At 40.6% G+C, this 243,793-nt stretch overlaps 44 protein-coding genes, 9 long non-coding RNA genes, 6 other non-coding genes and 4 pseudogenes across 89 annotated transcripts; 42 read left to right on the forward strand and 21 right to left on the reverse strand.

Annotated features, from left to right (window-relative positions):
• Positions 1 to 15,142: 15,142 nt before the first annotated feature.
• On the reverse strand, positions 15,143 to 17,133 carry LOC123471225 (annotated as a pseudogene).
• A 231-nt stretch (positions 17,134 to 17,364) lies between these two features.
• Positions 17,365 to 18,974, reverse strand: LOC116934186 (putative methyltransferase DDB_G0268948). The gene is made up of 6 exons (XM_032941775.2): positions 18,750 to 18,974; positions 18,434 to 18,594; positions 18,158 to 18,374; positions 17,991 to 18,088; positions 17,703 to 17,843; positions 17,365 to 17,595 (listed from the first exon to the last, which is right to left on the reverse strand). Exons 1-6 carry the CDS (start codon positions 18,879 to 18,881, stop codon positions 17,502 to 17,504), a joined length of 843 nt encoding a protein of 280 aa, XP_032797666.2. The 5' UTR covers positions 18,882 to 18,974; the 3' UTR covers positions 17,365 to 17,501.
• A 545-nt stretch (positions 18,975 to 19,519) lies between these two features.
• On the reverse strand, positions 19,520 to 41,872 carry LOC123466488. The gene is made up of 4 exons (XM_045172260.1): positions 41,292 to 41,872; positions 40,977 to 41,137; positions 20,963 to 21,946; positions 19,520 to 20,899 (listed from the first exon to the last, which is right to left on the reverse strand). Exons 3-4 carry the CDS (start codon positions 21,908 to 21,910, stop codon positions 19,769 to 19,771), a joined length of 2,079 nt encoding a protein of 692 aa, XP_045028195.1. The 5' UTR covers positions 21,911 to 21,946; positions 40,977 to 41,137; positions 41,292 to 41,872; the 3' UTR covers positions 19,520 to 19,768.
• Positions 23,221 to 47,080, forward strand: LOC116920753 (cuticle protein 19.8). Of its 4 annotated transcripts, none has more exons than XM_045172262.1 (4): positions 23,234 to 24,106; positions 24,185 to 24,445; positions 24,507 to 24,891; positions 46,558 to 47,080. In XM_045172262.1, exons 1-4 carry the CDS (start codon positions 24,101 to 24,103, stop codon positions 46,962 to 46,964), a joined length of 1,059 nt encoding a protein of 352 aa, XP_045028197.1. In that variant the 5' UTR covers positions 23,234 to 24,100; the 3' UTR covers positions 46,965 to 47,080. The 4 variants fall into 4 exon arrangements, with proteins under 4 accessions (XP_032782756.2, XP_045028197.1, XP_045028198.1 ...); XM_045172263.1 differs by lacking the exons at positions 23,234 to 24,106; positions 24,185 to 24,445; positions 24,507 to 24,891 and adding exons at positions 45,581 to 45,599; positions 45,699 to 45,811; positions 45,890 to 46,141 and having other exon boundaries at positions 46,212 to 47,080; XM_032926865.2 differs by lacking the exon at positions 46,558 to 47,080 and having other exon boundaries at positions 23,221 to 24,106; positions 24,185 to 24,436; positions 24,507 to 25,414.
• Positions 26,405 to 27,198, reverse strand: LOC116929752 (annotated as a pseudogene).
• Positions 28,295 to 30,461, forward strand: LOC123471228. Of its 2 annotated transcripts, XM_045172266.1 has the most exons (7): positions 28,296 to 28,504; positions 28,626 to 28,686; positions 28,726 to 28,784; positions 28,846 to 29,016; positions 29,076 to 29,204; positions 29,269 to 29,375; positions 29,460 to 30,461. In XM_045172266.1, the coding sequence occupies exons 2-6, from the start codon at positions 28,677 to 28,679 to the stop codon at positions 29,296 to 29,298; spliced, it is 399 nt and encodes a 132-aa protein (XP_045028201.1). In that variant the 5' UTR covers positions 28,296 to 28,504; positions 28,626 to 28,676; the 3' UTR covers positions 29,299 to 29,375; positions 29,460 to 30,461. The 2 variants fall into 2 exon arrangements, with proteins under 2 accessions (XP_045028203.1, XP_045028201.1); XM_045172268.1 differs by having other exon boundaries at positions 28,295 to 28,686.
• On the forward strand, positions 30,746 to 31,544 carry LOC123471227 (annotated as a pseudogene).
• LOC116920748 lies at positions 32,244 to 50,835 on the reverse strand. 2 transcript variants are annotated; one of them, XM_045172250.1, is made up of 4 exons: positions 50,639 to 50,835; positions 50,206 to 50,561; positions 33,955 to 34,565; positions 32,244 to 33,891 (listed from the first exon to the last, which is right to left on the reverse strand). In XM_045172250.1, exons 1-4 carry the CDS (start codon positions 50,818 to 50,820, stop codon positions 32,665 to 32,667), a joined length of 2,376 nt encoding a protein of 791 aa, XP_045028185.1. In that variant the 5' UTR covers positions 50,821 to 50,835; the 3' UTR covers positions 32,244 to 32,664. The 2 variants fall into 2 exon arrangements, with proteins under 2 accessions (XP_045028185.1, XP_045028186.1); XM_045172251.1 differs by lacking the exons at positions 32,244 to 33,891; positions 33,955 to 34,565 and adding an exon at positions 42,059 to 43,531 and having other exon boundaries at positions 49,616 to 50,561.
• On the forward strand, positions 35,385 to 37,122 carry LOC123471224 (early nodulin-75-like). Its single transcript, XM_045172261.1, has 2 exons — positions 35,385 to 35,486; positions 35,563 to 37,122. The coding sequence occupies exon 2, from the start codon at positions 35,566 to 35,568 to the stop codon at positions 36,850 to 36,852; it is 1,287 nt and encodes a 428-aa protein (XP_045028196.1). The 5' UTR covers positions 35,385 to 35,486; positions 35,563 to 35,565; the 3' UTR covers positions 36,853 to 37,122.
• On the reverse strand, positions 44,536 to 45,070 carry LOC123471230. Its single transcript, XR_006645411.1, has 2 exons — positions 44,885 to 45,070; positions 44,536 to 44,814 (listed from the first exon to the last, which is right to left on the reverse strand). It is a non-coding gene; the product is annotated as an uncharacterized LOC123471230 (long non-coding RNA).
• Positions 50,836 to 53,001: 2,166 nt separating the features above from the next.
• LOC116920747 lies at positions 53,002 to 56,003 on the forward strand. Its single transcript, XM_032926850.2, has 3 exons — positions 53,002 to 53,247; positions 53,318 to 53,566; positions 53,638 to 56,003. Exons 1-3 carry the CDS (start codon positions 53,197 to 53,199, stop codon positions 53,950 to 53,952), a joined length of 615 nt encoding a protein of 204 aa, XP_032782741.2. The 5' UTR covers positions 53,002 to 53,196; the 3' UTR covers positions 53,953 to 56,003.
• A 2,044-nt stretch (positions 56,004 to 58,047) lies between these two features.
• Positions 58,048 to 59,276, forward strand: LOC116920759 (DNA-directed RNA polymerase II subunit RPB1). The gene is made up of 3 exons (XM_032926872.2): positions 58,048 to 58,137; positions 58,217 to 58,693; positions 58,756 to 59,276. The coding sequence occupies exons 1-3, from the start codon at positions 58,132 to 58,134 to the stop codon at positions 59,167 to 59,169; spliced, it is 897 nt and encodes a 298-aa protein (XP_032782763.2). The 5' UTR covers positions 58,048 to 58,131; the 3' UTR covers positions 59,170 to 59,276.
• Positions 59,277 to 60,700: 1,424 nt separating this feature from the next.
• On the reverse strand, positions 60,701 to 61,881 carry LOC116920760 (adhesive plaque matrix protein). Its single transcript, XM_045173275.1, has 3 exons — positions 61,753 to 61,881; positions 61,553 to 61,672; positions 60,701 to 61,473 (listed from the first exon to the last, which is right to left on the reverse strand). The coding sequence occupies exons 1-3, from the start codon at positions 61,756 to 61,758 to the stop codon at positions 60,844 to 60,846; spliced, it is 756 nt and encodes a 251-aa protein (XP_045029210.1). The 5' UTR covers positions 61,759 to 61,881; the 3' UTR covers positions 60,701 to 60,843.
• Positions 61,882 to 65,574: 3,693 nt separating this feature from the next.
• Positions 65,575 to 66,349, forward strand: LOC116920761 (pro-resilin). The gene is made up of 3 exons (XM_032926874.2): positions 65,575 to 65,671; positions 65,755 to 65,853; positions 65,922 to 66,349. The coding sequence occupies exons 1-3, from the start codon at positions 65,666 to 65,668 to the stop codon at positions 66,207 to 66,209; spliced, it is 393 nt and encodes a 130-aa protein (XP_032782765.1). The 5' UTR covers positions 65,575 to 65,665; the 3' UTR covers positions 66,210 to 66,349.
• A 1,208-nt stretch (positions 66,350 to 67,557) lies between these two features.
• On the reverse strand, positions 67,558 to 69,092 carry LOC116920762. The gene is made up of 3 exons (XR_004392857.2): positions 68,598 to 69,092; positions 68,417 to 68,508; positions 67,558 to 68,285 (listed from the first exon to the last, which is right to left on the reverse strand). It is a non-coding gene; the product is annotated as an uncharacterized LOC116920762 (long non-coding RNA).
• A 1,617-nt stretch (positions 69,093 to 70,709) lies between these two features.
• LOC123471624 (adhesive plaque matrix protein-like) lies at positions 70,710 to 71,872 on the forward strand. Of its 2 annotated transcripts, none has more exons than XM_045173277.1 (3): positions 70,710 to 70,857; positions 70,942 to 71,070; positions 71,137 to 71,872. In XM_045173277.1, the coding sequence occupies exons 1-3, from the start codon at positions 70,786 to 70,788 to the stop codon at positions 71,749 to 71,751; spliced, it is 816 nt and encodes a 271-aa protein (XP_045029212.1). In that variant the 5' UTR covers positions 70,710 to 70,785; the 3' UTR covers positions 71,752 to 71,872. The 2 variants fall into 2 exon arrangements, with proteins under 2 accessions (XP_045029212.1, XP_045029211.1); XM_045173276.1 differs by having other exon boundaries at positions 70,757 to 70,857; positions 70,939 to 71,070.
• Positions 71,873 to 72,586: 714 nt separating this feature from the next.
• LOC123471062 (adhesive plaque matrix protein-like) lies at positions 72,587 to 74,783 on the forward strand. The gene is made up of 4 exons (XM_045171927.1): positions 72,587 to 72,661; positions 72,855 to 73,037; positions 73,117 to 73,409; positions 73,474 to 74,783. Exons 1-4 carry the CDS (start codon positions 72,587 to 72,589, stop codon positions 74,630 to 74,632), a joined length of 1,710 nt encoding a protein of 569 aa, XP_045027862.1. The 3' UTR covers positions 74,633 to 74,783.
• Positions 74,784 to 78,572: 3,789 nt separating this feature from the next.
• LOC116920763 (adhesive plaque matrix protein) lies at positions 78,573 to 79,897 on the forward strand. Its single transcript, XM_032926875.2, has 3 exons — positions 78,573 to 78,732; positions 78,814 to 79,045; positions 79,120 to 79,897. Exon 3 carries the CDS (start codon positions 79,126 to 79,128, stop codon positions 79,714 to 79,716), a length of 591 nt encoding a protein of 196 aa, XP_032782766.2. The 5' UTR covers positions 78,573 to 78,732; positions 78,814 to 79,045; positions 79,120 to 79,125; the 3' UTR covers positions 79,717 to 79,897.
• Positions 79,898 to 81,413: 1,516 nt separating this feature from the next.
• On the forward strand, positions 81,414 to 82,839 carry LOC116921342 (adhesive plaque matrix protein). Its single transcript, XM_032927607.2, is given in 4 exon segments — positions 81,414 to 81,573; positions 81,739 to 81,987; positions 82,056 to 82,235; positions 82,237 to 82,839. Coding segments are annotated over 4 exon segments (855 nt in total). The 5' UTR covers positions 81,414 to 81,564; the 3' UTR covers positions 82,654 to 82,839.
• A 543-nt stretch (positions 82,840 to 83,382) lies between these two features.
• On the forward strand, positions 83,383 to 85,940 carry LOC116921345. Of its 5 annotated transcripts, none has more exons than XR_006646422.1 (6): positions 83,383 to 83,597; positions 83,760 to 83,828; positions 83,894 to 83,975; positions 84,090 to 84,304; positions 85,325 to 85,520; positions 85,571 to 85,940. It is a non-coding gene; the product is annotated as an uncharacterized LOC116921345 (long non-coding RNA). The 5 variants fall into 5 exon arrangements; XR_006646423.1 differs by having other exon boundaries at positions 83,903 to 83,975; XR_006646420.1 differs by having other exon boundaries at positions 83,383 to 83,828.
• Positions 85,941 to 86,727: 787 nt separating this feature from the next.
• Positions 86,728 to 89,299, reverse strand: LOC116921346. Of its 5 annotated transcripts, none has more exons than XR_004393197.2 (7): positions 88,713 to 89,299; positions 88,323 to 88,646; positions 87,847 to 88,241; positions 87,593 to 87,782; positions 87,388 to 87,510; positions 87,070 to 87,303; positions 86,728 to 86,998 (listed from the first exon to the last, which is right to left on the reverse strand). It is a non-coding gene; the product is annotated as an uncharacterized LOC116921346 (long non-coding RNA). The 5 variants fall into 5 exon arrangements; XR_004393194.2 differs by having other exon boundaries at positions 87,366 to 87,510; XR_004393196.2 differs by having other exon boundaries at positions 87,070 to 87,510; positions 88,323 to 88,643.
• Positions 89,300 to 91,421: 2,122 nt separating this feature from the next.
• Positions 91,422 to 91,907, reverse strand: LOC123471286. 2 transcript variants are annotated; one of them, XR_006645684.1, is made up of 2 exons: positions 91,781 to 91,907; positions 91,422 to 91,706 (listed from the first exon to the last, which is right to left on the reverse strand). It is a non-coding gene; the product is annotated as an uncharacterized LOC123471286 (long non-coding RNA). The 2 variants fall into 2 exon arrangements; XR_006645685.1 differs by having other exon boundaries at positions 91,422 to 91,729.
• Positions 91,908 to 98,494: 6,587 nt separating this feature from the next.
• On the forward strand, positions 98,495 to 99,519 carry LOC116921344 (cuticle protein 18.6). Its single transcript, XM_032927609.2, has 3 exons — positions 98,495 to 98,628; positions 98,792 to 98,974; positions 99,050 to 99,519. The coding sequence occupies exons 1-3, from the start codon at positions 98,620 to 98,622 to the stop codon at positions 99,404 to 99,406; spliced, it is 549 nt and encodes a 182-aa protein (XP_032783500.2). The 5' UTR covers positions 98,495 to 98,619; the 3' UTR covers positions 99,407 to 99,519.
• A 133-nt stretch (positions 99,520 to 99,652) lies between these two features.
• Positions 99,653 to 105,551, reverse strand: LOC116921339 (protein strawberry notch). 6 transcript variants are annotated; one of them, XR_006645898.1, is made up of 14 exons: positions 105,343 to 105,551; positions 104,615 to 104,769; positions 103,902 to 104,553; positions 103,696 to 103,835; positions 102,586 to 103,632; positions 101,924 to 102,517; positions 101,513 to 101,865; positions 101,317 to 101,451; positions 101,130 to 101,240; positions 100,800 to 101,055; positions 100,618 to 100,719; positions 100,517 to 100,557; positions 100,084 to 100,237; positions 99,653 to 100,018 (listed from the first exon to the last, which is right to left on the reverse strand). XR_006645898.1 is itself a non-coding variant. In XM_032927604.2 (12 exons), the coding sequence occupies exons 2-12, from the start codon at positions 104,751 to 104,753 to the stop codon at positions 100,520 to 100,522; spliced, it is 3,567 nt and encodes a 1,188-aa protein (XP_032783495.2). In that variant the 5' UTR covers positions 104,754 to 104,769; positions 105,343 to 105,551; the 3' UTR covers positions 100,278 to 100,519. The 6 variants fall into 6 exon arrangements, 2 of the variants coding, with proteins under 2 accessions (XP_032783495.2, XP_032783494.2); XR_006645897.1 differs by having other exon boundaries at positions 100,452 to 100,557; XR_004393189.2 differs by having other exon boundaries at positions 100,517 to 100,719.
• A 383-nt stretch (positions 105,552 to 105,934) lies between these two features.
• Positions 105,935 to 110,319, reverse strand: LOC116921340 (lysosome membrane protein 2). Its single transcript, XM_032927605.2, has 14 exons — positions 110,205 to 110,319; positions 108,474 to 108,781; positions 108,230 to 108,390; positions 108,079 to 108,167; positions 107,933 to 107,994; positions 107,649 to 107,815; positions 107,444 to 107,576; positions 107,154 to 107,319; positions 107,009 to 107,075; positions 106,743 to 106,930; positions 106,558 to 106,676; positions 106,355 to 106,480; positions 106,151 to 106,288; positions 105,935 to 106,073 (listed from the first exon to the last, which is right to left on the reverse strand). The coding sequence occupies exons 2-14, from the start codon at positions 108,597 to 108,599 to the stop codon at positions 106,047 to 106,049; spliced, it is 1,569 nt and encodes a 522-aa protein (XP_032783496.1). The 5' UTR covers positions 108,600 to 108,781; positions 110,205 to 110,319; the 3' UTR covers positions 105,935 to 106,046.
• LOC116921343 (cuticle protein 21) lies at positions 109,961 to 111,030 on the forward strand. Its single transcript, XM_032927608.2, has 3 exons — positions 109,961 to 110,104; positions 110,222 to 110,443; positions 110,517 to 111,030. The coding sequence occupies exons 1-3, from the start codon at positions 110,096 to 110,098 to the stop codon at positions 110,880 to 110,882; spliced, it is 597 nt and encodes a 198-aa protein (XP_032783499.2). The 5' UTR covers positions 109,961 to 110,095; the 3' UTR covers positions 110,883 to 111,030.
• Positions 111,031 to 111,259: 229 nt separating this feature from the next.
• Trnat-cgu lies at positions 111,260 to 111,358 on the forward strand. Its single transcript has 2 exons — positions 111,260 to 111,295; positions 111,323 to 111,358. It is a non-coding gene; the product is annotated as a tRNA-Thr (tRNA).
• A 349-nt stretch (positions 111,359 to 111,707) lies between these two features.
• LOC116933999 (adhesive plaque matrix protein) lies at positions 111,708 to 116,884 on the forward strand. 5 transcript variants are annotated; one of them, XM_045172754.1, is made up of 4 exons: positions 111,733 to 111,850; positions 115,756 to 115,834; positions 115,883 to 116,007; positions 116,078 to 116,884. In XM_045172754.1, exons 1-4 carry the CDS (start codon positions 111,842 to 111,844, stop codon positions 116,753 to 116,755), a joined length of 891 nt encoding a protein of 296 aa, XP_045028689.1. In that variant the 5' UTR covers positions 111,733 to 111,841; the 3' UTR covers positions 116,756 to 116,884. The 5 variants fall into 5 exon arrangements, with proteins under 5 accessions (XP_045028685.1, XP_045028689.1, XP_045028686.1 ...); XM_045172753.1 differs by lacking the exon at positions 111,733 to 111,850 and adding an exon at positions 115,487 to 115,592; XM_045172750.1 differs by lacking the exons at positions 115,756 to 115,834; positions 115,883 to 116,007; positions 116,078 to 116,884 and adding exons at positions 112,005 to 112,229; positions 112,300 to 113,238 and having other exon boundaries at positions 111,708 to 111,850.
• A 2,346-nt stretch (positions 116,885 to 119,230) lies between these two features.
• On the forward strand, positions 119,231 to 120,629 carry LOC123471433 (adhesive plaque matrix protein-like). Its single transcript, XM_045172755.1, has 3 exons — positions 119,231 to 119,385; positions 119,549 to 119,791; positions 119,862 to 120,629. The coding sequence occupies exons 1-3, from the start codon at positions 119,377 to 119,379 to the stop codon at positions 120,504 to 120,506; spliced, it is 897 nt and encodes a 298-aa protein (XP_045028690.1). The 5' UTR covers positions 119,231 to 119,376; the 3' UTR covers positions 120,507 to 120,629.
• Positions 120,630 to 121,787: 1,158 nt separating this feature from the next.
• On the forward strand, positions 121,788 to 123,157 carry LOC116921341 (adhesive plaque matrix protein). The gene is made up of 3 exons (XM_045172757.1): positions 121,788 to 121,943; positions 122,107 to 122,331; positions 122,402 to 123,157. Exons 1-3 carry the CDS (start codon positions 121,935 to 121,937, stop codon positions 123,032 to 123,034), a joined length of 867 nt encoding a protein of 288 aa, XP_045028692.1. The 5' UTR covers positions 121,788 to 121,934; the 3' UTR covers positions 123,035 to 123,157.
• A 2,258-nt stretch (positions 123,158 to 125,415) lies between these two features.
• On the forward strand, positions 125,416 to 126,243 carry LOC116921324 (pro-resilin). The gene is made up of 3 exons (XM_032927590.2): positions 125,416 to 125,556; positions 125,616 to 125,720; positions 125,790 to 126,243. The coding sequence occupies exons 1-3, from the start codon at positions 125,548 to 125,550 to the stop codon at positions 126,027 to 126,029; spliced, it is 354 nt and encodes a 117-aa protein (XP_032783481.1). The 5' UTR covers positions 125,416 to 125,547; the 3' UTR covers positions 126,030 to 126,243.
• Positions 126,244 to 129,035: 2,792 nt separating this feature from the next.
• On the forward strand, positions 129,036 to 130,144 carry LOC116921322. Its single transcript, XM_032927588.2, has 3 exons — positions 129,036 to 129,152; positions 129,247 to 129,369; positions 129,455 to 130,144. Exons 1-3 carry the CDS (start codon positions 129,144 to 129,146, stop codon positions 129,725 to 129,727), a joined length of 405 nt encoding a protein of 134 aa, XP_032783479.2. The 5' UTR covers positions 129,036 to 129,143; the 3' UTR covers positions 129,728 to 130,144.
• Positions 130,145 to 131,443: 1,299 nt separating this feature from the next.
• LOC116921325 (pro-resilin) lies at positions 131,444 to 132,564 on the forward strand. Its single transcript, XM_032927591.2, has 3 exons — positions 131,444 to 131,592; positions 131,766 to 131,864; positions 131,934 to 132,564. Exons 1-3 carry the CDS (start codon positions 131,584 to 131,586, stop codon positions 132,171 to 132,173), a joined length of 348 nt encoding a protein of 115 aa, XP_032783482.1. The 5' UTR covers positions 131,444 to 131,583; the 3' UTR covers positions 132,174 to 132,564.
• Positions 132,565 to 133,270: 706 nt separating this feature from the next.
• LOC116921328 (pro-resilin) lies at positions 133,271 to 134,010 on the forward strand. The gene is given in 5 exon segments (XM_032927594.2): positions 133,271 to 133,332; positions 133,502 to 133,597; positions 133,660 to 133,710; positions 133,712 to 133,852; positions 133,854 to 134,010. Coding segments are annotated over 5 exon segments (345 nt in total). The 5' UTR covers positions 133,271 to 133,323; the 3' UTR covers positions 133,902 to 134,010.
• A 735-nt stretch (positions 134,011 to 134,745) lies between these two features.
• LOC116921326 (pro-resilin) lies at positions 134,746 to 135,500 on the forward strand. Its single transcript, XM_032927592.2, has 3 exons — positions 134,746 to 134,884; positions 134,996 to 135,094; positions 135,165 to 135,500. Exons 1-3 carry the CDS (start codon positions 134,876 to 134,878, stop codon positions 135,402 to 135,404), a joined length of 348 nt encoding a protein of 115 aa, XP_032783483.1. The 5' UTR covers positions 134,746 to 134,875; the 3' UTR covers positions 135,405 to 135,500.
• A 642-nt stretch (positions 135,501 to 136,142) lies between these two features.
• On the forward strand, positions 136,143 to 136,965 carry LOC123466352 (annotated as a pseudogene).
• A 709-nt stretch (positions 136,966 to 137,674) lies between these two features.
• On the forward strand, positions 137,675 to 138,528 carry LOC116921321 (pro-resilin). The gene is made up of 3 exons (XM_032927585.2): positions 137,675 to 137,831; positions 138,015 to 138,113; positions 138,174 to 138,528. The coding sequence occupies exons 1-3, from the start codon at positions 137,823 to 137,825 to the stop codon at positions 138,411 to 138,413; spliced, it is 348 nt and encodes a 115-aa protein (XP_032783476.1). The 5' UTR covers positions 137,675 to 137,822; the 3' UTR covers positions 138,414 to 138,528.
• Positions 138,529 to 139,077: 549 nt separating this feature from the next.
• LOC116921327 (pro-resilin) lies at positions 139,078 to 140,077 on the forward strand. Its single transcript, XM_032927593.2, has 3 exons — positions 139,078 to 139,236; positions 139,401 to 139,499; positions 139,572 to 140,077. Exons 1-3 carry the CDS (start codon positions 139,228 to 139,230, stop codon positions 139,809 to 139,811), a joined length of 348 nt encoding a protein of 115 aa, XP_032783484.1. The 5' UTR covers positions 139,078 to 139,227; the 3' UTR covers positions 139,812 to 140,077.
• Positions 140,078 to 142,051: 1,974 nt separating this feature from the next.
• On the forward strand, positions 142,052 to 142,780 carry LOC116921323 (cuticle protein 21). Its single transcript, XM_032927589.2, is given in 4 exon segments — positions 142,052 to 142,203; positions 142,277 to 142,390; positions 142,455 to 142,526; positions 142,528 to 142,780. Coding segments are annotated over 4 exon segments (366 nt in total). The 5' UTR covers positions 142,052 to 142,197; the 3' UTR covers positions 142,702 to 142,780.
• A 1,419-nt stretch (positions 142,781 to 144,199) lies between these two features.
• LOC123471434 (pro-resilin-like) lies at positions 144,200 to 145,589 on the forward strand. Its single transcript, XM_045172758.1, has 3 exons — positions 144,200 to 144,356; positions 144,470 to 145,036; positions 145,117 to 145,589. The coding sequence occupies exons 1-3, from the start codon at positions 144,348 to 144,350 to the stop codon at positions 145,486 to 145,488; spliced, it is 948 nt and encodes a 315-aa protein (XP_045028693.1). The 5' UTR covers positions 144,200 to 144,347; the 3' UTR covers positions 145,489 to 145,589.
• Positions 145,590 to 148,427: 2,838 nt separating this feature from the next.
• On the forward strand, positions 148,428 to 151,242 carry LOC116921329 (mucin-2). The gene is made up of 3 exons (XM_032927595.2): positions 148,428 to 148,586; positions 148,658 to 148,756; positions 148,812 to 151,242. Exon 3 carries the CDS (start codon positions 149,314 to 149,316, stop codon positions 151,000 to 151,002), a length of 1,689 nt encoding a protein of 562 aa, XP_032783486.2. The 5' UTR covers positions 148,428 to 148,586; positions 148,658 to 148,756; positions 148,812 to 149,313; the 3' UTR covers positions 151,003 to 151,242.
• Positions 151,243 to 152,215: 973 nt separating this feature from the next.
• LOC123471435 (signal recognition particle 9 kDa protein-like) lies at positions 152,216 to 152,769 on the forward strand. Its single transcript, XM_045172760.1, has 3 exons — positions 152,216 to 152,358; positions 152,507 to 152,575; positions 152,650 to 152,769. Exons 1-3 carry the CDS (start codon positions 152,287 to 152,289, stop codon positions 152,743 to 152,745), a joined length of 237 nt encoding a protein of 78 aa, XP_045028695.1. The 5' UTR covers positions 152,216 to 152,286; the 3' UTR covers positions 152,746 to 152,769.
• Positions 152,482 to 153,518, reverse strand: LOC116921333. The gene is made up of 2 exons (XR_004393185.2): positions 153,228 to 153,518; positions 152,482 to 153,156 (listed from the first exon to the last, which is right to left on the reverse strand). It is a non-coding gene; the product is annotated as an uncharacterized LOC116921333 (long non-coding RNA).
• Positions 153,519 to 153,541: 23 nt separating this feature from the next.
• LOC116921331 (pro-resilin) lies at positions 153,542 to 154,862 on the forward strand. Its single transcript, XM_032927597.2, is given in 4 exon segments — positions 153,542 to 153,699; positions 153,839 to 154,087; positions 154,090 to 154,329; positions 154,402 to 154,862. Coding segments are annotated over 4 exon segments (915 nt in total). The 5' UTR covers positions 153,542 to 153,633; the 3' UTR covers positions 154,762 to 154,862.
• A 997-nt stretch (positions 154,863 to 155,859) lies between these two features.
• LOC116934345 (pro-resilin) lies at positions 155,860 to 156,940 on the forward strand (the record flags this gene model as incomplete). The annotated part of the gene is made up of 2 exons (XM_032941900.2): positions 155,860 to 156,411; positions 156,490 to 156,940. Coding segments are annotated over 2 exons (909 nt in total), but the record flags the coding sequence as incomplete, so codon positions are not given.
• A 1,035-nt stretch (positions 156,941 to 157,975) lies between these two features.
• Positions 157,976 to 159,178, forward strand: LOC123471436 (pro-resilin-like). The gene is made up of 3 exons (XM_045172761.1): positions 157,976 to 158,001; positions 158,127 to 158,672; positions 158,752 to 159,178. The coding sequence occupies exons 1-3, from the start codon at positions 157,993 to 157,995 to the stop codon at positions 159,073 to 159,075; spliced, it is 879 nt and encodes a 292-aa protein (XP_045028696.1). The 5' UTR covers positions 157,976 to 157,992; the 3' UTR covers positions 159,076 to 159,178.
• A 1,013-nt stretch (positions 159,179 to 160,191) lies between these two features.
• Positions 160,192 to 161,448, forward strand: LOC116921332 (pro-resilin). The gene is made up of 3 exons (XM_032927598.2): positions 160,192 to 160,260; positions 160,399 to 160,902; positions 160,978 to 161,448. The coding sequence occupies exons 1-3, from the start codon at positions 160,222 to 160,224 to the stop codon at positions 161,335 to 161,337; spliced, it is 903 nt and encodes a 300-aa protein (XP_032783489.2). The 5' UTR covers positions 160,192 to 160,221; the 3' UTR covers positions 161,338 to 161,448.
• Positions 161,449 to 162,382: 934 nt separating this feature from the next.
• Positions 162,383 to 164,014, forward strand: LOC116921330 (pro-resilin). The gene is made up of 3 exons (XM_045172759.1): positions 162,383 to 162,527; positions 162,649 to 163,482; positions 163,559 to 164,014. Exons 1-3 carry the CDS (start codon positions 162,519 to 162,521, stop codon positions 163,910 to 163,912), a joined length of 1,197 nt encoding a protein of 398 aa, XP_045028694.1. The 5' UTR covers positions 162,383 to 162,518; the 3' UTR covers positions 163,913 to 164,014.
• A 1,208-nt stretch (positions 164,015 to 165,222) lies between these two features.
• On the forward strand, positions 165,223 to 165,771 carry LOC123471437. The gene is made up of 2 exons (XR_006645899.1): positions 165,223 to 165,433; positions 165,551 to 165,771. It is a non-coding gene; the product is annotated as an uncharacterized LOC123471437 (long non-coding RNA).
• On the reverse strand, positions 165,755 to 168,070 carry LOC116921951 (TAF6-like RNA polymerase II p300/CBP-associated factor-associated factor 65 kDa subunit 6L). Its single transcript, XM_032928314.2, has 6 exons — positions 167,707 to 168,070; positions 167,300 to 167,644; positions 167,060 to 167,233; positions 166,872 to 166,982; positions 166,566 to 166,793; positions 165,755 to 166,497 (listed from the first exon to the last, which is right to left on the reverse strand). Exons 1-6 carry the CDS (start codon positions 167,887 to 167,889, stop codon positions 165,934 to 165,936), a joined length of 1,605 nt encoding a protein of 534 aa, XP_032784205.1. The 5' UTR covers positions 167,890 to 168,070; the 3' UTR covers positions 165,755 to 165,933.
• A 103-nt stretch (positions 168,071 to 168,173) lies between these two features.
• On the forward strand, positions 168,174 to 172,796 carry LOC116921952 (calcyphosin-like protein). Its single transcript, XM_032928316.2, has 8 exons — positions 168,174 to 168,561; positions 168,784 to 169,687; positions 169,808 to 169,865; positions 171,488 to 171,572; positions 171,651 to 171,740; positions 171,830 to 171,963; positions 172,041 to 172,116; positions 172,184 to 172,796. The coding sequence occupies exons 2-8, from the start codon at positions 169,597 to 169,599 to the stop codon at positions 172,283 to 172,285; spliced, it is 636 nt and encodes a 211-aa protein (XP_032784207.1). The 5' UTR covers positions 168,174 to 168,561; positions 168,784 to 169,596; the 3' UTR covers positions 172,286 to 172,796.
• An 11,801-nt stretch (positions 172,797 to 184,597) lies between these two features.
• LOC116935920 lies at positions 184,598 to 185,776 on the reverse strand. Of its 2 annotated transcripts, none has more exons than XR_006645900.1 (3): positions 185,717 to 185,776; positions 185,110 to 185,168; positions 184,598 to 185,033 (listed from the first exon to the last, which is right to left on the reverse strand). It is a non-coding gene; the product is annotated as an uncharacterized LOC116935920 (long non-coding RNA). The 2 variants fall into 2 exon arrangements; XR_006645901.1 differs by lacking the exon at positions 185,717 to 185,776 and adding an exon at positions 185,388 to 185,547.
• Positions 185,777 to 198,953: 13,177 nt separating this feature from the next.
• On the forward strand, positions 198,954 to 201,087 carry LOC116921352 (molybdopterin synthase catalytic subunit). Of its 2 annotated transcripts, XM_032927618.2 has the most exons (6): positions 198,954 to 199,224; positions 199,289 to 199,401; positions 199,480 to 199,667; positions 200,296 to 200,381; positions 200,456 to 200,621; positions 200,686 to 201,087. In XM_032927618.2, the coding sequence occupies exons 1-6, from the start codon at positions 199,096 to 199,098 to the stop codon at positions 201,012 to 201,014; spliced, it is 1,011 nt and encodes a 336-aa protein (XP_032783509.1). In that variant the 5' UTR covers positions 198,954 to 199,095; the 3' UTR covers positions 201,015 to 201,087. The 2 variants fall into 2 exon arrangements, with proteins under 2 accessions (XP_032783509.1, XP_032783510.1); XM_032927619.2 differs by lacking the exon at positions 199,480 to 199,667 and having other exon boundaries at positions 200,460 to 200,621.
• A 4-nt stretch (positions 201,088 to 201,091) lies between these two features.
• LOC116921351 (early endosome antigen 1) lies at positions 201,092 to 209,744 on the reverse strand. Of its 3 annotated transcripts, none has more exons than XM_032927616.2 (15): positions 209,590 to 209,744; positions 209,339 to 209,521; positions 209,023 to 209,274; positions 208,832 to 208,926; positions 208,410 to 208,772; positions 208,072 to 208,323; positions 206,977 to 208,009; positions 203,367 to 206,884; positions 203,168 to 203,302; positions 202,926 to 203,101; positions 202,811 to 202,842; positions 202,356 to 202,688; positions 201,802 to 202,292; positions 201,560 to 201,724; positions 201,092 to 201,497 (listed from the first exon to the last, which is right to left on the reverse strand). In XM_032927616.2, the coding sequence occupies exons 2-15, from the start codon at positions 209,517 to 209,519 to the stop codon at positions 201,459 to 201,461; spliced, it is 7,065 nt and encodes a 2,354-aa protein (XP_032783507.2). In that variant the 5' UTR covers positions 209,520 to 209,521; positions 209,590 to 209,744; the 3' UTR covers positions 201,092 to 201,458. The 3 variants fall into 3 exon arrangements, with proteins under 3 accessions (XP_032783507.2, XP_032783506.2, XP_032783508.2); XM_032927615.2 differs by having other exon boundaries at positions 201,092 to 201,500; XM_032927617.2 differs by lacking the exons at positions 201,092 to 201,497; positions 201,560 to 201,724; positions 201,802 to 202,292 and having other exon boundaries at positions 202,530 to 202,737.
• Positions 209,745 to 211,719: 1,975 nt separating this feature from the next.
• On the reverse strand, positions 211,720 to 211,832 carry Trnai-uau. Its single transcript has 2 exons — positions 211,795 to 211,832; positions 211,720 to 211,755 (listed from the first exon to the last, which is right to left on the reverse strand). It is a non-coding gene; the product is annotated as a tRNA-Ile (tRNA).
• A 34-nt stretch (positions 211,833 to 211,866) lies between these two features.
• Positions 211,867 to 213,566, reverse strand: LOC116922156 (beta-1,3-glucan-binding protein). 2 transcript variants are annotated; one of them, XM_032928569.2, is made up of 6 exons: positions 213,236 to 213,565; positions 213,033 to 213,167; positions 212,827 to 212,954; positions 212,547 to 212,745; positions 212,270 to 212,468; positions 211,867 to 212,165 (listed from the first exon to the last, which is right to left on the reverse strand). In XM_032928569.2, the coding sequence occupies exons 1-6, from the start codon at positions 213,439 to 213,441 to the stop codon at positions 211,956 to 211,958; spliced, it is 1,077 nt and encodes a 358-aa protein (XP_032784460.1). In that variant the 5' UTR covers positions 213,442 to 213,565; the 3' UTR covers positions 211,867 to 211,955. The 2 variants fall into 2 exon arrangements, with proteins under 2 accessions (XP_032784460.1, XP_045027923.1); XM_045171988.1 differs by having other exon boundaries at positions 212,134 to 212,188; positions 213,236 to 213,566.
• Positions 213,567 to 214,238: 672 nt separating this feature from the next.
• LOC116922157 lies at positions 214,239 to 215,217 on the forward strand. Its single transcript, XM_032928570.2, has 3 exons — positions 214,239 to 214,584; positions 214,653 to 214,916; positions 214,986 to 215,217. The coding sequence occupies exons 1-3, from the start codon at positions 214,345 to 214,347 to the stop codon at positions 215,079 to 215,081; spliced, it is 600 nt and encodes a 199-aa protein (XP_032784461.1). The 5' UTR covers positions 214,239 to 214,344; the 3' UTR covers positions 215,082 to 215,217.
• A 354-nt stretch (positions 215,218 to 215,571) lies between these two features.
• Positions 215,572 to 215,659, forward strand: Trnar-ucu. Its single transcript is given in 2 exon segments — positions 215,572 to 215,608; positions 215,624 to 215,659. It is a non-coding gene; the product is annotated as a tRNA-Arg (tRNA).
• A 1,546-nt stretch (positions 215,660 to 217,205) lies between these two features.
• Positions 217,206 to 217,840, forward strand: LOC116921978. The gene is made up of 2 exons (XR_004393780.2): positions 217,206 to 217,508; positions 217,571 to 217,840. It is a non-coding gene; the product is annotated as an uncharacterized LOC116921978 (long non-coding RNA).
• Positions 217,841 to 218,337: 497 nt separating this feature from the next.
• Trnai-uau lies at positions 218,338 to 218,452 on the reverse strand. Its single transcript has 2 exons — positions 218,415 to 218,452; positions 218,338 to 218,373 (listed from the first exon to the last, which is right to left on the reverse strand). It is a non-coding gene; the product is annotated as a tRNA-Ile (tRNA).
• Positions 218,453 to 218,610: 158 nt separating this feature from the next.
• Trnal-uaa lies at positions 218,611 to 218,695 on the forward strand. The gene has a single exon. It is a non-coding gene; the product is annotated as a tRNA-Leu (tRNA).
• Positions 218,696 to 219,927: 1,232 nt separating this feature from the next.
• Positions 219,928 to 220,039, reverse strand: Trnai-uau. Its single transcript has 2 exons — positions 220,002 to 220,039; positions 219,928 to 219,963 (listed from the first exon to the last, which is right to left on the reverse strand). It is a non-coding gene; the product is annotated as a tRNA-Ile (tRNA).
• A 3,683-nt stretch (positions 220,040 to 223,722) lies between these two features.
• On the reverse strand, positions 223,723 to 243,338 carry LOC116921975 (protein kinase C, brain isozyme). Of its 2 annotated transcripts, none has more exons than XM_045173051.1 (12): positions 243,058 to 243,338; positions 241,967 to 241,998; positions 240,615 to 240,697; positions 234,548 to 234,659; positions 233,943 to 234,071; positions 232,633 to 232,786; positions 232,142 to 232,514; positions 231,721 to 231,986; positions 231,416 to 231,617; positions 230,304 to 230,492; positions 230,026 to 230,166; positions 223,723 to 226,739 (listed from the first exon to the last, which is right to left on the reverse strand). In XM_045173051.1, the coding sequence occupies exons 1-12, from the start codon at positions 243,285 to 243,287 to the stop codon at positions 226,587 to 226,589; spliced, it is 2,064 nt and encodes a 687-aa protein (XP_045028986.1). In that variant the 5' UTR covers positions 243,288 to 243,338; the 3' UTR covers positions 223,723 to 226,586. The 2 variants fall into 2 exon arrangements, with proteins under 2 accessions (XP_045028986.1, XP_045028985.1); XM_045173050.1 differs by lacking the exon at positions 223,723 to 226,739 and adding an exon at positions 227,529 to 228,717.
• Positions 243,339 to 243,793: the final 455 nt, after the last annotated feature.

A 243,793-nucleotide genomic window follows, 5' to 3' on the forward strand; every position in this document is an offset into this window, starting at 1 on the left:
CCGGGCAGGAGCAGCTGGACCGTGAAATCCGCGTGAAAATCGGACATGCCGAAACCGGCCGAGTCAGCTACCAGAAGGAGCGGTCGCACGGCTTCTCATCGGATACCGCTGGATAGAGCGCAATCACGGGATCGCAGCTGTCGAAAAATTTTTGCGATCCGACGCACCGTTCAGCCGCTATGAATTTTTGAAAATTAATTCCGAACGCGGCTGCGCTTTTGACGTCGAATTCCTAGAATTGGCAGGTAGAGGCCCATCATCATTTTTCGAGCTTTAAAAATCGTTTGCGGCCGAACGGTGTGTCCGATCATGGCGGGACCTTCACCATCGGAACGAGCTCGACGAGCCGCATCCAATGATACCGGTTTCGTGATCATTCGTGACCGAAAAAATATTTTAATACAAAAAATCCCATGGGGGTTGGACGCAAGGGGACAGACGAGCCAGGCACTTGTGGGAGTCGGGGAATTGGTCTGAACGGGCAAAAAAAATCATAACTCCCGAATGGTACCGTTGCTAGCGCTGACATTCATACTGCCGGAATCAGCGTGAGCCAACGCATCGAACGGTGCCGAACCCGTCATGATTAAAAAATAAAAAAATACAAGAAGGAAAGAAGGTCAGCGGGGGGTCAAGTAATTAACCAGCGCCTCACTGCTCCATTTTCCAAGAAAACGAAAGAAAAGTTGACAAACATACACGCCAATCACGGCAGCGGATCGTCGCACGCACCTGCAATAGCCACCGATGAACGCGGCTAATTTTCACCATCAGTTTGTTTCACAATTCTAGATTTAATTTACACGAAGGTATAGTGCTATGCACTTCTTGTCCCTGAGTCTAAATATTTAAATACTTTAGTATTTTAATATTACCGAAGGTATTACCGGATTTATGCCCGATTAATTTACAATACGCTACAAAAAAAAAGAGGAGGAAATATAAGGAGGAGGAAAGGGGGAGGGACAAGGGGGAGGGAGGAGGAGGAAAAGGAGCTGCAGCCAGACCAAAACCGGGTTCCGGAGAAATTCGGCGGAAAAAAGACGGCAAAATTCATAAGAACCGTTTACAAAATTCCGGGAAACGGGCCTTTTTCCGCTGAAAAATCAGAGGCTCGTCTCCATGTTTGACCGTGAATAACTGTTGTACGTCAATTCGGATCGCCCTACGAATGGAAAAATGACATATTAAGCCGGGCAGGAGCAGCTGGACCGTGAAATCCGCGTAAAAATCGGACATGCCGAAACCGGCCGAGTCAGCTACCAGAAGGAGCGGTCGCACGGCTTCTCATCGGATACCGCTGGATAGAGCGCAATCACGCGATCGCAGCTGTCGAAAAATTTTCGCGATCCGACGCACCGTTCAGCCGCTATGAATTTTTAAAAATTAATTCCGAACGCGGCTGCGCTAATGACGTCGAATTCCTAGAATTGGCAGGTAGAGGCCCATCATCATATTTCGAGCTTTAAAAATCATTTGCGGCCGAACGGTGTATCCGATCACGGCGGGACCTGTACCATCGGATCGAGCTTGACGAGACTTATTTAATGATACCGGTCTCGTGATCATTCGTGACCGAAAAAATATTTGGATAGAAAAAATCCCATGGGGGTTGGACGCAATGGGATAGACGAGCCAGGCACTTGTGGGAGTCGGGGAATTGGTGTGAACGGGCAAAATAAATCATAACTCCCGAACGGTACCGTTGCTAGCGCTGATATTCATACTGCCGGAATCAGCGTGAGCCTACGCATCGAACGGTGCCGAACCCATCATGATTAAAAAATATAAAAAATACAAGAAGGAAAGAAGGTCAGCTGGGGGTCAAGTAATTAACCAGCGCCTCGCTGCTCCATTTTCCAAGAAAACGAAAGAAAAATTGACAAACATACTTGCCAATCTCGGCAGCGGATCGTCGCACGCACCTGCAATAGCTACCGATGAACGCGGCTCATTTTCACAATCATTTTTTTTCACAATTCTAGATTTAATCCCTGAGTGTAAATATTTAAATACTTTAGTATTTTAATATTACCGAAGGTATTACCGGATTTATGCCCGATTAATTTACAATACGGGCACAAAAAAAAGAGGAGGAAATATAAGGGGGAGGCAAGGGGGAGGGACAAGGGGGAGGGACGAGGAGGGAAAGGAGCTGCAGCCAGACCAAAACCGGGTTCCGGAGAAATTCGGCGGAAAAAAGGCGGAAAAATTCATAAGAACCGTTTATAAAATTCGGGGAAACGGGTCTTTTTCCGCTGAAATTTTAGCGCACTGTCGCCATGTTTGACCGTGAATAACTTGTGTACGTCAACTAGGATCGCCCTACGAATGGGAAAATGACATATTAAGCCGGGCAGGAGCAGCTGGACCGTGAAATCCGCGTGAAAATCGGACATGCCGAAACCGGCCGAGTCAGCTACCGGAAGGAGCGGTCGCACGGCTCCTCATTGGGTACCGCTGGATAGAGCGCAATCACGCGATCTCAGCTGTCGAAAAATTTTCGCGATCCGACGCACCGTTCAGCCGCTATGAATTTTTGAAAATTAATTCCGAACGCGGCTGCGCTTTTGACGTCGAATTCCTAGAATTGGCAGGTAGAGGCCCATCATCATTTTTCGAGCTTTAAAAATCGTTTGCGGCCGAACGGTGTATCCGATCACGGCGGGACCTTCACCATCGGAACGAGCTCGACGAGCCGCATCCAATGATACCGGTTTCGTGATCATTCGTGACCGAAAAAATATTTGGATAGAAAAAATCCCATGGGGGTTGGACGCAATGGGATAGACGAGCCAGGCACTTGTGGGAGTCGGGGAATTGGTGTGAACGGGCAAAAAAAATCATAACTCCCGAACGGTACCGTTGCTAGCGCTGACATTCATACTGCCGGAATCAGCGTGAGCCAACGCATCGAACGGTTCCCAACCCGTCATGATTAAAAAACATCTAAAAATACAAGAAGGGAAGAAGGTCAGCGGGGGGTCAAGCAATGAACCAGGGCCTAACTGCTCCATTTTCCAAGAAAACCAAACAAAAGTTTACAAACATGCACGCCAATCTCGGCAGCGGATCGTCGCACGCACCTTCAACAGCCACTAATGAACGCGGCTCGTTTTCACCATCATTTTGTTTCACAATTCCAGATTTAATTTACACGAAGGTATTGTGCTATGCACGTCTTGTTTACACGAAGGTATAGTGCTATGCACTTCTTGTCCCTGAGTGTAAATATTGAAATACTTTAGTATTTTAATATTACCGAAGGTATTACCGGATTTATGCCCGATTAATTTACAATACGCTACAAAAAAAAAGAGGAGGAAATATAAGGGGGAGGCAAGGGGGAGGGACAAGGGGGAGGGACGAGGAGGAAAAGGAGCTGCAGCCAGACCAAAACCGGGTTCCGGAGAAATTCGGCGGAAAAAAGGCGGCCAAATTCCTAAGAACCGTTTACAAAATTCCAGGAAACGGGCCTTTTTCCGCTGAAAATTCAACGGCTCGTCGGCATGTTTGACCGTGAATAACTTTTGTACGTCAACTCGGATCGCCCTACGAATGGGAAAATGACAAATTAATCCGGGCAGGAGCAGCTGGACCGTGAAATCCGCGTGAAAATCGGACATGCCGAAACCGGCCGAGTCAGCTACCGGAAGGAGTGGTCGCACGGCTCCTCATCGGGTACCGCTGGATAGAGCGCAATCACGCGATCGCAGCTGTTGAAAAATTTTCGCGATCCGACGCACCGTTCAGCCGCTATGAATTTTTGAAAATTAATTCCGAACGCGGCTGCGCCAATGACGTCGAATTCCTAGAATTGGCAGGTAGAGGCCCATCATCATATTTCGAGCTTTAAAAATAGTTTGCAGCCGAACGGTGTATCCGATCACGGCGGGACCTTCACCATCGGAACGAGCTCGACGAGCCGCATCCAATGATACCGGTTTCGTGATCATTCGTGATCGTGACCAAAAATATTTGGATAGAAAAAATCCCATGGGGGTTGGACGCAATGGGATAGACGAGCCAGGCACTTGTGGGAGTCGGGGAATTGGTGTGAACGGGCAAAATAAATCATAACTCCCGAACAGTACCGTTGCTAGCGCTGACATTCATACTGCCGGAATCAGCGTGAGCCAACGCATCGAACGGTGCCCAACCCGTCATGATTAAAAAATATAAAAAATACAAGAAGGAAAGAAGGTCAGCTGGGGGTCAAGTAATTAACCAGCGCCTCACTGCTCCATTTTCCAAGAAAACGAAAGCAAAGTTTACAAACATACACGCCAATCTCGGCAGCGGATCGTCGGACGCACCTGCAATAGCCACCGATGAACGCGGCTCGTTTTCACCATCATTTTGTTTCACAATTCTAGATTTAATTTACACGAAGGTATAGTGCTATGCACTTCTTGTCCCTGAGTGTAAATATTGAAATACTTTAGTATTTTAATATTACCGAAGGTATTACCGGATTTATGCCGAAAAATAAGCATACATGAGGAAAAAAAAGAGGAGGAAATATAAGGGGGAGGCAAGGGGGAGGGACAAGGGGAGGGACGAGGAGGGAAAGGAGCTGCAGCCAGACCAAAACCGGGTTCCGGAGAAATTCGGCGGAAAAAAGGCGGCAAAATTCATAAGAACCGTTTATAAAATTCGGGGAAACGGGCCTTTTTCCGCTGAAATTTTAGCGCACTGTCGCCATGTTTGACCGTGAATAACTTGTGTACGTCAACTCGGATCGTCCTACGAATGGGAAAATGACATATTAAGCCGGGCAGGAGCAGCTGGACCGTGAAATCCGCGTGAAAATCGGACATGCCGAAACCGGTCGAGTCAGCTACCGGAAGGAGCGGTCGCACGGCTTCTCATCGGGTACCGCTGGATAGAGCGCAATCACGCGATCGGAGCTGTCGAAAAATTTTCGCAATCCGACGCACCGTACAGCCGCTATGAATTTTTGAATATTAATTCTGAACGCGGCTGCGCTTTTGACGTCGAATTCCTAGAATTGGCAGGTAGAGGCGCATCATCATTTTTCGAGCTTTAAAAATCTTTTGCGGCCGAACGGTGTATCCGATCACGGCGGAACCTTCACCATCGGAACGAGCTCGACAAGACGCATCCAATGAAACCGGTCTCGTGATTATTCGTGACCGAAAAAATATTTTGATAGAAAAAATCCCATGGGGGTTGGACGCAATGGGATAGACGAGCCAGGCACTTGTGGGAGTCGGGGAATTGGTGTGAACGAGCAAAATAAATCATAACTCCCGAACGGTACATTTGCTAGCGCTGACATTCATACTGACAAAATCAGCGTGAGCCAACGCATCGAACGGTGCCCAACCCGTCATGATTAAAAAATATAAAAAATACAAGAAGGAAAGAAGGTCAGCGGGATGTCAAGTAATTAACCAGTGCCTCACTGCTCCATTTTCCAAGAAAACCAAAGAAAAGTTTACAAACATACACGCCAATCTCGGCAGCGGATCGTCGCACGCACCTGCAATAGCCACCGATGAACGCGGCTCGTTTTCACCATCATTTTTTTTTACAATTCTAGATTAAATTTACACGAAGGTATAGTGCTATGCACGTCTTGTCCCTGAGTGTAAATATTGAAATACTTTAGTATTTTAATATTACCGAAGGTATTACCGGATTTATGCCCGATTAATTTACAATACGGGCACAAAAAAAAAGCATACATGAGGAAAAAAAAAGAGGAGGAAATATAAGGGGGAGGCAAGGGGGAGGGACAAGGGGGAGGGACGAGGAGGGAAAGGAGCTGCAGCCAGACCAAAACCGGGTTCCGGAGAAATTCGGCTGAAAAAAGGCGGCAAAATTCATAAGAACCGTTTATAAAATTCCGGGAAACGGGCCTTTTTCCGCTGAAAATTCAACGGCTAGTCGGCATGTTTGACCGTGAATAACTTTTGTACGTCAACTCGGATCGCCCTACGAATGAGAAAATGACATATTAAGCCGGGCAGGAGCAGCGGACAGTGAAATCCGCGTGAAAATCGGACATGCCGAAACCGGCCGAGTCAGCTACCGGAAGGAGCGGTCGCACGGCTCCTCATCAAGTACCGCTGGATAGAGCGCAATCACGCGATCACAGCTGTCGAAAAATTTTCGCGATCCGACGAAGCGTTCAGCCGCTATGAATTTTTGAAAATTAATTCAGAACGCGGGTGCGCTTTTGACGTCGAATTCCTAGAATTGGCAGGTAGAGGCCCATCATCATTTTTCGAGCTTTAAAAATCGTTTGCGGCCGAACGGTGTATCCGATCATGGCGGGACCTTCACCATCGGAACGAGCTCGACGAGCCGCATCCAATGATACCAGTTTCGTGATCATTCGTGACCGAAAAAATATTTTTATACAAAAAATCCCATGGGGGTTGGACGCAAGGGGATAGACGAGCCAGGCACTTGTGGGAGTCGGGGAATTGGTGTGAACGGGCAAAATAAATCATAACTCCCGAACGGTACCGTTGCTATCGCTGACATTCATACTGCCGGAATCAGCGTGAGCCAACGCATCGAACGGTGCCAAACCCGTCATGAATAAAAAATATAAAAAATACAAGAAGGAAAGAAGGTCAGCTGGGGGTCAAGTAATTAACCAGCGCCTCACTGCTCATTTTTCCAAGAAAACGAAAGAAAAATTTACAAATATACACGCCAATCTCGGCAGCAGATCATCGCACGCACCTGCAATAGCCACCGATGAACGCGGCTCGTTTTCACCATCATTTTTTTTCACAATTCTAGATTTAATTTACACGAAGGTATAGTGCTATGCACTTCTTGTCCCTGAGTGTAAATATTGAAATACTTTAGTATTTTAATATTACCGAAGGTATTACCGGATTTATGCCCGATTAATTTACAATACGCTACAAAAAAAAAGAGGAGGAAATATAAGGGGGAGGCAAGGGGGAGGGGCAAGGGGGAGGAACGAGGAGGGAAAGGAGCTGCAGCCAGACCAAAACCGGGTTCCGGAGAAATTCGGCGGAAAAAAGGCGGCAAAATTCCTAAGAACCGTTTACAAAATTCCGGGAAACGGGCCTTTTTCCGCTGAAATTTTAGCGCACTGTCGCCATGTTTGACCGTGAATAACTTTTGTACGTGAACTCGGATCGCCCTACGAATGGGAAAATGACAAATTAAGCCGGGCAGGAGCAGCTGGACCGTGAAATCCGCGTGAAAATCGGACATGCCGAAACCGGCCGAGTCAGCTACCGAAAGGAGCGGTCGCACGGCTCCTCATCGGGTACCGCTGGATAGAGCGCAATCACGCGATCGCAGCTGTCGAAAAATTTTCGCGATCCGACGCACCATTCAGCCGCTATGAATTTTTGAAAATTAATTCCGAACGCGGCTGCGCTTTTGACGTCGAATTCCTAGAATTGGCAGGTAGAGGCCCATCATCATTTTTCGAGCTTTAAAAATCGTTTGCGGCCGAACGGTGTATCCGATCACGGCGGGACCTTCACCATCGGAACGAACTCGACGAGCCGCATCCGAATACCGGTTTCCTGATCATTCGTGACCGAAAAAATATTTGGATAGAAAAAATCCCATGGGGGTTGGACGCAATGGGATAGACGAGCTAGGCACTTGTGGGAGTCGGGGAATTGGTGTGGACGGGCAAAATAAATCATAACTCCCGAACGGTACCGTTGCTAGCGCTGACATTCATACTGCCAGAATCAACGTGAGCCAACGCATCGAACGCTGCCGAACCCGACATGATTAAAAAATATAAAAAATACAAGAAGGAAAGAAGGTCAGCTGGGGGTCAAGTAATTAACCACCAACTCACAACTCCATTTTCCAAGAAAACGAAAGAAAAGTTGACAAACATACACGCCAATCTCGGCAGCGGATCGTCGCACGCACCTGCAATAGCCACCGATGAACGCGGCTCGTTTTCACCATCATTTGTTTCACAATTCTAGATTTAATTTACACGAAGGTATAGTGCTATGCACTTCTTGTCCCAAGCCCCGGCCGTACAAATTCCTGGAACTCCAGCGGGATTCACTCGTTCACCAGTCCAGGCCATATCTTACGGTCAAGCTGCTCCTCCATCTGCAATTCCAGCGTAACCGGTTGGACCAATTCCGTTGACTCAGAGAAACACCCCTAAGCCGCCGTCTAATCCCTATTCCATTTGAACAGTTGAACTTGGTATGAGAGTATACCATTTATGTCAACGTCAAGCCCTTTTCACAGAAACGGAATATGGAACCATGCTTTTAAACAAGAAGTGCATAGCACTATACCTTCGTATAAACCAAATCTAGAATTGTGAAAAAAAATGATGATGAAATCGAGCCGCGTTCATCGGTGGCTATTGCAGGTGCGTGCAACGATCCGCTGCCGAGATTGGCGTGTATGTTTATTAATTGTTTTTTTTTTCTTGGAAAATGGAGCAGTGAGGCGCTGGTTAATTACTTGACCCCCAGCTGACCTTCTTTCCTTCTTGTATTTTTTTATGTTTTTTAATCATGACGGGTTGGGCATCGTTCGATGCGTTAGCTCACGCTGATTCCGGCAGTATGAATGTCAGCGCTAGCAACGGTACCGTTCGGGAATTATGATTTTTTGTCCGTTCAGACCAATTCCCCGACTCCCACAAGTGCCTGGCTCGTCTATCCCCTTGCGTCCAACCCCATGGGTTTTTTTCTATCAAAATATTTTTTCGGTCACGAATGATCACGAAACCGGTATCATTGGATGCGGCTCGTCAAGCTCGTTCCGATGGTGAAGGTCCCGCCGTGATCGGATACACCGTTCGGCCGCAAACTATTTTTAAAGCTCGAAAAATGATGATGGGCCTCTACCTGCCAATTCTAGGAATTCGACGTCAAAAGCGCAGCCGCGTTCGGAATTAATTTTCAAAAATTCATAGCGGCTGAACGGTGCGTCAGATCACGAAAATTTTTCGACAGCGGCCATCGCGTGATTGCGCTCTATCCAGCGGTACCCGATGAGGAGCCGTGCGACTGCTCCTTCCGGTAGCTGACTCGGCCGGTTTCGGCATGTCCGATTTTCACGCGGATTTCACGGTCCAGCTGCTCCTGCCCGGCTTAATATGTTATTTTCCCATTCGTTGGGCGATCCTAGTTGACGTACACAAGTTATTCACGGTCAAACATGGCGACAGTGCGCTAAAATTTCAGCGGAAAAAGACCCGTTTCCCCGAATTTTATAAACGGTTCTTATGAATTTTGCCGCCTTTTTCCGCCGAATTTCTCCGGAACCCGGTTTTGGTCTGGGTGCAGCTCCTTTCCCTCCTCGTCCCTCCCCCTTGTCCCTCTCCCTTGCCTCCCCCTTATCTTTCCTCCTCTTTTTTTTGTGCCCGTATTGTAAATTTTCGGGCATAAATCCGGTAATACCTTCGGTAATATTAAAATACTAAAGTATTTCAATATTTACACTCAGGGACAAGACGTGCATAGCACAATACCTTCGTGTAAATTAAATCAAGAATTGTGAAACAAAATGATGGTGAAAATGAGCCGCGTTCATCGGTGGCTATTGCAGGTGCGTGCGACGATTCGCTGCCGAGATTGGCGTGTATGTTTGTCAACTTTTCTTTGGTTTTCTTGGAAAATGGAGCAGTGAGGCACTGGTTAATTACTTGACCCCCAGCTGACCTTCTTTCCTTCTTGTATTTTTTATATTTTTTAATCATGACGGGTTGGGCACCGTTCGATGCGTTGGCTCACGCTGATTCCGGCAGTATGAATGTCAGTGCTAGCAACGGTACCGTTCGGGAGTTATGATTTATTTTGCTCGTTCACACCAATTCCCCGACTCCCACAAGTGCCTGGCTCGTCTATCCCATTGCGTCCAACCCCCATGGGATTTTTTCTATCAAAATATTTTTTCGGTCACGAATGATCACGAAACCGGTATCATTGGATGCGGCTCGTCGAGGTCGTTCCGATGGTGAAGGTCCCGCCGTGATCGGATACACCGTTCGGCCGCAAACGATTTTTAAAGCTCGAAAAATGATGATGGGCCTCTACCTGCCAATTCTAGGAATTCGACGTCAAAAGCGCAGCCGCGTTCGGAATTAATTTTCAAAAATTCATAGCGGCTGAACGCTTCGTCGGATCGCGAAAATTTTTCGACAGCTTCCATCGCGTGATTGCGCTCTATCCAGCGGTACCCGATGAGGAGCCGTGCGACCGCTCCTTCTGGTAGCTGACTCGGCCGGTTTCGGCATGTCCGATTTTCACGCGGATTTCACGGTCCAGCTGCTCCTGCCCGGCTTAATATGTCATTTTCCCATTGGTAGGGCGATCCGAGTTGACGTACACAAGTTATTCACGGTCAAACATGGCGACAGTGCGCTAAAATTTCAGCGGAAAAAGGCCCGTTTCCCCGAATTTTATAAACGGTTCTTATGAATTTTGCAGCCTTTTTTCGCCGCCAATTTCTCCGGAACCCGGTTTTGGTCTGGCTGCAGCTCCTTTCCCTCCTCGTCCCTCCCCCCTTGTCCCTCCCCCTTGCCTCCCCCTTATCTTTCCTCCTCTTTTTTTGTGCCCGTATTGTAAATTTTCGGGCATAAATCCGGTAATACCTTCGGTAATATTAAAATACTAAAGTATTTCAATATTTACACTCAGGGACAAGACGTGCATAGCACAATACCTTCGTGTAAATTAAATCTGGAATTGTGAAACAAAATGATGGTGAAAACGAGCCGCGTTCATTGGTGGCTGTTGAAGGTGCGTGCGACGATCCGCTGCCGAGATTGGCGTGCATGTTTGTAAACTTTTGTTTGGTTTTCTTGGAAAATGGAGCAGTTAGGCCCTGGTTCATTGCTTGACCCCCCGCTGACCTTCTTCCCTTCTTGTATTTTTTATGTTTTTTAATCATGACGGGTTGGGCACCGTTCGATGCGTTGGCTCACGCTGATTCCGGCAGTATGAATGTCAGCGCTAGCAACGGTACCGTTCGGGAGTTATGATTTATTTTGCCCGTCCACACCAATTCCCCGACTCCCACAAGTGCCTGGCTCGTCTATGCCATTGCGTCCAACCCCCATGGGATTTTTTCTATCCAAATATTTTTTCGGTCACGAATGATCACGAAACCGGTATCATTGGATGCGGCTCGTCGAGCTCGTTCCGATGGTGAAGGTCCCGCCGTGATCGGATACACCGTTCGGCCGCAAACGATTTTTAAAGCTCGAAAAATGATGATGGGCCTCTACCTGCCAATTCTAGGAATTCGACGTCAAAAGCGCAGCCGCGTTCGGAATTAATTTTCAAAAATTCATAGCGGCTGAACGGTGCGTCGGATCGCGAAAATTTTTCGACAGCTTCCATCGCGTGATTGCGCTCTATCCAGCGGTACCCGATGAGGAGCCGTGCGACCACTCTTTCTGGTAGCTGACTCGGCCGGTTTCGGCATGTCCGATTTTCACGCGGATTTCACGGTCCAGCTGCTCCTGCCCGGCTTAATATGTCATTTTCCCATTCGTAGGGCGATCCGAGTTGACGTACACAAGTTATTCACGGTCAAACATGGCGACAGTGCGCTAAAATTTCAGCGGAAAAAGGCCCGTTTCCCCGAATTTTATAAACGGTTCTTATGAATTTTGCCGCCTTTTTTCCGCCGAATTTCTCCGGAACCCCGGTTTTGGTCTGGCTCCTCCTCCTCGTCCCTCCCCCCCTTGTCCCTCCCCCTTGCCTCCCCCTTATATTTCCTCCTCTTTTTTTTCCTCATGTATGCTTATTTTTCGGCATAAATCCGGTAATACCTTCGGTAATATTAAAATACTAAAGTATTTCAATATTTACACTCAGGGACAAGACGTGCATAGCACAATACCTTCGTGTAAATTAAATCTGGAATTGTGAAACAAAATGATGGTGAAAACGACCCACGTTCATTGGTGGCTATGGCAGGTGCGTGCGACGATCCGCTGCCGAGATTGGCGTGTATGTTTGTCAACTTTTCTTTGGTTTTCTTGGAAAATGGAGCAGTTAGGCCCTTGTTAATTGCTTGACCCCCACTGACCTTCTTTCCTCTTTGAATTTTTTTATATTTTTTAATCATGACGGGTTGGGCACCATTCGATGCGTTGGCTCACGCTGATTCTGGCAGTATGAATGTCAGCGCTAGCAACGGTACCATTCGGGAGTTATGATTTATTTTGCCCGTTCACACCAATTCCCCGACTCCCACAAGTGCCTGGCTCGTCTATCCCATTGCGTCCAACCCCCGTGGGATTTTTTCTATCCAAATATTTTTCGGTGGTCACGAATGATCACGAAACCGGTATCATTGGATGCGGCTCGTCGAGCTCGTTCCGATGGTGAAGGTCCCGCCGTGATCGGATACACCGTTCGGCCGCAAACGATTTTTAAAGCTCGAAAAATGATGATGGGCCTCTACCTGCCAATTCTAGGAATTCGACGTCAAAAGCGCAGCCGCGTTCGGAATTAATTTTCAAAAATTCATTACGGCTGAACGGTGCGTCGGATCGCGAAAATTTTTCGACAGCTTCCATCGCGTGATTGCGCTCTATCCAGCGGTACCCGATGAGGAGCCGTGCGACCGCTCCTTCCGGTAGCTGACTCGGCCGGTTTCGGCATGTCCGATTTTCACGCCGATTTCACGGTCCAGCTGCTCCTGCCCGGCTTAATATGTCATTTTCCCATTCGTAGGGCGATCCGAGTTGACGTACACAAGTTATTCACGGTCAAACATGGCGACAGTGCGCTAAAATTTCAGCGGAAAAAGGCCCGTTTCCCCGAATTTTATAAACGGTTCTTATGAATTTTGCCGCCTTTTTCCGCCGAATTTCTCCGGAACCCGGTTTTGGTCTGGGTGCAGCTCCTTTCCCTCCTCGTCCCTCCCCCTTGTCCCTCCCCCTTGCCTCCCCCTTATCTTTCCTCCTCTTTTTTTGTGCCCGTATTGTAAATTAATCGGGCATAAATCCGGTAATACCTTCGGTAATATTAAAATACTAAAGTATTTCAATATTTACACTCAGGGACAAGACGTGCATAGCACAATACCTTCGTGTAAATTAAATCTGGAATTGTGAAACAAAATGATGGTGAAAACGAGCCGCGTTCATCAGTGGCTATTGCAGGTGCGTTCGACGATCCGCTGCTGAGATTGGCGTGTATGTTTGTAAATTTTTCTTTCGTTTTCTTGGAAAATGGAGCAGTGAGGCGCTGGTTAATTACTTGACCCCAAGCTGACCTTCTTTCCTTCTTGTATTTTTTATATTTTTTAATCATGACGGGTTGGGCACCAATCGATGCGTTGGCTCACGCTGATTCTGGCAGTATGAATGTCAGCGCTAGCAACGGTACCGTTCGGGAGTTATGATTTATTTTGCCCGTTCACACCAATTCCCCGACTCCCACAAGTGCCTGGCTCGTCTGTCCCATTGCGTCCAACCCCCATGGGATTTTTTCTATCAAAATATTTTTTCGGTCACGAATGATCACGAAACCGGTATCATTGGATGCGGCTCGTCGAGCTCGTTCCGATGGTGAAGGTCCCGCCGTGATATGATACACCGTTCGGCCGCAAACGATTTTTAAAGCTCGAAAAATGATGATGGGCCTCTACCTGCCAATTCTAGGAATTCGACGTCAAAAGCGCAGCCGCGTTCGGAATTAATTTTCAAAAATTCATTACGGCTGAACGGTGCGTCGGATCGCGAAAATTTTTCGACAGCTTCCATCGCGTGATTGCGCTCTATCCAGCGGTACCCGATGAGGAGCCGTGCGACCGCTCCTTCCGGTAGCTGACTCGGCCGGTTTCGGCATGTCTGATTTTCACGCGGATTTCACGGTCCAGCTGCTCCTGCCCGGCTTAATATGTCATTTTCCCATTCGTAGGGCGATCCGATTTGACGTACACAAGTTATTCACGGTCAAACATGGCGACAGTGCGCTAAAATTTCAGCGGAAAAAGGCCCGTTTCCCCGAATTTTATAAACGGTTCTTATGAATTTTGCCGCCTTTTTCCGCCGAATTTCTCCGGAACCCGGTTTTGGTCTGGGTGCAGCTCCTTTCCCTCCTCGTCCCTCCCCCTTGTCCCTCCCCCTTGCCTCCCCCTTATCTTTCCTCCTCTTTTTTTTGTGCCCGTATTGTAAATTAATCGGGCATAAATCCGGTAATACCTTCGGTAATATTAAAATACTAAAGTATTTCAATATTTACACTCAGGGATAAGTTTTAAATTTAAATATAAAATGACAATATCTGTGTTTTTGTCAACTTCAATCTGTGGTAACGCTGCGCTGCTAATGAGTTTCCCCTTTGTAATTCGTAGCCATTACTCTACAATTTATGGAACACTTTTGCAAATTATTCCCGAATGCAGTGGTTTAGCGTGATGTTCTCTATTTCTTACGTTCACGCAAGGCTTTTAGGCTTCATTTTGTTGAAAAACTTCACGACATTAATCGACCAAAAGAAAGTCTGATGAAACTTTCAGCATTGTCTGCTGTAAGTTAGACCTGTCTCTCGCGGGGGTAGACAAACAAATGAGTTGCACTCGGCCAATTTAACCAAAGGGAAAATTTTCTCCACAAAACTGTGGAAAGGGTCAGAAAGGAATTGCAAAATTACCCAAAGAGGGGACAACATGTTTAGACTTGCCCATTTCCGCGAGACGGGCCCGACCTTGGAGACCGTCACTGCTACATCCCAGCGGGACTATTCCGGGCCTCTGATTGGCTCTCTCCAGCCCCTTCCATGTATATCTGCTCTCCGCTCCCACATTTTCCTGGTGCGCACAATGTGGTTTTCCGTTGGGCTGCAGCTTTTATTTGTTTGTGTTTTTTTTTGTGTATTTTATTATTTACATTTATTGTTTACTCTTTATTAAGCATTACAAAAAAATACAAATAAAATTTTTTTCCTTACATTAATTGTTGTTTTTCTTTCATTTTATGTAATAGATTGAATTAAGTACCGCTGTGTTTTCTTAAATTAGTATAAATTGTCACCCATGGGTACTTGGGTTGGTTTGCGGGCCGGGGAAAAATGGTTCCAAAACCCGATTTTGAATTGATCGGGAAAACCAGAAAACTATAAGTCCTGTATGAGTACTGCTCTTATTACGGTGTAATTAAAAAATCCGATTTTCAAATCCCAATCAGGTGCTATGTATTACAATGACATCACATTGGCCCCTTCTAAACCTATTTCACAGTCCGAATTTCAACAAGCCTTTTTATAATCCGTATCACACTTGCTATTTTTAAAGAAATGGAAAAGTTAAACGAGTATTTAGCAATCACACTAGAGACCATTGATGAAATTATTCAGTTCTACATTAAAAACCCACCCTGCCCACTCACAATTCAAAAAAAAACATTAAAAAGAAAGGCGGAAAGCAATAAATTTTAAAATTTTGCAAGCGCACTTCAAAGCCAATTTGCTGTGATAACTCAATTTTCTCACATTTGCTTAATAACAAAAGAAATCCTCTTTGCTATAGTATTCCTTGGCAGATCTGTATGTCAACTTACTTTTTGAACTGCTTGGCTAAATCACCGCCGTCGGTAACGTCTTTCGTAAGTTCAGCCTTTTTCAACAGGTCTTTAAAACTTTTAATCCTTTCCAAGTACCCAGGTTTTTTTTCCTTGGTTTCGTTTTCAATCATTAAGTTAATATATTCGGGAGTGGAGAGGGGATCACCTCGCAGTGCTATCTTCTTTAAAAGGTTTGCGCAGCGAGTGATCTCATCCATCGCTTTAATGATTACAAATTTCAGTTACTCCGCCTCTCCTTGCAAGGCATTCTTCAGTTCTTCCGCACTAAGCGTCTTTGCCATTGCGTCGTCGTACTTTTTGCGAATGTCATAGAGAGTGCGAGTCTCGTCTTCTTGAACGTACGTCCACCTAGTGAGTTCGTTTGAGTGGTCTTTAGTTGCGCACTTTACCGGGCAGACCTTGCACGCGCGACCAGTCGATAATAGAGATGTTGCGGTATTTACCGTTGTATCAAATATAGTAGTTAAAATTGTAGTGTGGTTGGACATTAAGGTATTGGTCATATCGCTCATAGTAGGGAAGATTTTTTCTGATCGCCAGAATGCAGGGCAAAAACCCATCCACAAATTCGGATTGCAAGGATAATGGCACGTTACTTCGCACTTTGAGCAATTCAGTGCTGTCTGGTTAGTATCGACCTCAATTCGCTTCTTCTTGGGTACTTTCACCGTGATCTCAAAGTTCTTATTAGCGTTAACATGCTCTTTGTTCAAGGCGATGATCTCCTCTATCTTCCGCAGCTCTTCCATCTTCATCAAGTGCGCCTGGATGGTCGCTTCAAGACCTTGAATAGTGATGTGTAGACTTTCACGGCTGTTCAGTACTTCTTTGGTGAGTTGGAGCGATTTGATCGGCATTTTGGACAACTCGGTAAAAAAGGAATGAAAATTTTGCATTGCGTTGTCCCATTCAATAGGAGACAAGCGATCACCTGGTGTTTGATTCGAGACGAAAACCGCACGGTTATTAAAACTCTGGTGACAGGGATCCTTGTTGGCATCCATTAGGCAAGGAAGCTTAGCCTCCTTAATAGCTGCTAAGACTGAAGGTCGCCCTCCATCAGCGAAAGTGACCAGGAAGCGAACATTTTCCCCAATATCTTTGCCGAAAATGGACAACACCGAATTGAAGATGTACGTCTGAGAGCTCGTGAGGCGAGGCAGCGAAGATTGTACGGTAAAACCAACAGCGTCTAATTCCTTTGCCAATAATGAAGAAATTATAAAAAAACATGACATTAAACAATAAATGAAACTCTATACTTGAATGCCATTTCTGTTTTCAAAAAATTGCTTGACGGCCGAAGTGATTTCTTGATCGCGCTCGATTCCTTCGGTATCACCGAATCCCGGAGTGTCGACAATTGTCAGAGAATAAGGAATACGGAAACCATTTCTGTAATGGATGTCATACGCCGTCACCTCTCTGGTTTGGCTAAACGCTTGAGATGTCTCCTTTTCTTCGACAAGTATGAAACGAAAGGGATCGTCCCATCGAACACCCAGTACGTAGTTGATCATAGCGTTGATCATGGTGGTCTTGCCTCAACCGGTGGCGCCCATCATAAGAATAGTTTTGCATGTGTCCGCTAAAGCGCTGGGCTCCCCGGAAGAGAATCGCCGGACGATGGTTATTATATCTATATATCGATATTTCACCAGTTTATTTTTATTTCTGAGCCATGCATCAGCACAATGAGCAGGTTCGTTCTAACGGTGACAGAATGTCGCGTGGAATGTTATTTGTAGATTTCTCAGTCGAACTGTTATTGCGATATCATTGAAAAGCTCTATTTCCAAATCATAATGTAATTGCCAATATTTTGTATTGCAATGACACAAAGGCTTCTATGTCCTAAACGGATTCTACATTCGATATTCAACAAGCTCTTTCGCAATCCGTAGCAAACTATATAGACAAGGAATGATCTTCAAAACAGTTCAATTTACGGTTTACGTCCCATGATTAGAAAATATTTTCGTTTCCACTTGAGCTTTAACCTTTCCGGCTGCTCCTGTGTTTCGAGAACTCGTTGACAGCTACAGCGATGTGCCACATGGAAGTATATACAGAACATTTTCAAAAGAAAGTCAGCAGAGTGATGGATTAATTGTGTTGCTCATTGAGTCTATGTATCGGGCATTACTTCGTAATAAACTCATCAAGGAGCTCGCGTCCAGCTGCATCGCCTTTACTCCTACAGTAATTTTGATATGGGCCAGCCGTTTCCAGCAGAGCTGCAATCTCGGCTAGAGTTGTTGATACCTCTTCCGTCCAAAATTCTTCCCTGCATTTAAACACAATTTTATTTAACCTTGCTCTGAAAACAAAACACTGCGGTCCTCCTGGAAGGACCACGAGGGTAAAATTTACCATTAGACGAATGGTAGCAAAATGATTATACCGATACGTTAAATTAAAATAGGTTATTTACCTCGTGATTTCAGTAAAAGGAACAACAATATTGGCATACTCATCGTATACGTGTCGATTGCCAGTGCCCCAAAACGAGCCTAGCCTTTCACAGTAAAACTTTAAAATGTTCCAAAAGTTATTGTTAGTTTGTGAAGGGAAAACATTTTAATTTTCCATAGCATATACATGAACTAAAGCTTGATGAAGTTCAGCTGATTTTGTGGGATGAATGAAAACATGGCTGGCTAATCCATACGACGAGAGTGCTATAACTCCATTTGAGCATAACACTCGATAAGCCTCTTGAAAAAAAGCTGGGAGATCGAACCAGTGAGCTGCCGTGGATGCGTTGACTAGTTGCGTGCTTCCTGCCGTTGCTGGAATACTTTCAGCCGTACAATTTCTAGATGACACCGCACGCAAGTTAAGAGAATTTTAGGATAGTAATCAAAAACGTATTACTGAAACTCGACATTGACGGGATGAACGAGGGCATTTGCCACTTGAATCTGAGCACTGCTGACATCTGTAGCCAACACTTGGTGAAATTGATGGGCAAACGGTGTGCTACATTGGCCGTTGCCGCACCCCACGTCAACACAAAGATCCAGCTGGCCTTCATACTATAGTCGAATAAGTCACTAATCATTAAATTTACTGTATAGATAAACGTATCAGTGGGGACAAACATGGAAAGGGGTCACTGGATGTTGTTTAGTATGTATTTACCTACGATCTAATATATCGCTAGAATAAATATAATGTAATGCGGACTGACATTCTCTTTCAAATAGGCCACGATTCTTTCAGTGAGTTGCTCAGGTGGGCGTGGTCTGAATGTGGCATAAATCTTTGCGTGTTGAACTCCTTCGAAAAATCTTTCGGTTGCCATCCAGGAACAATTTTTCATCCACTTTAGATAGCCATGACTTCTATTGACACACTAGATATCATCTAGTGTCAAGTTCTAGATAATTCTTGCTATACCACACGTCATTTGCTTTGTTATCACGAAAAGACAAACGAAACGCAAAAACATGTTTTGTTGTGTTTAACCTTGGACTTTCCCGTTCTAAAGTTTGGACACGACGACACCCATACGCAATCGACTAAACTGGCAAGAATCAGTTATAGCTTTCGACATCAGCTGATTTATAAAATGGCAGTAATCAAGCATGTTGAGAGTTTTCAAATGAAATTGAATCCGGAATTATGCGAAAACGTAAAATGGAACAGGGGGCATATCCACCTGCCCTGGCAACGTTTTACCTGGTCATAAAAAGGGGGGCATCAAATTCTAATACACGGGTGATATAACCCCAGTTCCAGGACCTCACATTTAAAACAAATCTGTCTTTGATATAATTGACTTCTAAATCAAAAAGGAAAGCTACCGTATCTTCTAAATGTGGAGTCCACTTGAAAACACTCCAGCGGCCAGCAACTTTCTAGGCAGTCATTGTGTTTTAATGACAGTTTCTTTTTTATGTTGTATAGTTGCTCAACCAACACCAAGTTAGCATGACTCAAAAATAATGCAACAAAAAATTTGCTTTTGATAGGTGAATTTATTCAGTTATACATTTTAACCCTTTACCCTCTAAACCTCGACAAATAAAAAAAAAAAAAGGATATGAAATTTAAAAAATTTGGCAATCGCACGTGAAAGCCAACTTAATTTGCTGTGATAGCTAGCCAAATTTTTTTTTACTATAATAATTAAAGAAAATGATTAACGACAAAAAAAAATCTTCCCTGCTTCAGTATTTCTTGATAGAAGCATGTATGTCAATCTTACTATTTGAACTGCTTGGCTAAATCACCGCCGTCGGTAACGTCTTTCGTAAGTTCAGCCTTTCTCAACAGGTCTTCAAAACTTTTAATCCTTTCCAAGTAACCAGGTTTTTTTTCCTTGTTTTCGTTTTCAATCATCAAGTTAATATATTCGGGAGTGAAGAGGGGTTCACCTCGTAGTGCTATCTCCTTTAAAAGATTTGAGCAGCGACTGATCTCATCCATCGGTTTCATGATTTCGCATTTCAGTTGCTCCGCCTCTCCTTGCAAGGCATTCTTTAGTTCTTCAAAACTAAGCGTCTTTGCCATTGCGTCCTCGTACTTTTTGCGAATTTCATTGAGAGTGCGAGTCTCTTCTTCTTGAACGTATATCCACTTAGTGGGTTCGTTTGCGTGGTCTGTAGTTGCGCACTTTCCCGGGCAGACTTTGCACGCTAGAAAACTCGATTTTAATGATAAAAATGTTTCTAAACCCCAGAACACAGGGCAAAAGCCCGTCCACAGAACCGGGTTACAAGGATAATGGCACGTTACTTCGCACTTTGAGCAATTCAGGGCTGTGTGCATTTCAACCTCAATCCGTTTCTTCTTATGTACTTTCACCGTGAACTCAAAGTTCTTATTAGCGTTAACATGCTCTTTGTTCAAGGCGATGATCTCCTCTATCTTCCGCAGCTCTTCCATCTTCATCAAGTGCGCCTGGATGGTCACTGCTAGACCTTGAATAGTGATGCGTAGACTTTCACGGCTGTTCAGTACTTCTTTGGTGAGTTGGAGCGATTTGATCGGCATTTTGGACAACTCGGTAAAAAAGGATTGAAAATTTTGCATTGCGTTGTCCCATTCGATAGGAGACAAGCGATCACCTGGTGTTTGATTCGAGACGAAGACCCGACGGTTATTAAAACTCTGGTGACAGGGATCCTTGTTGGCATCCATTAGGCAAGGAAGCTTAGCCTCCTTAATGGCTGCTAAGACTGAAGGTAGCCCTCCATCAGCGAAAGTGACCAGGAAGCGAACATTTTCCCCAATATCTTTGCCGAAAATGGACAACACCGAATTGAAGATGTACGTCTGAGAATTCGTGAGGCGAGCCAGCGCAGACTGCACTACAAAACCAACAGCGTCTAATTCCTGTGCCAATAATGGAAGAATTATAAAAAAACATGACATTAAACAATAAATGAAACTCTATACTTGAATGCCATTTCTGTTTTCAAAGAATTGCTTGACGGCCGAAGTGATTTCTTGGTCGCGCTCGATACCTTCAGTATCTCCGAATCCAGGAGTGTCGACAATTGTCAGAGAATAAGGAACGCAGAAACCATTTCTGTAATGGATGTCGTACGCCGTCACCTCTCTGGTTTGGCTAAACGCTTGAGATGTCACGTCTTCATCGATAAGTATGAAACGAAAGGGATCGTCCCATTGAACACCCAATACATAATTAATCATGGCGTTGATCATGGTGGTCTTGCCTGAACCGGTGGCACCCATCAGAAGAATTGTTTTGCATGTCTTGCTTCCGGAAGGATCTGGCTCACCGAAGCTGAATCGCCTTACGATGGAAGATGCTCCGGAGAAAGTTGATGATCGATTCAATGGCAACACGTACAAGATCATGTCGTTAACTTTTTTCATATTGCTACATTGGTTTATAATTTCTATTGGTAGTCTGTTCTCGTCAGTGGTTGATGCAGTTTTGTGATCCAAATAATTCCTGCTGCTCATTGACCCTTGTGGGTTGCCTGGCGGTGTTGGTGGTGCGCATTCCGCTGCTGGTGTTGCGGGTGGTAAAACTGATACAACACAGAGCTCTGCTTTGAGCTTCCTGATCGCATTGGATGGAGCGTTAGTCACCAATACGTCTCCGTTTTCCAAGTCATCTTTGACATCATCCACGTTCAGTAGGTTGTTGGCGACTAGCACGTAAGAAAAGGCGTCCAGCCTATGTTTTTTCAAGATCATAATCACTTCAGACGACAGCAATTGAACTGCTAATTTGTTGAGGATGGAAATAGCGCTGGACGCATCAGAACTTGTATCTTTTGCAATGCGATAATAGATTCTGACTATTTCACTCAAGTTGGCCTGGGAATCTTTCATGAAGTCCTCTAGGCGCTGAACTTCCTTATCTACGTCCATTTTTCTTTTTAAATTTTTTTTTTACTTCAACCCAACCTGGAAATAGCCAAAAATGCACAGCTGTAACTTAAAAATACATAAATGACTTAGCTGTAACTGTCTTGGTAGATTACATCTCTTAGCCAAAACTGGATATGTAATGTTAATGTACTTTTAACCGTACCGTACGATAAACGACATTTTTTCTATTGCGAATCCTTTTGCTTATGGACAAAACTGAACTTTTATTTACATAGCCAGATCAGATATCACTGAGGTATGTGCTACTTGTTCTTAATGAATTTCCTGTACTGTATAGACCTTTTTAAGATTCCTCGGTGTAAGCAGAGCGAAAAGTCGTGCGGCTAGTCGACTAGTGCGCACCATGGCGGGGGATAGCCGTAACTAGCTGCAGACTTGGCTTGATTCTTCGAATCACCTTGTTGTTCGGCTCTATGTTACTGTAGTCTGGCACTCTGTGTTGTATGTCAAACCTATTGCGTTGATTTCTCGAAAAGTTAGGAAATGGTTAATGCCAAGTCTCTATGGGGGGAAGATACTTAGATGAAGATTTTCCACTTTTAAATAACTGTAGAGGTATTACGAGGGGATCGTGGCACTTCAGGAACTCTAGTGTTTTATAATACAAATCACGGTCCTCTTCAACTAAAGAAAGCACTAATTGAGACAACTGAAACTTGAAAACGGACATTTTTATCTTTTAATACACTAGCAGACTACAGTAACATAGAGCCGAACAAAAAGGTGATTCGAAGAATCAAGCCAAGTCTGCAGCTAGTTACGGCTATCCCCCGCCATGGTGCGCACTAGTCGACTAGCCGCACGACTTTTCGCTCTGCTTACACCGAGGAATCTTAAAAAGGTCTATAACAAGAAAAAGAGGCTAGGGATCAGTAGTAATTTGAACGATTAAAATGTTACTATTGACTGACCTGTTGAGTATGGTGAAAAACTAAGTGCAGTGTGCAGAAACTAATATGGTCGCACTGGCGAGAACGATATTATGCCTTCAAGCAACGAAGATTAAAGTCTAATATAGTGGATGAGAATATCCAAAGGTTACTGATATGATTTTTGTGGAGCTCTTTATCTTGATGATCTTTATCAAAAGTCGTATATTCGTGTGGTGATTGCACCCGTCACGTTGTAAACTGGGGTGTGAGTAGGCATAAGCTGTTCAAATAAAAAATGACGATAGGCTAACAATCATCGCGATTATAGAAGAAAATGCGTATTAAAAAAATCTAACTTAACGACTGTCAAACTGTGCTTACTAGACTATACATCAACTGAGTTTCTATCATTTTAAAACTTAGTAATGGGCACAGACTATGAGGGGGCGGACGGGCAAGGCAACGATAGGGTCGACGGGCAACTACAGCGGGCGTTTTGGCGGACAAAGAGTGCGTCGACGGGCAGAGAGGGTGTTGACGGACAGAGGCTGTGAGTGATGTGACGGGCAAAGGCAGCAAGTGGATCGACGGGCAGAAGCAAAGAGTGGGTCGACGGGCACCTACAGCGGTCGTTTTGGCAAGCAAAATAGGTTGACGTGCAGACTATGAGGAGGAGGACGGGCAACTAGGCGGACACCTTTGCGGATAGAGACAGTGAATGGGTCGACGGGCATAAAATGGGAACGCAGAAAGCTTAAAGAGTAGACGGGCAAAAATTAACCGTTAACAGTTTGGCAGAATTAAATGGCGAAAAAAGCGTTAAAAATACGCTAGCGCCACCTATCTCCCGGCCCTGGACGGGCCCAAAGTTACTAGTCTATTCATAGATAAACAAAGAAGGCGACTTTCACTTTTTTTTTTCTAAGTCTCTAGTGATTGGATAATAAGCTACTGATATAATAAGTACTTCTGTTATTCGCGATAGGTTGCGCACAAGAGGAAGACATTTGCCAACCTATTCCCATAAAGTGAAACATCTCTTTGAAATGAACCGAAAAGGATTGAGAAATTCGACGCTTTGCATAAAGATGGTAATAGAAAGCCACCAGCTTTTGCGTGCCTTGAGTTAAATTGCAAAGTTTGACAATGCCCGGCACCCCACACATGCAATTTTGATTTCCGGCCTTCAGGAATCATACAGAATTAAATTCAAAAAACGACTGCCAATATAAAATGAAACAGACAGTCGAAGAAAATCAGTTGACGAGCTCATCCTTTCGAGAACACATCCACAAACATGAACGTAAGTCCTCCAATGTCCAAACTATTCTATCTTTAAAACTAAAATCTCCTTTGCATCAATTGAAATTGTGGACCATAGGTCTTCATCTTCACGGTGTTATGCTCGATGACATCAATAGCGATCGGTCAAGATGACACAACTTGGCAGGAACCTGTTTCGGGACGTGATTCAAAGGTCGAATACGGTCCCGCACCTGTTAGGGCTCCACCTTCTGAACCCATCGTTGTCACCATTCCCACCACTGCCAAAGCCACTGCTACCGCATATTCTGCTGCCCTAGTTCAATCTGCCTCAGCAGGGCCAGTCAAGTTCCCGGAGCAGACATCAGCAGTACATTCTGTAAATTAATTTTTTTTTAAATTCAACAGGGTAAAGAATCTAATTGATTTTTGGTTTGAAGCCAAAGCCCTTAATGCCTTACAGCTTTGAATATGGAGTGAATGATGACGCGATCGGCTTGGACTTCGGACACAAGGAGAGCAGTGACGGTGCAATCGTCACGGGGACGTATTACGTTTTACTGCCCGACGGACGTATGGAAACAGTCAATTACAAAGCTGATGGCAATGGATACGTGGCAGAAGTTTCCTATGAAGGAGAGGCCAAATATGAAGCTGTCCAAACTCAGCAATCGGGTGGAATTAAATCAGGTACTTCCGGACAGTTGCAAGCTTCGTCCAACTCCGGTGCTTTATCAACACCTGGTTCATCCAATCTTCCTCCACCACCGCCTTTCATCCCTAGTGGTGCACCTAAAGAACCTACACCGCCTTTCATCCCTAGTGGTGCACCTAAAGAACCCACACCGCCAGCCACTGTTCCAGTAAAAGCTCCACAAGTATCCGTTCCAGTTTGGCCGGCTGTTAAACCGTCGGTGATCCCTAAGGCTCCTGTTGTTGGCCCTACTCCTTCTGTTGTTCCTGCCACTCCTGCTTTTGTTAATGCCCCTCCTCCTGTTCCAGTGTATGGTCCGGATCCAGCTTCAAACTGGGCACCGGGTCCGTCTCAATTATCCCAAGCCCCGGCCGTTCAAATTCCTGGAACTCCATCGGGATTCACTCGTTCACCAGTCCATGCCATATCTTACGGTCAAGGTGCTCCTCCATCTGCAATTCCAGCGTATCCGGTTGGACCAATTCCGTTGACTCAGAGAAACACCCCTAAGCCGCCGTCTAATCCCTATTCCATTTGAACAGTTTAACTTGGTATGAGAGTATACCATTTATGTCAACGTCAAGCCCTTTTCACAGAAACGGAATATGGAACCATGCTTTTAAATAAGATTTAAATATAAATATAAAATGACAATATCTGTGTTTGGCAACTTTGATCTGTGGTAACGCTGCGCTGCTAACGAGTTTCTTCTTTGTAATTCGTCGACCATTACTCTACAATTTATGGAAGACTTTTGCAAATTATTTCCGAATGCAGTGATTTAGCGTGATGTTCTCTATTTCTCACGTTCACGCAAGGCTTTTTGGCTTCATTTTATTAAAAAACTTCACGACATTGATTGACCAAAAGAAAGTCTGATGAAACTTTCAGCATTGTCTGCTGTAAGTGAGACCTGTCTCTCGCGGGGGTAGACAAAAAAATGAGTTGCACTCGGCCAATTTAACCAAAGGGAAAATTTTCTCCACAAAACTGGGGAAAGGGTCAGAAAGGAATTGCAAAATTACCCAAAGAGGGGACAACATGTTTAGACTTGCCCATTTCCGCGAGACGGGCCCGACCTTGGAGACCGTCACTGCTACATCCCAGCGGGACTATTCCGGCCCTCTGATTGGCTCTCTCCACCCCCTTCCATGTATATCTGCTCTCCGCTCCCACATTTTCCTGGTGCGCACAATGTGGTTTTTCCGTTGGGCTGCAGCTTTTAGTCCGAGAGCCTGCGACGGTTAGGGGTAATTTTTTTAACAAAAGGCAGACCACCAAAAATATTTAAGTTAAGGTATTTTATCGGCAGAAATGCAAGTCTGCCGTGCCGCAGAGGGTTCCCCTGGGCGGTACCGACTCCCGAAGTCGGCGGGAAATGCCCAAGTTGGGCAAAATTTCAAGAGGGATAAGATTTTCACTAAAAAAAAGAGCGTGAAAAGTTATACCCAAACCGCTCAGACCAGACGAAAAAATCGGGTTCTAAATACCGACCAGACGCAGGTGTGTAACGGTTTCCCCCCTGTCAAATTCCTTTATGAATAGTGGCAACGTCGCATTGACGGCGGCAAATTCAAAAATTTCATGTTATTTTTTGACAATTCGAACGATTATTGATAAAAAATACTAACAAATACTAAAATATCTTGGTGTAAGACAATCTGGGTTTGTATTTCATGATTAGCATAAACAGTTGGCATTTAATTGCACAAAACATTAATAAATTATTAATTATTATTAATTTTCGAAAGCTGAATCGTCATCGAAGTCATTATCATTTTCGCAGTGAAATCAATTTGTTTAGCTACACTCCTATCTTTAAGGATCTTTCTGAGGATGGATGGCACTGGCACATGAATTCTTGTTCCAATCGGTGTACCTGGATTTTTAAATGAGCTTGAACATTTTTATGTCTTATAAATATGACTAAAGGACAATACCATTATCTTTAATCAAAACTATGTTGTTGCTGTCAAATTTTGGAACCAATGGTGCTTGCTTCTGCTTCACACCAACAATAACAGCCTTTTTCTTTTGGCCCTTGATAGCCACCAGAACCTTATCTCCTACAAAAAAGAATTCAATTAATAGTAGGCGAATAAAAACTATAAAACATAGTGTTCATACCAATAGTCCCAATGCCAGTTTTGTTATAGACGTGAAAGCATTTTGGAGGCCTGCCTTCAAGCATAGCTTCCTTGCCAATAGTGCTATTATCTAGGCTACCACACGAAGTCTCGTGAGTAATTGGATTTGGTTTAGGGGTTGACACTGGTGAAACGACCTAGAAAAAGGAACTGAAAACTGTAAAATCCGTGCTAAATTCTGCATCTGGAAAGTCATTTTTCCCCTAAAGTAGCATAAACGAGGCGGTCTGAATGTTTCCAGCATACATGCTGTCTACTGTATCTATCATCTAGCCTAGCGCCTCAAAAGATTCACGTTGCCTGATTCCCGTCCAATATCCAAAAACTTAACTTCATTCTTCATGTGATGATATAAATAATGAGACGTATTTAATAAGAAATCCTATGGAAACAATGAAAACTACCATTTTGTTTTTGTTATTTTCAGTTTCCAGGATTTCTTTTACTGGTTTATGATTTTCAGTTCTCAGACAACAAGGCGAATGGCGTATTATTGTACACTGTTTAGCGTGGTACTATTTAGTTTATTCGTTTTCTGTTCAAACGTTTTCGATTGACATACGTACACACACGAAAAATGTACGAATTTCTTTTGTTTATTGTTACTGTGGCTTTCTTAATGTACAAGTTCGTCGAACAAGGTGGATACAAAAAATGTGGACCATCTGGGAAAAGTGTATTGATCACTGGTTGTGACTCTGGCATATAGGACTATCGATGGCCATCACTGCTGAAAAGTTGTGCTTTCACGTCATAGCTACTTGCTTGGATCTCAAAGGATATGGGGCTAACTACATGCAACAAAATAATCCAAATATTTTCCTCGTTCAGATTGATGTTACCAAGCCAGCCGAGATTGAAAATGTTCTGCAAACAGTTAATGAAAATCTACAGAATACCCAAACAGCTCTATGGGCTCTCATAACACGAAATAACATGAAATTTGACACAGTAACAATAAACAAAAGAAATTCGTACATTTTTCGTGTGTGTACGTACACTCTCAGTTTTCAGGGGATATTCTAATCTTATACGTTGGTTATCCGAGATTCGAATACCTCTTAGCTAGAATAGGTCTGGTAGATGGTCTTACCTATTCTAAATCTTCGACTATCTATAAGACAATCCTTATTCGAAATAGAATACCCTTCGTACTTCCGGGTATTCGAAGATCGAGTTTGAATAAAACGCCCCCTCCGTATTCGAATTCGAATACCAGGTATTCGAATTTTTGCATCAGCGTCAGTAAACGTTGCCATCCAAGAGATATTTATCAATAAAAATCATTTAAAAATACAGAATACTGGATAGAAATCCCACAAATAATTCTTAGACACCGGGATTTGAATTAATATAACAGATTTAGCAATATTGAAACAATAAATATTTTTTGTCAAATCTAATTTGAAATATGGCAAACATCCAGCATGCAAAAAAAGTTAATGACGGTCGTCAGTGCAGACAATTTTGACAGTTATGTGATTGAGGGCTTTAATGGAATCTAAAACTTGTATCTCAACTTTATCTGCAGAAGACCTGCGGTTGCATCTCCTGTCGACTAACAAACTGCCGGCTGGAATTCCAGAAAAATTGCTAGGTAATATCTATGTAGTAGGAATCTATTTTAAGTTGAACATTTTCTGTGCTGTGTGTTTGTTGGTTGGTGAGACCCTTTTCCAAAATGTCCATTGATTCTTTTAAATGCTTTTTATGTTCAGTTATAGTTAAAGGCAATTATTCTCAACTGACAAGTCACTTGAAACTTTTTCATGGCTTCCTTCCTCCCTCCAATCCAAAAAAAACCGCGTGTCACGAAACGGCCTCATGTAAAGAAAAATGCCGACTACATCTTCAATGAAGCCGAATGCCAGTTTAAGGTTTATTTTTTAAATAACATTCAATCCACAATAAAAGCTTTAACTTTGTTTATATTTACAGGTTGAATGGTTGAAGAGTCATCCGCCTGGAGGAGATAATGACACAGTCATCATTGAGTACAGCAAGGCGACTTTTGGGTATCGCCAAAAAGAAATCAAACAAACTCTGACTGAACCTGGTCTCATCATGAAAGAATATCCCCGCTTCAAGGACTTCCAAAATGGATCTCTGGTAATGTGCTACAGCAATACGTTCGAGATGTTTCAGCTAACTTATTTTTATTCCTAAAGTTTCAGGTAGAATTTCAATTACTCTATCCCGATGCCAAGAACTTCGAAAAAGTCTTTAAAGAAAAATTCTTATTTAAAATATTGGCTCTGGCTAATAAAAAAACATTGACATTCCTGACTGCCCTGACGGTAAGTTGATTATAGTCTACTTTTCGAGTTAATTTGTCATTTTTCACGAAATACCTTTTAACAGAATGTCTTAAGGCCGTTTTCGTGTTACTAAAGCTGACTCCAAGCATCGTTAAACTCCGAAAAGTTAATTTTCGTTTGATTACGGAACGACTGATAGTCTTTTTAAAGGCAATTTTCTTTTCAGTTTAAAAGTTTACTCTTTTTCGTCTTTATTTATAACTATAGCAATTTTTTATTGTGTTGTGTTTACAGGATAATGCTGACTTGATTCAATTAAGCGAAACGCGAGACCCTCATTTGAAGCAGCCATTCATCTGCTGCATGGGAACGATGGAAACTCCTACAAACTTCTGGATTGTTATCGATCGTGATATAATACTGTGTGGTAACGACTTTGCAACTGCTTTCGTTAACTTGTTTTGCTCGTTTTATGCATTTAATTTAAATTTCCCTCAGTATTTTGAATCATTTTATGGATTTTTTTGAGGAATGCGTTTTCGATATTAAAATTCCTTCTCCCTCAGTAACAGCCTTTAGAGCATCCCTAGAATGTTTAAGAGACCTACAAGGCTAAATTGCAATGCTAACACAATCGAGCTTAAAAGTGAATGGCGCCCACTTTTATAAAAGTGGGCGCTTTCAAGCTTATAAGCTTGATTGTGTCATCATGTGCAATGATGTTTATTTTTAAGTTGAGGTGTTCCAAAAATGCAAATACTGTTGTCTTATTTTGTTCTCCTGTTCTTTATAATAACAAACTGGGTTTTTTATGATAAAAAATTTGTTGTATTTGTATAAATGTTGTCTTGCACCGTTGTAGTATGCTCCTTCCCATATACGTACACACACGAAAAATGTACGAATTTCTTTTGTTTATTGTTACTGTGTCAAATTTCATGTTATTTCGTGTTATGAGAGCCCATAGAGCTGTTTGGGTATTCTGTAGATTTTCATTAACTGTTTGCAGAACATTTTCAATCTCGGCTGGCTTGGTAACATCAATCTGAACGAGGAAAATATTTGGATTATTTTGTTGCATGTAGTTAGCCCCATATCCTTTGAGATCCAAGCAAGTAGCTATGACGTGAAAGCACAACTTTTCAGCAGTGATGGCCATCGATAGTCCTATATGCCAGAGTCACAACCAGTGATCAATACACTTTTCCCAGATGGTCCACATTTTTTGTATCCACCTTGTTCGACGAACTTGTACATTAAGAAAGCCACAGTAACAATAAACAAAAGAAATTCGTACATTTTTCGTGTGTGTACGTATGTCAATCGAAAACGTTTGAACAGAAAACGAATAAACTAAATAGTACCACGCTAAACAGTGTACAATAATACGCCATTCGCCTTGTTGTCTGAGAACTGAAAATCATAAACCAGTAAAAGAAATCCTGGAAACTGAAAATAACAAAAACAAAATGGTAGTTTTCATTGTTTCCATAGGATTTCTTATTAAATACGTCTCATTATTTATATCATCACATGAAGAATGAAGTTAAGTTTTTGGATATTGGACGGGAATCAGGCAACGTGAATCTTTTGAGGCGCTAGGCTAGATGATAGATACAGTAGACAGCATGTATGCTGGAAACATTCAGACCGCCTCGTTTATGCTACTTTAGGGGAAAAATGACTTTCCAGATGCAGAATTTAGCACGGATTTTACAGTTTTCAGTTCCTTTTTCTAGGTCGTTTCACCAGTGTCAACCCCTAAACCAAATCCAATTACTCACGAGACTTCGTGTGGTAGCCTAGATAATAGCACTATTGGCAAGGAAGCTATGCTTGAAGGCAGGCCTCCAAAATGCTTTCACGTCTATAACAAAACTGGCATTGGGACTATTGGTATGAACACTATGTTTTATAGTTTTTATTCGCCTACTATTAATTGAATTCTTTTTTGTAGGAGATAAGGTTCTGGTGGCTATCAAGGGCCAAAAGAAAAAGGCTGTTATTGTTGGTGTGAAGCAGAAGCAAGCACCATTGGTTCCAAAATTTGACAGCAACAACATAGTTTTGATTAAAGATAATGGTATTGTCCTTTAGTCATATTTATAAGACATAAAAATGTTCAAGCTCATTTAAAAATCCAGGTACACCGATTGGAACAAGAATTCATGTGCCAGTGCCATCCATCCTCAGAAAGATCCTTAAAGATAGGAGTGTAGCTAAACAAATTGATTTCACTGCGAAAATGATAATGACTTCGATGACGATTCAGCTTTCGAAAATTAATAATAATTAATAATTTATTAATGTTTTGTGCAATTAAATGCCAACTGTTTATGCTAATCATGAAATACAAACCCAGATTGTCTTACACCAAGATATTTTAGTATTTGTTAGTATTTTTTATCAATAATCGTTCGAATTGTCAAAAAATAACATGAAATTTTTGAATTTGCCGCCGTCAATGCGACGTTGCCACTATTCATAAAGGAATTTGACAGGGGGGAAACCGTTACACACCTGCGTCTGGTCGGTATTTAGAACCCGATTTTTTCGTCTGGTCTGAGCGGTTTGGGTATAACTTTTCACGCTCTTTTTTTTAGTGAAAATCTTATCCCTCTTGAAATTTTGCCCAACTTGGGCATTTCCCGCCGACTTCGGGAGTCGGTACCGCCCAGGGGAACCCTCTGCGGCACGGCAGACTTGCATTTCTGCCGATAAAATACCTTAACTTAAATATTTTTGGCGGTCTGCCTTTTGTTAAAAAAATTACCCCTAACCGTCGCAGGCTCTCGGTCTATTTTATTTGTTTGTGTTTTTTTTGTGTATTTTTATTATTTACATTTATTGTTTACTCTTTATTAAGCATTACAAAAAAATACAAATAAAATTTTTTTCCTTACATTAATTGTTGTTTTTCTTTCATTTTATGTAATAGATTGAATTAAGTACCGCTGTGTTTTCTTAAATTAGTATAAATTGTCACCCATGGGTACTTGGGTTGGTTTGCGGGCCGGGGAAAAATGGTTCCAAAACCCGATTTTGAATTGATCGGGAAAACTATAAGTCCTGTGTGAGTACTGCTCTTATTACGGTGTAATTAAAAAATCCGATTTTCAAATCCCAATCAGGTGCAATGTATTACAATGACATCACATTGGCCCCTTCTAAACCTATTTTCACAGTCCAAATTTTAACAAGCCTTTTCATAATCCGTATCACACTTGCTATTTTTAAAGAAATGGAAAAGTTAAACGAGTATTTAGCAATCACACTAGAGACCATTGATGAAATTATTCAGTTCTACATTAAAAACCCACCCTGCCCACTCACAATTAAAAAAAAACATTAAAAAGAAAGGCGGAAAGCAATAAATTTTAAAATTTTGCAAGTGCACTTCAAAGCCAATTTGCTGTGATAATTCAATTTTCTCACATTTGCTTAATAACAAAAGAAATCCTCTTTGCTATAGTATTCCTTGGCAGATCTGTATGTCAACTTACTTTTTGAACTGCTTGGCTAAATCACCGCCGTCGGTAACGTCTTTCGTAAGTTCAGCCTTTTTCAACAGGTCTTTAAAACTTTTAATCCTTTCCAAGTACCCAGGTTTTTTTTCCTTGGTTTCGTTTTCAATCATCAAGTTAATATTTTCGGGAGTGGAGAGGGGATCACCTCGCAGTGCTATCTTCTTTAAAAGGTTTGCGCAGCGAGTGATCTCATCCATCGCTTTAATGATTTCAAATTTCAGTTGCTCCGCCTCTCCTTGCATGGCATTATTCAGTTCTTCCGCACTAAGCGTCTTTGCCATTGCGTCGTCGTACTTCTTGCGAATGTCATAGAGAGTGCGAGTCTCGTCTTCTTGAACGTACGTCCACCTAGTGAGTTCGTTTGAGTGGTCTTCAGTTGCGCACTTTACCGGGCAGACCTTGCATGCGCGACCAGTCGATAATAGAGACGCTGTGGTATTTACCGTTGTATCAAATATAGTATTTAAAATTGTAGTGTGGTTGGACATTAAGGTATTGGTCAAATCGCTCATAGTAGGGAAGATTTTTTCTGATCGCCAGAATGCAGGGCAAAAACCCATCCACAAATTCGGATTGCAAGGATAATGGCACGTTACTTCGCACTTTGAGCAATTCAGTGCTGTCTGGTTAGTATCGACCTCAATCCGCTTCTTCTTGGGTACTTCCACCGTGATCTCAAAGTTCTTATTAGCGTTAACTTGGTCTTTGTGCAAGGCGATGATCTCCTCTATCTTCCGCAGCTCTTCCATCTTCATCAAGTGCGCCTGGATGGTCGCTTCTAGACCTTGAATAGAGATGTGTAGACTTTTACGGCTGTTCAGTACTTCTTTGGTGAGTTGGAGCGATTTGATCGGCATTTTGGACAACTCAACAAAAAAAGAATGAAAATTTTGCATTGCGTTGTCCCATTCGATGGGAGACAAGCGATCACCTGGTGTTTGATTCGAGACGAAGACCGCACGGTTATTGAAACTCTGGTGACAGGGATCCTTGTTGGGATCCATTAGGCAAGGAAGCTTAGCCTCCTTAATAGCTGCTAAGACTGAAGGTCGCCCTCCATCAGCGAAAGTGACCAGGAAGCGAACATTTTCCCCAATATCTTTGCCGAAAATGGACAACACAGAATTGAAGATGTACGTCTGAGAGCTCGTGAGGCGAGGCAGTGAAGATTGTACGGTAAAACCAACAGCGTCTAATTCCTGTGCCAATAATGAAGGAATAATAAAAAAACATGACATGAAACAATAAATGAAACTCTATACTTGAATGCCATCTCTGTTTTCAAAGAATTGCTTGACGGCCGAAGTGATTTCTTGATCGCGCTCGATTCCTTCAGTATCTCCGAATCCCGGAGTGTCGACAATTGTCAGAGAATAAGGAATGCGGAAACCATTTCTGTAATGAATGTCGTACGCCGTCACCTCTCTGGTTTGGCTAAACGCTTGAGATGTCTCCTTTTCTTCGACAAGTATGAAACGAAAGGGATCGTCCCATCGAACACCCAATACATAATTAATCATGGCGTTGATCATGGTGGTCTTGCCTGAACTGGTGGCGCCCATCAGAAGAATAGTTTTGCATGTTTTGTTCGCTAAAGCGCTGGGCTCACCGAAGGAGAACCGCTGGATGATGGAGGCTGCTCCCGAGAAAGGTGATGTTGCTGTCAATGGTAACTTGTAAAAACTCATGCCATTCAAATTTCTCATATCCGTGCATTGGTTTTTTATTTCCACCGCTACCCTGTTCTCGTCCCTGTGGGATGCAGCTTGATCCACAGAACTGCTACTGCGCATCGTTATTTGCAGCTTGTCTAACGGGGCTGATAATGCCTGTGCGGCCGTTTGTGTGGCGGGTGCGGCCGTTGGTATTGCGCTTGCTGGCGTGACACCGAGCTCTGCTTTGAGCTTCCTGATTGCGTTAGCTGGAGCGTTAGTGATCAATACGTCTCCGTTTTCCAAGTCATCTTTGACATCATCTAGATTTAGCAAGTTGTTGGCGACTAGTATATAACTAAAGGCGTCCAATCGGTGTTTTTTCAAAATGCTGGTTACTTCGGGAGACAGCAAGTGAACGGCTAATTTGTTCAGGATGGGCACAGCGCTGGACGCAGCGGAACTTGCATCTTTTGCAATGCAATAATAGATTCTGATTATTTCACTCATGTTAGCTTGCGAGTCTTTGCTGAGGCTCTCTAGTCGCTGTACTTCCTTGTCTACGTCCATTTCTGATCTAAACGAAAACCGAAAATAGTTTTTAAAAAAGACTGTTATACAGCGATAAGTTCGCCTATATAGTTAGGTTATACATCTCTTAGAGGAACTGCTTACAATTCAAGCGCTAGGGTGACATGCTTTTCATGAACGCAGCTGGCGAGTCCCAACAGCTTTCACGACAAAGAAAGTTTTGTCGCTAGAGTTTGTCCGATCTTGCAATAAGTATTGTTTGCACGAATATAGCTATTTACGTTTTGACGACAAATAATGCTTGTCATTTGCTAATTTTTTGAGCTACAGTTGAGATTTATTCTGCAAACACCAGATGTGTTTGTTTTTTTAATGCTTTTATTTACTGTACATCAACCATCCGAAGGCATTTGCCTTGCACATGTTTTAATAACCACTAGTTTAAATAACGAATTTAATAATGAAAACTTAAGCCTAAAAAAAGGGTGAGTGTCGCGCGCGCAATATTTTTCATATTGGTCGTCATCGTAGTGGTGAGTGAAGTAGCTGCTAGAAGAGCTGCAACGAGACAAGCGTCACCTGACGAATACCAGCCTGAATCAAAGGCTTACGTGAGTACCTATACACTCATTTTATTTGATTTTTTCAAATTTCAATAACCAAAGATAATCTACTCATTGATTACAGGGAATGCCTTACAATTTTGGCTATTCGGTTTACCATCCTCCATCTTACAATGACTACGGTCATCAAGAGACGAGCGATGGTAAACGAGTTGATGGCGAGTATCGCGTCGCACTTCCCGACGGCCGCACGCAAATCGTGACTTATTATGTCGAAGGTAACAGTGGTTTCCAAGCCAAGGTCCGTTACGAACCTACCGTAAATGGGCCACCAGCCACACTCTATGAAGGGCCCGAATCTCATCACGAAGTCAGACGACCAGTTTACGAACCCGTACATGAACCGAGAAGACCGCATTACCCTCCACCTTACGAGCCGGCTCACGAGCCACGAAGACCTCTTTATCCTCCACCCCAAGAATCTCTTTACCGTCCAAAAGAGCCTGAGTATCCACCTGCACATTTACATAAGAAGCCCTTTTACGTAGAAACGCCAACGGAATCGAGTGAAGCTCCTGTTGATGAAGAAGAACCTTCCATTTCCACCGTTTCTCCACCGGTGATCGATGAACCAAAATCCGAACCGGAACCAATTAGCGAAGGTCGTCGGCCTCACGATGGCTATTCGGAAAACCCTTCTACTAAACCTTATGCCAGACGTCCGAACGATTATCCGCCCAGACCCAACCCATATCCACAGGGCTACGTTCCTTACGCTCAACGTGAACACCCGCAACCTCACGATGGCTATTCTCCCAAGTTGTACAAACAATTTCAAGGAGACTACGGTAGGAGAGTCCAGCCTCATGACGGCTATTCTCCTAAACCTAACAATGAGCGTAAGGAAGAATACACGCCTAATCTACCTCATGATGGCTACTCTCCCAAGCTGTACAACGAGCCGAAAGAAGCCTATCCTACTAATCCTTACAAACCTCTTCCGCCCAGGATTGCTGAAGATCATCCTCCTCGTCGTTTACCTCACAGCGGTTACACGAAGTCAAATGACGTTAGTGAAGAGCAACGTCCTGATTTGGAGAGGCAGCCAACGAGACCGTCCCATCCGCGTTACCACGATGGTTACAGCGAACGACATCCTCACCGAGAGTTGAAGCAAAGTGTTGAAGTGGGAGAGAGAAAACCTCATACGGGTTATCCCGACAATAGCGTGACTGAAGCCGGTCGTACTACCAGCCAGAAACGAAGACGTAGCCCATCATCCAGGAAAGTACGTCAACGTTACGTGCAAACCAATTTGCGTAGAGTCAAAGATGTTAGAGATAGGCAACCAAGTCAGCGTCGATTGGTCCGAATGGCAGTACAACCATATCACGCTGCGATGACTAGACAGTAATAAAGAGTTTTGTTTTTCCAGTTCCAGTTACACCAGACGGAGGTGCAGGACACCGACACTGGTCTTTTTTTTTCGTTTTCTAAATATTTCATTGAAGTTTCAACATTTTTCTACAGTTCCAGTTTACTTTCGTGTTACGATTTATCCTGTTGACAGTATATTATAGTAACTGTGTTAAAGCACTATTGTTTCTTAGCAATGTTTTATTTTGGTTGAATGAATTTTCTAAATGCACGTGCACCTCTCAATCAATACATTTTTCACTGCAAACTCTCGTCGTATTTGTTTATCTCCTGTGGTTTAAAAATAATTGTGGCAGCCTTTTGTATATTGCCCATTTTTGCGTCAACTTACAAAAAGAAAGTTGCGTTTCAAAAGAATTTTAATTTGTCTTCCTACAATCAATAGCTCAGATGTCATATGTTAATATGTCTGCGGCAGGTTTAGAACCTGATAAAGCTCCAAGGAACTTTATGGACGATAGAACATGGGAATGTACAAACTTTCCATGCTGTAAATTTCTCCAAACAAAACCATACAGTTGCTCCAGATGCTGGTTCGATTAAAGAAAATCGTTGTGATGTTTTTTTTTGTTTTTTAATGTTTCCTTTTCAGCAAGGGTTGCTATGTTATAGTCTGTTGTTTTACGAACCATCAAAAATTAAAATAGTGAAAATAGAAAATGCCGGAACTAGTTGATTTCCAGCCAGAACGGACAAATTTGCCAAAGGGAAAGCGCACCGTTAAAACGCTTTAAATGCAAACTAATTGCCATATTTCATCAGTTTTCTATCTTTCAAACATAGACCACAACGCGTGGAAATAATTCATAGGTTCTAATCGTAATAGAATGTTGGATTATCACTAACTGTTCACAATTTGCCTAAATAGTTTCTGAAGCGTGAAAACTTATGCTCTATTCCACTTTCCCGCGGCAGTGAATAATAACGATTAATTTGTATCTTGCAAAGTATAACATTTCGAGAATAGTATAGGTCAGTTTATTTCGCGATTTCTTAGTCGACTGCTCTTATTACGGTGTAATTGAAAAATCCGATTTCCAAATCCCAATCAGGTGCAATGTATTACAATGACATCACATTGGCCTCTTCTAAACCTATTTCACAGTCCGAATTTCAACAAAGCTTTTCATAATCCGTATCACACTTGCTATTTTTAAAGAAATGGAAAAGATAAACGAGTATTTAGCAATCACACTAGAAGCCATCGATGAAATTATTCAGCTCTACATTTAACACCCACACTGCCCACTCACAATTCAAAAAAAACATAAAAAATAAAGGCGGAAAGCAATACATTTTTAAATTTTGCAAGCGCACTATACGATAACTCAATTTTCTCACATTGGCTTAATAACAAAAGAAATCCTCTTTGCTTTAGTATTTCTTGGAAGGTCTGTATGTCAATCTTACTTTTTGAACTTCTTGGCTAAATCACCGCCGTCGGTAACGTCTTTCGTAAGTTCAGCCTTTTTCAACAAGTCTTTAAAACTTTTAATCCTTTCCAAGTACCCAGGTTTTTTTTCCTTGGTTTCGTTTTCAATCATCAAGTTAATATACTCGGGAGTGGAGAGGGATCACCTCGCAGTGCTATCTTCTTTAAAAGGTTTGCACAGCGAGTGATCTCATCCATCGCTTTAATGATTTCAAATTTCAGTTGCTCCGCCTCTCCTTGCAAAGCATTCTTCTGTTCTTCCGCACTAAGCGTCTTTGCCATTGCGTCGTCGTACTTCTTGCGAATGTCATAGAGAGTCCGAGTCTCGTCTTCTTGAACGTACATCCACCTAGTGTGTTCGTTTGAGTGGTCTTCAGTTGCGCACTTTCCCGGGCAGACCTTGCACGCGCGACCACTCGAAAATAGAGAGGTTGCGGTATTTACCGCAGTATCCAATATAGTATTGAAAATAGTAGTGTAGTTGGAAGACATCAAGGTAGTGACATTGTTTGTCAAATCGCACGTTACTTCGCACTTTGAGCAATTCAGTGCTGTCTGGTTATTATCGACCTCAATCCGCTTCTTCTCGGGAACTTTCACCGTGATTTCAAAGTTCTTATTAGCGTTAACATGCTCTTTGTTCAAGGCGATGATCTCCTCTATCTTCCGCAGCTTTTCCATCTTCATCAAGTGCGCCTGGATAGTCGCTTCTAGACCTTGAATAGTGATGTGTAGACTTTCACGGCTGTTCAGTACTTCTTTGGTGAGTTGGAGCGATTTGATCGGCATTTTGGACAACTCGGCAAAAAACGAATGAAAATTTTGCATTGCGTTGTCCCATTCGATAGGAGACAAGCGATCACCTGGTGTTTGATTCGAGACGAAAACCGCACGTGTTGAAACGCGGGTGACACGGATCTCCCTTGTCATCCATTTGGCAAGGAAGGTTAGCTATCTTAATAGCTGCTAAGACAGGAGGTTGCCTTGCAAAAGTGACCAGGAAGCGAACATTTTCTCCGATATCTTTGCCGAAAACATTACATGAAACTCTATACTTGAATGCCATTTCTGTTTTCAAAGAATTGCTTGACGGCCGAAGTGATTTCTTGATCGCGCTCGATTCCTTCGATATCACCGAATCCCGGAGTGTCGACAATTGTCAGAGAATAAGGAATGCGGAAACCATTTCTGTAATGATGTCGTACGCCGTCACCTCTCTGGTTTGGCTAAACGCTTGAAATGTCTCCTTTTCTTCGATAAGTATGAAACGAAAGGGATCGTCCCATCGAACACCCAGTACGTAGTTGATCATAGCGTTGATCATGGTGGTCTTGCCTGAACCAGTGGCGCCCATCAGAAGAATAGTTTTGCATGTTTTGTCCGCTAAAGCGCTGGGCTCACCGGAATAGAGAATCGCCGGACGATGGTTTATATCTATATATCGGTATTTCACCAGTTTATTTCTATTTCTGAGCCATGCATCAGCACAACGAGCAGGTTCGTTCTAACGGTGACAGAATGTCGCGTGGAATGTTATTTTTAGATTTCTCAGTCGAACTGTTATTGCGATGTCATTGAAAAGCTCTATTTCCAAATCATAATGTAATTGTCAATATTTTGTATTGCAATGACACAAAGGCTTCTATGTCCTAAACGGATTCTACATTCGATATTCAACAAGCTCTTTCGCAATCCGTAGCAAACTATATAGACAAGGAGTGATCTTCAAAACAGTTCAATTTACGGTTTATGTCCCATGATTAGAAAATATTTTCGTTTCCACTTGAGCTTCAACCTTTCCGGCTGCTCCTGTGTTTCGAGAACTCGTTGACAGCTACAGCGATGTGCCACATGGAAGTATATACAGAACATTTTCAAAAGAAAGTCAGCAGAGTGATGGATTAATTGTGTTGCTCATTGAGTCTATGTCTCGGGCATTACTTCGTAATAAACTCATCAAGGAGCTCGCGTCCAGCTGCATCGCTTTTACTCCTACAGTAATTTTGATACGGTCCAGCCGTTTCCAGCAGAGCTGCAATCTCGGCTAGAGTTGTTGATACCTCTTCCGTCCAAAATTCTTCCCTGCATTTAATCAAAATTTTATTTAACCTTGCTCTGAAAACAAAACACTGCGGTCCTCCTGGAAGGACAGTGAGGGTAAAATTTACCATTAGACGAATGGTAGCTAAATGATTACGTATAATTAAAATAGATTATTTACCTCGTGATTTCAGCAAAAGGAACAACGATATTGGCATACTCATCGTATACGTGTCGATTGCCAGTGCCCCAAAATGAGCCTAGCCTTTCACAGTAGAACTTTAAAATGTTCCAAACGTTATTGTTAGTTTGTGAGGGGAAAACATTTAATTCTCCATAGCATACATGAACTAAAGCTTGATGAAGTTCAGCTGATTTTGTGGGACGAATGAAAACATGGCTGGCTAATCCATACGACGAGAGTGCTATAACTCCATTTGAGCATAACATTCGATTAGCCTCTTGAAAATAAGCTGGGAGATCGAACCAGTGAGCTGCCGTGGACGCGTAGTAGTGTGCTTCCTGCTGTTGCTGGAATACTTTCAGCCGTACAATTTCTAGATGACACCGCACGCAAGTTAAGAGAATTTTAGGAACAATTGTGCTGATAGTAATCAAAAACGTATTACCGAAACTCGACATTGACGGGATGAACGAGGGCATTTGCCACTTGAATCTGAGCACTGCTGACATCTGTAGCCAACACTTTGTGAAAATGATGGGCAAACGGTGTGCTACATTGGCCGTTGCCGCACCCCACGTCAACACAAAGATCCAGCTGGCCTTCATACTATAGTCGAATAAGTCACTAATCATTAAATTTACTGTATAGATAATACGTATCAGTGGGGACAAACATGGAAAGGGGTCACTGGATGTTGTTTAGTATGTATTTACCTACGATCTAATATCGCTAGAATAAATAAAATGTAATGCGGACTGACCTTCTCTTTCAAATAGGCCACGATTCTTTCAGTGAGTTGCTCAGGTGGGCGTGGTCTGAATGTGGCATAATTCTTTGCGTGTTGAACTCCTTCGAAAAATCTTTCGGTTGCCATCCAGGAACAATTTTTCATCCACTTTAGATAGCCATGACTTCTATTGACACACTAGATATCGTCTAGTGTCAAGTTCTAGATAATTATTGCTATACCACACGTCATTTACTGTGTTATCACGAAAAGACGAACGAAACGCAAAAACATGTTTTGTTGTGTTTAACCTTGGACTTCCCCGTTCTAAAGTTTGGACACGACACCCATACGCAATCGACTAAACTGGCAAGAATCAGTTATAGCTTTCGACATCAGCTGATTTATAAAATGGCCGTAATCAAGCATGTTGAGAGTTTTCAAATGAAATTGAATCCGGAATTATGCGAAAACGTAAAAGGGAACAGGGGGCATATCCACCTGCCCTGGCAACGTTTTACCTGGTCATAAAAAGGGGGGCATCAAATTCTAATACACGGGTGATATAACCCCAGTTCCAGGACCTCACATTTAAAACAAATCTGTCTTTGATATAATTGACTTCTAAATCAAAAAGGAAAGCTACCGTATCTTCTAAATGTGGAGTCCACTTGAAAACACGCCAGCGGCCAGCAACTTTCTAGACAGTCATTGTGTTTTAATGACAGTTTCTTTTTTATGTTGTATAGTTGCTCAACCAACACCAAGTTAGCATGACTCAAAAATAATGCAACAAAAAATTTGCTTTTGATAGGTGAATTTATTCAGTTATACATTTTAACCCTTTACCCTCTAAATCTCGACAAATAAAAAAAAAAAAGGATATGAAATTTAAAAAATTTTGCAATCGCACGTGAAAGCCAACTTAATTTGCTGTGATAGCTAGCCAAATTTTTTTTTTGACTATAATAATTAAAGAAAATGATTAACGACAAAAAAAAATCTTCCCTGCTTCAGTATTTCTTGGTAGAAGCATGTATGTCAATCTTACTATTTGAACTGCTTGGCCAAATAAACACCGTCGGTAACGTCTTTTGTAAGTTTAGCCTTTTTCAATAAGTCTTTCAAAACTTTAATCCTTTCCCAGTGCCCAGGTTTTTTTCCTTTTTTTCGTTTTCAATCATCAGGTTAATATATTCGGGAGTGGAGAGGGGATCACCTCGCAGTGCTATCTTCTTTAAAAGATTTGAGCAGCGAGTGATCTCATCCATCGCTTTAATGATTTCGAATTTCAGTTGCTCCGCCTCTCCTTGCAAGGCATTCTTCAGTTCTTCCGCACTAAGCGTCTTTGCCATTGCGTCGTCGTACTTTTTGCGAATGTCATAGAGAGTGCGAGTCTCGTCTTCTTGAACGTACATCCAACTAGTGTGTTCGTTTGAGTGGTCTTCAGTTGCGCACTTTCCCGGGCAGACCTTGCACGCGCGACCAGTCGATAATAGAGAGGTTGCGGTATTTACCGTTGTTTCTAATATAGTATTGAAAATACTTGTTTCGTTGGACGTTAAGGTATTGGTCAAATCGTTCAGAGTAGGGAAGATTTTTTCTGATTGCCAGAATGCAGGGCAAAAACCCGTCCACAAATTCGGGTCACAAGGATAATGGCACGTTACTTCGCACTTTGAGCAATTCAGGGCTGTCTGATACATTTCAACCTCAACCGATTTCTTCTTGGGTACTTTCACAGTGATCTCAAAGTTCTTATTAGCGTTCACGTGGTCTTTGTGCAAGGCGATGATTTCCTCGATCTTTTGCAATTCTTCCATTTTCATGAAGTGCGCTTGAATGGTGGTTTCTAGGCCCTGAATAGTGATGTGTAGACATTCTCGGCTATTCAGTACTTCTTTGGTGAGTTGGAGCGATTTGATCGGCATTTTGGACAACTCAACAAAAAACGATCGAAAATTTTGCATTGCGTTGTCCCATTCGATGGGAGACAACCGATCACCAGGTACCTGATTTGAGGCGTAGACTACACCGTTGTTGAAACTCTGGTGACACGGCTCTCCCTCGTCATCCATTTGGCAAGGAAGGTTAGCTATCTTAATAGCTGCTAAGACAGGAGGTTGCCTTCCATCAGCAAAAGTGACCAGGAAGCGAACATTTTCTCCGATATCTTTGCCGAAAATGGACAACACCGAATTGAAGATGTACGTCTGAGAGCTCGTGAGGCGAGGCAGCGCAGACTGCACTACAAAACCAACAGCGTCTAATTCCTGTGCCAATAATGGAAGAATTATAAAAAAACATGACATTAAACAATAAATGAAACTCTATACTTGAATGCCATCTCTGTTTTCAAAGAATTGCTTGACGGCCGAAGTGATTTCTTGGTCGCGCTCGATACCTTCAGTATCTCCGAATCCCGGAGTGTCGACAATTGTCAGAGAATAAGGAACGCGGAAACCATTTCTGTAATGGATGTCGTACGCCGTCACCTCTCTGGTTTGGCTAAACGCTTGAGATGTCACGTCTTTATCGATAAGTATGAAACGAAAGGGATCGTCCCATCGAACACCCAATACATAATTGATCATGGCGTTGATCATGGTGGTCTTGCCTGAACCAGGTGGCGCCCATCAGAAGAATAGTTTTGCATGTTTTGCTTCGCGGAAGGCTCTGGGCTCACCGAAGGAGAACCGCCTTACGATGGAAGCTGCTCCGGAGAAAGTGTGTTGATCGATTCAATGGTAACTTGTACAAAATCATGCCATTCCCCTTTTACCTCCCTGTGTGATGCAAGACCGATCCAAAGAATTACTGCTGCGCATCGTCAATTGACCGCTTGTCGAACGGGGCTAATAATGCCTGTGCGGTCGTTGGTGGTGCGGCGTTCCGCTGCTGGTGTTGCGGGCGGAAAATCTGATACATGACACCGAGCTCTGCTTTGAGCTTCCTGATGGCGTTGGCTGGAGCGTTAGTCATCAATACGTCTCCGTTTTCCAAGTCATCTTTGACATCATCTAGGTCCAGCAAGTTGTTGGCGACTAGTATATAACTAAAGGCGTCCAATCGGTGTTCTTTCAAAATGCTGGTTACTTCGGGAGACAGCAATTGAACGGCTAATTTGTTGAGGATGGGCACAGCGCTGGACGCATCAGAACTTGTATCTTTTGCAATGCGATAATAGATTCTGACTATTTCACTCAAGTTGGCCTGGGAATCTTTCATGAAGCCCTTTAGGCGCTGAACTTCCTTATCTACGTCCATTTTTCTTTTTAAATTTTTTTTTACTTCAACCCAACCTGGAAATAGCCAAAAATGCGCAGCTGTAACTTAAAAATACATAAATGACTTAGCTGTAACTGTCTTGGTAGATTACATCTCTTAGCCAAAACTGGATATGTAATGTTAATGTACTTTTAACCGTACCGTACGATAAACGACATTTTTTCTATTGTGAACCCTTTTGCTTATGTACAAAACTTAACTTTTATTTACATAGCCAGATCAGATATCACTGAGGTATGTGCTACCTGTTCTTAATGAATTTCCTGTACTGTATAACAAGAAAAAGAGGCTAGGGATCAGTAATACTTTGAACGATTAAAATGTTACTATTGACTGACCTGTTGAGTATGGTGAAAAATTAAGGTTAGTTTGCAGAAACTAATATGGTCGCACTAGCGAGAACGATATTATGCCTTCAAGCAACGAAGATTAAAGTCTAATATAGTGGATGATAATATCCAAAGGCTATTGAAATGATTTTTGTGGAGCTCTTTATCTTGATGATCTTTATCAAAAGTCGTATATTCGTGTGGTGATTGCGCCCGTCACGTTGTGAGCTGGGGTGTGAGTAGGCATAAGCTGTTCAAATAAAAAATGACGATAGGCTAACAATCATCGCGATTATAGAAGAAAATGCGTATTTAAAAAAATCTAACGTAACGACTGTCAAACTGTGCTCACTAGACTATACATCAACTGAGTTTCTATCATTTTGAAACTTAGTAATGGGCCGGAAACTAAGAGAAAGCCGAATTTTCCATAGCGGCAATAGCCCTTCGAGTTTTCTCCCTGTTGCGTGCTAGCCTATTGACGGATGGGCATTTGTTTATTTCAAAGATCTATTCATAGATAAACAAAGAAAGCGACTTTCACTTTTTTTTTTCTAAGTCTCTAGTGATTGGATAATAAGCTACTGATATAATAAGTACTTCTGTTATTCGCGATAGTTTGCGCACAAGAGGAAGACATTTGTCAACCTATTCCCATAAAGTGAAACATCTCTTTGAAATGAACCGAAAAGGATTGAGAAATTCGACGCTTTGCATAAAGATGGTAATAGAAAGCCACCAGTTTTTGCGTGCATTGAGTTAAATTGCAAAGTTTGACAATGTCCGGCACCCCACACATGCAATTTTGATTTCCGGCCTTCAGGAATCATACAGAATTAAATTCAAAAAACGACTGCCAATATAAAATGAAACAGACAGTCGAAGAAAATCAGTTGACGAGCTCATCCTTTCGAGAACACATCCACAAACATGAACGTAAGTCCTCCAATGTCCAAACTATTCCATCTTTAAAACTAAAATCTCCTTTGCATCAATTGAAATTGTGGACCATAGGTCTTCATCTTCACGGTGTTATGCTCGATGACATCAATAGCGATCGGTCAAGATGACTCAGTTTGGCAGGAACCTGTTTCGGGACGTGATTCAAAGGTCGAATATGGTCCCGCACCTGTTAGGGCTCCACCTTCTGAACCCATCGTTGTCACCATTCCCACCACTGTCAAAGCCACTGCTACTGCATATTCTGCTGCCCTAGTTCAATCTGCCTCAGCAGGGCCAGTCAAGTTCCCGGAGCAGACATCAGCAGTAAATTCTTTAAATTAATTTTTTTTTAAATTCAACAGGGTAAAGACTTTAATTGATTTTTGGTTTGAAGCCAAAGCCCTTAATGCCTTACAGCTTCGAATATGGAGTGAATGATGACGCGATCGGCTTGGATTTCGGACACAAGGAGAGCAGTGACGGTGCAATCGTCACGGGGACGTATTACGTTTTACTGCCCGACGGACGTATGGAAACAGTCAATTACAAAGCTGATGGCAATGGATACGTGGCAGAAGTTTCCTATGAAGGAGAGGCCAAATATGATGCTGTCCAAACTCAGCAATCGGGTGGAATTACATCAGGTACTTCCGGACAGTTGCAAGCTTCGTCCAATTCCGGTGCTTTATCAACACCTGGTTCATCCAATCGTCCTCCACCACCGCCTTTCATCCCTAGTGGTGCACCTAAAGAACCCACACCGCCAGCCACTGTTCCAGTAAAAGCTCCACAAGTATCCGTTCCAGTTTGGCCGGCTGTTAAACCGCCGGTGATCCCTAAGGCTCCTGTTGTTGGCCCTACTCCTTCTGTTGTTCCTGCCACTCCTGCTTTTGTTAATGCCCCTCCTCCTGTTCCAGTGTATGGTCCGGATCCAGCTTCAAACTGGGCACCGGGTTCGTCTCAATTATCCCAAGCCCCAGCCGTACAAATTCCTGGAACTCCAGCGGGATTCACTCGTTCACCAGTCCAGGCCATATCTTACGGTCAAGCTGCTCCTCCATCTGCAATTCCAGCGTATCCGGTTGGACCAATTCCGTTGACTCAGAGAAACACCCCTAAGCCGCCGTCTAATCCCTATTCCATTTGAACAGTTTAACTTGGTATGAGAGTATACCATTTATGTCAACGTCAAGCCCTTTTCACAGAAACGGAATATGGCACCATGCTTTTAAATAAGATTTAAATATAAATATAAAATGACAATATCTGTGTTTTTGTCAACTTTAATCTGTGGTAACGCTGCGCTGCTAATGAGTTTCTCCTTTGTAATTCGTCGACCATTACTCTACAATTTATGGAAGACTTTTGCAAATTATTTCCGAATGCAGTGATTTAGCGTGATGTTCTCTATTTCTCACGTTCACGCAAGGCTTTTTGGCTTCATTTTGTTGAAAAACTTCACGACATTGATTGACCAAAAGAAAGTCTGATGAAACTTTCAGCATTGTCTGCCGTAAGTGAGACCTGTCTCTCGCGGGGGTAGACAAACAAATGAGTTGCACTCGGCCAATTTAACCAAAGGGAAAATTTTCTCCACAAAACTGGGGAAAGGGTCAGAAAGGAATTGAGGGGACAACATGTTTAGACTTGCCCATTTCCGCGAGACGGGCCCGACCTTGGAGACCGTCACTGCTACATCCCAGCGGGACTATTCCGGCCCTCTGATTGGCTCTCTCCACCCCCTTCCATGTATATCTGCTCTCCGCTCCCACATTTTCCTGGTGGGCACAATGTGGTTTTCCGTGGGGCTGCCGCTTTTATTTGTTTGTTTTTTTTTATTATTTACATTTATTGTTTACTCTTTATTAAGCATTACAAATACAATTTTTTTCCTTACATTAATTGTTGTTTTTCTTTCATTTTATGTAATAGATTGAATTAAGTACCGCTGTGTTTTCTTAAATTAGTATAAATTGTCACCCATGGGTACTTGGGTTGGTTTGCGGGCCGGGGAAAAACGGTTCCAAAACCCGATTTTGAATTGATCGGGAAAACTATAAGTCCTGTATGAGTACTGCTCTTATTACGGTGTAATTAAAAAATCCGATTTTCAAATCCCAATCAGGTGCAATGTATTACAATGTCATCACATTGGCCCCTTCTAAACCTATTTCACAGTCCGAATTTCAACAAGCCTTTTCATAATCCGTATCACACTTGCTATTTTTAAAGTAATGGAAAAGTTAAACGAGTATTTAGCAATCACACTAGAAGCCATAGATGAAATTATTCAGTTCTACATTAAAAACCCACCCTGCCCACTCACAATTCAAAAACATTAAAAAGAAAGGCGGAAAGCAATAAATTTTAAAATTTTGCAAGTGCACTTCAAAGCCAATTTGCTGTGATAATTCAATTTTCTCACATTTGCTTCATAACAAAAGAAATCCTCTTTGCTTTAGTATTTCTTGGAAGGTCTGTATGTCAATCTTACTTTTTGAACTTCTTGGCTAAATCACCGCCGTCGGTAACGTCTTTCGTAAGTTCAGCCTTTTTCAACAAGTCTTTAAAACTTTTAATCCTTTCCAAGTACCCAGGTTTTTTTTCCTTGGTTTCGTTTTCAATCATCAAGTTAATATATTCGGGAGTGGGGAGGGGATCACCTCGCAGTGCTATCTTCTTTAAAAGGTTTGCGCAGCGAGTGATCTCATCCATCGCTTTAATGATTTCAAATTTCAGTTGCTCCGCCTCTCCTTGCAAGGCATTCTTCAGTTCTTCCGCACTAAGCGTCTTTGCCATTGCGTCGTCGTACTTTTTGCGAATGTCATAGAGAGTACGAGTCTCGTCTTCTTGAACGTACATCCACCTGGTGTGTTCGTTTGAGTGGTCTTCAGTTGCGCACTTTCCCGGGCAGACCTTGCACGCGCGACCACTCGAAAATAGAGACGCTTTGGTATTTACCACAGTATCCAATATAGTATTGAAAATAGTAGTGTAGTTGGAAGACATTAAGGTAGTGACATTGTTTGTCAAATCGCTAACATTTATCCCGTATAATTTTTCTATTCGCCAGAAATGCCGGGCAAAAGCCCGTCCACAAATTCGGGTCACAAGGATAATGGCACGTTACTTCGCACTTTGAGCAATTCAGGGCTGTCTGATACATTTCAACCTCAACCGATTTCTTCTTGGGTACTTCCACCGTGATTTCAAAGTTCTTATTAGCGTTAACATGCTCTTTGTTCAAGGCGATGATCTCCTCTATCTTCCGCAGCTCTTCCATCTTCATCAAGTGCGCCTGGATGGTCGCTTCTAGACCTTGAATAGTGATGTGTAGACTTTCACGGCTGTTCAGTACTTCTTTGGTGAGTTGGAGCGATTTGATCGGCATTTTGGACAACTCGGAAAAAAAAGAATTAAAATTTTGCATTGCGTTGTCCCATTCGATAGGTGACAAGCGATCACCTGGTGTTTGATTCGAGACGAAGACCACACGGTTATTAAAACTCTGGTGACAGGGATCCTTGTTGGCATCCATTTGGCAAGGAAGCTTAGCCTCCTTAATAGCTGCTAAGACTGAAGGTTGCCCTCCATCAGCGAAAGTGACCAGGAAGCGAACATTTTCCCCAATATCTTTGCCGAAAATGGACAACACCGAATTGAAGATGTACGTCTGAGAGCTCGTGAGGCGAGCCAGCGAAGATTGTACGGTAAAACCAACAGCGTCTAATTCCTGTGCCAATAATGGAGGAATAATAAAAATAAACATGACATTAAACAATAAATGAAACTCTATACTTGAATGCCATTTCTGTTTTCAAAGAATTGCTTGACGGCCGAAGTGATTTCTTGGTCACGCTCGATTCCTTCGGTATCACCGAATCCCGGAGTGTCGACAATTGTCAGAGAATAAGGAACGCGGAAACCATTTCTGTAATGGATGTCGTACGCCGTCACCTCTCTGGTCTGGCTAAACGCTTGACATGTCTCCTTTTCTTCGACAAGTATGAAACGAAAGGGATCGTCCCAACGAACGCCCAGTACGTAGTTGATCATAGCGTTGATCATGGTGGTCTTGCCTGAACCGGTGGCGCCCATCAGAAGAATAGTTTTGCATGTTTTGTTCGCTGAAGCGCTTGGCTCACCGAAGGAGAACCGCCGGACGATGGAAGCTGCTCCCGAGAAAGGTGATGTTGCTTTCAATGGTAACTTGTACATAATCATGCCATTCAAATTTTTCATATCTTTGCATTGGTTTTTTATTTCCACCGCTACCCTGTTCTCGTCCCTGAGTGGTGCAGCTTGATCCATAGAACTGCTACTGCGCATCGTCATTTGAAGCTTGTCGAACGGGGCTGATAATGCCTGTGCGGCCGTTATTATTGCACTTGCTGGCGTGACACCGAGCTCTGCTCTGAGCTTCCTGATAGCGGTAGCTGAAGCGTTAGTCATCAATACGTCTCCGTTTTCCAAGTCATCTTTGACATCATCTAAGCCCAGCAAGCTGTTGGCGACTAGCATATAACTAAAGGCGTCCAATCGGTGTTTTTTCAAAATGCTGGTTACTGCGGAAGACAGCAAGTGAACGGCTAATTTGTTGAGGATGGGCACAGCGCTGGACGCAGCGGAACTTGCATCTTTTGCAATGCAATAATAGATTCTGATTATTTCACTCATGTTAGCTTGCGAGTCTTTGCTGAGGCTCTCTAGCCGCTGTACTTCCTTGTCTACGTCCATTTCTGATCTAAACGAAAACCGAAAATAGTTTTAATAAAAAGACTGTTATGCAGCGTTAGGTTCGCCTATATAGTTAGGTTATACATCTCTTGGAGGAACTGCTGTATTGAACAGAATTGTCTGTTGTAAGTAAGACCTGTCTCTCGCAGGGGTAGACGAACAAATGAGTTGCACTTGACCAATTTAGCCAAAGGGAAAATTTTCTCCACAAAAATGGGGAAAGGATCAGAAAAGAATTGAAAAATTACGCAAAGAGGGAGCAACATGTTTAGACTTGCCCAGGTTTCCGTGAGACGGGCTCGACCTTGGAGACCATCACTGCTACATCCCAGCGGGACTATTCCGGCCCTCTGATTGGCTCTCTCCACCCCCTTCCATATATATCTGCTCTCCTATTTTCCTGGTGGACATAATGTGGTTTTCCTTGGGGCTGCCGCTTTTATTTTTGTGTGTTTTATTTTGTATTTTTATTATTTCCATTTATTGTTTACTCTTTATTAAGCATTACAAATACAATTTTTTTACCTACATTAATTTTTTTTTCATTTTATATAATTGATTGAATTAAGTTCCGGTGTGTTTTCTTAAATTAGGATAAATTGTCACCCATGGGTACTTGGGTTGGTTTGCGGGCCGGGGAAAAACGGTTCCAAAACCGGATTTTGAATTGATCAGGAAAACTACAAGTCCAAAAAGAAAAAAAGAAAAAAATTATGGGAATGAATATTTCTTGATAAGACCTGTCCATTTCTGAAAAAATATCGCTTAAAAAGTACTTATTGGAAGAGTAAAACGTTTTGCCATTTTTCAGGTAGGTCGGTGCGGTTAAGCGGGTAATCGGTAATCCCCACCCCCCAATAATACGTGAAATTAAAATAATTTTTTGCAGGAAAACTATAAGACAAAAATAAATAAATTTTACAGAAATGGATAGCTCTTGATAAGGGCTATCCATTTCTGTAAAATAATTAAGATAATTTTCATTAACAAAAAAATTTTGGACAAGACATTTTTTGTAGTTTTTGCGCTCTAGAGATATACTCGATCCTATAGACTTAAGTAACCATTTTCATTGTTTTTAAAACTTTTTTTTGTATGAATATTTTGTTATAAATTATTCAGAAATAGATAGCCCTTGTCAAGAGCTATCCATTTCTGTAAAATTTATTTATTTTTGTCTTATAATTTCCCCGCAAAAAACAATTTAAATTTCACGTATTATTGGGGGTAGGGATTACCGGATACCCGCTTAACCGCACCGACCTACCTGAAAAATGGCAAATCGGTTTACTCTTCCAATAAGTAATTTTTAAGCAATATTTTTTCAGAAATGGATAGATCTTATCAAGATATGTCCATTCCTATAATTTTTAAAACTTTTGAACTTATAGTTTTCCCGATTCTCCCAAAATCGGGTTTTGAAACCGTTTTTCTCCGGCCCGCACCAACCCAGTTGCCCATGGGTGATAATTCACAATAATTGTAATTGAAACATACAGATGTTTAATTCATTCTTGTTTTATAAATTGAAAAACGATTTAATAAAGGTATAAATAGTGTATTAGAATAAATTACAAACAATAAAAGTAAATATAAATAGTATAAATAAGCACACGAAAAATAAACAAATGAAGGCGACAGCCCGACGAAAAACTCCACACACACCCGCACACACACACCACACACCACAAGCAGAAGGGGTGGAGGGGCTTTAGGGTGAGGAGAGGGAGAGAGCCAATCAGAGGGCCGGAATAGTCCCCCTGGGATATAGCGGTGACGATCTCGACCCTTCGAGACTGTCTCGTGGAGAAAAAGTTGCCTTAAACAAAAAGATACAGAAAATGAACAAGCAAAAAATCTTATCGTTGGGTCGGAGATTTCCAACACATATTGTAGATACCATTGATACATCCATTCTTTTGTTTCCTACAGAATCACCGTAATAATTCTAGCGGATAATTCTACTAATGATAAATGAACCACAATATCAGTGATTAAACGAAATATTATTTAAATAAATTAATTGAATGATCTGATGAAAGGCCGTCAGGTTTGAAGCTCCTTGCTGCGTAAATAGAAGAACGGACCCCGTGAGTAGTTAATATTTGTTATTTCATACGCAATTTCACGTAAGTGTGGGAATCGAAAACAGATAAACTAAATGGACAGTAAAATGAGACCGAAGGCCCTGACCTGGTAACTTACTTTTATTTCGTTGTTGCTTTTCCGGTGACCTTGCTTAGAAATAAACGAATGTGATTTTGCTTTACGACGTTTTGCATCTTCCTTTTTCGCTGCTGCGTTTTATTCGTGACCTTCTTGTTCATTCACAAACGACGAGATTGCGGTTTTGCATTCCTGTGTCAAATTGTCTTGCATTATATAGGATGCATAAGTTGGATGCACTTTCACTTGACCGGATCCATTACACGGTTTTTTGCCATCTGCGACACAAAAGGCACGTTATTGTAGCAGTAGCAAAAAGTGTGTGTACAATGAATTCAGGACAGAAACTCTTTGTAATATTGATACGTCACAAACCATCCGCTCTGTTATCGTCCACCGTGTAGACCTACACCGTTCTATCGTAACTGGCACGATAAAGTAAGTAACAAACGTAGCCTATATAAGCCAAAAAAAGAATGGACGAACTCATCAGTTCAACAATCTTTTATTACCCGGCTAACATGAGTGTAAGAAACCCACACATTTATTATTTACATTTAAATGCCATTGAATATACTTATTACTTAGAATTTTCAGGTGGCCATCTTAACATTAGTTTGTCTGATGACGATAATAGTGGCAGGTCAAGACGAATGGGAAGAATTCTATTTCGGACTTGATGAATCTTTATTATACGAAGACAGTTACGGATCTGCTTCTACTCTTCCTGTTGCAACGGCCACTAAGTTTAACAACAACTCTGTTATCTTTCCAACATCACCTGCAGAAGAATCCGATCCAGAGCCAGAACCCGAGCCGAAATCACCAACCACAGCCATTCACGCTGTAAGTTAACATTTGTTTGTTTAACTTCTATCACAAGAACATGCTTGACTATGCTCTTATGAATTTTCAAGTTGAACACTAAGACTGCCAGACCTTACAGCTTCGGATATGCTGTGGAGGACAATAAAGCTGGCTTAGATTTCGGACACAGAGAGACAAGCAATGGTTCGGTCGTTACGGGAACATATTACGTTTTACTTCCTGACGGACGTAAGCAGACTGTCAACTACAATGCTGATGTTAATGGATATGTAGCAGAGGTTTCCTACGAAGGGGAAGCCAAGTTGGATGATAATCAATCGCTGAAAGCGAAAGGCACCTTTGGGAAACTACAAGTTGACTCTGGAAAGCTCTGGACCTGCTTCAGAAGTTGGTTCAACTGTTGAGACTCCACGATCTGCCCTTACTTCTAAAGCCCCGTCTTCACAGGGAGCAGCTCAGCAAACTCAAACTACAGCTCTTGCGGGTTCGCAATTATCAGCTCCTAAAACGCCAACGGTCAATATCAGTTCAACTGCTACTTCTCTTGTTCCTCCTAGCACTACCCAACCTTCACTTATTCCCACTCCAGTCCCTTCTCCAGTCTCACCTTCAACTGCAATAGAATCTTCAACTGCAATTGAGTCGTCAACTGTAGTCTCGAAGTTGATTACAATTCCAACTCAAACTAAAATTTCAAACCCAACCGCAAAACTTAATACATCTTCCGTTTCAGTTTCAACTTTGATTGCAACTTCTACTCCCATATCCATCTCTACTTCAGTTCCAATTTCAGCACCAACTGGAACTTCAACCCCATCTACCTCTAACTCTGGAATTACTCCAGTCCCTGTCACAAACGCAACTTTCACTGCAGTTCCAGCTTTAGCTCCATCTGCAACTGAAATTCCAATTCAAATGTCAATTCCAGCCACAAGTCCACGTCCAAATGCAACTGCAACATCCATTTCAACTCCCAGTATAGTTATCCCTATCCCTAAAATCCCTCCATCCTCCGTGACAAGCCAAGCAACAAATTCAACCCCAGTTCAGAATCTAACATCCATACCATCACCACAAACCGTTGGAACTCGACCCACTGGAACACCTACGCCTTCCTCAGATTCCCCGTCCAATCCTTCAGTTGTCCCCAAAGCTCCTGAAACGTCAACTCTGACATCCCAATCTTTTTCCGACGCTCTAGTAGCTTTTGTTCGTTCAGCTGGCCCAACCTTCATTTATTGTCGCAATCTTCTACCAAATTGCACGACTAAACATCGACCATCTCGAGCATCTAGCAAAGAAAAAGGATCTAACACTCATCAAACTCTTCCACCTTGTAATTATTGCATCACCTTAAAGAACACCTGCTCCTGCCTGGAATCTTCTGAACCCGTATCTCCTATCCGTAATGATTCATATCAAGCATTCCAAGCTTTAATACCTACACCTCCTTCATGGCCACCTGCGACATCACCTGCAGAGTTAGCAAGAACAATCAACGATCCGACTTCTTCAGGAAAACTCGAGGCTTCCACCAGTTCAAATTCAACTATGAAACCTCGGCCGTCCGATAGATTTGCAGATTCCATTGATTTTAGTGACGCTCTGGATGAAGTTCCTTCAGACCTATCTGATGTTGCCCAGTACGCTGAAACGCATTTCAGTTATTGCCGTGGAATAAGGTCGTTCTGTCCTCGATTAGAATCTACCCGACCCTATTGGGAAGGATCTTCTGAGGTTCCTCGTAAATGGAAAGAATCATTTCTTTCAACCATCAACGCGTGTAGCTACTGCCGTAGCTTGTGGCCTCTCTGTTTCGAATTGGAAACATCTGAATTTCTCCTAGATCCAGCGCAATTATTCACTCTACGTGCGCTGGAGGAGGATGTCAGTGATGCTGTTTTCACCGTTAATTATTGCCGTAACATGACGGAAGACTGTTCTAAATTGAACACTACCCAATACCTGAAAGAGTTTACACCTCAGGCTCGTTCTGTTCCAGTGGCAGATCCTATTCCAACTCAAATTTCATTTCCCGAAGAGCAATCATCTTCTGAGCTTGTAGACGAACTTTCTGAATCACAGGAATCCGAGGAGGGAAATGAAGGGGATTTGGGAGGAATCCAACTTGTGATTTATTGTCGTCGCTTATCGTCGATTTGCTCCCAGTTAATGTCTCTGTAATAAAGTCGACATATGGAAGTATTCCGAAGTAATTCAACCTGGCAGATTATAGAAGGAAAAGGACCTACATAATACGAGACTAGTGACGTCATCAACTAAGAGTGCAGCGTCAAGATCAAACGCGAATTACATATACCAGCTCATTTTAAATTATGATTCTTATATCATTTAACTTATTCAACCAATTCTATCCCGGCTAGTGTGAAATATAATAAAGAGATGTCAGCTCGCACCAACGAAGTAACCAATAAAAAATGTATTTTCTCCTTTTGCTTATTTGTTTTTTATTTAAAAACCTACATAATTAGGGTAGAATCTAATATTTTATTCGGAACCGACATTCAAATTTGGTTACAAACGGCTAGATTTCATCCAATTCCAAGTCAAAATTGTAAGCCCAACTTTTTTGTACAAAATGTCGGGCTTATTTCGTTTTCGGCTATAAATTCGAACAGAAAAATGTAGGGCACAGCCGTCTGTGTAAATTGCTGTCATGCAATAACTTGTACAATAAATCCATCGGAAATGGCAGCACTATGTACGTCTCTATGTTACGTCATTTTACGCAGGAAAATTTGCCCCCAACATTTTAGAAAGAAAGATAAAAACAGTTGAGCAAGTTACCTTATACAAATTTTTTTGTTTTCACCTTCCCGATTTAATAGGCAACTTCATTTCCTTTGAACATCAACCCAGTTTTGCCAAAAATTGGTTTCGGCATTTCTTTGTGTGTTGGCGGAGGGTTGACGGACGCATCCTGGCATCGGACCAAAAGTAACAAAACCGATAAAGAATTGTGGTCTGCGGTCGCATATACCTGCTCACGCAATTCTTTCCATTCCTCATCACGACCTTCAACACTGGGCGCTATACATGGAAGCAGCTCATCATTGTCGTTATTAGACCTCATATTTCTGCTTCACAGAAGGGCATTTTGTTATAGGAAATCGTTTTATCGAATGGTAAATCCATATAAGGCGATCGGTATTACAACGCTCACGACGAAACTGAGGCATGAGAATAAAGAAACTTTAATTGTTTTTCTTATAGCGATTATCCTGTATTATAGAAAATTGGTAGACTGATTAATGTAACCGCTGACAAGCCCATTATCGTTTCGTATATTTAGTCGTAATTTAAAGCTCTGCTCTTGATAATCGTAGTCACGAATTAAAAACAAAACGACAACCACGAGTGGTTTAACAATCGAATAAATAAGAAAATCTAAACGAGAGCTGTGATAATCCAGCCTTTCATCATTGAACACAGTCACGCAAAGCAGGTGCAACGCAAACGTATTGCTGCTGGTGCTGGATCCATTTCTGTCCAAGACTCAAACGGAGAGCACAGTCATGTTGCCCAAGATCACATCGAATCACAAGACATAATCAAATATAAACAGTTAAAAGCTTTAAAATTGAATTTGATGGCCTGGATTCGGCGTTCAATTAATCAATTTCCATTAGCGCTGATGGCGAAACTGCATAGTGCAAAGACAGTTGGCCAGCGTAGCTATACGTTGCGGGTGACCGCAGCTGGTCCCATCTTTTCTTACGTCATCCCACTGACGATATGAACATTTGGAAGCACTAAGACAACAAAGAAAACAAGAGCAGTGAAACGAACCTTGAAATGAATGTCATAACGCATGAAGCAATCGACACTTCTTCAAGACCTTCAAGTTTATTTTCACTTTACTGGTCTTCGGAATTTCCCATTGCTTATTACTTGCAGTTTCTAGTGCCATCACATGCAATTTATTAACTGGTATAAAACAAATTTAATAGCCTCTTATTGTATTAAACTAAATCACGGCTGTGCCTCTCTTTAACTACCCAAATCCTTGAAATATCGAATAAATCCTACGTTGTAGTAATCACTTTCAAACTTTTAGGGGCTTGTATAAATCGGAGGAATTAAACGTGATCATTTCGCAATGTGTGGGCGAAGGCCAATTGTTGTTAATTATCATTTTTTATGATGGCATTTAATTAGAACAGTCGGTTATAACTGCAGAATGGAAGCACCATTCCCCAAAATACAATTTGGACGGCATACAAAGTGCAATGCCACTTTGCGCGTCACACAATAGATGCGCAAAAGAAAGTGAAAGAAAAATAAATTCCAGACGTCACCTGTTGCATAGGGCGATAATGGGCCACCGTCAATTTGAAACTTCAAAGAATCATACGAGAAACGTGCGGTGTGTTAGAGTCAATTGAACAAGGGCACCTTTCTCTCTTATCCTATCTATAAACCACGAAGGATCGATCTAAACAGTTCGTTCAGTATACGGCAAAAAGAAATCGCTCGAGTTCGTATAAAAATGATGGTGAGCCCACAAACATACACCAGTCCTCTTCAGTATATTGAAAGAGAAAAATCCAACCTCTGCCATCATGAAAGTATAAAATAAATTAATCATGCCGATTTCCAATGATTAATTAAACCAACGATTCCCTTAAATTTTCCTTATTCTTTCAGGTAATACTCGTCATTGTAGCCACTGTGGCTGTTATTGTCACAGCGGAAAAACGTGGAAATTATCGTAACGTACCGAGCTACAAAACCTCGAGCGGAGCTTATGATCAGCGTCAGTACGAATCGACTACCTACGCCAGCCCGACATACACCACTGCATCGTACCCAGTTGCCGAAACCGATTCATTCTATCAAGACGAGTCTATCTATACGAAAACAAACGCACGGACATCATACAAACCATCTGCAACTACACCTTCGTATTCGAAATCCTCTTACGAGCCGTCAACTTCGTCCTACGTAAGTGAGCCGAAATATTACGAAACCCAAAAGCCTGATGGACGATCCTACTCTTCGAAACCCACCTACACCGACTCTTCTTACTCGTCTCCGGCCTACACGACGACAACAAGCGCACCTTACTCCACCAGCCAACGATATGCCGCTCCTTATTCGAACAAGCAAGATGCCTACGATTACGTAAGACTATTTAATTGTTTTTAAATATGCCCCTATTACTGATAAATTTGCAATCTTTGTAGAAGCCGATGCCTTACGCATTCAGTTGGGGAGTTAAGGACGAAAAAAGCTATAACGATTACTCGCACCAGCAGGAGAGTAACGGCAAAGTTGTGACCGGTTCTTACCGCGTCCTTCTTCCTGATGGTCGTACTCAAATCGTAACGTATAAGGCTGACGAAAATGGTTACGTAGCCGACGTTAAATACGAGGGACAGGCCAAATACGATGAATACAAACCAGCATCCAAGTCCATCTATAAATCTAACGATGACACGTATCAAACAGAAGCCAAACGCGACAGAAACTACGAACCGCTGGATTACGCCAAAGCTTCAGCCGGATACAACAATGCCCAGTCCTCCGGAACGGCTTACGCAACGTATGACGTTCCAGCAGCTTACACCACATCGCCTTACAAGCCGACCGAGTACTAATTTTTCCCATATGAAAACTATATGCTTATGTAATCAGACAAACTGCGATCAACCCCATTTGATAACTGAAAGAGAATCTTTTTTAATAATAACTGAAAGACATAACACTTGTGGCAAGTTTCTTTATTGTTTTTACGGCAGAAAATAAAACTTTTGATGATAATATATCAACTAGACTGGTAAACTTTCTAAGACTACATCTTTCGTCCGCCCCTGATGGAAGGTGTCAATTGCACGGTGGACTGTGCTGTCGAATCGTTACATTTCAAGGTTTAGTTCTGCAAACAGTGGATTACTGTCATTTAATTTTTAAAAGGCTCCTGGTGTTTCACGTATAGCAATGGTTATGTTTGCTAATGTTTTAATGACAGACAGTCCTCTTTATTTTTGTGCCACCTCTCCTATTGTTTTCTCTCGTTTCGAGATGAGAGAAAACAGCTGCAACATCATATCCCATGAAAAGAAATGATTTTTGCGATTTTACGTACGTATAACTTAGGAGGGGAAACGCCTTCTTGTTGCAAATTCATGAGAAAAAAAAAATCGCGAACGAAGTAGAACGCAACGATGTAATCTGGAAATCGTGTCCGTCTGAATTTGTTTCCCTTTATATTATCAAGTTAAAATTCTAATTTCCTTTTCCCTCTGTCATAATTTGTAACACAAGTTTACTCGTGTCTAACCTATGCAAGGTTGTATTACCAACTTCCCATTTAACTGTTGAACAGTTAAAAGTCGATCATGACCTAACTGTATTTCACGTCGTACCTTAAACATGCAAGCCCCATGGAATACTAAAAATGTGTAGTGAATGCCTCGGAATGGCGAAAGTTAAAAACAACAAATTCCTCCGAACAGCAAAGAGGATCGATGTAATGTCTTTCTTGTGAACCAAAGGCCATTAAAGAGTAAAATGTGTAGCGGCGTTATTTGGTACTTAAAACAACGGGAAACATATAAAACATGCTTATCACTTATGTATACGCTCTAGCGTATATAGGAATTGGGTAACTGTTTAATTGTCGAAGCATCAGAGCAGAAATGTTCTTCCCACAGGACAACATTTGCAGAACAGCTATTTTGATGTTGACAACTTTCCCTCGTCCTGTTCTACTTTTTCTTTCATTTTGTTTTTTTCTCCCTGAATTCACTTGCCTTGGTCTTATCATCTCGATGAAAACTCATTCTCCGTTTCCAGGATCTTTGATGTTCTATTCTTTACTTTTCCTTCATCCTCATAAGACAACACACGTCTCACAACCCGAAAAATAAAATCAACGATGTACGGGAACGTTTTGTCTGACCATACGGATCACTTGCATATGGCCTAAAGTTGAGTGTTATACTTTCTAACAATGAAGAAGATGGGGAAAAAAAAGAAAGTTACCCGTTAGAAACTTGCCATAAAAAATTGCTTTGCAAACAATAATTAACAGCAGACGAAGAGCAGAAGGGAAGCCAAAGGAAACTTATGCGATCGTTTGTAACCCATTACGTAATTTTACAGAAATAAATGTCTGAGACAACGATATGTAATAAGAATAATTATATTTGTGCGTGGCGATTGGCAAAATAGCAGATATCATGTATAGAAAATTGGCTTTACATAAGTTATGAATATGTTGCTGCGATCGCTTTAAAATATTTAAAAACTCATCGCCGAAGAAAAGATTTTTAGGCAGCATCGGTGGAAGACTCCGCTTCGCTGGCAATCGGGGCAGCAGCCGCCTCGCCAATTGGTTCAGTTACGGCCACAGCAGCTTCTGCGTCCTCGGTGATGGCTTCAGCTGGGATTTCAGCCTCTTTCACGGGAGCGGCGGCTTCAATTGCGGCTTCAGTGGTAGATGGAAACGGATAGCTGGGTTTAGGGTACGATGGGTAGGACGGACGAGGGTAGCTTGGGTATGCCGGGCGAGGATAAGCTGGGTAAGAAGGTCTTGGGTAACTCGGGTAGGATGGCTCAGGATAAGAAGCTTTGGGGTATGCCGGTGGAGCGTAAGTTGGCTTGGGGTAGGCTGGAGTAGGATATGCGGGCTTGGGGTAGGCTGGAGGGGCATACGCGGGCTTGGGGTAGGCTGGATAAGCTGGTTTGTATTCAGGATATTTGGCTTCTCCGTCGTACTTGACATCGGCGATGTAACCGTAATCATCAGCTTTGTACGTGACCACTTGTCGTCTGCCGTCCGGGAGCACGACGTAGTAAGTACCGCTCACGAGTTTGCCATCACTTGTCTCTTTCTGTCCGAAATCGTTGTAACTTGCCTGATCCAGTACGGCCCAATCGAAGCTATACGGCATTGGGGCCTGGAAATAATTACGAAAAAATAAATTGTACAATTAAGCATCTCGTGTTTTAACTTGAAATGTAGGTGAATGATTTTACGTAGTCGTAAGATTTTCCGTAAGCCGGAGGAGGATAAGCCGGTGCCGGATAAGTTGGTTTCGGATAGTAGGGCTTTTCGGAAGCCAAGGCAACTACGACCAACGCTGCGATGATGGCGATCTGTTTTTAAAAGAAAACCATTACAATTGCGTTTTCAAAATTAAGAATTCTGGTAAAATTTCAATGGAATTGCAACTCACTTTCATCTTGGCTAGAGAAGATTTTTCTGATGTTTGCAATCGTCTTAAAGTTGCGAACACACTGATGAATCCTAAGCTTGTCCTAGTCCCCTATTTATACTGGTCTCGTGGCGATCCATAAAGCAGGGCGTGGTATATAGTCGTCTTGCATGGAAGTCGGCGAAATTCGACGAAGGGAGGAACTTGAAGAGCGTAAAAACAGAAAAAAAAAAGAAAGAAACGGCACACTACCGAACATGTTGCACTTGCTCCGCCTGCACGTTCAGTTAAAAATTGTGCTAACACACCTACGCAAGAATTTGATTTTTTAAAACTCAGGGACGGTTGCAAAAAAAATTTAGTTGAAAAGGAAAAACGACTGAACGAAGACGGCATCGCTTCGCTTATTCGGCCGGTACGTTCCGTCGCGATAAACTTGACATCAAAAATCGAAAGAAAATTCCCACAAAACGCAATGAGATCTCCACAGTACATCAAGTTTTGATCGGTAGATTGTATATTCTCATAGTAACGTGGAAAGCGAAACATCGCAAGGCATTATGTAGCGCTTTGATGGACAATAACGAGAAATCTCTGTCACATTGAAAAAACTCGCGCTTCGCAAAGCACAACCCAAGGTTTAATCGGCAAGATCGCAATAAACAATGCTCCGAAAATCCTAACCGAGTTCGCACTGTTTCAACAAGTACCACATAGTTGTCAAAGCTTATAAGTTCAACCTCGATTTTCCCCATATAAAATGTGAATGATCAGCACAGAGTGTGACGACCAGTAACGAGTCGATCGTATAAGTGAGAGCGGATCGAATGATTTATAGTTTTTACTGGAAATCCCGAAAGTCATTGTCATTGCAATCAAGCAATAAATCTGTGTACACTATTCAATATAACAATTAAAGAGATCTACATAAATGTACTAGGCCCTCCGGTGTAGTTTTTATATGCGCTGACGTCATTACATTTAAATCTGCACAACTAGAGGACGTTGCCGCTGTTATCCGCTGGATCAAATTTGAATGGGGGTCATCGCGTCATCGACATCCTTTACAGTGTTCACAAGGCGTGATTATCAATGGCCAACATGCAAAGCATTTAACCCTGACACGCCTTCTAGGCACACATATAGTTGTTTGAAAATGTTGCACGCATCTTGGTATAGGTATAGAGGTGGTGTATGAGGCACATCCAAGAGCGTTACATGTTAGCTGGCCGTAATAAGAAAGGCTTTCCCAAAAGTGAAATTTTTGAACTATAAGATGAATAATAGTCGGTCTTATTTAAAAAAATAAAATAAAAGCTTTTGGGGATTGGATGCGGACAACATGGGAGAATATACACTCTCTTTCATTATTGTAGACATAAGGCAAAGTGCCTTAGCTCCTTATCAAAAGTAATTAAGCCACAATGCAAAGCAAGTGCTGTGCGCTAATGCGCAACAGGTGATGGCTCCCCCCAACAAAAAGGCGTTCAATTTGTTCTTTATTATTCTCTCTTTTTAAAAAAAAATAGTTTCGGACACAGACTTGCGTCCTTCATCTTTTTAAGACCTGGTTTTAAAATGGAATTTTAACAATGCCGAAAGAAAAAATGAACTAGATCTTAAAAAAAAAAATGTGATACGTGTATCATTAGTTGGCTGTCTGCTGCATCTGCGCATATATTATAAAGCAGGATAATATACATTTTTGAAATTTAAAATAAAAGAATAACGGATTAAAGCTTCTTCCATTCAAGGGTATAACGGCATTGTAAAGAAAGTCGTGACGCAATAACATGCACGAGTGTGTCTTAGAAATCGAGAGCGTTGTGTGGCTACTATCACGACGCACTAACAAAGAGTTCATCAAGCAGCCCCCCGAAAAATGGATTATTTCTTATTGTATTTACAGGTGCAACTTCGTAATACGTCCGTTGCGTGTGATTGTGTGGGCAAAGAGGAATCGGTGAAACCCTGGCCGTTCAATGGACAATCAAGAAAAGGGAGTTGATCAAACACGACAGGTCATTTGTTACGATTGTTGCGCCGAAAATTCGTCAGTGTTCCCACCCAGTATCACAGCAGTAGGTCCAGGGAAAAATCACCCCTGCTGTTTGGGAAAAGATGGCACGAACAAATGTCAAACGAAGGTGTCATCATCTAAATTCATGACAAAGCCATTGATGTTTTTTTGGAATTCTCTGAGCAGTTCAAACACGCTGAATTAAATGAGCTCTACATTAAAAAAAATAAGCCAATTGTTCTTAAAATCTGGAACAAAACGTGAAGAGTAGGTTATATACGTCTACCATCATTACAACTATATACTTGTTTATGGATCTCATTATGTTGATGATATCTTTGCTTTCCTCCTCACCGTAATTACTGTACAGTCTACTGACATTATGCTCTTTTTTTCTTATTCATTTCACTTTACATTGAGCTATGCAAAAAAGAGAAAACTTCTATTTTGTCCGTCAGTGCGTACACTCTCGATCTGATAGCGACGGTCACGGCCAATTCAGAATGTCAGGTGATAATTTGTGCGCTGCCCTTCGACACGTGGCAAAGATCCCCGAAAACGAATGCGAGTCCGAGAGCGGCTGAGAATAAACTAAATAAAAGAATATTGAATTTTTCAAACTTTCAAATGCGGGAAATAACGTTGTGCGGCTTTCACTGCTGCAACATAACGCGCAGTGTATATCGGCCATCAAACCAATAAATAATCTCCAATGGCATGTTGTATTTTTTAAAAATTTAATCGTCCCCCGTCAAGTTTCACTTGTCGGTTACTATATAGAACAGAGCGTCGTTGACGAAGGCCGTCGTGTATATACAAACAACACGCTCACGTTGGATATGGAATCGCTAGAGATCACGATTCTCCGGTAGTCATTCAATCCCGGCTTCAAAACGGCAACAAACAAAAAAATGGCGTTTAATGGGTTCTATAAATAACATATCTGTTTGAATGTATCCATACGCATGCGCGGATTGCCATTGTTTATGTCGATATGCACACCGAGATTGCATGGTTCTCTTTCACGACGTGTGGCCAGACACGCCTTAATGCCTCAAAGGAATTTTTTATGTCCTTATATGTTTGTTGTCGTCTTTTTTTCCCCACTAGCTCATAAACGAGCCATTAAACACGGAGGGAATAACAACTTATAAAAAATCCCAGCGATTCGGACTTGCTGTTTTTCCCGCTACTGCGATTTGAGTCTCTTGCCTTACGTATTCACAAGGTGAATTCAGTTATGCCAATATCCACAGCTAATAATATCGGCCACATTTGGTAATCAAATCATAAATATATGATTTGTTTTATAGTAAACCCAATCGATCGGGCGTCTATTCTGACCACCTGAAAAGGGAAATTTCCCCACAGTCGCCATCACTGTCAAACAAATAGAATAAAAAATCGCCATTTTATCGTGTCATGTCTGCTGCTGGAAGGTCTTCCGCTTAAAGAAATTCCACCTTAGCAGCTTTCTATATATAGATTTACACACAGTGGCTCATCATCGTCTTAAGCGCCGAACAGTTTGCGGAATAACGCCAATATCGTTTTCGAACTATTTTTTTGAAATGGGAAATAAAGAACGAAGAATGGACGTATACGAAACAAAGTTATAGGAAAAAGGAAGAGCATAAAGAAGTTTCCCAGTTCCAAATGGAAGGAAAGTTGGGTCGTGACGATGACCACAAAAGTGAACGCGACACACATTCACGACAATTGTCTGCTATTTTTTAAAATCCCCCTCTCGTCTATAATTTCCCTTTTTTTTAAAACCAATCCAAACCAATCATAATAATAACTCACTGCTGCAATGAGTGACCGCTATTACACCAATGCCAGCGATACAGCTATATAAGAAAGAAATGAAGTCCCAACAAAAACATCAGTCGTCCAATAACTCCTTCAAACAACATGCAGGTATTTTTCATTGCTTAAAATTACAATTGTTATCTAATTCCACCTAGACAAATGATTCTCCTCTAATTTAACGTCCATTATAGGTCCAAATCGTTTTTGTTACTGTTCTATTTCTTGCCGTTTCGATAGCCGGAAAGGAACAATCCAATTATAGGGAAGTGAAACCCGCGTACGAGCAGCAGGTAAATTACATATACGTGGAAATATCTAATTAAACTCAACAAAAAAAGAAAATTAAATCTTTTTAAAGCACGAACCAATGCCATACGCGTTTGCCTGGGCTGTGAAGGACGAACCCAGCAGCAATGATTATGCGCATCAGCAAGAAAGCGATGGCAAGGTGACCACCGGATCTTACCGTGTCATCTTGCCGGACGGCCGCACTCAGATGGTCGCCTACAGATCTGATGAAAACGGATACGTTGTCGACGTGAAATTCGAAGGTGAAACCAAATACCCGCAATATCAACCTTCCTTACACAACAACAAGGAAAGCTATCCCCTTCCTAAAGGGAATGCGGATATCCCGAAGGCTTAAATCATTTCAAACCAACGGACTTGTAAAGATGTCAAGAGATTTTGAATTTAGGAATATGAAACAAATCTTGTATTTGTTGTATATACATGCGATGAAATGAGTTGTAACTATATTTGATCTTTACTACACAATAGAATTGATTTTCTTTTCCAAAATAAATTCTAAAATGACCGTAATTATCATCCAGCTGACACAAATTGTTTTAACGCGTTTGACTTTTTCTCGCGTGTCATGGAATGTCAACTCATCGCAATAGGAAAACAACTCGGCTTTATAGTCGGTGATGGTATAATGGCCTCTACTTTGTTCGCGTGAGTGCTGGTTCATTCCCCTACATCTATTCTTGAATTTTAAATTTTACTTTCGCCCTTTTAAACTGAAGTGGCCACCTTTTCATATAAACTTCGTTTACATATTTACAGACAGATAAATAAACATAACAAAAGTGAAAAACATAGAAGATCCAGTGCTCAATGATGTAACGCATAATGCACGTTTCAAAAGGCGTTGTCTTCCTATATATCCCTTCGCAAATGTTTGTTCAAATGCTTTTGTTATTTTTTGTGTGAGCCCCTTTCTCCAAAACAAAATGCGGAGCCACGTCAAACGTGGAACTGATTTGTTAACTACATTAGGAACACAACAACAAGGACGTTCGTTTATCGGCTGACCGTCGCCTCACTGGCTGGACAAAAATGCACTCACGGTGACGTCAACTAACTGTTTGCTCGTTTTGTTCTTTTTGTTGAAACTCCGCGTGTGACGGTTACTATTCCACCCGAGTATACACAAAATATATTAGCCTATATATTTTCTTTGGAAATAGCCTTGGACGGACCGTCCGTCTTGTCAGAGGCGTCCCTATTCTTGAGTCTGTTGTTCTAAAAATGGCGAAATGGCTTAAATCATTGCCGTCTTGAAAATCGAGTCCATCTCGCCTCCTCCCAAAAAGAAACTGAGGAAAATAAGAACCACAATCAACGTTTGAAGGGGAAACGTGATGTTACATATTCGATGCGTATAAGGCCGTCAAATGTCGCTCTACATTGTGGGATGAAGAGTTTTCAAATTACAGCTGGAGGCTCCGACGAAAGTTGACGGCACATCCTTTCGAAACGAGGCTTGCCATTTTGGGTTTAGCTTCACGTTTTGTTTTCGATGGGGCCATCAAAATGTCACGATTCGAATTACTGGACCGAATTACTGGACATGGAAAAGTCTTCAGCGTTAGCGAGAAGAGAAACGGGGCATGTCAGATTGACAGTGTATAGCGACTGTATATATCTTTTCAAACGATATTGGACCATGGAAGTTGCCCATTCAATCCGTTGCTTTTGACCTACATATACACGTAAAAACAATCCCAATATTCGAAAGAAATGACGTAACAGTAGAATTTCACCGGTTATAATCTTGTTTTGCTATTGGCATTCAATTCAAAGGGAAGTAGTATGTACGGCATAAAAAGAAAAAGGGAAGTTCAATTTTCTCTTTGTGTTCGTTTCAATTAGACTGATGTTCGTTCACAGCAATTTGCTAAAAATAGAAAGACGGGCAAGTAATTTGTCTTAAATAATAACCCTGGGAAAAAAAAGCATAGAACTGTGCGAAAGAGAAAATCACGTCATGTCATATAGAAATATGGTTTGTTATTATACAATTAGCGTTATGATCATCTGCCGATGCCACAGTTCCACCACATTATGATGGTTTCAACGTCCGCGTTTTACATGCGTAAATTTCGTCTGGCTACCGCATATTATTTTGGTTCCAGATGTACCTACTTGTGAACTAAATGTCAATGGTGATTGTATACGTGCGCTAGAGCGTGAATACGTTTTCATACAAATTCCGAAGAACTTCCGAGAGTATACAGACGAGTCGCTTCTTCCTTTTTATTGTTTTGTTTTTTTTACAAGTGGGAACATGTGTGTGGTGACAGTCCGGAATTCACGCGCCTGTGGGAATCGTGTCACTATACTGTGACCGTCAGAATGTGGCACGGTTCAAGCTGGGTTGAATGCGGTGTGAATAATAAAACCCGTTCGCCCTTGCACGTAGTTTCATTGGAAATTCCTGCTAATCCAACAGAATGTGTTACAAGTTTAAAGGTCTCAATAGAAACCTTGATCTATGGTAATTCTTTTGTTTTTGGTTAATTGAGGACTTTTGCTAACAAGCCGATCATAGTCCTATACAGATCATACCGGCATCTATTGCGTATGTGGCCGCATCCGTCAAATAGGCGTGACCACCTCGTTACAGCCAGCTGGCTGTCCATCGAATTCTCACCACTATTCTTGGTTTTGAAAAAAATTCACACAGAGATGAAAGCTAAACAGAAACAGGTAGAAAACAAAATATGATTTAAGAAAAGATGAAACCCACTTGCGGTTTTTTTGCCCATCTGTTTTCTGTAAAAATGAACAAAATCCGAACCGTGTCTATAACATTCAGTTCTTCCGTAAGGTTTCTTTTGCAATGAGCCATTATATACGACAGGACACGAACAAACTCATACACCGTGCTCAGAAAACCTCAAAATGTTATATTACGTCTAGACCTGTGATGCAAATACGGATGGCACAACGTCATGTCGAAAGGAGAAGGCGATGATGTCATCGACGCGGCAGATGCGTTCTGGAGGACGTCGTCCTTCTAGACGAAAAGAAAACGAGAGCATCCAAGTCTATGTAGCAACATATATACGGTAATTGTCACGGGCTTTTCCTTTCTTTCGTGAATGCCAATGTAGCGCGTTGCCATAGACATAAGCGTCGCACCTACCTGGCTCAAAAGTGGGACAATCAGCTTGAAAAAAAAAAGTACTCTGATGGCCTCGATCACAGAGTCATACAGTTTTTTGGATGAGAGTAAGAAGCCTCGCCATTAAGCGCATTTGACTTTTTAAGGAGAACTCTCAAAGCTCTTTGCTTCTACTTAAAAAAATGACTTCAAATAAATAGGTGACCTATATTGTTTTAGAGCACCCACTGTTCGCAAGTGCATACGTCCATGGGTTAAATAAATAAAATAAGAAAACGATGCAGACAATTTTTTTTTTTTGCGAAGAGGATGGCTTTTCGCCCCACCCCGGCGTCCGTCCACGCCTTTGCCGAAGGCCATACTCGATTTGTTATTTGAAATGTCGGTCATTTTCTTTCGTTAGAGCGCTGCGAATTTAAAGTGCACAAAATTGTTAAAGAGACCTTCTTTATGAGGGGACGGTTATCCGTTTTCTTTGCATAACTGGCCGCCTTTTGTTCTACGCAGACACGCTTAATTTCTCGTTTTCTTTTTTTCGTGTCATATGCAAATTGTAGTGACAAAAAGCGCAAACGCGTGTCGTGTTGTCTTTGTCTCTTTGCCCATTTTTTTTTTTTCCCCATTTCAATTCGCCAAGTCTCGTAGTTCACGGTTGAGTATAAAAAGAAGAAAGAATAAAAGATAATCGAGAGGAGAAGGATCACGTAATTGTCTGATCTGTGAAGCGTTACGTTGTTTTACGAAGAGAAGGATCTACGGTTGCCCTTCTCGTTATTAAAAGCCGTTCTTTAAGGTGTGTTACGTACACATGTCAAAACATTGCGGTTTTTGCGGACCCATTCGCATGACGCAATCCATTCACGCCGTATAGTTCACTCTCGTCCGTTAAAACATTTGTTTAACATTTACGAAAAACCTTGAAATTGCAAGGACATCCTTGAGTGTCATACCGTTTGATTTCTTTTTTTTTTTGTGTGTCGGCTCGGGCACGTGATTCCGGGAATCAATAGCCGGAAAGGAGCTTGAACAAAACGTTGTTTTAAGCTGAAGCAAAAAAAAACAAAAAATTATTCGTTTCCCTCGAATAAATTTTAATTTATTGAGTAAAAAGAATTTTTTTGTTTGTTTTTTTTCCGCTGTGTCAAACACTAAACTTCATAAATCGTTTAAAAAAAAAAAACAACGCTTATTTCATGCATTCCTTTTTATTTCTTTAATGAAACGGAATAAAATGTTTTGAATTGCCGAGAAGCCAACGGATGCCGGGACAGTGAAGGTGAGCGACGGAATAAAAAGTGAAAGGATAAAGAGAAAAATAATATTGGCCTATTAAAGTAGTACGCAGTAAGAACTTCAGTCTCGTAAACATCAATGCAACAAACAAATGAGGGATATTAAAAAAGAAAGAAAAGATCTTTTTAATTGCCAAACGTGCTGTATACAGAAATGAAGCTCAACAAAGGTGACGAAGACCGTAACAAACGGATAATGGGAGGAGGTATTGACTATGAGGAGGGGGAGATGAAAAGGAGAGTGTTACCACCCAGCAGGTAGGCTCGTCGTAAAATTCGAACGCGGGAGGTGTGTCGGGTAGGTTTAAATCGAATCTGCGGGAAAACTGGTGTCTAGAGAACGTTTGTTTTTGTGTGTGGGTTTTCCTTTTTTTATTTTATTTTTTATTATGAGATGTTATTACCTGCCGAACCGAATTGCTGCAGTCTTCGGTTGGATGACGCCCTCACCCCGCCCTAATTTCTTCCAACACTAATAGGCAAACGAGTATAAATAAGGACCTAGGACAAGCTGAAAAATGCATCAGTGTTTTCACATCTTCTGGACGCTAGCAAACACTATAGCAATCTCCTCTCTAGCCAACATGAAAGTGAGTTGCATTTCGAATGCATCGTGTGTTCATTTCTTTACACGAAATTTGGATAAATTCATTTACTCTTTCCCGATTCAGCAGTTCGTCATCATCGCTGCGTTGGTAGCCGTCGCCCTGGCCTCTGATCGCCCTTACTACCCCAAACCGGCTTACTACCCCAAACCAGCCTACCCTTCACCAGCTTATCCCGCAGCCGATGGATACGACTACGTATGTAACTCTCTCAATCTCAATCTCACATTTATCTAAAATGCCAATTAAAATTCCCCATTGAAGGCTCCGATGCCGTACAGCTTCGATTGGGCCGTACTGGATCAGGCAAGTTACAACGATTTCGGACACAAGGAGACAAGCGATGGCAACGTCGTGACTGGGACTTACTACGTCGTGCTCCCGGACGGCAGACGACAAGTGGTCACGTACAAAGCTGATGATTACGGTTACGTTGCTGACGTCAAGTACGAAGGAGAGGCCACATATCCTGAATATAAACCATCTTATCCAGCCTACCCCAAGCCCGCGTATGCCCCTCCAGCCTACCCCAAGCCCGCTTATCCTACTCCAGCCTACCCCAAGCCAACTTACGCACCACCGGCATACCCCAAAGCTTCTTACCCTGAGCCATCCTACCCGAGTTACCCTAGACCTTCTTACCCAGCTTATCCTCGCCCAGCGTACCCTAGCTACCCTCGTCCGTCGTACCCATCGTATCCTAAGCCAAGCTACCCCGTTTCGACTACCACGGAGGTAGTAACTGAAACTGCCGCTCCTGTCGTTAAGGAAGCTGAGGTAGCAGTCGAAGCTGTTGCTGTTACTGAACCGGTCAGCGAAACCGCTGTCGCTGCTGCGGAACCTATTGCCGAACCAGAGACTTCAACGGATGCTGTTTAAATCATCCCAATCGAATGATATGAGAAAATTTAGTGCCTGTCCAGTGTGTCCACATTATACCTATAATTTATATAAAGCTGATTTGATTATCTTTACTCAAATAAAAGCTACTTTAATCAAATCACATTTGTTGTCATTATCAAACGATATACGTAGAACCGATGCATGCACAGCTTGTGTATACTCGATTCCATTATTCCAATGAAATTTGAACCGAAGTCGATGAAATACGACTGTGCGATATTACGAAGGGCAGCCAGGAGTTGAATTAGCAATTCAAGTGAATGGCGCAGGATCCTCAGGTGTTCTACTATACGTTTGTAGCAAGTACATAGTTCCAAGCTGGAATCCCCCCTTCGTGTAAAAGAACAATTATGAAAACAAGGACGTCAAGACAAAACACTACCCCAAAATTAGACAGTTCCAGGAAATCAAGACTATGGAACTATGAAGACAAACCTACAAGTGCACGTGGATAAAATAGTAATAGCAATACTTCCCGTCTGAAATGCTGTGTTCAAAGTTGGGGAGATCGGACACTGATCGATCGGAGTCGACAAATTAAGTGGAAGGATTTTTCTGTTTAATTTGAAATCCCGGAGCTGGAATAAATAAATGCAGTCAAAGGGAAACCATCAAGCTCCGCAGTCCATACTCATCTAGACGACAAGGCGTCGGTATAAAGAAAGAGACGATAGATAGACAAACGGTTAGGGGTAACGGGGTTAAGGTGGATGAGAAACAGAAAGTGAGAGTTGCTAATATTTTCACCAGCTCGCCGCATAGGAAATAAGAAGTCCATGTTAGGACAATAAGATATTTGCTACAACTCAGTATGCCAGATAACGACACGCAAGTGGCCACTCCGCCCATTACTCGTCTGTTTCCGAGAGAATACGTGCCGGATCACGTATAAAAAGAGAACACACTCCGTTTGAGATCCATCAGTGCGTTCACATCTGGACGATCGCAGCCACCCCAGCAATTCTCTCTAGCCACAATGAAAGTGAGTAGAGTTTCAGTGATGTGCAGTTGGTTTTCTTGGGCAAGCGTAAAACAATATAGAATTTGCATTTCATTCTGTTTCTTTTACTGTTTCCCAGTTCATCATCATCGCTGCTTTGGCAGTTGTTGCTCTGGCTTCTGACAAGCCATACTACTCCAGGCCATCGTACTATCCAAAACCATCGTATTCACCTGTGAGTTACTACCGTAAACCGAACTATCGAGCACCGGGGTACAAGAGACCGGCCTATACACCAACCAATGCGAAATTGAACGACCCTGTAAGTTAAAAACAAACAAAAAACGGCTACATTTTGATGCAACATTAAGAGTTGACTTGGATGTCTTTGATTATTGCAGCCGGCCAAACCGTACAGCTTTGAATGGGCCGTTTTGGACGATTCGACTTTCAACGATTTTGGACACAAGGAGACTAGAAACGGCAATGGAGTTGATGGAACCTATTACGTCGTGCTACCTGACAGTCGCACTCAGATCGTCACGTACAAGGCAGATAGTGACGGCTACGTCGCTAACGTCAAATACGAAGGAGAGGCCAAACGTCCCATGATTACAAACGCACCAAGTCAGCCAACCCAAAGCCCAAAAATGCTTCCCCCCCGGCCAAGCCTAAATCTTCCTACACTCCTCCAGTCTACCCGAAAGCCTCCTTCCCCGAGTCTAAGCCTACCTATGCCCCACCGACCTATCCTAAAGCGGCCTACCGGGGCCCTCTTACCCTAAGCCTACCTTTACGCCACCAGTTTACCCTAAAGCTTCCTACCCAGAGAAATCTTACCCCAAGACTGTCTACGCTCCACCGACTTACCCGAAAGCGACTGATGCGGAGAAATCTTACCCCAAGCCTACTTACCCTCCATCGACTCACCCTAAAGCTTTCCATCCAGAACCTTCCTACCCTAAGTCTACCTATGCGCCACCAGCTTACCCTAAAGCTGCATACCCAGAACCATCTCACTCCAAACCGATTTACGCCCCACCAGTCTACCCTAGACCTTCCTACACGCCCCCAGCCTATCCGAAAGCTTCCTACCTAGACCCATCTTACCCAAAGCCTACCTATGCTCCGCCGACTTACCCTAAAGCGGCCATTCCAGAGAAATCTTACCCTAAGTCTACTTACGCTCCACCCGTTTATCCTAAACATTCCTACCCTAAGCCTTCTTATCCTGCCTACCCCGTTCCAGCTTACCCTGCGTACCCTCTTCCTTCTTACCCCTTGTATCCGAAGCCAAGCTACCCTGTTCCAGCCATCATTGAAGTGGAAATTGAAGCTGTCGTAGAAGTTGAACAGCAGGCTGATGTGCTCGTTTTGGCTGAACCCACTCCTGAAACCACGGTTGCGGCTGTTGAACCGGTTGTTGAAGACGCTGCTCCGGTAGCTGTCGAACTTGTTGCTGAAGACATTGCGTCAGTGGCCGCCCAACCGGTTGCTGAAGGCATTACGTCAATAGCGGTGAAACCGGTTGCTGAAATCATTACGTTAGCAGTTGCAGAACCTGTTGCTGAAGCCATCGCCCCAGTAGCCACCGAACCTGTTGCTGAAGATGTTGTCCCAGTAGCTACCGAACCGGTTACTGAAGGCATTATCCCAGTAACAATCGAACCTGTTACTGAAAACATTGCCCCAGTAACTACCGGGCCGGTTGCTGAAGACGTTGCCTCAGTAACTGCCGAACCGGTTGCTGAAAACATTGGGTCAGTAACTGCTGATCCTGTTACTGAAGATATTGTGGCAACAACCACCGACCAGGTTATCACTGATGCCATGGCCACTGAGGTAGCAGTTGCTGCTGTTGAGACAACAACCGAAACAGACGTTGTTACAACCGGTGCTGCTGTTGAAATCCTTTAAATTATATGAATGTAAATTATATGAATGCAGATCTTTAATGTACGCCAACAGCCGTGCACTCACAGTTTATTTATAAAGATAATTAGTTTTTCTAATTTTTATTTAAATTATGCCAACCACCGTGTTGTCAATACAATTAAATTATCTATAATTTTATTCGAATTGAGACGATTCTGATCAACTATCAGACAATGGAAACAATAGGTCTATTATTGGTGTAGTCTAATGTTGATGTTGGAAGACGATGCTCACCTTATGGCTCTTCTTTTCTAAACAATCCAGCCTTAAATCATTCCATTGCTTTATACATTTAGGTCATCACCAGGTTTATCAGATTTTCAAATCCATTTCCTTGATATATTCGTGGATTCTATACGTTCGCCATAAAGGCACAGGAAGCGGAGAATTCCAGAAGCTTTCACTGCAAGTCCTGCACGATGGGATTACAGAGAAGTATATGAAATTATTTCACTGGTGAAAGTATAGATTGATATCACGGTTTCCAACACGACTTTTAGCTTGAAAGGTGGAGAAACAATGTCGAGTAATATCGGTGTATGTTGAGGTATAGTCTTGTTTTGATCAAAATCTCTTTCTCTTACAATCGAGCTTTCTCCAGTCAAAGTTTGATTAACCTATTGTGCAACTTAAACGTTATTACGTGAACAGAAAACAATGCCGGGAAAAAAAAATATGATGGAAGAAGGAGAAACTAAGATGACAACACGGAAGTCATTAAATCTTTGCGTGGTAAAAGAATAATATTCATCACTAGGTACTTAATGTACTACAGGTATCTACCCTCTTTAACGTGCAATGTGAAAGCGAATCGTTTCTTTCCACGGAAGAGATATAATTCAAAGTGATTTCTCGAACCACAGGGCAGGCAACTATAGTCGTCGAGCAATGACTGATGTCATTAGCACAAATTTAGTTCATTAGATGGTGAGATCCGATGTGAGCTTGCATACGTGTGCATTTTCCAGTTCATAATCATGGCTGATTTGGCCGTCGTTGACTTGACAGAGACAACCGGTGACGACCCCATCGTGTTTTGTTTTTTTCAAATTTTTGTATTGGCCGTCAGACTGTGTTTTTCATTCTTTGTAGTTGTCGGTTTCTTTTGGTCGACCATTCGCGTTCCAACAGCCATAAATTACCAAACAAAATACGTTTGCGTATAAACAATGAAACTGCTAAAAGAAGCCCACAATGCAAAGCACCTTACTCATTTCACCGTAAGTTTTTCTTTTTCCCCTTAAAATATCCTTTTTTTTCTAGGTCAGTCTTTTAAACCGCTTGTTAAATGGTTGCATTTTCGTTCTCGCGTCTAATGGCAAGACCAGATTTCTCCTGCTTTTACGCGAGAAGATTTCTCATAGCACATTGGCCTTGCATTATATATCCATGATGTTTACGAGTGGTAAGTTCAGGATACATTGGAATGCACACATTAAAGCATCCATCTTTAACACGTAAAACCCGTCTGTTGTATTCGTTTTGAACCTGATTTACAAAACGAAACAGACACAACAATTGAAGCTTGTCGTCCTGAAAGTGCAAAACAATAGATTGCCTCCACCACGAATATTTTAGTTTCACTCGTGCGAGATAAAAAGCTTTAGACAGTATAGAGGATTTTCACTATAGGTTAGACGTTAACACACGAGAGAAAATCATGCAGGAAGCTAACGGAATTACAATGTGAAATCACAAATCAGAGTATCATTCGTGAAACAGGATCAACAGACATCAATGTAGGTCAATAGCAACTCGCATTTATGGATGCACAATAAGTAATAGATGTTAAACAGTTTAAAATTTCACTAGAGAACTACTTAAACAATTCACTCTAATTTTCTTTTGGGTTACCTTTGGGCATAAGAGATCTCTCAAGAATGGTATAAGCTTCCTGTGATATCGTTTGCAATTAAGGGTAGAATGCAAAAGTTGATCCAAATTTGAATTCAAGTTTTGTTCTATTCTTCTTTTGTTTTTTTGTTTGCTATGTCAACTCGCTGTTGTCCGGCAGCACGTCTGGCTCGTCGAAAACGTCAATACGGTATGTGTTTTTCCAGTCAAATTTCAACTGCAAAGTTACAAAAATGAAAAGAAAAATAGGTTGGGCCCTTTAATTACATAATGGGAATGTTGTTGCGGGAAAACTAAGCCACCAAGCACAATTGTTTGTACAAGCTCACGCAATTTACTGTTCGCCCTAATTGAAGCGATTAGGAGAGAAATAGGTTAACGTGAACTAACGTTTAAATTCCGTTTAAGTATCGATGGTCGGTTGGTAAAACGGCAAATGAAACCAAATTGATAGTCAATTAACAGTGTAGAAACTTCCAATACCACCGTTTTACAGAACCAAGTGTAAGTTGCATGCAGGGCCCATCGCTTGATGCACGAAAGCCGAATGGTAAAACACGACCAAGAGCTTTTCGTTCCCCCACAAAGAATGCAGCACTTTCGGTTCACGAAGGCAAACATTTTTTTCAAATGTTCGTAAGAGGGAAAAGCTTTTTCTTATCCTCACATTCAAGATGGTCCTTATGCCAGTCCCAATGACTCCGGAAACAAAAATAAAATGCAAAATTCTCCAAATGTTGAATAAAATTTGAATAATTACCCATTTAAAGATCTGCATTTTTAAATCAGCATCGAAGTAGATGCATTTTGATCTGTAACGTGAGTTAAATCATCAGTAATAATTGAAAATAACGATGGTAAAGAAGCGTCCTTGGCGGCTTATAGTTTCCCAGTGTCCATATACTCCTATTACGAAATTGAATGCATTTCGGAAGAAATGCTAACCTTGTATCCAACAACAATAGAGCTGCCCACGAAAACAAAACGTTTCCATTCCTATAGGGTTCAAATTTGTCTTCCGATCCGTTTTCAAATTGGCCGCGCTTTTACGAAATCGTTAGCACAATGTATCGTCCGCCAAAATTGACTACCTCTTTGACCTTGTCTACCGTTTCTAGACGATAAACTAGGGTAACGGCAACATTTGTCGGCCTTGTACCATCTGTCATGGCAAATTGTAAGAAAATAAAAGCGTAATTCTAACTGAGCAGGACGTCAATTGTTGTATACGTTCCGAAAGTAGTCTAATCCGTCTCCTTCCCATCGTTTATTGCTTTCTGTTTGTCTCTGTAATGAACCTAACTGGTTTAAGTGGCAAACACACCCAAGAAAAATGTATCCATGTCTAATCTTATTTGGCAAATAAAATAAAATAAAACAATTGACCAACGTGGCAATTGACACAGGTGGTAAACGTGTCCTTCAATGACATTTCTAAATCGCGTCCAACATTTTGTCTTCGCGAGATTTAGTTTTGCCTAGACATTGTCGTCACGATTCACGACTAGCAATTCATTATATGTAAATAAATGCTTCCTTTACTATTTACGTAGGCTAATGTATATAGTGCGGAAAGTGATGACAAAAAGAAAAAAAATTTGCGACCTTAACTAAGAATGTTGTACAACATGAATTGTAGGTGAATAGCCCAAGGCCAGTTTGCGGTAATGGTTTAATCACCAACGATCGTGAAAACAAGATAAACGGTTTCCCCGATAACGATGAAGAAAAGACCCATTCTTTTGTGTGACGGAATATCGGAAGATTGGACACCTACTTTCGTGAATTGTTGTTGGAATTCCTCATCGATATACCAATAACACAACAAAGAAAAGAAAAAAAAAATCCGTTTGGGTGGCAACAACGTGATTCAAGAACAGCGGGCCAAACAATTAAAGCACCGGGGGAAAGTGAAAGGACCTGAGATTTTCGGATTGGCATTTGCCGCAGCTATGCCCGCTTTCGTATATACACTGCAACAAACTCACGTTTGTATATAGAAGACGGTGGAGAAACCAATACGAGACCCAACCCCAAAGTGATAGTCACTCTTCTAATGAATTAGTCGACTTACACGTATCGGTCGGGAAATGGGGAACGGTACAGCAAGAGAATTATGTGTTTCAGCCTTGAATTAGAACGGTATATAAAGAGTAGGTGTAGACCAAGTATATTCATCAGTTCCATTCCAAGAACAGAACAGCCTTCCTCTCCTCAACATGAACAAGGTATATTCAGCTTGGAAAAAAACAAAGTAGCAAGAATAATTGAAATTTAATTAAATTTTACTTAATCAACTTGGAAAACAGTTCGTTATTCTCGCTGCTTTGGTCGCTGTGGCTGTTGGTGCCGAGTACACGACTCCGGCCTACCCAGCTCCAACTTACTCAGCACCAGCCTACTCTGAACCAGCTTACCCCGAACCAGCATACTCTAAAAGCCTACGCTGAACCAGCCTACGCTGAACCAGCCTACGCCGAACCAGCCAACGCCGAGCCAGCCTACGGCGAACCAGCATACTCCAAATCGGACTATGAATACGTGAGCTATAATTCCTAATAAGAAGACAAACGTTTCTTTTAAGACAATCAAATTAATAATGTCAATTCGAACAGGAACCTATGCCGTATAGCTTTGAGTGGGCCGTCAAGGATGAACCTAGCTACAATGACTACTCCCACAAACAGGCAAGCGATGGCAAAGTCGTTACAGGATCCTACCGCGTTGCTCTTCCCGATGGCCGCACTCAGATTGTCACCTACAGAGCTGACGAGAACGGATACGTCGCTGATGTGAAATACGAAGGAGAAGCCAAATACGAGGAATACAAACCCGCCTACAAGACTGCCTACACCACTGAGTCTTCCTACTCAACTGAGGCTGCTTACGTCACTGAAGCGGCTTACACCAAACCCGCTTATTCTGAGTCCACCTACTCCAAACCAGCCTACACCGAGCCCGCTTACTCCAAACCTGCCTACACTGAGCCAGCTTACTCCAAACCAGCCTACACCGAGCCAGCTTACTCTAAGCCAGCTTACACTGAACCCGCTTACGCTGAACCCACTTATTCTAAGCCTGCCTACACCGAGCCTGCTTACGCCAAGCCAGCCTACACCGAGCCCGCTTACGCCAAGCCAGCCTACACCGAGCCCGCTTACGCCAAGCCCGCCTACCCTGAATCAAACTATCCCAGCAAACCTGCTTATTAAATGCAGGCGTATGACTTGAATGATATTTCTTAATTGAATGACGGATTTTGATCAACTGCGGTGTGAATGTTCCCTGAGCAGAGCCACCTTTGTGTCTATAATCATTCCACAAGATATATTTGTAATTTATAATACGTAATAACTATTTTCAATGAAATACAAACTCTTTGTCATATATTAATTAACAGCAGTCTTTAAATGTTCTTTCCTTTCAACGCGATTCAAAGATGGCCAACATGCTTGCAAGGGGCCTTTCCTACTACACCAAAATTCAGGCAATTTCCCATTTCATTCATGGAAATTAGAGGCAAATCATAAAAGATTTCAAGATTTCAAAACTTTTCTTTTTCCATGGAAGGACAGCTGTCAAACGAGATAGAGACACAATAGGCAGGATACTTAATAATGGCCATCCGCTAACCATGAAAGTTTTTAAGGTAAGTAACAAAGCGATCTGAAATCGACGTTTTATAGTATCACACCTTTTTTTTAAAATTGGGTTTACATATTCAAAGGAGAAACACTACCCCCCCAAAATAAGATATAATTGTACCACGTGATCAATTTCTATTCCACTCTTCCCTAAATTTCCAAATGCGGATCTTTCATTCACCGACATCCTTTGTGGTTAGGTATTGCCAATTTTCCCTTACGCTTCGCTCAGCCGAGTACGTAAAGTTACAATAAACTACCTGTTGAATCGAAGCGTAACTTAATCGTGTAAAAAAAATGCTCATTTCATCCAGCCGCAACACCACAGGTTCATTCCGCGTTCATCCATAGTCTCTTCCTACCTCTGCCTGAATTTGAAAACAGAAATTTAGCACTTCAGCACCCTGACAAAGTATCGACGTCATTTTACCCGAGGTAAAGTATGTGGCAATGTGTCCGTCTGCACTCGTAATACATTTATGACGTAAAAGAAACTAAACGCAATGGAAAGTAGAAAACTGGAAATGACCGTATTGTTCTCCAACAACAAAAATGTGTTGTCGTAACGATCGTTTTTTTTTTTCAAGGTTGGGGTTGCACTACCTTGACAATAGAAAAAGAAAGAGGCCTACCCACCTCTAAAATTAAACTTATGATTACCAACGGGTGTTTTAATTCAGTTAAAAATTGTACAAAAAAATAGAGCACAGTGCAAGGTGTGTTCTGTATATATAGTTAGTGCGAAGGCTCTAACTGCCACTTTCATTTACCAAATTTACACTTAATATTTATAATGTAAACAAGTTTCTTCAAGGTTTGCAGTATAAGTGGTCACGCAAAGGGCCGAGTAATCTTATCATTAAATCTTTCTGTCAGATGATGAACGACGTGGTGTAGTGCAATCACTATCGACAGTTCGATTGCCTTACTTCTAAAATTTTTCTTTTTCGTACTCCATTTTTTCAAAATAATTTCAGATTAATCTATGATGTTTATTCATGTGGAGATCTGCGCTTGCCATTGCCACTCCTTGGAAACGCAGATAAACGTGCGCTGGATAAGGGAAAACGGACGTGAATGGCATTGGTGATCCGCAAATATCGTCATAATGCTTTCCCTTTCTTTTGCATCCGGTTGACTTGGAAGTGGGAAAGGACTCTTTCACTTCGCACCTTCAGCGTTTTGGTAATTATCTCACTGTGAATCGCGCGTTAGCGCGTGATCCAGAGTATCGGAATAGGCGGACGCTCTCTTTCTGCTCACGTTCACTAACTTTGTGTCGCCCTCGTTGCCCTGAAGTGAGATACGCAATCACTTACGGCCTTGGGCTTGAGCTTTTGGTATAAAAGACTGACCAAGTTCGTTTTCATTCATCAGTTCTTTTGCAGAACGAACCAGTACACACCTTCAATCAACATGAACAAGGTACGTGAACAACAGCATTGCCAATATTTTCTGGAAAAGCAGTATTTAATTTATCCTGCTAGGATTTTCCATTGAGGATCAACTTGCATAGTTTGGAAAGTTTTGGAACATTCAAGGAATGTTGTAAATTGTAAATTTTTTTTTCCTTTTATGCTCATCATCTAGCTCGTTCTTCTGGCCACATTGTTTGCTTCGGTTATGGCTGCCGATGTTCCAGCATATTCTAAGCCGTCGTACCCAGCTCCGGCTCCTTATCCGATTCCAGCTCCAGCTTATCCAGCCACAGCTCCAGCATACCCTGCCTCAGCTCCAGCATACCCTGCCTCAGCTCCAGCTTATCCGCAACCAGCCCCGGCTTACCCAAAACCAGCCTACGAAGAGCCAGCAGACAGCAAGCCTGCTGAAGAAGATTATGTATGACTTTGTTATGAAATTTAACTCCGTCAAATATCATTTATTGTTTGCGCCAACTATTATTACAGCCACCGATGCCATTCAGCTTCGCCTACGAAGTTAAGGATGATCCTACTTACCAGGACTTTTTACACAAAGAATCCAGCGACGGCAAAGTCGTCACAGGATCTTATCGCGTCGCTCTCCCCGATGGTCGCACCCAAATTGTCACCTACAAGGCTGACGAAAACGGATATGTGGCTGACGTGAAAGTACGAGGGAGAAGCCAAGTACGAGGAATACAAACCCGCCTACAAGCCCGCCTACACCACTGAGTCTGCCTACTCAACTGAAGCTACCTACGTTACTGAATCAGCTTACTCCAAACCCGCTTATTCTGAGCCCACCTACTCTAAGCCAGCCTACACTGAGCCAGCTTATTCTAAGCAAGCCTACGCCGAGCCGACTTACTCTAAACCAGCTTACACCGAGCCGACTTACTCTAAACCAGCTTACACCGAGCCGGCCTATTCCAAACCCACTTACACTGAACCGGCTTACGCTAAACCCACCTACACTGAGCCCGCTTACCCCGAACCTGTCTACAGCAAGTCTGCTTACGCCGAGCCTGCTTACGCAAAGCCCGCCTACCCTGAATCAACCTATCCCAGAAAACCCGCATATTAAATAAGGACGTATGACTTCAGTATTGTTTCCTGGTTGAACAAAGGAATCGCGAAAGCAACGGATTTCGAACAACTGCGCGTTTTCAGAGCAGACCCGTCTCTTTTTTTGTAATCATTTCACGAGATGGATTTGTAATATATTAGACGTAACTATTTTCAATGGAATAAAAAAAACTCGTTGAATGTATTTTCTCTAAAAGGGTTAAACGTTTTCTACGTTTAACAAACGTTTCCTTTTCCACTTCGTAGAGATCTGGAAGTAATTGAAGCCAGACTTCTACTTCACCGAAAAAAATTCGGACACTAGATGGCAGTATGTTGTTAGGAGTGGATGTTCATTTAAAGCATTGAAGGCTATTTTCACTATTTTCTCTGAGTATTGTTTTACTTGTAGTTGTTACCCGGCAACGAACTCGAATTATAAGGAATTTGTAAAAACGGAAGAGATATAAGATATAAGAAAAGGATAGACTGCAACAGATTTTATTTCTTTAATGTCGAGTAATTCTTTTGGTCGTCAGGTGGCAGTATTTTGTTCATTTTTAAAAAATCAAATGTGATATTTGGCAATGCTGCGAGACGTGATAAAGAAAACAATGGATTTAGTTCTTCCGGTTCGCACATTTATCATTTCGCCTGTCGAAGCTCGTTCTGGTCAAAATCGATAACCAGATTCATATGGCAGGATATCTCACGACATCCATCAGCTAATAAACGAGGACAAGTAGGTGCAGATTATGCTTAGAAATGTTCTGCAACATTCATAGTATTTGTAGATCTTGTTGAAACGTAAAACTCATACTTTGCTTAAAAGCTTACACAATTAATGTTTGCCTGTCATGAAGCTAAGTATTCAGAGCTTCTCATTCTTGATGGTTTGATGATTCAGCACTTCTTACTGCAGATTAACAGTTACTTTATTTAAAATATGACTCCTAAGTGAAGGTATTCTCAAACTCGACTATAGCTAAAACCTGAAATTTATTATTAGTACAGGGTATACACTTGAATCTGTTAGTTCTATTGGATTTTTAAAACTTGTTTAACTGTTATCAGAGCTTATTTGAAACTAGGTAATTTTTAACATTTATGTTTCCCATATTTAAGCAAATTGCTGCGGTGATGGTCATGTAGTTGAATGATTTCCTGTTACAGCTGAAATCTAAGGCAAAACTGGTAAATATGTTTTATTATTTATTTGTTTACTGTTTTTTAATACCTGCTTTGTAATTTAAAAAAAGAACTTTCAGTTGCAGATAAAAACATTTGGAAGACAAGTAGCAAGTAGTGCATAGAGCATAGTTTATTATATACAAATGAAAGGTAATGTTGCAATAGCAGTCAACTGATTAGCGCCAGTTTACAAAAAGAGCGCTTGATCGGTATAGTAGTTGAATCGTCTTAAAATAAACTTTTACCATGCTTGGGTCTATGCAGAATGGACTTATCTTCACACAAACAAAGCTCGCGAAGTACGTATGTACCTACGTGCTGTGGACTAACTGGATATGACCTTATGGGTATTTTCTAGAACTCGTCCCCGATCACCTATGATCAGGTAGCCAGCCCTACCCGGAAAAACGGCTGGAATGGTTACACCCAGAAAACCCGGAGCCATTTTATAAAATGGCAGCTGAAAGGGCGCCACGTAGGTAAGAAATCCTGATTGGTATGTCGAAATCGTTTGTGGTGTAATAATAGGATGATGCTGATGATTGGATGATGCTAACACATTATCAATCAATTTCGTGACCTCTCTGGCCAAACAGCCTCCAGACTATACGTAGGACACTAAAACCTGCTCTTTCCATCTCCAACTTGTTACTCTGCTTCCATATTCCAAAAGCAGCAATTGAGGACCACCAAGTTTCTTTTCCATTGTCTCACAATAACTATGTGTACTCCGCTTCAATTCATGAATATTCGATTTCTCGCAATTGGGATAACCAGTCCGATTACACAACCCGGGGTCCAGGGGCAAATAATAAGATCCCATAACCGGCTGACCCACCTCGAGAACGACGCTCCCGAACAGCGGCTCTAGTGCTTGAAGTTGCGAAATGGAATTGAAGCATTCCTTCCGTTAGCTCGTTTACAGTTACCTTTTCCAATATTGGTTCTTAACGTAATCTTGATTTGGATGTACAGCTTTAGACTGTATTAAAAGCTTTAACTATGAAGCAAAATGACATTTACGATATGGCATTTGTCTTCATAAGAGGAGCTGAAAACAGTTGCACATCAGGTAGGTTTGGAAACTAGCAGAACAGCAGGTGGCATGGAAGGCTAGGAAGAAGTTCAACTCCAGGTGACGCTGAACAGACTGCTCAAGAGATGGCGCTGTTCAAATTGCCCAACAGGTAGCGCTGAACATATTGGCCGACAGGTGGCGTCAGATTGCCTAACAGGGTGCGCTAAATAGATTGCATAATAGGTGGTGTCGGAAGATGCTGAATAGAAGCGGCGAGAAACAAGGAAGTAATTAGAATCGTATTTATTTTTAAATTTTTCAGACATCTTGCTTTGTGAGAAATTTTGCAGTGCAATTCACTGTGCACATGTCACGACTAACAAACAGAAAGAGGATGTAACAATTCGTTTGTTGCAAATGGGTTTATAAGTTTGAATAATCATGTATTAGGTCTTAAAAATATATACGATTTCTTTTGCAGATCATGTAACGTACAACGTTCTACCCATTTTCCACGCCACGTCGTTTGCAATTGTGTCTCGTCCAATCCGTTGAGGCCAGCCATTTGGGAAGTGAAGTTCTTCGTCTACAAAAAACACTGTTGATCATGCATTCTTGAGAGCACTTGGAAGGATTTCTAATTCTCAATGGCTGCCAGCAATTTGTTAGGCTAATAAGTAATAATGAATTTTCCATGTTGGTTAAAAGTTTTACTATTTTTCATTAGGTATCAGCATTTATGGTTCAATGGACATTTACAGGGAAAGCTTTATTGTAGAAGAATTTAAACCATTCAGTCAAAGGAAATCCCCTGTTAATAAAGCCATGGAGTTTCATGATTACATAGGTGAAAAACAAATATGCTGGTTTTATTTATGTATATTAGAAGCTGAAACTAAATGCAACTTACCGTAGGTGTAACAAACCATGCTTGTTGCATGTTTGTTTGTATGATTTGCCATAATTAACCTTCTCTGGTGGTTTAATGTTTGGTTTTCCCAACTAATGTGGTGTTGGAACCAGGGAGTTTTGTTTCAGTCATTATGGTTTAGATTGAGAATGTTTACTGTTTCTAAATAAATCTACCGTTAAAATCAGTTTTTGCCATCAGTCTAAAAGGTTTAGCATGTGAGCTTCTAATGGAGTGATCATGTGAAACTGCAGTACCACCATAGTACTTGGTCTTTTTTGTAAGCTTTTTGTAGAAAATTTTATCATTATTTTCCCCTTGATTGTTTTTATTCTACGCAGTTGCTGACATAACATCCATGATACAGGCTGAACTTTTGTATTAGTGTTGGATTGGGCATAGCAATTAAATTGTTATTTAATTTATGTTCAACTTTACCTAGGTACAGCAATGTGCAAGAGCAGTAGACTTTATTACAATATCAGTTGTAGCTCAGTGGTAGAGCATTGACTTTATAAGTTGAATGTAGTGGGTTCGATCCTCAAGCAGCACATGTTAAATGAATTCTTAATCATAAAATCTCATTAAAGGCAATGTACGTTCATACTTCTGGAAAAATTGGACGTAGGATAAAAAAGGATGAAATTTAAATAGAAGTTCATACATGTAATAAAAAAACACAAATTTAATATTTTTAAATATTTGTATTGTTTATGTAATAGTTAATTGTTTAAGGCAGTATCTTCGCTTGCCATCAACCAAGACAAGCAGACACTGCCTCAATTGAATTTGAACCCCCGGGGAGATTACCCGGGGAGTGGCTAAGAGAAGCCGGAAGAGGATGGAAGGTTTCGGACAAGTTTTTACGTGAGCGATTAACCGTTAATTCGGATTTGTGGGTAGCCTCTTCGCCCTCCAATGATATCATAGAACTTGAGGACCCCCACGTCCCCTTTCCGGACAGCGCACTCACAACCTTTGCTGCTGATCACAGTAGGGGCATGACCCCCTGCGGGCTTATCACAAGTCAAGGGGAAACGGGGCCACAGAAAAGAAGGGAGCCCAGATATGCACTGCAATTTATAAAAATAACTTATTTTATCTTCGAGATGAATCAGCGATTAAAGGTAACGTGCAGGTAGCGCCCTTTGAATTTCCCACATGCCCTTCTAGCTGTTATCGTTTTTAAATCTCGTTCAAGTATGTAAATCTTTTGATCCAGTATGATTATTAACCTATATCGGCCTAAAGGAAACGAAACATTAATCAATTAATAAACGATATGTATTCAATAAAATCGTGCAATCCTTCCTTACCTCTTGTTCTGGAGAACTGATAGTATTCATTGTATTCAGCTAATGGTTCTCCAGATCTCCTTGGATTTTAACATTCATCTTGCATGGAAATCGTCCAGTCGGCATTTGGTAATTACTTTCCTCTTTAATACATTGCTGGATTGTAAATTGTTTTGATCTGTTTGGATGCGGCCATGCCATTTTTGCAACTACAGCCCAACCCAATCGGGAACTTCCCGAACGGAGTGAGTGCCCCTAGTATCAAAAATTAATACAGCTCAGAAACTTTTCGTCACCTATTGCATTTCAACGCTGACTTATAATCTGAATCACTCGCACCCTCGCAATTCCGAATTGTCGCTAGTGCAATGAAAACTATTTTCTTACAAGCCTTGCGAACATTATGAATATCAAATATTTAACAGTTCTCCAATAAAGCCAACCTGCTAAATGTAGCTGGTTCTAGAAAAGAAAGGTTGTGTCAGTACAGCTATCTGATAAACCTTCAAAATAGACATTCAACATTCTCAGAACAAAATACTACCATCAGCTAAGCCATTTTTCCATAGATGTTGGGCAATCTTCTGACCTCAATATGCTACCTAGGCATCACATTCCATTTTCATTCTTTTTTACATGCGACAAACATGTGAAGTATGGAGACACTGACTTAGTACCATAGTTTGCATATCCTAAAATATTTTTAAGATGTCTATATGGTGGCTGCATGAGTGCTGTAAAGACATTAAAAAATTAAATCAGAAATTATTATTGCATTAGACGACCTACTTGAATTACATTCAAATTAAAGTAAGAGGTTGCAAGGTGATCCAATAAAAGTCTCTTCTAAACTTTCTACCTGTGTCCATTCATTTTCAATCGGAGTAATAGTGTCCAGCCTGAGGCATCCTTCTCAACAGGTTTGATGTAAAGAGTTGAATGACTTTGTATCACGTTGGCGACACTGAGTCACTGACCGAAATTTTATTACAGTGCGGAACTATTACGGTTGGCAACTGTAAAATTTACTTTTCCGAGCATTGTTTTTTTCTATATTCCAGGCAATCGTCGATTAGGAACCGGGTATAGGTAACAGGTGTATTTCTTGTCTTTGAGGCGTTGATGGTTTCCTTTATCCTGAAAGTTGGATAGGAGCCCAGTAGCTCTCTGTATGATGCTTACTGGTTCCATACCTGCAAAATGATAAATCTTTAAGAGTCATTTATCTAAGTGGTGCACCCCAAATGGTTTTCTACTGTAAAAAGGTGGCCAACCTTCTATGTTGTAACTTCATAAAAAATCTTTGAAACAAATGATGGATTGCCATGATCATCTCACTGGGACAAGTTACTTTTAGTGACACTTCTCAGATTTGCTTCCTCAGTGCTTCCTTAGTCAGATTTACTCAATAAATTTGCATATCATCACTGAGATGAACAGACAAGCATGTTTTGCAGATTTTTGCAGCACAGTTATTACTGCCTTGGTGTAACCAACATGAAAAATCATATGTTCCCATCTACATAACCAAAGGGGCCCACACATTCTATAAGGCCTTTTCCACATGTCTCACATTTGGCATCTTTTACATTAATCTGCTAGAAAAAAAAAAAAAAAAATTATGAATGAGGCAGTTGATTGATATTTATTGGATGTTACTGTACCATTCACCTGACAAGCATTCCAAACTGCATAGGTGTTTGGGAAGTATCACAGCTGTACAAGTTTTGTGCTACCATTTGGATATGGTTTTGTTGTTGTATTTGCTGATGTCTCACTGTCCCTAAGCAGATCCTTGCTCGCAGATATGTTGGTCTATTAGAAGGACTTACGCTCTATACAAAGCACAATAAAACAGCGAAGAAACGTGCAACATAAAATATTGTCGTTGTGTAAATCGAGAATGATGAGACAAATAACTACAAGCCTAACTAAGAGGAACAATCTAACTAAGTTCACACTAAGAGGAAAAAGAAACACTATAACAGAGGTACTTTTTGCTCCAGCTGACAGGGGGAAATAGACAATTTTGACGTTAGCAGACGTTAGCGCCCCCGCCTAACCCGGCTGCGAAGGGTAACGACATATAGTTTTTCCGCCTGGAACCCACAAAGAAAATAGGTTTTACTTTTAAATCAGTACAATTTTTAAATCAGTACAATTCTTGCTCTCGAACACTTAATTCCAATTTTTAATTAAAAAACCTAGAATATCAACTACTAGTTGCAAGACGAGGTGCTAAACATTTGTAGCTAAAACTGTCGTGGGCCCTGATGGGACAGAAATAGATTTCAGCGAAAACAGCGCCACCTACTTGTCTTCATTTGAGAAAGGGCCACGGCCACTTGTAACAAAAAGACAATAGTGATTTTTAAATATTTCCCTCTTGGTTTACCAAGAGGGTCTACATGACCTTTATTCCACTAGGGGCCCTCACTCCGTTCAGGAAGTTCCCGATAGGGTACGGCCTGGTCACCAATTCGCCATAATATCTCGGAAACCGTTTGCTCTTCCGGCAAAACAGACTCCGTATACATGTCCTATGAGGCGTGCGCTGATCATCAACGCCTTCATCCCGCCTTCCCACTTTTGTCAAAATCGGCCAAAAACGACATCTCATGAAATTCTCCAAAAATCAGACGGCATAATCGAAATTGAACGCTGATTTCGATTTAGTCATTGGTTTTCTCTTTAGACTAGCCGTTTAAAAATTTAACGAAAACAGTTCTGTTAGCGCACCAACTTCATTTATGGTTTTTAACATGTAAATGAAAAACTATAAGACCAATAGAAAAATAAACCTGATTTCCGTGATTTTCATTCAATTCTGAATCTAAATCATGTATTTTAAGCCAAATTTGAAATTTGGTCAAAAATGAAAAAGTGGGAAGGCTATACCCTTTCCACTTTTGTCAAAATCCGTAAAAAGTAACATCTCTCGGAATTCAATAGAATTTCCCTAAAACATTCTTAATCGATCAATGATTTCAAATCCAATTAATTTACTCATTTAAGCAATCGTTTTGGAAATTAACGGGACAAAATTGCTGCTAGCGCAAAAAGTTTGTTCGGCAGTTTTTTGCGTTTATTTCAGAAACTACAAGGCCCATATCAAAACGACGTTTATTTTCGTGATTTTCGTTCAATTTGGAATCGAAATCACGTATTTTCAACTATATCTAGAATTTAGGCAAAAAAAAAAAGTGGGAATACGTTTCTACCCTTTCCACTTTTGTCAAAATCCGTAAAAAGTGACATCTCTCGGAATTCAATAGAATTTCCCTAAAACATTCTTAATCGATCAATGATTTCAAATCCAATTAATTTACTCATTTAAGCAATCGTTTTGGAAATTAACGGGACAAAATTGCTGCTAGCGCAAAAAGTTTGTTCGGCAGTTTTTTGCGTTTATTTCAGAAACTATAAGGCCCATATCAAAACGACGTTTATTTTCGTGATTTTCGTTCAATTTGGAATCGAAATCACGTATTTTCAACTATATCTAGAATTTAGCCAAAAATGAAAAAGTGGGAAGGCTATACCCTTTCCACTTTTGTCAAAATCCGTAAAAAGTGACATCTCTCGGAATTCAATAGAATTTCCCTAAAACATTCTTAATCGATCAATGATTTCAAATCCAATTAATTTACTCATTTAAGCAATCGTTTTGGAAATTAACGGGACAAAATTGCTGCTAGCGCAAAAAGTTTGTTCGGCAGTTTTTTGCGTTTATTTCAGAAACTATAAGGCCCATATCAAAACGACGTTTATTTTCGTGATTTTCGTTCAATTTGGAATCGAAATCACGTATTTTCAACTATATCTAGAATTTAGCCAAAAATGAAAAAGTGGGAAGGCAATACCCTTTCCACTTTTGTCAAAATCCGTAAAAAGTGACATCTCTCGGAATTCAATAGAATTTCCCTAAAACATTCTTAATCGATCAATGATTTCAAATCCAATTAATTTACTCATTTAAGCAATCGTTTTGGAAATTAACGGGACAAAATTGCTGCTAGCGCAAAAAGTTTGTTCGGCAGTTTTTTGCGTTTATTTCAGAAACTATATTTTTGTGATAACTGGTAAGATATTGCAAACTTGTTTACAGTAACCTAGTATTATGCAGACTTCGCATTAGAATGTTATCTCAGTGGTTGTTGTATTCATGAAACCCATTCTAAGGCTGCTTACAGGGGCTTACCTGAAGAAATGAAAACATTTTGTGACAGTCAACAAAAAGTGAAAGTCAAACTTACTGTACAATTCAAATGTTTTCTTGTCTCTTGTTTGAAAAGTTTTCTTCAGTAATCATGTTTGTTGAATTCAAATTCTCTTCTTATAATAATTTATCTCGGTCGTAAAAAAAATTATGATTTGTTCCTGAATAATTATTATTATCGATAGCACACTGCACACAGTTGTCTATATTTTTACCAATGCAACCAAACAACAAAGCACGTAACGTGTGGTTCCTCAATTGTTTGAAGGTGGATTGTTAACTAGATGGCGTTGTAGGTTCTCCACAACTACAGCTAGTGACAAAAGTTGCGCGGAACAGTGTCTCGGCTCATTTTTTTCGGGCACAAAAATCTTCCGAATTCATAACATTTTTTTACAGTGCAAACTTTGTATAGGCGACGGAACAGCGTCATTGTTTTCTTCACATTTCATGGGGGAAAAACTGCAATTATTATTATTATTTTATGTTTTGATATAATCTCTGCTTTTTCACCGTTTTCATTTGGCCGTGCTACTGGATGATTCGCGGAAATCATGTTTCTACATTTCCATTGCAAGCGTGACGAAATCCTGTTTTCTGGAAAAGATAATTTAAGTTTAGTTATTGCCATTAAAACTAAACATGTTGATCTCCCCGGGGCTCAAATATAACAAAAAAAAAAAATTTTTTATTTTTTTTTTTTTTTTTTTTTTTTTTTTTTTTTTTTTTTTTTTTTTTTTTTTTTTTTTTTTTTTTTTTTTTTTTTTTTTTTTTTTTTTTTTTTTTTTTTTTTTTTTTTTTTTTTTTTTTTTTTTTTTTTTTTTTTTTTTTTTTTTTTTTTTTTTTTTTTTTTTTTTTTTTTTTTTTTTTTTTTTTTTTTTTTTTTTTTTTTTTTTTTTTTTTTTTTTTTTTTTTTTTTTTTTTTTTTTTTTTTTTTTTTTTTTTTTTTTTTTTTTTTTTTTTTTTTTTTTTTTTTTTTTTTTTTTTTTTTTTTTAATTTTTTTTTTTAATTTTTTTTTTTTTTTTTTTTTTTTTTTTTTTTTTTTTTTTTTTTTTTTTTTTTTTTTCCCCCCCCTTTTTTTTTTTTTTTTCCCTTTTTTTTTTTGGGGGGGGGCCCCGCCGGGGGGGCCCCCCCTTTTAATACCAAGGTTTAACCCTAACCTCTTTCAACTCCATAAATGTATGTGAGCATAAGGAAGGCACCTAATTGTGATCAAAAGTAAAATATAAAATGACGAATTATGGAAAAAAAATCTCCAAATCATAAGAACACATGTGTTGCAATGGACCCCATAGTTCACGTTTTTCGTATAAAGGCGATAGGTACAGGAAGAAAATTTATCGTTTTTGCCTGAAGTAAGAATGGTTGACTACACCAAGTTTGCAAAATTCTACGTAGCTGTATCAACGCTTGTCGCTCTTGCATGCACTGTGGGTTTTATAGTAATGGTAGCCACCATGCCCCAATGCCCGCACCTGACCAACTTTAAATGCCCTACGACTGAGGGTCATACCGGCCAACCACCAAGCTCTATTGGTCGGTACGGTATAACCCCGCCACTTCTAGATTCAACAGACATCGTTTTGGAAGACTTCGTTACTTCCTTGAACATGTCTGAAGTTTACGAGGCTAAAACTAAAACTAAACAAGGCAGCATCACCAGACGAGAACCGCATGGCAAAAACGTTCCTTTCCCAGACCCCGATAGCATCAACGACGATGGCGAGTTTCCGTCACCTGTAACTTCTGACGCGGGCAATCCTGACGTGGAACCACAACCTGAAACGTCATCCACAACTTCCCCAGAGGCCGACGGTTTCATTGAACAACTGATAAGAAGTCTGTTATCGATGATGAACGATCCTGATTTGCAAAATCTTGAAGATCAACACTTATTAAATATCATGTTGATCAACATTGTTAATGCAACCTATTCCAGACATAGGCCTACACATCGGATGGAAACCGAAACGGAAGCCATAAGACAAAACACGAGCAACAATGTTCAAAAAATCCGCAAATCCTTGGGTAAAAGTTTTCTTCCATCTTTTGGTGAGAACTTCAGTGATGGAGGAGAAGAGATGGAGAACGAAAACAAGTCAACAGTGAATATTGCCAAAATGGTGAATGGATTAGCGACGTCTTCCCACGATGACTATGTGAACAAGGCCGACACCTACAATTTGGACGTAGAAAAGCATTCTAGCGGCACCGAATCAGTTGAGGTCGACGATTCACTCAACGAAATCAACAAGTTTATGTTGGATCTCAACAGAGCGGTGTCCGGAACAGGTTACGCAAACACTGACGATTTATTTAACGAAACCAAAAGCCTAACGTTGGCAATCGAAAGACAGGTGAACAACGGAGTTCAATCAATTCATGATTCTCCTCTGTCTAAAACACTAAAGATTGTCATCGATAAAAGAGTGATTGGAGTTGCTACTCCAGACATCAACGATTCGCTCAACAAAACCGCAATTTTTAAAGTCAACATCAAAAAGGAAGTCAGTGGACAGGGATATTCCGACTCTATCTATTCGTCTGGTGGAGCCGAACTGTTTGAAATATCCATCGAAAAAACAGTAATTGGAATTCCATTTTTGAACACTACAAACCAAGCTATTGACGAGTCACATGTCTTCGAACTCGACATCACCAAGGTAATGGAAGAGATTGCAGCGTCCGATGTTCTCGATGAATTAGACAACGTGAATGCAAATTTTAACATCAACGTTGAAAGTCAGCTCAATGGGTTGGGGCATTCTAATTCTATTGATTCATCTAGTGACGACGATATCTCCGATATAGACATCCAAAAAACAACGAAGGGAATTGGATTTGCTAACACTAAAACCCAAGCTATTGACGAGGCACATGTCTTTGAACTCGACATCACCAAGGTAATGGAAGAGATTGCAGCGTCCGATGTTCTCGATGAATTAGACAACGTGAATGCAAATTTTAACATCAACATTGAAAGTCAGCTCAATGGGTTGGGGCATTCTAATTCTATTGATTCATCTAGTGACGACGATATCTCCGATATAGACATCCAAAAAACAACGAAGGGAATTGGATTTGCTAACACTAAAACCCAAGGTATTGACGAGGCACATGTCTTCGAACTCGACATCACCAAGGTAATGGAAGAGATTGCAGCGTCCGATGTTCTCGATGAATTAGACAACGTGAATGCAAATTTTAACATCAACATTGAAAGTCAGCTCAATGGGTTGGGGCATTCTAATTCTATTGATTCATCTAGTGACGACGATATCTCCGATATAGACATCCAAAAAACAACGAAGGGAATTGGATTTGCTAACACTAAAACCCAAGCTATTGACGAGGCACAAGTCTTTGAACTCGACATCAGCAAAGAGATGAAAGCAATTGCATCTTTAGATCCTACAGATCACTCTGACAACGTGAACGCCGCTGTAAAAGTTAACATCGAAAAGCAGCTCAATGGTCTTGGACATTCCGATTCGATGAATTCATCTAGTGGAAACCAAATCTCGTATGTAGACATGGAAAAAACAGTGAACGGAATTGGGCTATCCCACGATAACAAAAGTGATAACGACGACGCCCACATCTTCAAACTCGATGTCGACAAGGATATGAGGGGGATAGCAAGTTCAGGTGTTTTTTTGTATCCTCATAATAGTACTACCGAGTTAGATGTGGGGAAAACGGCTATTGGCATAGCCTTTTCCAACAACCAGAATGCAGGTGACGTAAGGAACAAAAAGCTAGAGTTAAACCTTCAAAAGCAAGTGGTGGGGATAGCGTCTGCAAATCGCGAACAGCCCAACAATTTTGACAAAGAGATTACGGGAATTAGTTCTTCCTACACCAATAACGAGAACAGCAACGACGCCAACGCCCTTAAACTCGACATCGGGAAGGTAATGGAGGGGGTCGCAGCTTCCAATGTTTTCAATGACTCTCATTACCATATGGAGAGAAAAAATGTTGGCGTAGCCTCTTCCAGCACCCGTACCTCAAGTAATGGAAAGACCGTAGAACCGAAGTTATACATTCAGAAGCAAGCGGTGGGTATTGCGGCTGCAAATACGAAACAATTTTCTAGCCACCCAGGCAAAAATCAACATTAACTTGCTTCTATTGATCTAACATACGTGCTTGTACTTCAAGTCTCAAATACAATGATAAAAAAAAAAAATTTAAAACTTGTTTTGTAATTCCTTAAAATAACTTAGACACTGTAGGCATAGCATAGCTTCATATGATTGAAACAAACAAAACAAAAATACTGACGCTTGATTAAATGATTTACGCATAGATTCGATTCTCCGGTTTATTTACCGTTACTCAAAGTTGCGGGTTGCCATGATGGATTATCAGACAACTAATCATGCACTCAGAAGGAAAACGTAGAAATAATAATGCTAGTGTCAATGTCGAACCAATTGATTCGATTGACAAAGACAAACATTCAGACGTTGACCATAGATTCAATTTGAAATCGGTCTCATCGCAAACCAGCCAAAAACCAAAAAAACATTCTTCTGTACATTTCGTAAGACCGCAGCCAAAGAAACGAAGGTAAGTAAGAGTTTTATATAGTGATAAGCACATCGGAATTTAAATTGCGAAATGAAGATAGTAATGTTATCCATCATCTTACACTGCAACGCAAATAAAAAGCAAAAATGTGCTGTAATCCACAAAATTACATTTCCCCAAATATTGCGTTTAAATGCTCTATGACAGCTGATTGACCGACGAGATGAATTTCCCGATAGGGATTCTATCAAAACTCGCATTTCCCAACCCCCTGATACAGGAACCCCTACCCTTCTACAACGACCGGTGGATCGACCGACACTTTTTCTGAGACTTTACCCCAGAGATGGCGCTGATGGCGTGGCGATTTCAGGGGTGTCCGCACTTATCTTTCGTTCGTTTTTTTTTTTAGATGTTGTGCCGCTGAGATTGGTCTCCATTTGTAGAGGAAATAACGCAGCAGCTCCCGGTCGAGTCCCCGTTTTTATCGGCTGAACGACGAAGGAGTGTGGAGCAGTTTAGTCAGCCAACTCGAGTAGATTTCAGGGTCTCGTACGTATCCTTTATACGTTTTCTTATTTTAGATGCTGCGTCGCAAAACTTAACGTCGTGTTGTAGAGGAGATAACGCGGAGATTAACGAAGGGGTCCTGTCAATTATCGGCTCAAAAATAAAGGAATGCGGAGCAATCTAAGAGCGACTCGACATTTCTGGAGATTTTTTTTCAGAGAGATGGCGCGTCGGTCATGAAGATAGGGAAAAATCAGGCCAAGAAGTTATTTTTCAAGGCGAGGCTTTGTGCGTCGCTCGGCAACGGACAGGTTTTTTCACAGGCCGTGTGAGCTCCATTGTTTCGATCATGGTCGTCTACTAGGGGCCCTCACTCCGTTCAGGAAGTTCCCGATAGGGTACGGTCTGGTCGCCAATTCGCCATAATATCTCGGAAACCGTTTGCTCTTCCGGCAAAACAGACTCCGTATACATGTCCTATGAGGCGTGCGCTGATCATCAACGCCTTCATCCCGCCTTCCCACTTTTGTCAAAATCGGCCAAAAACGACATCTCTTGAAATTCTCCAAAAATCAGATGGCATAATCGAAATTGAACGCTGATTTCAATTTAGTCATTGGTTTTCTCTTTAGACTAGCCGTTTAAAAAATTAACGAAAACAGTTCTGTTAGCGCACCAACTTCATTTATGGTTTTTAATATTTAAATGAAAAACTATCAGATCAATAAAAAAATAAACCTGATTTCCGTGATTTTCATTCAATTCTGAATCTAAATCATGTATTTGAAGCCAAATTTGAAATTTGGCCAAAAATGAAAAAGTGGGAAGGGTATAGCCTTTCCACTTTTGTCAAAATCGGCCAAAAATGAAATCTCTTAAAATTCTCCAAAAATCAGACGGCATAATCGAAATTGAACTCTGATTTCGATTTAGTCATTGGTTTTCTCTTTAGACTAGCCGTTTAAAAAATTAACGAAAACAGTTCTGTTAGCGCACCAACTTCATTTATGGTTTTTAACATGTAAATGAAAAACTATAAGACCAATAGAAAAATAAACCTGATTTCCGTGATTTTCATTCAATTCTGAATCTAAATCATGTATTTTAAGCCAAATTTCAAATTTGTTTGTTCGTTTTTGGCCGATTTTGACAAAAGTGGGAAGGTGGGATGAAGGCGTTGATGATCAGCGCGCGCCTCATAGGACATGTATACGGAGTCTGTTTTGCCGGAAGAGCAAACGGTTTCCGAGATATTATGGCGAATGGGCGACCAGGCCGTACCCTATCGGGAACTTCCTGAACGGAGTGAGGGCCCCTAGTCTAAATCATGTATTTTAAGCCCCTAGTAGACGACCATGATCGAAACAATGGAGCTCACACGGCCTATGAAAAAACCTGTCCATTGCCGGGCGACGCACAAAGCTTCGCCTTGAAAAATAACTTCGCGGCCTGATTTTTCCCTATCTTCATGACCGACGCGCCATCTCTCTGAAAAAAAATCTCCAGAAATGTCGAGTCGCTCTTAGATTGCTCCGCATTCCTTTATTGTTGAGCCGATAATTGACAGGACCCCTTCGTTAATCTCCGCGTTATCTCCTCTACAACACGACGTCAAGTTTTGCGACGCAGCATCTAAAATAAGAAAACGTATTAAGGATACGTACGAGACCCTGAAATTGACTCGAGTTGGCTGACTAAACTGCTCCACACTCCTTCGTCGTTCAGCCGATAAAAACGGGGACTCGACCGGGAGCTGCTGCGTTATTTCCTCTACAAATAGAGACCAATCTCAGCGGCACAGCATCTAAAAAAAAAAAACGAACGAAAGATTAGTGCGGACACCCCTGAAATCGCCGCACCATCAGCGCCATCTCTGGGGTAAAGTCTCAGAAAAAGTGTCGGTCGATCCACCGGTCGTTGTAGAATGGTAGGGGTGCCTGTATCAGGGGGTTGGGAAATGCGAGTTTTGATAGAATCCCTATCGGGAAATTATGCTTTCCCTTTCTTTTGCATCCGGTCGACTTGGAAGTGGGGAAGACTTTTTCACTAGGCGCTTTGGTAGTTATCTCACAACGAATCGTGCGTTGGTACGTGATCCAGGGTATCGGAAATGGGCGAACGCTCTCTTTCTGCTCACGTCCACCAACTTTTATGTCGCAAAATGAAACGTGCCCTCGTTGCCCTAGGGTGTGATACGCAATCGCTTACGACCTTGTGCTCGAGTTTTTGGTATAAAAGATAGCCCAACTTCGTTGTCATTTATCAGTTTCATTGCAGAACGAACCAGCATACACCTTCAATCAACATGAACAAGGTATGTGATCAACAGCATTCTCTGCATTTTTTGGGAAAGCAGTATCTAATTAATACCACTAGAATTCGCCATTGAGTATTAACTTGTTTACTTTGGCCAAGTTTTAAACACTCAAAGAAAAGCGTAATTTATTACTTTTTTTCCTCTTCTACTCATCATCCAGTTCGTTGTTTTGGCTACATTGTTTGCTTCGGCTATGGCTACCGCTGACCCATCCTATTCTATTGCGGCTTATCCAGCCCCAGCTTATCCAGCTCCAGCTCCAGCTTATCCAGCTCCGGCTTATCCCGCAACAATGCCGGCCTACGAACAGCCAGCTTACAGCAAACCTGCTGAAGAAGATTACGTATGACAAGCTTTTTTGATTTCAAATTAAACTTTTGTAAAATAACACTTACTGTTTGCCGAACGACTATTACAGTCACCAATGCCATTTGACTTCGCCTACGAAGTTAAGGACGATGCTACTTACCAAGACTTTTCACACAAAGAGGCAAGCAACGGTAAAGTCGTCACAGGATCTTACCGTGTCGCTCTCCCCGACAGTCGCACCCAAATCGTCACCTACAAGGCTGATGAAAACGGATACGTCGCTGACGTGAAATACGAAGGAGAGGCGAAATACGACGAATACAAACCCGCCGCTTACCCAGCAGAGTCCGCCTACCCCAGGCCAGCTTACCCAGCGGAGTCAGCTTATCCTATGCCCACCTACTCTGAGCCGTCTAACCCCAAGCCCGCATACTCTGAACCCTCTTACCCTAAGCCTGCCTATTAGAATCATTACGCCCCAAGACCACGCAAAAGTCCATTTCCTTTTATCAAATGGATAATGTAATATAATGAAATATCTCGAAAACAAATAAATATAGCTGTCGATTTAGAAAAGAACTTTTTGTGCGATTCCAATCGATCTTCCCGGTATCTTTTTTTTCCACTCTTGCTATGAAATTACTTTTAAAATCAACCTACAGCTCAAAACAACAGTGACAGGAAAGGAAAACGATTTCTGTTTACGGTACGTATTAACCGTGTGATGGCTTTGGGATTCCTGCAGCGATACCGACAGATTTCGTATTTCGTCAGCAATGAACGAAAATTTCAAAGTATTCCTAAAAAATGTTACTCGGTGATTATGTGCGCCATTTTCGATATGGTCGTCACTTTACGTTTTGTCGTCTTTCACAGAAAATAATCACCTTATGATCTTTGAATCACGAGAAATGATTAAAATAAATTAGTATGTCGTCCTTACTTTCCCATATTAGCAATTCTGAATTCTTCGTCCGCATATCAAGGCTGTCTCGTGATTTTTATCGTTTAAGCCACAACGAATCAAGTCACGAAGGCTGCAATAGATTTCATCGAAGCAATCTTGCACGAAGTTCACCTTGCATAGTTATAAAAATATTTTACGCTTTCAGTCGAAATTAATTTCAGAATCAAAACGATTACCATCCACTAGAATTCCGAACAGGTTGACAAGGTGATCCACGCTATTAGCGTCACGATGCTTGGTAATACTGAGAGGTCGTTCTCATTGGACATGTGAAGCGAGAACTACGCTATTGATTCCGTCCTTCGCGTAGCCAATGACCAAGGTAAATACCTAGATCGTGTTAGTATTTCACAAGTGGAGACAAAACAAATTATTCGTGACGGGCGAATTAGATCCCTTTATGACAATAACTTAAACAAAAGACAATCCTTTTTTCTTAATTCTTAGTCATAAATAAAACATATTAGCTCAACATAATTTAAAGAAAATTACAGATATGGTTCTGCATCAACAAGGGAAACAAAAGAAAAATTTGTGTTAATACCGTTTCGTGATTAAATGAAAACATTCCAACAAAAATCCCTTGGCAAAAATCCTTTAACATCGTACCTTCTACTTCTTGGTCTGAGTCATGATTACTGCGATAGTATCTGTAAAATATTTGAAAATTTTGGCCTGGAGTTCGATAGGGATACCAAGAATCCGATTACGGAATTTGGAAATATTGGCGTAGTCTTTATCCAGTGTCAAAGCTCGTGGGTTCCTTTCACTAGGACATATCAGTCCAACACCAATTAGGGCAACTTTTAAGTCTAATATGTCAATAATAAATAAACGAACTAATTATAGTGCGAATAAGTCACATAAGCGACAGTAGGAAATGAAAAATTACCTTTGAAAAAATTGCCAGGGTAATCAGCAGGAGGTGGAACTAGGGGTTCTTCAAAACCAATTATAGTGTTCATTACAGCATCGAGCGCTGCCCGTCCGTCTCTTGTATCAATTTCATGTCTGAAGCGACCAGACGTTTCAAAAACAGAGCCACGTGCAACTGCGCCAAGGTTAATGAGACGATTGGCGATGACTGAGGCAAAAAGCCTCTCACCGGCCAAATCCGAGACTAAGAAAATATATTCAGGGGCTGTAACCTAAACAGAAATCCAATAACATATTTTAAATCCCCAAATAAGACAAATCATGCAGGCTGCTTAACGTGATTTACTTGATTACTGCGCTGAGTCCGACCCAGCTGTTGCAACGTTCGGTCACTATTTAAAGACAATTCAAGTGGAATGTGAAGCCGAGAACGCTGATTTTTTACTCGTCGATCAACCTGAATAAACACAAGTTTTAATTATTTTATATCTTAATCACAAAACGTAAGAAGAAAAACAAAAAAGAATTTGTACATGAAGTGAGATTCCATTGCTGACCGTCTCAGAAATAATGGCAATGTTCTTGTTGCCATTCATAAAACGTTCTTTCTCGTACAAGTTGATCTTTTCTAACGGCACGCCAGTCTCCGAACGAGATCCGTACTGTACCTGAAAGTGAGTGGAAGGATAAGAGCACTTTAAATAGTTTCTCTTTTGCATTAGCAGATACCAAGCCATCATCTTTTTGAACGACACGGCCTTTTCGTTCAGTAATTTCGGCCACGTTTTCAGGGCCTCCTAATTCGTCGACAAGTTCATCAAGGGCATTCCGTGGAAGCATAGCTCCAAGCTTCTCTATTTCTTCTAGTAGTTGCTCCTTGATCCAAGACGTCTTCTCATGCAAACTCATAGGATCTTTATCGTTCACTTCGTCCGAATTTTCCAGCTCTTCGTCTGTTTCGTCATTCTTTTCACTCATTTCCGAATCTGAAATTGGGTCGGCTGGATTGGCTTTCTTCTTTGTTTCACTCCTGTCGGTCCGCCGGCTCCCACGTTTCCGTTTTGTTCCACAACTTCCTAAATCTTTAACATTTCCATTCATTAGCGCCACAAACTGCTTATTTAAAAAAGTGTTATTTACCAAGGCCTTCTTTCTGGCATGTTAGGCTTACATCCAACACATCTATTAAAGTGGCATTTCTAATTGAAACGCCTTTTGAACGGCTTGGAGCTGGGAAATGTTTCTGGATTAAAGACAGCAAGATCCTTTTCGTGGGTGAAACAAACTCCGATAATTCACCTTCGCTATCAATCTGCTCAAGTGCGCGTGCTTCGGTCGTTGAATGGAGGCCAATCACGACGCATTTACCGCATTTGACAGCCTCACTGGCTATCTTAACCGCATACGATACTTTAGCCGAGATGCACAGGTACTTGAAAAACCTCTGATGCGCCAACCAAAATTGCATCCACATTGTTTTGCGTTCTCTTTGCTGGGCATTGACGAGATTTGCCGCATCTGAGAAACACTTTCGCAACTCAGTCCACAACTTAACGGAGTTGCCATACACCTTGACCAGCTTGGGCGACAGAACCACTTCTTTGATTTTAAGGCTGACGCCCTTGTAAGAAAGTTGGCGAGCAATGTACATTCCACATTGCTTCATTTTTTGCGCCATAACTTCAACATCGCTCGTTTTACTTTTCTCGACGGCTCCAACGAAACAGCTTAACTCTGTGGTGGAGCATAAAGTTTTGTTATGATTTATTGGATTTTAAAACAGATTAAAAAGGAAGGATTACCTCCGAAAGACGTGCCTTGGCCCCAAAGTCCGAGACGGACCATATACGCCATTTTGCGGGGTTCTGAAACTCCCGTCGAAGAAATGTAGACTACTCTAGCGTTTGGCAACTTTTTCTGTAACACAGAAACGGCCAAATCTGTTTTACTTATCTGGCTGATAGCTAGATTTTTCACTTCGTTATGACATTCATCAAAGATGATGACGCCATCAAAGTCTTCGTGAAACCACTTTAACAGCTGCTCAAGACGGGTCTGGCTAGTTCCAGCGGATCTGGAGACCCCAGTCAAATTCGAGTAGGCACAGAATAATACACCCATTTCTGGGGTTTCTGACGAACAAATGTCTCCGGTAGATACGTTTTGGTACTTCAATTTGTTCAAGGCATGGACGGTAATCTCGCGGGCTCCAATGTCTTGTAAATCGCGTTCGGCATCGTATTTAAGATCGATGGACGACGAGATCCAAATGGCTTTCTTGCGTCCTTGCTGATAATTCTCGAAAATAATGCCAGCAGCAATTCGACCTTTACCGACACCAGCGCCGTCTCCGACAAGGTATCCAGCACGGGAGCCATCCGGTAACTTCCGTTCGTGCCTCTGGCACGCGTGGATTATTGCTTCCAACTGCATGGCTGAAATGGCCCCACTGTCTATACATTTCTTAGGAAGGGATAGTTTGTACCAGATGTCGGGTGGGTTAACACTGGCCAATGAAGTGGTTTCAACGATCAGATTAGGATGCCGGGCTCCTTCAATTTTAACGGTTACGTAATCTACATAATTTTCTACTTCCTTGTCTGTTTCATTTTCTTCATCTTCACTTTCATCTAACGAAATACAGATGATTTCTTTCTTTGTTGCAACTTGAACGTCCGGTACAGTTGAAGAAGTTTCCGTTCCAGAGCTTTCGTTCGGTAAACAATCTTCTGCATGACAAGTAACGTTGGCGGGCATCATGCTTTCCGACGTGAGAACATCTATGTTAGGGGCTTCTCCTGTGTCATTTGCCCTAGGAGTTTCGGTAGCTCCACCGTGAAGACTGCAACCTGGAATCAGTTTGACAAATTAAGCAAAATGGCCAAAATATATCGTATTTAGCTCAACATTACTATTTCCAGGTACTTCAGGGTCTTCAGGCTTGTTTTGTATAATACCAATATTTTCGGTATGCAACATTTTGCCATCAGAATGCCTCTCTTGCGGCTCACAGGCATTGTCATTTTGGATCACAAACTCAAGTGACTTCGGCCTATGATAGTAAACCAAGAAAACGTTAGGTACAGAGATGAGTTAGAAGTAATTCTAGATTAATCACTTGACGAGATCAACAATTCCCAGTTGGAAAAGGTGCCAGCTTGAATCTTTTCCATCGGGACATTTTAGCTTAACCACTTTAATTGAATCCATCACGTCTTCCAAAACTTCCATTACGAAGACACTGGATGAGTTATCAAAAAACCTGATAAACTTTTCTTTTGGATCTGCTTCCCAAACGCTTCTTGTATTGCGAGGGACGACGTCTGCTAATTTTACTCTATAAGCGAAAAATGGGCGGCAACTAAACGCTACATCCATAACCTTGCACGCGTTTTGAGATCGACTGATCCGAATTTTATCTCCATAGTCAACAAAATGGAGTCCAATGTCGCTTTCTGTAACATCGGTGATTCGACACCGGTAATACCATTCGTCGTAGGGCCATTTGGCGAGACAGCCCATTCCTGATAATAGCACTGAAATTGATTCGCAATTAGCTGCCGATATTTGAATTTCTTCCATCATAGCCTGTAGAGATTCCATCGAACACGAGTGTTGAACATATATTTCGTCCGGAGATATCACATGTGAAACTAGAACTTCGTTTGTGTTCAAACGCGATGTCTTTGGATCCGTATCCGGTAAACTGCGTCTAGGCCGAGGTTTGTCCAATTTCTCTCGATGTGGTCGGATTTTCGGTGGTGTACGGCCTGTTAATAATTTAGATATAGAATAAATACGAGCTGGTAAGACAAGTATGGATAAAAAGACCTTTAACACTGGGGCCAATTTGGCGAGATGGTGAGCCGAAATAGTGGCGGTATTCTCTAGTTCCAGGTGAAATTACAAGCAGCTGCATCAGAGGTGGGCGACGATGCGATGAAGTACGTACGTCTCTAAAACGCCTCATGATATTTATTTAAGGCCTACAGAAAAATAATTAATAGATAAATAATATGTAACAAGGAATTGGAAACTAGTTTCACTCAAGCTCAGATATTGTGTAACAATGGGTGTGAAATAAAACAAATTCAGCTAACATAGGAAAGAATGAAAAGTGAATAAAGTCATAAGTTCAATTAAGAGAGTGGGGGATTGCAGTTTGCCAAACTTAACTTTTAAATGTAAAGACAATTTCACTTAGTAATGTCCAAGGAAATGGCCGCCATCTTGAAACGTTTTACTTGGTAACATTGCTCTATTGTGTTGTTAAAACTCCTTGCCATTTGTAAACTTCTTTTTTCTTTTGGGTAAATAACCAAAATTGTGTACTCTACCCACTTTTTTACGCACGTCATTTCCTACTTGCTCTAGTACCCTGATGTCAACACTAACTTTTTGGGTGGTATTACATGACAATGGTGTTTCAAGTTATTTGGCTAGTCCATATCGTACAATATTAATACAAAACATGAAAAAAAAATTTATTGCAACGCGCCATGAGTTCGACAGTGAGCAACACGTCCGCAGATCACGTGCTACCAGTGAAATTGAATTACCTCTTGACTGGCTAACGTTCAAAATCCGAGTGGCTGAAGAAATCTTACACAATCAAAATTCACTTCCTTCCTAATATTGTCACCCGTTCAATCATGTTCACCTACGACAGTGGCAATAAAACATGTGCGTTTTGCACGAGAGATAAATATACGTTTTAACGACTCGAGGACTAATCGGGGACGACTAATCGATAGATGGGGGTAAGCTGCAGCAGCCGACCAACTTGTGCCCCCTCCCGTGGTGTGGTGGTGAACTACGTCAACAATTGAAGAGCATTATAATATTAGTTGTTGAATGGAGTCAACAGATGCATGCAACTTTAGTCATAAATGCGTTGAATAAGTCAATCCACCCCGATTCCTTCATGGAGTTACAGCGGAATGCAGTCATTGCAACGGCCAAAGGGCCATATTTCGGCATCCTCCACATTGAATATGATAGCATCACCTTTACTTCATCAATTATAGTAATCCTTATTAAAAATTATAGGTTTTGATTTACGTAGAAGTTGCTTTCCGAACCCGTCCCGGAATGCTGACGGAGCAATGAATCCAAGCCAAGTTCGAGAGATAACTGTTTCAGACATTAAAATAAACATGTATGTGTGTATTTTCGTCAACCATGCAGAAGGAAAGTATCGATTAGCTCGTTCTCAACTGATAGCGTTCCGTGTTGTAAAGAATTACTTTCAATTCGATAGCTTTTAAACTATTTTCGATAACTTTTTTTCCTAGAAACGCAAATGCAACAAAAAAATGTTTTAGCTATAAAAATGAACTTGTTAACGTAAATAATTCGGGCTCTGACTTTGTGAAAGTGAGAAGCAATTAGGATTGCGCCCACAACCGATAGCACCAATCCTATGGCGAAGAGTGTCCAAAGCACAATTTCGATGACAGTAAACAGATTAAACTTCTTGGCAGTTTCGTCATCTATCATGGCGTTCTGTGCATACAATGAATCTCAGGTTAGCAGTGACAAAACTAAACAAGGTTATGTCGGTGGACTCACCTCTTCGTACCAGAGCACAGGTAAGAAAACCCTTTCCCGGAGATTTGCCGTTGCTGACAGGCGAGTTTTCCGAACATCGATGCTTAGTTGAGCTCGTTTAGACGCATATAGCAAAGTATTCGTCCGCTGCGTATACAAACAGAACGTACGCATTAGATATGTGATAATTTATTACCGACGTTTCAAAACAAAACAAAACTGACCTCTTCTAGAATAAAAAAAGTTTCGTGTTTCGTTTGGTTGGGACTCAGCCCTTCTACCCCGGTGATGTACCTGGGATCGCCGTTAAAAAAATGTGGATTGGAACCAATCAACGGAGCTCCTAAATACACAAAAATATCTTTTTTACAGCTCAGATTTCCCAAAATGTAAGTAGTTCTCTGGTCACCTCCATAACAAGCTCCGACGAAAAGGGCACCAGTGTTTGGACACGTTCCTTCGTCCTCTTCGTCGAAGCAAAAGCATTCATTTTCTGGTGCGTTCGTCCGGTTTTCCAGCACTGATTTTGGAATAATGAACCGCCGTGCTGGTAAGTCTTGAAATGTTTCGTGTTGTTCGTAAACAGCGTAGACCGTCCTGTGCAAGAAAGTGAAAGGGAAAAAAACAAATTTAGTAAAACTGAACTAAAAAGAAACAATGTGTGCTGCAGCTTACCGACACAAGTCAGTTTGATAAACCCAAATCTTTTCATTAACATCGATGCCGTAGGGATATAGGGTTCCTTGGGGCAGTTGGGTAGAAAGGGCGTATTTTAATTCATTGTAAAATAAATGAATATTTTTTAATGGGAGTTTCATACCATCCGTTCCTCGTATTTCGTTACAATAGGATTTTTCTCCTGGCCAGTAGGGCAAGTACGCAGAAGATGTTTCAAGGGTTTTACCCCAAGCTTCAATCTTAGCAAAGAGTCGGTAGTCAGACGTGCCTCGGTTGACTAGAAAAAGGCCATCGTTTGAATCATTTTTCTGCATACCGGGTTGGAACCAGAGACAACATTTACATTATTGATCGGCCACCAAATAACATGAATGGAAATTGCAAAAAGAAAGTTAATGGCAAACGAGGTAAACTGATGAATGGGAAACTAACCGCTTTGAAAATGCCTAGTGTTACGCCTTCATCGATGATGTCCGGTGGTAAAATAGGAAAAAATGGAAGATCGGGTGGCCTGTCTGGAAAAAATGGAGGCCATGGATTAAAGATATCCTGAATCCTTAGATACCTGTATGGGGTAGTAGAAAATACAGAATTAAAACTTCAAGCACCAGCTAAACTGAAAACTTTTCCTACTTACAGCTCAATGTACGTATCTAGTGGCCATCCTTTGAATATCAGCTCATCCGCTGTGACTGTCATGAAAACAGATTCACCTCTGTCTTTCAAAAAATTGTCAATCAAATTGACAGCTGAATCGACAGAACTATCGTTAGTTGACAAGCGATCCAAATACGATGAAACGGTCTGCAAATAAAAAACCACATCTTTACTTCATCGAATTCGAATTTCTCGCGAGAGAAACTGCTGCAGCGAAATTGCATAGAAAATGTATAAATTGTTGGTATTTTAAATGAATCTCACCACGTAAATAGGGTTGACGGTGGTGATTACATCGTTGAGGTTGAGGCCTGGACCACTCGTATCTTTCTCAATGCATTCAAACCGATAAGATATCAATCACGCTGATGCTACTTTAAATTCAGTTGCATGGCTACAATATTTTTTACCTTTGCTGAAATAGTACAAGCGATGCTCCCTGTAATAAACACGCTCTGGGGGATTTTCTTCAACAGTAGTGTTCTTTTTGCGATACTCTCTTCAGACAAAACACAGGAATTTAAAACAAAACAAATACGAGCAACAATGGCATATTATTACCTGTAAGAATAAGGTCCGAGTTCGACAACAACGGGCTTCGTGCCGTTTCGAACGACATCTTCATAATTCGTGCAATTGAAAATGTAAAAATTGATGTATATCGGATATGGAGGATCAGACCACATATTCCAAACGAAGTTGCCCTCTTCCAGTACCAGAGTCTGAGATGAAGATTGTCAACATTAAATGCTTTGATCCTTTGTTTGATATACCTAATGTTTTACGACTTTAAAAATGCAATTACCTTTTTGGATACGCTGGCAATGATCCCTGGCATTGCCGCCCATCCTATAATCGCAATCACAATCGTAAATACAGCTCCAAAAATGGCAACAATTAGCCCATTTTTGTACAGCGATTCAATACACATTGCGTGTTCAACTGTGCGGTCAGATTGCAGTCAATGAAACGGACTTCAATGACGTTCTAAACCTTTATGCGCTACTAATAATCCTGTCATTTTCTTCAGTGTTTTTTTATGGGCGTGTTGATTCTTTGATATTGGGGAACGTACAGCTCGCCACAGCCACTATGTGTCCTGATACTGCTTAACTGCAAACACAAACAAAACGAGAAATGGTTTGTTTTGATGACGTGAATCCATCCCATCTAAAAGAAGACTTGTATTAGATTTTCATATCTAAAAGGAGAATGCGAATGGAGGAAACAAAAGTAAAGGGTGATTATTTGTTTCCACGTGCGGGGCATAAAGAAACAAACAAAAACAGTGCGATATTTAAGTTATCTTCCTGGCTTTAATGGCCCTGCTATAGGGAAATAGTTTCTAGCATTCTGTCAATAAAACTTGTTAGATAACACGTCGATCTGAGATAGGGAGGGAACGGGTTCGTTAAGAGCAACGGGATAAGATCCAAATACAAAAACACACATAAAAAAGGCGCAGAGAAGAAGTTATGACGTTTAAGATTAGGCAAATGTCTGTCTGAGGCGGACTATAACGATAGTGATAAAGCCGCATAAAGTCACTGTCAACCATAGCAGAACCACGACGTAAAACTTGTCTTAAGTCAAACATAAATGCTATTTGTTTTCCGTCTTACTTTTGGGTGTAAGAAAAAAGCATGCAACATGCCAGCAAAATGAAACGAAATATTCACGAGTTATGGAAATTCGACCGTTTCCATAAGGAAGACAATTTTGTACAGTAAGGAATTTTTTCTCACGGGAAAGGGAGGTTAAGAAAGTCTAAGGAGTTGCTTTCTTGGGAAACATACCATAGATGTTTCGAAAATCATAAATTCAATAGTCCTTGTGTTAAATTTTATCCAAGTCCTTGTGTCCAATATCAACGTGATTCAGTTCCCATGATGAAATCAAAGACAATCAACCACTTTGACTTACCCAACCATGCGAAGGGAGAGTTGCAAAGTGGCTCTACACCTTTAGCAGCTCGAATAATCTTAGTGGCGATTCTATACAATTAAAAAAGACTATTTCAATTGGACAAGGCTATAATCGAAGAAACCACCCATAATGGTTTTCATACAAGATTTGGATTCGAAAAAGGCATCCGTTTAACTCTGCATGCTGACAGATGAGTTAAAAATGACTAGTGCCTTCTCCGGGTTTTCTTCTACTCTCTCCTTTTCTGTACACGTTCCGAAGCTGTTTTTTAAAGCCAACTTCAATTAGAATTTCGACATTACGAAATAAATCTGCTACACTGCTTCATTGACTTTACATCATCCGTATCCCTATAACCACGCAGTCTGGGGTGTTCTCGCCTTCGCGGTGGAGTCCACGCAATCTGACTCTTGGTGTCTTTTGCTATAAAAGACAAGTCACTTCCATCACCATTCATCAGTTCTTTTGCAGAACATTTCAGTAAGACACCCTCGATTCAACATGAATAAGGTACGTGACCAAAGCAGAAATCAAAGTTCCAACCGTGGGGATCGGTGTAGTCTTTGTTGTTCTAGAACATGACGTACTAAATCAATTATAAAATCATTACCTGTCTTTCTTTATTAGTTCGTTGCTTTAGCCACAGTGTTCGCTGCAATTATCGCAGCAGAAGTTCCAGCTTCCGCCAAGCCTTTCTACGCCAAGCCATCGTACCCAGCTCCAGGTGCTTATCCAACCCCTGCTCCGGCTGCATACACAACCAAAGCTGCTTACCCGACACCGTCTCCTGCCTATCAGAAACCAGGTAGTGAACGGCCAGCCTACAGCAAACCTGCCGAAGGAAGTCACGTATGTCCAACATTCTACCATGAAATTCAAACGTAACAAACGCTTACCTAATGCTTACAAAATATATTTGCAGCCTCTGATGCCATTCAGTTTCGCCTACGAAGTTAAGGACGATCCTACTTCCCAGGACTTTTCTCACAAAGAGAACAGCGATGGTAAAGTCGTTAGCGGATCTTACCGTGTTGTTCTACCCGACAGCCGAATCCAAATCGTCACCTACAAGGCGGACGAGAACGGATACGTCGCCGACGTGAAATACGAAGGAGAGGCCAAATACGATGAATACAAACCCTCCGCTGCGCCAGCTTACACCAAACCGAATTACTCCGCCGAGCCGGCTTATCCCAAGCCCGCCAATCCAGAGCCTTCTTCTTATGCTAAGGCCGCTCATCCCAAGCCAGCTTATCCCAAGCCTGTTAGCACAAAGTCTTATAATTAGATGCCTCTGTTTCTCGTTTGTTTTATCCTGAACTAAGTACGATCGATGACATCGGTGTGTTATGTTTCCTACTGTCTCTTTCCTTGAAACGAACAGCGTCTATTTATTTGAATGACATACGAAAATAAACTTTCCTTTTGCAAAGAAATCAAATTTTTAAAATACCAACCAAAGAAATCAGGAGCGGCCAGACGTAAGATTTACTCATGTCGCTGAATTTCTAGTTTCTTTTTCCTTGACGGTTGAACTACCAATCTGTACGTGTGCAACAATGACGGCTTGAAATCTTTCTATTCGAGAAACATAGCTCACATTTCCATAACATCCCCTTCTAAAGAAGAGAAATAACTTATCCCATATTCTTCACATACAACACAGCCTTCTTAGCTCAGTGGTAGAGCGCTGGTCTCGTAACACGGCTCAATGACAAATTGCAAGTAAACCAGAGGTCAAGAGTTCAATCCTCTTAGAAGGCAAATAGTACGAGATGTGAATAAATTCAACATAAAATTGTAGGAAAATTGCTGATTTTACAAAGCAAGGTTGGTTTCTTCAAATTCAAAAACTTTCGATTATCTAAAGACTATCTCTTAATCCAATATATTTTAAACTGCTATTAGATTAATACCATAAATTCCAGTCCGTTTTGTCCGGCAATACTCATGTATCTGACAGCTGCCCAGCTCTTTCCATAGTGTGTTTCATACTTTCACTGAATTTCTAATCGTGCGTTAGACGAAAGCGCAAAGTCCAAGGTGGCCTCTCCCTTTTTCATCGGCGCATACGTCCGCAAAATGTGTACCACACAATCGGATTTACTTTCCTCTTTGCGGTTGAATAGACAACATTTTTTAGTGAACCCTTGGGCTCAAAATTTTGATATAAAAGCCTGACTGAGATCGTTTTCATTCATCAGTTCTTTTCCGGAACAATCCAGTACACTCCTACATCTTCCAAACATGAACAAGGTATTTGCAAACTAATATTTCAAATACACTTACTGTATTCTATTAAATTCCATTCGGGCTGAGACTTGAATTTGCTCCAGACTTTAATTCTCCACTATCCGCCGCTTACCAACAAAATTGTAGATTGTGAATTATGATTGTCTTTGTATTACAGTTCGTTGTTTTGGTCACTTTGTTCGCTGCGGCTATCGCTGCCGAGTTGCCAGACTATTCGAAACCGTCATACCCTGCCCCAGCTTATCCAGCTGCAGCTGCAGCTTATCCAACTCCGGCTCCAGCTGCTTACACAACCAAAGCTGCTTACCCGACACCGGCTCCTGCTTACTCGAAGGCAAGCAACGAACAACCAGCCTATAGCAAACCTGCCGAAGAAGATCATGTATGACCATTTTTCAACTGTTATTCTACAACCGCCATTATAATTCGATTTTTCTTGTCTATTCGTGCAGCCACCGATGCCATTCAGCTTCGCTTACGAAGTTAAGGACGATCCCACTTACCAGGACTTTTCGCACAATGAGAACAGTGACGGCAAAGTCATCTCTGGATCTTACCGTGTATCTCTCCCTGATGGCCGCATTCAAATTGTCAGCTACAAAGCTGACGAAAAAGGATATGTCGCTGACGTGAAATATGAAGGAGAGGCCAAATACGACGAATACAAACCTGCTGCTGCCCCGGCTTACCCCAAATCAGCTTCTCCAGTGGAATCGGCCTACCCTAAGCCAGCGTATCAAACTGAGGATTCTTATTCTAAGCCCATCTACACAACTGAAAAAGCTTACCCCAAGCCAACCACCACTGAAAAGCCTGCCTACCCCAAGCCAGCGTACCCAGCTGAACCAGCCTACCCCAAGCCAGCCTACCCAGCTGAACCAGCCTACCCCAAGCCAGCCTACTCAGCTGAACCAACCTACCCCAAGCCGGCCTACCCAGCTGAACCAGCTTATCCCAAGCCAACCACCACTGAGAAGCCAACATATTCCAAGCCGGTCTACCCAGCTGAGCCCGCTTACCCTAAGCCTTCTTACCCAGTCGAACCTGCCTACCCCAAGCCGGCCTACCCAGCTGAACCAGCTTCCCCTAAACCCGCATACCCAACGGAGCCAGCTTACCCCAAGGTTTCCAACTCTAAGCCAGCTTACTCGGAGGCTGTTTACCCCAAGCCGTCCTACCCATCGGAATCCGCGTATCCTAAGCCCGCCTACCCGAAGCCAGCCTATCCATCTGAGCCAGCTTACCCGAAGCCTACCTATTAAACCTGAATATTGCTGTGTTACATGATTACGTAGAAAAGGAAATTCGCCAGCCTCTATTTCCCCGAACGCGTTTTATAATTTAAACAAATGATTTGAAATGACAATAAACATAGGTCTTACGTAAAAAAATTGTTTTCTTGCTTCATTTGACATGAATAAACAGCTATAGTGGAACAAATAAACGTAGACGAACAGAAGAAAGAGGCTTACCCCGATTTTAGCCTATCTTTACTAACCCTCGTAAGAGTGCACTTTGATTAACTAAGAGAAACTTGAAAAGAAAAAAAATATATGACAAAAGAAAGAGTTGGGCGTTTAGTCAGTAGACCGCTAGATAGCCTCACCTTGCTCTTCGTGCGTGCATGCATCTGTTCTTGTCCGGTTAAGCTATATCGACGATCAACCTAGCTTTAATCAAACCCTCAAATGATACTTGCTAGGCAATATTATTTACGGGTCTATGTCCAATTGTCCACTACTCTTCTATTGTTGTGTAGCAGACTGTTCGTTCGGTTACTGCCGTTTGTACAGGCATTTCTTTAATAGACAAAGACTAGGAGAAATCAACGTTTGACTATGGTTTTTTTTTTAGAATAAGAGATTGAAGCGGAGACGTTTCATGAGACAAAGTGTTCACCTAACCAACCGAGTTTGTCCCGCAATGACATGAACCGAATGATCCCCTCCTACATCCCACAAACCCGCCCAGATGAATGTCAAGATGAAGCTCTTACTACGAGCTTGACGAATACTCCGAGCATTTGAGCCTAGAAAAAAGAGCTTGTTGGACGATGATCGCAAACCCCTCAAATTCGCTTATTACCCAACATGGGAGGTGAGGCGGGATTGATGTCAACATCGTCCGCCGTAAAAACGTGTACAAGCAGTTACAGCAGGTATCAAACATTGAAGTCAAGATCAAACAAGGAGCAATCCCGACAGCTTCTACCCGTTGACATCATGAAACCAATCGGCGCTATTCGCCGCGACCCAATGGAACGAATAGCGAAGGTGAGCAAGAACTTACTTGTAGAACACCGTGAGTTTCTGACATGGACCTCTGTCTTTGACCGTTTGGGAAATGAGATCCGTCATTGACGAAGAACGGCCTGGATGGTGGATGCACAGGACGAAGCCATACCCCCAAGCTTCAGCTTTGAGTTCCCAGTCAGCTATTGGAAACATGAAGTCGAACAGCAGATGTTATTGCAATGACGAGGCGAACAACAAGAGAAGTTAAAGCCAACACGACACAATTCAGGGACCTTGCAGACTAGTAATGACCAAGTATCAAGATAGATGATCAATGAAATATGTGGTTGACTGACTGCTATGCCATTACAGGGTATCATCAAATAATTGGGCAATCACATAGAAAACCAAGACGAAAGTTTATAAAGTATCGATATAATCAAATAGAAAAGCAAAAGATAAAAATAAAGACGGTACAAACTATAAGTATCGGTTAAGTTGAAATAGACACTATAATTACAGGAGAGTCTGCCGATCTCTGCATTAACGGCAGTGAAGTGAAAACGGACAGTAGGTTGTCCATTTCTTTGGTCGGTTAGTCCCTCCCAGTCTTGCCTACAGACATGAATTTAGCCTTGAGAACTGTGAAATATTTACATAGACGAGAACGTCCCCGACCTTCTTTCTTTGACCAAGTCTGTTTTGTTACTAAGTTGTGACAGAGTTCAATAGAATATACCACCTTTATTGGACCATACCTTTTTGTCTGGGAATTTTTTTCTTTTTCTTTTTTTTTCTCTGCTTTTTATCTCTCTCCTCCCTAAAAAACTAACAAACAAAAAACACCAAAACCTTGACTTTTCTAGAGTAAATACTCCAACCTGGGTCATATATTTGCATAAATATCACGAACGCATTCGAGGTCACCTGTTTCTTTAGAAGAACCAAACCAAAGTAATTGACTTCGTACACTTATTTAAAAATCTATATTTCACCTGCAGCGTTGATGACAATGGTATCAAGCCTATTGGGTTCGAAGCCACTCCAACGATTATTATTCAAATTCAACATAAATTATCCAAGAATGTGAATTAAATTCCAAGCCTGTAGTGCAGAAGTTTGTGAAGAGAAATTAAACTTATTTAAAGTCATGATGATACAAGCCATTAATACTGTCCTTTCACACCGATTGGCCATCAAAGAGTCCATGTATCGATGTTCCTCACTCTTTCCAGAGTTTGAATCGTACTTTCACTGAATTTCAAATCGTGAATTGGGCGTCAGCGCGCACTTCGCAAGGTGGCCTCTCCCTTTTGTCGGCCCTTTCGTTCACGAACTATATCGCGCATTTGAATTTTGCTTTCCTCTCTGCGGTTGGAAGTGGACAATATTTTTGATTGAACCTCAGGGCTTGCAATTTCAGTATAAAAGCCTGTCCGAGTTGGTTTTCATTCATCAGTTCTTTTCCGGAACAATCCAGTACACTACTACAACTTCCAAACATGAACAAGGTATTTACGAAACTAATATTTCAAATACAATTATTCTGTTAACTTCCGTTCTTACCGAGCCCTGAATTTGCTGCTGTTTTTAACTCTCAGCTATCAGCCGTTTGAACTTACCAACAAAGTTGTTTAGGTCGTGAGTTATCATTGCCTTTTTATTACTTAATAGTTCGTTGTTTTGGCCACATTGTTTGCTGCGGCTATCGCTGCCGAGTTGCCAGCCTACTCGAAGCCGTCATACCCTGCCCCAGCTTATCCAGCTGCAGCTGCAGCTTATCCAACTCCGGCTCCAGCTGCAGCTTATCCAACTCCGGCTCCAGCTGCTTACACAACAAAAGCTGCTTACCCGACACCGGCTCCTGCTTACTCGAAAGCAAGCAACGAACAACCAGCCTATAGCAAACCTGCCGAAGAAGATCATGTATGACCATTTTTCAACTGTTATTCCACAACCGCAATTATAATTCGATTTTTCTTGTCTATTCGTGCAGCCACCGATGCCATTCAGCTTCGCTTACGAAGTTAAGGACGATCCCACTTACCAGGACTTTTCGCACAATGAGAACAGTGACGGCAAAGTCATCTCTGGATCTTACCGTGTATCTCTCCCTGATGGCCGCATTCAAATTGTCAGCTACAAAGCTGACGAAAAAGGATATGTCGCTGACGTGAAATATGAAGGAGAGGCCAAATACGACGAATATAAACCAGCCGCTGCCCCGGCTTACCCCAAATCAGCTTCTCCAGTGGAATCGCGCTACCCTAAGCCAGCGTATCAAGCTGAGGATTCTTATTCTAAGCCCATCTACACAACTGAAAAAACTTACCCCAAGCCAACCACCACTGAAAAGCCTGCCTACCCCAAGCCGGCCTACCCAGCTGAACCAGCCTACCCAAAGCCAGTCTACCCAGCTGAGCCCGCTTACCCTAAGCCTTCTTACCCAGTCGAACCTGCCTACCCCAAGCCGGCCTACCCAGCTGAACCAGCTTCCCCTAAACCCGCATACCCAACGGAGCCAGCTTACCCCAAGGTTTCCAACTCTAAGCCAGCTTACTCGGAGGCTGTTTACCCCAAGCCGTCCTACCCATCGGAATCCGCGTATCCTAAGCCCGCCTACCCGAAGCCAGCCTATCCATCTGAGCCAGCTTACCCGAAGCCTACCTATTAAACCTGAATATTGCTGTGTTACATGATTACGTAGAAAAGGAAATGTGCCAGCCTCTGTTCCCCCGGACGCGTTTTATAATTTAAATAAATGATTTGAAATGACAATAAACATAGGTCTTACGTAAAAAAATTGTTTTCTTGCTTCATTCGACATGAATAAACAGCTATAGTGTAACAAATAAACGTAGACGAACAGAAAAAAGAGGCTAACCCCGATTTTAGCCTATCTTTACTAACCCTCGTAAGAGTGCACTTTGATTAACTAAGAGAAACTTGAAAAGAAAAAAAAAAATGACAAAAGAAAGAGTTGGGCGTTTAGTCAGTAGTAGTTCCACGACCGCTAGATAGCCTTACCCCGATTTTAGCCTATCTTTACTAACCCTCGTAAGAGTGCACTTTGATTAACTAAGAGAAACTTGAAAAGAAAAAAAATATATGACAAAAGAAAGAGTTGGGCGTTTAGTCAGTAGACCGCTAGATAGCCTCACCTTGCTCTTCGTGCGTGCATGCATCTGTTCTTGTCCGGTTAAGCTATATCGACGATCAACCTAGCTTTAATCAAACCCTCAAATGATACTTGCTAGGCAATATTATTTACGGGTCTATGTCCACTACTCTTCTATTGTTGTGTAGCATACTGTTCGTTCGGTTACTGCCGTTTGTACAGGTATTTCCTGAATAGACAGAGACTAGGAGAAATCAACGTTTGACTATGGTTTTTATTTTTAGAATAAGAGAACGAAGCGGAGACTTTTCATGAGACGAAGTGTTCACCTAACAAACCGAGTTTGTCCCGCAATGATATGAACCGAATGATCCCCTCCTACCTCCCACAAACCCGACCAGATGAATGTCAAGATGGAGCTCTTACTACGAGAATGACGAATACTCCAAGCATTTAAGCTTAGAAAAAAGAGCTTGTTGGACGATGATCGCAAACCCCTCAAATTCGCTTATTACCCAACATGGGAGGTGAGGCGGGATTGATGTCAACATCGTCCGCCGTAAAAACGTGTACAAGCAGTTACAGCAGGTATCAAGCATTGAAGTCAAGATCAAACAAGGAGCAATCCCGACAGCTTCTACCCGTTGACATCATGAAACCAATCGGCGCTATTCGCCGCGACCCAATGGAACGAATAGCGAAGGTGAGCAAGAACTTACTTGTAGAACACCGTGAATTTCTGACATGGTCCTCTGTCTTTGACCGTTTGGGAAATAAGATCCGTCATTGACGAAGAACGGACTGGATGGTCGATGCACAGGACGAAGCCATACCACCAAGCTCGACCAAGCTTCAGCTTTGAGTTCCCAGTCAGCTATTGGAAACATAAAGTCGAACAGCAGATGTTATTGCAATGACTAGGCGAACAACAAGAGAAGTTAAAGCCAACACGACACAATTCAGGGACCTTGCAGACTAGTAATGACCAAGTATCAAGATAGATGATCAATGAAATATGTGGTTGACTGACTGCTCTGCCATTACAGGGGATCATCAAATAATTGGGCAATCACATAGAAAACCAAGACGAAAGTTTATAAAGTATCGATATAATCAAATAGAAAAGCAAAAGATAAAAATAAAGACGGTACAAACTATAAGTATCGGTTAAGTTGAAATAGACACTATAATTACAGGAGAGTCTGCCGATCTCTGCATTAACGGCAGTGAAGTGAAAACGGACAGTAGGTTGTCCATTTCTTTGGTCGGTTAGTCCCTCACAGTCTTGCCTACAGACATGAATTTAGCCTTGAGAACTGTGAAATATTTACATAGACGAGAACGTCGCCGACCTTCTTTCTTTGACCAAGTCTGTTTTGATACTATGTTATGACAGAGTTCAATAGAATATACCACTTTTATTGGACCATACCTTTTTGTCTGGGAAGTTTTTTCTTTTTCTTTTTATTTCTCTGCTTTTTATCTCTCTCCTCCCTAAAAAACTAACAAACAAAATACCCCAAAACCTTGACTTTTCTAGAGTAAATACTCCAACCTGGGTCATATTTTTGCATAAATATCACGAACGCATTCGAGGTCACCTGTTTCTTTAGAAGAACCAAACCAAAGTAATTGTCTTCGTACACTTATTTAAAAATCTATATTTCACCTGCAGCGTTGATGACAATGGTATCAAGCCTATTGGGTTCGAAGCCACTCCAACGATTATTATTCAAATTCGAAATAAATTATCCAAGAATGTAAAATTAAATTCCAAGCCTGTAGTACAAAAGTTTGTGAAGAGAAATTAAACTTATTTAAAGTCATGATGATACAAGCCATTAATACTGTCCTTTCACACCGATTGGCCATCAAAGAGTCCATGTATCGATGTTCCTCACTCTTTCCAGAGTTTGAATCGTACTTTCGCTGAATTTCAAATCGTGAATTGGGCGTCAGCGCGCACTTCGCAAGGTGGCCTCTCCCTTTTGTCGGCTCTTTCGTTCACGAACTATACCGCGCATTTGGATTTTGCTTTCCTCTCTGCGGTTGGAAGTGGACAATATTTTTGATTGAACCTCAGGGCTTGCAATTTCAGTATAAAAGCCTGTCCGAGTTGGTTTTCATTCATCAGTTCTTTTCCGGAACAATCCAGTACACTCCTACAACTTCCAAACATGAACAAGGTATTTACGAAACTAATATTTCAAATACAATTATTCTGTTAACTTCCGTTCTTACCGAGCCCTGAATTTGCTGATGTCTTTAACTCTCAGCTATCAACCGTTTTAACTTACCAACAAAGTTGTTTAGGTCGTGAGTTATCATTGCCTTTTTATTACTTAATAGTTCGTTGTTTTGGCCACATTGTTTGCTGCGACTATCGCTGCCGAGTTGCCAGCCTACTCGAAGCCGTCATACCCTGCACCAGCTTATCCAGCTGCAGCTGCAGCTTATCCAACTCCGGCTCCAGCTGCTTACACAACCAAAGCTGCTTACACAACCAAAGCTGCTTACCCGACACCGGCTCCTGCTTACTCGAAGGCAAGCAACGAACAACCAGCCTATAGTAAACCTGCCGAAGAAGATCATGTAAGACCATTTTTCAACTGTTATTCCACAACCGCAATTATAATTCGATTTTTCTTGTCTATTCGTGCAGCCACCGATGCCATTCAGCTTCGCTTACGAAGTTAAGGACGATCCCACTTACCAGGACTTTTCGCACAATGAGAACAGTGACGGCAAAGTTATCTCTGGATCTTACCGTGTATCTCTCCCTGATGGCCGCATTCAAATTGTCAGCTACAAAGCTGACGAAAAAGGATATGTCGCCGACGTGAAATATGAAGGAGAGGCCAAATACGACGAATACAAACCAGCCGCTGCCCCGGCTTACCCCAAATCAGCTTCTCCAGTGGAATCGCGCTACCCTAAGCCAGCGTATCAAACTGAGGATTCTTATTCTAAGCCCATCTACACAACTGAAAAAGCTTACCCCAAGCCAACCACCACTGAAAAGCCTGCCTACCCCAAGCCAGCCTACCCAGCTGAACCAGCCTACCCTAAGCCTTCTTACCCAGTCGAACCTGCCTACCCCAAGCCGGCCTACCCAGCTGAACTAGCTTCCCCTAAACCCGCATACCCAACGGAGCCAGCTTACCCCAAGGTTTCCAACTCTAAGCCAGCTTACTCGGAGGCTGTTTACCCCAAGCCGTCCTACCCATCGGAATCCGCGTATCCTAAGCCCGCCTACCCTAAGCCAGCCTATCCATCTGAGCCAGCTTACCCGAAGCCTACCTATTAAACCTGAATATTGCTGTGTTACATGATTACGTAGAATAGGAAATTCGCCAGCCTCTATTTCCCCGTACGCGTTTTATAATTTAAAGAAATGATTTGAAATGACAATAAACATAGGTCTTTCGTACAAAAATTGTTTTCTTGCTTCATTCGACATGAACAGCTATAATGTAACAAATAAACGTATTAGACGAACAGAATAAAGAGGCTTACCCCGATTTTAGCCTATCTTTACTTACTCTCGTAAGACTTCTCTTTGATTAACTAAGAGAAACTTGAAATGAAAAAATATATTTATGAGAAAAGAAAAAATAGGGGTTGAGTCAGTAGTTGTTTCACGACCGCTAGATAGCCTCACCTTGTTCTTCGTGCGTGCGTGCATCGGTTCTTGCCTGATTAAGCTATTTCAACGATCAACCTAGCTTAAATCAAACCCTCAAATGACACTTGCTATGCAAAATTATTTACGGGGCTATGTCTATTACACCTCTATTGTTGTGTAGCTGACTGAACATTCAGTTACTGGCGTTTGTACAGGCATTTCCTGAATAGACAAAACTAGGAGAAATCAACGTTTGACGCTATGGCCTTTTTTCACAAGAAGAGAACGAACGAGACATTTCATGGGACGCAGTGTTCACCTGACCGACCACGTTTCTCCAGCAGTATTTGACATGAACCGAAAGATCCCCTCCTACATCGCAGAAACCCACCCAGATGAATGGGTGGGGTTTATCTCCCTCCTCCCTAAAAAATTAACAAACAATAAACACCAAAACCTTAACTTTTCTAGAGTAAATACTCTAACCTGTGTCATATATTTGTATAAATATTACGAACGCATTCGAGTTCACCTGTTTCTTTAGAAGAACCAAACAAAAGTTATTGACGTCTTACACCTAGTATTTAAAAATCGATATTTCACCTGCAGCGTTGATGACAATGGTATCAAGCCTATTGGGTTCGAAGCCACTCCAACGATTATTATTCAAATTTGACATAAATTATCCAAGAATGTAAAATTAAATTTCGAGCCTGTAGTGCAAAAGTTTGTGATAGAAATTAAACTTATTTAAAGTCACGATGATACAAGCCATTGATACTGTCCTTTCACACCGATCGGCCAACAAAGCGTCCATGTATCGATGTGCCTCACTCTCTCCAGAGTTTAAATCGTACTTTCGCTGAATTTCTAATCGTGAATTGGGTGTCAGCGCGCCCTTCGCAAGGTGGCCTCTCCCTTTTGTCGGCTCTTTCGTTCACGAACTATACCACGCATTTGGATTTTGCTTTCCTCTCTGCGGTTGGAAGTGGACCCTATTTTTGATTAAACCTCAAGGCTTGCAATTTCAGTATAAAAGCCTGTCCGAGATCGTTTCCATTCATCAGTTCTTTTCCGGATCAATCCAGTACACTCCTACAACTTCCAAACATGAACAAGGTATTTACGAAACTAATATTTCAAATACAATTATTCTGTTAACTTCCGTTCTTACCGAGCCCTGAATTTTCTGCTGTCTTTAACTCTCAGCTATAAGCCGTTTGAACTTACCAACAAAGTTGTTTTGGTCGGGAGTTATCATGGCCTTTTTTTTACTTAATAGTTCGTTGTTTTCGCCACATTGTTTGCTGCGGCTATCGCTGCCGAGTTGCCAGCCTACTCGAAGCCGTCATACCCTGCACCAGCTTATCCAGCTGCAGCTGCAGCTTATCCAACTCCGGCTCCAGCTGCTTACACAACGAAAGCTGCTTACCCGACACCGGCTCCTGCTTACTCGAAGGCAAGCAACGAACAACCAGCCTATAGCAAACCTGCCGAAGAAGATCATGTATGACCATTTTTCAACTGTTATTCTACAACCGCCATTATAATTCGATTTTTCTTGTCTATTCGTGCAGCCACCGATGCCATTCAGCTTCGCTTACGAAGTTAAGGACGATCCCACTTACCAGGACTTTTCGCACAATGAGAACAGTGACGGCAAAGTCATCTCTGGATCTTACCGTGTATCTCTCCCTGATGGCCGCATTCAAATTGTCAGCTACAAAGCTGACGAAAAAGGATATGTCGCTGACGTGAAATATGAAGGAGAGGCCAAATACGACGAATACAAACCAGCCGCTGCCCCGGCTTACCCCAAATCAGCTTCTCCAGTGGAATCGCGCTACCCTAAGCCAGCGTATCAAACTGAGGATTCTTATTCTAAGCCCATCTACACAACTGAAAAAGCTTACCCCAAGCCAACCACCACTGAAAAGCCTGCCTACCCCAAACCAGCCTACCCAGCTGAACCAGCCTACCCCAAGCCGGCCTACCCAGCTGAACCAGCTTATCCCAAGCCAACCACCACTGAAAAGCCCTCATATCCCAAGCCAGTCTACCCAGCTGAGCCCGTTTACCCTAAGCCTTCTTACCCAGTCGAACCTGCCTACCCCAAGCCGGCCTACCCCAAGCCAACCACCACTGAGAAACCTGCCTACCCAGCTGAACCAGCTTACCCTAGGCCGTCTTATCCTAAGCCCGCTTATTAAATCTGATCTTAAGAAAATTAACTCTGTGAATGATTGAACCTGTCATCCTCTTCCTTTCACGCAAAGCCTTCTGTAATTTCAGTAAATTATTGCAATTAATATAAACACAGTTTTCACTTGTAAGAAAGAATTGTTTTATTTGTTTTGTTCTTCCCAAGTTGAATACGCCAAGGATTTCACGGCATGGAAACGCACTAAGCAAACTAAAATTCCATGTAGATTATTAACGTACACATCTCTACATGGAACAAAATGTTAGCTAATTATTGCTGCTCTCATTTTGTATCTTCCTATGTCGCTAACATTCAAAGCAATCAAAAGAAACTCGGATGGGGCAAAAATTTCTTTAAAGCCATTAACAGATAATTACCCATATTAACAGTTAAAATCGTAAAAACAATTACGCCGTACATGCACTTTCCCTCTTGGTTCACTTTTTCACTATAGCTAATAGTAGCTGTATCTTATGACGGATCTAGTGCCCTTGAACAGGTTCGTTGATTAATGTTGCGGATGACGTACGGTGCGTTTTTACAGAGTCGCAACAATCACGACACATACTAGATCGTATATGAAGTAGGCTACCACTCTTCTGCTTTGCAATCACGAAAATGTTTACCTCTTCCCCTTCGAAAAAGTTTCTCTACATCACGGTCTGGTGGTCTTAATCTCATCGGTTATCCGCCCGGCTGAAACTAGGTCACGCTGACGTCTTTACATACGCGGACATCACTTGAATTTTTATACAATCAGAGAAATTTGTATTCGTTGAATATATTCAAATCCGAAAAAAAACTTTCAGTCCGCATATATGATCGTCTCACTACGGCAATTGCAATTGACCAATTATGGAATATGAAACGCTTATCGGCCAAGAGAAAGAGAGAGACGATGATGTGTTCAACGCGAAGATGGGGCCCAATGGCACTCGTACATCAAATAACATTACAGGCATGACGTAACCAACATTTGCTTTCCTCGTGAACCTCATCTCATCAACGGGGGGTTGATGACCTATTTAAATTCAACCGCAAATGGCATACGGTCGTCATAGCCCGTTTTCATGTTTACGTATATCGTGTCATGACGTAATAGCGCGAGAAAGAGAATCCAATTAATCGGATTTGCATGCGCAAACAAAGAGATGCTCTATCGATGTTCAATCGCAATTCGTGAAACTCCATAGTGCGATGCGCGATTGAAGTGGATTGCAATGTTTATTTTGCGAGCCATTCCGATTGAAAACCATGTGCGTATAGAGGAGAACCCAAGCGAAAGTTATTCAAATTCGTGTTGTGTGCCATTACCTATTTTAACGGTATTCTATACGTATTCCTCGCCTGAAGCCAGCATGTGTTTTGACACCAACCCCACCATCTCATTCACTTTATTTCACTACTGCTATTGTATTGTATATAAACAACCAGTGGCTGGTTGCATCTTTGAATAATCAAAATCGGGCGGGGGGAACACCTGACACATCATCAAAAACTGTCGATAAAAAAAAAATGCTTCGTTTGTAAAGGTGTTTGGGGGGAGAAAAGTCCTTCTTCTATAATAATTTCACGTTTAATTGAAGCCCTCTCGTAACAGATCATGACGCCAAACACTCTCTACGAAACAATAGCCCAATCGAGGGCGTGAATTATGCGCGATTTATACAAACAATAGCCAATTAGGCATTGCACACGATTTTTTCAATATGGTTGATCAGCCCTCAGGCTGTGTAATTTCTGCAGTAAAATACACACCTACTGTATAATAACTAGCTTTGATGCCATCGGGCATCACTTTTGGATTTCCTCCGCATGCAACAAGAAAAAAAGAGTTCCAACAGGACGCCCCGCAACGTCTTCAACGGCTTCTGTGGCCTTTTGTAATAGGAAAAATCATTTTTTTTTTACGGACAATGGAGCTGAACGACTAGACCTAAATTTCGCGAAAAAAATGTTCCCACGAGGAAGAGAAAATTCATCCCTGAATGCGAGCGAAGGTTTCCAATCGGGACTGAACGAACTGAAGATGAGAACCAGACGCGGATGGTTGAACGCTCCGTTTTTTTTTTCCTTTCTCGGCAATAATGGCAAGTCCCGTCTATAGAGAAGACCGTACGGAAAGGGAGAAGGATTTTGAAAAAGAAAAAAAAAAGTGAAAGGATAGGCTTGGGAATTGCGATGATGCCATCGGCTGTCACTGCGGGAGCTGCCAAAGGGCATCTAGAACACGTCTGGGCATGTGAGCATCATGGCATGTGATCATACCTGTGAACTGGGCCAATAGCGTTTAACGATATTATTTTCTGGTGCAATTCCCTTTCAGGCTGCTGTTGGCTATTGGCATCCCATAGAAAGGGAAAAGCACGTCAGGTGACAGGTAAAATAATAACAAGATCGCCAACAGCAATGTTGGGTGTGTTCGGCCGTTCAGATCTTGTATATAAAGGCCAATGGAAATGGATTGAAAACACATCAGTTCGATTGTAGAACAACTAGAACAAATTCCACTAAGCAACAATGAACAAGGTATTGTATTTGGCCCAAACTTTCATTTGGAAATTGTAACGTTTCGATTCTATGTATAGTTTATCGTTTTGGCCACTTTGATCGCCGCGGCTGTTGCTGCTGACCTTCCAGCTTATGGCAAGCCTTCCTACCCTGCTGCTGGTTATGCTAAACCCGAAGAATATGTAAGTTGGATTGAATCGTTTTTGACAGGATTTAGTAAAGAAGGATGAAATTTGCTTTGATATTTCCAGGCTCCGATGCCGTACAGCTTTGATTGGAACGTCAAGGATGAGCCAAGCTACAACGATTTCGGACACAAGGAAACCAGTGACGGCAAAGTCGTGACCGGATCTTACCGCGTTGTCCTGCCCGATGGCCGCACTCAGATCGTGACCTACAAAGCCGACGAGAACGGATACGTCGCCGACGTGAAATACGAAGGCGAAGCCAAATACCCCGCACCCGAATACAAACCGGCCTCTAAATATTAAATGAACTTCAATTACAAGCAGATTCTTTCTTTTTAATATTTAAAGAATCCCGCTCACTCATCACACACACACACACCAAATTGATCGGCTAAAAATTTCCCATTTCCGGAACCCAATTTTCTTCTGTCAATTCGAACTTTGGATAATTTATTTTCTTTTCAACATGTAAAACGACCATTGTGAATACACAAACCCACAGATTGTATAATAATGAGCTGACATTGGGTCATTCCACTTTCTTTTACACGAGCACCGGATCCATCTTTTTCCACCTATCACGGGTGGTCTTTTCTTTGACCAGCGTTTCCAATTCGAGAGACGTTTCTATTACAAAAGCAAAAAAGAAGCATGCACGTTTATAATGCTGCACACATGCCTCAGCTTTTAATTGCTTGTACATTTTTGCATGGTTAACGGAATTACTTGAACCACTTTTTTTTTTTCGAATTTTAAATATGTTTTCTTGGCCGTCCAAACTTTCACTGGACGGCCGTCTCGACGGCCATTTACACGAAACGTGGCAGTCCATTCTTCTGAAATTTCTCTCTGTGTTTCTTCCGCTAAAATGTTCAATTACACGAGGCCGAAAGAGCCCACGTTGGGTAATAATAAGGCGCTTTTTCATTATCATCGTATGCACTTCATTACAGAAACTAACTTGTGGCATCATGGACTAATTGTGCACGTTTTTCGCCATGTCAAAAGTCGCTTGATTATTATTCATTCTGTGTATATACTCGCCTTTCACTGCCATTCTTTCCTTTTTCTTGCAAGATGCTGCAGTTTTGTATCACAACGAAAAGTCCTGTCTAGTCACAATCTTTTCCTTTCATCTCTAAATTTTCCACCATCATCTATTTAATTTTTTTTTGCCCTCCTCTGTAAGACGATGGCCTTATTGCATAACTACCTGCTGGCAAAGCAAAGCCCTCCAGCCTCCGCGGCGGGACGTCCGCACAGATATGAACCGCTGATTTGGCCCTGTGAGCTACATGATTTCCGATTCATTAGAGCAGGACACGCAAACGAACTGCCATCCTACACAACCAACGCTAAGCATTTATTTTTTTTACACGTAAAATATGTATGCATTGAATTTACATACCACCCTTTCACCTCCATCTATTCTTTTTCGTGTGTGTGTCATCTTCGATATTATGCCCTGTTTTCCCTTTTTGGGATTTTCGTTCAATTTCTCGTTTGTTCCCAGCCATAGAGGAGGAAAGTAAACACACGAAGCTGTAAAATGTTTAAAAAATAGAAACAGCCTAGAGTTTTTATGTAGGCTAAGTATTTAAAGAGTTATGACCTAAATGTGAAATGACCCTGTCGCTCTATAGTTTCCAAACAAAAAGTTTAGCATAAAATATATAAACAATTGATAACACGGGATGAGTGCTGTTCGAGAAAGGCGACCAGCAAACATGAAGACCAACTGTCAGCTCGAAAAGAGCGAACGAAGACGTGACCCGACCAAAAAAAAAAAGGCGCTTCTGAATCGGTCGTGATGTTGTTCCCCGATATGCGATGCAGAACTTAACATATACGATTTGCATACGCGGGGAGTGAAACTATTACGGAATACCTACTTTTCTCATCGTTTTCTAATTTTTCTTTCTCTCCTCCCGCATCAGAAATGGTATTACCAAAAATAGAGAGAGCTTGATACTCATCGTGAAATTTCAGTCTACGCGTTAAGAGAACGTCCCGCGAGTTTGTCTTCCTCTTTTGAACGCTTTTCAATAGATCGAATCAAAGACAAAGAGGAGAAGAAAAAAGGAAACAAAATCCCGCGTGCTAAGTTCGTGATCATGTCAGTCGATTGGGGGAAAAGAAAAAAGGAATCACACAGTTAGAACAAAAAAAAAGTATGTAGAAAACGGCAGTTCATTGTGCATGTCGGGTGCGTCGCTGTCACGACTACCGTCCCCACAATACGTTGCCTAACAGAAAATTGCTGGTTAATCCCCGTCCCTTTTCTATATACATCGGTCGTTCTCGTGAATCCCGCGTTTGCCTAATTCTATAGCGCGTAACAGCAATGACATCGCGCAATTGGAAATCAATGGACAATTGTCTGTTAAGGAGGTGTACAGCAGGTATGTACAAATCCAAGGCAACTCGACTTGTTGACCTTGCGGTTCAGCCAAGATAATAAATAGAAATTCCAGTCAATGTTTTGTACTTCTTCTTTTGTTGCAATTTCGTAGTGAGAAATGACGTGACCTTTATCATTCCCTCAGTTGGAACGTATATATATTTTTTTTTAGCTGTGAATCACGTCAGCTGGTTGTGGAAAATTGTACCACATTCGAATTTATTTTCCCTACCTCATTCAATTGTCGTGGTGAGGAAGATCCACCGTTCGTATATAATAAGAGCTAAAAATAGCCCATCAATTTGTGTCGATAAAGGAAAAAAACAAAAAATACACCAACGAACTATTTTTCTTTAAAAAACAAATTCTATATAAAGCAATGCCGCGTGAAGAGAGAAAACAAAAAGGCCACGCACCATAATGAAAGAACCTTGATGTGGTCTGCACGCGAAAGAGGCCGATGAAAACGTGACGAATCAGCTGTAAAGGCCTTAAACACACGGCTGTATCAATACATTAAATAATTGGACCACGGTTAAATATCTTTTGTATAGAAGCGGTGAACGGAGACAAAACAGCAAATGCGTTATGGTATACAAACTATGTGGTTTCATTATGCGCAAGTAACATGTGTTTCGCATATAATAATGCCATTGAGAATAATAAGGAAACCCCCGACTGCAATCTGGTCGACATCTGGAGAGAGACCATTGAATACAATTAAATTCCCCAGCTGTTTCGTCTTTTTAAATGTTCTCCAACGTGCGGAATTGGGGAAGGAAAAATGTCACCAAAACCAATATAGGAAGAAGAACCAGCTGTGAATAATAACAATAGGAAAATTACAATAATTTATGCACGGGTTTGTTTCAATTCAAATTAAAATGTGTGCCTATAATTATGTAGAGCGATGGCTCTTGGTATAAACTCGTGCGCAAGTAGCGCAATGCGATTCATTCTCTCGCGCACTTGGCATTGAGACTTGTCAACGTTTGCAATCGTGCAACACATTCACCATGAACAAGGTAAGTGTTTATCTCTTATCAATATATCATTAAACACTCTAGACATATTTTTTTCTAATCGTTAATAATATATGTGTAAAAAAAAAAAAAAAAGGTCGTTGAGGTGATCACGTTAGTGGTTTTAATGGCAGTCACGACGCCGGCACGACGCTGGCACGATCATTACATTCCGGATTCCTTGGCTATGGAAAATTCGCCACATATCAGCCGCGTAATGGTATACACATTGATTATTGTATTGCCAGTTATTCAACATCTAGTCTACACGTTACTTGACACTCTAAACTTGTTTTCCCATTTAGCCACCGCAGTCCTATCCCTCCGCCTGGTTTATCAAACGGGAGCCGGATGTCCACCGTGAATCGACATTCTCATCCGGTGGTAGACAGTCTATATCCAACAATAACAGATACTTGGAAGAAACAAATTTCTATCCAGCTGGCCTGAAACACCAAGGTTCAACCGATTACGTTGACGGTTCATTTGATAATCGAAGACTTCTGACTGATCTTTCGGATAACAAACCTCTTCAATCTTTCGAGCGGTTTCAGCCATCACAGCGAGGACTATTCTAGGATCAAAGAGGAAGCCCTATAATCTTGACTGCCCACTTTATCCTTAAACGTCCTCCGAGTTTAGACAAATAATTTGATGGATTTAATGGGCATCCGCCTCTCGTTACTCGTTCAAAAAAACAATGATGCGCGTAGAGCTGCCACTTTCGGAAGATTGGATTGGCTCATTGATATCATCACTTATGAATTCTTGCCCCCCCCCCTCTTCGCACTTTATTACACCCATTCATTCACCATTTTTTTTTTGTCTTCTTCTTCTTAACCTTTCTCAAAACCCGTGCCGAATGTGGCGAATTCACGATTTCTCCTTTTTTGCCGATTATAATCCGCACCGATTGTGCAGAGGACGTTTGAAAGTTTTTTTTCCTATAATTACTATTTATGAAAAATCTGTAATAAACGTGGAATGCAATTAGATTGCGGCCATGCAAATATTCCTCACAAAAAGAGCCTTTGACAGGCCATTGGTTGAATCAGTGTTATTCTTATTAGATAGGCGGTATTGAAGTGGACTTAAATTCGGCTTTCTCTCGAGAGCTTTAACGACCTACTCGAGAGCTCGCACGATTCCCGAATGAAAATGACGAATCGGATCGATAATGGACGATTAGCGAACCGCCCCATTGTCCGATATTATCAGACACGTGAACGTGTCGATTTATTTTTTTATTTTAAATCCACCGTTATTGCGGTACAGCTTGGTCGTTGTGGTTCTTTCTTCTGTGTTGCGTAAGTCAACCCATTTTAAGACAGGAATTAAAAAAAGCTTCTAGAGATTCCATCATTTCAGACATTCACACGGCTGTGCCGCCACGTAAACGCACTTTTCAAACGTCGGCAAAAAAAAATAAAAAACGGAAAAGCAATTAGAAAAGAAGAAAGTGAATTCAGACCAGACGTGAAGAACAGTAGGGAACATGCAGGAGGTCTGCTATAAGAACATTCACGGCCAGAGAAAACATTTTGGCAGGGGAGGTTGAACAAGTATATAGGAAGATCTGGAACAAGATGAAGACAAATAAGGTGCACAATATAATCATATAATAGTCCTATTTTCCCAAAAGTTTTTTTTTTTCACGGCCTTTTGGGGAAAGTGGAGTCAGTCGGGATGTACTTGCCAACGACGCCGACGTGATTGTATTACATAACAATCGCATAGAGAAGCAGCGATGGCGTTACATTTCTTCTTTTTTAGCCTTCACTTGGTTAAGCGATTGGCTCGCGGGTGTCATCGGAAATAGAAAGTGTTGCATCCTATATTTTTTTATTATAGGTTATTCGGCCCTTTTTTTTCTCGGGAAAACCTACGCCAGACTAAAATAAATAAATCTCGAAGCTTCACAAACTAGGGCGGGCTACGTATTACACCGTGAATTAGTCACGTAATCAACACAGAAAATAACTTCGATAGCTACCAATTTATTTTGAATAGCTTTGCCCTACAACGCATTAGAGCTTTTTGTGGGCTGCGTACCGCAAGTGCGCAATTATCGGAAATCCATCGCCATAAAAAATTATACGATCGGATTCCCAAAATGTCGGCCAATGACGTATGTTACGCGCCAGGTAATAACGTCTCACTACACTCGGTCAACGAAAGTTCTGGAAAAAAAAAAGAATGGGATAGGTGTTCCACGTGCGCGTGGCTTCTTCGTATAACAAATAATTACATGTTTGGTTTTTTAGTGGCCACCTGTGTGAAAACATGTGAGGTCTACCGAAACGGAAAGTGGAATGCATTACGTCCGTCTGAAAGGAATGTCTTTAGTATAAAAAGACAACGTTGTTCATAGTCAACCATCATTCACTTGCACTTTCTTGCAAACGAAAAAAATCAAGTCTCTTCATTCAGAAAAATGAACAAGGTATGTAAACACGTTTTTTTTTTTACGGCTAGGTTAGTATTTAGCCATGGAACAACGGTGCATTTTCGTGAGTGCCCATCCGCTCAGAAACTGAGAACACATGACACATGACACATGACAATTGATTATTTTTAACAACACTAATTCCCAACTTGCGGTTGTCTTCTTCTTAGTTCATCATTGCTGCTGCTGTGTTGATGACGGTTGCTGTTGTTGCAGCTGCACCACAATCCTACCCGTCAGAGGCAAACTCCAAACCCTCCTACGATGACGTAAGTTCCAATTCAGTTACCTGGATACTAGTTACCTATATTGTCATGCTAATGTTAAATTGCTTTTAGGCTCCCAAACCGTACAGCTTCGACTGGAACGTTAAGGATGACGAGAGCAAGAACGACTACGGACACAAGGAGACCAGTGACGGCAAAGTCGTCACCGGATCTTACCGCGTTGTCCTGCCCGATGGCCGCACTCAGATCGTGACTTACAAAGCCGATGAGAACGGATACGTGGCCGATGTGAAATACGAAGGCGAAGCCCAATACCCTGCTCCCGAATACAAACCGACCTCCAAGTACTGAATGTTGTAATCGCATCACTGCAAATCGAAAATTGGATTTTTAATGTAATTTATTTTGGACGCACGTAAAAGATACACAATATACAAAATCGTGGAAATTTGAAAAAAAAAATTAGTTTAATGATTTCATTTGTTTTGAATGTTACCCCTACTGCTGGTTGTCGTGAGGTACAAACGGAATCGTTTCGCATGAAAGATATATATTTCTTAATAAAAGTAAATTAGGAGAAGAAATTATTTCGAAAAAAATGTTGTTTGCATTTCTTCCTGTCTACGATGACTTAAACTTACAGTGAATTTCCACCATTTTTTCATTCAAAGAGATAAAGCAATTTAAGTAAATGGTGTCGCTTTTGCGAAACACACGAAAATACATTTACCTTATTTACGATTATGGTGAAAATAAACGTCATTTTAAAACAGGGGAATTATAGTATCATAAGTCGTGTGATTGCATTATATCTTCCCTTGTATGTTTTTTCACTGCTCCTTTTTAGCCGTGCTTTATCTAATGTTACATTTTACTTGGCTAAAATAATAGTATAAAAGAAAGGAGAGATAGTACAGCGTGAACTGATATGAGAGCTCGCGGACATTTACCAGTCAAACAAATCACGACGAAGAAACACAATTGCGTGCAGGACAACACAATCTACTTTCTCCGGCTTCTTCTGCTTATAATACATAAACCAAATACAAAGAAAACGGGGAGGGGGAGCAATTAAAAATTTACGAATATGAAATTTCGCAAGTATCCATCGCCATAACAATTTTGACGACCGGATTCCACAAGTGAGAAATGACACATTACATGCAAATTTAGCACTTTTAGTAGGTATTTTCCGGGCAATGAAAGTTGTTTTTTTGAAAGGTGTAAGTGTCCACCTGACGACTCTGTAACGATTACGTAAACCCGTTGGCTTTTTTGGTCGGTGACGGGTAATAATAGATCGCTTAGGGTGTTTTCCCCTTCGAAATTTGTTCCCGTGAAAATGGACATGGCCTACAGAGAAAACAGAGGTGGAGAGTGTGTACGAATATTTTGCGAAGGAATGCACGGTGGTATAAAAAGGCTACGATGATTCATTTTAAGCATCATTCACTTGCACTACTTTGCAAAGGAAAAAACAAATCTCTCCTCCCCCACAAAAATGAACAAGGTATGTTAGTATTGTTTGAAGCTGGATGGTATTCAAATGCATTCTCGTGAAACCTGTACCGATTTGCATACGCACTTGGGACACACAACGCCTTCCTGATTGATTCTTCCAATAAATTAAATAAATTCGTTTTCGCTATTGGGGATCTTTTCCCCTTTTTTCTTTACAGTTCATCATTGCTGCTGTGTTGATGACGGTTGCTGTTGCTGCAGCTGCACCGCAATCCTACCCGTCTGAGGCCAGCTCCAAACCTTCCTACGATGACGTAAGTTCCCAGTATAATTAATGTACCTATGCAATCATACTTTAAAATGGAATTGTTTTTAGGCTCCCATGCCGTACAGCTTCGACTGGAACGTTAAAGATGATGAGAGCAAGAAACGACTACGGACACAAGGAGACCAGTGATGGCAAAGTCGTGACCGGATCTTACCGCGTTGTCCTGCCCGATGGCCGCACGCAGATCGTGACTTACAAGGCCGATGAGAACGGATACGTTGCCGATGTGAAATACGAAGGAGAAGGCCCAATACCCAACTCCCGAATACAAACCGGCCTCCAAATACTAAAAATTTATGCACAAATAGTTTCATTTGTAGATTAAATCATTTTTCCTTTCGTGTAATTTATTTTGAATCTTCGGCAAAAATTAAAATACAATCTCGTGAAAACATGAAATAGACGTGCATGTCTCTTATGTTTTGCAATAAATGTGATGAGCACAAATGCCGCGCACATAAACATAGGGTATCATACCGTTCATTACAGGTATGATGGGGCCAATAAAAACATATAGCGGGCACTACATAAATGAACGCGAGACCGTAATTTTTACAATCCTGCTTGTAAAATTCATTCATCCGTGTGTGTATGACATCACCCAGACTGCCACGCATTCGCCCATATAAAACTGCCCTATAGAGCTATTTCAAGGGAACAATGAACCATTTCCCCCCTTGATCCATACTCCCGAAAAATGACATAATCCCCACCAATGTTTTTGGCACAATGCGTGTATAGAAATTCGCACGCATGACTCTACGTAGCGAATTCAGAAACGAGTGAATCTTGATCGCTGTCTTCACGTGAATCAGACATTTAAAAATGACGACTTACATGCGCAATTACCAGCCACTCGTGGCCATCGAGATTACACGGTCCAATACGCCTCATATGGGATTTATCAGACATGACGTATTACACGCTAAGATGAGGCCTTTCAAAAATTCCCGTCAGACTCGACGAAAGGAAAGTTTAGAAAAGTATGTTAGTGTCCGTATGGCTTGGTCGTGACAAATGCGTGTACACCGTTGGACTATTTTTGGCAACCGTAGCAAGAGATTGCTGAATGTGGTTTCCCCGTCCAGCAAAATCGTAATTCTCGTGAAAACCGGCGGGTTCTGTGAAAATGGAAGGGTGGAGTGTATGTCCGTAGGAATATATACGTATTATAGTATAAAAGGCAAACACAGATCCATAGTCAACCATCATTCACTTGTACTTTCTTGCAAGGAAAACAAACCTCCTCACTCCCGAAAACAAAATGAACAAGGTACGTAAACAATTGCTTAAGGCTGAGTGTCGATTTACATAGAGGATAAAAGGCAATGCGTTCCAAACAAACCGAAAACAAATTTTTGTTTTTTTTTAACTTAATTTCTAGTTCATCATGGTTGCTGCTATGCTGATGATGGTTGCTGCCGCCGCAGCTGCGCCACAGTCCTACCCATCAGAGTCTAGCGCCAAACCGTCTTACGATGATGTACGTACTGTTTGACTTGAATTCAATTTTCCGATGGTTTATTTTCATGCTTAAATGAAACACATTTCAGGCTCCCAAACCGTACAGCTTCGACTGGAACGTTAAGGATGACGAGAGCAAGAACGACTACGGACACAAGGAGACCAGCGATGGCAAAGTTGTCACCGGATCTTACCGCGTTGTCCTGCCCGATGGCCGCACTCAGATCGTGACTTACAAGGCCGATGAGAACGGCTACGTGGCTGATGTGAAATACGAAGGAGAAGCCCAATACCCTGCACCCGAATACAAACCGGCCAGCAAGTACTGAATATTGTAAAAGAAAATGATTTTTTGTTTGTGTATTTATTTTGTGAGACTCAAAAGAAATGAACCGAAATATAATATCGCGAAAACAGCAACAAAATATTATAATTTTCTTTCTTTGGTTTACAATGAAAACTTTGGTCAGCTTCCGAGTGTTGTAGACACAAGGAAGAAGAATACCATACCACTATGAATATTTTCCGCATATAAAGAAGAAAATTATGACCGAAAAAGAAAAAGTCTTCTGAATATTATTGAACCAAAGATTGAAGATTTATGCGTCCCACATTACTGAATTAAGTTGTCTTCCTTACAGGCGTATAACGGAATGAAATTTTAAGCCTTCTGATAATCACCTGGAAAATTCATTTGCCGTAAATGCGAATACGGCAACATGTCTGCCATAAAATGGAGATTTATTTTATCATCTCACACTATTCAAATAATAAACGATACAATGCGTAGCACAACTACCTGACATTTAAATTCGATACTATCTGCTATCTCTAATATGAGGCTATCAGCAATACAAATACTATTATATACACACACGATGAACTTTAGATCGGACTGGATCAAAGGAAAGTTCCGAAAGGTGCATGTGCCCCAATGGCGCTTCTGTCTGCAACAATCACGTGCAGCCCTTTTGGCTTTCGTTGGCGTTTGGCAATCGTAAAAGAAGATTGCCAAGAGGATTTCTCATTCCAGCAAATCGCCCTTGGAAAAATGGACGAGGTCTACTAAATCGAAGGTGGAGCATTGGTTTTGAAAGAAAATACACGTGGTATAAAAAGGCAATCGTGATTCATATCCAACCATCATTCACTTGCATTCTGTCTTGCAAAGAAAAACAAATATCCTCACTCAAGAAAATGAACAAGGTACGTAAGTATGCTTTATAAGGATAATATCTTAAGTAATAACAACATGATTCTGGCGAGAGCGTGCTGCATAGAAAACGAAAGCGTGTGTAAACAAATTGCCATTAATCTTGCAAAGCGATCGTTCACAATTCATTTCCTTACGACTGATGGTGTAAACTTCCACACTCTTAGTTCATCATTGCTGCTGCTGTGTTGATGATGGTTGCTGTTGCTGCAGCTGCACCGCAATCCTACCCATCAGAGTCTAGCGCCAAACCCTCCTACGATGACGTAAGTTTCAGTGTAATTCAGTTGCCCATATTATCGTGCTAAACGTTGAATTGCTTTTAGGCTCCCAAACCGTACAGCTTTGACTGGAACGTTAAAGATGATGAGAGGCAAGAACGACTACGGACACAAGGAGACCAGCGATGGCAAAGTTGTCACCGGATCTTACCGCGTTGTCCTGCCCGATGGCCGCACGCAGATCGTGACTTACAAAGCCGATGAGAACGGATACGTGGCCGATGTGAAATACGAAGGAGAAGCTCAATACCCAACACCCGAATACAAACCGGCCTCCAAATACTGAACACTGTGACAACAAACGTCTCGTTCCTAATCGACAATTTTCTACTTGTGTATTTATTTATTGAGACAGAAAGAAGAGTTTATGGAAATACAATTTCGTGAAAACGGCAACATAATATTCGATTTTCTAAAAATAAAAATGTTGATGTTGCATACACGATTGAAGAGAATGTCCCCGTGCATATTTGTTGCGTAAAGTATAGCAGCGTGAACGGGATTAAAGTTTATCTGCAAAAGTGATCAAACAAAACGTTGGGGTTATATTCGATGTATACTCCTACATTGAGAGTTGGCCAATATGTTTTCAACAACAGCATTTTGCTGCAATTTTGACTTCTGTCTCGATTTGTTCTCTTCCCCATAATCCCCTTTTCGAACCCCACCTCCAACTTTTTTTGTTTTCGACTCAACCAAGTCATCATTTCAGTTCTGCGTTTTCTCAGGTCGAGCAAGGACGTCTATACCATCTCCCTCCCCAAAAAAAGAGATCGGGTTAATAAACAGAGCAAATGAATGGAACGAAATATTCAATATGTAAATGCACAACTAGCTAACAGCTCATGAATAAAAAATTACCCTATGTGCTATACCCAATGTAAGATTAGGCCAGCAATGCACATACTGCAAACAAACGCATGATGAGTTCTCTCAACTTCCAATCGGATGGGGCCAATGAAAGTTCCGACAGGTGCCCAGGTGTCTCTGTGATTTCTCCTGTCTGCAACAATCACGCACAACCTTTTTTGGATTTGGTTGGCAATCGTAAAAGGGAATTGTTTGAGGGTGTTTCCCCCATCCAGAAAATGGCCCCTGGAAAAGTGGATCGTCCACTGGAACGAAGGTGGAGCGTTCGTCCGTGTGAAGGGGAAAATGCACGGTGGTATAAAAAGGCAACCGTGATTCATAGTCAACCATCATTCACTTGCACTTTCTTGCAAACGAAAAAACAACTCTCCTCACCCAAGAAAATGAACAAGGTATGTAAACTATTGTTTCTAAGGCTGCTTGACATTACACGTATAATTTAGTAACAGACCCAGCGAGAGTTGTGCCTATTTGCATACAAGACAAAGAAAGATCGCAATTCTCCAGGGGTCATTCATCAATTAAATAAAAATGATGTATCGCATTCACACCTTTTTTAAAACCCCGATTTCCAGTTCATCATTGCTGCTGCTGTGCTGATGATGGTCGCTGTTGCCGCAGCTGCACCGCAATCCTACCCATCAGAGTCTAGCGCCAAACCTTCCTACGATGACGTAAGTTTCCACTAAAATTAATTTACCCATGCAATCAAACTAAAATGGAATTGCTTTTAGGCTCCAATGCCGTACAGCTTCGACTGGAACGTCAAAGATGACGAGAGCAAGAACGACTACGGACACAAGGAGACCAGTGATGGCAAAGTCGTGACCGGATCTTACCGCGTTGTCCTGCCCGATGGCCGCACTCAGATCGTGACTTACAAGGCCGATGAGAACGGATACGTGGCCGATGTGAAATACGAAGGAGAAGCCCAATATCCAACACCCGAATACAAACCGGCCTCCAAATATTAAATGTTGCACAAAATTGGCTGATTGCAGATCGACTATTTTTCCTCTTGTGTAATTTATTTCGGACGTGTATAAAAAAGAAACAATATAATGACGTGAGAACCTGAAAAAAAAGAGATTGTATTTTGTTTTTAACTTTTCCTGTAAATACTGTTGCTTCATCGTAATTCCGGTTCGCATCTTGTGCGAACGAAGTGGAGTGTATCATCCCGTTCGTTAGATAAACCATAATAATGAGGGTAGTGCCCAGAAATATGAAAAGATACATATACATGAGGAGCGATTCATTTTAAGAATAGGATTGCGTAGAGTGTATAGTGCTTACATTGAAATGAATCAGTAGGAGTGAGTCTTGTATTTGCACTTACAACTGTCGAGACCCCGAGCCTAAAAACAAAATTAACGGTTGCAGATGAATAATTACCAGGTATCCGCCACCACCGTAAAAACTATAAAATTCAATGCTTTAATATAAACAATTATAATAATTGGCCATAACATTTTGCACGCAAAATGAAACTTTTCATAACAATCATTTCATTGTGTGGACTTCACGAAGTGACACTTATGAAAGTTGGAGTTGGAAATTCGTTGAGCTTTGTTGGTCAGCGTTATGTAATAGCAGATTAGTGAGGGTGTTTTCCCCTCCCAGCAAAATTGTTCCTGTGAAAACTGAAAACATTTGAGGTCTACCCCAAAAAGAGAGGCGGAGTGCGTCCGTGAACATCGTATAAAAAGGCAACGAAGATTCACGACAATCAGTCACTTGCATTTTCTTGACAACAACAAAAACAATACCCCAAAAGCTCCCTGAAAAATGAACAAGGTACGTACGACAAAGTATTGTTTAATGCAGCAATATCAAACGCAACAACCTTTTCGTGAGTGTGTCATTTTGCATAGACAAATGAGAGTGATTAGAACAACCTTCATTCGATTTCTATATGATTACAAATCGTTTTTCCCTGTTGGTCGTCCAATGTTTTATAGTTCATCACTGTTATTGCCATGCTGATGATTGTTGCTGTGGCTGCAGCTGCACCACAATCTTATCCATCACCATCCAGCGCCAAACCCTCTTACGATGACGTAAGTGCCAGTGTGTTTACTTGCATTTAACCATTGTAAATGTTCACGCTAAAATCGAACTTCAAAATTTAGGCTCCAATGCCGTACAGCTTCGACTGGAACGTCAAAGATGACGAGAGCAAGAACGACTACGGACACAAGGAGACCAGTGATGGCAAAGTTGTCACCGGATCTTACCGTGTTGTTCTGCCCGATGGCCGCACTCAGATCGTGAATTACAAGGCCGACGAGAACGGATACGTGGCCGATGTGAAATACGAAGGTGAAGCCAAATACCCCGAACCCGAATACAAACCTTCCCCCAAGTATTAAAAAATTATAGAAACTCCCAGCAAATTATGTCATGTAAATTATTTCCCGTGAATGTGTAAGAAAGACGATACACTCTCTCGAAAAATTTGTTTCAAAGAAATGAAACTACTTTGTCTTCCCTTTTTTGTGTGTGCCGAAAATGCCTGTGCGTGCCGTTGCAATTTACGTGAGACTATGGAACAACAAAGGGTATCATACCGTACACGTTTAAAGAGTCCTCTGAAACATTTTCATCTCCTGTAAAAATAAAAATTAGCCAACGTGAATCTTCAGTGTTGTGTGTGTTTTATCTCAGTCAAAAATTCTATAAAAAAACGAATATATTCTATAACAACTAGGTCAAAGACGACATAGTTTACAACGCACTGATTAAACCAAATCCATTTTTTTAAAACCGGGGACACAAGAAAGACATTTCTCCGAGGGCTTTTCTATAACCCCCACCGATTCGAAGGACATATTGAAATGATTTTCATTTGAGGCTCCCTCAGGTGTTTTTGTTTGTTGGCCTGTGGCTAAAGCTCATCCGTATCTCGTACTTCATTCTGATATCAAATGAAAAATGTAACACACAAAATAAAAACTAGAACCGAATTCAAGCCATTTATATAATACGACGGGGGCACAAAGCAATTGAAGATCGAGTACCAATGAGCCTTCCCACGCCAGGTGATCACACATCAACCTGTTGTATTTCATTGTATACGTCTATTAATTTTCTTTCGCTTTTTTCTTTCTTATTCTTCTTCTTCTTCCCAGACTCGTTGCCCTACTTCTCTTCTCTGGCTTTTACACCACCGTTGCCCTTCACGTATTTTATCATTACGGCCGCGTACCTACACAAAATACCCTCATACAGCATTTAACCAAGGAAAATTGCGTGAACTTCGTGCTCTTATAGTAAGGTTTCCCTACGCCTCTGACAACAATCGCTCTCTCTATATCTGAACTATATATCTACATACTTTGTTTTTTTGTTTTTTAAGTGCAGGTGCGTCGAGCACGATCGTGTGAAAGCGAATTTATATTTTTGAAGTTTTCTTATTTCTTTTTATAGAGGCATTATCCGTAAGCAAATGTAGAGAAATAGCTTTATGAAATCACAGAAGATCGTATACCCACGAACGTATGTATGCATAAAAGTTTAATTAGGTTTGAATGAAGACCTTGGGTATAGTCTGCACGGTCCACATTCGGGTTTTTATTGGTCTTTCGTTCATTTCCGTTTCTCAAAACAAATGGCTGTTATAGTAATGGAAAAGTAGTTTCTGATACGTGTATAATGGTATGATGCCTTGACGGTTGGAAAGTTAAGATTACGTAACCGGTTGGGCGCAACTCATGCAGTTACAATCCGCGTCGTGCCTTACATTTCGAATTCCTGCGGTTTTTTCTTGCCAATGGCTGCACCTTGTTCCGCGTTTACGGATCGGCACGTTCATCAGACGAAATAAGAGCAATGATTCGGAGCTTCTTGCTGATTGCAAACTCGGATTATCGTAGTCGAAACACAAACTAGATTGGAAAATGCGCGTATAAAATAACAGCATCATTGGCGAGTGCCTTTATTCCAGGAAATTCTATAACAGCAAATCATGACGTAGTTTGCCAAACGCAATCTAACCATCTCGTAGCAATAAAAAAATAACGTGCACTCTTTCACCTGCATTGCACGTAATTACAGGGCGCTCTAATCGCCCACGTCCATGTGGCTAAAATTCAAAAATGCCGCCAATCAAGTGAATAGCTCATACAAAATGCGATTAAACGTAATGGTACGAGAGAGAGCCTCAACTGAACGTGACGATGTATAGTAGAGCAAAGTCAGTTGATGAAAATGGCAGTTTTTATTGGCCAATGAAATGGTTCGACTGCAACAATTTTGCAGTAAATCAACGGTCACAGCGACAAGATGAGAAACATTTCAATGGCACATTCTTGGAGATGTTAATGTACCCAGTCGGCGTGCGACGGACCAGTTTAGGTCGCACGCACGGTGCTATTGAGTGGGAGGCGGAAAATGTGTATGTCATTACAAAGTGACGGGCATCGTTTTGTTTAGCAGTTACGGCCGATGCACTGAATACAAGGGGATAATTAGTGAAAAAGAAAGTGAAAGGGCAGAGAGAGTTTTTACTTGGCACAGTGCAACAGGAAAGCCCAAGCCCCCCCACCCCTCAAAAAAAGTGTGTGAGAAATGGATCTAGCCGACGGGGTAACGGCCACTTCATCCTTTCTATAGAAGGTCGGACTGTCCGTGTTTTGTCCGATTCTCCCGCACGCCCAAGTCGTAAAAACTATCGTGGGTATATAAAGAGCCCGGTGAACCATTTCCAATCATCAGTTCTACCTTTGAACAGTCCAGTCCACTCTACACTCAGCAAACATGAAGGTAAATCATTAAACATTTTTTAAAAGTACAATTTAAAGTTTAGAAAATTGTGTTTCTTTTTTAAAAAAAATAGTTCATCGTTTTGGCCACTTTGATCGCTGCGGCTCTCGCTGCTGAACTTCCCGCTTATCCTCAACCTTCCTACCCGGCCCCAGCTGCTGCTGGTTACGCCAAAGCCGAAGAATACGTAAGTTTGAGTTTTCTAATTGCAATTAGCTCTTTTTTAAAAATTGAATTCTGTTCTTCTATAGCCACCCATGCCGTACAGCTTCGATTGGGCCGTCAAGGATGACGAGAGCAAGAACGACTACGGACACAAGGAAGACCAGCGATGGCAAAGTCGTGACCGGATCTTACCGCGTTGTCCTGCCCGATGGCCGCACTCAGATCGTGACTTACAAGGCCGATGAGAACGGCTACGTCGCCGACGTGAAATACGAAGGAGAAGCCCAATACCCCGCACCCGAATACAAGCCGGCCGACAAACCTTCGTATTAAATCTTAACTCTTTCAAACGAAAACACGTGTTGTAATATATTCAAAAATACATTGGCGAATTTTCAGAAAAAAACAAAAACAAAAGAGGATTTCGTTTTCTTAAAGTTAATCGTTGGTGTTGGAAATGAAATTCTTTTCTCCAACCATTAGTGACGTGGTTAACGCTTTCTTCTGCAATCTCATTGCATATAGTGTCATAGCAGTGCCAATCTGCTTGTGCAATTTGATGAACCATGGCGGGGTCCGTGGTTTGTCAAATTTCTATATTCAATTCGCAGGCTCGTCTGCGATTAGAGCACAGATTAGAGCCATATTAGAGATTTTTATACTTCAACGCTGTTCGCTTGTATCGGTTGGAGAGAAGTGAAACCGATATTTAATTATTATGGTTGAATAGCACTCGGCTTTGCGCCTTCCAAAACAAAAATTGGAGAATAGCAAACAGAAAGAAAGAGAGAAAAAATAAAATGCTCGGTCTACAGCAGCCTGTAATTATTACTATTGGCTTGACGTTAACACGCATTTCGCTTTCGTGCGATTGGGGACATAGACAGGCCTGGGGAAACTTCGCCGGGCAGCAATTTCGGTATACGACGTTCGATTTACAATGGCCAGATGATGGGAATTGTTGTTATTTTTCGTTTCGCTTTGATGCTCATTGGAGTCAAGTTGAGTATTTCGCCATTCGTTCTCTCGCGTTGCAAATATAACAATAGATCAATCATCTTTCTCGTTAGTCAGGTATTCTTCATAGCCGCGATGGAGAAACCAAAGCAATGATAGCAATCCGGAGATTGATAAACCCCAAAATATAAAGAGAACAAACATCCCATGCATGAAGCCAGCAAAAATGAGCTTTCTGCATATTCAAAATAGCCTTCAACGATATCGTCTCCGTTGCAGCCTACATGTTTACGTTGCCGTAAATGTCACGTACTTTGGCGTTGAGATCATGCACGCTTTGACAATTCAATCGGCTTTTCGAAGCGCGAAAGGAATTGTGTGCACACAAACATTAAGAAGTGAACAGGTGACATTATTTACTCTCTCTTTCATTGTAAATTGTCTTCTTCAATAAAAACAAAAACCGCCAATTGGACGCGGTGACGGTGGTTTGCGACAAATAAACCACACATGCGTGTAGTGTCTCTTCCAGATGCAACAGGCTTTGCGGGACTGGCGGGAAAGCGACAGCCCTGCGTTGTACGACCGGCAGCAACAACGTAGAAGAACATTGCATCGTGCGGGTTGAACGTGAAAGCTTTTCATCTTGGGTCGTCGTCTGACTGTACACGTGAACCAAATTTCGTGCCCAATGGAAAGAGTCCTAGCGAAAGTGAAAGGAGGAGTTGCGGGTGATGAGCGACGAGTATGCCGAGCATCTTCGCGGCGGGTATCCAGCAATACGGCCCCGACAAGACGCCCATCTCTTCGTGAAAGACACGACCAAGTGAAAAGTAAAATCTGAATCCTTTCAAGCGTGTGCACGCGCTTCTTTCTTTTTAGCAGATGAAAACTGTTGTTCGGTTATAGCCTTGGCTGAGTTGTAGGCGGGCTGGTGATGTTCGGTATATAAGGACGGCTTGACTCGACGTTAAAGCATCAGTTCCTTCTCTGAAGCGTTCGACTCATCTACTTCCAACAATATGAATAAGGTACGTCTACTTTTGGAAACGAGAGCTCCGTGTGGGCTCTGTTCGAGTTACATTTTTAACTAGCTGTTTCTAAACATTCTGTTACTGTCATCCCCACCCCCCAATTGGAACAGTACATCATTTTAGCTGCTTTGGTTGCCATGGCGATGGCCAAGCCGCAAGGCTATGGTGCAGCAGCCGGCCAACAGCAACAGGCTTACGGAGGCCAAGCTGGGCAGCAACAGCAGAAGCCGGCATACGGAGCTCAGTCCGGAGCGGCTCAACAGCAACAAGGTTATGGTGCTCAAGTATCTGCTAGCGCTGGAGCTGGACAGGGTTATGGTGCTCAAAACGGAGGTGCCCAGCAGCAACAGGGCTATGGCTCTCAGGTCTCAGCAGGCGCTGGAGCTGGACAAAACTACGGAGCTCAGTCTGGTGCTGCCCAACAACAACAGGGTTACGGTGCTCAAGCCTCTGCTAGCGCCGGAGCTGGACAAGGTTATGGTGCTCAAAATGGAGCTGCCCAGCAACAACAAGGCTATGGGGCTCAGGCCGCAGCTGGAGCTGGACAAGGTTACGGTTCACAAAACGGAGCTGCCCAGCAGGGTTACGGCGCATCCAACACTCAGCAGAAACCAACCAGTACTTACAACAGCAATGGAAACAGACCGTCCGCATCCGCTTCATCCTACGCACAAGAGGTACTGACACCAACCAAATTCTTAACTTAAGGTTCTTACGTGAATACTCGCTAACATGCATTGAAATCCGTTTTAAATAGCAACCCCCGATGCCATACGAATTCGCCTGGGCCGTCAAGGATGAGCCAACCAAGAACGACTACGCTCATGAAGAAAAGAGCGACGGCAAAGTTGTTATCGGATCTTACCGCGTTCTGCTTCCCGATGGCCGCACTCAGATCGTCTCCTACCGCGCTGACGAGAACGGCTACGTCGCCGATGTCAAGTACGAGGGTGAGGCTCAATTCCCCGCACCGTCCAACGGCAATGGCAACTACGGCAATGCTGCCGGAAGCAGCAACTATGGCAGTGGCAGCAACGGCAATGGCAACGGCTATGGCAACGGCAGTGCCAGGCCTAGTGGCAACAGCAACAGCTACGGCAACGGAAACAAACCCAGCACTTCATATTAACAAGCTTAAAAATGTCGTGACTTCTGTATATTATATGGTCGTCATTTCAAGTATTTTTGTACGAATCACTATCAAATTGAAATATACATTATAGTAATTAACTCGGTCCAAACAAATAGTTTCGCTTTCTTTCCATTCTTAGTTCATTCTCATTGAATCGGTCTGAAAGAAAAAAGGGAGAGCGTCTTTACAATTGTGAAAACTAATGACAAATAATTTGGGCGGGATCCGTCATCCACTTTTACCGTTTTCGTGATCACACAGTCGTGCTAATAAGTTGTGTGAAAAACAGAGCAACACGACACGGAAAGTTATTTTCGTCTTTACACTGCAAAACAATTGGCTTCAAGTAATTAAATATCGAGACATCATTTGAAATGAATGGGCTGTCATCGGGGAAAAAAAAAAAAGTCTGCGGCTAACCGCAGACTTTGCATAACTTTAGAAGCACCCTCGATATAGTACGACAAACTCTCTTTACTTTACTGCACTAAAGGCCACCCTATTAAGAACGAATCAGCGAAATAGAATTAAATTTTTTTTTTGCATATTCGAAAGCGCTGGAGTGAAACTTGATCTCTTTGCGAAGTGGAGGACGCTATGGGTAATCGATCACCACAAGTTTCAGATTACAATCAGCCGCGTGTTCCACGATGATGTATATAGCCAGCATATCTCTTCTTAATACGCAGTAATAATGCCTGGATTAAATCAGCTCACAAACTGATTCCCTTTCTTTTACAAACAAAAAATGTATAACAAAGAAGTTGGAAAACTGAACTTTCAATCTCGTTTTTATGCGTAGGCGAGGTCACACACACAGCAATAAAAACACCACGTTTATGATTGTAATGGGAAACATAAAATTGTTTAAAAATTATTATCTGTTAAAAGTCCGACGTCAAGTATAAATTAACAAGAAAAAGAACTTAGAGAGTGTTAAATACCCTTATTCCTGTGCAAATTATGCATCATTATTCTTCCAGAAATATTCCAACTTGAGATGTTTGGAAAACAGCCCAAACATTTACTTCATTCTTGATGGTCGACTATTTTTTTGCCAATTTCGCCAAATAACGGAAACAGAAAAATAAAAAAAAAGAGATGGTAAGTCATACTTATTTGAAACGCTATCACCTGAAAGAGCTTCTCTCACGCTTCGGTTATTAAACAGTAGGGAAAGTTCGACCGACCGGAAAGCCTAAGGCTTATTCATACATGCTGCTGACACGCTCGCATGTGAAAACACATTCAAATGTAAACGCTGTTATTAAAAGGCAAAAAAAAAAGAGATGGTTTTTGAAATCTATCAGCTCTTTTGATCAATTAAGTATTTTTATAAAAATAGGCTACCCCATCCGATGTAGTCCTTTAGTGAAAAGTGTGTTGACGGCAAACAATTGCATCTACAATCTCAGATGAGATGTGGAAAGAAGAAGAAAAATGTTTCGCGATTTATTAGCTCGGATGTTGGTTGTTGATATGTTGTAATTTATCCCTGATGTACACGACATATTATATGCAAACGAGAGTCTCTTTTCAGTTTAAACATGCGATTTTTCTTTGGCAAAGAATGATGGGAACCTAGGTATAACCACAACACGCAATAGTTGGATGGCAATCGTTTGCTACTTGATGTGGGGATCAATCATCAATTTACCGCTCTCTTCAAATTGCTCACTTTCTCCTAAAGTTTTTTTTATTTTCTTTCGTTAATTTCCAGCGTTGATGCGACATATACCGAAAGACGTTCCACAACGTCCTACTTTGACAGGAAACCATCGGCAGTTTTTGGCGCAAACAGTTGGCGATTCGAAATAAAGAATAACATTTCCCGAAGTGTTTTTTTCAGTTTAGAACAGCTGCCTGAAATCTTTTGTAAAAAGTGTGGCTTACGTATATAATTGTGAACGACTTGTTTTTTTATCCGTTGCTCCCCGTGAAAAGCAAGTAGGTCAGAGAGAACAGCACAGCACACTATTATGAAAAGAGGATTCTAATCGCTGCATGAGGCGGAATAAAGAAATCGTCCGGATTCTCATCGGCTGGAAAGTCAAAAAAAAAAAAAGTTTAACTAGTGCACCATGATCTCGATAAGTTTCCTCATTCCGTTTTCCTCGTCCAATAATGGCAGATGGAATTGTTTAATCCGACATGTATACGACACGTGTGTTTTTTTAATAACAAGATTTTCTATCGATATCTGATCTATCCCATTCTGAGATAGCGACATCCCAACACAACATGTATACTTCGTTATATTAGCAGCGCTAAACCTAGTTCACACCGGATATCCTAAGACACTATGCATACACGTATTCAAACACAATCTAATTATCATTTCTTTTCATTATTTGAAAAGATGAACGCGTGATAAGATAATCTCAGTCAAGCGGAGTCGATCGGGGATGTAATCTAACTTTCTTTTTTTTACCATAGTTTTCAGATTGGGTTTTACGTTTGGAACTAAGCGTCATTTCAATCTCATCTCCCGTCGTCAAGATTTGCTCCACTGAAATCCTCCCCACTCGATTTGCAATTGATAAAGTTACGTGTATAGCACCGGTAAGTAACGTAACGTAAAACAAGCAACAAAAATGTCAAAGAAGAGAAAGCGTGGAACGGTAGCGCTAAATGGAATGGGAAGCAGCATTGCCGGAGAAAATGTATCACGATAGAATCAGCAACTATAGGACGGAGAAAATCTCGGTAGGTTACGGGGGGGAAAAAAAGGATTTAAAAAAAATGTTTTTTTTTGTTTTATGAAAGTGAGACTGTTGTTAGAAAGCCAGAAGGGGAAAAAAAAATAAGGAATAAAAATAGGAGAGGAAGCAAGAAGAGCCATCAACTGGAACAATGCCTTTAATGAAATCGTTGGTGGGAGTGTGTATACTCTTCTGCCTTTAGCCTATATGTGGTATACTGCGGTGTGTCGTTTTGTTTGGCATTTTCTCCACTTTTTCCCATTTGATTCTCATGATCAAACAATGTACAGAGGAAGCGACGAATAAAATTGCAGCCCTTCTTGTTCGTTGTTACCAGTCTTACGTCGACCATCGACCATCATGAAGGAGACGCCGATCGTCTTCCATGCGGCTGTAAGTTTCCAATCGATACTGCAATAATTATTCGGATCGCATCAACGACTTGCTTTTCTTTTATCATCTAGTCCATCGTGCTGTTCGTTATTTCCATCCTCAACTTGCCGTGCGTGATCGAGTCTTCAAGAAGAGTTGCGTCCTCCCGTCAGAGCTCTGCTGGATATCTCGTAAGGATCGCTATATACAATCAAGTATTACATTTACTAATCTACTTAAACAAAGGATCCCTATAAATTCGCATACGCCGTCAAGACGCCATTACCTTTTCACGCCGATTTCGGCCAATTTCCAGTTGAAGGAACGTCGTCCAATGTCCATTCCACGCGTGAAAGATTGTCCAGTCAACAAGGGTCTCGCGGTACAGCGAATAAAGCCAGGTCGATTTCATCCGGTCAATGGTCAACTGATGACGAAACCTTGATTGCTTTGTCCGCATCGATAGACGAATCGACATTCGGAGAAAGAATCGTTCCCAGAGGGAGCGCAGGTAGACATCAACAGTTGACGTTTCAACCGAGCCAACAGTTTATCGTGACTAGCTCCCCTTCAATTCAAAATGAGAAACGTAGCGAGTTGAATGAGAAGGAAATCCTCGAATTCTTTGCTTCTGTATCTGATTCCCAACCAGTTAGAAATAACGAACCCTCCCCACAACATGAAGAAACGGCCAGATTGACCGAACCTTCCCCTTCCGAGTTCCAAGATCAGTTCAAAGATACCAACAATGAAGAAGGTTTTTTTAAATCCAATGATAATTTACCCTTCCGTCACGTCTTTAATCGATAGCCAGAAGAATAACAACGACGGATTTCAAATTGAAAGCTCGGATTTCGGATCGCATTCACGATCCAATCCGTCTGATTGGAGTAACTCGTATTTCCCAGCATTCGGTCCCAATTCTGCTGTGCCCGACATATTCAGACATACTGCAATCCCATCTGTGGAGACTGAACTTGCCGGAAGGGAAGTCGGCTCTCCAGCAAGTGTGTCTTCTTCCATTGACGCGTTGTACGCGAAATTCTCGCCATTCCCGCAACAGGAATCTTTCCGTCTCACAGATTTTTCGACTCAATTTACGCCGATTGAGAACACCGCCGAACGTCCGTTTACTTTAAAAGTCCGTGATGCCGAAACGTTCAGCCCTCCGCTATCAAAAGAAATCGCTCCTTACGTGCAATCGGTGTCTGCTGAACCTCCGGCATTTGTTCCATCGACGCCCTTCAAAGCGAATGATTTCCTTCCGTCGAGGTATCCGGAACTGCGACCGCCCAGCAGGACGGCGACCCCTACTCCGGTAGTGACATCAAGCACCGAGAGCATCAAACCATTTCAACAACCCAGATTTCCTGAACCTAATAGGTACGCGGGATTTATTCCTCAACCTCTTTCGGGACCAGGCGATTCTTTCACCCAGTTCCCGAAACCTAATTTCCCTACTTTCCCCTCGTCTCCTAGTAAAACGGTGTACTTTGGCGGACATCCAAACGAGCCTCCGTCGCATTTACAGAAAAATATCGTGAGTTTCATTAAAGCGAGAGCAGTTCCCGATAAGGTACTCAGTCCTCCGAATTTTCGTGCCGGCGATTCTGCATTTCCCCCCGGTAATTTCATCAAGTCTTTCCCTTTCAAAACGCGAACTTCGAACGCCGAACTTGTCTCGCCAAAGCAGAAAAGCACCACAGCACCTGTGTCAAAGGTGAACGTCCAGACGGTTCGCTCACCGCCTTCCAACGTTGTCAATCTAGGGCCTGCACCGCCGAAAGCTTTCACTTCAAGCAGACCGAAGCAAAATAGTTTGGTCACACCGAACAACGTGAAACCACCAGCTTTCGTAAACACTGTTGCCTCTACGGCTCGTCCGCCGAGCACCTCGCCTATTCCGACAACAGAAACCATCAAAGTTTCATCCACTCCAAAGCCTTTTTCAATTTCATCGACTACCAAACCAACGCGTTTCGTTGCTTCGCCATTGCTCTCGTACACTAAACCTATCCCTGCAACAAATACATTGGAATTAGCTCGACCCGTTCGAGTAGCCCAGCAATTTAATCAGCAGATTCGTCCGCAGGCTAATGCTTTTCAATCGGCAAAGAGTCCAGTTCAACAAGCACAAAGAGGAACATTTTCTGGCTGGACTGGATCGAATTCATTCACGCCATCTCGGCCCTATTCTTTCGTATCGTCCAATCCATTTGTTCCGGTGAAAAATCCCCCTATCCCGATATCCCCACAAATTAGGCAAGTCCTGCCGTCCCTCACGAAGAATCCCGCAGCCGTTCCAGTGCTGGCGCCCCTACCGGTGTATCTTCAACCTGCAAGCGTGACCCTGCCCCAAAGACCATCGTCCAAGACTTTTTCTCTTCCTAATATCGAGAAACCCGTTTATTACCACGCGTTTGTGTCTTATGGTTAATAACGCATTTTTTTCTTTTTCATAATGGCTCACTTTGTTTGCAATGGTTTTTGTTTTGTCCGGCAAAAGGCTCTGCGAGCCATCTGCTAACGGCAGAATTATTATTATGTGTTTTCGTTCAGCCAAGATGCTTTTAAGGTATGTGTGCTATCATCTACGTGTGTACAGTCAACGGAAAGTTTTGTTTTTCGGCTGTATGTAATTTGCAAAAAAATTTTGAATAAAAGCATCGGCACTCTACGCGTGTTCTTTTATACTTTATTGCTGTGGTTTTTTGTTTTTACTTTCTCTTCATTTCCCATGAGTTCAACTACGAACAGTTAACGGCTTTTGCAATCAAACAATCTGCCAACTCTAGCGAAAATATATCTCCACTTTTACTACCATGTATTAACTGATTTTTCCGGTACAACAATAACAGTTCTTGCGTAAATGAGAGACAGTGTCGTGTGGGCTACCAAGTTGGTGAAAGCTGTGTGACTGTATCGAAAGGACTTAACGATAACAATGTATTAATTAAGGAACGCGCGCGTTCCATCAAAGTCTTCTCTACTTCACATTAATCTTGTCTACTTTTTCTTTGTCCTTTCTAAACTTCTCGGTAATTTTCTGTTGGTTCTGTATTCTATTGTTCCCTCTTTTTTTTTGCTACATTTTGTTCACTGACGGCTGCTTTGTACCGTGTCGGAATAGAACATTCTATGCCCGGTTTGGCGGAATGATGCACTTTCGTGTACTTGTCACGGCCAATGCAGTGAATTAAGAAGAGCTATACAAACATATTGTTTCTTCCCCATAAAGAAACTTACAGGTAAAGATTGGTGAGTAATGAGACAAGTGGGCTCAGGGACAACCACATGCCAAACATCACAAATAATTCCCGATTCTGGTTCCAATATCTGTTTTGTTGACATAACGTTGCTCAACAATGTAAACAGAACGGGGATCACGTCGATAACGTTAATCTTTAATATGCCGTTTAGCTGAAAATGAGCCAAAGAACCTCGAATTATCAAATGCACTACATTTACGTACGATACGAAACGGGACCGGGACGGGAGTCCGGGAGAGTTTACGTTGAATTCCACACAGAAGAGTCTTTACACTGGTATCATCACTTCCCGTATTCTCATACGTAGTCGGCTGCTTTTCTCTTGCCTGTCAGAAAACCAAATTTTGAGGGTTGACTGACAATCTAATGTGGCTAACATATGTTGTTTGTATTTCGGTGTACACATATACAAATTAGTTTTAGTCAACAGTTTCAAACATTAAACTTTTAAAATGACCTTCATTAAAAGCTGGGAAGATTTTGAAAAGGCTGCAGAGAAGCTCTACTTAGCCAATCCTATGAAGGTAAAATATTTAACTAAGCGACAGCTATCGTGTGACGTTGATCCTTAATCAGTTTTGTTTTCAGTTTATATCTCTATTCTTGACAATATAGTTTTTTTTTAAAGTTGAAATTTTAAGCAAAAATTGCATACTTGTCTTTTATTCATAGGTTCGTTACACAATGAAGTATAGACATATCGATGGTGCTTTGGTGCTGAAATTTACTGATGATGCCGTGGTAATGAATTCAAAACTGTCAATTTTCCACAAGATACATCCTAATGGTCTATTTTTTTCATATTTTTAAAATAGTGTTTACAATACAGAACAGAGGTTCAGCAGGATTTGAAGAAGATTGATAGATTTATGACTAACCTCATGCGGCACATGGTTTCCAGCGACAAATAAACTGTGATTTTTTGTTGCATTTAATGATGTATTCTCAAATGTTTCATATTAATTCTGATGGTTCATCAAAATCGTTTGTTGCTGATGTTATACAAAACAATGAGAATATGTGGCCTGTTCTAAAAGCTTAGCAAATCTATTCACAACACTGTTTAATGAAAATAGGGAAAAAGTAAGAGAAAGGTTGTAGATAGGTGCACAAACAACAAATCAAAATCAAAAGAAAAATGTTAGAACTAGAAATACAGTTGAAAATGGAGAGTTCACGCATGACAGCACTTTTTCGGGATTCAGTTGTTACAACTTCTGGCGCGGAAAGTGGTGTTGGCCATTGGGAAAATCGTTTCTGTCAGAATAAACAAAGACACATCCGTAGAGATCGATGGGTACCTGTGCTATATGAAGTTCATTCTGTTTCGATTACGCTAGAGTCTTCAGCAGTCTAAGATCGTACGAAATTAGGGTAGCAGAAAATCGCTTACGTTCCCTACAGAGTCTCTCAAAACGACAAACATGACCGATGTGACTTAGCTATACACCCACCAGTCCGCCATAGCTACACGATATGTTCACTTTTCCCATATTTGCAGTGTCACCAACGGATTTCATTTGCGGTTCAACTGCGCATTCTCCATTTACAAAAAGTGAAAGGAACAACGGGGATGGCAGGCCGAATGAAGAGCATCCAATATCTTCGCAACGTGAAGCCCAATAGGCTAGACGCTATACACGATCGCCGCATGCCCGTATTTTCTTAGGGAGGCAACAAGTTGAAATGGGAAAAAGAAAAGCTTGCTGCTTTCAGCTTCATCTTTCGCAAACGAAACCGCCACCAGTTTGAAACCTTGAGGTGTAGGCAAGAGATTGGTATATAAAGGACTGCTCACCATGCCTCAAATCATCAGTTCTTCTTCTGAAGCATTCGAATCATCTTCATCCAGCAACATGAACAAGGTAAATTAGCTTCGTTAACTTTTTAGACTGGAACTGGAGAAATTTAATAATACGCAGAACAGTGGGCTGAGAATAGTTTTTAACGTTCTACTATACGATCCGTTTTCATGTTCTTGTCGGGATTTCTTTCGAAACGCAGAATTACATCATTTTGGCTGCCTTGATGGCGGTGGCTTTGGCTAAGCCACAAGGCTATGGCTCAGGAGCGGGACTTCAGCAACAGGGATACGGTGGCAAAGCCAATCAGCAGCAGCAGGGCTACGGAGCTCAGTCAGGCGCAGCTCAACAAGGCTACGGTTCTCAGGTGTCAGCAAGCGCTGGAAAGAATTACGGAGCACAGTCAGTTGTTGCCCAACAGCAACAAGGTTTTGGTGTTCAGGCTACAGCGAGGCTGGAGCTGGAGCTGGGCAGGGTTACGGAGCTCAATCTGCTGTCGCTCAGCCTCAGCAAAGCTACGGTTCCCAGGCTTCATTCGGTGCAGGAGCTGGACAAGGATATGGCGCACAAAATGGAGCTCCTCAACAGCAACAGAGTTATGGATCATCCAACGCACAACAGAGGCCAACCAACACTTATAACAGCAATGGCAACTCTAAGCCTTCAGCCTCTGCATCATCCTACGAACAGGAGGTACAGGCACAACACAATTTCATTTGTTCTTACGGGACTATTTATTTATAAAATGTTATTTCGTTTCAACAGCAACCCCCGATGCCATACGAATTCGCCTGGGAGGTAAAGGATGAGCCAACCAAGAACGACTACGGCCACGAAGAAAAGAGCGACGGCAAAGTTGTGACAGGATCCTACCGCGTTCTTCTTCCCGATGGCCGCACTCAAATCGTCTCCTACCGTGCCGATGAGAACGGCTACGTCGCTGATGTGAAATACGAAGGTGAGGCTCAATTCCCTGCCCCATCCAACGGTAACGGAAACTACGGAAACGGCAATGGCATTGGAAACGGAGGCAACAACTATGGAAATGGCAACGGCAACAACAATTACGGAAACGGCAATACCAGGCCCATTGGAAATGGCAACAAGCCAAACACTTCATATTAGAATTTTAAAAGAAATTGATTTCTGTATCGCCATAATGCTTACTTTTTTTTGTGTACGAGTAATCACGAAATTCAAATACATTTATAATTTTCTTACAACAATTAAAATGGGGAGTTTTATTCGAAATCGTTTGCGCTTATGTTTTGTTAAGGAAGATCAAAATGGAGTATCAAACCAAATGTACAATGATGAAAGTTGACGCGAAATCAATTAACACATGAACATAAAGCTTAGCCAAGTCAACAACCTATACAAGTCAACTGGTACATATACGTAGTTAACAGGAAGATTTTGTGTAATCTTTTAGTAGTGGAGCAAATTTGGGGAAATGTTATACCATGTCTAATCCAATTTGTATCTATGTTGCTATGAAAATATGAATAAATCTTTCTCTTGCCGAAGAAAAACTACTTTAGGGCTATTTAAAAAAAAAGAGTTTTGATTTTCTCATTGCTAATTCAATGTCGCTCAATGTTAATATGGAGACTAATAAGCTAGTTGAATCTATAGTGACTAGTCGGTTTAGATAGATTACGTTTAAACGTGATATCAGTAATAGCTAACACTTAGTCCATCAACCAACTATGATGCAATAAATTTCCAATAATTTCTTTACGAAAAGTCTATGTTTATGTTCGATTTAAGAAAAGTGAAAGGAGAATCTGGATGAAAATGAGAGTCCGAAAGTCTATCATAGGTACATCGTGGTATGCCATACACTACGTACGGTTGCCAAGTGCCCACGTCTTTTGAGAGAGGGAAGGAGATGGCATCAGAAAAAGAAAATGTGACGGCTTTCATGTCTGTGTGCGCACTTCTTTCGCACAAAAAAAAAAAAAAACCACACGATTTGAAACTTGAGGTATTGGCTACTGGTGAGCTTGGTATATAAAGGACTGCACGCAGTCCATGAAAGCATCAGTTCTTTTTCTCAACAACATGAACAAGGTAGGCAAGTTTTACCGAGCAAGTGGCATCATTGAAGCAAGTTGCACTCTAGATTGAGCTCAAGTTTACGAATTCATCGTATTTTGCTTTTTGCTTTAGTAAAGTCTTAAATGTTTTTCTTCAAACAGTACATCATTCTAGCTGCTTTGATCGCTGTGGCTGTGGCCAAACCGCAAGGGCTATGGTGCAGCAGCCGGCCAACAGCAACAGGCTTACGGAGGCCAAGCTGGACAGCAGCAGCAACAACAGGGTTACGGAGCTCCATCCGGAGCTGCTCAACAGCAACAAGGTTATGGTGCTCAAGTTTCTGCTAGCACTGGAGCTGGACAGGGTTACGGTGCTCAAAATGCAGTTGCCCAGCAGCAACAAGGCTATGGCTCTCAGGTCTCAGCAGTAGCTGGAGCTGGACAAAACTACGGAGCTCAGTCTGGTGCAGCCCAACAACAACAGGGTTACGGTGTTCAAGCCTCTGCTAGCGCCGGAGCTGGACAAGGTTATGGTGCCCAAAATGGAGCTGCCCAGCAGCAACAAGGCTATGGGGCTCAGGCCGCAGCTGGAGCTGGACAAGGTTACGGTTCACAAATCGGAGGTGCCCAGCAGGGTTATGGCGCATCCAACACTCAGCAGAAACCGGCTAGTACTTACAACAGCAATGGCAGCGGAAACAAACCTTCTGCTTCTGCTTCATCCTACGCACAGGAGGTACTGAATCAACCAAATCCTTGACTAAGTGTTCTTACGTGTATGATTGAAAACCTCTGTTGAAATCCATTTAAATAGCAACCCCCGATGCCATACGAATTCGCCTGGGTCGTCAAGGATGAGCCAACCAAGAACGACTACGCTCATGAAACTAAGAGCGACGGCAAAGTTGTGACCGGATCTTACCGCGTTCTTCTTCCCGATGGCCGCACTCAAATCGTTTCCTACCGCTCTGATGAGAACGGTTACGTCGCTGACGTGAAATACGAAGGTGAGGCTCAATTCCCCGCACCATCCAGTGGTAGCGGAAACTACGGAAATGGATCTGGAAACGGAGGCAACAATTATGGCAGCAATGCGAATGGCAGCGGAGCCAACAGCTACGGAAACGTGAATGCCCAACCGAACAGTCCCAAGCCCATTGCTTCATATTAAACATTGAAAATAAGAGTCTTGTATCATGATAACGCTTATTATTTTTCTATGAATCATGATGATATTCGAATAAAGTTTCTAATTATATAACGAAGAAATGCCTTCTCCATTTTTCTCTTTTTTTTTAACCAATTGAAACGAAAAAAAAATTTGTAAGCGTAACATGCGTGACGGAAGGCTGGGCTGCATTGCGGTTTACGCATGTACAAAAAACTGGTTAGTTTTCGTACATGTGTGATTTAATCATTAGTTACGATCATAGTTAATTGTGACATGGATTTTCACGTTAAATAATTGAGATATCGGTAATTATGGCTGTTAACTCGTGTTAAGCAATTGAATGGAACAAGAATTTTATTGCTAGTTCGTTATACAGAAGAAATCTTTCCCTATGATTTTGTGGTGTGAAGCCGTTCCGCCATATGTCAAATCACTCTTAAACAAACTTTAACATAAAACCAATAAAACAGTGACATTGAACACAATGCCAAAAAGTGAACTGAATAAAACGCAAACATCGAAGATTATCTGTTGAGGAGCGGCGTATTTCGATGACAGACTCAAGACAACGTTTCTCACGTTTCTTGGGACAGTCATCAGATCGTGCCATTAGAATCTAAAGCTGATTCATTATGTGATCCATTAATGTAATGCAACTATATGGAACTTATCCAAACGTATGACAAGGTTGGTTTTCAAACATGTGGCATTCTATTTTCTAACGAGAGTTCGTTTCTTTGCACATGGTGTAAAGACGTAAACCTAATTAATTACATGTGCCATTTACGTCTAGAGTATATTATAAACAAATTCGTTTGATAGATCGCAGAATTTTCATCTCCATATCTTGTTACGTCTGATCTTGATTGTAGGTCGGTCGAGAGATTTCGTGTGATGAAAGTAAAGGGATGTGCTATTATGAAACGGTGAACGAAGAACGTTCGAAAACCTATACCCGTCCTCATTCAAGCGAGGCAGAGAAAGAGGCGACGCATGAGGGAAAAAAAGAAAATTCGAATTCGAATGTGCATCCTTCGCAAACGAAACCGCCAACAATGAAAACCTGCAGGTATGGGCGGCTAGCGAAACCAGGTATATAAAGGGCTCTCACAGCGAATGAAAGCATCAGTTCCCTTTCTGAACAACATGAATCAGGTAAGTCTTTTAATAAAGAAATTACATGATCATAGGACGGATTGCTGGACAATTTGAAACTTTATGGTTGGACTTGCATTTTCAAACATTGATCCTGTGGCATTTTTTGTTTTGCTTCGAAACAGTACATTGTTTTAGCTGTTTTGGTCGCTGTGGCTACGGCTAAACCACAAGGCTATGGTGCAAGTGCTGGCCAACAGCAGCAGGGTTATGGAAGCCAAGCTGGACAACAACAACTGAAGCAGAGTTACGGTGCTCAGCCCGGTGCGACTCAACAGCAACAAGCCTATGGTGCTCAAGCCTCTGCTAGCGCTGGAGCTGGACAGAATTATGGTGCTCAAAATGGAGTTGCCCAGCAGCCGCAAGGCTATGGCTCTCAGGGCTCTGCAGGCGCTGGAGCTGCACAAAACTATGGAGCTCAGCCTGGTGCTGCCCAACAGCAACAGGGTTACGGTGCTCAAGCATCTGCTAGCGCCGGAGCTGGACAAGGTTTTGGTGTCCAGAATGGAGCTGCTCAGCAGCAACAAGGCTATGGCTCTCAGGTTTCCGCAGGTGCTGGAGCTGGACAAGGTTACGGAGCATCCAACACTCAGCAGAAACCAACCAGTACTTACAACAGCAATGGCAATGGAAACAGACCGGCCGCATCTGCTTCATCCTACGCCCAGGAGGTACTGAAGCCAAACAAATTCTTAACTGACGGTTCTTACGTGAATGCTCGCTAACATGCATTGAAATTCGTTTAAATAGCAACCCCCGATGCCATACGAATTCGCCTGGGCCGTCAAGGATGAGCCAACCAAGAACGACTACGCTCATGAAGAAAAGAGCGACGGCAAAGTTGTGACCGGATCTTACCGCGTTCTTCTTCCCGATGGCCGCACTCAGATCGTTTCTTACCGTGCTGATGATAACGGGTACGTCGCTGATGTGAAATACGAAGGTGAGGCCCAGTTCCCCGCACCATCCACTGGTAACGCCAACTACGGAAATAGCAATGGCTCTGGGAATGGAAGCAACAACTATGGCAGTGCTAAGCCGAATTCCAACAACAAGCCGAATGCTTCATATTAAAACTTAAAAATATATTGGTTTTTGTATTGAAATAATGAAAACTATATCTGTTTGACTGGCGATGAAATTCAAATAAATCTAATACATTTTACAACAAAGAAAATATGTGTTTACGCATTTTGATGTTTACCTTTAGTTTGTTTTTTTGTATTATTCATTCGAAATGAACGGGTATTTTATGTCTGTATTTGATAAATACGTCCACAGAAAGCTTTCGCAGCATTATAATCGGAAAACATGGTTTTACACAGTCCAATAATTGGGTAAAAGATCTTTACCTTCAAAGATAAATTGTGAACAATATCCATCTGCCAGTTTCGGTGTATTTTATCCTCGATATCTTTCACGAAAGGTCTAGAATGAAGTTAGGTAAATATGAAATAGTATAACGTAACCTCAGATATAGGAAAACAAAACTAGAATGAGGATTAAAAAATAATCAAATATCAGACGGGCCTCTGTTAGCCCATTATGACGTCTTTTAACAAGAGCATGAATAACCCGATTACCTTTTCTCACGCACAAAGAGGTCTTGGCCATTCAAAAAGGGTAACTTTAAGAATGAAAATGATGCCTAAGAGATTGATCAGTACTCTCGATGCAAACCTTCTCGTGAAAAGGTTATAACCATTTGAAATGAGGTTAATACGTGAGCAGATTCTTTGGTGTCATGAAGAGCCCAATTTACCGAAATCACTGACTTTCTCTGCGCAACCTATGAGAACTGCGAAAACGCTAAATGACCGATGCAATTTGGCTGCACAACGAACATCCACCGCTCATATTGTTGCATGGTAGATTTCCGATCTCCGTGTATCTTGCCACAAATTGACCGTAATACTAGGTCATACGAAAGTCGCATTATTTTGATGAAAGTGAAAGGACGAGATGGAACGGGAGGATGAACGAAGAGGGTACCAACATCCTCCCGACTTGTGCCGCCCCAATATGCTTTGCGCCACACATGGTCGCCAGGTGCCCATGTCTTTTGAACGAGATGGCATGAGAAAAAAGAAAATTTGATTGCTTCCATGCTTGTGTGTACGCGCGCTTCTTTTGGCGAAAGTAACTGCCACCCAGTTGAAATTTGAGGTGGTGTTCAGGCGTACGGCGAGAACGGGGTATATAAAGAAGTGCTCCCAACAAATGAAATCATCAGTTCCTTTCCTCAACAAGATGAACAAGGTAGGATAAGCTTTAGTGAGCTACGTACAGCAAAGTAGCCTTCTACTGTGATATCACTTTCAGTTTAGTCTTCAGCTGTATTTTGCTTGGTTTTTTATATCTTTAACTTAAATTTGGTTTTTGTTTTTCTTCAAATAGTACATCGTTTTAGCTACTTTGGTCGCCGTGGCTATGGCCAAGCCGCAAGGTTATGGGGCAGCAGCCGGTCAACAGCAACAGGGGTACGGAGGCCAAGCTGGACAACAACAGCAGAAGCCGGCATATGGAGCTCAGTCCGGTGCGGCTCAACAGCAACAAGCCTACGGTGCTCAGGCCTCTTCTTCCACTGGAGCTGGACAAGGTTATGGGGCTCAAAATGGAGCTGCCCAACAGCAACAAGGCTATGGCTCTCAGGTCTCAGCAGTTGCTGGAGCTGGACAAAACTATGGAGCTCAGTCTGGTGCCGCCCAACAACAACAGGGTTATGGTGCTCAAGTCTCAGCTAGCGCTGGAGCTGGACAAGGTTACGGTTCACAAAACGGAGCTGCCCAGCAGCAACAGGGTTACGGAGCATCCAACACTCAGCAGAAACCAACTAGTACTTACAACAGCAACGGCAATGGAAATAAACCATCCGCATCCGCTTCATCCTACCAACAGGAGGTATGTATGCAACGCAATTCTAAACTTAACTACGTGAAAGTTTGATAACATTTATTAAAATCCTTGTTGAAATAGCAACCCCCGATGCCATACGAATTCGCTTGGGCCGTCAAGGATGAGCCAACCAAGAACGATTACGCCCATGAAGCCAAGAGCGACGGCAACGTTGTGACTGGATCTTACCGCGTTCTGCTTCCCGATGGCCGCACTCAAATCGTTTCTTACCGAGCTGATGAGAACGGCTACGTCGCAGATGTGAAATACGAAGGTGAGGCTCAATTCCCTGCACCATCCAGCGGTAACGGAAATTACGGGAACGGCAATGGCTCTGGAAATGGAAGTAACAACTATGGAAATGGAAACAGCAGCGGCAACAACAATTACGGAAGCGGCAACGCTCAAGTGAACAGCAACAAGCCTACCGCGTCATATTAATATTTTTCAAATACATCCATTTCGACTTCTCATTTGATGCAACAAATTTTATAAGAATCATAATGAAATTGCGCTCAGCCAATTGAAAAGAAATAAACCTATTCAAGTAAATGAAGGCATTCCAAGTTTATTACAATCCAAAAAGCTTTCCTGTTTTCCATTACTTCCTTTTATTTATTCGATTGGAAAGTAAAAAGGGTATACTAAATTGATGTAATGCTGATTATGCATGACAAAACCATGGGCGGTACTGTGGTGTGCGCTTCCATAAAATGTGCTGCCAACGAAGTCACTCAAGAGAAAATGAATCGTTAATTCGACCACAGTTAATTGTGACACTATGTTTCACGAGGGAACGTCTAAGTGGTCAGAATTGATGAGGTAATCTTGTTTTTGGACAGAAGTTAGGCAATTTTTCAAATACTTTTTCACGTGTCTACAGGGTACACTATCATTCCTGTTTTCCCGTAATGCCAATCGTTTCTTTTGCCCCGTATGTTTATGTATATACCTACGTCAATAAACGCCATTAGAAACTCCTGTGGAAAATCCGTTCTGTGTTCTAAAATGGCTGTGGCATAAGATAGCATAGGTCCAACGCAGTATGCAAATTTCTGTTGACCGATCGTAACCGATGAAGATCAAATAAATTTAAAGAACAAAGTGATATGAATATAGAGCTTATTATCTTGATAATAAAAGCTAAAAAAATTCGCGTTAATGTATTATGCTCGTCTTGTCTATCCCTCCACGCGAGACATCAGCCGCCCTAAGAGTCTATGTGGAAGAAAGCTTTGAAGATGGCGGTTGCACGGACACTTATGAATGGTATTGTAGTTGCAGATTAGACGAAAAATTTGCCGTCACTAATTTCGCATCTATTCGGCCACCCAGCTATTGTTATCCATGCCTGTGGAGGAGAAGTCTCATTTCACGAAAGTGAAAGGAGGAGGACCCTATGCAATTACAACAAGCTGCTTTTCGAGAAATCACGACCAAGGAAAAGTAAAAACTGCCTCCTTTCAAGCGTGTGCACGCGCTTCTTGACGAAACCGCCTCTTGTTGAGAATTGGCTTGAGGTGTACGTTGCTGGCGAGATTCGGTATATAAAGGACGGCTTGCCTACACATTTAACCATCAGTACCTTTTCTGAAGCTTTCGGCTCATCTTCTTCCAACAACATGAACAAGGTAAATAATCTTTGCAAAGCAAATTCCGTTACAAGAACGAGTCTCCCTCGACACTGTAATCGTTAATCTCTATTTCGAAATTTGTATTTTGATTAATTTTGATTAATTTTTTTTTTTGTAGTGTATTATTTTAGCTGCTTTGATCGCCGTGGCGATGGCCAAGCCGCAAGGCTATGGCGCAGGAGCCGGACAACAGCAACAGGGCTATGGGGGCCAAGCCGGACAACAGCAACAACAACAGCAGGGTTACAAAGCTCAGTCCGGTGCGGCTCAACAGCAACAAGGTTATGGTAATCAAGGCTCTGCTAGCACAGGAGCTGGACAGGGTTATAGTGCTCAAAATGCAGTTGCCCAGCAGCAACAGGGCTATGGCTCTCAGGTCTCAGCAGGCGCTGGTGCTGGACAAAACTACGGAGCACAGTCTGGTGCTGCCCAACAGCAACAGGGTTATGGTGCTCAAGCCTCTGCTAGCGCCGGAGCTGGACAAGGTTATGGTGCTCAAAATGGAGCTGCCCAGCAGCAACAAGGCTATGGGGCTCAGGCCGCAGCTGGAGCTGGACAAGGTTACGGTTCACAAAACGGAGCTGCCCAGCAGGGTTACGGCGCATCTAACACTCAGCAGAAACCAACTAGTACTTACAACAGCAATGGCAATGGAAACAGACCGTCCGCATCTGCTTCATCCGCACAAAACTATGGAGCTCAGCCTGGTGCTGCCCAACAGCAACAGGGTTACAGTGCTCAAGCCTCTGCTAGCGCCGGAGCTGGACAAGGTTATGCTGTCCAGAATGGAGCTGCCCAGCAGCAACAAGGCTATGGCTCTCAGGTTTCCGCAGGTGCTGGAGCTGGACAAGGTTACGGAGCAGCCAGCAATCAGCAGAAACCAACCAGTACTTACAACAGCAATGGCAATGGAAACAGACCGTCCGCATCTGCTTCATCCTACGCACAGGAGGTACTCACGAAAAAATTGGAAACTTTTGGTTCTTGCTTTAAAGTTTGGTAACGTCTATTGAAATTCGTTTAAATAGCAACCCCCGATGCCATACGAATTCGCCTGGGTCGTCAAGGATGAGCCAACCAAGAACGACTACGGCCACGAAGAAAAGAGCGACGGCAAAGTTGTGACCGGATCTTATCGCGTTCTTCTTCCCGATGGCCGCACTCAAATCGTCTCCTACCGTGCCGATGAGAACGGCTACGTCGCCGATGTCAAGTACGAAGGTGAGGCTCAATTCCCTACACCGTCCAGTGGTAATGGAAACTATGGAAATGGCAATGGCTCAGGAAATGGAGGCAATAACTATGGCAATGGTAACAAGGGAAACGGCAATGGAAGCAACACCTATAGCAACGGGAACGGCAATCAGGCTAGCGCCTATTAAGAAGCTAAAAAGTATATTGTCTTGAAAATGAATCGCCATAATTCTAATTATTTCTGTGTGAAATCGTGATCAATCTGAATACATATACGTATAGATAGCCTACTTACTAAATTACCATTAACTTAGTTTCAAGTATATGCTCGTTTTTTCTTTTCCCGAACGCTTTTTTCTGTAGGTATAATAGAAAACAAGGAAATGGAAAATAATTTATACCTATAAACAATATTATTAAATGGCTAACTACATAAGTAGTAATTGCGGCATCTAGAAGAACAAAATGTTTTCCGTCAAGGTAGACCTTCACGAAGAGTTAGAGAGTTTGTGAAAGCTGATGAGAATCTCTAATACCAGCACATTATGTAAGGTAAGTGATGTTTTATTAACGCAAACGGTGTCACTGGCCGTTGTGCGTCGAGGAAAAGTTAAGTGAAAAATCCAGTTTTTCTTTTCCCTTTTTATTTAATTCTTTTTGCCTACTGATTATCTCGCTCTTATATCTTTGCTTCTCGTGGGTCTGGTTTAACGAAAACATATGTTTTGTGCGAACGAAATAAACCAGGCAGCTTTCAAATCGTACCCTTAAAAAATACACCCTTCTGTTACACAATATACTCCTTTTATACATTTTTCTAGGACTTTAGAGAAAAAAAAATTTTTTCACTATTTTAAGATTCATGTAAATTGTACAGTTCATTATTTGTTTTATCAATATTTAGTTTAATGTTTATTTTAAAGCAAAAAAACGGCTGAAAAGCAGCACTGCGTGCAGCATCGAGTTTTGACTGTGAATTTACTGGTACAAAAGAGATGCCTGCATGACTATAAAAATGGGGTGGTTAGAACTGCGGTGCTAACCACGGCCGTTAGAGGGGTCATGACGTGATAGTGTCGTGGATTGCCGGAGAAATAGGACCCAGACAAATAGGACCCAGACAAATAGGACCCAGACAAATAGGACCCGGACAAATAGGACCCGGACAAATAGGACCCGGACAAATAGGACCCGGACAAATAGGACCCGGACAAATAGGACCCGGACAAATAGGACCTCTTTTTCTGACTTTCTTTTTAGGGTCCTATTTCTCCGCTAGATGGGTCCTATTTCTCCCTCCTGTCATTAATGGCTAGAATATTTCACAGCGTTAATTTCACAGCACTAATTTTTTAAAATATAATTAACTGAATTACCCTAACCTAACCTATTCCGCGAAACCTTTATATTTAAAAAAATTAGTTTAGCAACGCTGTTGTAGAAACATAGGCAGCCATTAATGATAGGAGGTAGAAATAGGACCCATCTTGCGGAGAAATAGGACCCTAAAAAGAAAGTCAGAAAAAGGGGTCCTATTTCACCGGGTCCTATTTCTCCATGGCCTTTTTTTGGGTCCTATTTCTCCGGGTCCTATTTGTCTGGGTCCTATTTCTCCGGCTACCGTGTCGAGTCGTGATTGTGCCCAAGACCCATGGGGTAAACGTGCTGCAAAAGCATTTCTCTAATAGGCAACTAAAGATCCGCATGAGGTGAGCAATTACCCATTTTTTTTTCACCCTGTGGATCCTATTTAATATATTACTCCTCAACGTACGATAAATTGACGGAATTCCTATTGCTCATTTTTCTTTTTGGTTCCTGATAAGGCTATGTCAATTTGCCTTACTGCCAGAACCTTACGGCTCACCAGTCCCAAGAATATATTCCGCTATTGTTACATCTAATTCTGTTACACGTTATTTTCTTTTGAAATTGATAACACATTTACTGCTCAATGAGTTTTGAAGAAGGATGGTGTTTGGCTATTCGATGTGGCATCTGATTTTCAATGACAAATAAACAACAGTGGCTGTTTGTTTAAATTAAATGCATTATTCCCAAATGTTATTTATATTAATTTCTATCGTTTAACAAAAATCATTATCGATTTGAAGATACATGTAAGACATTTTAAATCCCTTAAACAATGCGATTTTTTGTTGTTGTTGCCTATATAACAGCTTGGTTGAATGTTAAATTTCCACATATTTTACAAAATCAAATCAACCGGACAGTTGAAAAGCAACGTTGAGTTGACGAGATAACACTTTGAAATACATTTGAACTTGGAGTTGGCTAAAACGGCAAAGTTTGAGTTGGATGCACTAGGGCATTGCGGCACCTTTTTCTTCAGCAAGTGCATTGGACGCTGTTTCCAGTTTCTCACGCGAAAAGTGATGTTGGCAATCCGGAGATGGTTTCTTTCAGAATAATCAAAGACATCCATGAGATCAATCGGCATTGCTGGTGTATGCGGTTTGTTGTAAAGGTTGTATCGCCATTTGGATTGAGGTAAAGGCTTACGAAGAGTCTTTAAAGTCCAGTAAAGCTCATTGCAGGAATCGCCAACTTTTTCTGAACGGCGTCTCTGAACTTGTCGACAAAGTGATGGAGAAAAATGACCTATCCGATGTACCGACGATCCCAGTAACTCACTGGTTACACGGTAGATTTCCGATCCCTCATTCCACATTTGTTCTGCCACCAAGTCGTCTGAATCTGTTATTTGATCAAGCAGTCGCATCTTGCACCGCAGGACATCTATAATGGCGCTCTAAAATTGTGAAAAAATAAATAAATATTTATTCTCTGTGACACCAAGGCATATTTTAAGATGCATACAATTAAAGCAGCTTCCAAATAGAGCACATGTTTTTCAGTTTGGGGGATTTCATAAAATTTATATAGTAAGGCCTTCCAGTGTTCCAAAGTAGCTGTGTCCAGATACTTGCTGCTCAGGCATCTCAAGGCCATTAATGCTCTGCATTGTACACTAATGTGCCCGTCAACATCAGCAATGATACGACTCAAGTTGTTGATGACATCATGGATTGAGCAGTCAATTGATAGCTAAATTATGAACAAAAAGAAAATAGTTGGCGCTATTTAAGTATTCAAAGCATGTGCGTTACGGAAAAACAAAAATACTTTAGCTAGAATGTGTAAAGTGCTGGATATTAGGTGGAAAATACTATCGTCCAGCTTTGCTCCCCCATAATTCAAAATAAGGTCTTGTACCAACTGGAGGAAGCATTTATACTGAAAAAAGATAACAAGTGTAAATGATTAAGAAAGGTCAGTAATATTTATGATAACATAAATAAAGGTCAAATTACCTCAGATCCAATGTGAAGATGAGAATTGTTCATTAATGCATTGAAAATTTTAGGTATCCTTTTGACAACATGGGAATTTTCACCACTAAAGCCAACTAAATTTCTTAAAAAACCAGAAAAAGTAGGTAGTAAAGGTTGCAGTCTTGAGTTCTCAAGCAAATTTGCCAACGCGACCTGAATAAATTTTTTAGAATAAGGACAACAAGTTCAACAGTTAAAAGTTCCAACTGGAAATCATACCTCAACAACACAATCTGAAGTACTAAGCAAGGATTGAGAAATCTTTTCAAAATACTGAAAATAGATCTCTGTTTTGAGTTTGTCTTCAGGATCCAAAGAAAGGTATTGTATTGTCAATTTCATAGGAGAGTAAACTTCTATATCAGTGTCGGTTGGGTATTCCTGTGTTAGGTCCACCACTCTGTCTACTGAGCTGTAAATATCTAACTCTGGTAGGTAGGAGAAATCTTCAAGGGTAGAATTTGGACCATGAACTTGTGGGACATCACTCCAATGTAGGGCAAGATTAACATCATCCTTAGTAAGCTTAGACCGTTTACTGTGGCGTAAAATTTGGCTGCAACTCTGCCAAATAAAAAACCAGCCCCATTATTCATTTATTATAGGCCACAAAATAGTATGTATACTTGTATTAATTCTCGCAATCTGTATGAAGTATCTTCTGCGAGGCTTTTTGAAAGAATTTCTGGTAGGTTTGTGTATCCGGCTGAATCGGCAATCAGTTCTATGGACTCGGGCGAGATCTGAATAAATTTTTTTTCTGTTCTCGGTTTGTCGAAATTCTTCACGTTATTCACATCATTGTTCATCTTATCTAGTACACTGAAGAGTGCCTTGTTGCGGGTTCAAAGGCAGTGCAATTGTAGGACTTACGAAGTTTAACCTGAATATAGCTAGTAACGAGTAATAAACTGGAGATTTCAAACATGGGACCGTCTGCAAACCATTCCGTTTTCCACCGCCAATTAATCAAGATTTGTTTTTACCACTAGATGGCTCTTAATTTAGTGGGGCACGTAATGCACAACTACTCTTTAGATGGCGTTTAATAAATAACTGCAGACAGCTGTTGCAGGTTGTAAGCAAAAAACACGGTTGTATGTTTCCCGAATGTTTAGGATTCTTTGGGTTTAAGAACACGTTAGGAAAGTTAATTGGGATATGAATCCCGATTCTCAATACGATTACCGTATTTTATATCTCCATCCTGCCAAGAATTGTCTATTTCACTCGTCGCTAACAGCTAAGCTAACATAGTTACAAGAAAATATATCTTTTGGTACCATTGCAAAACAAAACATCTCCAAGACTTGCTGTAATTTGCTATTATGCCATGGGGAACGGACGTCCACCGTCAATCGGGTCAGTTGTCATGTGAAACGAATGACGATGTCTCCTCACCGACGGTTCGTGATGCATCATATTTGTAAAAGGCAAATATTTACTGCTGAACGCATAAACACAGGACGGAAGCACACACGGTGAGTTGGTTGCTATGACGATTCTCCTTGACAAAGGCCATATTTGTTTGTTCTGCGCTTTGTATATTCTTTTCGTTGCTGTTCCGCCTTTTCATGCTATAGGCATCACGTGTGTTAGTACAAGCGTATCCATGTTGTCTGTCAGCTTCTGAACACTGCGTACATAAGATTCAACTTAACTGCAGTCAAAGTTGTTAAAAGTATGTTTTAATCGATTTCTAGGCAGTATTTTGTCTCTAGTGTTTGATCCGGAAGGAAGCTCACGTTTCATTTCGATTCGCACGTGAAGAAAAAAACCATCCAAGTGCAAAAAAGAAACTAACAAAGAATTGGTTCATTGGAATTTGAGTATTCTTCATATTGAACGTTTCTTTTCACTTACGTAAATGGATGGCCCATCGAACGGCTATGTCACGTTTTAACGGATTAGCAAACCAAGAAAAACAAGGAATTTTCAACAGGCATTGTTTCGACAAGCCGAAAAATTGATACAGTACTCTTGTAAAATAGCCGTAGCCAATTTTATTTTTCTCCCAGAGTTCCGAAACCAGGATACGCCATCGTGTGGAAACTCCCGACCGCGCCGACTCCGATTAGGGTGAACCGGAAAGAACAACGATGATAGGATAAACATGACGAGTCTACCAATCCTTTAACGAGCAAAGAGAGCGGAGGACTATATTTCCTTTGTCCAGCCAATTCTGAAACTTAAAGGAAATTTCATTTTTCTCATTGTCAGTGCACCATCATTTGAAAACGAAAAAATTTTTGCTCGATTTGGAAGCAGTATAGCCGCTGGAAAATCGCGAAGAGAAAAGATAGCATAAAGCCGTACTACGTCTCCTCTATTCGTTCCATTTCATACCCGAACAACCACACACACACACAACACCCAGACACAAAAAGAGAGTTGTGTGTCTGGCAGAAACCGCAGCTTGGTTGTGGGAGGATAGAGAAAAGAAAGAAAAAAACCGTGCAACATCACTGGCTTCGTTGCCGTTGCTTGTGCCAGTGTTCCAGCTGATCGTGGAAAAAATGAGTCGGCCTCTGACGGCCAACTCTCGCAACGAGGCTGAAATGATGTCGAAAGCCAAACGCCAGCAAACCATGGCGCAAGATCCACTTGGTGTGTACTCTCTCTCATTTTCCACCATTTTCTACTTTGGATATTGAACGAATCTAGACTTTTTCATCGCTAATAATTACTTAAATTTGTGTATTTTTTTCCCCATCTTTCCATGAACAGAAAAACTCCGGTGCCAACTACTGTCTCGAGGTGCCACGGGTATTATCGGATTTGGCAAGTAAGTACCTAAAAACGACATACAATAATAAAATTTCGTTCTTTGTACTGCGCCTGCATGCCTGCAACTTAAGTGTTTCTGGCAATTCGGCAGATATCAATCATGATTCTCCATTATTTTATCAACGGCTCCAACAGCCTGAGGAAATCGAGATCCAATTCGGGGTTCCCCTAAAATTTTACCCGATAAATTTTCTTTTTTTTTTGCCTAGAAACTTCGGTTGGGTGGGTAATGCGTTTTGCTCAACTCTTCGCGTTTAGTAGCTTTCTCTTGTCTTTCGAACAGCATGAAAATGTAATTGCCACCTTAATCTATGTAATGGTCACAACCATTTCCTGCTGCCAGGCGCTGGAAACCCGCTTACTATGCAATCAACAAATTAGACGTGCAATGATGTCATACAACCCTGACAGCAACCATTTCCTGGAATGTATACGGGCTCCAGCTGTATATTTAGTAGAAGCATTGCTAGTTGTTTTTATGGCCAATGTCGTGAATACTACCATTTTCGAACGCTGGGACCTTCCGGGTGTATGAAAAACAGAAAAGGAGACAGAGTGACAGGTCTAAAATAAAATGGTTCGTGTCATCCAACTTGGAGAAAAAAGAAAAAGAAAGGACATGAAATGAAACACTCTAGACAGATTATGACTCAGAAATCGTGCTTTTTATACCGTCAATGTGCGTGCATGTAGCGTGTCGTCATTCGTGATTCCAAGTTCCGTTTTTCACATCGCGCGACACCAACCATTCCACAACACCCACGCTTCCAATCGTCATATCCCGTATAATTGTCAAGAGTTTCCGTCTCTCTTTCTCACATAGTTATCACTTTTTAAGCTTTATTTCGGCCATTTTTTATTTTTGTTTGTTTGTATTGTGTTGCTTAATTTTTCATTCAATTTTATTTTCCTTGCTGTTTGGGTTTCTTTTCGTAAATTCTTTTTCCCTATCGGTGAAGGGCAGAAAGGATTGCTTGAGGCGTGGCAACTCTTTGAAATCGATCGGTGGGGCAGGGGCGACGGGTCCGGGTTCATTGGCATCCAGCGCATCCGCATGCATAGACACACTCAACGATCGATTGAGCGCCAGGCATAACGAGTACGTAAGGAGGGTGGAGGAGGGTGGCGTCGATCACCACAATCTATGCGTAACAATGATAACATGATGGTGCAGCCCTTAAGTTTCACACTTATTTCTATTTGTCTAAATGATGTGACGTAGATATTACCGAGTAAGTCCGAGATCTTATCTGTTTTTGTTTTCCTTTCTGCCCTGTCACGAAAGCGGAGACGTATGATATGTAAACAAGTGACAAGTTCCGCATTGGGATTAAATATTACTTGACTGCATTTGCCTTTTTGCATATCGGTCGAAAAATATTCTTTCTGCGATCGTTGTCATGTAGGAGAGTTTTACTGCCTTGTATTTCAGTTAGTCGTTTTAACCCTTAAATCGAAAAATCGTTTGGTAGAGAGATGTGTAGCATAGACGTAACATGGAATTTTTGGCTATGTTTGCTTACACCTTCTAGACTAGTATTCAACACATTGTTTGATTCTGGATTCTAATGAATCCATAAGCAAATATACGTGAAACTACATCAGCTTTCTTGAATTTAGGGTATTTCGCCGGATGGACGATGATGGCAACCGTTCGCTGTGTTACGAAGAATTCCGTAAAGGGATTGACGAAAGCGGAGTTAAGGTATTAAACCATTGAAAGAGTTGTTGAACTACTTGTATTTTTTTCCCATTAATCATATTTTCACCACTTATTTATTAGACCGATGATGGAGCTCGAACTCTTTTCGATGCATTTGATAAGGACCGCTCGGGATCCATTTGCATCAACGAATTTCTAAAAGCCATAAGGGTTCGTCTATTTTTTTACGTTGTGATGGGCATTTTTTCACGTTTGCTTATTTACTGTCAATTTATTTGTTTTTACTTTTCTCTCTCCAGCCTCCAATGTCTGATGGAAGAAAACGAGTCATAGCGGAAGCTTTTAAAAAACTGGATAAATCTGGTGATGCAGTTGTTACACTCGAAGATTTAAACGGCGTCTACAACGTCAAACACAATCCCAGATATTTGAGGTCCGTTTACAGACTTTCATTTTTCTTGCCCCCGTATTGTCTTCATTTTCATAAGCTCTTTTAAATTCCCAATGTAGCGGAGAAGAGACAGAAGAACAAATCCTTAATAAGTTCTTGGCTAACTTTGAATCAAACGGTTCCATCGACGGAAAGGTAAACACTTAAACCACTTCATCGAAATGTTTTCGGCTAATAATTAATAATTGAAATTTCTAATAAGGTGACGTACGACGAATTTCTAGACTACTATGCTGGAGTCAGCTCTTCCATTGACCATGACGCGTACTTTGATCTAATGATGAGGCAGGCGTGGAAAATCTAATAGTTCCGCCAAAGATTCGCCCCGTATTCCCTTTTTTTTTTAAAGACTGAATAGGGACAGAACAAAGGAACGCTAATCTTAATATTCAGATGATGAAGAACCTATGGCTGCCGATGATTTAATTTTCCATCGACTGTCCATCTCTTTCACAAGGACTTTTCTTCTTCCAAAGCTCTGTTTTTATTTTGAAAGAAGATGTTTGTAACCGAAGATACTTTTTTCATCTTATTTATCTTAACTTCTTTCTACGTTTATCGTAGCATCTATTTTACTTAATCGTCTGGAGGCCTTGAGCTGTATTGAACCAACAGACGTTCAAATAAGGGTTGCAAAATAAGTAGACGATGATCTAAACCTACTAAACCCAGTATGGGGTTAAGGATAGGATATCGCAAAGTCTGGAGAACGCATTGCATGTCTGCATTTTGTGGATAAATATAACTGGGAGAGGTGCATATTGATTGTGTATTTCATCGTAATAATTTTACTTATCAATAAACTATCAACACTTCTCGACTGTGATTTATGAAAGGAATTTCCCGATAGGGATTCTATCAAAACTCTTATGTACCCAACATTTTATCCTTACTCTTCTACAGCGAACTGTGGACCGACCGACACTTTTTCTGAAACTTTACCCCAGAGATGGCGCTGGCGAAGTGACGATTGCGCGGTATTCGCATTCGTTTTTTAATTTTCGATGCTGTGCCGCTGAGATTGGTCTCATTTTGCAGAGGAAATAACGCAGCAGCTCACGGTCGAGTCCCCGTCTTTATCGCCTGAACGACGAAGGTGTGCGGAGCAGTTTAGTTGGCCAACAAGAGTCAATTTCGGGGTCTCGTAGGGGAGTTAAAAAAATTAATGAAAACAGTGCTGTTCTCGAACTTAATCTACAGTTTTTAACGTTTAAATAAAAAACTTATTCGACATATTCGACATGGACGCTGAATTCGATTTAGTCATTGGTTTTCTCGTTAAACTAGCAGTTTAAAAAATTACCGAAAACAGTGCTGTTCTCGAACCAACTTAATCTACAGTTTTTATCGTTTAAATAAAAAACTATAAAACCAATTTTGTCCATCCCACTTTTGTCAAAATAGGCAATAAACGACATCTCTTGAAATTCTCCAAAAATCACACGGCATATTCGAAATTGAACGCTGATTTCGATTTAGTTATTGGTTTTTTTGTTAAACTAGCAACAGTGCTGTTAGCGCACCAACTTAATTTACGGTTTTTAACGTTTAAATAAAAAACTATAAAACCAATAGAAAAATCAACCTGATTTTCATGATTTTCATTCAATTCTGAATCAAAATGATGTATTTTAAGCAAAATTTTAAATTTGGCCAAAAATGAAAAAGTGGGAAGGATATAGCCTTCCCACTTTTGTCAAAATCGGCAAAAAACGACAGCTCTTGAAATTCTCCAAAAATCACACGGCATATTCTACATTGAACGCTGAATTCGATTTTCTCAATGGTTTTCTCGTTAAACTAGCAGTTTAAAAAATTAATTAAAACAGTGCTGTTCTCGAACCAACTTAATCTACAGTTTTAACGTTTAAATAACAAACTATAAAACCAATAGAAAAATCAACCTGATTTTCATCACTAGGGGCCCTCACTCCGTTCAGGAAGTTCCCGATAGGGTACGGCCTGGTCGCCAATTCGCCATAATATCTCGGAAACCGTTTGCTCTTCCTGCAAAACAGACTCCGTATACATGTCCTATGAGGCGTGCGCTGATCAACGCCTTCATCCCGCCTTTCCAATTTTGTCAAAATGGGCCAAAAAATGACATCTCTTGAAATTCTCCAAAAATCAGACGGCATAATGGAAATTGAACGCTGATTTCAATTTAGTCATTGGTTTTCTCTTAAGACTAGCCGTTTAAAAAATTAACGAAAACAGTTCTGTTAGCGCACCAACTTCATTTATGGTTTTTAACATATTAATGAAAAACTATAAGACCAATAGAAAAATAAACCTGATTTCCGTGATTTTCATTCAATTCTGAATCTAAATCATGTATTTTAAGCCAAATTTGAAATTTGGCCAAAAATGAAAAAGTGGGAAGGGTATAGCCTTCCCACTTTTGTCAAAATGGGCCAAAAACGACATCTCTTGAAATTCTCCAAAAATCAGACGGCATAATGGAAATTGAACGCTGATTTCAATTTAGTCATTGGTTTTCTCTTAAGACTAGCCGTTTAAAAAATTAACGAAAACAGTTCTGTTAGCGCACCAACTTCATTTATGGTTTTTAACATGTTAATGAAAAACTATAAGACCAATAGAAAAATAAACCTGATTTCCGTGATTTTCATTCAATTCTGAATCTAAATCATGTATTTTAAGCCAAATTTGAAATTTGGCCAAAAATGAAAAAGTGGGAAGGGCATAGCCTTCCCACTTTTGTCAAAATGGCCAAAAACGAAATCTCTTGAAATTCTCAAAAAATCAGACGGCATAATAGAAATTGAACGCTGATTTCAATTTAGTCATTGGTTTTCTCTTTAGACTAGCCGTTAAAAAATTAACGAAAACAGTTCTGTTAGCGCACCAACTTCATTTATGGTTTTTAACATATAAATGAAAAACTATAAGACCAATAGAAAAATAAACCTGATTTCCGTGATTTTCATTCAATTCTGAATCTAAATCATGTATTTTAACAAATTTGAAATTTGGCCAAAAAAAGTGGGAAGGGTATAGCCTTCCCACTTTTGTCAAAATGGGCCAAAAACGACATCTCTTGAAATTCTCAAAAAATCAGACGGCATAATGGAAATTGAACGCTGATTTCAATTTAGTCATTGGTTTTCTCTTAAGACTGGCCGTTTAAAAAATTAACGAAAACAGTTCTGTTAGCGCACCAACTTCATTTATGGTTTTTAACATGTTAATGAAAAACTATAAGACCAATAGAAAAATAAACCTGATTTCCGTGATTTTCATTCAATTCTGAATCTAAATCATGTATTTTAAGCCAAATTTGAAATTTCAAAAAGAAAAAAGTGGGAAGGGTATAGCCTTCCCACTTTTGTCAAAATGGGCCAAAAACGACATCTCTTGAAATTCTCCAAAAATCAGATGGCATATAGACCTTATTAAGATCCAAAGGTATGGGTCAAGCCTACCCCCTAGCGGCGCGTTTCAGTGTGAAGGGGTGCCGTGAACAGCCGCTTTTTATTTGGCTTGCCGCATGTGGCATGGTAAGTTGAACTTTGGCATGGTAGTTTGAACTTTTCTTACCATGCCACATGCGGCAAGCCAAATAAAAAGCGGCTGTTCACGGCACCCCTTCACACTGAAACGCGCCGCTAGGGGGTAGGCTTGACCCATACCTTTGGATCTTAATAAGGTCTATACTCACACGGCCTGTGAAAAAACCTGTCCGTTGCCGGGCGACGCACAAAGCCTTGCCTTGAAAAATAACTTCGTGGCCTGATTTTTCCCTATCTTCATGACCGACGCGCCATCTCTCTGAAAAAAAATCTCCAGAAATGTCGAGTCGCTCTTAGATTGCTCCGCATTCCTTTATTGTTGAGCCGATAATTGACAGGACCCCTTCGTTAATCTCCGCGTTATCTCCTCTACAACATGACGTCAAGTTTTGCGACGCAGCATCTAAAATAAGAAAACGTATAAAGGATACGTACGAGACCCTGAAATCGACTCGAGTTGGCTGACTAAACTACTCCACACTCCTTCGTCGTTCAGCAGATAAAAACGGGGACTCGACCGGGAGCTGCTGCGTTATTTCTTCTACAAATGGAGACCAATCTCAGCGGCACAGCATCTAAAAAAAAATCGAACGAAAGATTAGTGCGGACACCCCTGAAATCGCCGCGCCATCAGCGCCATCTCTGGGGTAAAGTCTCAGAAAAAGTGTCGGTCGATCCACCGGTCGTTGTAGAAGGGTAAGGGTGCCTGTATCAGGGGGTTGGGAAATGCGAGTTTTGATAGAATCCCTATCGGGAAATTTTCACTAGGGGCCCTCACTCCGTTCAGGAAGTTCCCGATAGGGTACGGCCTGGTCGCCAATTCGCCATAATATCTCGGAAACCGTTTGCTAAAAAAGGCAAAACAGACTCCGTATACATGTCCTATGAGGCGTGCGCTGATCTGGTTAAAAACCATAAATGAAGTTGGTGCGCTAACAGAACTGTTTACGTTAATTTTTTATGGTTTTTAACATGTAAATGGAAAACTATAAGACCAATAGAAAAATAAACCTGATTTCCGTGATTTTCATTCAATTCTGAATCTAAATCATGTATTTTAAGCCAAATTTGAAATTTGGCCAAAAATGAAAAAGTGGGAAGGGTATAGCCTTTCCACTTTTGCCAAAATCGGCCAAAAATGACATCTCTTGAAATTCTCCAAAAATCAGACGGCATAATCGAAATTGAACGCCGATTTCGATTTAGTCATTGGTTTTCTCTTTAGACTAGCCGTTTAAAAAATTAACGAAAACAGTTCTGTTAGCGCACCAACTTCATTTATGGTTTTTAACCAGATCAGCGCACGCCTCATAGGACATGTATACGGAGTCTGTTTTGCCTTTTTTAGCAAACGGTTTCCGAGATATTATGGCGAATTGGCGACCATGCCGTACCCTATCGGGAACTTCCTGAACGGAGTGAGGGCCCCTAGTAAAAAGTGGATCAAACGGCGTTCCGTAGTTGCCCCTTTTTATGTAGACGACCATGATCGAAACAATGGAGCTCACACGGCCTGTGAAATAACCTGTCCGTTGCCGGGCGACGCACAAAGCCTCGCCTTGAAAAATAACTTCACGGCCTGATTTTTCCCTATCTTCATGACCGACGCGCCATCTCTCTGAAAAAAAATCTCCAGAAATGTCGAGTCGCTCTTAGATTGCTCCACATTCCTTTATTGTTGAGCCGATAATTGACAGGACCCCTTCGTTAATCTCCGCGTTATCTCCTCTACAACACGACGTCAAGTTTTGCGACGCAGCATCTAAAATAAGAAAACGTATAAAGGATACGTACGAGACCCTGAAATCGACTCGAGTTGGCTGACTAAACTGCTCCACACTCCTTCGTCGTTCAGCCGATAAAAACGGGGACTCAACCGGGAGCTGCTGAGTTATTTCCTCTACAAATGGAGACCAATCTCAGCGGCACAGCATCTAAAAAAAAAAACGAACGAAAGATTAGTGCGGACACCCCTGAAATCGCCGCGCCATCAGCGCCATCTCTGGGGTAAAGTCTCAGAAAAAGTGTCGGTCGATCCACCGGTCGTTGTAGAAGGGTAGGGGTGCCTGTATCAGGGGGTTGGGAAATGCGAGTTTTGATAGAATCCCTATCGGGAAATTCAATTATGAATCAAAATCATGTATTTTAAGCAAAATTTTAAATTTGGCCAAAAATGAAAAAGTGGGAAGGGTATAGCCTTCCCACTTTTGTCAAAATCGGCAAAAAACGACATCTCTTGAAATTCTCCAAAAATCACACTGCATATTCAACATTGAACGCTGATTTCGATTTAGTGATTGGTTTTTTCGTTAAACTAGCAATTGTAAAAGTAAATAAAACAGTGCTGTTAGCGCACCAACTTAATTTACGGTTTTTAACGTTTAAATAAAAAACTATAAAACCAGTAGAAAAATCAACCTGACTAGGGGCCCTCACTCCGTTCAGGAAGTTCCCGATAGGGTCCGGCCTGGTCGCCAATTCGCCATAGAATCTCGGAAACCATTTGTCCTTACGGCAAAACTGACAACGTATCCATGTAGGATGAAGACGAAGTGTGAAGTAATCATCCCCGCTTCACCCCGCCTCCCCATTTTTGTCAAAATCGGCCAAAAACGACATCTCTTGAAATTCTCCTGAAATCAGACGGTATAATCGAAATTGAACGCTGATTTCGATTTAGTCATTGGTTTTCTCTTTAGACTAGCCGTTAAAAAAATTAACGAAACTGTTAGCGCACCAACTTCATTTATGGTTTTTAACATGTAAATGAAAAACTATAAGACCAATAGAAAAATAAACCTGATTTCCGTGATTTTCATTCAATTCTGAATCTAAATCATGTATTTTAAGCCAAATTTGAAATTTGGTCAAAAATGAAAAAGTGGGAAGGGTATAGCCTTTCCACTTTTGTCAAAATCGGCCAAAAACGACATCTCTTGAAATTCTCCTGAAATCAGACGGTATAATCGAAATTGAACGCTGATTTCGATTTAGTCATTGGTTTTCTCTTTAGATTAGCCGTTTAAAAAATTAACGAAACTGTTAGCGCACCAACTTCATTTATGGTTTTTAACATGTAAATGAAAAACTATAAGACCAATAGAAAAATAAACCTGATTTCCGTGATTTTCATTCAATTCTGAATCTAAATCATGTATTTTAAGCCAAATTTGAAATTTGGTCAAAAATGAAAAAGTGGGAAGGGTATAGCCTTTCCACTTTTGTCAAAATCGGCCAAAAATGACATCCCTTGAAATTCTCCAGAAATCAGATGGTATAATCGAAATTGAACGCTGATTTCGATTTAGTCATTGGTTTTCTCTTTAGACTAGCCGTTTAAAAAATTAACGAAAACAGTTCTGTTAGCGCACCAACTTCATTTATGGTTTTTAACATGTAAATGAAAAACTATAAGACCAATAGAAAAATTAACCTGATTTCCGTGATTTTCATTCAATTCTGAATCTAAATCATTTATTTTAAGCCAAATTTGAAATTTGGTCAAAAATGAAAAAGTGGGAAGGGTATAGCCTTTCCACTTTTGTCAAAATCGGCCAAAAATGACATCTCTTGAAATTCTCCAGAAATCAGACGGTATAATCAAAATTGAACGCTGATTTCGATTTAGTCATTGGTTTTCTCTTTAGACTAGCCGTTTAAAAAATTAACGAAACTGTTAGCGCACCAACTTCATTTATGGTTTTTAACATGTAAATGAAAAACTATAAGACCAATAGAAAAATAAACCTGATTTCCGTGATTTTCATTCAATTCTGAATCTAAATCATGTATTTTAAGCCAAATTTGAAATTTGGTCAAAAATGAAAAAGTGGGAAGGGTATAGCCTTTCCACTTTTGTCAAAATCGGCCAAAAACGACATCTCTTGAAATTCTCCTGAAATCAGACGGTATAATCGAAATTGAACGCTGATTTCGATTTAGTCATTGGTTTTCTCTTTAGACTAGCCGTTAAAAAAATTAACGAAACTGTTAGCGCACCAACTTCATTTATGGTTTTTAACATGTAAATGAAAAACTATAAGACCAATAGAAAAATAAACCTGATTTCCGTGATTTTCATTCAATTCTGAATCTAAATCATTTATTTTAAGCCAAATTTGAAATTTGGTCAAAAATGAAAAAGTTTTCCCCCTTTTTCAAAACAAAAGTGGATGAAACAGCGGTATAACAAACGATTAAGCATAATACGAAAAAAAAACACCAATCATTATGGTTTTAACATAAAAAAACATAAACAAAAAAACAAAAAAAATTTAAAATAAAAAGAAGGGTATAGCCTTTCCACTTTTGTCAAAATCGGCCAAAAATGACATCTCTTGAAATTCTCCAGAAATCAGACGGTATAATCGAAATTGAACGCTGATTTCGATTTAGTCATTGGTTTTCTCTTTAGACTAGCCGTTTAAAAAATTAACGAAACTGTTAGCGCACCAACTTCATTTATGGTTTTTAACATGTAAATGAAAAACTATAAGACCAATAGAAAAATAAACCTGATTTCCGTGATTTTCATTCAATTCTGAATCTAAATCATGTATTTTAAGCCAAATTTGAAATTTGGTCAAAAATGAAAAAGTGGGAAGGGTATAGCCTTTCCACTTTTGTCAAAATCGGCCAAAAACGACATCTCTTGAAATTCTCCTGAAATCAGACGGTATAATCGAAATTGAACGCTGATTTCGATTTAGTCATTGGTTTTCTCTTTAGACTAGCCGTTTAAAAAATTAACGAAACTGTTAGCGCACCAACTTCATTTATGGTTTTTAACATGTAAATGAAAAACTATAAGACCAATAGAAAAATAAACCTGATTTCCGTGATTTTCATTCAATTCTGAATCTAAATCATGTATTTTAAGCCAAATTTGAAATTTGGTCAAAAATGAAAAAGTGGGAAGGGTATAGCCTTTCCACTTTTGTCAAAATCGGCCAAAAATGACATCTCTTGAAATTCTCCAGAAATCAGACGGTATAATCGAAATTGAACGCTGATTTCGATTTAGTCATTGGTTTTCTCTTTAGACTAGCCGTTTAAAAAATTAACGAAAACAGTTCTGTTAGCGCACCAACTTCATTTATGGTTTTTAACATGTAAATGAAAAACTATAAGACCAAGAGAAAAATAAACCTGATTTCCGTGATTTTCATTCAATTCTGAATCTAAATCATTGTATTTTAAGCCAAATTTGAAATTTGGTCAAAAATGAAAAAGTGGGAAGGGTATAGCCTTTCCACTTTTGTCAAAATCGGCCAAAAATGACATCTCTTGAAATTCTCCAGAAATCAGACGGTATAATCGAAATTGAACGCTGATTTCGATTTAGTCATTGGTTTTCTCTTTAGACTAGCCGTTTAAAAAATTAACGAAACTGTTAGCGCACCAACTTCATTTATGGTTTTTAACATGTAAATGAAAAACTATAAGACCAAGAGAAAAATTAACCTGATTTCCGTGATTTTCATTCAATTCTGAATCTAAATCATTATGTATTTTAAGCCAAATTTGAAATTTGGTCAAAAATGAAAAAGTGGGAAGGGTATAGCCTTTCCACTTTTGTCAAAATCGGCCAAAAATGACATCTCTTGAAATTCTCCAGAAATCAGACGGTATAATCGAAATTGAACGCTGGTTTCGATTTAGTCATTGGTTTTCTCTTTAGACTAGCCGTTTAAAAAATTAACGAAACTGTTAGCGCACCAACTTCATTTATGGTTTTTAACATGTAAATGAAAAACTATAAGACCAATAGAAAAATAAACCTGATTTCCGTGATTTTCTTTCAATTCTGAATCTAAATCATGTATTTTAAGCCAAATTTGAAATTTGGTCAAAAATGAAAAAGTGGGAAGGGTATAGCCTTTCCACTTTTGTCAAAATCGGCCAAAAATGACATCTCTTGAAATTCTCCAGAAATCAGACGGTATAATCGAAATTGAACGCTGATTTCGATTTAGTCATTGGTTTTCTCTTTAGACTAGCCGTTTAAAAAATTAACGAAAACAGTTCTGTTAGCGCACCAACTTCATTTATGGTTTTTAACATGTAAATGAAAAACTATAAGACCAAGAGAAAAATTAACCTGATTTCCGTGATTTTCATTCAATTCTGAATCTAAATCATGTATTTTAAGCCAAATTTTAAATTTGGTCAAAAATGAAAAAGTGGGAAGGGTATAGCCTTTCCACTTTTGTCAAAATCGGCCAAAAATGACATCTCTTGAAATTCTCCAGAAATCAGATGGTATAATCGAAATTGAACGCTGATTTCGGTTTAGTCATTGGTTTTCTCTTTAGACTAGCCGTTCAAAAAATTAACGAAACTGTTAGCGCACCAACTTCATTTATGGTTTTTAACATGTAAATGAAAAACTATAAGACCAAGAGAAAAATTAACCTGATTTCCGTGATTTTCATTCAATTCTGAATCTAAATCATGTATTTTAAGCCAAATTTGAAATTTGGTCAAAAATGAAAAAGTGGGAAGGGTATAGCCTTTCCACTTTTGTCAAAATCGGCCAAAAATGACATCTCTTGAAATTCTCCAGAAATCAGACGGTATAATCGAAATTGAACGCTGATTTCGATTTAGTCATTGGTTTTCTCTTTAGACTAGCCGTTAAAAAAATTAACGAAACTGTTAGCGCACCAACTTCATTTATGGTTTTTAACATGTAAATGAAAAACTATAAGACCAAGAGAAAAATTAACCTGATTTCCGTGATTTTCATTCAATTCTGAATCTAAATCATGTATTTTAAGCCAAATTTGAAATTTGGTCAAAAATGAAAAAGTGGGAAGGGTATAGCCTTTCCACTTTTGTCAAAATCGGCCAAAAATGACATCTCTTGAAATTCTCCAGAAATCAGACGGTATAATCGAAATTGAACGCTGATTTCGATTTAGTCATTGGTTTTCTCTTTAGACTAGCCGTTTAAAAAATTAACGAAACTGTTAGCGCACCAACTTCATTTATGGTTTTTAACATGTAAATGAAAAACTATAAGACCAATAGAAAAATAAACCTGATTTCCGTGATTTTCATTCAATTCTGAATCTAAATCATGTATTTTAAGCCAAATTTGAAATTTGGTCAAAAATGAAAAAGTGGGAAGGGTATAGCCTTTCCACTTTTGTCAAAATCGGCCAAAAATGACATCTCTTGAAATTCTCCAGAAATCAGACGGTATAATCGAAATTGAACGCTGGTTTCGATTTAGTCATTGGTTTTCTCTTTAGACTAGCCGTTAAAAAATTAACGAAACTGTTAGCGCACCAACTTCATTTATGGTTTTTAACATGTAAATGAAAAACTATAAGACCAATAGAAAAATAAACCTGATTTCCGTGATTTTCATTCAATTCTGAATCTAAATCATGTATTTTAAGCCAAATTTGAAATTTGGTCAAAAATGAAAAAGTGGGAAGGGTATAGCCTTTCCACTTTTGTCAAAATCGGCCAAAAATGACATCTCTTGAAATTCTCCAGAAATCAGACGGTATAATCGAAATTGAACGCTGATTTCGATTTAGTCATTGGTTTTCTCTTTAGACTAGCCGTTAAAAAAATTAACGAAACTGTTAGCGCACCAACTTCATTTATGGTTTTTAACATGTAAATGAAAAACTATAAGACCAATAGAAAAATAAACCTGATTTCCGTGATTTTCATTCAATTCTGAATCTAAATCATTTATTTTAAGCCAAATTTGAAATTTGGTCAAAAATGAAAAAGTGGGAAGGGTATAGCCTTTCCACTTTTGTCAAAATCGGCCAAAAATGACATCTCTTGAAATTCTCCAGAAATCAGACGGTATAATCGAAATTGAACGCTGATTTCGATTTAGTCATTGGTTTTCTCTTTAGACTAGCCGTTTAAAAAATTAACGAAACTGTTAGCGCACCAACTTCATTTATGGTTTTTAACATGTAAATGAAAAACTATAAGACCAATAGAAAAATAAACCTGATTTCCGTGATTTTCATTCAATTCTGAATCTAAATCATGTATTTTAAGCCAAATTTGAAATTTGGTCAAAAATGAAAAAGTGGGAAGGGTATAGCCTTTCCACTTTTGTCGAAATCGGCCAAAAATGACATCTCTTGAAACTCTCCAGAAATCAGACGGTATAATCGAAATTGAACGCTGATTTCGATTTAGTCATTGGTTTTCTCTTTAGACTAGCCGTTAAAAAAATTAACGAAACTGTTAGCGCACCAACTTCATTTATGGTTTTTAACATGTAAATGAAAAACTATAAGACCAATAGAAAAATTAACCTGATTTCCGTGATTTTCATTCAATTCTGAATCTAAATTATGTATTTTAAGCCAAATTTGAAATTTGGTCAAAAATGAAAAAGTGGGAAGGGTATAGCCTTTCCACTTTTGTCAAAATCGGCCAAAAATGACATCTCTTGAAATTCTCCAGAAATCAGACGGTATAATCGAAATTGAACGCTGGTTTCGATTTAGTCATTGGTTTTCTCTTTAGACTAGCCGTTTAAAAAATTAACGAAACTGTTAGCGCACCAACTTCATTTATGGTTTTTAACATGTAAATGAAAAACTATAAGACCAATAGAAAAATAAACCTGATTTCCGTGATTTTCATTCAATTCTGAATCTAAATCATGTATTTTAAGCCAAATTTGAAATTTGGTCAAAAATGAAAAAGTGGGAAGGGTATAGCCTTTCCACTTTTGTCAAAATCGGCCAAAAACGACATCTCTTGAAATTCTCCTGAAATCAGACGGTATAATCGAAATTGAACGCTGATTTCGATTTAGTCATTGGTTTTCTCTTTAGACTAGCCGTTTAAAAAATTAACGAAACTGTTAGCGCACCAACTTCATTTATGGTTTTTAACATGTAAATGAAAAACTATAAGACCAATAGAAAAATAAACCTGATTTCCGTGATTTTCATTGAATTCTGAATCTAAATCATGTATTTTAAGCCAAATTTGAAATTTGGTCAAAAATGAAAAAGTGGGAAGGGATTTCGATTTAGTCATTGGTTTTCTCTTTAGACTAGCCGTTTAAAAAATTAACGAAAACAGTTCTGTTAGCGCACCAACTTCATTTATGGTTTTAAACATGTAAATGAAAAACTATAAGACCAATATTTAGAAAATTTCAGGAAATATGGGCTGTATATAAAATCTAATAACTTTAAAACTAATTCCCCCTTCCAAAAATCTTTTACTGGGTTTGTAGAAGAGAATTAGCTCTTTAATATAAGACAAAAACGGAAGAGGAGGGGATTAAAGATAACTAACGGCAGTAATTTTCGCTAAAGCCGTTTCCCCGTAAGCTCTGTGTTAAACACGGAAGCGGTTTTTGGGTAGTAAAAAGGGAGACGGAACTCATTTTTCGTGTGGTGTTTCATCATTTTACAAGTTAGGGAAATAAAATTTGGCATGCATGACTCCATTTCCATCCATTCAAAGTCGTGCCACGAGATCTCATGAGACTGTCGAAACAGAAAATCTGTTTTGTACCTGTCGCAGAAAAGGGTGAGAGAAAAAATGCTTGGAGTTCATCGGATGTGATAAAAAGGGTTACAACAAATGGTACCACAAAATGTGCGTTAATGATTGTCCTGTAAATGTGGCTGACGAATGGTTTTGCATGACCTGTAAAAAATAAAAAAATTTAATCCTGAATATTAAATATTAAAAGTAATATTTTTTTTAGTTGCCTAATGTTAATGTTAACGAAAAGAAAACATATTGCTCGTTCTAGAGCAATAAGGAAAGTCGCGACTCAAAGCAGACAGAAAAAATAGGGAAAAAAATAATAAATCAAAAATTGATATAGTTTGGCAACGCTGTGTGAGGTGCAATAAGTGTGACCTTAATACATATGTAGTGAGACCATGTTGACAACCTCACACGGCCTGTGGAAAAACCAGTCCGTTGCCAGGCGACGCACAAAGCCCCGCCTTGAAAACAACTTCGCGGCCTGATTTTTCCCTATCTTCATGACCGACGCGCCATCTCTCTGAAAAAAAATCTCCCAAAACTTCGAGTCGCTCTTAGATTGCTCCGCGTTCCTTTATCGTTGAGCCGATAATTGACATGACCCCTTTGTTAATCTCCGCGTTATCTCCTCTACAACATGACGTCAAGTTTTGCGACACAGCATATAAAATAAGAAAACGTATAAAAGATAAGTACGAGACCCTGAAATCCACTCGAATGGGCCGACTAAACTGCTCCGCACTCCTTTTTCTATTCAGCCGATAAAAACGGGGACTCGACCGGGAGCTGCTGCGTTATTTCATCTACAAAAGGAAACCAATCTCAGCGGCACAGCATCTAAAATAAGAAAACGAACGAAAGATTAGTGTCAACACCCTGAAATCGCCGCGCCATCAGCGCCATCTCTAGGGTTAAGTCTCAGAAAAAGTGTCGGTCGATCCACCGGTCGTTGTAGAAGGGTAGGGGTGCCTGTATCAGGGGGTTGGGAAATGCGAGTTTTGATAGAATCCCTATCGGGAAATTTTCATGATTTTCATTCAACTAGGGGCCCTCACTCCGTTCAGGAAGTTCCCGATAGGGTACGGCCTGGTCGCCAATTCAACATAATATCTCGGAAACCGTTTGCTCTTCCGGCAAAACAGACTCCGTATACATGTCCTATGAGGCGTGCGCTGATCTGGTTAAAAACCATAAATGAAGTTGGTGCGCTAACAGAACTGTTTTCGTTAATTTTTTATGGTTTTTAACATGTAAATGGAAAACTATAAGACCAATAGAAAAATAAACCTGATTTCCGTGACTAGGGGCCCTCACTCCGTTCAGGAAGTTCCCGATAGGGTACGGCCTGGTCGCCAATTCGCCATAATATCTCGGAAACCGTTTGCTCTTCCGGCAAAACAGACTCCGTATACATGTCCTATGAGGCGTGCGCTGATCTGGTTAAAAACCATAAATGAAGTTGGTGCGCTAACAGAACTGTTTTCGTTAATTTTTTATGGTTTTTAACATGTAAATGGAAAACTATAAGACCAATAGAAAAATAAACCTGATTTCCGTGATTTTCATTCAATTCTGAATCTAAATCATGTATTTTAAGCCAAATTTGAAATTTGGCCAAAAATGAAAAAGTGGGAAGGGTATAGCCTTTCCACTTTTGCCAAAATCGGCCAAAAATGACATCTCTTGAAATTCTCCAAAAATCAGACGACATAATCGAAATTGAACGCTGATTTCGATTTAGTCATTGGTTTTCTCTTTAGACTAGCCGTTTAAAAAATTAACGAAAACAGTTCTGTTAGCGCACCAACTTCATTTATGGTTTTTAACATGTAAATGAAAAACTATAAGACCAATAGAAAAATAAACCTGATTTCCGTGATTTTCATTCAATTCTGAATCTAAATCATGTATTTTAAGCCAAATTTGAAATTTGGCCAAAAATGAAAAAGTGGGAAGGGTATAGCCTTTCCACTTTTGTCAAAATCGGCCAAAAATGACATCTCTTGAAATTCTCCAAAAATCAGACGACATAATCGAAATTGAACGCTGATTTCAATTTAGTCATCGGTTTTCTCTTTAGACTAGCCGTTTAAAAAATTAACGAAAACAGTTCTGTTAGCGCACCAACTTCATTTATGGTTTTTAACATTTAAATGAAAAACTATAAGACCAATATAAAAATAAACCTGATTTCCGTGATTTTCATTCAATTCTGAATCTAAATCATGTATTTTAAGCCAAATTTGAAATTTGGCCAAAAATGAAAACGTGGGAAGGGTATAGCCTTTCCACTTTTGTCAAAATCGGCCAAAAATGACATCTCTTGAAATTCTCCAAAAATCAGACGACATAATCGAAATTGAACGCTGATTTCAATTTAGTCATCGGTTTTCTCTTTAGACTAGCCGTTTAAAAAATTAACGAAAACAGTTCTGTTAGCGCACCAACTTCATTTATGGTTTTTAACATGTAAATGAAAAACTATAAGACCAATAGAAAAATAAACCTGATTTCCGTGATTTTCATTCAATTCTGAATCTAAATCATGTATTTTAAGCCAAATTTGAAATTTGGCCAAAAATGAAAAAGTGGGAAGGGTATAGCCTTTCCACTTTTGTCAAAATCGGCCAAAAATGACATCTCTTGAAATTCTCCAAAAATCAGACGACATAATCGAAATTGAACGCTGATTTCCATTTAGTCATCGGTTTTCTCTTTAGACTAGCCGTTTAAAAAATTAACGAAAAACAGTTCTGTTAGCGCACCAACTTCATTTATGGTTTTTAAAATGTAAATGAAAAACTATAAGACCAATAGAAAAATAAACCTGATTTCCGTGATTTTCATTCAATTCTGAATCTAAATCATGTATTTTAAGCCAAATTTGAAATTTGGCCAAAAATGAAAAAGTGGGAAGGGTATAGCCTTTCCACTTTTGCCAAAATCGGCCAAAAATGACATCTCTTGAAATTCTCCAAAAATCAGACGGTATAATCGACATTGAACGCCGATTTCGATTTAGTCATTGGTTTTCTCTTTAGACTAGCCGTTTAAAAAATTAACGAAAACAGTTCTGTTAGCGCACCAACTTCATTTATGGTTTTTAACATGTAAATGAAAAACTATAAGACCAATAGAAAAATAAACCTGATTTCCGTGATTTTCATTCAATTCTGAATCTAAATCATGTATTTTAAGCCAAATTTGAAATTTGGCCAAAAATGAAAAAGTGGGAAGGGTATAGCCTTTCCACTTTTGCCAAAATCGGCCAAAAATGACATCTCTTGAAATTCTCCAAAAATCAGACGGTATAATCGACATTGAACGCCGATTTCGATTTAGTCATTGGTTTTCTCTTTAGACTAGCCGTTTAAAAAATTAACGAAAAACAGTTCTGTTAGCGCACCAACTTCATTTATGGTTTTTAAAATGTAAATGAAAAACTATAAGACCAATAGAAAAATAAACCTGATTTCCGTGATTTTCATTCAATTCTGAATCTAAATCATGTATTTTAAGCCAAATTTGAAATTTGGCCAAAAATGAAAAAGTGGGAAGGGTATAGCCTTTCCACTTTTGCCAAAATCGGACAAAAATGACATCTCTTGAAATTCTCCAAAAATCAGATGACATAATCGAAATTGAACGCCGATTTCGATTTAGTCATTGGTTTTCTCTTTAGACTAGCCGTTTAAAAAATTAACGAAAACAGTTCTGTTAGCGCACCAACTTCATTTATGGTTTTTAACCAGATCAGCGCACGCCTCATAGGACATGTATACGGAGTCTGTTTTGCCTTTTTTAGCAAACGGTTTCCGAGATATTATGGCGAATTGGCGACCAGGCCGTACCCTATCGGGAACTTCCTGAACGGAGTGAGGGCCCCTAGTAAAAAGTGGATCAAACGGCGTTCCGTAGTTGCCCCTTTTTATGTAGACGACCATGATCGAAACAATGGAGCTCACACGGCCTGTGAAATAACCTGTCCGTTGCCGGGCGACGCACAAAGCCTCGCCTTGAAAAGTAACTTCGCGGCCTGATTTTTCCCTATCTTCATGACCGACGCGCCATCTCTCTGAAAAAAATCTCCAGAAATGTCGAGTCGCTCTTAGATTGCTCCGCATTCCTTTATTGTTGAGCCGATAATTGACAGAACCCCTTCGTTAATCTCCGCGTTATCTCCTCTACAACACGACGTCAAGTTTTGCGACGCAGCATCTAAAATAAGAAAACGTATAAAGGATACGTACGAGACCCTGAAATCGACTCGAGTTGGCTGACTAAACTGCTCCACACTCCTTCGTCGTTCAGCCGATAAAAACGGGGACTCAACCGGGAGCTGCTGAGTTATTTCCTCTACAAATGGAGACCAATCTCAGCGGCACAGCATCTAAAAAAAAAAAACGAACGAAAGATTAGTGCGGACACCCCTGAAATCGCCGCGCCATCAGCGCCATCTCTAAGGTAAAGTCTCAGAAAAAGTGTCGGTCGATCCACCGGTCGTTGTAGAAGGGTAGGGGTGCCTGTATCAGGGGGTTGGGAAATGCGAGTTTTGATAGAATCCCTATCGGGAAATTCAATTCTGAATCTAAATCATGTATTTTAAGCCAAATTTGAAATTTGGCCAAAAATGAAAAAGTGGGAAGGGTATAGCCTTTCCACTTTTGCCAAAATCGGCCAAAAATGACATCTCTTGAAATTCTCCAAAAATCAGACGGTATAATCGACATTGAACGCCGATTTCGATTTAGTCATTGGTTTTCTCTTTAGACTAGCCGTTTAAAAAATTAACGAAAACAGTTCTGTTAGCGCACCAACTTCATTTATGGTTTTTAACATGTAAATGAAAAACTATAAGACCAATAGAAAAATAAACCTGATTTCCGTGATTTTCATTCAATTCTGAATCTAAATCATGTATTTTAAGCCAAATTTGAAATTTGGCCAAAAATGAAAAAGTGGGAAGGGTATAGCCTTTCCACTTTTGCCAAAATCGGCCAAAAATGACATCTCTTGAAATTCTCCAAAAATCAGACGGTATAATCGACATTGAACGCCGATTTCGATTTAGTCATTGGTTTTCTCTTTAGACTAGCCGTTTAAAAAATTAACGAAAACAGTTCTGTTAGCGCACCAACTTCATTTATGGTTTTTAACATGTAAATGAAAAACTATAAGACCAATAGAAAAATAAACCTGATTTCCGTGATTTTCATTCAATTCTGAATCTAAATCATGTATTTTAAGGCCAAATTTGAAATTTGGCCAAAAATGAAAAAGTGGGAAGGGTATAGCCTTTCCACTTTTGCCAAAATCGGCCAAAAATGACATCTCTTGAAATTCTCCAAAAATCAGATGACATAATCGAAATTGAACGCCGATTTCGATTTAGTCATTGGTTTTCTCTTCAGACTAGCCGTTTAAAAAATTAACGAAAACAGTTCTGTTAGCGCACCAACTTCATTTATGGTTTTTAACATGTAAATGAAAAACTATAAGACCAATAGAAAAATAAACCTGATTTCCGTGATTTTCATTCAATTCTGAATCTAAATCATGTATTTTAAGCCAAATTTGAAATTTGGCCAAAAATGAAAAAGTGGGAAGGGTATAGCCTTTCCACTTTTGCCAAAATCGGCCAAAAATGACATCTCTTGAAATTCTCCAAAAATCAGACGGTATAATCGAAATTGAACGCCGATTTCGATTTAGTCATTGGTTTTCTCTTCAGACTAGCCGTTTAAAAAATTAACGAAAACAGTTCTGTTAGCGCACCAACTTCATTTATGGTTTTTAACATGTAAATGAAAAACTATAAGACCAATAGAAAAATAAACCTGATTTCCGTGATTTTCATTCAATTCTGAATCTAAATCATGTATTTTAAGCCAAATTTGAAATTTGGCCAAAAATGAAAAAGTGGGAAGGGTATAGCCTTTCCACTTTTGCCAAAATCGGCCAAAAATGACATCTCTTGAAATTCTCCAAAAATCAGACGGTATAATCGACATTGAACGCCGATTTCGATTTAGTCATTGGTTTTCTCTTTAGACTAGCCGTTTAAAAAATTAACGAAAACAGTTCTGTTAGCGCACCAACTTCATTTATGGTTTTTAACATGTAAATGAAAAACTATAAGACCAATAGAAAAATAAACCTGATTTCCGTGATTTTCATTCAATTCTGAATCTAAATCATGTATTTTAAGCCAAATTTGAAATTTGGCCAAAAATGAAAAAGTGGGAAGGGTATAGCCTTTCCACTTTTGCCAAAATCGGCCAAAAATGACATCTCTTGAAATTCTCCAAAAATCAGACGGTATAATCGAAATTGAACGCCGATTTCGATTTAGTCATTGGTTTTCTCTTCAGACTAGCCGTTTAAAAAATTAACGAAAACAGTTCTGTTAGCGCACCAACTTCATTTATGGTTTTTAACATGTAAATGAAAAACTATAAGACCAATAGAAAAATAAACCTGATTTCCGTGATTTTCATTCAATTCTGAATCTAAATCATGTATTTTAAGCCAAATTTGAAATTTGGCCAAAAATGAAAAAAGTGGGAAGGGTATAGCCTTTCCACTTTTGCCAAAATCGGCCAAAAATGACATCTCTTGAAATTCTCCAAAAATCAGACGGTATAATCGACATTGAACGCCGATTTCGATTTAGTCATTGGTTTTCTCTTTAGACTAGCCGTTTAAAAAATTAACGAAAACAGTTCTGTTAGCGCACCAACTTCATTTATGGTTTTTAACATGTAAATGAAAAACTATAAGACCAATAGAAAAATAAACCTGATTTCCGTGATTTTCATTCAATTCTGAATCTAAATCATGTATTTTAAGCCAAATTTGAAATTTGGCCAAAAATGAAAAAGTGGGAAGGGTATAGCCTTTCCACTTTTGCCAAAATCGGCCAAAAATGACATCTCTTGAAATTCTCCAAAAATCAGACGGTATAATCGACATTGAACGCCGATTTCGATTTAGTCATTGGTTTTCTCTTTAGACTAGCCGTTTAAAAAATTAACGAAAACAGTTCTGTTAGCGCACCAACTTCATTTATGGTTTTTAACATGTAAATGAAAAACTATAAGACCAATAGAAAAATAAACCTGATTTCCGTGATTTTCATTCAATTCTGAATCTAAATCATGTATTTTAAGCCAAATTTGAAATTTGGCCAAAAATGAAAAAGTGGGAAGGGTATAGCCTTTCCACTTTTGCCAAAATCGGCCAAAAATGACATCTCTTGAAATTCTCCAAAAATCAGACGGTATAATCGACATTGAACGCCGATTTCGATTTAGTCATTGGTTTTCTCTTTAGACTAGCCGTTTAAAAAATTAACGAAAACAGTTCTGTTAGCGCACCAACTTCATTTATGGTTTTTAACATGTAAATGAAAAACTATAAGACCAATAGAAAAATAAACCTGATTTCCGTGATTTTCATTCAATTCTGAATCTAAATCATGTATTTTAAGCCAAATTTGAAATTTGGCCAAAAATGAAAAAGTGGGAAGGGTATAGCCTTTCCACTTTTGCCAAAATCGGCCAAAAATGACATCTCTTGAAATTCTCCAAAAATCAGATGGTATCAAAATCGACATGAAACGCCGATTTCTGATTTAGTCATTGGTTTTCTTTTTTAACTTGCCGTTTAAAAAATTAACGAAAACAGTTCTGTTGGCGCACCAACTTCATTTTATTGGTTTATCAAATATACGAATAAAAAAAACTATAAGACCAATAGATAAATAACAAACCTCATTTCCGTGATTTTCATTCAATTACTGGATCAAAATCATGTCTTTTAAAAATAACGAGATCTTAAATTTGCCCATAAAAAATCGCACAAGACTTTACGCCGATTTCCTCGGATATTTATACATTGGTTTTCTAAAAACTTTAAACTTAATAAACATGCTGAAGTTTAAAAAATTAAAAAATAAATTTAGCATAAATTTAATTTCAATTTATATTTACCTCTGTTTAACCTAAGTTCACATCATCTTGAATTCCGAAAAAAAACCTGAATTCGTGATTGTTAATGATCGCCCGAATTTCGAATCCTGGTAAAGCCTGTTAAATACATGTCATATTTAAATAATGAAAATATCCATTTAAAATTCTGCCAAAAACGACATCTCTTCAAATTCGTCCAAAAATCAGACGGTATAATCGACATTGAACGCCGATTTCGATTTAGTCATTGGTTTTCTCTTTAGACTAGCCGTTTAAAAAATTAACGAAAACAGTTCTGTTAGCGCACCAACTTCATTTATGGTTTTTAACATGTAAATGAAAAACTATAAGACCAATAGAAAAATAAACCTGATTTCCGTGATTTTCATTCAATTCTGAATCTAAATCATGTATTTTAAGCCAAATTTGAAATTTGGCCAAAAATGAAAAAGTGGGAAGGGTATAGCCTTTCCACTTTTGCCAAAATCGGCCAAAAATGACATCTCTTGAAATTCTCCAAAAATCAGACGGTATAATCGACATTGAACGCCGATTTCGATTTAGTCATTGGTTTTCTCTTTAGACTAGCCGTTTAAAAAATTAACGAAAACAGTTCTGTTAGCGCACCAACTTCATTTATGGTTTTTAACATGTAAATGAAAAACTATAAGACCAATAGAAAAATAAACCTGATTTCCGTGATTTTCATTCAATTCTGAATCTAAATCATGTATTTTAAGCCAAATTTGAAATTTGGCCAAAAATGAAAAAGTGGGAAGGGTATAGCCTTTCCACTTTTGCCAAAATCGGCCAAAAATGACATCTCTTGAAATTCTCCAAAAATCAGACGGTATAATCGACATTGAACGCCGATTTCGATTTAGTCATTGGTTTTCTCTTTAGACTAGCCGTTTAAAAAATTAACGAAAACAGTTCTGTTAGCGCACCAACTTCATTTATGGTTTTTAACATGTAAATGAAAAACTATAAGACCAATAGAAAAATAAACCTGATTTCCGTGATTTTCATTCAATTCTGAATCTAAATCATGTATTTTAAGCCAAATTTGAAATTTGGCCAAAAATGAAAAAGTGGGAAGGGTGTAGCCTTTCCACTTTTGCCAAAATCGGCCAAAAATGACATCTCTTGAAATTCTCCAAAAATCAGACGGTATAATCGACATTGAACGCCGATTTCGATTTAGTCATTGGTTTTCTCTTTAGACTAGCCGTTTAAAAAATTAACGAAAACAGTTCTGTTAGCGCACCAACTTCATTTATGGTTTTTAACATGTAAATGAAAAACTATAAGACCAATAGAAAAATAAACCTGATTTCCGTGATTTTCATTCAATTCTGAATCTAAATCATGTATTTTAAACCAAATTTGAAATTTGGCCAAAAATGAAAAAGTGGGAAGGGTATAGCCTTTCCACTTTTGCCAAAACCGGCCAAAAATGACATCTCTTGAAATTCTCCAAAAATCAGACGGTATAATCGACATTGAACGCCGATTTCGATTTAGTCATTGGTTTTCTCTTTAGACTAGCCGTTTAAAAAATTAACGAAAACAGTTCTGTTAGCGCACCAACTTCATTTATGGTTTTTAACATGTAAATGAAAAACTATAAGACCAATAGAAAAATAAACCTGATTTCCGTGATTTTCATTCAATTCTGAATCTAAATCATGTATTTTAAGCCAAATTTGAAATTTGGCCAAAAATGAAAAAGTGGGAAGGGTGTAGCCTTTCCACTTTTGCCAAAATCGGCCAAAAATGACATCTCTTGAAATTCTCCAAAAATCAGACGGTATAATCGACATTGAACGCCGATTTCGATTTAGTCATTGGTTTTCTCTTTAGACTAGCCGTTTAAAAAATTAACGAAAACAGTTCTGTTAGCGCACCAACTTCATTTATGGTTTTTAACATGTAAATGAAAAACTATAAGACCAATAGAAAAATAAACCTGATTTCCGTGATTTTCATTCAATTCTGAATCTAAATCATGTATTTTAAGCCAAATTTGAAATTTGGCCAAAAATGAAAAAGTGGGAAGGGTATAGCCTTTCCACTTTTGCCAAAATCGGCCAAAAATGACATCTCTTGAAATTCTCCAAAAATCAGATGACATAATCGAAATTGAACGCCGATTTCGATTTAGTCATTGGTTTTCTCTTTCAGACTAGCCGTTTAAAAAATTAACGAAAACAGTTCTGTTAGCGCACCAACTTCATTTATGGTTTTTAACATGTAAATGAAAAACTATAAGACCAATAGAAAAATAAACCTGATTTCCGTGATTTTCATTCAATTCTGAATCTAAATCATGTATTTTAAGCCAAATTTGAAATTTGGCCAAAAATGAAAAAGTGGGAAGGGTGTAGCCTTTCCACTTTTGCCAAAATCGGCCAAAAATGACATCTCTTGAAATTCTCCAAAAATCAGACGGTATAATCGACATTGAACGCCGATTTCGATTTAGTCATTGGTTTTCTCTTTAGACTAGCCGTTTAAAAAATTAACGAAAACAGTTCTGTTAGCGCACCAACTTCATTTATGGTTTTTAACATGTAAATGAAAAACTATAAGACCAATAGAAAAATAAACCTGATTTCCGTGATTTTCATTCAATTCTGAATCTAAATCATGTATTTTAAACCAAATTTGAAATTTGGCCAAAAATGAAAAAGTGGGAAGGGTATAGCCTTTCCACTTTTGCCAAAACCGGCCAACAAAAATGACATCTCTTGAAATTCTCCAAAAATCAGACGGTATAATCGACATTGAACGCCGATTTCGATTTAGTCATTGGTTTTCTCTTTAGACTAGCCGTTTAAAAAATTAACGAAAACAGTTCTGTTAGCGCACCAACTTCATTTATGGTTTTTAACATGTAAATGAAAAACTATAAGACCAATAGAAAAATAAACCTGATTTCCGTGATTTTCATTCAATTCTGAATCTAAATCATGTATTTTAAGCCAAATTTGAAATTTGGCCAAAAATGAAAAAGTGGGAAGGGTATAGCCTTTCCACTTTTGCCAAAATCGGCCAAAAATGACATCTCTTGAAATTCTCCAAAAATCAGATGACATAATCGAAATTGAACGCCGATTTCGATTTAGTCATTGGTTTTCTCTTCAGACTAGCCGTTTAAAAAATTAACGAAAACAGTTCTGTTAGCGCACCAACTTCATTTATGGTTTTTAACATGTAAATGAAAAACTATAAGACCAATAGAAAAATAAACCTGATTTCCGTGATTTTCATTCAATTCTGAATCTAAATCATGTATTTTAAGCCAAATTTGAAATTTGGCCAAAAATGAAAAAGTGGGAAGGGTATAGCCTTTCCACTTTTGCCAAAATCGGCCAAAAATGACATCTCTTGAAATTCTCCAAAAATCAGACGGTATAATCGACATTGAACGCCGATTTCGATTTAGTCATTGGTTTTCTCTTTAGACTAGCCGTTTAAAAAATTAACGAAAACAGTTCTGTTAGCGCACCAACTTCATTTATGGTTTTTAACATGTAAATGAAAAACTATAAGACCAATAGAAAAATAAACCTGATTTCCGTGATTTTCATTCAATTCTGAATCTAAATCATGTATTTTAAACCAAATTTGAAATTTGGCCAAAAATGAAAAAGTGGGAAGGGTATAGCCTTTCCACTTTTGCCAAAATCGGCCAAAAATGACATCTCTTGAAATTCTTCAAAAATCAGACGGTATAATCGACATTGAACGCCGATTTCGATTTAGTCATTGGTTTTCTCTTTAGACTAGCCGTTTAAAAAATTAACGAAAACAGTTCTGTTAGCGCACCAACTTCATTTATGGTTTTTAACATGTAAATGAAAAACTATAAGACCAATAGAAAAATAAACCTGATTTCCGTGATTTGTATTCAATTCTGAATCTAAATCATGTATTTTAAGCCAAATTTGAAATTTGGCCAAAAATGAAAAAGTGGGAAGGGTGTAGCCTTTCCACTTTTGCCAAAATCGGCCAAAAATGACATCTCTTGAAATTCTCCAAAAATCAGACGGTATAATCGACATTGAACGCCGATTTTGATTTAGTCATTGGTTTTCTCTTTAGACTAGCCGTTTAAAAAATTAACGAAAACACTTCTGTTAGCGCACCAACTTCATTTATGGTTTTTAACATGTAAATGAAAAACTATAAGACCAATAGAAAAATAAACCTGATTTCCGTGATTTTCATTCAATTCTGAATCTAAATCATGTATTTTAAGCCAAATTTGAAATTTGGCCAAAAATGAAAAAGTGGGAAGGGTGTAGCCTTTCCACTTTTGCCAAAATCGGCCAAAAATGACATCTCTTGAAATTCTCCAAAAATCAGACGGTATAATCGACATTGAACGCCGATTTCGATTTAGTCATTGGTTTTCTCTTTAGACTAGCCGTTTAAAAAATTAACGAAAACAGTTCTGTTAGCGCACCAACTTCATTTATGGTTTTTAACCAGATCAGCGCACGCCTCATAGGACATGTATACGGAGTCTGTTTTGCCTTTTTTAGCAAACGGTTTCCGAGATATTATGGCGAATTGGCGACCAGGCCGTACCCTATCGGGAACTTCCTGAACGGAGTGAGGGCCCCTAGTAAAAAGTGGATCAAACGGCGTTCCGTAGTTGCCCCTTTTTATGTAGACGACCATGATCGAAACAATGGAGCTCACACGGCCTGTGAAATAACCTGTCCGTTGCCGGGCGACGCAACAAGCCTCGCCTTGAAAAATAACTTCGCGGCCTGATTTTTCCCTATCTTCATGACCGACGCGCCATCTCTGAAAAAAAATCTCCAGAAATGTCGAGTCGCTGTTAGATTGCTCCGCATTCCTTTATTGTTGAGCCGATAATTGACAGGACCCCTTCGTTAATCTCCGCGTTATCTCCTCTACAACACGACGTCAAGTTTTGCGACGCAGCATCTAAAATAAGAAAACGTATAAAGGATACGTACGAGACCCTGAAATCGACTCGAGTTGGCTGACTAAACTGCTCCACACTCCTTCGTCGTTCAGCCGATAAAAACGGGGACTCAACCGGGAGCTGCTGAGTTATTTCCTCTACAAATGGAGACCAATCTCAGCGGCACAGCATCTAAAAAAAAAAAAACGAACGAAAGATTAGTGCGGACACCCCTGAAATCACCGCGCCATCAGCGCCATCTCTGGGGTAAAGTCTCAGAAAAAGTGTCGGTCGATCCACCGGTCGTTGTAGAAGGGTAGGGGTGCCTGTATCAGGGGGTTGGGAAATGCGAGTTTTGATAGAAACCCTATCGGGAAATTCTGAATCAAAATGATGTATTTTAAGCAAAATTTTAAATTTGGCCAAAAATGAAAAAGTGGGAAGGGTATAGCCTTCCCACTTTTGTCAAAATCGGCAAAAAACGACATCTCTTGAAATTCTCCAAAAATCACACGGCATATTTATGACATATGCCTGCCGACCCAATAGCGCTGTGGATGAAGACAGTATTCGCATGTCAAAAATTCTCAGTTCAAATCCACCTAGAAGTAAAAATTTATTGTTTATTTTTTGTACTATTTGTTAACAATACGGCATCTATTGAATATCAGAAAAACTACTTGAAAAGTATCGATACAATGATATATCTAAAAATATCGACCTTCTAACATTTATCTAAAAATATCGATATATCGTTTAAAAAAGTTTAGATAGTCGCCAACTTAGTCTAGAGCTTAAGACATGCTGTCAGATTTGATCAATGGACGAAGTAGTTATTCATATTCTGTTCTTCGCGAAAGCAAAAGAGTTAGTTGGTAAATATTCTGATAGCATTTGTCTTCCCCTGTCAACTACAAAAACCACAGGAGAAAATTTGTTGAGCATCATTTTAGGAAAATTTCCATCACTGGAGCCAATATCAAAGAACATTGTTCTAGCTGTGAATGAAGAATACGTTGAGCCTAACCAACTTTTAGATATCGAAAATTGTAGGGAAATTGCAGTCATCCCACCACTGAGTGGGGGGTAGTATTATCACATTATTCTTCCATAGTGATTCTCTGATCAATCACTTGTTGCTGGTGTTGTGTGCAAACATATACATAGAATGGATATTATTATATTGGTAGAAGACAAATTGGATGTTAATTTGATCTATTCTGAAGTGGTTGAAGATTCCACTGGAGCAGTGTCATTATTTGTTGGAACTACAAGAGATAATTATGAAGGGAAAAAGGTAAACTTAACTATTTTCACTTTGGCTTTGTACCATAGATCTATTAAATTGCTACACGTGCCAGGTTATTCGTCTAGAGTATGAAGCTTTCAAGCCTATGGCAGAAAAAGAAATAAAGAAAATTTGCCAGGCAATTAGAGAGAAATGGAAAGTTGAAAACATTGCCTTCCATCACAGGTAAGTCAATGCATTAGCAAAAATATAATAATAATAATTATAACTCAGATGATAGTCAGATATTCCATGGTGTTTTAGATTGGGAGTAGTTCCAGTGGGTGAAGCTAGTATTGTAATAGCCATTTCTTCTGAGCATCGGACTGAGTGTTTAGAAGCTGTTCAGTTTGGGATTGATACCCTGAAGAAATCTGTACCGATTTGGAAAAAAGAACTTTATAGTGATGGAGTCCCTGAATGGAAATCTAACAAAGAGTGTCCATGGACAAGTAAAACACAAGCACCTCATCCTTAGATATTTCTATTATTCACATACTTTCCCAGGTAACACCGTGTCGAACCGACATTGTTGCATGTTGGAACGACACCGGTGTAGATTTTTAAATTCACATTTTTCTATGCAATAATTTCACCTGCATATGATATCGTGAGGTACATGGTTATTCAAAAATGGAGTCGTATTGTTATCGGTCCATTTCCAACCTTGGAAATCATTGTCTGTAAAATAAAAAGTCTTCATGATTAAAATCAGGGAAAGTTGTAAACTGACTGGGTAATCGAACAGAGTGCGCCTTTAGATTTGACAAATTGTAGTTTCCTGACTTCTGTAGAAGAGGTAACGGGCTTTGTATCAAATAAGGCAATTTAGAGATGTTTACGTACATAAATTAGCATATTCTGCTTTACAATGTTGCTGAAGGCTAATAAATCGCCTCGGCATCCAATAACATTTAAATAAAATTTCTAAGAGCATCAGAATTCTAAAGCAAGGTTGTTTTACCTGTGAATTCTAAAGCATCTAAATATGAGACCAATTAAGACGAAAAAATAACGTGTTTCCTGTAGTTACGATTCTTAACGTGCTTGCGAATTCTAACTGCATTTTTTAAATTGTAGAACAAGAAGAACAGAAGTCAATCAAAAGGAAAGTGCTGAACTCTGCAGCTACAGAATGCATTCAGATCAAGGCTTCCAATTCGGAAGTATGACATTTTTAAAAGCTGTATCCAACTAATTACGAAGCGTATTGATTTTTTTCTTTTTTTTTTTTCTTTAGCTAGATAAAAGAATTTCGGCTTTTATGGAACGCAAACGAGCGGAATCGGACGTATTTAATATTCAAGAATTCTGTCACCGGCTACCACTGGATGGATCCGAGAATTCATGTGCTCGCACAGAGGCAGTACTTATAAGTAGAAAAGATAGTAAAAGCCATCTTAAAGGTAAAGATTTTTCACCGCTGTTTTCCGCGAAGATGATTACTAATCGCCTTTTTCTTCTACTTAGTCTCCAGATGTGTTAACATGTGGGGTCCCCAGACGCATTCAGAAGTTCCTGCTCTATCATCTGCAACTACCCAATTGAAACCAACACCTGCCATACAGGAGCGCCTTCAAAACATGGAAAAACATTTGGGTCTTGTCAAGGAACAACCAATTCCGCTGGATGTGTATGGACGCCTAAAAGCACTTGAAGATAGAATTCTACATTTAGAAAGTATTAGTCCCGAATATTTCAACGGTTCTTTGAATGTCCAACCAAACAATAGAGATGATGAGGACATGATGGCAAAAATTGATCAAAGGATGGAAGAATTACGTAGAAAATTGCTCTAGTTCCTCAATTTCATACGGTCACAAAATGTAATGTGTTATCTCGCTTGCAAAAAGACTTCGATTGCTTTCAAAACGGCTAATTATTCAAACGTAGTATTTTTTTCGTAAGATATCTCTTAGTACGTACAAGATCAAGTTTTAAATCCCAATAAACCAATTAGCAAAATGGTAAAGCATGGAGGAATTTGGACGAAAAGGATGTAAAGGCTAGGATTAGTCAGTTAGCCCTGAACACAGAAATAAGGATTCCGGGGAATATTCAATTTTTGTATCAAGGAATGCAACTAACAGCTACGATATGAACTAAAAAAGATATATAATATTAAAACTTTTACGAATCAAGGTCTAAAAATTCAAAAAGAAAAAGAAGATACAAAACTCTAGAAAGTTAAAACTTAGCGTCCGAATTGTAGCTTCGACTTCCAAGAGGTTTCCGGAATATGTTTAGTTTCGATCCACGGGGCGTGTAGAGCTAGGAGTGTTCTGCTAAACAAACAAGGCCGTTGACATAACGGTAAACATTGACTACGAAAACATTTAATTACCTCGCTAGAAGACTGAATATTGCTGCGGAGTTTTGCCTGTACTTTTCTCACCAACGAGCCGACTGGAGTCAACTTTGAGCCTTTACTACCCGGAGTGGGACTTGTCCTTTTCGAGCCTACCTTTGTCGATTGTCTAGACGCTGCCTTAGATGGGGAGGAAGCCATCTGAAACAGTTTCAAGTAATAGTAAATAGAAAATAAATAACTGGGTAAAAATAAACAAACAGATAAGGCAAATTTACCGATGGAGTAGAAATGTTCTCTTTCACCGCGTTTCTTGCTGGCGTGGGAGGCCCCGGGCGCGTGTAAGAAGTAAGACTTGCATCGCGATGCTTCTTACGTTCGGCACTGCTTGAGATACTACGAGTGTCGTTTGAGTCAGTGGAAAGATCTGCTTCTAGCTCATATGATCGTCGCTTTCGAGGCTGCATTACTGGCGTCTCCATGTCTGTTGGGTTCCAAGAACTCGAGCGACGTTTACGGGTGTTCATGGCAGGCGGCGTATTCATGCTTAGCATCGACGTCGCCAAAGATAGGTGTTGTAAAGTGTCGTGATGATTGCCTGCCCTACTAGAGCTCGCCAATGGCTGTTCATATATGGTCAAGTCATTTTGGCGAAGGCGTTCGTCATTCATTTCCACAGGGTAAGCTGAACGCATATGTGGCGGTTGCATGGTATTCCGTCTAAGAAGCTCACTGACCCGAGTACTACAATCTTCGACGCGACACTTTCCTGGTAATTAAGGACAAAAATAAGAAACAATACTTTTCTTATTTCGATAACCTTAAGATATACCTTCTTTCATTTCGTTCAAGTACGAGCTGCTGAAGAGTTCACCGTCTTCATCATCACAGGTAAAAAGACGACCTGCCCCATGTGGAACATTTGTGCCGCGTGATGTAATAGAAATATCACTGCGATTGCTGCAAACGCTGCTGGTCGAGTCGCGACGACTGGGAGGTATTTTAAAAATGCTATTGGCATCCGATCCGTCACCAAAAGCCAATTGAGGAGCTCTGAAAACTTCAGTAGCTGCTTGTCGTTCTCTGCCGGTCGTCACAACTTCGCTACGTGAAGGACGCATTGAGCGCCGCCGAGCGTCAACCATGGCATCAGCTAATGTACCTCCTGACAAATTCGTCAAAAAATTTGTAGTTGCAGGTGCATAACTTGTCGACTGCAGAAATTCGACGGTGTCACGAATCTCAGTTTTTTAATTTAAGAAAAAACAGAACAAGAATATGGTTTACCGTCGGACGCAGTATTGCCTCGTTGCAATGCCCTATAAAGATAAAAAAAGAGGATCAGGAATGAAATCCAAAAAAATGTGAACAGAGAACAAACAAAAAAAGTATTGTTACTTACAGGGAGTGTCTTGTGTTGCGTGCAATAGCCTTGTCCTTTTCAGAAGAGATTTGTGCCAACAAGTGACTTTGCTCAATTTTAAGAGTGCGGTTCTCGTGAGCCAGTTTTTTCTTGTCCATATTTAAGGAAGAAACTTCTTCCTCAAGTTTATCCAACTGATTTTGCATTTTTTCGAACTAATGAGCAAGAAAAAACGCATAAATAGAATTTAAACATTAGCAATTAACATTAGCAAAACCTACTTTAACTGCGTATTGGTTAACGACATCGTCTTTGTGATTGAGCTCTTTCTTGGCGTTGTCATACTTTCTGCGTAGAAAAGAAATTTCGGCATCCAGGTCCTGAGAAGAGGATTTGCTTGTATGGTTGCTATCAAGCTACAACAAGCACAGAAGAATTTTATTTCGGCAGATATCACTGAATCTACTAAAAAACAAATACCTCTTCCTTTTTAACCGAATGTAGTTCCTGGTTGGTTCGCACCATTGAGTCATCAAGACGCTTTTCTAGCTCAATCTTCGCTTTGTTTACAGCTTCTAGCTCGTTTGTCAATAAGCTGACTTTATGTTCAAGAGGCGCTTGCGAATTATTAGCGACAGTCAGATTGACGAGCTTTTCTTGCATTGATTTCATTTGTGACTGAGCCACCGAAAGACGAGCTTCTAATGCAGCCTTTTCTTTGCGGTGCTCTAGGGCTATATCTCCCTTACCCTGCGATGTTTTTGTCTTTTCTAAGGCAAGTTCACTCTGAAGTCCTTGAATTTCTGTTTCAAACGCACTGGTCTTTTTCACCAACATTTCGTTTTCAGACGTAAGGGTTGAAATTTTAGCAAAAAAATTTCGTTCAAGGATCTCCTTCTCTTGAGCACTAGCCTCAATCTGCGATCTGAGAATATCAACCGAGCCTGAGAGTTCCGTCACGTGAGCCACTCTAGACTGAAGTTCAGCCTCCATGTTCTTCAGCTGCGATTCTAATTCGGTCACTGTCGATCGGAGATTGGCTTCAACTTCACGGGACTTTTCTTCAATACGTTTTTTTTCTTGTGCCGCAAGTAACTGATCAGCTTTTAAGCGGCCGTATTCACTTTCCAAACCAGCATATGACTTAGAAAATGTTTCAACTTGAAGCGTCAACTGAGATATTTGTTGTTCCATCTCCAGTTTTTCTTTTTCATGGCGAACATTGTCTGAGCCTGTCATTTCTTCCTTCTCCTTCTTCAATAGGGCTTCAGACTTTACAAGTTTATTTACTTCAGCCTCCATCTCTGCTACTTTAACCTGAAGAGAATCTGCCAGCTCGCTTACTTCCTTTTTCGCCAAAACTAGTGCTGCAAAGGCACTTTTGTCCTCTGAAGATCGTTGTTTTTCAATATCTAATTCACGCTTCAGATTGGCGACGGCTGTTTCCAGTTCACGTTGGTTGCTGTCGCTGGAACTCTGTATGTCTGACAAGGCTTTGAAAAAAGCAACTTGGGCTGTGGCAGACTGCTCTTTCTCTGCTTTTAGCTCATTAATCGATCGTTCTATGGTGGCTTCATGTTCCAAAAGCTGTTTTTCAAGAGTTAAGGCAGATTGCGACTTTTCGCTTGCGTTGCTCGACAGACACAAAACTGTGGACTCCAAATCAAAAATGCGAGCCTTGAACGACTGTTGGTCCTTCTGAGTTTGTTTCAGGTGTGATTCTGTGTACTCTACTTTTTCAGTGAGCTGTGCGATTTGAATTTCCTTAGACTCCATATCTTGACGCAAGCGATTAGCCTCCTCTTCAGCGTTTGCCTTTTCGACCTCCAAAACCTCTCGAAGCCTTTCCAAGTTAACTTTTTTGCAAGACAACTCCTGGATTTCTGAAGTGAGCTGCTCCATTGCCACTTCTAGGTTTCTCATTTCACCTTGGACAGCTTGCAAAACTGCCATTTCATTCGTTAATTGACCCTTTTCTTCAATAGCTACTTTTAAATCAGACTCCAACTTGGAAAGTTTCACTGTAAGGATTTCCATTTGCTTTTCTGTTTGCTCTCGAGAAAGACGAGATTGTTGCAACAGCTCAACGTGCTCCTTCAGTTTGAGGTTGGCATCAATGAGTTTTTGCTCTAGTTCGTCCCGTGAAGCTTCAAATGAGGCGAGCAAAGAAGCGTTTCGTTCCTCATTACGGCTGTGTGTCTCCAACATCTCTTGTTTTTCATTTTCCAGTATTTGAATTCGTTGCATGTAGTTGGATTCTGCAGTTTTCTTTTCCTTGCAAAGATTGCTGATCACAAGTTCCAATTCAGTTAAAGCATTAGATTGTTGAAACAGTTTTTGTTCCTTGAGCTCCACATCTTTTCGGGCCAATTCACCTTCCAGATGTATCTTTGATTCGAACTCTTCGCAGACTGCCTTAGCTTCCACATACATTTGTTCAAATCCAGATTTCTCCAAGTGTAATGCTTCACGCTCACTTTCCAATTTTGAACAATCTTCCTTCAGTTTACGATTGAGCACTTCCGCTGTTCCAAGTCGCTCGTCCAGTTGCATAATACGCTCGGCGTGCTCTTGAGTTAGTTCAGAAAGACGATGTTCGAATGCCACCAGCTGTTCCTTATGCAGCAGCTCCATGCGTTGTTTTTCTTCCTCTAAATTTGACCACTTCTCTGTCATTTCGGAGTATTTCTTAGATAGTTCCTCCACTTCACATTCCAAGGAGGATTTCTGAGCAATCATCTCAGTTAGTTCCGACTCCATATGTTGAATTTTTTTATGTGATTCCTCCATCACCTTTATATTTGATTCCAGCTCTTCCTTCAGAGCATTCAAATCAGTTTCGAACAAAGTTTTCTCCTCAGTGATGCAGGAAGTTAGGTTAGACACTTCTAGTTTAAGTAAATCATTCTCTTCAACAAGTTTGGTCTTTTCGGCGTTCACTTCCTCAACACGGCGGTTAAGCTGTACGGTCGCCTCAAGCTGTTCGCCCATTTGATTAACGCGCTTCGTACATTCTTCAGTCAGCTGGGAGAGGCGGGTTTCGAACTCTTGAATTTGTTGTTTATGAAATCCATCCATACGTTGATTTTCTTTCTCTAGATGTTCGCGCTCAATTACCACCTTGCAGCATTCGGCAGACAGTTTCTCTACTTCAGACTCCAGCGACGATTTATTGGCAACCAACTCAGCTAGTTCTAATTCCAAGTGTTGAATTTTTTGTTGAGAATCGTCCATTGCCTTCGCATTAATCTCCAGCTCTTCTTTAAGGGTTTCAAGGTTACTTTCCAACACACCCTTCTCCATAGTGATTGCTGAGACAAGTTCAGAAACTTCTTTTTGGAGTAAGTCGTTTTCGCACCATAGTTTTGTCTTCTCGCCATTTAACTCTTGAATGCAAGCTTCACGATCTATTTCATTTTGCAAAGCTTGCTCTAACCTTTTCTCCACGGCAGTTATTTCCTCACATTTATTTTCAATTTGCTGTTGATGAATTTGGTTTTCTTGGCGAGAATTATCCTGTAAAGTTGCTAATTCTGCCTTTAGGCTATCGTGAGCTGTTTGGAACCCTTTTCTAGAACTCTCCAGTGAAGCCAATTGTTGACACAAACTCTCTTTATCCACTCCAAGACCAACTACTTGAGATTCCAGAGCATTCTTTTCTTGAGATAAGGACTCCAAGTGAACTTGGAGGGATTGAATGGTTTCCTTGTGCTGTGCAATGAGGTTCTCGCGAGTTTCTCTTTCCTCTTTGGCTTCATCTAGTGCTGCCTGCAATGCAGTCTTGCCGTTGTCGATAGCGGCTTGGAGTGTGGATATTTGCTGATCAAAAAAACTCTTCGAAGTTATCAGTTCTGCAGTCTCCTGCTCAAGTGAACGAACAGATGATTCCAAATAGTTGATCCGTTGTGTTGCCTCGTTATGTTTCTGCTCAGCAGCCAGAATGCGGTTGGCTTGTTCCGATATGTTGTTCTTCTTGGCTTCCAGTTCCACCAACAGGCCTGTTTGAATGAAGAAATAATTCAATAAGTAACGAAGCTATTCCCTTGTTAACGCTCCAATAAATAATAAATAAAAAATAATAATAACTCACAATCCTTTTCTATTTGGAATTCTTCGCGTGAAACCTGTGCTGCCTGCAATAGTTGTTGGACTTCCAATTGAAGATGGCCTCGCTCCTGGTATAGATTGTTGAGGTCTGTTTCAAGTTGCGACGAGCGACTTTCGGAAAGCAATCTCGCTTCCAAAGCGGCTTCCAATTGCGCTTTTAAGGAATTCGTGGTTTCGCAGAAATCGGTGATTTTGGTGGTAGCCAATTCCAACTCATTATTGGCTTTTTCCAAACGGGATTGAAACTCTTGTTTAGAAACCTCAAAAGCAGATTTCAAATCAGAATTTTGGTGTTCGAGATCAAGTTTGGTCTGGTTCAACTGCTGTTTTTCGGCTTCCAAAACCAAAACTGTTTCTGCTGTTACCGCCAATTCATCGTGAAGGCTTCGAAGTTTTTCTTCTAAATCATTTATAGTCTTAGACTGATCAGCAATTTGTTGCTTGCTTTTCTCTAATTGACTTGACGTTTCATCCAATTTATTCTGAAATTTGGACTCATTTGAAGAAATGGTTGCCTGCAAGTCGAGATGACTCTGCTCCAAAGCTGCCATTTTCTGCCCTAGTTGCATTTTTTCTCCAGTTAGTTCTTGAATGGATTGCTCGAAAGCTTTTTTTGCGAGTTGAGTTTCATCGAGTTGTTGATTCAACAAATCGATGTGATGATTCAACTCCAACGTTTTCTGGGTACGGATCTCCAACTGCTGTTGAGCTCGGCTCATTTCGGTCCGAAATTCCTCTTGCAATTCATCTAGTGAATGACGAAGCTCTTCTTTTTCTTTACTTAAGGAATCACACCCTAAAGACAGCTGTTCCAGGCTTGATTTGGCCTTGTCCAGCTGCACGTGTAAGGATTGATTTTCGAGGTTGGCTTCTTCAACCTGGCGATGGAGAGAACGTTTATCTTCCTCAAGAGAAGCGGCGCGCTGTTGGAAAATCCGTTTCTCGGAATCAAACTGATCTGACTGGCGAGCCAAATCTTTGCGATAAGATTCCAAATCACCTTGCAGTTTTTCAGCCTGAAAAGATACCAACGTATTAGTTAAAATTACACTTTTAAAAACTTTAATGAATTCCTTACCTCAATGGACAATAAGCTATATCCAATGCTCTCCCTTTCACACGGAGATCCCGGCGCATTCAGTCGGGCATGCATCTCAGAACACGTTCGGCTTTTCTCTTCAAGAACATCAATCCATTGTACCTTCTCTTCCAAAGAATGCTTCAGTTCAGCGTTCTCTGTACGAATAGAATCTAAAAGGAGTTGATATTCAGCTGACTCGCGCTCGAACCTAGCGACAGTCTCGTTCAAATCTATTTGAAGTTGTCTGATCTGCGAATAATGTAATGGAACATGAGTAAAAAAAAAAAAAGCTGTTTAATGGATTACACGCTTAAAAATCAGCACTGCCTCTATACCTGTTTGCGATCTTTTTCCTGTCGAATTTTCATCGCTTCATACTCTATGTTTAGATCGCAGTACTTCTGGCAGGAAGACTCGTACTCATCTTGCATTTTCTTAAGTTTTTTTTTCAAATTCGTGATTTTAACGTCGGTGTCAGGACCGGAAGAGTCGGGCAGTTGGCAGTCACGGAGTCGCTGTTCAAGATCACTGTTCTTTTTTTCTAGCTCTTTCACCTTTCGTTTCAAATCATCCATTCGTAATGTAAGGGCAGATGACTCGTCCGATTCTGAGAGTAGTTCCGACTGTAGTCGGCGGATTTCATCATTTTTATCACTGATTTCTTTCTGAAGGCGTGTTAGGCGAAGTGCCATAGGAGACTACACCAAATAAAAATATTAGTGACAAAGGAATATTGAAAATAACCAACCATATATACATCAAGGAATCGTTTCAATGGTGAGTTCTTCATTGAAGACAATGATGAAAGTGGAGAAGATGTGTAAAACATGACAGGCTTTGTAAAGCTGGTTTCTATAAAATTATAAAGAACAAAATGGTATTGAATCCAATAAAATAATTAATTTTTATTAAAGATTTTAAAATATTTAATGTATTTGCATGGTATACCTTGTACATCCTGCAATACATCATTTAACCTGCTTCTTGTTAACTGGTCGTCATTGACAATAGCAAGAAGTATAGCTTCAATGACTTTTTGATCTTCTGTTGACAAATTCCACATTGTTTTTTCCTTGATAACTTCACAAGGTTTTTGTACCATTGTGAGATACATGCAGATCACAATAAGTTTTGCCAGTTCGTCCTCATTTCCAGAGGCAGCTGCATCATAATCGACAACATTTTCTTCCAGCTTGTATTCTTGAAAATTAAACAAACCATAGACATTTTTTTTTGTTGTTTTGCATATGATGACACTTCATACCTCTCAAAATATTTATGGTCTGAAGCCAAGGGTCAGTTCCATCAGTCGGATGGCTTCTCAGAAAACTTAGAATATGGATAAAAAACCAACCATCGGATAAGTTTCTTATTCTCTCGACGGATGTTGCAGTGTCTGAACAGCAGTTGACCCATCTTAGCAATGTGTCTTTTTTTTGTCCCATGTCTGAACAAAGAACAATTACAACTTAGCAATTCATGAACAGTAAAAAGAGGAAATCATTTTTCACTTACTTGTTAAAATAAATCAAATATCAAATATTTAAAACTATCAAACTGTTGTTTTAAAGTTAAAAGCAATTAAGGGCAAGGTCGGTAATACGACATACTTCGTAACTGAACTTCACACATATGTCTCAACGGTGAAAACTCCTTTGAGTCCTTCCCTACCTCATTCAAATTTGAAGTCGACTACGGGCATTTATTTGAAGCCCCTTCCTACCAGAAGTTATTATTCGTTTCTTACAGATGGCGTCGTCCGCGTCGAACCAGTCAAATGTCGATGAATGTAAAGCAATTAGCGAGTTACCTGGTGGCGTTTCCTTCGTTTGATCCACTGTATTTTTTCCTTATTTTGTTTTAGAGCATCAAGGTACGCCTTTAGGCTATATTTGATTCATTAGAAAATATATTCTAGATCCATGAATTGGCCATGCAAAATGTGCTACAGTTTTTCATTTCGAGAAAACGGAAAACTGCTTTCCGAACGATTCATCATCCCATCTAATAAAAATAGACGCTTTTGGTTCGCATTGATGATGAATGTTCCATGAATGCTCCGCTTGTTGTTGCCCATCACAAAAGAAAAAGAAAACCGGAAGGGTCTACCCAGCGTCCCAGTCTTATCACGTGACATTAAAAAACACGAAGTGTCTATAATTTTCCTCCAAGAAATACAAGTAGTTTTCTTTTATGATTGAAGGGATAACGTACAACCTGGCACCCTTTTTTTAAAACCCAACACCTGCTGGGAAATCTAACGTAGTAACGTGTATTCCTAACCGGACAAGTTAGGAAAACCCTTCTTGCAGTATTGCTAGTTGAAAATTCATTTTTAAAAAGCCCTTTTTCGTCAAGAAAACGTTATTACCTGGGGGCTGGTTAAAGATATAGCAATGAAATACGGCCGTTCACAGAATAGCTTAGTATCTTTGTTTGTATTGTCAATTCGCTCTACAAATTTTTGACAAAGGTGGCTCTAAATTTTTGTTAGCATTTTCTTTGTAAAAGGACTGGTAGCCTAAAACTGTCAAAGTCTAACATCTCGCCATTTCCAAGTTCGTTGTGTTTTAACAATTCGATAGCCTAACTATGTGTGTGGTAAAGGTAACCCCTATATGGTATCTCGAGGCCAATATACTCATGTTACCGACATATCATACGTGCAGCAGGGTGGAAGAATAGAATAAGAAAGAGTAGAGTTTTCATCGCCCTCTTGGCTCCAAGACATTTTTGCTCGTGAGGAAATCACATTGCAGCCAATGTAAAGTCGAGTAATGAATAGTCATGTTAACATACACCGATGTGTGTGGTACGCACTTGACCCACTTTTGACGTAGCTTTGAACTTGTTACCATATCAGATATGAGGACCCGATTTCTTTTTCCGGAGACAAATAACGAAGAAGTTAAAGAGAAAAAATAATCTATAAAAATCATTGGGTCATAGATGGGAGCAAACTTTGTATTATAGTACTACGACAATAAAAAGAAAGGCGTGACGCAGAAACGGAATTATGAAACTCTTGAGCCAAAAACGATAAAAAAACAAAAAAACAGCAATTCCGAGTTTCAAGTACCAGACCTAGAGATTGTTAAACTTTCGACCAGAAAACTTATCATAAGCTGCTGGGTGTGCTTTTAATGCTAGTGCGCAATTTGTAGTGCGCATTGTGCACTCGATCTCTTCTGCTGTAGAACTTTGTTGCGTGTACAACCAAACTTAAAATTCAATACCACCCGGCTTGTTATTACAGAACGTTTCGGCTTTCAAACACAAAACAGGTTTTTTGTGTTTGTATCCTTATAATAGCATAGTCTGTGATGGTTACGGAGACAAGGCCATCGAGTTATCTACGTTATTCCTCTACCGTACTCAAAATAAAACTTTAGAACAAAAATCTTGTTCTTCAGGGCAAAGATAAGAACAAACTTTTCCGCTTACCTGCGTAATTTCACGTTTGAATTTTACGCAAATTTGTCATTCTGTGCTTAAAACCTATTTCCCTTTTATTTCTTCCATGTGACATGATGAAGAAATTTTTGAAATTTTTTAACGACGGAGCTGATATGCTGTGCAGACTGCTTGTAACAAATTTCCGGTAGGTTAAATTAAATACCAGTATTTTGTCATTTAAAAATCATATGCTCCAGGCGAGGCTCGAACTCGCGACCTCGGCATTTCTCACGTATCTTTTGATCAACTCATACAATACTGTCATATAAGTACCATGCGCTAACCAACTGCGCCACTGGAGCTGACTAAAATAATAAAATCACGTAACCAAACACCTGGTTTTGTCTCTGCTGTATTTCAAGTTTCGTCTTCATATAAGGTGGCCCCGACCAGCAGCCAACTGTCGGACGAAAATGGCTATAATGTTAAGCACTCCAAACTCGAATGTAGTCGACTTGCATGGCGGAACCGTCACGAGACGTTCGGTACCAAGTAGGATACCATTCACACTTTCTTTCCCAGAAAGAACGCATCTGAGTCGAGCTGGATCGTGTCCATGGTTTGTTATAAGGAACATTCACACAGCCATCCGGGAAGAAATTACCTCCAACAGCAACGTTTAGAATAAAGTGGAACTGTTAAAAAAAAAATAATCAAACTGGAATAATTTGTAGTTTTCCTACTTCAAATCAAATCCAATACAAATCGCTGAAAAATGTAAATTTCGCGGCAAATTTACCTTTTTGTCAAAGGGAGCCATTTTTGTTCCTGCAGCCCATGGGTTGGTTCCAGTCAGCCCGGATAACTGCCAGAAGCCACCAGCTGGCGGAGATACAGAACCTACCACCTGGCCGTCTACTTTAAACGTGATACCAGTAGAAAGCCATTCAAGACGGTAAATGTGAAAGTCGGATGAGTAGGTTCCATTCGATAATAATCTAAAAGCATAATAAATTTAGATTGCATTTTTTGTGCAATAGGACGTTTACCTTTACGTTATAGAGAACTCAAATTACTTTGCCCAAGATGTCTTTTGGAATTGATTGTTAGCTCCGTCTGGACCCCAGTGCAGGGTAGAGTACATTTTGCTATTCCCAATCTTGCCTTGGCCATCATTGCAAGTCAAATCAGCGTTTCCTCTAGCTTCCACGATATCTATCTCGCCAGAACGGGGCCAATTTCCGTAGACCGAGTCCGTTGGCAGCATCCAAATCGCTTCGTGGGTAAGTAATTGCAATGGAATTATTTGATTATTTATTTATTTTTTTTGTCTGCTTATGCAGACATTTCGTTTACCTGGCCAAATCCAATCGCCTTGAGGCATTTTTGCGCGGACCTCCACCGTTCCATACGTGAAGCTGAATGATTTACTCGTTATGATCCGCGCTGATTGGATTGGATTGATAATTTCTGCTCCAGCCTGGCTAAAGGTATAGTACACGCAAAATAAATTTGTTCTTGCGCATTTTAAAAAACGTGTTATTAGAAAGAAAATATGGTACGCGAAGCATCCGTTTTCCCAGTTGATATTGCATCCTTCCTTATTCAAATCCAAAGTCCCCGTGTAAAGAAAGTCGTTACCGAAACGATCGGCGGTCAATGTCGGCTTTATAAAAAGCACTCCATCTTTGACATAACTATGACAAATTTAGGTTTTTGTTAGAACGTTAGTTTATCCTAGTACCGAAAGAGAACGTTAACTTACCTGTTTTCTGTACGATTAGTGTAATACTGGAATTCGTTGTTGCCCCCTCGCCAGGCAGTGATCAGATGTTGCCAGCGATTACGATCTAAGGTGTTGAAATCCTCTTGGAAAACGAGTTGACCATTTTGAGCCAAAACGACAGCCAAAAGGGCTTGGAGAATGAAAAAGACGTAATATAAGCTTTTAGTCTGATAACTGAATGACATGTTGTCCAATAATGTAGCGCTTCGTTGTACTGCAGCCGTTCAGCTTCAAAAGCTTTCGACCAATGACCAGGATACGAACAACAACGCAGTGATGAAAAATATGAAATGGTCGATTTCCGCTTTCACCAAAAAGCTGTTCAGCTCAGTTTGTTTGACACGTAAGTGTTTGGAAACATGCCCTAAAAAAAAAATACTACGTCATGCACAGCTGCTGAAACTCCCGATTGGATGTGAAGTTGGTGCTCACCTGTGAATAAGCGGATCCATAACGTGTGCATTCGAACCAATTCCAGTATACGGTGGGTGATATGCTGGATCTCTGTTGGTCAACCCAGTTGCTCGAGATACAAGTGCGCAGCTGGTTTTTCTCATGTTCCCCATTTCAGCTTTCGGCAATCCTGTTAACGACCCCTTCAATTACAACACATGTTCACGTCTAATATAATCGTAGAGACCTAGTATAATCAATCACTGACTCCCAATTAAGTAAAAGCATTGCACAATGGTTTTTTAGAATTTAAATTGCACAAAAGAGCGACAAGTTGACGTCAAGCAACTCGTAGAAACGAACTGCGTTTCTCGTGCATTAATCGAGTTCGTTGTACGGACATTATTGTAAAGCAGCTTTAATCAAATAGCTCTCTGGGGTAGCACAGTTCTAGCTTTGCATTGGCCCCTACAGAAAATAATCAAATAAAAATAGTCCTCGTTTATCACCTTGTTCTGCCCAGATGGCGAGGCGGATATGTAAGTCGCGAACGTGCGACAACTGGTGACGAATTATGTTCGTTCACCTGCTTAGCAGAGGTTTAGTTTTAGTTTTGTAACGCGTCACTTCAGTCGATCGCAGCATTCCTAACATCAGCACATATTCTTTATTGCGCCAGCTCAACTATCCGAAAGATGAGATCATTGCACGCGAGTAAATGTTCGCTCTACTGGGCCACCGTGTTTTTGGTAATGTTGGACGTCAATAATGTAAGGGCACTCGATTGGAACGGCGCCGGAACCGATACTCGTTGGGCACTTCAGTGCGATTTCATAGGCCGGGATATGAAAAATCAACTCAGCACCGGAGACCAATGCGGATCTCTTTGTAAAGCAAATCCTCCTTGCAGCCATTTCACGTGGACAAATTTTCAGGTACATTTTTTCTTTCCTATTTTAAAAGTCTTCCATTTCACCAATTGATTTGATTAATTATAACACAGGGAGGGACGTGTTGGATGAAATCAGGTTTAGTATCGGAATTTGATTCCGTGTCGAAAACAACCGACGGAGCAGTTTGCGGGTTTCTCAAGTCAACTACGGGTCTGCCTTCCAACGCGTGGAACGACGTTGGATCCCTAAAATGGGCATTGAATTGCGATTTCTTGGGTCGCGATTTAGCAGCTGTAGCGAGTTCTCCCGAAACCTGCGGACCAACTTGCCAGTCTAATCCGCAATGCAGTCACTTTGTTTGGACGAATTATCAAGTAAATCTAACGAGTTTTTTTTAATCACTAAACTAATACGAAACGAACAAATTTCATTGATGTCTTTAGAGGGGAACCTGCTGGTTAAAGAAGGGCGGCGCCTCAGAATGCGATGCGGTTGTTAAATTGGACTCAGGCGCAGTTTGTGGTTTCATGAAATACTAATCAGTTGTCTACTCCTACGCTGTATACTAAACTGCATTCGTTTATGGCATCGACCTCGAATGTTTTTTCTTGGAACTAGTTTCAATTCATGAAAGAAACAACCTTCGGTTCCATGTAATACACAAGTAGCAAGATCCTTCTTCGTTTTCAGTATAGCATTACATCATAATATAACGTTAGTGTACTTCATTCCTAGAAATGCTATGATTTTATGATGGTGAATATTTGAGTTCATTTCTAGTTTTATCGGGTGGATTTCTCAAATTTTACCTGTCACGATTTGGGCTCGAATTCAGGGCCTCTAAACGGTCATGGAATGAGCATTTCATTTCTTTTTTAACCCTTGCTGCTTACGGAATTTAATTTATTTATTTATTAACTTCTACAGTAAGCTTTAGTACATGCCCGGCTTTTCTACCGCACATGGGGGAGGTAACAGAAAATTTTGTTCTTTTCAAAATTATAATTATTGCAGGTGCTTAATAAACATGACCGTGTGGCCTAATGGATAAGGCGTCGGACTTCTAATTAAATAAATTGCAATCCGAAAATTGCGGGTTCGAGTCCCGCCACGGTTAAACAGTAAACTGAACACAATAATTATTATTACAACTTCTTAATTTAGAAATCGATTGTACTGGGCTTTTGCTAAAAGCTGTTTAGACTTTATTAGGTCAATAAATTTTTATTAGTTACAGGGGACAAATAAAAGACCGTGTGGCCTAATGGATAAGGCGGACCTCTAATATCGTGAAATGACATTCGACAATTACGGGTTTGAATCCCGCCATGGTTACATGTAGAACCATTAGCATTTAGCCAGAGCTTTGCTAAATGCTAAATGATAATTTGATTTGATAGAAAAAAACGTCGTAAAACTAATCCCGTTGAAAAGAATATAACAAAGCAAAATGTTCTTCCGCATGCGTTTTTGTTAACGGATCTATTACTTTCCTACACAATTACTAGATGTCAAAAGTGTAATTCTACTATTTATATTCATTCATTATAACTCACAATCAAAAACAAAGTAGAAATTCAATCGCGTAAAATAGCTGGATTCCACCAAACGCGGATGTAGTCAACTTGCACGGCGGAATCGTCACGAGATGTCCTATACCAGGAAGGATACCATTCGCCCTTCTTCTCGCAGAAAGTGCGCATCGTTGTCGAACTCCCGGCTCATGGCAAATCATACGGAACGTTCTCACAACCTTCCGGAAAAAAGCCAGCAGCACCCACCGCAACGTTCAAGACCAGGTGAAACTGCAGATAACAAAAGGAATCGACTCTAAGCCAAAGGAGAATTTAGGCTTACGAGAAGGAAAATGAGTCATACCTTTTGATCAAAAGGAGCCATTCTGGTGCCTTTCGTCCAAGGATTTGCACCTGTCAGGCCGGATAACTCCCAGAATCCGCCAGCTGGCGGAGACAGCGAACCGACCGTCTGGCCGTCCACTTTAAATGTAATGCCAGTTGGCAACCATTCAAGACGGTAGACATGGAAATGCGAAGAATAGCTACCGCTCGATAAAGGCCTGGAGTGATTCAAATGCTTTAATTGATTCCCTTTGATTTGCGCCTCAACAAAAACTACAAAACTCTTCTTGCGATGCATTGTGAAAGAAAGAAAACGATGATGAATCGTCTGGCTTGAAACGTCCTCATGACTTTGATGGAAGAATCTAACTTACCTGAACGCATTTCGTACGAATATATAAATGCAACGATTATACTACGATTTGAGACATACGTAGCTCACCAGTAAAAATGGCCAGTCTTTCCCTCCGGAAGGGGGTCCCCAAAATGTTGTCACACTTCGTCGAACTGAAGCGGAGGGGGTACAACTATTGGTGGGCAACTGGAGGCGGTCCTGTCCGCGTTTCCAATTCGTTGGACATAGTTTGCAAATAACGATCAAAGGGTAAAGTAGATTCTAGTTGCATGTTTAGCATCTTTGAGTTTAGAGATGGATGTACCAACAGTTTTGTTACAGTCGATCTAATCTGAAAGAAAAGTGACGGTTTCATTTGCGGTCTTCGGGGTCTGTCCGCGTGAAAGGATATCCTGTTAGGTAAACCAAACCGTGTTCCCCTGTGGTTGTTAATGCGGATCTGTTCCAGCGTCAAACCTAAGCTTTATTGAGCTGTCTTTATTCTATAAAACACAGGCGTATTTAGTACGCGTGTACGTACGAAAACACTCGTTTCACAACTATCGTGACAGCCTTCGACGTGCTGTCAAAAACAAACGCACAACCGTCACCTGATTATTGTGGAAGGACGGAGGAAACTACATCTAAGCATTGTCGTGTGATCTTTTTCAACAATAAGGATTTCACGAGCGTTGCAGCTAGCGAATTCGACTATTGCGGACCAGCTTATAGTCGATCCGACATGCAGCCATTTCGTTTGGACAGATTATGAGGTAGTATGTCAATAGTTTAACCGTCATTGTGACCCACATGCATTTGGATTTCGACGCTGTAGGGCGGCTGGTGTTGGTTGAAGACGGTGCTTCCGAATGTGATGCCTTGGTAAAGATTGATTCGAACGCAGCATGTGGCTTCATCATGAAAATATTAATAGCTCCTCATAGAAATCGTCTACATTGCTGGGTGTATGTGGGTCTGTTTTCAATAGCTGTTTCCTCTTCGGTACGGTTTCCCAATGAATTCCACCATCCAAAATCAATTTTAACCTACTGTAAAATTAAACTATTAAAAGGGCTTTCGTTATTCATAAACATTCTCTACCTCATTGAATTCCACAGCGATGCGACTTTAATTAGAGCTTCTTGCTCGCCGTTCAGTGATCAATTAATGTCAACGCCAGTGAATAAAAAGTGTTAAATTCCTGTTCTAAAATGGGCGCACAAGTTTACCAATAACGACTGGCTGGTTCGCTTGTGATCCCATATGGTAGTTTGATGACAACTTCATCGTCGTGCTCCATCGAAGGGTAACGAGATTTCAACTATTCAAAGCCGATTAGAGGAGGGACTACCGGATCTTTCTGATTGGTTACAAGTGCCATCGAAACTAATACAGAATGTTAGCGAACAGCATTCGAAGGATTGGCATGAGTCCTTCCTCTGTATCCTAGGACACACGGGACTTTGTATAATTCCCTTTAAGTTACGAGAACACAATTACTCGCCAACAGTTATCGAGCAGAGGCTCACTTTCAATCATGATTGGTTGTCACTTCTGAAAAGAGAACTCATTAGCTATTTAAAGCAATGTTCACTAAAACACTGCTCCAGGCGAGGCTCGAACTCGCGACCTCGGCATTTCTAAACAGATCTGCTGGAATTGAATCATGAATACTGTCATATAAGTACCATGCGCTAACCAACTGCGCCACTGGAGCTGTTAATGTATCTGCGATAAATGTAAGTGAATTCAAGTGTTTCATTAAAAATCACCATGAATGAATAATTAGAAATTTAAAGTAGCATAGAATCGAGCCTTTAGTTTCTTATATTAAACATTTTCATTCAAATTTTATGTCATATGGTCAATTACTAAACCAGGTTGGCCGAGTTGTTAAGTCGCCAGACTTAAGATCTGGTCTCTGTTGATAGAGACGAGGGTTCGATCCCCTCACCTGGTATATCTAGATGATGTAGGCATATATTGATCCATCAATAGAGTATCCTCAAAGTATGTGTTCACGATATCATGAAGCGTCGTGGTGTCTACGAAATATTACATCATAAGTTATGAAATCCCAGCTCTTTTGAGAAATGTTATGAATAATCGCGGAACTTTTAAACAAGAAATCTAAATCCAGAAGCTTTAAAAGGTATGAAATATAAACATCTGTGTAGGATGCGACGGATATGCTTTTCCATTCGTTGCTCCGGAAAGTGTATCCAAGTGCGGAGCGGAAGGAAATCTACCCACACACAATTTCTTTAAAAAAAACCCTTTAGCAGATATTAAACACAGGTCGCAACTTACTGCTGACTTTCTATCTGATTTCCAAGTTTGGAAACGAGACGACTCGACTGTTCCGCGTCTGGGATTTAACGAGAATCGCGAATTAATTATTTCGTGTTGTTTTGGCTGTTCATAGACGGGCAATTGTTTATTCACGGGAATACGCTCGCTAAGTTTTGGGTGGCAATCTAAAGACTAGAATCAGCAAAACAGCAGTTGCATTAACGAAGAGTGAATAATTAAAGACAAGCATGCCTGGCTATTTTGGTAACCAGCGACCGTGCAAAGACGAATGAAAAATCTCATTCGTTGAACAACGGATACACAATGAAAATCTTATTTTGATCCGAAACTAAGATTATTTTATCTATATAACAATAACGAACTTTGTTGCCGCTGATTATTATCTCGTCGCTTCGGGCAGATAAATGCGTGACTATTGTATTTGGTCAATGTTCCACGTACGAACACGGTGGAACCAAAGTGTGAAGCCTTGACCTGGTACTGTCACAGAGGATACAGCGCACTGACGTAATATTCACGCTGTCTATTCACGTCCGCCGGTGCCAAGGTAACTGCAAAGGGCGTCCAATTTCGTTGTTGCTTGTCAAAACTCCTTACAGAGGCAATTTATCTTGGACTTTATTCTACTCCTCGTCCTTATAGAACAAGTTGGTTTATACGCCAGCTTTGCTGACTGTGCGATCAGCCTTTTTCACGCTTCTCTCTCGACGGCAGATTTCAAATACAAACCTTTTGCGGCGTTTGGGCTCTGAGACCCCGAAACTGCTACCATTTTTGGCTCAACAATCTGAATGCGCTTTCCAGAATGTCCCCGTGGAAATCGAAGCTTCTTTGACCAGTCAACTCGACGTTCAATCCTGGGAATAAAATATTTAGCTGTGCTCCAGGCGAGGCTCGAACTCGCGACCTCGGCATCCCTTATTCGATTCAGGTAATGATCATGAATACTGTCATATAAGTACCATGCGCTAACCAACTGCGCCACTGGAGCTGGTTGTGTAAGCAAATAGGGTAATATTATGTAGGCAGTCTTACATCCAAGGAATAACTTTCAAAAGTGTCGTGGACTAAAGAAAGAAAAAACTATGTTGCCTTTCTTCCTCCAGTTGTATACCCATAGTCTTTGACTCTCTTTGATTATTTGCTTGTTAAAGTTTCACTTTTAGTTCTATACTGTCGTAATACGTATAGGGGAAATGTATTTACTTTTATCTCTGTAAGTCGACCCTTTGATCTCTTAACACAAAAAATGGGTGGTCGTGTCATTCGCACGAATGCTCGCAACTTGGGAGCGTATATATATACCGTTACATCCACAGAGATCTTATACGTGATCTTGCGAAGGGAGAAGGACAAGAAAACGGGGTGTTCAACTTTTGGAGACGAGTTATACGGATTGCGTGATGGAAGCAATATCTGCAATTCTCTCGAGAGGCTTATCCCGTTTTCTTCCGCGCTAAGGGAAGACACCGTACACATTAAATACGTAAAGAACCAACATACACTCGTAGAGAAATTAATAAAAGAAAAAAACCTATACCGAGTCATTCGATTAGACAGAGAGGCAACCGTCGAGGCCAGAAAATGTAGTCCTTTTACTTGCAAGTTATCGACTTAATCGTCATAGCCTTTTCACTTTATAAAATTGAAGATAAATAATCCAAATATAGTTAAACGATTCTCTGTGAATCGTTTGCTAGTCGCTGGCTGTCAGAATGGTCAGATTGTACTACAAGCAGATTGTGTCCGTTCTTTTGGAGAAAAAAATGGTTTTGAATGTAAATTCGCCCTTTAGCATGCTGTGATGTATTATGCAAGTGCACGTCCTATATACGAGAGAGCTATCACTCGCCATGATTTGTCTCTATACAAGATCGTTTCGGACATGCAAACTGGTCACTGTCAACATCGTACATCAACTTTGATTATCTTCTTTTAAGCTAAACACACGAAGAGGCCCGGCAAACACAACATTTATTCCAAAGCGTTTGTCTTGATCTCTTGTGCGGTGATGACCACCACCCGCATAAAAATCCCATTTTCTTGGGTACACGGACACTCGTCGCTTCTATTTAGATAAGGAACATTTCTCCTGTTGCTCCTCTGAGACGTTACGTAATTTCTGATTATAATGGTTACGGGAATTTATTCAAAGCCATCACGTATGAGTCGCCATCGACTGTATGAGAAAGACCGGCAGATGTCGACGTAGTCATCATTTTTTTGTTTCATTTTCCTTTTTAGTGACACATACTTGGAATGTTGTGTAGTTTAAGTATAAGAGCTGGTATTCTATACACTCGGCCGGCTTATCCATTTAAAGCTTTTTTTTATATACAAGGAAGCCATAACTTTGTCGTCTTCTAATTTCTGTTTGGTCTAATACATTTTATTTTCTCTCTCTCTCTCTCTTTATTTTTCTTCTTTCCTCGGCGACAAGAGAAAAAAATAAATACGGGGCATGGAGTACGTGTATAGCACTACATCAATAAACAGAGACTGTTGGTACGTCTCAACGTCTCGCTATCCGTTCATCGTCATTAGCACAAGCTGTATATATGTAGCCCTAATCACTACTAATGTTATTCATTTACACACAATGACGGAGTTACTTAGTCAAGTTCAAACTCTTTTGTACTAATGAATTTTCTACAGCCTTCGTCTATTAATTCTTGTCTTCAACGACTACCCCGTTTTTGGCGCACATCCCTGAATGCACAATAATCTCATTTATCACTATACAAAGAGCTTGACATTAGTGTCCAATTCTATGTACCTATTAGCATTGAACAATGTCGTCCTCGACCCTTTTTTTTTGTGGAACTATTGGCCATCTGAGTCATGGTAAACCATGTTTTAAAAAAGAGAGTGATTTTGAAATTGTTGCTGCAATGTCATCAACTATAATAGACAATAGTTTATGAACTGTTTTATTTTGATTGAGCGTATAGAAAAATAAAATGAATAATAAATTAAATCAAAATATTATGTATTTAATAAATATGGCCAGTACATCAATACTCTCTAACCCCCATCCTAGTGGGTTGTCGTGTTCAGTTGCTCGAGATCTTTGCATAACAAAGTTTTTTTTAAACTATATACCTATAAGGATAGGACTCGGGCGATTCCTTTGGCTATCAGACTGCGTACCACAGGCACACGTCATGTACGTACAGAAAGATGTATACAAGCCGTGCTGGTGGGTATATACGAACATATTAACGCACGTATAGCGTATATACAAGAAGAAAAATTCGTCGCATGTTTCTTGCTTTTTAGACTATTTCCTTCATCATTTTTGGCGAATACACGACTCGTGCATAACCATCAATCGACAACTGCTTTTGTCTCTTATAGTGTATGGAAAGAACTGATGAAAAGCCCACGGCTTTTCATCATCCTACAATCTTGGATGCTTGTACTGACCTTTAAAATACGGTGAATAGCCAAAGAATAAAAGGGAAACTCGCCCAAGCAAAAGGAGAGCTAATGAGTAGCACATACAAAAGGGCAGTAAACATTCGCGTGCGTGTAAAATGTGCCCGAAATAAAACAAAGGTAATAAGCAGAAAACTTTGCGTAGGCTATATACGTTCCCAAAATGTCAAAAAATAAGACGACCTTTATTTTTCTTCATTATCTCGGTTCGTTAATGATTTGATTGTTATCTATTGCCTCGGGCTGAAAAAAAGGAGAAGTTGTGATCGATCTTTGATTTATCGTTATTACATCGAATTGCTGTGTACAGATGTGATGTGTCTGCCGACGGATGTCGCAAGAGTCGAACGAGCGGATAAATATTGCAAGAGAGCGATAAATGATGTCATGCAGCAAAAGTAGTTTCTATTCGCTTCGTCGCCAGTAGCTCTGCGGACCCGAGTTTCCGGCGGGACGGGAATTTATCTTTTAAGTGTCGGGAAAATGGGGAGAAGAGCAAATCTATGTAATCCATCTTATTCCATTGGCCCACCCATGGAAGTTGTGTAACGATAAAAGTCGCTCTTGGCTTGTCTATAAAACATTCGCAAATATAATCTTGCGACGTGTCATATGAATCTTTTCCTGGGCTATTTTCGTGTAGCGCTCCTAGTTCGAGTTATATTTAATGTGTACACATAAAACAAGGGAGAACGAGAGAAACTCTTTCTGACTTTTATGAAATTGGCAGGCGGATGCGACGAGCAAAAACGGACGAATTGTTTTTCAATCGTTTGGTCCTTTAAATGTATAAAAGAAACTATACAGAATATCATATCTGGCCCACATTTGTCTACCATCTTTGGCATTTAAAGTTCTGAGTTATGGCTATTCAAAGTAGTTTAATGGATGGAGAAACTAGAGAATTTTATTCGGAATCAGAGTTCAATTTGGGTTTGTTTTTGTATAGAAAAAGTTGGGCTTTTTAGATTGTTTGCTGAAATCTCAATACACAATATTTAGATTCAAAATCGAACGACGATGACGAGAATCAAGTTCGTTTTGATTTGGCATTTGTTGGTGATTGAACCAACACAGGGATTCGTATAAAACAGCTATAGCATTTCTACGTGGATGGTGCTAGATGTGAAATTGACTAATACAAACCGAGTGGTGCGAAGTCTTCATCTCTCCGTGATTTGCTTCGTTCATTTTTCACTTGATGTGTTTGTATATAGGAGTACATAATTCCATTTATTGACTGGCTTCTATAAATGTATTTATAGGAAGAAGAAGGGCATGGGGCAAATGTTTGAAAACAATTTGGCAGAGTATATAGGAAAAGTACCAAAATGAAAAATTAACTTTGAATACGGAGAAACGAACAAAAAAAAATTTCGAATAAGACGAAATGACACGAAACAAATCAAACACACGGTGGTTTATGATAGCGCACAAGTAGATTACAGGAGCTCAGACCTGATTTTAAATGAAAAACAAAAGAAAACCCCCCCAAAAAGAGACACTTTTCGGCCTACGTATATAATAAACACATAACCTAACCGGATATGTTGTTTGTATATCCCTTGTTTTGTTTTGTTTTTTAAATTATTATCGTATATATATATATTTTTTTTTTACTTTTTTCTTTGGCTACGAGTGGCTTTTTTGGCGACATGGTGCTCGATAAGAGAAATGAAAGAAAACAAATCATCGGTGCCTAAATCAGAAACAAACATCAACGAATGGAATGTCATGTGAGTAATGCGGGTTGGGAGATTGCATCCTATAATAAGTCCTATATGTCGACTGATGTTTCAAACACGAAGGAAATAAAAGATAAAGGAAAAAAACAAATGCAGAAAAGAAGCTATTGTCTTTCTTCCGGCATTTGACCAATGTCGGGACCCCCCCTTTTTTGTTGTTCTTTCTTCCGCAAGTGTCTGCGTATTTCCTCTTGCAAGATACAGAATGGAAACGATTTTCTCATGGCTTTGGTGAGTGGCGAACAAATAAAAGCGAGACAAACTTTTTGCGTGACATTACAGGGACGAAAACGTAATAGGAAATCAATTCTTATTGACATAAAATTTGGAAGAACAGGGCCGGTAGAAGTTATAATGGTTGTATAGTCTGGAAGGAGACGTTCTCTTTATCTAACAGACACGGAGAGATATCGAGTAATGTAAAATGAATTTGGAAGAAGAATAAAAAGAACAACCTTTGGAGTGAGAATGAAATAGCTGACACATTGATTGACAGAACCGGGATGAGAGCAACAACACCGGATGTGATCATCAATTAGTTTGGAAGGGGATGAGGAAGAAAAACAAACAACGTACAGGCAAACTACAAATGCTATATAAGAACACGTCATTCACGCAGTAATTATAGAGAGGACCAAAGAATTGATAAGCACTCCTATAGAATCGATTGAGAAAAGAAAGACACCCACCATGTTTTCGATTGAATAAGGGATGATTCAAACTGAAATTGAACAATCGAAAAATGAAATGTCAAGAAATAGGATTAAGAGTTAAAGGACTTCTGATACAAAAATCAGCAGGAAAAGAGAAACGCATCTTGCGTCGATATAAGTCCCTTTGAAAAAGAGAAAACTGGAGGAAGCGAGGCAAAACTTCGTCTTGTTAACGTATCAATCCATTATCATCATGGTCTAATACAAAATCTAAGTAGAGGTATAACAAGCGCGAGTGGTATACAGCAACAACGCAAAGAATAAACATTTCTCGGATTGCTTTTTTCTCATTTTGTTTCTGTTTTTCTTCCTTTTTGGATTGCTGTTTCCATCGCCCGGCTTTTTTAAAAAACGGTTCCAATAAAATTCGCACTCAAGTGTTTGCACAAAAACAACGGACAAGTAACAGAGAATTAGATAGGACTCGAGAAAATTAGGATAATCATTTTAAAGAGCGATACATTGTTTTGCATTTAAACAAGCCTCTAGTTTTCCTTCCAATCAGAATTGTCCCTTCTTTGAGTTCGTTGCCGCTAATTTGACTCCCTCTGTGAGTGCTGTGTGGATGAAATTGACTATACGTGACTCGATAATGATCATCAGAAATGCTGTCAAGGTTGACCCAGTTTCTTTAATCATGACGAGCATATTCATAAAATGTGTCGTTCGTTCCTTGCGCGGTTATGAAACATAAAACTTCCCCCCCCCTTCTTTTTCCGAAATAATAGGCACTTTTTTTTGGTTTTATTTTTGGGAAATATTTGGTATCTTCGGTCTTGGGGATTTTTCACAAAATGAGGGGAATTAAGAAACTGTCCCCATTATCTCTAATTCCTTGCAACCCGCTGTTGAAGAATCGATTTCAAATTAAAATGAATCTAACGTAGTATGTAGATTCCTTAAGTTCGAGCAAAGTTTTCCGTGTAGGAGGAATATTATACGAAAAAAAAAGCAGCCACTGATTCATCATCAGAAAGTGTGAAGTTGGTTCTTTGTTATTGCGGTAGATATAAGAAAAATGGATCTAGCTCCAATCAATAATGGCCTGCGAACTTTCACCATAATTGGAGTTGGCCTGAACTTTCTTGTTTCTTTATTGTGACAACCTCACGCTAATGTCAAACCTTTTCAGCCTTCGAAATCGTTTGAAGATATTCACAAAAAGAAAAAGGGGAGCCCCGCAGTCAGCGTTGACAAAAGCTGAATAAACAAACGATTCCCACGAGCAATCAACCATCCCGTTAAAGTATTCAGTAGGCCGGCCTGCTGGTTCTAGCGGAAAAGAGACTGAAAATCTACCAGAAAATAGCGGCTTATTTAAATGCAAAATTTATCACTTGACTAACTTGTATAATAAACTAGTTCATTTTTTTGTTTTTTATTTTCTTATGTTCTTTTTTTTCTTTCCTTTTTTTAAATTTCTTTTTTGTTTCAACTCGAGGAAAAATATCTGTCAATTACAGAAGTTTAATACAACAGCGGAAGGATATATCGGGAAGATGGTGTAGAGATAACGTCAATAAAGACTCGATTGTATAAAGCCGCATTCAATCGAAGTAAAAGTCAATGTCTTACTTTGTTTGTTTTTGTTTTCTTTGAATATTCCTCTCTCTGGGACAAAACCACGTTGCCGGAGATGATTTCAGACGTGTTGGACGAATTCGGGGTTGAGGAAAGAGAAGCCCAAGAATTCGTTCTGATCCAAGTTCATCATGAAGAGCTTGTCGGTGGGCGTCAGGTCCAACTTTTCGGACGTGAATTGCTTGTCAAAGTTGCTCACGTCTTTGCGGTGTTTCTGCTCGCCGTGGTGCACGTGTAATCCCGTGCCACGAACCACGTCAAAATGTTCGTCAAGGACGCCAGCCGAAATCGAGTTGGACGAGACGAGAATAAAGTCAGACAGCGGCGTAAGACACAAAAAGAAAAAAGGCGTAAGAAGAAGGTATAGAAATGAAATGAATTAGAATAAGTTTTTTTACAAACAAATCGGTGAGCCATAATAAATTTGGCATTTGTTTTTGTTTTTTTGGGGGGCAAAAATCATTGACTTTTGATTGGTGAAAAAATAAAATAAGGGGAAAATAAATAAAAATGTGCGGTGGATTTGAATAAATTAAGATTTTTTTTTTATTATTCATTTATTCTTTTAGAATATTAGAGGAAAACGGGTAAGGACCTAAAGAATGGAATTTGGTATATAATTCATTAAAAAAAAGAAAAAAATTAACAAAACAAATCATGGAAAAAATCCGAAATCCAGAAGGTAAACAAGGATAAACAATTAGCAAACCGTAAACCGGAAAAAAAAAAAAAGAAAACACCCCCAAAAGAATGGTGATACAACAACTAAATCATGCTCTGCTGAAAAGAAAACCCTATCTCTTACATATAGTTCTTTACATTCTTTTAATCACCAGGTTGTGTGTGTGTGTATAATAAAAAAGGAAAATTAACATGCAGCAAGCCAGCAGGTATTACAAACAAATCGATAATAAATCATGATGAATAATACAGGTTAGGAAAAAAAACAAAAAAACACGCAAGGCCAACAACCCATAATTCTCTATTTTTTTTTTTTTTTTTAAGGAAATAATTCTGGGGAAAAAAAAGCAGGAAAGTAATTTCAACTACTTAAAATGTTTGAAATATTTCACTATTTAAAATCACAAATTGGCACGATCGTACGTCTATAGATTAGCGCACTGTATCATCACCTTTATATAAATATATAGAAAGAGAGGCCCAATAGTATCAGCGAACGCTGCATAGAGAGACAAATTCTATCCTTATGGAACGCAAGAAAAAAAGAAAAAAGCAAGAAAAAAAGAAATGATCAGCAATTTGGGGAAAACAGAAAACAAGCACCGTGTGTCACAGGGAAGACTCTGGGAATCATTGGGAATCCCTTTTTATTATTTTCAACGTAAACCCACGTTATAGCCAGTCGGTGTATAGATCAGCCACGCATGTCGTGAATAATGGAGAAGCCGCTTATTGAAGGATCAAAAATAATAAATGGACAGAAAAGGGGCTGGACGTCATTGATTTCTATTCCCTTGTTTGTTTTTTTGTGAATTTTTTAATAGCAGAAATATATGGTAAATAACAGTTGATTCTAGTCTTGTTCCTGACATGGGACAATAACATTATCTCTATTTATATATTTCCTAATTTTAGAGAGCCAAAAGAGTTTTTTTTTTTTTTTTAAGGCAAAATATGTCGTGATTGAAACGGTGGTGTAAATTACGTAAGCGGACGGATGTAGGGGGAGGGGGATAGTATCTTTTCACACTTTCAACGCGGAGTAAAAGGGTCATTTAAAGTTAGTTGAATAATGGAAGATTGTGGAATCAACGGGTGGGTATAATCTAATTCACTTTCTCACTCCCCCTTTTTTTAATGAAAGGATTTTGAAAAAAAAAAATTATGTTTTCTTCACATCACTTCTTGTTTTTATCGAAACTGTAGACCTTGAGCGCTGATTTGAATTCTTTAGTCAGTGGGAGCGACGTGGTGGATGCGGCAGAGTTGGCAGAACGTGGGCTATTTGGGCCAGAGCGCTGGGGAGCTGACGTCGTCGACACGAGAAAGAGATGCTCAATCAAAGGCGGGTCGATGATCGGCTCGTAGTACGGGTTGACCCAATCAAACTCGGCAAAATCACCCGGGTTCAGGTGCTTGAGGATCATTAGCGCGTTGCGGTCGGGAGGCGTCAGCTCCACTTTGGCTCGCGTGAAAATCGGATCGAAGTTCTCAGCCATCCGTGGATTTTTCTAACGGCCACACACACACACACACACAATGAAAAACGTAAACAAAAAAAAAAAATAAACCGAAAAAAAAAACGTATGGCTAATGATAATGTTTTCTTTTCTTTTAAATCAAAGAACAAAAAAAAAAAAGGTCTGCGATGATTCAATTAAAACCACGTCGAGCGCCAATAACAGACAAGCTCGTGATTTCTCGCTTCATTTTCCCGTTCACCGCTACTTCTCAATCAAAGTGACATTGATGACGATGGATATGCTGGCCGTCTGCGACGGGCCTGATAGGACGCGCAGTCTTCTTTTGAGCCCTTAATCACAATGTTTGTATACAGCGCCATCAGCGTAGTCTATCGAAGCGGCGCGTGTCAAAACTTTTTTTCCTTTTGTTTCGCTCGATTGATTAAGATTCATAGTCCCGATGGCTGCCTTTCGTTAACAGACAACTGCCTTTTATTTTAAAATTTTTTTTTCAAAGCGGACGCTCCGGGTAATTAGCCTGCGCTAGAGCCGTTAATCACACACGCAAAATACGAAGAAAAGAAGATCATTTTTTTTTCTTAAATGAGGGGATTTCAATATTCGATTTTCGAACGCTAGTGGCGAAGATGGATGAGACTCGGTCACAGAGGTGACAGGAAATGAATCGGAGAGGAAGGACGTCAGTCCAATTTGAGGATGTTGGCAAAGGGGATCAATCCAATTTCGAACCAATCCCAATCGAAAACAAACGAAAAAAAAAAAAAAAAAAAATCTATTTCTTTGTCTGCTGGTTCGAATTGTACGGTCGGGAAGAGCATCTACTCAAACCGGGAAACAATAATGAGAATATTAAAAAGACGTTACGACAATGGTCGATTGCACTGCAGAGGATCATCAAAAATAGCCATCAATTTCCCTTTAGCGGAATTGAAATTTCCCGCTCGGACTGATTTGAAAATAATAATAATAATAATAAAAAAAACCTATCAATGTGTGGTATACTATTACACGAGAAAACAATAGCGAGGAGTTCGGATTTGCTAGAGCTACAATGATAGGCTGTCAATTTGCATGCTGCGGGCTACTTGCTACGTGATGTGATGCAATGCATACGGCGCAACATTCGAAAAACGGTGTAAGGATAATGATAATAAATAAAAAAAAGATAATAAATTTAAAAATGCCGTGACCAGCTTTTGGAATGTGTGATGTAAACAAAACAAAAAAAAAAGCTTTTTTTCGGGTGTGAAAATGTAAAAAAAAAAATGAAGTTTGTTGAAAAAAGCAAAATAAAAAATGAAATAGAAAAAAAAAAAAGTTTGAATATGAACGTACGATTTTAGGCTTGAAGGGTGGCTGCACTTCCCTTGACTCAATCTTGAGCCAATCGATCCGCCGGAAGAATGGATGAGTGCGGACATCTTCCTCGCCTTTGGGCGTACAGCCGAGCCGCTTCGCTGGCTGTTTGGTCAGTAACTGAAAAAAAAAAATAAAATAAAAAAAAATAAAATAAAATAGAACGAACGTGAAAAAAACGAACGTTTGCTACCCATTCTTTTACATTTCCCTTAAGTCTGAATTCAATCCCCCAAAAAAAAAAAAAAAAAACTAACTCCTTTGCAGATTTCCTTGGCTTCCTTCGAAAGCGATTTGGGATAGGAAACATTTTGATCCGTGATGGCGGCAAAAAGTTCTTCTTCATCCTCTCCATCGAACGGCGGCTGACCGACGAGCATCTCGTAGAGCAGGACACCGTAGGCCCACCAGTCCACACTGCGACCGTACGGCTGGTACAAGATGATCTGTGTGTGTACCCATCGTTCACGACAGAAACAAAAACACAAGAAGAGAGACAGAAATAAATCAAGGCACATGTACATTTAAGATGGCCCAACTGCCTTGCCAGTCTACACAGGGCCGTCGGCCGGATTTTTTATTCTTAGAGAGAGAGAGAGAGACAACACTAATCCGAGGACTATATAGGAGATATCCGTTCTACCACACACACGCCAAAGACGTTGGAAACAAGAAAGAAAGAAAAAGGGTTGCATTTATTTATTGCCCATCTTCGGAAAAGCTCTGAACCGAGAGGATATAAAGAGGACCGACTATAAGAGAGAGTGCTGGGCGATTATAGAACAAAAGCTTACACAAGCGCCCACTACTAAAAGTAGGAGATTGACACACACACGTACACGCGCGCACCCAAATGCGATTCGCGCACTCTTGTGTCTAAGGATGAGGCGAATGACCGGATGGCTAAAATTATCACGCAACAAAAGAGGATAGCCTACCCCTCTCCGTTCAAAGTTAAGGCAATCGATCGCTCTCAATGACGTTTACGAGAAAGATATCGTTTCCTAGTATTAAATATGAGTGTGGGGGGGGAGGACTATTTTAATCTTCTAGAAAAAAGAAAGAAAAATTCGTTCAAAGCACACGACATTATAAGAGCCCCCCTTGCCTCAGGAAAAAAACAAACAAACAACCGGTGATATCAACTACAGCCATTAATTCATGTGGTTTCGTATGGGCTCGGTTGGACGCAGCTGCTTTTTTTTTGTTGTATGCATGAAAAGGGATATAGGGCGAGTCTCTAATTAGAACTAGCGATAGTACTGCACTGAACATATCAGTCCGAGCAAACCCGGATTTAAAAAAAAAAATATTTTCAAATTCAGTTTTTTGTGTGCAAAAGATAAAGAAAGTGGGACATGAAACAAACCTCCGGGGCGATGTAATCTGGTGTTCCGCAGAATGTTTTCGTCACTTTTTCGCCGTCGATGCCTTCCTTGCACATGCCGAAATCAGCGATTTTGATGTGTCCGTCCTGGTCGAGTAGAATGTTATCCAACTTCAAATCACGGTAGATAATGCCCCGGCTGTGCAGGAAAAACAGTCCGACGGCAATCTCGGCCGCGTAGAACCTATAGACGCGTCATTAACATCAAAGTGCATTTGTTTTTCTTGATTGTGTTTGTTTTCGTTTGCAAAAAAAAGACACGAAAAGAATTTGAATAAAAGACGTACACGGCGACGGGCTCCTTGAACTTGCCGCATTGCTGAATCTGGAACATGAGGTCGCCACCGTTGACGTACTCCATGACAAAGTAGAGACGGTCCATCGTTTGGAAGCAGGAATGCAGCTGGACGAGGAAGGGCGGCTTGCTGGCCAAGGCCAGCACATGTTTCTCGACCAGGGTGCATTCAACATCGTCGTCCTGGATAATGATATCCTTCTTGAGGATTTTGATGGCGTACAGCTCGTCGGTGCCTTTCCGCTCGGCCAGCATCACCTTAAAAAAAAAAAGGACAATCGATCCAATTATCGGTGCAGACATGAAAAAGAAAAGAAAGATAAACATGAAAAGATTGGCTTCATTATTTTGCCACCGCTCGAGTGCATTTTCGAAACGTCATCCACGTGTGTGTGTGTGTGCGCGCGTCTCACCTTGCCGAAACTGCCTTTGCCCAGCACCATGAGGAAATTGAAATCAGTGGCACGGATTATGTCCTTGCGGCTCATGTTGTGCGGAATTTCCGTCTCGAATCGCGACGGCTCTTTGGGTTTGGCCACGCTGATGATGGACGCTTTTTGGCGGATCTGTTTGCGGAAGACTTCGGTGTCGATGCCGTCGCTGACGGGCACGTTGTAGAACTCGCCCTCCTCTTCAGAGAGCAATTTGAACCAGCCCTCCACCGGCGATTTGATGATCTCCGAGATGCCGAACGACAGCGAGCCCATGAAATCGTTACCCGAAAGCCGATCCCAATCCCAAACTTCCACTAAGATGCGTCGATCCTTGTCCTCGGCTTTCAAATCACTTTTTTTTTTTTATTTCATTGTTTGTTTGTTTGTTTTTGTTCAAGCGAAAAAAAAGAAGAAAAAATGCGAAATTAAAAATAGCGAGAGATAATATAATAAAAATATAGGGAAATTACAATGTCAGCGTTTCGTTCCACTCCGGATTGAGAGACGCTTTGATGGTCTTGGTCTTCATTTTGACATTGTCCGTGTCGGGAATGAGTCGCGCTTTGACGAACGGATCAGACAGACCGTTGGGATCCATCGGCATCAAATTCTTACCCTGGCGGACTAAACGTGTGCATACAAAATTCAATTCAATATTTTGTTCGTGCGATCCGAAATTCACTCGAGGTCAACACATGTACATATTTTTGTTGTGTGGAAAGAGACGTTAACAAAAATATCGCCACTTCATCATTGATTTTCTTTTTTTAAAACTAGAAATATAAAAAAAGGAAAAGAGCGTGAGTCAGACTGCACTGCACGACCTGCAGCCAATATTGGGTTTGCGCAGTTTGCCTATTTTAAGAACAACCCGGAAATCAAGTTTAGAACAAAAGTCTTAAAAAAAAAAAAAAGAAAAGAGAACGAAACATGTTTGATTTAGACACACACACACAAAATAAAATAAAGGTATTTCAATCCAATTAGCAAGAGTCACGAACGTCAAGCTTCTGCTCAATCCCCCAGCCCCCAACAAAAAAAAACAAAAAAAAAAAAAGAGAAAGAAAGGGAGGGGGGGGATTTTTAGAATATTTGATGTTTTTATCAAACTTCCCATGGCCGTCTCTGAAAAAGAACAGCATGCCACAGGGGATAGAATCGCCCCCGTCTGAATGTTACAAATATATCTGAAAGATCGATACTTTGATGTTAACAAGGTTACGTACATCCGCTGCGTACGAGATCAAGAGAAACGCGCAAAACATTTTCTTGAATAACCTCCCCCCCCCACAAAAAAAAAAAAAGAATTATAATATTCGTTTTGCGCATTGAAACAGTTGGCAGAATTGCAAACTTGTTTAAAATAAAATAAAAATTTTCCAGTTACGATGGTGTTCGTGTATTTCGCAACTAGTTGCCCCCCCACCTTAATTGGAAGGAACGTCGCGGCGGCTGTGCCGCTTCCCATATCAACACGGCTTTCATCGATCCATCGCCGTCGGCACGCGAAACTGTTTTCCACCATTTTCTTTGTGTGTGTGTGTGCGTCCTGCTTACCTTTCTTATTTAACAAAAAAAAAAAAAAGAACCTACACTAAGCACATATCGAATTGTTTGCTGTCGCTTCAGCTCCCATTAAAAACATGTTCCCAGCGTGTGTGTAATGGCCGTTATTTTTTGCGGAATCCAATAAAAGGATCTCACGAAATGGCGAAGCAATAAAAGAAAAAAAAAAATCCAAATTGTTCTTTTACAACTCCCCGGAAGAAGAGAGTCTTACCTTCGAGGATGAGCTTGTCACGCGTGCAGGAGATCTTGATTTCGATCCGTCCGCGTCTTTCCGTGTGGTCGCAGCCGCACAAATGGGGCACGCTCTCGGTGCACCGCTTGTGCACGTTCATATCACACGCTGCCGGTCGGCCAATCAAATCACGAATTCCACGTCATCATCATCAAAAAAAGATAAATAAAAAAAAAAATAAATAATACAATTTAGTTCAGAATAAATTAAAAAAAAACATTTACATCCGTTAAATCATTGTGATATGCTTGAAGGAATTACAATAATTTCCTTTTGAACGCTTAACGACCAAGACCAACTCGAAGAGCTTCACGTTAGTCCCCATTTCTAATTCAAATAAAAACGAAGCCGACACGCACAAATACGTTAGAGACGGCCGATCAATGTCTTTTTTCCGGCCGCAGAGTGGGGAGGGGGGGGGGGCAGTGACGCAAACCCCGATTGATGGTGTTTTCCCTTTAGCTGCGACGTGCCATTACCCACGGCACATCGTCGTATAGCGTGTAGTGTATGTATATAAATGGGAGCTAGTCTTTCTTGTCTGTACATTAGATCTATATATTATATGTGTGATGTCGTCTTACCTTCACATTTCATGCCCTGATGGATGACACCGTAGAGCAGCGAGCCGCAGTGGTCGCAAAATGTTGGGCTGCTGTACGTGTACGGCTTGAATTTATGTGTCGTCCGGGAATCCTATTCAATAAAAGGGAAATAAATCAGCCATCTTTTTATGCTATTATTCTCTTTGAGATTGGTGCACTTTTTTTTTTTTTTTTATTCAGTCGCCATATTTTTGAAATAGGCGTAAGACGCATTTCTCAACATTTTGTTTTTGTGCTTATCTCGGCAAAAGGCACGTGCCTCCCGTCCCGAAAAAAAAAAAAAATACAAATACAAAACAAAACATCAGAGTCAAGAAAAACAACAGTTCAGCCATAACAAACAAACGCATCTATTTCTTCCTTCCTGTGTCCGGCCCTTTTATTTTTTAACTCCCCTCATTTTCTCTCTCTCTCTCTGTGTGTCTCTTTTCTTTTCCTCGTCATTTTGAGAAATGTCTCAGCTCTTAAAAACAGAATTCCAAAGCACAAAGTAACTCACCATCAATCCCTTGTTACAGTCCTCGCATAAACATAAGTTACCTCTCATTTCCTGATAAGCCCTATCTCTAAAAGAATATGATTTCGCGGAAGATGGTACTCATCCTCTCAGAATGAGTTAAGGGTAGATTAGACCTACACAAAGCACGCCCCTCTTCATACATTCGCAATCTCTTTCACTTCATATTATGTATCCTATGTAAGAGGGTCCTAACGATGGACGACAAGGGTCCTCCCCTCCGTTAGTTATATATATATATAAGCCAGCTGCGTCCAGGGTCCTGGGTCACCCCCACTCCCCCCCTTTTTTTTTTTTTACTTGTTTACGACCTGTCCGTCTCTTCACGGTCACGCTCCGGCATCACTAAATTGGATGTGTACGTATTAGACGTCTACACGCCCAAGTGTGTAAGCGTGTTTGGCTGACTTTTCTCATTTTCGTGGTCGACACAAAAGCGGGAAAAACGAATCAGTTTCGTGATTAGCGCATTCAACAGACTGAAAGAGCGACTCTTTTTTTCTAATTGGCTTTTTTTTTTATCAACTGCTGATATACATTATATATAGAACGTATTGAATACCCAGAAAAACCTACGCGTGTGTAGTTGTCACGATGAATTGCTGAACTGATTCGCTTTTTCCAATCAGCTGATCACAAGAAAGTTTCGTATCTTTTTTTAAATGAAAAGATAAGCCACTTTATTACATGTTTTTCTTTTCTTTTCTTCTCGCTATCAAACGCACGATATTTCCCTGTTGAATAGAAAAGTGTGAGCCGATCGTTTTGAGAAACGAATGAAAAAAAAAAAGAAAACGCACAAACATGTGGCAAAAAATAGGGGATCGGAGATGGCATTTGACGCAATATGCAGCCACGTTATATTGCATGCGCCGGTTAGCTATATAACGCAACATGCTTTTGACTCGAATGGTATATAAGAGAGAAAAAGCTTCATGTACGAGTTTCCTTCATTTTCTTTTGCATGTTGCAGTGGGGAGAAATAAAACATGCACGCCAATAAAGACCTTTAGCTTTTTTTTCCTTTCTGTTATTGCCATAGCGAAGTGAGTTGAATATTAAATATGGGCGGACTAGATATAATAGACAGCGGGCTTTCTTTTATTTCAACCATTTCGTGAAAACGTAAAAACACACACACACACACACACACACACCAAGGAATATACAACTCATTTAAATTGCAAGTGTTTCTCTTTTTTTTAAAGGTGTGTCACGAAAAAAAAAATATATTCTTTTTAAAAAGCGGAATCATTTCAATTGGCGGGAAAACCGCAAGTGAAAACAGTAGCGGTCATTTAAAAAAGCTGAACTCATTTCTACAGAAAAAAAAAAAAAACTCTTTTTCAAAGAGAAAAGAAATGTTCCAATACGATTTTAATTAACAAACGAGAAATTGTATGAAAACATCATCAACAATACGAGTTGTACGCTTGAAATGGCACGGTACGCATCGCAATGACCGCAAAACATTTCGACCACGGCCAAGTGGTGAAACGCGGCGCTAACATAAACCAATGTGGGAGTCGTACAGACCAATAAAACACGCAACACACACACACACACACACACAAAAAGGTAATTTAGATTACTAAACTTGTGTTCCCAATCGATTTTTGGTAGCTATAATTCTGAGCAGACACTTGTAGCGGTCAAGTACTATAAAACACAAACTTTAAAACAAAAATGATGTGTATATATATATAAGGACAATTGGGGTATTTTATGTTTTGTTTTTCCTTTTTACTGGGGCAAAACTTGATATGTGGATCAAGTCCACGACATCAATTCGCCACGCAGTCGCAATTGATTGTTGTGATGATTAAAAAGAGAGACACGCAAAGAGCCGTTCCCCACTGATACGCAAGCGCAATAACTCGTTCAAAAGAAGGAAGCTTTTTTTTTGGGGGGTTTGTCTTGCACAATCAAGAATATTAAAAATGTTTCGTTCCAGTCATAAACAAATGGGGAAGGTCGTTCTCAATAACCATCTGGGCTAAATGTTTATGTTAACGACTGCAATGAGATCCACGCTACCGTATTGATTAGCAAGTCGATATCGTGATATTGTTCATCGATCGCAGCGACATTCGTCCGAGTCCTTTTTAACAGATGCAGCGAAACATAAGCCTCCTCCAACATCTCCCCCATTTAAAGACCAAAGAATATGAAGGGGGGTACATAAAAAAAAAACAAAAAACAAGATGATTCGTGAAAGTAGGTTGTTTCTCAGTGTCGTTGGTTGGTAACCGTGAGAATTGGACAAGCCCTTTCGAAATATAAGAAAAATAAAAGACCTCCACTAGGTACGAAAAAAAAAAAAAAAAACGTTCACAAAGTTAGATCGTATACGTACGTACATAGCTGAAAACTTTCTAAAATATCTAAATTGGAACGCACACGTACACGAAAATGGAAAGAAATGATCGGCGGTAATATTGTACCTTGAAAACAAATGCAAAAAGAACAGGTCCAACAACGGACAATTTATAGAACGATTGCTTTGATAAAGTGCTGAACGTGTATAAGAAACCTTGAGGAAATGTTTGCATGTCCTTCCTAGTTGTAATCAAACAAGAAACGAGTCCATTTGACGTAGAAAAAGCAAAACAAAAACCTGCTCCTCAAACTGAGGAAAATCCCCCTGATCATCAGTCTTCGTGCAGCATAATGTCAATCAAATTGGATTCATTTCTATTCACCTTTTTGTTTTGGCTGAATTTCCAGACGCCCAAAATTAATTCAAATGCAAAAGTTTGAACGCATTTCGTACTGTGATTTGTTTTTGCATACATTAACCTTTCGCGTCGCACACATTTACGTTGACGGTCTGCTGGCGTCACCATCGGTTATTGATCTTGGGTCCCTCTGTCCCAACTGTCGCCGCTTAACTATTCCATTTTATTGAAACGTTTTCAACAGCAACGACATTTTCCCGCCGAGCGTCGTGACACTGATGACGCAGGTGTTACTATTGCCGGACGATATAAAGAGCTTTTCTCTTCCTTAAAAAAAAAAAAAAGAAAAAGCTCGAACCCAAAGAGCAAAAAAAAAACAGCATGTGAAATGACTTTGATGGATGATAAAGAAACAAATGCCAACCGATTTTGGCCATTTTTCTTTGCTTTTTCAAAAATGTTCCTAGTTTGACGTCATAGTTTTCTCTCTGATTTCGCCTACGCCGGTTGTGTAACGCATCGAGAAACGAGCGCTGGAGGTGGTCTGCCAGCAGGTGTCTATTGGCACGTGGCAAATCACTACACACAAAACAAAAAAAAGAAATGTCACCCATTTTCTTCCTCATCTCAACGTAATCGCATCCATTTTCTCCTGTACTCTTAACGCGTTTATAGCACACAGGTATACCAATTACGTTGCTAATCTCGGGACGCCATCATTTTGAACACGATCGATAATCCAGCCATTCTTCCTCCCCTACATGAAATACACATTTTTTTACATTTGCATCTTTCAATAGGGGAACGAACCGCAATTGAACAGCAGACGAGCGCATAATACCTGCGGCGGATCCTATATACCAACCTTCTGCGGTTGCCTATCTTTTAATTGATTTATGTAGGGGGTTGGCAGAGAGAAACAAAAAAACAAAAAAAAATGTCCGTTATTTAGACGAAACGCAAAGAATCCATACGACAGATGACGTACGTCAAAAATTTTCTAGCAGCGATGTTGCCACGCCCCAGTTATAGTAATCCGCATACAACGGTAACTATTATCACTTTGCGACACACACGCACGGCATTATCCTGGCCAGAAGCCACGCAGGGCTGCTGTTTCCAACGAGATACGTTCACACACACACACACACACACACACACACACACAAACAAAAAGAAACGATAGTGTAGCGCAAGGTTAAAAAAAAAATCGTCAGGAAACGGTGTATAGTCGAACATAATATGACGTGCACGACAGCGCCAATTGTGTAATGTTGAGCACATGGCTTAATGGGCGTGTCTACCAATAATAACAAAAGGCATGTAAAGAGAAAGAAATATGGCGCGGCGCTATATGTTCTCGATTACAAACTGCCGTGTTATGTCGACAAACACACAAGCGGACGAACGGAACAAGAAATGGAACACGGATTGAATGACTCTGTACGCGTCGAAAACAATAGGACGCCATTATTTTCCAACAGAAGACACACACACACACACAAAAAAAATAGGAAACAGAACAAATTGGAAGCCGAGGAAAACAAAGATGTTTGATATTTCTTTCCCGTTATGATTCACAGACAAGACCATCACACCTTGCCCATCTTTTGTCCACTTCCTACGCTGGACAGGGTATAGGAAGTGGCACAAATGCGCAAGCGCTCGGACTTTGCAACGTCGGTTTTCAATGTCCTTTTTTCTTCTTTTCTTTTCTGTCCTTCTCAAAATTCGATTCGCTTTATAGCTAAAAGCTCGTTTGGAAAAAGAGGACAGGTTCAAAGAAAGGGGATTCCCCGTCGCTAGGTCCCGGTAAACAAAAGGCAATTAGACCGTGGGTACCGATCGGAAAAAAAAAGAGTGGACAAAATAAAAATAAATACTTGATGGCCTTAGACATAGAGAGCAATGCAGAACGAATGGTAGGACGTAATAAATGCGATGAAGCCCAAATGGGGTAAAGAACACACACAGTCCCTATTTTTATATTTTGCTATTATTTTCCGTTGTTCTCCTATAGAGCAATCAGTCAACAGGCAGCAGCCATTTTTGACAGCTTGACGTCGGTCCAGGATCAATAGATTTCATGCAGAACACAAGCACCGGGAGTAGGCATTGAAAACTTTGTTTTTTTTTTTCTTCAACCCTGACATCGCTCACAAAATTCCATTTTTTGTGTGTGAATAACTAATCACCTTGATTTCTATTTTTTTTTCTCCACACTACTAGGCCATTAAAAAAATGATGCAAATTTAATAAGCGACAACCCCCAACTGTAATAACGTTTTTTTCTTCTTCTTGGTCTTCCTATTTCCATGTTTATTACAGGGGGATTTATTGAATTAAGTTTTCAATTGCCTTACCCGTTGTCCCGTTTTCTTTCTTTTAGTACCACACAAGCGACAAACGTTTAGCCAATATCAGACAGGGAAATTGGCATGTTGTATGCAAATGAGCCAATATAACGAAAGCCCTCGTAAATCACTAGAAAAACCTTCAAAATGATTGCAGAATTTCGGCGCTTAAAAGAATTAAGCCATCCATAGACAAAGTCCTTTCTCCCGCACGCCAATCGTCCCCTCCTTTTTGTCTGTGTGTTAGCAGTCTACTATATAAGACGATGGGCGAATGTCCGCAAGAAAAGGGCCCCAACGTTCGACGTAATCAAAGCGCTCTGTTTACAAATATCGACCGCTGCTGTGGCGAGGAAACACAGAGAGAGACGGCCAACGCAAGCTCTAAAACATCCTTCCTTTGTTCCGACAGCTTCCTTCCTATTTACCCCCTTCCTTAAGCAACATGTTTCTCGGCGGAAAAAGAAAAATTGACACGAAAAAATGGATTGACTTACTTCGCATTCGACGCCTTTCGTGACGCCTGGGCAGGTAAAAGAGACGTACTCGTGGCATCGTTTGTGAACGACGAAGCTGCAAACTGCAAACAGAAAATAGTCTGTTAGTTTTGACATGTTTCTAGACGAGCAAGACGAAAAACACGAGGAAAAATGAAAATTGCATTCTCGTTTACGGGGAATTCAGCGGTCGATGCTTGTTGATTTCCCTCTAGCGACGTTGCCGCCGTGCACGCACAATAAGCATTCGATGGAAGTAGATAGAAAGCTACCAAGGTAAGACGCACTAGCAGTTGAGGTTGTACTAGTCACGTGTAAAAAGGTATATAGAGGATAAAAAGAAAAACGAGGCCATTTTTAGACGAACAAGATTGTGCTGCAGCTTGAACGCGACAGCCTCGCCGTACCAACATAGAAGAGAAAAAAGAAAGAACTTTTAACTAGAAAAGAAATGAAAAGAGTTGCCGTGCAGAAGAAGAAGAAGAAAAAAAAAAGTACCGGGAAAGGATCCAATCTAAACAAATCCATGTACGTAGAGCAATGCCTCTTTCCAATTCCCGTTCTAACTTTTGCCCTCGTCCTTCTTTCTTTTTTTTTTTGCAGATTACTTTACTCTAATTGCAAGTGCTTCTATGACGATTCTTAAATGTCTAGGGCATTTATGTCTTGCTTTTTGTAAAGAAATATTATGTCCGTCATTTCCTTCTTGTCTTTGATTTTGATTTATAGACGAGGGACTTCCATGTTAAGTGATTGAAACTGACGACAGTGGAAAAATATGTTTCCCTATGGCAATATCAGTAAATTGGCGAGTGACACAATTGCAACATTCAATCTTGCTACTACGTTATCCTTATGCAACTGTGAAAGGGCCAGTAGGACAAGCGAACAGAGCGCAAAAAGAAATAAGAAAATGTGACTTGTAAAAATAAAATAAAATAAAAAGACGATAGCCCAACCGCTCTATCGATTTCTGTTAGGAACCCTCTTCAATCTTGGGCACGAGGATGTTAAACCAGAAAGAAAAAAAAAATTTTTTTAAAGAAAAAGGCAAATAGCTGGACACAGGCAAATGCAGCAGCCATACAAACATCAAAAAGAAGAAAAGCGAAGAGGATCCAACCCAGGAAGTCAACGAATTCCTCTAGGGTCTTTACCTCTTTTCTCTACGAATATATGCAAACACAACTGGGCATATTGACGCATACAATGCTGTCATATTTATAGAGCAGATCCGACTAAGTTTCTTAATCGTCATTGCCTTCCGGGACAAACTACCGTCTTCCCTTCATCGTCACAAAAAATACAACAAAAAGAACATGAAAAGATAATAGCAAAGTGGTCAAACTTACTGTGACATTGATAGCCTTGCTTGCCGAATCCCCTGCAAAATAAAGAAATAATGGATCAGATATCGTGACGACAGCAGGCCATGAGAAAGTAAAGGTAACAACACAGTACGTCCCATTGTTTTTGTTGTCTGCTAATGACAGCAAAAAATATTACAATATTAGGTAAAAAAAGAAATGAAAGTTGCGTGACCAGTTTCGGTACAAACGCCTCAAGCGCCAAGCACTAAATCATCTCTTCTTGTGTGCACATTTTGTTTTACTGTAATTTTTCAAAAAATCTTCCAACCCTAAGGCCACATACGTCACAGACGTCTGAACTCTTTCAACTTTTTTTTTCCTTTTCGTTTGGCGTAACGTGACTAACAGGATTGCGAGTGTTGACAGATAAAAGGAAAAAGAAGTTCAAAATCCTTCCTTCCACCCCCCACCCCCCAATATTAACTGTGGGGCCTATGGGTCAGACTACCTTTGACCGTGTATGCATCACTTTTACGTTATCTCTCTCCATCACTGTCGTTGTTTGAATAACGAAAAATATTCTGTTGGCCCAATGAGATAGACACACACGATAGAAAATTACCTTCTCGATCGAAAAAAAAGAGTGAAACTAACAGGAAAGAAAAACAAAATCAATGGAATTTCCACACAAAAAGATAACGTACAAAGTTGACAGAACGATTTTTCATTTCGCTTTTTTTGTGTTGAAATTCCTCTTTCAGACAGGTGTGTACATTTTTTTCCGTTCATTTTTGTGCTCCTCCTCTTTGTCGTAAAAAAATGTGCCAACATTTCCAACACCTTCCCGACCTACGTTGTAGTAGGTCGTACTAGCTCGTTACGTGCCCGAAACTTGTGTTTACGTGTTGCCAATGAAAATTCCCTTTGGCATTTCTTTGACTTTCTTTGTTTTCGACAGAAAAGAGGCAAACTGCTGAACACGAGATAAACAAAAGAACTATTTTTTGGACTACAACGACCCAAGTCATTTCATGTGGTAAATCCCGAAAGAGATAAACAGAGAAAATGTTGGAGAGACGAGTCAAAGAGAGAGGAGATTAAGACAGAAAAAAAGGGACGACTCAACTACTGACCAGATGAAATCCTTGCAGTGACTGCAGAATGTCGGCTGCTTGAAGAAGCGCGGAATGAACTTGTGATCCTTGACGATGTAAATATTCTTTTTCTTGAGGGCTCCTTTACGTCCACGCTGTTTCATGCCAAAAACAGTGTTCAAATCGCCCGTGCCCGGACCTTCGGACGAATCTGGATTGTGATTGCCATGGCCACTGCCGCCACCGTTCGTTTCTTTTTCGTCCGCCATCTTTGACTGACACACTGCCGACTCGACTCGACACCAGCGACTGTCCGCAGATAGTCGCCGCTCCCTCGTACACAATCTCTCCATTTTCCCCTCCCACTTTTTCACTTGCCTTTTGGCGCTTTTGGGACGGGAGGCGAAACGCGCACGACAGATGCCTGCATGTACTTCGTTCATCTACCGCTAGATGTCGAAATGCATATGGTGAAATCGTGTGCCTCATGGCGAAATCGAATGGAGCGAATTAAAAAAACGCGAATTCTTCCTTCTTTTTGTTATGTGACGAGCGTTTTTTCACGACGAAATCAATCTCAACAAGCGTGGTATCCGGAAAACCTGCACATATTGTACGTGGGGTAAACCCAGGACGAGAGAAAAAGTTAATTATACGTGTTGGCACATTTCAACGGCTTATCGACAAGCACATGGATGGCACCTAAAATGTGAGTAATTATTTCCCTTAGAGTCGCGTGGCTCGTTATCAACTCTGACTTTCCTTTTTTTATTTT

The sequence above is a fragment of the Daphnia magna genome, linkage group LG4, assembly GCF_020631705.1.
Source record: "Daphnia magna isolate NIES linkage group LG4, ASM2063170v1.1, whole genome shotgun sequence".
NCBI lineage: Eukaryota > Metazoa > Arthropoda > Branchiopoda > Diplostraca > Daphniidae > Daphnia > Daphnia magna.

What these genes read in the sequence shown, in the direction of transcription:
- LOC116933999 (XM_045172750.1), top strand. An exon ending in AACCTGCCGAAGAAGATCAT is followed by an intron (nt 112,230 to 112,299) that starts GTATGACCATTT and finishes CTATTCGTGCAG; the next exon opens with CCACCGATGCCATTCAGCTT.
- LOC116921326 (XM_032927592.2), top strand. An exon ending in CCAAACCGTCTTACGATGAT is followed by an intron (nt 135,095 to 135,164) that starts GTACGTACTGTT and finishes AACACATTTCAG; the next exon opens with GCTCCCAAACCGTACAGCTT.
- LOC116921340 (XM_032927605.2), bottom strand. Translation starts at nt 108,599, where the DNA reads ATGTGTATTGAATCGCTGTACAAAAATGGGCTAATTGTTGCCATTTTT. An exon ending in TATCAAACTGACTTGTGTCG is followed by an intron (nt 106,931 to 107,008) that starts GTAAGCTGCAGC and finishes TTTCTTGCACAG; the next exon opens with GACGGTCTACGCTGTTTACG. An exon ending in CTGTGCTCTGGTACGAAGAG is followed by an intron (nt 106,289 to 106,354) that starts GTGAGTCCACCG and finishes TTGTATGCACAG; the next exon opens with AACGCCATGATAGATGACGA.
- LOC116920753 (XM_045172262.1), top strand. An exon ending in AGACATCAGCAGTACATTCT is followed by an intron (nt 24,446 to 24,506) that starts GTAAATTAATTT and finishes TTTGGTTTGAAG; the next exon opens with CCAAAGCCCTTAATGCCTTA. An exon ending in ACCGCCTTTCATCCCTAGTG is followed by an intron (nt 24,892 to 46,557) that starts GTGCACCTAAAG and finishes TCATCCCTAGTG; the next exon opens with GTGCACCTAAAGAACCCACA.
- LOC123471062 (XM_045171927.1), top strand. Translation starts at nt 72,587, where the DNA reads ATGCCAGATAACGACACGCAAGTGGCCACTCCGCCCATTACTCGTCTG. An exon ending in GAGAATACGTGCCGGATCAC is followed by an intron (nt 72,662 to 72,854) that starts GTATAAAAAGAG and finishes ACTGTTTCCCAG; the next exon opens with TTCATCATCATCGCTGCTTT. An exon ending in ATGCGAAATTGAACGACCCT is followed by an intron (nt 73,038 to 73,116) that starts GTAAGTTAAAAA and finishes TGATTATTGCAG; the next exon opens with CCGGCCAAACCGTACAGCTT.
- LOC123471436 (XM_045172761.1), top strand. An exon ending in CTTCATCCTACGCCCAGGAG is followed by an intron (nt 158,673 to 158,751) that starts GTACTGAAGCCA and finishes TCGTTTAAATAG; the next exon opens with CAACCCCCGATGCCATACGA.
- LOC116921322 (XM_032927588.2), top strand. An exon ending in CACATATCAGCCGCGTAATG is followed by an intron (nt 129,370 to 129,454) that starts GTATACACATTG and finishes TTTCCCATTTAG; the next exon opens with CCACCGCAGTCCTATCCCTC.
- LOC123466488 (XM_045172260.1), bottom strand. Translation starts at nt 21,910, where the DNA reads ATGGACGTAGATAAGGAAGTTCAGCGCCTAGAGGACTTCATGAAAGAT. An exon ending in AAAACAGAAATGGCATTCAA is followed by an intron (nt 20,900 to 20,962) that starts GTATAGAGTTTC and finishes TTATTGGCACAG; the next exon opens with GAATTAGACGCTGTTGGTTT.
- LOC123471434 (XM_045172758.1), top strand. An exon ending in CTTCATCCTACGCACAAGAG is followed by an intron (nt 145,037 to 145,116) that starts GTACTGACACCA and finishes CGTTTTAAATAG; the next exon opens with CAACCCCCGATGCCATACGA.
- LOC116921352 (XM_032927618.2), top strand. Translation starts at nt 199,096, where the DNA reads ATGGATATTATTATATTGGTAGAAGACAAATTGGATGTTAATTTGATC. An exon ending in ATAATTATGAAGGGAAAAAG is followed by an intron (nt 199,225 to 199,288) that starts GTAAACTTAACT and finishes TACACGTGCCAG; the next exon opens with GTTATTCGTCTAGAGTATGA. An exon ending in CAAAGAGTGTCCATGGACAA is followed by an intron (nt 199,668 to 200,295) that starts GTAAAACACAAG and finishes TTTAAATTGTAG; the next exon opens with AACAAGAAGAACAGAAGTCA.
- LOC116920747 (XM_032926850.2), top strand. Translation starts at nt 53,197, where the DNA reads ATGGACGAACTCATCAGTTCAACAATCTTTTATTACCCGGCTAACATG. An exon ending in ATTACCCGGCTAACATGAGT is followed by an intron (nt 53,248 to 53,317) that starts GTAAGAAACCCA and finishes TAGAATTTTCAG; the next exon opens with GTGGCCATCTTAACATTAGT. An exon ending in CAACCACAGCCATTCACGCT is followed by an intron (nt 53,567 to 53,637) that starts GTAAGTTAACAT and finishes TGAATTTTCAAG; the next exon opens with TTGAACACTAAGACTGCCAG.
- LOC116921975 (XM_045173050.1), bottom strand. Translation starts at nt 243,287, where the DNA reads ATGGCGGACGAAAAAGAAACGAACGGTGGCGGCAGTGGCCATGGCAAT. An exon ending in TGGAACGAAACGCTGACATT is followed by an intron (nt 232,515 to 232,632) that starts GTAATTTCCCTA and finishes AAAAAAAAAAAG; the next exon opens with TGATTTGAAAGCCGAGGACA. An exon ending in CAGATTACATCGCCCCGGAG is followed by an intron (nt 230,493 to 231,415) that starts GTTTGTTTCATG and finishes GTACACACACAG; the next exon opens with ATCATCTTGTACCAGCCGTA.
- LOC123471433 (XM_045172755.1), top strand. An exon ending in AACCTGCCGAAGAAGATCAT is followed by an intron (nt 119,792 to 119,861) that starts GTAAGACCATTT and finishes CTATTCGTGCAG; the next exon opens with CCACCGATGCCATTCAGCTT.
- LOC116921341 (XM_045172757.1), top strand. An exon ending in AACCTGCCGAAGAAGATCAT is followed by an intron (nt 122,332 to 122,401) that starts GTATGACCATTT and finishes CTATTCGTGCAG; the next exon opens with CCACCGATGCCATTCAGCTT.
- LOC123471435 (XM_045172760.1), top strand. Translation starts at nt 152,287, where the DNA reads ATGACCTTCATTAAAAGCTGGGAAGATTTTGAAAAGGCTGCAGAGAAG. An exon ending in ACTTAGCCAATCCTATGAAG is followed by an intron (nt 152,359 to 152,506) that starts GTAAAATATTTA and finishes TTTTATTCATAG; the next exon opens with GTTCGTTACACAATGAAGTA. An exon ending in AATTTACTGATGATGCCGTG is followed by an intron (nt 152,576 to 152,649) that starts GTAATGAATTCA and finishes TTTTTAAAATAG; the next exon opens with TGTTTACAATACAGAACAGA.
- LOC123471624 (XM_045173276.1), top strand. Translation starts at nt 70,786, where the DNA reads ATGCATCAGTGTTTTCACATCTTCTGGACGCTAGCAAACACTATAGCA. An exon ending in CCTCTCTAGCCAACATGAAA is followed by an intron (nt 70,858 to 70,938) that starts GTGAGTTGCATT and finishes TTCCCGATTCAG; the next exon opens with CAGTTCGTCATCATCGCTGC. An exon ending in CAGCCGATGGATACGACTAC is followed by an intron (nt 71,071 to 71,136) that starts GTATGTAACTCT and finishes TCCCCATTGAAG; the next exon opens with GCTCCGATGCCGTACAGCTT.
- LOC116921325 (XM_032927591.2), top strand. An exon ending in CCAAACCCTCCTACGATGAC is followed by an intron (nt 131,865 to 131,933) that starts GTAAGTTCCAAT and finishes AATTGCTTTTAG; the next exon opens with GCTCCCAAACCGTACAGCTT.
- LOC123471228 (XM_045172268.1), top strand. An exon ending in ACTTCCAAAATGGATCTCTG is followed by an intron (nt 29,017 to 29,075) that starts GTAATGTGCTAC and finishes TTATTCCTAAAG; the next exon opens with TTTCAGGTAGAATTTCAATT. An exon ending in CATTCCTGACTGCCCTGACG is followed by an intron (nt 29,205 to 29,268) that starts GTAAGTTGATTA and finishes ACCTTTTAACAG; the next exon opens with AATGTCTTAAGGCCGTTTTC.
- LOC116922157 (XM_032928570.2), top strand. Translation starts at nt 214,345, where the DNA reads ATGAGATCATTGCACGCGAGTAAATGTTCGCTCTACTGGGCCACCGTG. An exon ending in TCACGTGGACAAATTTTCAG is followed by an intron (nt 214,585 to 214,652) that starts GTACATTTTTTC and finishes ATTATAACACAG; the next exon opens with GGAGGGACGTGTTGGATGAA. An exon ending in TTGTTTGGACGAATTATCAA is followed by an intron (nt 214,917 to 214,985) that starts GTAAATCTAACG and finishes TGATGTCTTTAG; the next exon opens with AGGGGAACCTGCTGGTTAAA.
- LOC123471224 (XM_045172261.1), top strand. Translation starts at nt 35,566, where the DNA reads ATGCCTTACAATTTTGGCTATTCGGTTTACCATCCTCCATCTTACAAT.
- LOC116920759 (XM_032926872.2), top strand. An exon ending in AGCAAGATGCCTACGATTAC is followed by an intron (nt 58,694 to 58,755) that starts GTAAGACTATTT and finishes CAATCTTTGTAG; the next exon opens with AAGCCGATGCCTTACGCATT.
- LOC116921327 (XM_032927593.2), top strand. An exon ending in CCAAACCCTCTTACGATGAC is followed by an intron (nt 139,500 to 139,571) that starts GTAAGTGCCAGT and finishes TTCAAAATTTAG; the next exon opens with GCTCCAATGCCGTACAGCTT.
- LOC116921351 (XM_032927615.2), bottom strand. Translation starts at nt 209,519, where the DNA reads ATGGGACAAAAAAAAGACACATTGCTAAGATGGGTCAACTGCTGTTCA. An exon ending in CATTGAAACGATTCCTTGAT is followed by an intron (nt 208,773 to 208,831) that starts GTATATATGGTT and finishes TATTTGGTGTAG; the next exon opens with TCTCCTATGGCACTTCGCCT. An exon ending in CTTGAACGAAATGAAAGAAG is followed by an intron (nt 202,293 to 202,355) that starts GTATATCTTAAG and finishes CTTAATTACCAG; the next exon opens with GAAAGTGTCGCGTCGAAGAT.
- LOC116934186 (XM_032941775.2), bottom strand. Translation starts at nt 18,881, where the DNA reads ATGAAAAATTGTTCCTGGATGGCAACCGAAAGATTTTTCGAAGGAGTT. An exon ending in TTCATCAAGCTTTAGTTCAT is followed by an intron (nt 18,089 to 18,157) that starts GTATATGCTATG and finishes AACATTTTAAAG; the next exon opens with TTTTACTGTGAAAGGCTAGG. An exon ending in CTTGATGAGTTTATTACGAA is followed by an intron (nt 17,596 to 17,702) that starts GTAATGCCCGAT and finishes ACATCGCTGTAG; the next exon opens with CTGTCAACGAGTTCTCGAAA.
- LOC116921329 (XM_032927595.2), top strand. Translation starts at nt 149,314, where the DNA reads ATGAAGAAGGTTTTTTTAAATCCAATGATAATTTACCCTTCCGTCACG.
- LOC116921321 (XM_032927585.2), top strand. An exon ending in CCAAACCTTCCTACGATGAC is followed by an intron (nt 138,114 to 138,173) that starts GTAAGTTTCCAC and finishes AATTGCTTTTAG; the next exon opens with GCTCCAATGCCGTACAGCTT.
- LOC116921332 (XM_032927598.2), top strand. Translation starts at nt 160,222, where the DNA reads ATGAAATCATCAGTTCCTTTCCTCAACAAGATGAACAAG. An exon ending in TCCTCAACAAGATGAACAAG is followed by an intron (nt 160,261 to 160,398) that starts GTAGGATAAGCT and finishes TTCTTCAAATAG; the next exon opens with TACATCGTTTTAGCTACTTT. An exon ending in CTTCATCCTACCAACAGGAG is followed by an intron (nt 160,903 to 160,977) that starts GTATGTATGCAA and finishes TTGTTGAAATAG; the next exon opens with CAACCCCCGATGCCATACGA.
- LOC116922156 (XM_032928569.2), bottom strand. Translation starts at nt 213,441, where the DNA reads ATGTCATTCAGTTATCAGACTAAAAGCTTATATTACGTCTTTTTCATT. An exon ending in ACTAATCGTACAGAAAACAG is followed by an intron (nt 213,168 to 213,235) that starts GTAAGTTAACGT and finishes AATTTGTCATAG; the next exon opens with TTATGTCAAAGATGGAGTGC. An exon ending in TGGGAAAACGGATGCTTCGC is followed by an intron (nt 212,955 to 213,032) that starts GTACCATATTTT and finishes CTATACCTTTAG; the next exon opens with CCAGGCTGGAGCAGAAATTA.
- LOC116920760 (XM_045173275.1), bottom strand. An exon ending in ACGGAAAATCTTACGACTAC is followed by an intron (nt 61,474 to 61,552) that starts GTAAAATCATTC and finishes AATTATTTCCAG; the next exon opens with GCCCCAATGCCGTATAGCTT.
- LOC116921330 (XM_045172759.1), top strand. An exon ending in CTTCATCCTACGCACAGGAG is followed by an intron (nt 163,483 to 163,558) that starts GTACTCACGAAA and finishes TCGTTTAAATAG; the next exon opens with CAACCCCCGATGCCATACGA.
- LOC116920748 (XM_045172250.1), bottom strand. Translation starts at nt 50,820, where the DNA reads ATGTTGCTCCCTCTTTGCGTAATTTTTCAATTCTTTTCTGATCCTTTC. An exon ending in GCTCGGTGTCACGCCAGCAA is followed by an intron (nt 34,566 to 50,205) that starts GTGCAATAATAA and finishes TCACGCCAGCAA; the next exon opens with GCGCAATACCAACGGCCGCA. An exon ending in AAAACAGAGATGGCATTCAA is followed by an intron (nt 33,892 to 33,954) that starts GTATAGAGTTTC and finishes TTATTGGCACAG; the next exon opens with GAATTAGACGCTGTTGGTTT.
- LOC116921343 (XM_032927608.2), top strand. An exon ending in AACCTGCCGAAGGAAGTCAC is followed by an intron (nt 110,444 to 110,516) that starts GTATGTCCAACA and finishes ATATATTTGCAG; the next exon opens with CCTCTGATGCCATTCAGTTT.
- LOC116921952 (XM_032928316.2), top strand. Translation starts at nt 169,597, where the DNA reads ATGAGTCGGCCTCTGACGGCCAACTCTCGCAACGAGGCTGAAATGATG. An exon ending in CACAATCCCAGATATTTGAG is followed by an intron (nt 171,964 to 172,040) that starts GTCCGTTTACAG and finishes TTCCCAATGTAG; the next exon opens with CGGAGAAGAGACAGAAGAAC. An exon ending in ACGGTTCCATCGACGGAAAG is followed by an intron (nt 172,117 to 172,183) that starts GTAAACACTTAA and finishes ATTTCTAATAAG; the next exon opens with GTGACGTACGACGAATTTCT.
- LOC116921324 (XM_032927590.2), top strand. An exon ending in ATGCTAAACCCGAAGAATAT is followed by an intron (nt 125,721 to 125,789) that starts GTAAGTTGGATT and finishes TGATATTTCCAG; the next exon opens with GCTCCGATGCCGTACAGCTT.
- LOC116921344 (XM_032927609.2), top strand. An exon ending in AACCTGCTGAAGAAGATTAC is followed by an intron (nt 98,975 to 99,049) that starts GTATGACAAGCT and finishes CGACTATTACAG; the next exon opens with TCACCAATGCCATTTGACTT.
- LOC116920761 (XM_032926874.2), top strand. An exon ending in AACCCGCGTACGAGCAGCAG is followed by an intron (nt 65,854 to 65,921) that starts GTAAATTACATA and finishes ATCTTTTTAAAG; the next exon opens with CACGAACCAATGCCATACGC.
- LOC116921951 (XM_032928314.2), bottom strand. Translation starts at nt 167,889, where the DNA reads ATGAACAATGATGTGAATAACGTGAAGAATTTCGACAAACCGAGAACA. An exon ending in GATTGCGAGAATTAATACAA is followed by an intron (nt 167,645 to 167,706) that starts GTATACATACTA and finishes TTTATTTGGCAG; the next exon opens with AGTTGCAGCCAAATTTTACG. An exon ending in ATTTGGAAGCTGCTTTAATT is followed by an intron (nt 166,498 to 166,565) that starts GTATGCATCTTA and finishes TCACAATTTTAG; the next exon opens with AGCGCCATTATAGATGTCCT.
- LOC116920763 (XM_032926875.2), top strand. Translation starts at nt 79,126, where the DNA reads ATGCCGTATAGCTTTGAGTGGGCCGTCAAGGATGAACCTAGCTACAAT.
- LOC116921339 (XM_032927603.2), bottom strand. Translation starts at nt 104,753, where the DNA reads ATGAGGCGTTTTAGAGACGTACGTACTTCATCGCATCGTCGCCCACCT. An exon ending in AATTGGCCCCAGTGTTAAAG is followed by an intron (nt 104,554 to 104,614) that starts GTCTTTTTATCC and finishes AATTATTAACAG; the next exon opens with GCCGTACACCACCGAAAATC. An exon ending in GGACTCAGCGCAGTAATCAA is followed by an intron (nt 101,056 to 101,129) that starts GTAAATCACGTT and finishes ATTTCTGTTTAG; the next exon opens with GTTACAGCCCCTGAATATAT.